The 249578-nt window shown below is 44.7% G+C and overlaps 5 protein-coding genes, 2 long non-coding RNA genes and 4 pseudogenes across 22 annotated transcripts; 4 read left to right on the top strand and 7 right to left on the bottom strand.

Annotated features, from left to right (window-relative positions):
- Positions 1-20812: 20812 nt before the first annotated feature.
- LOC134481868 (uncharacterized) lies at positions 20813-25006 on the bottom strand. The gene is made up of 4 exons (XR_015637537.1): positions 24734-25006; positions 24135-24328; positions 21418-24025; positions 20813-21093 (listed from the first exon to the last, which is right to left on the bottom strand). It is a non-coding gene; the product is annotated as an uncharacterized LOC134481868 (long non-coding RNA).
- On the top strand, positions 23354-32670 carry LOC102549967 (uncharacterized). Of its 3 annotated transcripts, none has more exons than XR_015637536.1 (5): positions 23354-23649; positions 24063-24380; positions 27256-27399; positions 28668-28762; positions 31425-32670. It is a non-coding gene; the product is annotated as an uncharacterized LOC102549967 (long non-coding RNA). The 3 variants fall into 3 exon arrangements; XR_015637535.1 differs by having other exon boundaries at positions 23357-23649; positions 24066-24380; XR_015637534.1 differs by lacking the exon at positions 28668-28762 and having other exon boundaries at positions 24066-24380.
- Positions 32671-46516: 13846 nt separating this feature from the next.
- Positions 46517-51588, top strand: Xbp1 (X-box binding protein 1). Of its 2 annotated transcripts, NM_001271731.1 has the most exon segments (6): positions 46517-46746; positions 47497-47593; positions 49030-49164; positions 49902-49940; positions 49967-50047; positions 50356-51588. In NM_001271731.1, coding segments are annotated over 6 exon segments (1116 nt in total). In that variant the 5' UTR covers positions 46517-46540; the 3' UTR covers positions 50914-51588.
- Positions 51589-56167: 4579 nt separating this feature from the next.
- On the bottom strand, positions 56168-65537 carry Ccdc117 (coiled-coil domain containing 117). Its single transcript, NM_001017502.1, is given in 5 exon segments — positions 56168-57746; positions 60189-60326; positions 60801-61025; positions 64852-64902; positions 65331-65537. Coding segments are annotated over 5 exon segments (834 nt in total). The 5' UTR covers positions 65513-65537; the 3' UTR covers positions 56168-57508.
- A 7146-nt stretch (positions 65538-72683) lies between these two features.
- Positions 72684-85463, top strand: Frg2 (FSHD region gene 2). The gene is made up of 6 exons (XM_087584749.1): positions 72684-73024; positions 83321-83430; positions 83645-83763; positions 84067-84141; positions 84391-84453; positions 84722-85463. Exons 3-6 carry the CDS (start codon positions 83673-83675, stop codon positions 85192-85194), a joined length of 702 nt encoding a protein of 233 aa, XP_087440875.1. The 5' UTR covers positions 72684-73024; positions 83321-83430; positions 83645-83672; the 3' UTR covers positions 85195-85463.
- Positions 77317-77432, bottom strand: LOC120096814 (small nucleolar RNA SNORA17; annotated as a pseudogene).
- A 22198-nt stretch (positions 85464-107661) lies between the features above and the next one.
- Positions 107662-224119, top strand: Ankrd48 (ankyrin repeat domain 48). 13 transcript variants are annotated; one of them, NM_001419749.1, is given in 33 exon segments: positions 107669-108106; positions 109091-109205; positions 109527-109700; positions 112823-112929; positions 115909-116046; positions 123173-123245; positions 126679-126758; positions 129780-129838; positions 131327-131363; positions 134446-134512; positions 145487-145609; positions 145698-145804; positions 147716-147773; positions 152381-152487; positions 153443-153501; positions 156850-156886; positions 158431-158503; positions 164186-165274; positions 166782-166875; positions 169618-169712; positions 172346-172705; positions 174902-175071; positions 176603-176773; positions 179743-179776; positions 181715-181787; positions 187400-187610; positions 189195-189369; positions 201718-201788; positions 202202-202295; positions 205731-205834; positions 209146-209275; positions 220567-220758; positions 222331-224081. In NM_001419749.1, coding segments are annotated over 33 exon segments (5004 nt in total). In that variant the 5' UTR covers positions 107669-107903; the 3' UTR covers positions 222655-224081.
- On the bottom strand, positions 186250-186660 carry LOC134481869 (small ribosomal subunit protein eS24-like; annotated as a pseudogene).
- On the bottom strand, positions 195068-196634 carry Kansl2-ps4 (KAT8 regulatory NSL complex subunit 2, pseudogene 4; annotated as a pseudogene).
- On the bottom strand, positions 220857-221369 carry Rpl18-ps8 (ribosomal protein L18, pseudogene 8; annotated as a pseudogene).
- A 15980-nt stretch (positions 224120-240099) lies between the features above and the next one.
- On the bottom strand, positions 240100-244228 carry Mrps24 (mitochondrial ribosomal protein S24). Its single transcript, NM_001077659.1, has 4 exons — positions 244185-244228; positions 244033-244101; positions 243844-243955; positions 240100-240662 (listed from the first exon to the last, which is right to left on the bottom strand). Exons 1-4 carry the CDS (start codon positions 244221-244223, stop codon positions 240379-240381), a joined length of 504 nt encoding a protein of 167 aa, NP_001071127.1. The 5' UTR covers positions 244224-244228; the 3' UTR covers positions 240100-240378.
- Between the last annotated feature and the right edge of the window lie 5350 nt (positions 244229-249578).

Genomic DNA, 249578 nt, shown 5'->3' on the forward strand with positions numbered 1-249578 from the left:
CCCCAGCTCCGAAAAAAAGGAAAAAAGAAAAAAAAAAAAGAATCTGAGAAGGCATATACGCTTTTAATCCCAGCACTCAGGAGGCAGAGGCAGGAGGATCTCTGAATTTGAGGTCAGCCTGGTCTACAGAGCAAGTTCCAGAACAGCCATGACTACACAGAGAAATCCTAACTCAAAAGGCCAAACAAATGAATAAATGAATCTAAGAAGGGCTCTGCGCTGGGCTGGGGTGGGGGTGGGGCATCTGGCTTCCTAAACCTTATATGAGGGGGACTATTCACATGGTGGCCTTCCCAAGAGAGCACTTGGAAGAGCAGGCCATTCTTATAACTTAATTTTTAAAATGCACTTAGTATCAAAATGTGCTTACTCTGGTTCTATGAGACTCAGGTCCTGTTAATGGGAGATGTCATGGCCAGGTTTATTCTGGGTTGAAACCAGAGCTTGTGAATAAAGACCCCAGATCTCACGTAGAGCAAGTTGTCTTTGAAGGCACCTGTGGGGTCACATGGCACTGTGGGGTACTTTTATCTCAGTGGCTCCATAATGCCCCCAAGTATTCTGACCCAGGCAGTCCGTGGGCCATTATAGAGTGGCACACTGCCACTCTGGTCCCTGGAGTTAGTTCTGGCACTCGTGGGGCCAAAAGGAACTAACTATAATTTATCTCTGGTTAGTATCTCTCCCGGTGGCCCTCTGCTAGCCTTGAACTCTCTGGTTCCAGCTACCCAGTAAAACCAAGACTCAACAAACTGCAAACCCAACAATCAGATTTATATGTTACATTCTCAATCCACAATACATCCAGACAATAAACTCACAACCAATTGCTAAGGATATAAGCCGTCCACCTAGATAAGAGAAATTTGCCTACAGAAATCCATTCTTAAGAAATATACAGAATTACCTTGACAATTCAAGACCACCCGGATCTCCATCTCCATCTTAACTCTCCCTCCTGCTTCTCTCCCGTCTTACAAAAGCTTTGTCCCTGCCTTATTTTTTTTTTTTTTAACTGTCCAGTCATGGCCTTGACCTAACTTGTGCCAGCCTTCAGCTGCATATAGACATCAACCTACATCCTCTTGCTTTCACTTCCTGAATGCTAAGAGTACAAGTATGAGATTACAACAGCAGTTGGCCCTAGTTGGATTTTGATGCGTTGGCTTCAGTGCAATGGTATGCAGAGGTGGGGCTTCTGGAAGGTGATTGGGTCTTGAGGGCTCTAAAGTCATAACATACACAGAGTCAATGCACGCTGTGCACGCGCATGCGCGCGCACACACAGACAGACAGACACAGACACACACACATTAACTCATTGGGCTTTATTTATATAAAAATTCCACGTGATGTAATAATGGTTGATATACCACCGCCCCAGTGTCTCTTAAGCACGATCTGGAGGGGTTAAGAGCTGGGCAGCTGTTTGGAATTAAAACAGTGTCTTTTGGAAATAACTGAAAACCTTTCTTTCTTTTTTTTTTTTTTTCTTTTCTTTTTTTTTTTTCGGAGCTGGGGACCGAATCCAGGGCCTTGCACTTGCTAGGAAGGCGCTCTACCACTGAGCCAAACCCCCAACCCCACTGAAAACCTTTCTAATCACAAGTGTCAGTGATTAGCGAAGGGTCTCTAGACCAGTGGTTCTCAACCTTCCAAATGCTTACCCCTTAATGCAGTTCCTTATGTTGTGGTAACCCCTGACCATAATGCAATTAGTTTCGTTGCTACTGTATAATTTTGGTACTGTTATGAATCATCATGTAAATATCTGATACACAGTCAACATTTGACCCCAGAAGGGTCACGACCTGAACCTTGAAAACCACTGCTCTAGAGGTACGGAACTGTCGGATGAATATGCCTCTATTAAATAACGTTTAAAGTCCACTTACGTTAAAATAGCACAATAGCCAAGTTGCTCCCGAAGTGTTAAGAACCCCATAGTTGCTCAGTTCATGTGGCTGGGACCTCAGAAATCCCAGCCTGGCACCAAAAACCTAGAGAGTTCACAGAACGCAGCTCATTTCTAGTCAACAAGGAAAGCCTGCAAACGCTGGTTCTGGTATCAGAAGAGGAAGTGGGAGACCAGATCTTTTGGGTTCGGACTCCATCTTGAACCTGACCTAACGTTGAACTCGAGTTGACTAACAGGCCAGTCGGTACCTAGCACCAGTTTCCAGGTTATCTCCCAACAAGACCTTCTTCTCACACCAGTTTCCAGGTTATCCCCCCCAGAAAACTTCACCTCCAGGTTTCAAGCCTGCCTCTGATACTTCCTAACAACCACCAATCAGGAGGAAAACAGAAGTTTAAGTTTACAGCTGGGCTCCCAGCACCAGCCAATTATGTTAAAGGCCACAATACCCCACCCACTTCCGCCCCGCCCCCGCTCCGCCCCTAATCTGATGTGTGCCAGGTAGAAACGCTCACCCATTGCTGGCCATTTCCTATAAAACCTTGTCCGGATGAGGGTTTGGGGCTGCTCTACCAAACTGTCCTGTGGGTCAGCAGTGAGTCAGCACAAGCTCCAGCTTGTGAATAAAGACCCTAGTGCGACTGCATTGGAACCCTGGTTGGTCTTTTTGTGGTTCATGAACGTTTCGTGGCACAACAGAAGCAGCAACAAGAGGATAAACTCAGCAGGGAGATGAGGGCACAGGGGAATGAGTCCACCCCCTCCCCCAAGCCCTTTTATACCAGGGCTGCTTCCAGAAGGCGCGGCCTGCACTTGGGCGTGTCTTCCCACTTCCATTAAAGACAGCCAGGCTAAGTCTTCAGGTGCCATTCCTTATAGGTGATTTTTGATTTTTGGCCTGTTGACCGTAAAGCGGACCAAAGTGCCTTTGGGCGTTTCACGAGACAATCAGAAAGCCAGACTCTCTTTATACAAGGCCACTGCCTCAGCTAAGCCTAGAAAAGCAGCAGAGAAAATCTTGAACAGGTTTAAGCTTTCAATAACTGAGAAACTCGGTGAATGACTGAATTTGCAAGTATGGTGGCGTGAGCTTTTAACCTCAGTGCTCAGAAGGTAGAGAAAGGCAGATCTCCGCAAGTTCAAGGCCACCTTGATCTACATAGTGAGTTTTAGGACAGTTAGGTCTACATAGTAAGACACAAATAAATACTTTTTTCCTGGCTGCCCAGTGGAAAGTGGTTTCAGAAACAATTAAGTTCAGCCGAACAAAGATGAGAAGAGGGATTTCTCCAATGTTTGTGTCTTGGGAAAACTGTAGTCCGGCTAATACAAAGAAGCCCAGGGAATAGAATGAACTGTAGCTGTTCTTCTGTTACAATGTTTCAGTCCCCAGATTGTTTACAACCAAAATAAATTATGTACTTCTTAGGGATCTAAAAATTGTTGAAAGTTGGAAAAGCCCCAAACTGCCAATTGTTGGATGAACAAATACAGAGCTGGCCTTATAGTGCTCGTCTTAGAACTCTAGGGGCTGAGGATGGAAGATGGAGAGTTCGAAGCCAGCCAGGACTGTGGAGTTAGTGTAAGACAGGAAAACAGCCACCACCACCACAGAAACAACAGACACTCAAACAGCACTCCTTCAAGACAAAAAAATTCATTATAGTAGTTCTAGAACCTGGAAAGTAGAGGCAGGAGGATCAGGGATTCAAGGCTATCCTCAGCTATATCTGAAATTTGAGACCAGTCTGAACTATATGAGATTCTGTTTCTTTTTTTAAAAAAAGGTAACATGCTACATTTTGCAGTATATGTATTCTACCATGATTTAAATATTTTTGAGAAAAAAGTTTGGTTTTATTCCTAGAAACTTAAAATGTAAGATGTTACTAGTTTCAGGGAATTGAAGATTTCTGAACATCACAAAATAAAATGGTTTTAATTTATTTACTAGTCTTTTGGAGACAGGGTTTCATTTTATATCCTTGACTGGGACTTGAACTTGCAGCAATCCCCCTGCCTGTGCCTCCTGAATGCTGGAATTTAAGGGCGTTTACTACAACACCCAGAAAGATGGTTTTCTTTATTTAAAAGTGCTTAGTGTGTGTGCATGTGTGATCATGTGTGATCATGTGTGCATGTGTATGTGTGTGTGCATGTGTGCATGTGTATGTGTGTGCATGTGTGATCATGTGTGTGTGCATGTGTGATCATGTGTGGGAGATCATGTGTCTGTGCATGTGTGATCATATGTGTGTGATCATGTGTGTGTGTATGATCATGTGTGTATGTGATGTGTGTGTGTGCGTGCACACCTGTGAGCTTCTGGGTGAAACTCTTATCTCTACCTTCTATTTCACACTGCAGGCGTGCTGTTACATGCAGCTTTTATTTATGTGGGTTCCTGAGACCAATCTCAGGCCATCAGACTTGGTGGAAAGCATGCTTGCCTACTAAGGCATCTCACTGGCCTTACAGAATAACCTACGTAGCTGCCTCAAATATGTCTGAGAGTGCCACAGTACCTGCGAGTTGTCTGGAGGGCTGGAGGGGCTGAAAGGGCCAGTTTGGTTGGGTGTGTGGCTTTGGGGTAGCAAAGGAGGAGTATCCACTTTTACATGTGACGATAACATTAGACACCTAACACTACCCTCACCCCAGTCCTTTCATTGCCACCTCAGGCTGGAAGAACCCAGAGAGTCCTAGTTTCACGTAGCTTACTGTCTAGTCCACGCTCTGCCAGTCTTGTAAGGTAAATCCTGAAACCCTCCATACTAGCATTCCTGGTAGGGAGACAGGTTTCAGTTGGGCAATATTGGTGGCCCTGAGACACTTTTCAGAGTGGTAGCTCTGTCCCCAGGCTGGAAGGCAGTTTTTCCTCTTTGCCACCTTGCTTAAATCAACCACAACGTTTATCTCAGACTGATCCCTCTGCACGAGCTAAGTGTCACCCATGACCTGCAGTTTAAGATTTAAATACATACATACATACATACATACATACATACACACATACATACATACATACAAACAAACATATTTGGGCTGGCAGTGTGGCTCAGCAGTTAAGAGCACCTACTGCTTTTTCAGAGGACCTAAGTTCAGTTCCCAGTACCCATGTTGGGTGACTCGCAGCCACCTGTAACTCCGGCTCCAAGAGATTCAATACCTCTTGCCTTCATGAAGACTCATGTATGCATACAGACACGTAAACACACATGCATACACATAATGGAAGATTAAAAATGCCACAAAATGGCTCCAGGTATTGGATGGGTGTGAACAAACCATTTTGGGAACCCTTGTACTTGCAGTGAGAAAAAGTGGCCACTAGATGGCGCTGCAGCTCTTTGTGGTACCGTTGGCAACCGCCTTTGACTCAATGATTCCCAGGGGCCAAACCACGGAAAAAGGGAGGAAATTCAGAGCAATGTAGGACACTTAAAACATAACAAAACAAAACAACCCCCCCAACCCCTAAACCAACCAACCAACCATCCAACCAACCAACCAACCAACCAACCAACCAACCAACCAACCAACCAACCAACCAAGCAAACAAGCAAACAAGCAAACAAGCAAACAAACAACAAAAAAGCAAAACTAAAGGCTTTGCGTGGTCGTAGATGTGCTTCTCATTCCTCAGCAAACATCATGCTTGTCACAGTTGATCTCAGACGCACACCCTCTCTGCACCCCACTTTCTGTTTGTTTCCAAACTTTATGAACCATGTACTCTCAAAGTCCAAGATCAGCGAGGTTTAAGCTTTCCATTGATACTAGTATTTTCTCCCAAGTGAACCGAAAGAAGAAACGGGCACTTCTCTCAAAGGCAGGAGGACTCTCCCACCTGGTCATGTGGTACCGACAGCCACATGTCTGCCCCTGCCCCTGCCCGGTGTGGGAGGAGAAGTATATAAGTCTGAAGTCTGAATGGGGAAATCCAGGACAGTGGGTTTTGAACAATGGAAGCCAAGGACAGGCAAGCAATGGGGTTCAAGGACCAAGAGTATTTTGTAAGATACCACGGCCAAGTATCTGAGTCCATTATCTCAAACTCCAAAGAGCATCAGGAAAAGAGCCCAGCCCAGCATCTTACCTCCACCATGAGGTCCAGGAGTTAAGGACTGGGGGGTTGGGTGGAGGTGAGGGACTGGGGGTTGGGAGGATTGGGGAGGGGAGAGTTATGGGGCTGGAGGGACATCTCCCAGTGCTTATTTCTCCTTCTTCCTCCTTCTGGATGCTCTGAGCCCTAAAATTACACCAAGTTTTTCTCAAGGGGAGACAGGCATGCAAAACAGTTCAGTAGGCATGCAATTGGACCATTTTAATTCTAGGTTTCCATTTTCAAACTGTTTTTTTTTTTTTTTTAAGAAACACATACCTATAATCTGTTTTATTCGTCAAGGTAATTTTCCAAGCTTGCAACAAAGCCCAGCGTGTTGTGCTAGGGGGATAGGACAGCACATACACTGAACAGAGCCTACTCTCGGTCTATAACACTGAACAACAGGCAAACCTAGCTAGCTTATTCCTCCCTTCCCTAAGGCTTTATATAAAACGAACAAACAACAACATAACCTGGGCATGCGCGTTTTGCCTGCATGTGTGTGTTTCATGTGTGTATGTTTCATGTGTGTGTGTTTCATGTGTATGTGTCTGGTGCCCACGGAGGCTGGAAGATGGGCGTTGGAATCCCCTGGATCTGAAGTTAACAGACTGTTGTGATCCACCCTGTGGATGATAGAAACCAAAGCCAGGTCCTCTGCAGGAGCACCTTGTGCTCTTAACCACTGAGCCAGCTCTCTAGCCCCATCCTTCCCCTCGTCTTAGTTCATAAAAGGAACTTCCTTGCTGCTGTCTTATGTACTTAAATAAGTATATGCTGTAAAACAATACACTGCTATCCATTTACCACAGTTTACATTTATGTTTTTATCTGACTGTCTATCTGTCCATCCATATCTATCTGTCTGTCTGTCTACCTACCAACCTACCTATCTATGACCCTAGCTGAACTAAAATTTGCGGCAATCCTCCTGTCTCAACCCCTTGAGAGTCAGGATTACAAGTGTGTACCACTCTACCCAGCTTTCATTTATTTATTTATCTTGATGTATCAAGTCTGGATTTGATTGAGTTCCAGTTTTAGTTCTTTTTTTCGGAGCTGGGGACCGAACCCAGGGCCTTGCGCTTCCTAGGTAAGCGCTCTACCACTGAGCTAAATCCCCAGCCCCGAGTTCCAGTTTTAAACAAATCCCACTGCCTTTCATTCTCCCAAATGTATTTTGCGTCACAAGTGTTCACTGTATTTATTTATTAATGAGTATGACTGTGTGCAGCAGAACATTTGTGGTGGCCAGAAGACCACTTTTGAGAGTTGGTTCCATCACATGTCTTGGGGGATTGAACTCAAGTCCCCAGGTTTGGCCGCAAGCACCTCTGGCTCATATACTACCCCCTTAAGGAAGCCAGTTTTGCATGTGTCTTGTGAGCCCCTAGTCACCGGTGTAATGTGCAGCATATGGCTAAAGTTTCATTCTACAGCTTTCTGCTTTTCGTGTGATTAGTAACTTTCTCTCTCTCTCTCTCTCTCTCTCTCTCTCTCTCTCTCTCTCTCTCTCTGGGTTGAGTGGGTTGAGCCCAGATTCTCATGAATGCTAAGGATATGCTCTCCCACCCGGGCACACTCTCAGCAAGTATGGCTGTTGGTATAATTAATTACTGTTTGTCTAATTACAGCCCCCCCCGCCCCGTCTCCATTCCACACTGCCTGTTCTCTTTGCCGGTTGCACAACCTCCCTAGAATAATTTCTCTGGATCTTATGTCTTCGTCCCTCACCATTTTCATTTTAAGCATGTTTCTTTAGGGCCTGAAGGGATGGCTCAGTGGTTAACAGCACGCTGCTCTTGCAGAGGACCTGAGTTTGGTTCATGGTACCCATATGGCAGCCCACGACCATCCATAACTCCAGTTCTGGGGCGCCTGACACCTTCTTCTGGCCTCCAAAGGCACCAGGCAACCACATGGCACAGACATACATGCAGGCAAAAGACCTACACACATAAAATATTTACTTTTTAAAAAGATTTACTTTATATGTACGAGTGTTTTGTCTGCATATATATGTCTGAGGAGGTAGAAGATGGCATCGGGTCCTCTGGACTGGGGTTAGACAGTTGTGAGCCACCATGTGGGTGCTTGGAATCAAATGCAGGTTCTCTGCAAGAGTAGCCAGGGCTCTTAACTAACCACCGAGCTATTGCTTCATCCGGAAACATACGTTTAAAAAACAACTTTATTTAAACGTAATCAACACACCATCTAACTAGTCCATTTACAGCATTGTTTTATGATTATTTCGTAAGCTCACAAAGTTCGAAACTACCCACACAATTGATGGATGCTTTCAGAACATTTTAATCATCCTCCCTACCCTTTAGCTGTTCCACCCACGCCCAGACTCAGTAACAGCTGCCCCTGTCTCTATAGATTAGCTTCTTATGGATTTCTTATGGATTCATAACGCATAGTCCTCTTCAGTGGCCTCCTTCCCTTGCATGGAGTTTCCTTCCCACTCCCTCTGGGAACTGAACTAGGGTCATTTATATCACAACGTGTATGAGTATAATATACCCATCTTATTTTTACAATAAAAATATTATTTTGGGGGTTGGGGATTTAGCTCAGTGGTAGAGCGCTTGCCTAGCAAGTGCAAGGCCCTGGGTTCGGTCCCCAGCTCCGAAAAAAAGAAAAGAAAAAAAATATATTATTTTTATCCCAGGCTGGCCTCGAAGTCCCTATGTAGCCAGGGATGACCCTAAATTTTCTGGTTCTCTTTTTACTATTTCCCCTTTCCTGGAATTCCAGGCTTGCACCATCATGCCCAGTTTGTGTGATGCCAGGGACCAAGCCTAGGGTTTCATTTATATTAGGCAAGCAGTCCACCAACTGACCTCCTCCCCTGCCCAAAAATTTTAATAAAATATATTAAATTTATTAATATTTTAATATTAAAAGTATGAATAACATAAAATTACCTTATCATGACCATAAAAATAGTTTTATTACATTTCTTCTTTGTTTATCACTTTATTGAAGGGTGTGTGTGTGCACTTGTGTGCCACAGTATGTGTGCGAAGGTCAGAGGACAACTTGTAGGAGTCTGTTCTCTCCTTGATCGTGTGTATAGCGGGACTGTCTGGATCCACCAGCAGCTAAATACTGACACAGAGACTTATTAATATTTATTCTAGGCCTTTAGCTTAACTGACTCTCAGCTAGATCAATCTAAATCAACCCTGCTATTCTAGCCCATGACCCACAGACCCTTTCTTTGCCCGGAAGTCCCGCCCTCTACTTCCTGTCTGGCTATTGTCCTTCAGATCTTTACTAAAGCCAATCAGCAAGTGAGGAAGGTGAATGTTTACAGAATAGAAAACCCGGTGATGGGCACAGCGCTACACTGTGTACAGAATTAACAACAGGACACGAAGAGACACATCCTCACACAGTGTTCCCCAACACATGTGGGTCCTGGAGATCAAACCCAGGCTGTCAGGCTTGGCAGCACTGATGCGAAGTATGACGTGAACCTCTGTAATTGTGACCGTTTGTCAAGTGCATTCGTGTTGTGCAGATGATTTACTGTGTCTTTCCGTTATGTAAGGCGGAAAGGAAACTACGCGTCACGCCAAACTCTCCCTTTTGTACAGCAGGACAACCATCCTTACTTAGTGTGTGCACTTTCTTGTGTGTGTGTGTGAGGCATGTTCACTTGTGTGCACATATGTGGAGACTGGGGGGGGGGGGTGTTGGCATCTAGTGTCTTCCCCAATTGTCTCCTTTATTTTTGAGACAGGGTCTCTCACTGAACCTGACTGATTAGGCTGACTGGCAGCAAGCCCCAGGAATACAGCACCATTGTTCCATTTTGTTTGATCCATGTAAGTGGAATGAGACAGTATTTGTCTTTTTGTGATTTACATTGTTCCACTGAGGATTATGTTCCCAAGCTTTACCCTGTGTCAATAATGACAGAGTGTCAGGAAAGTGTTTTGTAGAGAGAGCCTCATATAGCTCAGGAAGGTCCCCAAATGATATGTAACCAAGGACAATCTTGACCTTCTGATTCTCCTGCTTCAGGCAAACACCACACTTGGTTTATGCAGTGCCAGGGGTCAAAACCAGGGTACTGTGCAAAGTGGGCAAGCACTTTATCAAATGAGCTACATCCCCGTATGCCTGAATTTCATTCTTTCTGAAGGCTGAATAATTTTCCATTGTATGTTTATGTCACATATATGTTATTGTATGTTTTCTTCCTTTGTCAACAGACACAAGTTGTTTCCACTTCCAGACCACTGAGAGAAATGATGAACACGACTGTACAAATATGTCCAATCTCTCGCTTAAAATTCATTGTGGAGGGCCCTGAGGAGATGGCTCAGTCAGTACGGCACTTGCCACAGAAGCACGAAGACCTGCATTTGGATCTCCAGAACCTATGTAAAATGCCAGGTGGGGCAGCACGTGTGAACTCCCAGATAGAGCTTGCCAGCCAGCCTGACTGAATACATGCATGTGAGGCTAATGAGAAACCCTGTAACAGAAAACAAGGCGGAGGGTAAGTGAGGAAGACACCATTTGGCTTTCAACATATGTACACACACACACACACACACACACACACACACACACACAGAGAGAGAGAGAGAGAGAGAGAGAGAGAGAGAGAGAAATAGACACACAGAGACAGACAGGCAGACACACAGAGAGATACAGAGACAGACAGACACACAGAGAGATATGTAATAGAGACAAAAAGATACACAAGACAGACAGATAGACACACAGAGAAGAGAGGGGGGGGAGAGAGAGACACACAGAGACAGACAGGCAGACACATAGAGAGATACAGAGACAGACATATAGTAGAGACAAAAAGATACACAGAGACAGACAGACACACAGAGAGAAATAGACACACAGAGACAGGCAGACACACAGAGAGATACAGAGACAGACAGACACACAGAGAGATATATAGTAGAGACAAAAAGTTACACAGAAACAGACAGACTGACACAGAGAGGGGGAGGGAGGGGGAGAGAGAGATAGACACACAGAGACAGACAGGCAGACACATAGAGAGATACAGAGACAGACACACAGAGAGATATATAGTAGAGACAAAAAGATACCCAGAGACAGGCAGACAGACAGACAGACACACACACCGAGAGAGAGAGAGAGAGAGAGAGAGAGAGAGAGAGAGAGAGAGAGAGAGAGAGATATTCTTTGGCATATACACTCATCCGTTTCTTTCATTGCTAAAGCACATCCACCAGTCAGTGGGCTTTGATTGCTTCTTGCTCACTGCTCTGAATCCTGCCCTATGGGTATCTGTGTAGTTTGTACAGACGCGGTTCTATGTGTTGTGGTATGAAGTCTCTATGTTTTGAGGATAGTCCAAAGCAGATGGACTATTTTAAGTTCCCCAGAACAGGCACAGAGGTTGATTTCTCTACACCCCCTCCCTGCCTCACCCCTCCACCTGCCCATCACTGGTCTTTTCTTGATAGGCACCCCAATAATGTCAACATGGGCTATAATGCATCAATACCTCTTTGTGTTTATTTTTAGACAGGGTCTACATAGCCAGATGAGCCTCAAACGCCTGACTCTCTTCGTTCAGTGCTGGGATTACAGGCATGGGCCACCACACCCAACTTACCTTGTGCTTCTACATTGCTCGAATAACTATAGAGAAGGTATATTTTCTCTTTCTTTTTCTTCTCCTTTTTCTTTCTTTTTTTTTCCTTTGACCAATTGTGGATTTTAAAAAAAAAAATATAGAAGGACTGGAGAAATGGCTCAGTGGTTAAGACCCTGGGTCTGAATCCCAGCACCCACATGGGGTCTCACAACCATTTGTAAACTCCACTACCAAGGGATCTGACACCCTCTTGTGACTTCTGCAGGCACTGCGTGCGTGTGGTGAACGTTTATACGTAGAGGCAGAAGGGTCACGCAGGTAAAATAAATTTAAATTAAAAAAATGTGTGTGTGTGTGTGTGTGTGTGTGTGTGTGTGTGTGTGAGTGTGGATGCTGCCGAATCAAAAGAGGACTTGGATTCCCTGGAGCCAGGGTTACAGCAGTTGCGATTATACAATGAGGGTGCCAGGAACTGAACCCTGGTCCTTTAGAAGAGAGTTGAGGGCACTTAACTGCTGAGCCATCTCTCCAGCATCACTTAGAGTCTTGTCAATTTGAAGTGGGTCGTTCGTGCTACTGAATTGTGATATGGCGTATGATCTAAATGTACACACCTCTCTGATACAGAGCTTGCTTTCCCTGCCTTTGTCCAGCTGTTTCTCTCTCTCTCTCTCTCTCTCTCTCTCTCTCTCTCTTTCTTTCAAGACAGAGTTTCTCTGGGTAGCCCTGGCTGTCCTGGAACTCACTCTGTAGACCAGGCTGGCTTCGAACTCAGAGTGCCCCAGTTAAAGGTGTGTGCCCCGACTCCTCACTGTTCTTGTTTTAGCTCCTGGACCCCATTCCTTGTCTGTAAAAACTCCTATTATTTTCTCAATTTCTTCTGCTATAATCCTTTTTATCCAAACCTCCGTGGAGGGTCTCTCCTTTCATAGTAGCCTGCTTTGCAACATTCTCTCTGTCTCTTGGAGGAACTCTGTATTTTCTGGGGTCATTATTGTTGCGGGGTTGTCACGTGCTCCTGGATGGCCTGTTTATTTATTTATATTTATTTTTGTTACGAGGCGACTTTTCATGTTTCCCAGGTTACTCTCAAACTGCCGTGTCACCGAGGACGATCTTGAACTCCTAGTCTTCCTGCCTCTGCTCCAGGCACACCTGGTTTACGCAGTGCTGGGGACACATCCAGGGCGATGTGCTTACCAGATAAGCACTTGAGTGAGCTCCATCCCCAGCTGCACTCGTTGGTCCTCCGTTCGAGTTCTATCTTCATCCTCTGCCTTATTGAAAGTCCTGATATGATTCAGGCCTGGGGTGTCCCTCAGAGGCCCACGTATTGAAGGTTTGGTTCCCAGCGTGGTACTTTTGGGAGCGGTGACGGTTTTAGGGGCAGGGACTACTTGGAGATTTTTTAGGTGATTGGGGGTGTGCCTTACAAGAGAGTACTGGAACCTGACATCCTTCCTCTGCTTCTGCTTCCCCTCAGGTCAAGATTAGGCCAAATACCAGCTTTCCACCTCAGGTCAAGGCTAAGTCAAGTTCCATTCTCCACCCACAGTTCTCGGGAGGAGCAGGAACATTCTAGAAAAAGCGCAAAATGATAGTCTCCGGACCCTCTGGTCCCAGATAGTTTGAATGTGTGTCATCTGTTTGCTAGCCACCAAAGGTCAATGTCCTTAGCCAATACGTTTAAACTGTAACCTTGCTGATGTAACCTGTACCCCTAAAAAGTATAAAAACTGCTTGCTATAGCCATTCAGGGACGCCTTCTAGTCACTCGCCACGAGGGGTTGATTGAGGGTCGACTCCGGAAAATAAACCTCTTGGGTTTGCATAGAACTCTGTTCTCACTTTGGGGAGGAGGGAGTCTCCCGGTAGTTAAGACTCCGAGCCTCAGGCCCTGCAATGCAGCCAGTGCCATGGACAGACTTCAAGCTGTGAGCTGTTGCGGACTTGGTTTAATGCTTGTAGTATAGTATTTCGGTTCCCAAATTGCATGAGAATCTTGAGTGTAAGACACCGAGGGTCCCCGCCCCCAGCTGCTTCTGATTGGTGAAAAGTTGCCGGCAGCCAATGGCTGGGCAGGGAGACAGAGGCGGGACTTACGAGTGGTGGTCAAGGGGACTGGAGACCAAGCAGAACCACCATGCTAGGGACATAGATCAGGCCTGAGAAGTACAGGACAGAGAGACAGCCAACGTGTAAGAGTCGGGGATTGTGGCCCAGGAGGGTGCATGCCGGGGTGGCAAGGATGCGATGTAGGTTTTATTAAGTAATTCCGGAATATTGGAGGGGAGAGTGTGCTGTCTGCACAGAGGTTTGGGAATGACCATTGAGCTGCTTAGGGTATATTAAATATAAGACTCTCTGTCTCTCTCTGTCTCTGTCTCTGTCTCTGTCTCTGTCTCTGTCTCTCTCTCTCTCTCTCTCTGTGTGTGTGTGTGTGTGTGTGTGTGTGTGTGTGTGTGTGTGCGCGCGCGCGCGCGCGCGCGCGTGTCTTTCCTTCATTGGAAAATCCACAACATTGGGGCGGTAGAGAGGAACTGGCGCTGCCGCTGCTGGATGAGTAGAGTGTGAGTAGAGTGGATTAACCACCAACTACAGCTACAGTGAGCCAAGTCACCTTTTCTCTTCATAAGTTGATATTCTCTACAGTTCGATACATACAGTGATGGAGAATGAACTGACCTGGGAGTCTCTTGGGTTCAATTTTTTTCTGGATGTCCAGTTTTCACTCCACGAGGGGAGTTTTTAGAGACAAAATGACAAGTCGAAAATCTCTCTTCACCAGATCTGTCATTCCATTGTGTCCCCCGGCAATGACCAGACAGTCTATACTACTTCAAGCCGGATCTAGGAAGTACAGCTCCACAATGGCCTGCTGAACTTGACCTTCAGATGCACCATGTAGTATGTGGGGGATGCTTCCACTAAATGTAAAAGGCACAGCCTGCCTTTTATTTCATGAACTTTAACAGACTGCCTGCCTGCCTTCCTGTCTTCCTCTCTTTCCTCCTCTTTCTCACCCTCCCTTTCTTTGCATCCTTTCTTTTTCCAGAGCAGGGATGGAACCCAGGGCCTTGTGCATGCTAAACAAGTGCTTTCTACCACTAACCCCATCCCCCACCCCTGCCCTGGCAGTTTTCCTCTGAGCCAGCTGGCCCACAAGTGACTCAGGACTCTTCAGACATGAACTAGTGCATCTGGCTTTATGTGGTGGTGTGGAGATTCAAACTCGGGTTCTCAGGTTTATGAGGCAAGTGCTTTACCGTGGGGAAATACTGTTTTAAGAGGGGTTGAGGATTTAGCTCAGGGGTAGAGCGCTTGCCTAGCAAGTGCAAGGCCCTGGGTTCGGTCCCCAGCTCCGAAAAAAAGAAAAACAAACAAACAACAACAACAACAACAAAACTGTTTAAGAGCGCAGGAGGTGGCGGCAAATGCCTTTGCTCCGAGCACTTGAGAGGCAGAGCCAGGGCTGGGGCCAGTTTGAGATCAGCCACAGCAAGAAAGACCCTGTCTCAAAAACAAAAAGTTAAAATAAGTAAATAAGTATCTATACATGAAATAGTATTAATAATCATAAATGAATGACGAGTCCAGGGAAATGTATCAAATCAAATGTTGCCTTTTTCTAGGATGTTTACTTGTTTTGTTTGTTTCTGGACTGCAGGGTACCCTGGGGCTGGAGCCGTTAGGAGCACACACTGCTCCTGCAGAGGCCCTGAATTCCCAGCACCCACGTGGGGCAGTTCACCACTGCTCATAGCAACAGCTCCCCGAGATCGGGTGCCTCTGGTCCCTGAGGGCACCCACACTCATGGGAACAAAGTTACACACAGATACACATACGTGCACACTCATGGGAACATACTTACACTTAGATATACATACATGCACGCACGCACACACATACATACGAACACACAGACACAAAAAGACAGGCTATCCTGAAGCTCAGGCTAGCCTTGAATTTACTATGTAGCTGAGGCTGGCCTTGAACACACACTCAGGCAGTCCTCTCACTTCAGCCACCCAAGTAGCTGAGACAACAGGTGAGTGCCTCTGAATTTTGCTTTTACTTATTTGTTTGTTTATTGGTGTGGGTCTCAGTTACTTTCCCATTGCTGTAAAGAGATACCTTCAGCTTTGAGAAAAACACATTTAATTCGTGGCTCATGGTTTTAGCAAGCCATAACCATCACCATGGGCAGCATGGCCTCCGGCAGTCAGGCATGTCTCTGGTCTGAGAGCTCATGACTTGATCCACACACAGGAGGCAGAGAAAGTGAGACAGTGGGATCTGCATGGACTTTTGAAACCTCAAGGTCCATCCCTACTGACACACTTCCTCCAAGGCCACACAGCCAGTTTCTTCTCCAACAGTCTCACCATCTGGAGACCCAGCCTTCGAAGATATGAGCTGTGGGTCTGTGCACATTCAGGTCACCACAGTGAGGTACGTCATAGCAATAGGACCTTCAGATCTTTACTTATTTATTGTTCAGAAATCACTGTCTGAAGCTTCGGGACCTTGTCAGCACGCCAGGAAGTCTTTGTTGTTCACTGTTCCTCTTTCCAGTGACCTTCTGATTGTTCTCAGCGAGCAGCAGTGCGGCTGACTCTTGACCTGTGTGTGCATAGACTCAGACTATGCTCTTTGACAGCTGCCTTTCCCCTGTAAGGTCATGTTTGCTTTTTATCTGAGGAAGGTTAGCTGGGTGTGGCGATCCACTCACAGCCATGTATACCACAGACTCGGAGGCCTGAGAGCCTCTAGTTCACGGCTGTAGGGTCGGCTACAAGGTGAGATCCTACCTATCAAAAAGAAACCCAGGGCTGGGGATTTAGCTCAGTGGTAGAGCACTTACCTAGGAAGCGCAAGGCAGGCCCTGGGTTCGGTCCCCAGCTCCGAAAAAAAGAACCAAAAAAAAAAAAAAAAAAAAAAAAGAAACCCAGGGCTGGGGATGCAGTTCAGTGACCTAACACACACAAGGCCCTGGGTTTAGTCCCTAGTACCACAACCACTACCAACCAACGAACAACAACCTCACCATTTGAAAAGTGTGCAGTTAGTGGCACTTCGCTCACAGTGCTGGGTAGCCGGTGCCTTTGTCTAGCTTGAAAATGTCCACCAACTTTGCTAGGAAGGATTTTTATAGGAGGCTTCAGGCTTGGACTGGACACTTGCAACAGACCCAACAGGCTCAACTAGTACAGATTTTATCCAGAGTAATTACCTCTTATCGGTTTATAGCTAATAAAGCTGTAAACAAGTAACTAGTTGAGTAATAATCAATTGGATGGGTGGTAGACAGTTCATCTTCTTCTAAGTTCTGTTTTCCCCCTCCCTCTCCCCTCCCCTCCCCTTCCCTGCCTCCCTCATTCTATCCTCCCCCTCCCCTTCCCTTCCCTCACTCTACCCTCCCTCTCCCCTCCCCTTCCTCACTCTACCCTCCCCCTCCCTCACTCTACCCTCCCCTTCCCTTCCCTCACTCTACCCTCCCCCACCCCTCCCCCTTCCTCACTCTACCCTCCCCCTCCCTCACTCTACCCTCCCCTTCCTCTCTCCCTCTCCTTCCCATCCCCTCCCTCCTTCCTTCTTTGCAGTCCTTGGGATGGACCCTCCATTTCAGAGCACATGTTAACGAGCTTTCTCCCACTGAGGCATACCCTCAGGCTTCCATTTTTCCCTCTAAATGCTGCCAGATTGGGCTGCAGGTTACAAAGATCAGAACCTCCTTGGATTCCAGGAACTGCCCAACTCATTTTTCTTTGTTTTGTGCTTTGCTCAGATAAACTCTACTGCCCTTAACTGGTGTAAATACTTTTCCCTTTGGCGCTCCCACAGGAGCCGTCCTACCTGTTGACCAGGGCTCCCCCTCACCCCTGCCCAGCACCTGGCAGCCCAACCCTGCTTTCAGCCTACCCCATTCCTTCTTATGGCCCGCTGGGTTTTTCCTGTCTGATGAAGACTACGTAAGAAGAAACATTTAGGGTTTCAGGGCTCCCAGGGAAGAGAGTGAGACAAGAAAACCCCTGAAATCAAGGAAGACTCAGCCAGGCTGTCCAGCCCAGCAGAAGCCGCTCCTAAAGTCAACTACAGAAGTGTGCCTCCTCTTGCATGCAAGGCTCCTCCTGGCCCCAGGCTGAAGGCTGCCCTGGTGCTATCGATGACCGCAGTGTTTATTTTCTTATCAACCAAGTAAAAGTCAGAGGCCAGGTTGAAAGAGAAAAAGCCCTAGAGCTGGCATTGACATAAAGACCAAAGTAAATGTTAACATCCTGGAAACGGGCAGGAGTTTGAGATGCAGGAAAGGCCACGGAGAATGTGGCCATTTGTTAAACAGCACCTCCCTGAATTTATTTAAGCGATCAATAAAGAACGTGATGTCATCTCAGTTTGGTTTTCGGTCTTGTTTTAGGAGCTCGGGTCTCATATAGGGTCAGAGGGTCTGACTTGCTGTGTGGCAGAAGATGACTTTGGACTCGTGATTCTCTTGATTCCATTTCCCAAGTCCCCGGAAGGTGTTTGCCATCGCATGGGATTTCTCTCAGTGCCTGGGACTGAACCTAGGGCTTTGTGCTGGTTAGTCAAGCATTCGAGGGACAACAGAGGCCAGCTCAGCTCTAGCCCAGGGCTTCTCAGCCTTCCTAATGCTGCAACCCTTTGATACAACTCCTCATGTTGCAGTGATCCTCAGCCGTAAAACTGTGCTTACTGCTATCTCATAACTGTAATTTTGCTACTGTATGAATCACAAGGTAAATATCTTATATTATCTTATATGCAGGGTATCTGATATGCAACACCCAAAGGGGTCGAGACCCACAGGTTGAGACCGCCCTAGCCTCAGCTCTCATCCTATCTAAAAGGGGGAAAGGAAACATAAAAGGCAGAAGGAAAATGCTTGGGTCTGGAAAGATAGTTCAGTTGGTAAAGTGCTGGAACTTGAACTCAGTCCATAGAACTCATGAGCAAATGCCTGGCACTGTGCCAAGAGCCGAGAAAACAACCACTGAGCTCCCCAAGAGGGCTGCACAGACCTTATATGTAACTTGGTTAGCCCTCAGTTTCTCCTGAAACTACCATGGTGCCACTGTGTGTGTGTGTGTGTGTGTGTGTGTGCGCGCGTGTGTGTGTACATGTGCATGTGTGTGTATGTATACATATGTGTGCATGTGAGTACGTGTGCATGTGCATGTGTGATATGTATGTGTATGTTTGTGTCTGTGTGTCTGTGTGTGTGAGTGTATGTGTGTAAGTGCATGTGCATGTGTGTATATGTGTGTGAGAACATCTGTGAGTGTGCGTGTGTGTGTATGTATACATGTGTGTGTATGTGAGTGCGTGTGCGTGGGCATGTGTGGTATGTATGTGTATGTTTGTGTCTATGTGTGTCTGTGTGTGTGAGTGTGAGTATGTGTGTAAGTGCATGTGCATGTGTGTATGTGTGTGTGAGAACGTCTGTGAGTGTGCGTGTGTGTATGTGTGTGTATGTGAGTGTGTATATGTGTGATATATATGTATATATATATGTGTGTGTGTGTATGTGTGTAAGTGCATGTGCATGTGTGTATATGTGTGTGTGTGAGAACGTCTGTGAGTGTGTGTGTATGTGTGTATGTGAGTGTGTATGTGTGTGATATATATATGTATATATGTGTGTGTGTGTCTGTCTGTGTGTCTGTGTGCGTATGTGGTATCTGCTCATATGTGCAGATGCTCCTGCCATGTGTGCATGTATGGAGGGCAAAGGTCAAGCACAGTTGTCTTCTTTTACCATTCTCCATGGTTTATTTTTGAGACAGGGCTTCTCACTGAATCTGGCAGCATTTCTGCTACTGAGTCCCTGACCCCTGTCTGTCTCCTCCTGACCCCTGTCTGTCTCCTCCTGACCCCTGTCTGTCTCCTCCTGACCTCTGTCTGTCTCCTCCTGACCCCTGTCTGTCTCCTCCTGACCCCTGTCTGTCTCCTCCTGACCTCTGTCTGTCTCCTCCTGACCCCTGTCTGTCTCCTCCTGACCCCTGTCTGTCTCCTCCTGACCCCTGTCTGTCTCTGCTCTGCCAGCACCTGGGCTCACAGACATGTGCAGTGCACCCAGCTTTTATTTGGGTGCTAGGAATCCAAACGCAGGTTCTCGGGCTTGCAAAGCAAGCTCTTTACCCACACAACTATCTCCCCGCCCGCGATGACAAGTTTAAAAATATTTGTTTTTTAACAAATTTATGGATATTGTGTTTTCCCGCATGTATGTCCATACCATGTGCATGTAGTACCCGAGGAGGCCAGAAGAGGGCCAGAGTTGAGAGTTACCTTGTGGGTGCTGGGAATAGAACCCGGGTTTTCTGAGTGGACAGTGATCTTAACCACTGAGCCATCTCTTCAGCCTCAAAATGCCAATCTTTAAATTTATATATTTTTTAAAGATTTATTTATTTATTATATATAAGTACACTGTAGCTGTCTTCAGACACACCAGAAGAGGGCATCAGATCTCTTTACAGATGGTTGTGAGCCACCATGTGGTTGCTGGGAATTGAACTCATGACCTCTGGAAGAGCAGTCGGGCGCTCTTAACCGCTGAGCCATCTCTCCAGCCCCTAAATTTATATTTTTATTGCTTTGGGGTGGGTATGGGTAAAACATGTGTGTGGAGGTCAGAGGGCACGTTCTGGGCCTCAGGTCTCTCCTCTTACCATGAGGGTTTTGAGAGTTGAATTAGGGTCGTGAGGCTCGGCAGACGTACGGGCTGAGCCATCTCACCAGCCCACAATGGCATCATATGGTTTCCTGCATCATTTTAGAAATGCCTCTTCAACGTACACGTTTCCCCAGGGCTGGGGAAATGTCAGCATTCAAATGTGAAGACCTGAATCTGAATCTCAGAACCTACATAAAAAGAACGCACTCCCTCAGGACTGTGGCCCCAGTGCGGCTGCGCGGAGGTGGGGCGGGCAGCAGAGATAAGGGCCAGCCTGAGTTGCAGCAGTGAGTTAAAGACCCAGTTTCAGACGATGCGGAGGGGAAAGACCACACCCAAAGTTGTCTTCTGACCATCACACATGGGTGCCTGTACTCACACACTTCGTGCACACACACACTCACACACATACCACACACACACACTCACACACACTCACACAGGAGATTGTTTTAAAGAAGGAAAGATTCTGTTGGTTTTTGTTTTGGCTATTGAAGTGCTTTTTTGTTGTTTTGGTTTGTTTTTGTTTTTGTTGCCATTTAAATTTGACCCTGTGTGTCTCACTCGCTCTGTCCACGACATGCAGGGTTGAAGGTGCTGTCGCCATGCCTCTAATACAGTCTTTAGGACCTAGAAGAAAATTGCTTGGCCTTCTCCTGAACCCGAGTGGAGGGGAGGGCTGATCAAGGGTCTCAAGGGTCCCTCCATGCCTTCCCTCTGTGCTTTTGCCGCTTGGTGTGCGGGAAGCACGTGAGTCCTGGAAAGGTGGGGGAGAGAAAGGGAACTGAGAAAGGGAACTAGAGTGTCTCACTGTCTGCCACCAGAAAGCCAGAACCAGAGCCAGTGGGACAGACAACCTAGACGGCTGAGATGAACTCTAAGGAACTGGCTTAGGCAACTTCTCACGGAGCCAGAGAGTCTGAGGAGAGCAGGGCAGCCCAGCAAGCTAGAGCGGACCCTGGGTGGATGTCAGCGCCGCATCCTCATGCACCTCCCCCTCCCCCTCCCGCGTCCTCTCCGTCCTCCTCCTTCCCCTTTGCCCCATCTTCTTCATCATCTCCTTCCCCCTCCTCATCCTTACCTCAGTTCTGCCCCACAAAAAGGCCTTTCCTGGCCGGCAGAAGCCTGCTCAGATCTCCTGCTCTACCTGAGTCGATTGACTGTAGATGGGGCCACAGCCGTAAGACCTAAACCACGTTAGTGCTCGGTGGACAGTCTTACTCTGTTGGCCAGGTTGGTCCGCAAAGCTTCACAGGAGGAAAAACACTTGGAGGAGGGATGTGAACCGCCTGAGGTTATCTGAATGTGCACTCTACACAACGGAAGTCAGCCTCCTCCATGTTTCTTGCTGTGAGTGCGACTCTGAGGTAGCCACTGAAGTCTTAGTGCAGGTTCCTGATTGTCTTACTCTGTGCCACCATCCTGTGTGGCTCCTCCTGGACTGTTTCTGTGTGTCTGTGCACCCTGTGCATGCAGTACCCGAGAAGACCAGGAGAGGGCGTCAGCTTCTCGGGAACTGGAGTTACAGATGGCGCCATGTGAGTGCTGGAAGTCTAACCAGAATCTGGTCCTCTAGAAGGGCAGCCAGCTCTTAACTGCTGTAGCTCTTTCCAGCCTGGACTGTGAACTCTTTGAGACAAATCCACAAGTCTAGCACAGAGCCTAGCATCCCGTGCAGGAGCTCAGCAAACGTTTAAAGAATTAGAAGATTAAAAAAAAAACCAAATTATTGATATATGTGAATACACTGTCACTCCTTTCAGACACACCAGAAGAGGCATAGGATCCTATCACAGATGGTTGTGAGCCACCATGTGGTTGCTGGGAATTGAACTCAGGACCTCTGGAAGAGCAGTCAGTGCTCTCAACCGCTGAGCCATCTCTCCAGCCCCAGAAGATCTTTTAAGTAGGGGCACAGAACTAGGGATTGGATCTGAGGCCTCATTCCGGCTGGGTGTATGCTCTACTCCTAAGCTGTACCTCAGCCCTCAAAATCACGGATAACTCTCGTGGTGGGTTACTGTTGCTTTGAAACAGGTCTCAGGAAAACCAGGCTGGTATTCAACTCAAGGATAACCTTGAGTAGATAATTCCTGCCTTTACCTCCCAAGTGTTGGGGTAACAGGTGTGTACCATAACACTTGCCTTTTTTTTTACTTTGAGGTAGGGCTACTTTGGCCAAGAGCTCAGAATGTAGCCCAGATGGTCTTGAACTCATAGTGATCCTCCTGCCTCAACCTCCCAGAAAAAAAAAAAAGTGTGTGGGAGGGGAGGGGTGAGAATCAAAAGAAAAGACCTTGTGTGATAGTGTATTCTAGAACTCTATGAGGACTTTGAACTCTACTTGCCAACCCCCGGGAAGTCTCTCTGTTGGTCCCTGACAAGAAAACAGAAGCCGAGGAAAGCAGCTGAGACAGCCTTGGGTCACAGCGTGTAGGGACCACACACTAGTGTTTGAACCCAGCAACTAGACTCCACCCTGTATCTGAAGATCGCTGCTCATGCTCAGCGGCTTCTGTAGCCCAAGAACTCACCCGCTAACCAGCTGGCTCCCTCCACTCCAGAGATGAGCCACACACAGGGCTGTTTGCTGGAAATAACGGAAGTCAGGGTGAGCTCAGTTGGTAGCGTGCTTGCCTAGTATGCAGGAATCACCGGGTCTCATTCCCAACACTGCTTCGACCGGGGTGCTGGTGGGGTCCTGTAATCCCAGCACTGGGGAGGGACAGTTGGAGGACCGGAAGTTTAAGGTCATCCTTGGCTACGTAATGGGTCCAAGGCTAGCCTGGGGTACTTGAGAACATTTTTTTTTTCTCTTTAAGCAACTCTTGATCCTCATGAGCTCTCAGACCTTGAGCCCCTTTTCCTGGGCAGCTCTCTATGGCAGACCATGCCTGAGAGCGAGCGAGCCCTACAGTGGCCTCCATATGCTGTTTGCTCAGCTGGGTGTGGGCTCTGCTGGCTCTGGGCTTTTGTTTACTTCGCAAAGGTCACCTGGGCTCCACCAGACTATATCTGCCACCAAAAGATGGGAACAAAGAAGACGGAAAGGAGCATTCTCTTGCTTGTTTGAGACACCCTCGCTCAGTTTTCGGTGTCTGTTTAATAGGGAGGGAACAGAGGCTGTTTAATAAGCAACAGTAGGCCATGATACCTGTCTGCTGGGCATGTGTGGGGTCCGGTCGGCTCCATCCCTAGAACCAAAAGCACAGGTCATTGGAGAAGTGTTGCCACCAAAGAGCAGGCTCTACTCCCTTCCGTGCCTGTGTAACCTGCAGGACTCTGCACAAAAGCTACAGTTGCCTGGAATCAGGTTTGAATCCCAGGGGTGACTGTGTTTGACCTCTCAGAACCTCATCTCTCTCCTTTGACAGGCATAGCCCAGGCTGGCAAAACCACCTCAGGGACAGGACATTTGCCTATACCGTGAATAGCTTTGGGCTTGCAGGACTAACAGGAAAGGAGAATGGCAAATGTTCACAGGGCTTGGCTTGTGTCCATATTTCTTGGCCATTGTTCCTCCTGGTGACTTATTTCGCACAGCCTCCTGCATGTCTCTGTGTAAATAAAGACACTTTAGAGGAGAGCCAGCAGAAATGAGGCTTCGTGTTCTTTGTTCCTCTTCTTCCTGGAAAAGGCTTCCAAGAACTTCTAGCCATGGGAAGTGAGCAAACAAGGGTGATATTAATCTGTAAAAAAAACAAACCAGGTTTTCCCTTTCTCCAGCAGCTGGGCACAAGTCCACTCCCTGGTAACTCTACCCCCAATCAATGTACAACCAGAGCTTCCTGTTCCGACCTGTAAACAAGACCCCTGTAAACAAGCCAGGTTTCCAGGCCTCTGGGATTTCCTCAGCTGCTCACTCTCCCAGGAGAACCAGTGACAGCTGCCAAGCCTCCCGCCGAGTCCAGGAAGCAAGGTGTACACTTCAAGGTCTGCCAGCCGCTTCTTTTTGCGTTTCTAAGTCAAGTGTCTCGAACATTTGAAGACACCTGCACCATTGCCAAGCCAAAGGAGGGTTGAAAAGAAAACAGGAGACTAAAGGTCAGCAGTCTCATTGCGCAAAGTGGGGAAGCCAAAGAGGAGGGTGAGGGCTGACATCTCTGAGTCTGGGGAGCACTGGGGCCTTGCCCAAGCCCAAAGGCCAGAGGCCCTGTCCACTGCTTTGGAGAGACACTCAGGGGAGGGAGGTGGGAAGGTGAGGAACTGGAGGCCAAAGGAAGAGGTGGCGAAGGCTCGCTCTCATTCTTTACTTATTCATTTATCTAATCATTTATTGAGATAAGATCCAGGCTAACCTCAAACTATGTAGTGGCAGCTGCCATCCAACCGCTGATCCAGCTGACTCCATCTTCCAGGTGCTCACTAGAGGCACGGGCCTACCCTGGGCTACTCACCCGCTTCAAACAGTTGCTGCGAAATAGGAAGGCTGGACCACAGAGCCACACTTTCCTTGTAATCCTAGAGCTGAAGTGCTGAGGCAGGAGGCTTATGAGGTCTGGGTGGCCTGAGACTGCTCAGTGACTTCGTGTCCATCTTGGGCTGCAGAGCAAGACCCTCCCTACTCCTGTCTCTTTCTCTGTATTCTGACCTGTCTACCGCTGACTGGAATCTCGGGGAGTCTGTGAGCGATATTAGGAAGAGGTTCGTATACAAGAATTAAAATAGACAGAGAAGGGATCTTCTTGTGTCCTCTTGGGGACAGTAGCAGGTGTTACGGTTTGCACCTGCCACTCTGTCAGTTTCAAGTCACTTTTAGCACCAGATGAACATTACTTCCTTCTTGAGAATTGCCCCGGGTGCCAGGTGGCATCCTTAGCCAGGAGAAGCAGAGCTGGAGGAAACACCCAGCCAAGCCCTATGCAAACCCCTACCCATCCTTCAAAGCCCAATCCAACATGCCCTTTAGGAAGCCTTCCTTGAGGGCTTGGGGATCAGACCTTGTTCCTAGGCTTTACTAGGGACCTTTCACAACTGTGTTGCAAGGGAACTGGGCACAGTGTTCACACAGTTGTGAAGTTGTGATCCCAGTTACTCTGGAGGCTGAGGCAGGAGGATCATAAGTTCACAGAGTGAATCCTAGGCCAGCCTAGACAGACTAGCTGAGATAATACTTTTCTGGAGAAGTATATGTTGGTGGTATGTAGTGTGTGCGTGTGTGTGTGTGTGTGTGTGTGTGTGTGTTGGTGGTGTGTATATTTATGTGTGTTGGTGTGTGTGTGTGTTGGTATGTGTGTGTTGGTATTGTGAGTATGTGTGTGCTGGTAGTAAGGGGCTGTGTGTGTTGGTGTTGTGAGTGTGTGTGTGTGTTGGTGTTGAGTGTGTGTGTGTGTATGTGTGTGTGTGTTGGTAGTGTTGGATGGGGATGGGGCTGTGTGTATATTGGTATGTGTGTATGTTGGTGTTGTGTGTGTGTAGGGGTGGGGAGCATGTATGTATCTCAGTGGTAGAGCATTTGCCTAGCATGCATGAGGCCTTGGGATAAATCTTCAGGACAGAAAAAAAACAAAAAAACAAAACAAAACCAAAAAACCAAACCGAACCAGGTGCGGTTGCAGCTGCTTCCTCTGTTGGAGGGAAGAGGTCGCAGCCCACCGTCACTGCTGAGGGATGTGACCACTACACAGGCAGCAGGGAGGACTCTGAATGAGAGAGGGGGCTCCTGGGGAATTCTCATCGATGTCTTCTCTAGCTGTCTGGCCCATTTCTGTACAGAGTAGCCCTGGGCTCCAGGTCTAAGGTCTGATTTGGGTCATTCCAAACCCCTGCCGGTCAGTGTGAGCCTGTGCTGAGGAAGCTACGACCTCCTGTGAGCGGGCTGCAGCTGTGGTCGCCCTCCATTTACTGTTCACAAGCATCTCTAACTCTAGTTTCAGGCAAATCTGACACGTTTTCTACCCTCAGGCCCCTGCATACCCTTGGTGCACATGCATACAGGCAGGCGCACACACATGTATAATAAATACTGTTAAAAAAAATTAAAGGGTCAGGGTCAGGAGTTGGGGTATCCCATCTGCTGGTGCTATTAAAGAGGCGGGAGGATCAGAAACTCGAGGTTTTCTCCAGTACGCAGTACCTCCAAGGCCAGCCAGGGTTAAGGAGACCATCTCAAAAGGCAGGGGGAAGAAGATGGCTTAGTCAATAAAATGTTTGCCATACCCATGAAAAAAGCTGGGTGCGATGGCACAAACTTGTTATCCCAGCCTGGGGAGGCAGAGATTGGTGAACCCCAGGGCTCTCTGGTCAGTCAGTCTGGTCCAGTTGTCAAGCTCCAGGTCCCAGTGAGAGACCTTATCTCAAAAAGCAGGGCAGGAGTGTGCTGGAGAGATGGCTCAGTGGTTAGAACACTAGCAGCCGCTCTTTCAGAGGACCCGGGTTGATTCCCAGCGCCTTCATGGCAGCTCACAACTGTCTGTATTTCTGGGTACTGCATGTCCACGATACCCAGATATACAACATGTAGGCAAAACATGAATACACATACAAATAAATGAATACAAATGAACATGGCTATGGAATGTTCCCTCAGCCTTCTGGGAAGTGCTATACTTCTTGGCTGCTATCTCCAGGATAGCTGTCTGGAGGAGCAGAGACATAGCTGAAGAGTGGAATGGTCTGCCTTATGAGCACCAGGCCCCAAATCCATCTTTGGCCTATGGCCAAGGACTGGAAATAAAGAGGAAACCAAATATTGAAAGAGGGAGGCAAGGCTGGGACGTTGGGAGACGGAGGAGAGGAGAGGAGTGGTGGTAGGTGTTGTTGTTGGTGGTGGTGATGGTGGTGGTGGTAGTGATGGTGGTGATGGTGGTGGTGGTGGTGGTGTGTATGCCTCTTGGTAATAGCAGTAATTATTATTATTTCATGCTTTCTCTGACACACTCTGGGCTCAAGCATTCTCTTATGCAATCTCATTTTACAGACAAGGAAACAGACTCTGAGAGATTAAGCAACTCGTCCAAGCTTACTCAACCAGTAGATGTGGGAGGCCTGACAACCCACCCTGTGTTTCTATTTCACAAGCTAACGCCCCAGCCACCGGGGCAACTGTTCCTGGGAATGGAGGGTGAGTGGTTTCTCTCCCAGTGCCCTCTGAAGTAAATGCCATTTTCCCTCTTCCTGAAGCTTTCCTTTCTTCTCCTATGTCCTACTCACCAAACCAGAGTTTGTTATTGTTGTTGCCGCTGTTTTCAAAGTTTACAGTGTCCCTAAAACATTCCCAGGAAGTCTGGACTCTTGACCCTGATATCACCCAAACCTACAGTGACTTTGTCTTTGAAGATGAACTTGATGACTCAAGTTTAGCTGTTCACATAAATATTGTTTTTTGGAACCAATCTCAAGCCCCCTGCCGGGTGAATATACTACCTAGTAGGGAGGCCATCAGAGCCAACTCTGAAACTAGAAACCACTGGTGGCTCATCCCTGTGCGTGGAGATGGTGGTAGGTCAGGCTGGATAGCAGAGGGGGAGCCTGGTCAACAGACAAATCAGGGCCCTGGAACAAAAAGAGTTCATTGAGGACAGCTGCTCAAATCTACCTCAAGTCTAGCTCAGTGAGTAACAGCGTCCCATTGGCTTCTTAGTTTAGGACAAGTGGATCAAAATTATGTAAGCTGATAACGGGGAAATGGAGGCTGGATAAGAAGGGCTGCTAACACAAGAGTCTAACACTCCGAGACCCAAAACGTCTCAAAACGTAAACACCTGCCAGGGGTGACAGGCAGCACATACCTTCAATTCTAGCCCTTGGGTGGCAGAGGCAGGAGGATCTCTGTGAGTTTGAGGCTAGTCTGTCTGCATAGTGAGTTTTAGGACAGCCAGAGCTACACGGTAAGACCTTGTCACAAGTAAAATAAGATAAGATAAGATAAGATAACAATATGTAAAAAGTTATTATTCTGCCAAGCAGTGGTGGTGCATGCCTTTAATCCCAGCATTCAGGCAGAGGCAGGTGGATCTCAATTCGAGGCCAGCCTAGTCAAACAGGGCGAGTTCCAGGACAGCCAGGGCTACACAAGAGAAATCCAGACTCAAAACAAACAAACAAACAAACAAACAAACAAACTTCTATTTCTTTTTTATATTGTGTTTGAGTCTACTCCCAATTCTCGCCCTTCCAATCCCTCCCCCGTCCCACTTTGATGGTTTGGATGAGAGTGGTCCCCATAGGTTCATATATTTGAATGCTTGGTCCCCAGTGGTGGAATTGTTTAGGAAGGATGAGAAGGTGTAGATTGGTTGGAGGTAGGGTGTCCCTAGGGTAAGGCTTTGATGTTTTAAAAGCCTTGTGAGATTCTGAGTCTCTCTCTCTGCCTCATGGTTGTGGATCAAGATGTGAGCTCTCAGCTACTGCTCCAGAGTCATGCCTACGGGTCTGCTGCCAAGTTCCCCCGCCATGATGGTCATGCTCGACAACCCTTTGAAACTGTAAGCAAGCCCCTTGTGAGCTCTTCGCACGTAAGGATTGCCCTGGTCGTGGTGTTTTGTCATGGCAATAGGAAAGTAACTGAGACACCCACCACCACAATTCCCTCCAATTTCATGTGTTCTTTTTCCTTTAATACCACTGAGTGTACTTAGTGCTGCCAGTAAGGGCTGCCAGTACAGGGCCATCTACGGAAGTATGGGTAGCCACTCAGGGGTTGCAGCCCCGAGAAAATGGTCTCCCCCTTTCCGAGTAGGTCCTCAGACAGGGGTGGGACCTCACTGTTGTAAAAATATAAAAAATAAAAAGGTATCTTTTATCCCCACTAGGTCTATACCTCAGTGCCCCAAGATATCTGCTGGATATCTTGGTCTCAGGCAGCAAAGCCTCTCACCCACTTTGCTCCATCCCATATCACACTGCCGAAGGCCTCTCTCTGAGCCGTCAGCAATCTCTCTGCCTAGCTAGTTCCCAAGGCAGGTTTCCATGTCAGAAACACACATCCCAACTCCATGGCGGCCCAGACCAGCCGCCCCACACTCCCTTACACCTAAATCTGCACATGAAAGAACACACAACACAATAACCCTTCACCCAACTGATAAGATATAATTGCCCACCTAAACTTACAAAGCCCAGTACCATCCACCCCTTGAGAACATTAATAACATCCTATAAATACACAGAGTGAAATCTTAACGTCACCTTCCATGTTTCTCCACCATGACTACCCTCTCTGTCCCTCCTGTCTCTTATCCTTTCCAATCCTGTCTCCTCCTCTTCCTTCAAACTTTTCTCCCGCCCATCCTTCCTTCTTGTCCAATGACAGTCCTCCTTCTATCCTGTACCTGCCCTCACCTGTATTTTACAAATTCAATGGGGAGAAGGTTCTGGCGAAGTCACTTGAGTCCTGAGCATGAGACTAGGCAGCCCTCCTTGGGGCAGTGGAATTAGCATCAAAATACAGATAATTCCAGGGCAAACCACAACATCTCCTGTCCACTTTACCTCCGTGCTGGGATTTTGTCTGCCTTGACTGTGCGCTCGGTTGCAGTGGCTGCGAGTTCTGTGTGATTGCCCCGTTCTATCCCTGTGGTCATCCACAGCCTCTTGCTCCTACAGTCTTTCCGTCCCTTCTTCCAAGATGATCCCTGAGCCTTGGGATATGACAGACATAAACATCCCATTTAGGGATGGACACTTGGGACATGAACAGGTGTGGGTCTTTGTGCTAATCCACGCGCATTACAAAAGGAGCGCCTCTGTCGAAGGCTGAGCTATGCACGAAACGACGGTATAAGTCTTTTGGAACCAATTTACTACTATGTCACCTTAGCAGAATAATAGAGGTAGGTTCTCCCAGGGCCTATGACCTCTCTAGCCACAGAGTCTTAACCAATATCAGCACCAGGCATGGCTTCCTTTTTGGGGAGTAGAACTTATATTCAATCAGAACGTGGTTGGGACTCTCATAACGTTTCATCGGTGGGTATCGCTTGCCGGGCTGGTCAGTACTGCAGTTTGCAGTGTTTTCGGCTGCATACGATTCGTGATATCTTCTCCAGTAGCACTCGCAGCACCTTCCCGTGCTGGGAAAACGAGCCGGGAGGGTGGAACTGATCTGGATCAGTACCAACTTGATTTCTCCAGAGACGGGTTTTCTCTGGAGTTCTGAGACTCATCTACCCCTGCCTCCCAAGTGCGGGCAAGGTGCTGCCATGACTGGATTTACTGACATCTTGTGTGTGTGTGTATTTGTCTACATATATATGTGTGTGTGTGTATTGTGTATATACTGTGTGTGTGTGCATGTGTTTGTATGTATGTGTATTTATGTGTGTATTGTGTATATGTCTGTGTGTTTGTGTGTGTATGTGTGTCTGTGGGTGTATATATGTGTATGTATATGACTGTATGTGTATATGTGTGTTTGTATGTGTGTCTGTGTGTATATGTCTGTGTGTTTGTGTGTGTATATGTGTCTGTGGGTGTATGTATGTGTATGTATATGACTGTATGAGTATATGTGTGTGTTTGTATGTGTGTCTGTGTGCATATGTCTGTGTGTATATGTGTGTCTGTGAGTGAATGTGTATGTATGTGTCTGTATGTGTATATGTGTGTGTTTGTATCTGTGTCTGTGTGTCTATGTGTGTGTATGTATGTGTATGTGTGTCTGTGAATGCCTGTCTGTGAATGCCTGTGTATATGTATGCATGTGTCTGTCTATGTGTACATGTGTGTTTGTGTGTGTGTCTGTATGTGTCTGGGTGTATGCATGTGTGTGTGTGTGTGTGTGTGTGTGTGTGTGTGTGTGTGTGTGTCGTCTCTGTACGCACACACCATGTAGAACCCGTAGGATAACTAACCTGCTGAGGTTGGTCTGTGGGGTTTGGTTATGGAACTCAAATCATAAGGCTTGACAGAGTTGCTGCTCACGGAGCCACCTTCCCGGCTCATGCCTCTGCTGTTAGCCTGCATTTCTCCATCCTAGCTCTCACAGCTCTGTGTGCGTGCGTGCATGCGTGTGTGTGTGTGTGTGTGTGTGTGTGTGTGTGTGTGTGTGTGTGATGGGGTGGGTATGGGGTGGGAGGGTTGGTCAAATAAAAGAATTAAAAATTAAATTAGATTTATTCATTTCATCTGTATCTTTTCTACAAGTAGGTATGTGCTTCGTCCCCTCAAAGGTCAGAAGAGGATTAGATCCCTCGATTCTGAATTACAGGTGGGATGGTCGTGAGCCACCACTGGATGTGGGAATCCAACCTGGGTTTTCTGCAAGAGCAACACGTGCTCTCCACAACCACGCTGCCTCTCTAGACGTTTTTTGGGTAAAATTTAAATGATATCAAAATGAAAGATTTAAGAAATGTCAGTGCCAATGGAGTGATTTCATTTCTTCTCACTGATGAATGCGGTCCATGATGGTTAAAACTCTTTCAAGCAAGATAAAGCCGGTTTCCCTTGATGCCTTTGAACTCCAGACTTAGAGACAATGGATGGAGAAAATAAAATCTGGAGTCAGGTGGCAGCGGTGCACACCTTTGATCACAGCACTCCAGAGGAAGAGGCAAGGGACTCTATCTCTGAGTCCGAGGACAGTCCGGTCTGAGATCGAGTTCCAGGACAGCCAGGGCTACACAGAAAAATCCTGCCTCGAATAACGAAAAAACAAAACTAAAAACACATCAAAACCAAACAAACCGGGGTTATTCTGTGCTGTCGGTGGCTGGGAGTGGATACCTTTTGTCCAGCCAAATGAATCTTCCCCTCTGATCGTACCCTTCCGGGCCTTGTGTAATGAACTGGGCAAACCGACTGCAGCACTCTGCAAACCCCAACCTCCGAAAGGAGGGTTGAACTTCTTGGAACCCTCAAAAAATACCAGTGAACTTCAGGAAGTAACGCACGCAACTCTTTTCCAGAAAGAGGTCAATGGTCACAGAATCGAAGGAAACACCACGATGACCCTGGGACTTCCTGCCCACACACTCGGCATCATCTCAAAGTTCAAAGGGTTCACGAACTGACATCCGGCTGACAGACAGGGAATGCGGCTCAGTGGTAGAGGGCTTCCCTACCCTGGGAGAGGCCCTGGCTTTTATCTCCAACCCTGCAAAGAAAAGATTAATCAAATGAAATGGAAATAAAGCGGGCTTTATGAAGAAACCCGCTTTCCCTGGGGTCTGGTTTCCTCCCCACCCCTCCTCCCCGCTCATGACTGAGAGTCAGACTTGAATGCAACTGGTCAAACCAAGATTGCCTGCAGAGATAACCAAGTTTTCCTAAAGCCTTCAAACAAGAATGCTGTAAACAAACAAATGTGCAAACGTGCTTACTCGAGATCAGAATGTCTCTTACCCATCAACATTCCCTTTTAAACGGCAATTAAACAGTTTCACCTCATAAACCAGTTTTTCTATTATTTCGTTAAAAAAAATAAAACAAAACAAAAACAAAAAAACCAAAAAGCCCTTGGGCTATCAAGATGGTTCAGTGACTACAAGTGCTTGTCACCAAGCCTCATGACCTGAGTTCAGTTTCCTGGACCTACATGGCCGGAGAGAAGTGATCCTCAGACTGTCCTTGTGACTGACTACACTCACAATTGGCACATGTATGAAAACATGCTCTCCAGTGCACACACAACTAACTAAGCAAACAAATGAGATGCATTTTTAGAAGAAGAATATTCTCGAAGACAAGATAAACCCCAAACTAATACATCTTACTAATTTTTTAATCTTTATTTTCTGAGACAGGGTTTCACTCTGTGGCCCTAGTTGTCCTGAACTCATTCTGCAAACCAGGCTGGCTTTAAACTCAGAGATCTGCCTGTCTCCGCCTCCAGAGTGCCACCACTGCCTGACTTTACTTATCTTTTAAACCCTACTTAATTCAAGCTTTTCTTAGTATTTCAACCTTGTAAATCACACTGTTTGAAGAACATAGCTTAGAAAACTACAGTGTTGTATATGTAGCCACTATAAACAACTAAGCTTGTCTCTCTACTGTACCTAGCTGGCACTTTTTGCAAGATTAACATTCAATTTTTTTTTTTTTTTGGTTCTTTTTTTCGGAGCTGGGGACCGAACCCAGGGCCTTGCGCTTCCTAGGCAAGCGCTCTACCACTGAGCTAAATCCCCAACCCCAACATTCAATTTTTATTTCACAAGAGAAACGGATTTTATATAAGAATCTGTTCTTTACCCTTTCTGGAATCATTTAAGAAAGCTTGGGTATTTTCTCCTTTCTCCCTTTCTCCCCTGAGGGGTCTTGCTATGTAATTTAGGCTAGCCTCAAACTTGAGGAAATCCTCCTGCTTCAGACTCTTAAGTGCTAGGATTGCATCTACCCATCTTGCATTTAAGGGTTGCAATTGGGGAACCGGTGAGATGAGTCCACACCAGATCCGGATTTGATTCTCGGGACCCTCTATCTGAAATGGAGAGTTGACGACCACAAGTTCTCTCCCAGGCTGGGCCTTGAACTTAAGCTTTCTGCCTCAGCTTCCTAAGGGCTGGGCTCAGTGGTACGCACCTCCAAGCCAGCCTTTTTCGTTGTAATTGGTGTGTTCGGGTTAGTCCTCAGTGTGGTGGGTTTCTTGTTTGCTTGTTTTTGTTTATTTGTTTGTTTGCTTGTTGCTGAAACTGTGGCATTACCACAAACAAACTGCACATGGAAATCGTGGTATCCGCCATGCTGAATTCTATGCCCGTTCTTCAGAACGATTTCTACACTTGGTTGGCTGATTTTCAGGCAGATGTAGGCATCCCCTACCTTCTGAGTTCGTGTAGTCTGCTGTGGGGGTGCAGACAGGCCAGCCAGAGCGATGAAACCAGGGACACTTGGCTTGAGTTCAGAGCAGTCTTAGCAAGGGGATGTGTTGGCATTGTCTGAAGCCACCCAGCGATGTCTGAGGACAACTTTGGTTCTCACATCCTGGGGGTGGAGGGCACACTTTTGGGAATTTTGTAGGTAGAGACCCCAGACACGCTTCTAAATGCCCTGTGAGGCACAGGATAGCCTCCCCGACACCACCGCAAAGAATTGTCTCGCTCCAAAAGTCAGTGATTGATTCTGAGGTAGAAAAACTGACTTAATAGAAAGAGGAAATGGGGGGCTGGGGATTTAGCTCAGTGGTAGAGCGCTTACCTAGGAAGCGCAAGGCCCTGGGTTCGGTCCCCAGCTCCGAAAAAAAGAACCAAAAAAAAAAAAAAAAAAAAAAAAAGAAAGAGGAAATGGGATTTGTGAGCAAAATAAAAGGGAAGGAGGGGCTGGAAAGACGGCTCAAGCTGCCAAAATGGTCGCCACAGAAGCATGAGGACGGAGCCCTGCTCATCTCTCCGCCCTCATATGACAAAGAGAGGCACACTGGCACACATCTGCATCCACTGGGAGGAGGAGGATCCTGGGTTTGCTGGTGAGCCACCGTGACTCAGTGAGACCCTGAGTCCAAAATAGGGTAGAAAATGATAGACAAGACCAGACACCAGTCTCTGGCCTTTGAACATACACTACCCTTGAGTGCATACGCAGGTGAAACCACACACACACACACACACACACACACACACACACACACACACACACACACTGGAGAGGTTCTTGGAACGAGACAGGGCTGCAGTGGAGACAAGGATAAACAAGAAAAGTCATCAATCAATAGTCCTAAACTGATTATCATTTCTCTCTCTTCCCACCCACGAGAGTTACTCCTGCTAAGTGATTCACCTCACGTCCTGCTGTCTCAGGACTACCTACTTCCTGGTGCCCTCCTCAGGCGTAGCTCTTCCCAGGGCTGACATCCCATCCATGAGAACAACAAAGACTCAGTGTTCAGAGAGGCCATCACCGGCAGTGGGAAAAGCAAGGACCATAGTTTATGACATGTCAGGAGAACCCGGTTGCCCTGGTATTTGCGGTTCTTACAGAACTTCGAGACTGTGAGTGCTCAGTCCTGGGTAGGTGGCCACGCTATGAAGCCATGAGGTACCTAAGCTCTTTTTCACATCTTTAGCATGTGTGAGCTCTCTTTCCTCATACTTGCAAAATGGCTGCTGAGACCCTCTCAGCTTTTGGAACTAGGTCAGCATTCCAGGCAGGATGAAGGGAAAGGAAGTAAAGTCGATAGGCAAGAGGTAAAAGGCTTCCAGCGAAGTCCTCGCCTCTGAATACACTTCCTGGAATCCTCAACGCCTGGGAACTTCCACTGACACATTGGTTCGAACTGTACCACACAGCTATCTTTAGTTTCAGGAGAGTCTGGAAGCTGTGTGTTTTCTAGTAGGCTCCTTGAACAAAACAGACAGGAAAACAGAGTAGACAGATACTCCACAAGCTACTGAGTGAGCATTCCGGGCATTTCTGTGTCCACGATGAGACAGCCTGAGGCTGAGTTCTGCCTTCATGAGAATGGTGGAACACACCAGTCTTCCAGGGTGATTGAACCACAGTTCTGTCGTTTGAAGCACATTGCAGGCCAGACGTGGTGGAGGATGCTTGAGATCCCAGCTTTGGGAGGAGAAGGCAAAAGGGTTATGAATTTGAGGCCAGGTTATGAATGGATGGCAGGAAGGAAAGAGGAAGGGGAGAGGAAGATTTTTTAGGAAATCTGGGAATTCGATTGCTGTTCAAAGGGCCAGAATGGACCTTGGCAGTTGAGTGTGTGCTTTGAAAGGACTCTGGGCAGCCCGAGCCTGGTGAACATGGCTCCCTCTGCCTCGATAAAAACCACTCGATTACATTCCTAAAGCTGGCCGCCGAGCTCTGGTCCCTTATTTAGACACTTCCTTCTCCTGAGGCTGATCACCCGGTTCCAACTATCAAAGTATTGAAGTCCGGCAATCGAAAGCCCCCTTTGATTCACCTAATTCACACACCCAATCAAAATACAGCACCGCATCCTAGCCCATTCTAACCCAGATCTCCTGCATCCTATCCAGTTCTAACCCAGACTCCCCTTTCTCTTAGAAATGACACCTGCAAGGCCCTTTGCTGCTGTTTTTCTCCCTGAGTCAGAAAGCAGACACTTTATTTTTTTCTTCCCTACTTCATAGAGGAAAACAGATGTCTGGGTGGGGTTTGTGTCTAATCCGGTGTCCAAAGGGAACCCCCCCACTATGTGGAGGTCTCCTTCAAGTTTAGCATGTACACGGTGTCTGAGCAGGATGATGATGATGATGATGATGATGACGACGACGACGATGACAGTGACGGTGGTTGGTGGTGGTGGTGGTGGTGGTGGTGATGATGAAATCATTGGTACAGTAGACAACAAAATTATCGGTACTATAATAAATCTTTCTGACTCTACCCCCCAATTGCTACGACTGTAGGCCTGAGACACCACATCCAGATTATTCACATTGATTGATTGATTGGTTTCATGTGTTTGAGTGTTTTGCTCTCTTGGATGTCTGTGCACCACTGGTGTGCAGGGCAGAAGACGGCATCAGACACCTCTGGGAGTGAAGTTACAAACAGTTGGGTGTGTCATGTAGGTGCTGGGAATCGAACCCAGGTCTTCTAGAAGAGCAGCCGGTGCTCTTAACCATTGACCCATAGCTTCAGCTGTTACGTTTATTTTTAAATATTTATATGTTTGAATTTGTTTACTAGTTTATTTCATGTCTTCTAATTATTCATTTCTTGCGTTTTTCTTTTAAATTTTTAAAAATTCTGGGGGCTGGAGAGATGGCTCAGCGGTTAAGAGCACTGACTGCTCTTCCAGAGGTCCTGAGTTCAATTCCCAGCAACCACATGGTGGCTCACAACCATCTGTACAGAGATCCGATGCCCTCTTCTGGTGTGTCTGAAGACAGCTACAGTGTACTTATATATAATAAATGAATAAATCTTAAAAAAAAAAATTCTGTGTGTGCGCGCACACACACGATGCATTGGGTGCCGGGATGGAGCCCTAGGCTTTGTATTAAGCAAACTCTCTCCTGACCTGTCTTCCCTTTTGCCTCTATTTTGTGTAACAGTTTTTGTTGTTCCCTGCCTTCCAGTGCCTCCGTCCTTGTAAGCAAGGCCCAACTCCTCCTCTAGGTCCGGGTGTGCACTTTCTTATGGAATCTAGTGGCATTATGTCTGTCACTTTATCGGGAACTCGGGACTTGGATATCTGCTCACCTCCAAGCTGAGGCTGGCCACCTGACTTGCCTGCAGTTATGCAGCCTGTTAGGTCGGTTTAGCCAGGATCTCCTTCACCTTTGAAGTTTCCTCTTAGTAACTTTCCATCCACCCCGCTTCTCTCCTGCTCTTGCGCTGAAAAACCCTTCTTGGCCGTGCTGCGTCTGGCGTCGAAGCCAACCTGTGTCCCAGCTTCAGAACCCGTTGTTCCACTCTCCCTCTATAGGGGATCAAGTCTGACAAGATGTCTTTAACAAACAACTCAGGGCGTGCTTTCTTCGACACCCCTATAGATTTATAATTTGGTCACAAAAATGTCTTGTCATAAATGTAAATATTTACAAGGACGTTGTTTCGTTTTTTAAATTAAAAATAAATCGGCGGTGCTAGGGTCCACGCCACATGATTGAACATGCTGAACACTTTTACCACAGAGGTACAGTATCAGGCCCAACGGAGTAGGTCTTTTCCTACTTTTTGACCTCTACTACTTTTTCTACTTTTTCCTCATCTTGACCTCTGTCCTCCACCTCTTCCTCCTCTTTTTCGTTCTCCCTCTCTCTTTTGTTTTGAGAGATAGTCTTATGTAGACTAGGCTAGCCTCAAACTCACTTTGTAGCTGAGGATAACCTTCAACCCTTGATCGCCCGCTTCCACTTTCTGAATGCTAGGGTTCACAGCCCGGAAGACCAGGGGCAGTTTCCGCGGGACTGAGAAGCGAGCCCAAGAAGGCAGCCCTCTACCAGCTGAACTCCTAGTTCCGCTTCTCTCCCTCTCTCCCCCTTCTGGGTAGCTGGATCTCGAACTCAGGGCCTCAAAGTATTCTGTAAGTTTTAACCCCAGGTTCATTATATAACACCCCCGTGTGTGATTTCACTTATCCTTACAGCAGCTCACTTTCCTTCACTCCACTCCATGGTGAAGTGCATCCTTTGAGGAATCCCGCCGAGAACGCCGCGCGGGGTCACATATGAGCCATTGTAAAAACTCTCTGGAGCAGTCACGCCCAGGTCTTTCCTAATAAACTCACTGACTTCCGCCTTGCTCCAGCTCGCCCTGAAATTCTTTCCCACAGCATCACTAAGGGTTTCCCTTCGGGCAGGTCCGGGAGCAGGGGCGGGGGGGTTCCCCAAGCTGGTAGAGGCTGTGTTGAGCTGGGTCTGCCTGCTACTGATGGCAAAATTGTAAAAAAAACAAAACAAAACAAACAAACAAAAAACAAAAAACAGAAAAACAAAAATGTTAGAACCTATAACCTTGTAAACCAGAGACTCCATCCAGAGGCTACGAAACACTAAACACTAGCCCAGGCTGGTCTTAAACTCACAGAGATCTGCCTCTCTCTCTCTCTCTCTCTCTCTCTCTCTCTCTCTCTCTCTCTCTCTCTCTCTCATGTGCTGGGTGGGACTAAAACCTTACACCGCTCAGCATCCATTCCAATTTTAATGACTAAAATTTGTAATAAAAAATTAAAAACAAATAAAACTTTTTATGACTCTTTTAAACCTGCTCAACGAATGAGGGAGCATAGACAGTAAGTAAGCCCTCATCACCACAGATGCTGCGATGATGTCCTGCCGCTCAGAGGGTCGAGGGCTTGCCCAGTCTGATTGTGGTGGTACCCGGAATCCAACCACTGCGGGTGGGAGTGAGTGGGGGCGGGGCAGAGACAGGCCCCATACCCCAGGGGCCGGCCAGCCTAGAGGAAAAGGTGAACTGCAGGTTCAGTGAGGGACCCTGGTCAAAAAAATACGGTGGAAAGTGACAGAGGAAGACACCTGGCATCAGCCTCTGGCCTCTGTACACACTAATGGCCGTGTGTACCCTACCCCCACACTAATGGTCATGTGCACCCCCAGCCCCACACTAATGGTTATGTGCACCCCGGCCCCACACTCGGATGAACAGCTGCCCATACTGTCACCCACACACATACATACCTGTGTGTGAGGGTTTACACATTCTGAGGCTGAAGATTGAACTCTCGCTTGATAATAGATTACATACATGTACAAACAGGAGTATTATTTATTTAGCAAGTAAGGACATTAAGGTTAAGGGGGGCTTGTCCTTCCCTCCCCCTCCCTCCGGTCTTCCTTCCTCCCTCCCTCCCAGGATGTAAACACCGCCCCCGCCCCCACCCAGCCGCACTACCCAGGCTGTCTCTGTCCTCATTCTCCTGCCTTGGCCTCCCAATCGCTGTGATAACTGGGACAAGGCACCGATCTTGAAGGCCATGTTCTCACTGTTAGAGAACTAAGTTAAGAACGTAAGAGTGGGGGAGCTGGGGAGACGGCTCAGCGGTTAAGAGCTCAACACTGCTTCTGTAGAGTTTGGTCCCCAGCACCCAGGCCAGGCAGCTCATGACTGCCTGAAACTCCAGCTCCAGGGGTTCCTAAACCTCTGGTCTCTAGGGTACCAACATGTGCGTGCGTAGACCGGAAACACATGCTACTGAAAAATTAGAAAAATCTTAGAGAAAAAAAAATCTGAAGGGAGAGGGTATGACTATGTCTTTTGAGCTGACACGGTGGCACTGGAGAGGCAGGGGCAGGGGGATCGCTGTGAGTTTAAGGCCAAGACCAGAGCCACACAGTGAGACCCTGTCTCATTTTACATATATATGCTTCTGGTGTTGGGTTGGAATTGGCGTGAACTCAGTGTTTTTAATATATAAGGGAAGTAAGCATTGTTACCTGCATCTTGTTATAGGTATTGGTATGCAGATAGTGCATGTGCCTGTAGTTCTTGATTCTGGATGCTAAGAAAATGTAGAAACAGTGGCACCCCACCAGCGCTGTTAAATAAAGGAATATGTAAAATAAACAATAAAAAGAAGCAATAAATTCTGGCAACAACGAACATGCTTAGTGCCAGAGCTTGGTCACTAAATAATATTCTCCATTTTTTCTTAGACCTGAGAAAGTTCACACCCATTTTATCACATGCCTAAGGCACTGGAGTACGAGGTCACATTCTCTGTTAAAGGTATGAGGTTTAATCCCAAACACTGCCAAAAAGACAGACAACAAAGCAGAGCATGGTGGTACATGCCTGGGACTCCACAAGGGAGAGGTTGAGGCAAGAGAACAGGTTTGAGGCCAGCCTGGGCTACATATTGAGCTCCAGGGCAGCCTGGTTACATAGCAAAATCTTGTCTCATAAAGACAATAAAGGCCCGGAGCGATGGCCCAGTGGGTAAGAGAACTTCCGGCTGTGGTTTACTTCCCAGCACCCGACAGCAGCTCAAGACCATCCGTAACTTAGATTCCCCGGGATCGACATGCACATGCTGTACAGACGTACATACAGGAAAAACACCCGTACGCATTAAAAAATAAAACAAAACAAAAAATTAAGGTGGAAGGAAAGAAGGAAGAAAGAAGGAAGATCATTTGAGCCGGCATAGCTCAGTAGCAGAGAGCTGCCCTGGGATGTGCAGAGCCATGTGTTCAATCCCCAGAGCTTGCGCAACGGCCGATTGCAAGACTAGAGCTGGACTAAGAACAGAGGGCAGGTGGCTCAGTGGGTAAGAGCCCGGCTGCTCTCACCGAGCAGCCCTGCCCAATTCCCAGCACCCACATGGCAGTGCGTAACTGTCTGTGACTCTTTTTTTTTTTTTTTATTAACTTGAGTATTTCTTATATACATTTCGAGTGTTATTCCCTTTCCCGGTATCCGGGCAAACATCCCCCTCCCCCCTCCCCTTCCAGTCTGTGACTCTTGTTCCTGGAGATCTGCTGCATGCTTCGGGCTTCGGAAGGCAGCAGGAACACGTACAGTGCATACGCATACATGCAGACTAAGCACCCATATACATACATACATAATAAATCAATTAAGAGATTCCCTAAAAAACAAAACAAACATATTACAAAAATATCAAAAATGGTCAAAAACTGAGGGAGAGAGCAGGCGCTGTGGCTCAGTAGTAGAACAGTTGTTGAGAATGAACAGGAGTCTGGGTTCCATCCCAGCACAAGGGGAGAGAGTTATGGGGACAGGTCAAAAGGAACACTTTAAGTTAGGTCTGGAAAGATGGTTTAGTGGTTAAGCACACTTCCGAGTCTTCCAGACGACTCCAGTTCAGGTCTCAACACATGCGTGACTGCTCACAACCACCTGCGACTCCAGCTGTAGGGGATCTGCTGCCCTCTTCTGAACTGCATGCATGTGGACGTACACACACACACACACACACACACACACACATACACACACACTCACACACATACACACACTCATTCACACATACACACATACTCACACACACGTACACACACTCACACATACATACACACACTCACACACACATACACACACTCTCACACACACTCACACACACACACTCACACACACATACACACACACTCACACACACACTCACACACATACACACACACAAACACACACTCACACATTCACACACTCACACACACATACACACACTCACACACACACTCACACACATACACACACAAACACACACTCACACATTCACACACTCACACACACATACACACACTCACACACACATACACACACATACTCTCACACACACATACACACACTCACACACATACACACACTCACACACACTCACACACATACACACACAAACACACACTCACACATTCACACACACACATACACACACACACACACTCACACACACTCACACACATACATACACACACTCACACACAAACACATACTCACAGACACACACACACACACACACACACACACACACACGTAACAACAGAGAGTCCTGAGGCAGGGAGATTTCTGTGAGTCCAAGCTGGTCTACAAAGCCACTTTCAGGCTAGCCTCAGGTACGTCGTGAGACCTTGTGTCAAATACATAAACTTTACAAAACAAAAATTAGGTCAAAAGTTATTTGTGACTTGCGACTTGTGGATGTATTTAAAGCAGTAATGGTATCTGATGCACGACTTTATCTACATAATCTTGGACAGAGGATATGAAGCCATTCGAGCGTTTGTTGAAGATTTCATGAACAGCAGTTTGCAGTCGGTCAAGTCACTGTTTGCAGTATGATTCGAAGTGTTTGCCAGAAAAGATAAAAAGCCTTGAAGAAATATAAGAAGGAGTGAAAAGTCAACATCCCACTCCTACCCCCCTAACCCAGACCAAAATAGGTGCCACTAAATGTTTCTCCTCTGCTCCGAGTCTTGGGCTCTGTCCACCCACAGAGGCGGTCCTATGGAACCGTCCGCATTCTTTTTATTTCTTTCTTGCCCCCCTTCCCTTTTTCTTTCTTCGATCATTTTTTTCCGGTGGTGGTAGGGTTCCCATGGTTGCTAAGCAAATGCTGTACAGCTAATCCCCACTCTCGATTCTGCCTTTTCTTTTTCATGCCTAATGGTTTTTATAATTATTATTACGGCGCTTGTATGTGTGGACGAGGGACGTAACTCAGCATGCACCCAGCCTGTGTGTTGGAGGTCAGAGGCAACTCTGTGGCCTTGCTTTTCTCCTTCTAACTTTCCGTGGCTTCCAGGGATCAGCTCCGCTCTTCCCTTTCAGGAGCCATTGCCCTGACTGGCCGACCCATCTCTTCAGCTCCTAAAGGCTTTGGATTTCAATGTTTTTCTGGGATTTCTGGCACAGCGGGGCATTGTCTTGGTGTCCTAATCCTAAGCCACAGTTAAGTGACTTTCCCCAGAGCCTTTCACAGATTTATAAGGTCCTTCTACATGGGTCTCTACCTGAAGACACCTCCAAAGACTGCTCTGGAAAGGCAGTGGTGAATCTCATGTCTTTAGGACCCAGCAGCTCACAGCCCAAGGGACAACGGTTTCTTGTCCTGCAGCAATGTTGATTCCTTGCCTATACAAGCCCACAGAAACAGTGTGTGCTTCAGAGGCTGAGCTGGACCGGCCTGTTTTAAAGGAGTGGTCACTGACTTCCCCTTGTCCTGTGGACAGAGAAAATGGATGCCAGAAGAAATGAGAAAATGGTTGCTCACAGAACATGCTTATTTAAAGCAGCGGTTCGCGATGTGCTCCTCCCTGGTGAAGTGTATTTATGATTTCAAAGCGCTGATCTGAACCATTACTTAGAACTCTTTGAAGTTTGGCATAATCTCCAATTGCCAACTAGCAATTTTACTCATCTTTGAACACCGAGAACCGGGGATGTGCCACACACCGGGCAGGAAGCAGCACCTTCTTGCAAAGGTTCTGTTGTGTAATCTAGGGAACTCAACACCTGTAGTCGCTTCCAGAAAACAAAACGTGCATCTGTGAATTGCCTCAGGTTCCTCCGGGTTTAATATCTTGATCTAAATTGCTCTCTTACTGTCGTTTGGTGGCTGACTCCTCTTCCAAGAGAGCCTGGCTCTCATCCTTAGATGACTTAGGTGACCAGAGACTAGATAGACCAGAGATATAGGGTAAAACCAAACTTTGCTGATCTAAAAGTGAACAAAGCAAAACAACAACAACAACCACAACCCGTAACCAACCAACCAACTCTAGCCTCCTGAGTGGCTTTGCTTCAGGTCAAGGGATCCAGGGTAAAGCCTAGTAGCTCTTTTCTCACAAGGAACATTTATTTTCTTCTCATTAAAAATCCTAACGTAGGGGGTTGGGGATTTAGCTCAGCGGTAGAGCGCTTGCCTAGGAAGCGCAAGGCCCTGGGTTCGGTCCCCAGCTCCGAAAAAAAAAAAGAACCAAAAAAAAAAAAAAAAAAATCCTAACATAGGGGCTGGAGAGATGGCTCAGCGGTTAAGAGCACTGACTGTTCTTCCAGAGGCCCTGAGTTCCATTCCCAGCAACCACATGGTGGCTCACGACCATCTGTAATGGGATCTGATGCCCTCTTCTGGTGTGTCTGACGACAGTGACAGTGTATTTACATAAAATAAATACATAAAAAAAAACCCAAAACAAAAACAAAACAAAACTACTGCATGGGTGTGGGTGGGAGAGGGCAGGGAATGAGAACGGAAATCAGTGGGGATGGGAACTTCTCTGGTGATTAGCTGGAGGCCTTGGATGGGCCAGAGTGGGGTAGGGGGAGGATTTGGAGAGTCTACGGGGGTGGGGTGGGTTATCCCTATCTGAGATTCCTACCAGATGAAGATATAGAGACTGAAGTGGCCTCCTGTAGCCAGGTAGGATTTCTGAGGGGGAGGGGGACATCAATGAACCCGGAAAACCTTCAATCCAAAATTTGTCTTGACTACAAGATGTGCAGGGATAAAGATGGAGCGACCAATGGAGTCAACCAACACCCGGTCCAACTTGAGACCCATCCCGTGTGAGAGAGCCAACCCCTGACACTATTAATGACACTCGGTTGTGCTTGCAGACAGGAACCTAGCATAACTGTCTCCTGAGAGGCTTCATCCAGCAGCTGATGGGTCAAGGACACCACAAGACCCACAGAGTCAACTAACCTGGGACCACGGTGGCTCACAGAGGTCACCAACAAGGGAACCTGCAGGAGCTGGACCTGGACCTCTACACATTTGTAGCAAATGTGAAGCTCGGTCTTCATTTGGGTCTCCTAACAAGTGGACTCGTCTCTGTCTCTGTTCCCTGCCATTGGATCCCATTCAACCTCCCTGGACTGCCTGGTTGGGCCTCAGTGGGAGAGGATGTGCTTAGTCCTGCTGAGACTAGATGTCCCAGGGTGGGGTGGTACCCAAGGGGGCTCCCCTTCTCTAAGAAGAAGGGGGAAGGCAATGGGGGTGGAAGATTTGTAAGGGTAGGACGGGGAAGAGGGGGGGCTGTGATTGGGATATAAAGTGACTAAAAAATAGATTGTTGGAAAAAAGAGGGGTTTGGGGATTTGGCTCAGTGGTAGAGCGCTTGCCTAGCAAGCACAAGGCCCTGGGTTCGGTCCTCAGCTAAAAAAAAAAAAAAAAAAAAAAAAAAAAGGAAAAAAGAAAAGAAAAAAAATAGAAAAAATAGTAATGTAGGGGCTGGACACATGGGTGTGTGGGTAAGAAATGCACAGCACCCAGGAGAAAGGTTTGGCAAGGCTGAGCCTGCTGTAATCCCAGTGGTGGAAAGCGAACGGGCAGACCACCCTGGAGGTTTAATGGCCAGCATAGCCCAGCGGTAAGCTTCAAACGCACTGTCTCTAGAGAATAAGGCTGAGAGCAACTGAATCACACCATCCCCTGAAACCTATTTCCACCCCCCCCCAACCCCATTCCCCAGTGAAAGAAATACTAATGGCCGGAGGCATAGCTCAGTGGTATCTCTAGTTCCACAGATAAAGTGGGCTGACGGAATAGTGGAGTCGAGTGGTAGAACAATAGGTTCTGGGGTCAGGCTCCAGCGCAGCAAAACAAAGACAACTGTGATAAAAGCTCACACCACAAGAGTTTAGAAATGTGAAGAAAAACAAAACCAAATGTATTCTCCCTGTGCAAACTTTATTTATTAATCCCTCACTACATGCTAAACAGGGTTCTGGTGTTTTCTTTTAAAGTTATTAATTAATTAATCAATCGATTAATTTATGAAATAGGGATTGATCTATTGCTTCAGCTGGCCTAGACCTCTCTATGTAGCCCAGGCTGGCTTCAAACTGCCTATAAAGTGCTGAGATTACAGGCGAGCACCACCCTACTACATTTCGTTTTGCAATAATCTCATTTCCTAAACACTCATTTTGTGAAATTCCCCAGGTCTGTGTGTATGTGTTCGCTAACTCTAAACCGGATATGCCACCAGTTTGATTTTCGGCTGTACTAGGGACCGATGTGGCGCCGGACATTATAACGTGGTCGGGCTATGGTAACGATCTGTGAGACTCGGTTTGGAAATCTGGCCTGAGAGGAAAGCCTGGCATTCCGGGTAAAAGTCTCAGCTGTGTGGGGACGCGTCTGCCGAGGACCCTGGACCCTGGACTTCAGCAACCGGCTGTCTCTACCGTCCACCCACCCTAAGGCCCAGCTCGCACGGCGAACAGCTGGGCAGCCACGCTGGACACTCACCCCGCCCGCGTTGAGCCCGCCCCCGGGCCTGCAGGACCAATAAACGATGAATACAGCCGCGCGTCACGCAGCACAGGCCAATCGCAGACGGCCACGACCCTAGAAAGGCTGGGCGCGGCAGGCGGCCACGGGGCGGTGGCGGCGCTGGCGTAGACGTTTCCTGGCTATGGTGGTGGTGGCAGCGGCGCCGAGCGCGGCCTCGGCGGCCCCCAAAGTGCTACTCCTATCTGGTCAGCCCGCCTCCGGCGGCCGAGCGCTGCCGCTCATGGTTCCGGGCCCGCGAGCCGCAGGGTCGGAGGCGAGCGGGACACCGCAGGCTCGCAAGCGGCAGCGCCTCACGCACCTGAGCCCGGAGGAGAAAGCGCTGCGGAGGTGGGCCCGGCGGGCGGGACTGGGGCGCGGGGCTGCAGGATCGGGACCCTCTCGTGTGTGCCAGCCGGGCGGGCTCCTCACGGTGGGTTAGATTCGCCTCGAAAGCGGGACTGAGGTGGCAGCCCCTCCAAAGTTCTGTGTCGGGGGTGTGTGCAGGAACGCCCGACACAGGTACAGAACGTGCCTGACGCCCATTCTACTGCAAAAACTTGCTCTTTGTGGCAGTAGGGCCGGAGACGCTCCAGCTGTCATTGCAGCCACTTGGGAACTCAACCCTGGGAACCGAGTCAACAGCCTCCGGCATCCCGAGAGTTGGGCTTGGGGAGGGACAGTTGGTAGCGCCCCTGCCGCTTTCATGGATGTCGCTCAAGCAAGGAGCCTGTAGGACGGAATTGGAACCAGAAAGTAGCGGGGGAGGAGGGAAGAAGCTTATGACGCAACGGGAATGTGTCAGCCCGGTGGTAAAATGAGATCCGGGCGGACAGCCACTCGGGAGAGAATCAAGCAAGTCTTCAAGGTCTGTGGACAGAAAGCTCTGTGTGTGTGTGTGTGTGTGTGTGTGTGTGTGTGTGTGTGTGTGTGTGTGTGTGTGTGTGTGTGTGTTTTGAGAGGAGTCTTCAAGAGTGTTTACCACTGCTAAGCCTTATTCTGTAAAGCCAACGAAAGCACCAGCTGGCCACGTTTACAAATGGAAGGCACAGGAAAGCTGGAGATGACTCAGATATGTTCTTTGTCTCCCCCTCCCTCAAGGAAACTGAAAAACAGAGTAGCAGCGCAGACTGCGCGAGATAGAAAGAAAGCCCGGATGAGCGAGCTGGAGCAGCAAGTGGTGGATTTGGAAGAAGAGGTAAAGGGACTTAAGGCCATGCTTTTATGCCTTGCATCTCAGGGCCCATCGTAAGCTGCTTCAGCCCTTTACACTACAACTCAAAGTGCCGTTTAAAGTTTAACCAGCCTAGCAGATAGGCGGTCATGACTCACCCTGGGCAGCTAGATTTCTATCCATAGCCTGGGCAGACGCTAGCTGGGGTGGATAGATCATTGATTGTTTAAGCTGTAGCGCCTCCTGGCTTTGCCATAGGCTCACCAAAGCTGCCCTTCCTTCTAGGTTTCGACCACTAACCAATCTTAGCAAGAACTGTTGTTCTTTTGAAAGTTTTAATCGTCACCTGGTTCTTACAGTGTGGGCCTTATCAATAGCATTTTTTTAAAAAGCCAATTGTGAGGTATAGCCCACCACCCTTACTGAATTGTCACTTAGCACAGTCTTAAGTATCCTTAGAGCATTTTCAAAGAGCTTGTTTTAGGTGATCTTTCCTGTCACACCCGCCCCTTCCCTTACATCCTTCCACCCCTGCATCCTTTCTGCTATCAGTGCCCCTTTGTGCCCCCTCCACCCCAGCATCCTTTTACCCTTTTGGGAGATGCTTTAGTTTTTACGTTTAGTTAACTTTAGCTATTTCTAGCTTTTTTAGGCATTGCCTCATTTGCACCCACTTTTTTATGCGCACGTGCGCCCTGGTTTGAGTTTGGGTCACCTCACTTAATATATTTTCCAAAGTTATACATTTTCCCTGCCAATTTTCCTTATTTATTTATTTATTTATTTGGTTCTTTTTTTCGGAGCTGGGGACTGAACCCAGGGCCTTGCGCTTCCTAGGTAAGCGCTCTACCACTGAGCTAAATCCCCAGCCCCAATTTTCCTTATTTTTAAACAGATGAGTACTATCCCACTGTATGGGTGCACCACACTTTCATGGTTCATTCGCCATCTGTTGATGGGCATTTAGGCTGCCCCATTTCTTTGCTACTGGATCACTACCACATATATCTACACTTGCCCGTTCAAGATGGGATGGTGAATTACTATTGTTTGTGACACCATTGATAACACTCGCTTTGTTTTTCTTCAGAGATTGGCCTTGAGGAAACTGTTCTTCTGCCTGCTTGAGCGCTCAATGGCAGTTTTTTGGGAGACAGCTTGATGTATTCCCAGGCTGGCCTCTAACTTGCTGTGCAGCCAAAGATGACCCAAAATTTCTCTTGTTGCTATGTCCCAAGAGCTGGGATTCAGGCATGAGCCACCCACCCTTGCTAGTTTTATGCAGAACTGAAGGTGGAACCCAGAGCTTCAAGCCTGGTAGGGCAAGCATTCTACCAACTCACCTATACCGTTAGCCCCCAGGGACGCAGTGACACAAGCATAGAATTTACCAGGTCAATAAGGAAACCAACTGTAGCAAAACTTCACGTTTTAATAGCCTCTTCTGCATTTTCTTACAGAACCAGAAACTCCAGCTAGAAAATCAGCTTTTACGAGAGAAAACTCATGGGCTTGTGATTGAGAACCAGGAGTTAAGGACACGCTTGGGGATGGATGCCCTGGTTACTGAAGAGGTCTCAGAGGCAGAGTCCAAGGTGAATCTTGTGATTTACCAGATTCGTGTTCTTGGCCTCCCACCAAATCTGTCCTCTTTGCCTCTTTGAGACAAGGTCTTAATGTCTAATTTTGGCTGGTCTTGAACTTGTGTCGTGTCTTCTGCTTCTGAAGTCGTGGGACTACAGGCCCCATGCTTAACTGACCAAACCTGAAATTTTCCGTTTCCTTGAACTGAACTTCTTCTTGCCTTAGTTTCCCAAGGGCTGGGATTACAGGTATGAGCAAGTGGCTTGCTTGTTGGCCTTTTTTTGGGGACAGGGTCTCATGCAGTCCAGATTGGCCTCAAACTTGCTGATAACCCTCCCATCTCCACCTTCCCAAAGTTTCCACTACAGGCAGATGCTACTTGGTTTGGTTATGTAGGTGTGTATATACACAGGGGTGTGGGTTTGTACACATCCCTGCTTACGTAGAGGTCTGAGGAAGGATGTTAGATGTTTTACCCTTTTCCTCCTTATCCCTCTGAAGCACAGTGTCTCACTGAATCTGGACCTAGGCTGGTGGCCAGTAAGCCCTGGTGAGCCTTTTGTCTGTGCCTGCCTTGGTGCTGGAGATTTGAACTTGGGTCTTCAGGATTGCACAGCAAGCACACTTATGTTCGGAGCTACCTCCCCAGCTCCTTTCTCGACCTTCGAAGAACAGAGACTCACAGCTGCCTTGTGTATCTATCCTTGGTGACATTTAGCTGTTTACTTACTTTGGTCTTTCCTTCCAGGGGAATGGAGTAAGGCTGGTGGCCGGGTCTGCTGAGTCCGCAGCACTCAGACTACGTGCGCCTCTGCAGCAGGTGCAGGCCCAGTTGTCACCTCCCCAGAACATCTTCCCATGGATTCTGACGCTGTTGCCTCTTCAGATTCTGAGGTAGAGCTCGCTCTGCTTTACTAAACGCTATGTGACTGGCTCATTCCGTAGTATCTAAGTGGCTGTGGCACGCCTAGCCGGGCAAATGGAGAACTTAGAGTTGGTGGGGTTAGGGGTAAGTGGTCACTTTCCAGGTCTTCAGTAGATTATGTCATGGAGTAGGGGTAAGGGGTTCTGGTGGGTGGGTCCTGTGATCTGAGAGCATAGGCCCTAAGTAGCATTGTGGGACCCAGTACTAAGAGTATTCCTGGTAGATTTGACTCACATTCATTCTAATAGTGAACTCTTTTGTGTTTTGCCTCTTGTAGTCTGATATCCTTTTGGGCATTCTGGACAAGTTGGACCCTGTCATGTTTTTCAAATGTCCTTCCCCAGAGTCTGCTAATCTGGAGGAACTCCCAGAGGTCTACCCAGAAGGACCTAGTTCCTTACCAGCCTCCCTTTCTCTGTCAGTGGGGACCTCATCAGCCAAGCTGGAAGCCATTAATGAACTCATTCGTTTTGACCATGTATACACCAAGCCTCTAGTCTTAGAGATCCCCTCTGAGACAGAGAGCCAAACTAATGTGGTAGTGAAAATTGAGGAAGCACCTCTAAGCTCTTCAGAAGAGGATCACCCTGAATTCATTGTCTCAGTGAAGAAAGAACCTTTGGATGATGACTTCATTCCCGAGCTGGGCATCTCAAACCTGCTTTCATCCAGCCATTGTCTGAGACCACCTTCCTGCCTGCTGGATGCTCACAGTGACTGTGGATATGAGGGCTCCCCTTCTCCCTTCAGCGACATGTCTTCTCCACTTGGTACAGACCACTCCTGGGAGGACACTTTTGCCAACGAACTTTTCCCCCAGCTGATTAGTGTCTAAAGCCACCCACCACTGGGCTCCTTCCCTGATCATCACACTGCCTAGAGGATAGCATAGGCCTGTCTGCTTCACTAAAAGCCAAAGTAGAGGCTATCTGGCCTTATAAGAATTCCTCTAAAGTATTTCAAACCTCTTAGATGACTTCCAAGTATTGTCTTTTGACACTCAGCTGTCTGAGGTCTTCAAAGGTATTCCAATACTACAGCTTTTGAGATTCTCATTATCTTAAAGGTGGTAGCATGCTCTAAATCATAGGGAAAGTCATCTGACAGTTATCGTTCAGCCTGGCTATGTAGCCGAGGCTAAGCTGAAACTTGTGACCCTCTTGACCCCACTCCCAAGTGCTGGACTTTACCAGGTGTGCAGCTCCACACCGGCCTCTTCACATGTCCTGAAGTAGACATGAGAGTCACCAGTTCTTTCTCTCCTCCCCGCCCCACAGGTTTCTTTTGTTTCCTTCTACAAGCAGAGAAACAGCAACCTGAGGGGCCTGTCCTTCCTTATGTCCAGTTCAAGTGAAGATCAAGAATCTTTGTAAAATTATTGGAAATTTACTGTGTAAATGCTTGATGGAATCTTCTTGCTAGTGTAGCTTCTAGAAGGTGCTTTCTCCATTTATTTAAAACTACCCATGCAATTAAAAAAGCAACGCAGCATCCCCGTTGAATGATTTTAGGGCTGTTTATCTTTATCGTTTGCTAGGGGAGTAATTTCTCATCTAAAGTGAGCACACCACTTTTTTAAAAGTCAGAGAGCGGGCTGGGGATTTAGCTCAGTGGTAGAGCGCTTACCTAGGAAGCGCAAGGCCCTGGGTTCGGTCCCCAGCTCCGGAAAAAAAAGAACCAAAAAAAAAAAAAAAAAAAAAGAATTATTTAAAAAAAAAAAAAAGTCAGAGAGCTTTTTCTTCTGGCCAGTTGACACCTTTTTTCGGGGGGAAGGGTATTAAAACTAAGATGTGCACACTGGAGAAGTATACATGTTATACCACTGAACTTTTTACATTAGTGTTTCGCTATGATCAGACTCCCCGCTTAACTCTTGACAGGTTTAAGCTGAGTAAATGAGGGACCAACTAGAACCAGCTATAACTTGCAAAGGACTCCAGACTGTCTCTAGCAGCTGAACGTCTGCCAGGTGTTTTCTGTGCACTGGCAAGTTGCACCTTTGGAAAGGTTTTACTCCCTCACTGAATCTTAGTGTAGGCTGGGGGTGGGTATCTTATCTAGCATGCATGCATGAAGCCTTGGTTCCATCCCTAGAATGGAGACAAGCAAATTTATTCAGGAAGAAATCAACTATGAAACTTCAAAGACAATGGCCTCATCCTCACTGTGCATTCTGCCCTGGCAAAAAACCTCATTTTTCACTGATACAGGAGGAATTCTGGGAGTCTAGTCAGTAGGTCCAAGCAGGGAAAGCAGGGCACGGCTGCAAATACAAACTCAGGTGTTGACTGCTACGACAGGAAGGGTTTCCATGTACACACCTCAGGGTAAGGACCTGGCTGGCAAGTTCGAAGCTCAATCCTGTGCTCAGCAACACAAACTCATTTGGGCCAGGTTACAGTGTTGTGACTGAAAGCTATTCATGAATGCTTGGGGACCAACACCTATTTAGGGGTTATATAGGCAGATTTATTTACTTCTGTCCACAGAGCTGAAGTATTTCTAAGTTAAAACTTCGCTCACTTACATTTAATAACATCACATTGAAGTGGCTGCTGTACTAACAGGATGGGACGATGTAGATTTTCAGGGTTTCATTTCCTGTACAGATGGCCAGAAAAGATACACTGATCAGCTTTGAGAAAACACCTGGTTTTCAAGAACATTTTCATACTGAAACACCAAGCTGCCTGGCTAGATCTTAAAATCCAACCTTTTTACTCTATGAAACTAATACCCGGGGTTGGGGATTTAGCTCAGTGGTAGAGCGCTTGCCTAGGAAGCGCAAGGCCCTGGGTTCGGTCCCCAGCTCCGAAAAAAAGAACCAAAAAAAAAAAAAAAAAAAAAGAAACTAATACCCTATTAATGTGCTATTCCAAAACTCAGACTAAAGGTGCAGGCAATGGCTGCAGACAGAAATCCCTGGGCCTCATGAACAGCGAGGTATCAGCCTCACTGCTTTTCTATCAGACAAGCCACTGCAGCTAGACAGCACCCAGCCTACTCCAAGAGTACTTCAAGGGGCTGGGGATTTAGCTCAGTGGTAGAGCGCTTACCTAGGAAGCGCAAGGCCCTGGGTTCGGTCCCCAGCTCTGGGGGGAAAAAAAAAAAAAAGAAAGAGTACTTCAAGTGTCAGTGCAACTCCTGTCTCCTAGAAACTCAAAATAACCCAACTGTTAACTTTGTGACCTTATTGAGACAGTCTCTATTTCTGTATTTTTTGTGTATATGCTCCATGTATAGGTATGAATTCCTGTGAGTACACGTGTTAGGCCAGAGTCAACCTTTTTGAGACACGATCCCTCACTGAACCTGGCGCTCACAAATTCAGGTAGACTAGCTGGCCAGTAAGCGCCAGGACTCTCCTACCTCCTGTCTTCCCAAGTAATAGGATAACAAGCGTACACAGCTCCTAATCCCTTTAAGATGAGTGTTAGGGATCTGAACTCAGATTGCTTGTAAGTCAAGCTCTTTATTGACTGATCCACCCCACCCCCAAGACCGTTTGAGACAGGGTCTCTTGCAGTCCATGCTGGGCTCATGAGATGCTCAATATGGGACGATGACTGGATTTGGGATCCACTTTAGCCTCCTCTCAAATGGTGGGATCACAGAATTATACAATTATCCCACATACTTTATTTACCCTTGTAACCTAAAATTTTTTCTGACAATCTGTTTTAATCATATTCACTCTAGTATCTTCATTTCTCCTCCTACTGAACCCTCTCTTCCCAATTAATCCCCCTTCCATATTCTATCAGTGTGTCCTATTGTATTTAAGGTTGCTTGTATACGAACGGGCAACTTAGCAGTGGCTACATCACTGAAGAAAATGACCAGCAACCCTCCTGTCCTGACTTCTGTCATTCATGAAGTTGGACGACTGGTATACCCAACCGAGCAAGGCTGAAAATCAGCCTCAGTGTCTTGCAGGAGCTTGCATTTCAGCTCTGTTCAAAGTTCATCTCTAAAGTACATCACCACTAGTGTGAGGAACAAGGGGACTAAGAACCAAATCTAGGGGGTTGGGGATTTAGCTCAGTGGTAGAGCGCTTGCCTAGGAAGCGCAAGGCCCTGGGTTCGGTCCCCAGCTCCGAAAAAAAAGAACCAAAAACAGAACCAAAAAAAAAAAAAAAAGAACCAAATCTATACCCGCCAACCTACTTGTCTGAGTAGCTAACTCATTTTGCACTCACGAGCCATAAAGCCTGGAACTTACTGTGGAACAGGCTGGCCTTCAAATTTGGGGATCCTGCCTCCCTTTTGAGTGATGGAGTGACAGGCAAGTACCACTATATATGCCTCTAATTTGGTGTTACTGAGTCATACTCCATTGTTTCAAAGAAGTTGCTGTGACAACATCACAGGCACTAAAATTTCTGTGAAGCCAACAGGTGGTCAAAAGCAAGAGCCTGGAACTAATTAGCTGGTGAGATACTAGAGAACGTTTACGCCCAGTTTTCAAAATTTGGTTAAAAGTAACGTCTTTTTTTTTTTTTTTTTTTACTGCAACTGTAACCCAAAGGTAAAACTCCTGCCTCCATGGGTTGGGGATTTAGCTCAGTGGTAGAGCGCTTGCCTAGCAAGCGCAAGGCCCTTGGTTCGGTCCCCAGCTCCGAGAAAAAAAAAAAAAGAACCAAAAAAAACTCCTGCCTCCTGAGTCAAGGATCTGGGAACAAAGAATAACTGAGTATACAGGCAATGCTGCCACCCAGTGACCTGAGCACAGGACGCATAAACACCATCAGCTGCCTGGTCTCCTCAAACCCTCCACCTCCTGCTTCTAACTGTACACCTCATCATCAAAAGGCTCAGTCATGAGGCCAACATCTGATGTCCCACAGAATGACCTGCTAAGAGGAATGTTGCTGGTATATTAACAAAGACAAAGCAGCCTGCCTATTCTATAAACAGCTCACCTTTAACCCCACAGTATCAAACTTTCAGGACAAATTTTCACTGATAAAGATGTTACCTTAATTAAAATTTAAAGCTAAGGAAAAAATGTTTAATTTACATATATACAGGATTACAGGTACTTCAAAAGTTCAAAACACTTGAGTTTTATTGAAAATAATAAAATACAGAAACACCAGATTCTTATCTTTAAAGCAAATCTGACACATCTTCCAGAACACCGCCAGCACTGCAGCATTCTTGCCACCATTAAACAAAGCCAGGCTCCAGGTCCGGAGCGGTGATGAACCTGCTGGTTAACAGTCTCTCCTCAGTTCTAAGGCCTGTCTTGTTTCTAAATCCTAGTTTTATCTTTTTAAGAATGAGTAGTTTTTAACTGATTTTTATCATGAGAACTGCATTCTCATATTATTTCTTCATACTAAGTAAGAACAATAAAAAACCCCAAGCCAAGAAACAAAACACCCACACACACCCGACTCAGACTCACTGAAAATACACATTTGTTCAACAGAGCTCACCTGCTTTAGATAATTGCTGACCTTCACATTAGCATCCTGAGCCAATGTTTTATTCACACTGTAAAAACTACACAAGATGAAAAGACCTGTTAATTCCTTAGGAAAACCTTAAGGCAAAAGCCAAAGTCTTATGCTAGAGGGGAAAACAGAAGGCAGAGGCATCAGGGCTGTGGACAGTTGGGTCTAAGCACCACAAGGATGAAGATTTTTATACAAACATGTGCAAGAAGATAAAGTCCAAAAGGGAGCACAAAACGTCCACTTTCCCGCTCAAACAGGGTCATGTCAAATAAGGACTCCTGACAAGTTAAGACATCTTTGCTCTCAAGTGGTTACAAGCGCATCACAGCCACTTTCGGCCGTTCAGAGGCAGCCCTGGTGCCTTAGGCCCTCTGGAAAACTGTCACTCGTTTCCTCCCTTCCTCCCTCCCGTTGGGCTAACTCTGACTCTCGCAGTCCCTGCACGTCTAAGCTGCTCTAAAACTTCTTAGCAGAGATTTCTTTAAGGCTATAAACTTCACAAGTTGGTCCCATTAAATAAGCCTGGAGTTTTTCAAATGACACGAGCCAAACACTTGTACACTTCAACAGAAGACAGTCTTCATTCACCTGAGTCTGAGATGAAGAAACAGTAGCTGGTTTCAATACTGGTTTGGAGGTTGCGTAACTTTATTGTGTAGACATAAATATTTTGTTTAAATATTAAACATTAAACCTTTTCCTGACATCCAGACAGAAATAGGGAGAGCAGGAACAACAGGCAAGAGAAGAAACAGTCCACTGAACAGACGTGTGACTCCTATGCCATCCACAGGAGGGATTTCAGCATGGGTTCAAAATGCCAAGAAGCTAAGTTTCTAAAAAATTCACCTCTACTCAGCATAAACCTCTTTACTGTTTTCCCCTACACAGAGGAGAAGAAACCCAGAAACTGAAAACTGAACCGAGGTGATCTGCTGCAGACCTCTTACCACTCTACAGCCCTCATTACACATCCTGCCATGCTGAAGAGCTCTTCCTGAGAAATTAAAAACTTTAACCCTGGTTATTCCCAAAGAACACCTTGAGCCTGGTTCGGTACTAAAGGGTCAAGATTTCCTGCTGGCAGGAGGCCATCTTCGGCTAGCTCTTTAGGCTTAACTGCACAATAGCTTAAGCACCGGACAATTAGCTATTTCAGTAAAGCATTTCCACGACACTTGTCCATTTCTTCTCAGCTAATTCACTGTTTTTGGAACCAACATTAAAAAACTCAACTTGCTAATACAAGCACAAGCTTCCCTTTTTAAACTCTAGAAGCAATCAATGTAGGTTTACCTGACGACACAGCATGTCCTTAGGATTCAGGAAAAGACCCTTCTCTCACAGGCAATTTACCCCACACCCTTTAAATCAATCACTTAAGTTAATTGAGGTGTAAACATTACTGACCAACTGAGCTTATCAGTCATGAAAGGAGACCAAGGGTTGCTGCTTGAGTGATGTGGCTACACCAACCTGACACCAACACAGGCTTCTTTGCTTGTTCAATCCTTCACAAGAGACTCAAAGTCCTGCTATCTTCCCTCCCGAGCCCCAAGTGTACAGTGACCACTACGAGTAGCTCAGTATATGACTTCAGCAATCAGGGTGCAGTGGCAATTAGGAGCATCCCTGTATATAATCATCTCAAGAAAGAATGGCTTCAACAATGTGACAGATGACTTAAGTCACTGCAACACATCCAGCATCTAGAGCTGTCTTTAAAGAGACTGTAACATTTCTTGGATAAGCCTACTAAAAAACTCCATTTCCCTTGAGATAAGCTTCCTTGGCAAAAAGTTGAATTCAATAAATGGCTACCCACAATGACAGTCCCACCCAAGTCACAGGTGGAGGAGATATTACACCCGTTTCATAAAACTTTCAGGCCCCTATTCTATGCAGGCAGGCTCACTACTGAACACAGGAGCCTTCTACGACTTGTCACGCTGGAGCAGGCACTGGTGTCTAGAGCTCCATCTCTTCCTCTGTGCTAGCAGCTGTCTCCAGACTATGGTAAAGCGGTGTGTCTGTGCACTGAGGTTCCAGTAACACTTCAGTTCTCTGTGGGAAGGCAGTGCCCGTAGCTGTGTGCTTCGTTTGGCTCTCTCCCATGTAGTTCTTAGGGTTAGATGATGGCTTTGGCTTCTCAGAAAGGAGTTCAGGGAGAGGTTTCCAGAGCACAAGCTCCATAGAAGGACGGCTCCTGAGATGTAAAGACAAAAACTTTCATCAAAACCTTAGGACACTCGAACAAAGGCCCTAATGTAACAAGTCCACTGCCCAACACCTTACAGTCACTCAGGAGCCAGCGGTCCTGAAAGGGGTCTGTGGTTGGCGTACCCCTATCCATTTTTTTTCTTTTTCTTTTTTTTTTGGAGGTGGGGACTGAACCCAGGGCCTTGCGCTTGCTAGGCAAGCGCTCTACCACTGAGCTAAATCCCTAACCCCAATTTAAATCTTTTAATTAAAGTGTGGCTGGATCATGGTGTTTCATTCCTTCAGGAGGTAGAGGCAGGTGGATCTCTGTGATTTCAAGGCTAGCCTGATCTACAGATCGAGCTCCAGAACAGCCAGGGCATTTACATAGAGAAACTGTCTTGAAAAGCCAAAGAAAACCAAGTGTTCACTTCAGCAGCAACCAAACTTTGAATGATACTGATTAGCATGACCTCTATACAAGGATGACACAAAAAAATGTGTTTAACCTATGTTCTATTTTATAAGAGAGCTAGTGGATACCACGAATGGCAGTAATATATCCAATGTGAAAAACAGGGCCTTTGAACAGGGCGTACTGGTGCACAGCTTTAATTCTAGCACTCAGCAGGTAGAGGCGGGTGGGATCCTGTGAGTTCAATGTTAGCCTGGTTTACACAGAGAGTTCTAGAACAGCCAGAGCTACAAAGAGAGAACCTGTCACAAACAACAAAACGAAACAAAATAGGGCCCTTGATTTGACTTAATGCTGTAATCTGAAGTAGGAGTGCTGGGGATGGAGGTCAGGCTGAGGACCACTGAGCCACATTACTGGCTGTAATACACAGACACACGTTTTGAATGAGCAGTTTTGCATGACCACAATCTTTTGTTTAGATTTGTGGTACTGAGTCTAATGTATGCCAAGCAACTACTCTAGTGTTCTATTATTTCCCACCCCGTGGTTATCTGTTATTTATTAAATTATTATACACAAAAATGGAATCCTGGGCAAGCATTAATTTCTGATTCCTTTTGTTTCATATAGTTCTGAAGTAGAATGTTTTGCAGTTAAACCAAAACAATTACACTAAATATGTGAAATAAAAATATTTTTCTCAACTATAGCTAAGAGCAGTACCTGAAATCCTAGCACTTAGAAGGTGCAGGCAGGAGGGTGAGATGTTGTAGGCTAGCCTGGGCTATATAAGCACCCACCTCCAAAGTGGAAAAAAATTTCCTTACCCTTGGTATAGGAAAAATCTTCTGGGACCCAGAAGTAAATAAGAAGACAATAAAGAATACTCTCAAAGGCTCAGTTCTGGAAAACTACTGAGAGCAGCAGACACTATTTTGAGCAGAAGGGCAATGTGACCTGCATACATAGTGGCTACACTACAGACACACCCTCAGGGCTTAATAGTTAATTATAAACTTAAGCTAGGGCCTGACTGAAAACCTGGATCTCCCACCAACAAGCAGTAGCTGAACTGCTCCCATCTGGCCTAAAGGTGACAGTGCCCAGCACTATTGAGGTCTGTGTCCCAAGACCACTTCCAACCCCTAAACTCGCCCTCAGTGAATAATTAGTCTACGTCTCCCAGGCAGTACCTACTTAAGTGTGCATTACAGCACAGCAGATGAGGACGAGTGTCCACACCAGGTCCAGGCTGAGCTCTTTCTAGGTTGCCACTTAGCTTAGTAGGCTCTTGGGTTCCCTCCCTTAGTCACTGCTCCCTCCCACAAGCCCGCCTGTCTTCTCACACTAAAGCAAACCAGTTAACTAAGCTCGTTCAACTGCGGGTGGGCGTATTTTCTGTTTTCTTTCTGTGGTGCTGAGAGCAGAACCCAGGGCTTCACTGGTGCATGGCAGGTTCTCTACCCCGAGTGACACTTATCTAGCCCTTGTTCTTGTTTTTTCTTTGATACGGATCTCAGTATGTGGCTTAGTCTGGGGTAAACGACAAAAATCTCACTATGTAGCCCTGGCTGGCCTGGAACTCACTACGTAGGCCAAAACAGGCTAGAAACTAAAACCTTTGCCTTTTGAGTGCTGCTGGGGTTACTTGTGTAAGCCACCATGCCTAGCTTAAAGTATGCTTTAAATCAAGTCAAATGAAGTTGAAGGAGGAAAACTGTGAAAATGTACCCAGGGTACACAGTAATATTCCCACCCCCCCAAAACAAATCAAAGAGTTAAAAACACTAAAATGACCACATAAGGCTGTGCTATGGTTTGTGGGCTTTGTGATAGCGATTCCAACTGTTACTAATCTGACACATCACACCTTCTATTCCCTAGTCTCCATGCTGAGTCTGAGTGGTTAAGAGAACAGATAAACCGGAGCTTTCAAAATGTGGCTCCTCCTCCTTCTCCTCAGACTTTAATAAGAGAGCAGCCTGGGCCCAAGCCTTCCCATATGTCAGGGTCAGCTAAGTGGAATCTTACATAGACTCAATCATCTTCTTTGTGAAGACTTCATCAAATTCCCTCTTCAAACCCGTTTTCATGGTATCAGAAAGGACAAGACTTGGGAGGTGGCTAACATTTCTGTCACTTTCAACCTCTTCATCTTCGTCAATTATCCTAAATAATGAAGTGGAAAAAAAAATCAGTCAAGGCATTATATGTTTCTTGTGGTAAATGAACAAAAATTGAAACTAAAAGAATAAAAACCGGGGTTGGGGATTTAGCTCAGTGGTAGAGCACTTGCCTAGCAAGCGCAAGGCCCTGGATTTGGTCCCCAGCTCTGAAAAAAAGAAAAGAAAAGAAAAAAAAAAAAAAAGAATAAAAACCACACGGGCTACAGTAAGAGCTCATTTAAGCTATAACTCAGAGAAAAGTGGTCAACGAGGCTGCTGCTCACAAGTTTGGAACAGAGTCAATTTAAAAGCGTCCTGGAAACCTGAGCCTGACATCTTAGTCAAGCTCTGAGAGTTCCAGCTACCACTAAGTCTGTTTTTCGTTCCCCATCTCCAGCATCACCACATGACTCTGAGCAGCCTAGGAGAGGAGAGCTGTGACACAGATCAGCAGCACCACGTGACACACAGTCAGTACCTGTCCTCGATCTCCTGAAGCCTTCTTCGGGCAACTTCACACTGTGGTTCTCCAGTTGTCTGATCCATTTCTTCACAGACAGCATCTAGGATGCTAGGCACAGAAAGGCCACCAGGACACGTGTTTACCCCATGACCTTCTATACCCTGATGTGTGCCAAGAACCCACTCATCGGCAACTGCACCAAGTTCTGCTTCAGTCAAGCGCTTCTTTCTTACTGGACACCTAGGAGAAAAGCAGTAGGAAGAGAGGAAAGAAAGAAAAGCAATCCTATTACAGATGAAATGTAAGTCATTTCTCTAATGAATTAAAAAAAGATATATAGGGGCTGGAGAGATGGCTCAGCGGTTAAGAGCACTGACTGTTCTTCCAGAGGTCCTGAGTTCAAATCCCAGCAACCACATGGTGGCTCACGACCATCTGTAATGAGATCTGGTGCCCTCTTCTGGTGTGTCTGAAGACAGTGACAGTGTATTTATATATAATAAACAAATAATAAATCTTTAAAAAAAAAGATATATAGTTTTTGAGACAAAGTCTCACTGTGTATCTTTGGCTGGCATCATTCACAGAGTTCTGCCTGCCTCTGCCTAGAGTGCTGAGATTAAGGATATATAGGGTACCAGACCAGCTAAAATTTAGTTAAAAAAAAAAATCCATTTATTTTATGTTCAAGTTTCTGCCTGCATGTATGTGTGTGTACTGCATGTGTGTCTGTGGAGGTCAGAAGAGGTCTCAGACGCCCTGGACTTACAGAGATCTATGAGCTACCATGTAGGTGCCTGAAATGGAACCTGAGGGCTTTCTGCAAGAATAAATGCTCTTAACTGAGCCACCGCTCTAGTTCCAATTTATATTCTTTAATCAAGTTACTAATTATAAACATTTTTATTTTTCCTAGTTAGAACATCATGCCTTTCAAATACAGAGGCTAATGCTAGAAGCCAACCATTGAGCTGAGAACAGGGTCCCCATTGGAGGAATTAGAGAAAGGACTGAAGGAGCCAAAGTGGCTTGCAACCTTGAAAGAACAACGCCGCCAACCAACCAGAGCTCCCAGGGACTAAACCACCACCCAAAGAGGACACATGGACAGACCTGTGGCTCCAGCTGCATATGTAGCAGAGGATGGCCTTGTTGGGCACCGATGGGAAGAGAAGCCCTTGGTCCTGCCAAGACTGGACTCCTCAGTGTAGGGGAATGTCAGGGGGGGAGGTGGGAAAGGGGACACCCTTATAGAAGGGGGAGGAGGATGGGATAGAGGGCTTATTGCTGGGAAACCAGCAAAGGGAACATACATCTGAAATGTAAATAAAAGATATCCAATTAAAAAAAAAAAATCATGTCTTTTTTCCCCAATTCATACCTTCCCTGAAAATATTTTCTTCTATTTTTTGTTTTAACAACAGTCCCAGACGTTCCATTTTACTAATGAAGACTCAGGAGCCAGAGGCTGGGGGGAAATGGACCCACTAAGACAGCTGGGTAACTAGCTCTGCTAGCTCAGAGGCAGAGCAAGCACCCAGGGACCTTCCTACTCTACCAAGCGCTCTCTTTCTCCATGATGTCTTAAATACCTTCAACTCTAAGACCCCCCTTTCTGTTTACTTTATGTTCACTCCCTGTCAACTGGTGGCTTGCTCACCTCTTGACCTAAGGCTGACTTTAGGTGTGTGCTAGGGCTGTGCTACACACAAGGTTTTCCTAGCACGAGTTAAATCAAGTTTCTACATTCCCCCTTCCCAGATGGTTTCATGGTGTAGCCCTGGCTACCCTTGAAGAGAGAGATCTGCCTGCCTCTGCCTCCTGAGCACTGGAATTAAAGGCATTTGCAACTGCACCTAGCTTAGTTTCTACACTTTTAGCAAACGCTGGAATCAGGAATTCAATAACCTATAGCACAACCGAAGACCAAAAAAAGGTTCTTGAGTTATCTGTAGCAAGCCCAAGGCAACTCCCCCCACCCCCCATCTAGGGGGTTTGGGGCTGGGGCAAACAGCTTAGTGGGAAGAGGGCTCGTCATGTTAAGTATGAGAACCTGGTTCAACCCTCAGAAGCAACCATAAAACAGAAAAGCATAGTGACATGTAATTATCAGTAGAGAGGCACAGGCAAGAAGAGCCCTGGCTCTGTTTGACCCCCTAACCATACAAGAACTAAGTGGGGGGTTATGGAGGCGGTTCAATGGATAAAAGTACAATACATGCTGTGCTAGCATGAAGACCAGAGAATATATGCAAATGGCAGGCAGGCAGGCACCGAACCCACCTGTAATTATAGGGCTCAGGAAGTAGAGATGGGATTCACAGAGCAAGCCAAATGCAAATATAACATTTAGAGTGATTGAGGACACTGATGCCAACCTTTGGCTTCCACACATATATGCACATCAGACAGACAGACAGACAGACAGACAGACAGACACACACACACACACACACACACACACACACACACACACACAGAGCAAGAGCGCAAGACCGGGGATGTTGGCACTTTAATCCCAGCACCGAGGAAGCATAGGTAAGTGGCCAAAGCTAGCCTGGTGGACATCTAAGTTCCAGGACAACATAGTGAGTCTTTGCCTCAAAACAAACAAAAAGTGGTGGTGTACTTGGGAGTCAATCTGAGTTCAAGGCCAGCCTTGAAAAACAAAACAAACAAATCAATCCCAAACAACAACAAACCTAAAGCCAGCAAGGTGAGGTGGATGATTTCTATGACATCTCAGATGGGCTTACTTCTGCATCCCTTCCCCTCATTCACAGAAACATAAGGTAATCTTTAAGACATTCTCCCCTCCCCCACACAGGGTTTCTCTGAGTAGCCTTGACATTCCTCTAACTTTGAGCTCTGCCTATCTTGGGATTAAAGGTGTGGGCCACCACCTTCTGGCTTTAAAAAAACAAAAACTGGATCTAAGTCATCAACAAGTCTAGCCAATTCAAAATTGATTTTTAATTCCTTTTTTTCTTTCCTTTTTAAGACAAGGGTCTCATGAATCCCCAGCTGGCCACTAGTCAGTAAGTCTCAATTGTCTGATGGATGTTTCAATGTCAGGAGGATGACCTTCAATGTCTAATCCTCCGGCCTCCACCTTCCTTACTAGCTCTTGTTTGTTTTCTTTTCTGCTTTGAGAGCTGGCCCCAACTTCTCCATCTCAGCTGGGATTACTAGATTAAATCACATTCTTAGAAAAGAATTTAGTTTCTACAAGGGTGGGGTCCAGGTAGGATCATAAAAATATCCTGGACAGGGCCTGGGAACAAATGAAGCTCGAAGGGAGAGTAATTGCCTGGCACATACCAGGCCCTGAGTCTGATCCTTAGCATAGGACAAACAAGAAAGCAAGGTGACTCAATGAGTAAGGATGCTTGCCCTTAAACTAATAACTTGAATTTGATCCTGGAACCTACATGGTGGGAGAGAACCGATTTCCAAATGTTGTCCTCTGCCTTCCACATACCTATCGTGGGATTTGTGTATATATTTAATAATGATTAAGGAAAGAATATTGAGGCATGGTGGCATGTGGGCCTTTAATCTCAACACACAGAGGCATGTGGATCTAAGTTTGAGGGCAGCCCTGGTTAGGCTAGTGAGGCTGTCTTTGTCATAAAACAAAAACCAACAGGTGGACCTTGTATATACTCATTTGGGGTAAGCTATGAGACAGTACCCCAAAGCACTGCAGAGTGACCAGGCATCTGACTATAGAGCTAAGCAACTGAAGGCACACACAGCCTTAAACAATTAAGTTTCTGGACTCTCTTCCCAAAGAGAGAGAAAACAGGTTGGTTACAAGGTTATCTCTGTGGAGAACACAAACCCAATATACAGCCTGTGATTTTCTTTTTGTTCTTAATACTCAGAGTCTGTAATGACAGTTTAAAATGCAGGCGAATTTTCCTTTACTTGCCCGCCACTCAGTTTCTGCCCCTAAAAGGCAAACAATGTCACCAGTTTAAAGAGATACATATACGCATCACCTTTTCAAATAGGATACACGTGTTAACGATCACAAAGAGAACAAATTAGTCCCGAAACTTACTCATCGTCCTCCGCCAATCGCTTGTGTTTCTTTCTACAGTGAATGGAAACACTGTTGGAACAAACAAAAACACACCAGTCACTCAAGACGGGATCTTAGATGTAAGATTTCTGCATCCTGTATTTCTCGCCTCACTTATCCCGATCTCCCGCCACAAATTGAACATTCCTTGCTTGGCCATGATAGACCGACCCAGGTCCCTTTTGCCTGGGTCTCCAAACAACCACAGACAAGGAAATTTGAAGTTGTCACTTCTGTCCGGGTAGTGACAGCTGAACACTCGCTCCAAACCCATTTCTGTGCCCCATATTGCGGATGAGAAATCCAAGTGTCCCAGAGGCATTCAAAGTTGTCCCGCCCCGCGGCCGCGCGTGTGGAGAGAAGCGGCCAGGCCGAAGGACCCTCGAGGGTCGCCGGCCCTACGACCTGGGACTCACGGTTAACGTCCCTCGGGGTTAACGGGCCCGCCGCCTGCTCACCGTCCGCGCGCTGTTCTACCGTCCGGGCTGCTCGGCGGGCCGCGGACACCCGGCCGCGGGGCCAGGTCATGGCCGGCGGCTCCTGGCGGGAAGGCCCGGCCCGCGAAGGCCGGCGGCGACTGCAGGAAGTCCGCGCTGCCGCTCAGAGGGAGGCCGCTGAAGGGCCGGCCGAGGGCTGCCATGGCTTCGCAGACGAGGCAGCGTCCGCGACCCTAGTCGTTCCTGTTCCCAGTCTTAGCAGTGGCCGCCACCGCCGCTACCCACGAGAGCCCGCCTCTGAGCCCTCTTCGACCCCCCAACCTCACGCCTTCTAGAACCCTCCACTCCGGTCCGCCCAGAGACACGTCGGGATTTGTTGTGTATAGAGGGCCGCTGTCGTGAGGCATGCCGGGAGTTGTGGTCCTTGAGGACTACAAGCAAGATGGCTGGCGGTGTACTAGGCGAATCGCTGGAGGTCAGGTCGCCCTCACAGGCCCCTAGAATGATTCCCTATACAGAATGTTGAGCTGGGCACGGTGGCTCATGGCGATCTTCCCAGCTCTTATAAGGTGGAGGCAGGATGATCAGACACGTTCAAGGCCAGCCTTTGACTGTGTAGCATGGTGTAGGCCAGCCTAGTCTACATGAGACCCATTCCAAAATAAAAAAGTTATGCATTTCTGTTTCTTCAGATAAACAGGATAATAAAACATATTTTCAGAGTTGAAGTGAGTAGTGAATGAATTAAAAATCTAGAGGTGGAGACGGGCACAATGGTGTACATATTTAATACCAGCACTCCCTGGGCAGAGGAGGGAAGATCTCTATGAGTTCCCGGTCAGTCTGATCTACATAGCAACTTGTAGGCCAGCCACTTTTACAAAACAAAATAAAAAAAAAATTAAAAATTAAAGTCTGGCAGTAAAGTGTGGCTCAGTGGTAGGGCACTTGCACAGTACCACAAAATACATGTGAGCATCTGGTTGTTGTGGCACACACTTCCAGTCAGTCCCAGCAATGGGGAGGTTGAAGCAAGAGAATTGTTTGAGGTCAGCCAGAACAACAAAACAGGATGTCAAGGCGTAGAAAATGTAAGGCTTGAAGTGAGTCTTGACTACCAGGAGAGCCCCTCTATCCCAAGTAAGACACAAGAACAGAGTTTGATGCAAATGCAAGAGGTTTATTTTCTGGCGCATTGTGGATGACCCTCACTCTCAATCAGCCCCTTATGACAAGTGACTAGAAGATGACCCCGAATGACTACAACAAGCAGTTTTTATACTTTTTAGGGGTACAGGTTACATCAGCAAGGTTACAGTTTAAACTTATTGGCTAAGCATATTGTCCTTCATTCCCCCCTTTTTCTTGTACAAGCTCCAACCTTGGAGCTATGCTCAGGGGTCGTTGGTGACTAACTCACATTCTTCAGGTCCTGTCCTCAGGGTCTCATACTGTTGGTGCAAGACCATCAGCTGTACTGCTCCTATTCTCTCTTTCATGAAGGCTATAAGCTTGTTCAATATGTAGGGTCCAAAGGTCAACAATAGCAGGAGAACAATTAGGGGTCCTAACAAGGTGGATATGAGTGTGGTTAGCCAAGGGGACAAGTTAAACCAAGATTCAAACCAGCCCTGACTCTGTTCTCTCACTCTCTCTTCCGTTTGGCTAGCCCTTCTCTCACCTTGGCCATCATACCACAGTTTGCACAACCCGAATCCCCAAGCTTTTCCCTTTAGCCATCCTGTTGCTTCTCTGCCTTTCTGAGTGAATCTGATTATTATTGTGTTATAGGTGGTGCTTGTGCAGAAGGTATCCCAATACTGTCGGTCTCCCTGGTAGGGCCCCTTAGTAGTGTAATTTCTTTTTACCGGGATCAAGTCCCAAGAGGAGGAGAGGTTCCAGTAGGTGTCTCCCTGTAGTCTTGCAACCCCAGGTGGCACAATAAAACTGGTCTGGACCCCCACAACGGTGAACTTCTGCCCCATTTCTTCTATCTCTAGGGCAAATGTAAATGGGGGCCTCCCGCAGGTGATACCTCTTTACAGTGAATGCACATCCTATCTCCCCCACCCCCAGCCCAGAGCTCTTTCTCCCATATGGGCAGTTTGCTTCCACCAGCACTCCTGCCATGGGTGGGGATGTTCCAGGAGTCAAGTCCTGCCACCAGCTGGCACAGGTCAAAAGTGAGGTTGGGCCACCAGATGTTGAGGGTTTTGGAGGCTGTCAGGGAGGCGACCTCATCTCCAGTTCCAATGGAAACCACAGTTTGACAGACTGGCACACGGGGTCAGCAGGAGTGGTTAACAGTACCAGGAAGGGTCCCTTCCACCAGGGTTCCAGCAACTGTGCCCGATGTCTCTGGACATAGACCCAGTTACCAGTATGGAAACGGTGAGGGGTCTCTGGCATTCCTGGAGCATATAGGGCAGACAGTTTGGGCCAAGTCTCATGTTCTATTGACTGAAGGGCTTGGAGTCTCAAGAAGAGGTTCCTACCAGTGAGTTGGGATACCTCCAGGGAGGGCCCGGTGGACACCAAGGGTGTTGGGATACCAAACAGGATCTCAAAAGGGGTCAGGTTAAAATGGTAGGGGGTGTTCTGGGCTCGGAACAGGGCCAGGGGAAGGAGCACCACCCAGTCAGTGCCAGTCTCCAAGGTCAATTTAATTAAGGTCTATTTTAGGTTTCTGATCATTCTCTCTACCTGCCCTGAGCTCTGGGGATAGTACGCAATGGAGTTTCCAATTAGTCCCCAATTTCTTTGCCAACCCCTGATTTACCTTAGAAACAAAAGCAGGACCCTTGTCCAATCCAATTACCTTGGACACTCTGAACCTTGGGGAAAATCTCATCTAATATCTTTTTGACTACCACAGTAGCTGTTTCCTGCTTGGTGGGGAAAGCTTCAACCCATCCAGAGAAAGTATCTACAAACACCAGTAGGTATTTGTAACCATATTTCCCCGGCTAAACTTCTGTAAAATTGACTTCCCAATAAACCCCAGGCCGCTCTCCCCTAGGTCTCTTGCCCTGTTTGCTCTTGGCTGCATAAGCATTCACTTGCTGACATACCTTACACTGTTCTACTGTCTCTCTGGCTAAAAACCTAAGGTCTATTACATACACCTTGACTGCTTGGATGAGCTTCCTATCCCCTAAATGAGTCCATTTGTGCATTTGGCCAAGTGAGTCTTTTGTTTGTTCTCTGGGGAGTATAGTTTTCCCCTCTTGAGTATGCCATTGTCCTGGCCTTCTCTTCTGCTGTATATTCTCAGTGAGCCCATCCCTTAGTCCAATCCCAGTTCCCAGTGGGTGTTTCTTGCAGGCCCATAACTGGGATAGGCTCCTGCATAACCACTTCTCGAGCCACTTGATCTGCCTGGTTATTGCCCCACACTACTGAATCTCTTCCATTCTGATGTCCTGGGAAATAAATAATAACTCACAGTTGCTGACTGCATCAGAGTATCCAAGAGATCCAAAATTTGAGCAGTCCCCTCTCTTGGTATATAGACCCATGAACTTGGGCTATGGCAAAGGCATACCTGCTATCCATGTAGATGTTAATTTTCTTGCTGGCCCTAAGTTCCAAGGGAAATTAGCTCTACTTTCTGAGCCAACATGCCGGGCAGGGGGTGTGGAGATTCAGCCAGCCCAGAAGACATTTGTGCTGTTCACCATGAACGGCAGTATCCACTCATCTCTGACCTTCATGAAGATAACTGTTCCTGTCTGTAAACCATGTAGCCTCAGCTCCCAGCAGGGGTTGGTGGGAGAGGTCTTTCCTTCACTCATGGACTTGTATTTGACACGTGCTGTGGTGGCTCCAGGTCAGGATCGGGCAGCAAGGTGGCTGGATTGAGACCAACCAGTGGAGAATCTCGTCCATGTCAGCTGACCAGTGGTCCCATCCTCTGGGTCTTTCCTTCCATTCAAAGGTAAAGTATTCTTGACTTTGGGGTGCCAAGGTCAGGAAGAAGAAAGCATCTTTCAAGTCTAAAACCAAATTCTGGAAGGTGGTGAAGAACTCAGAGTGTAGGGATTAGGCACAGTAGGGTGGATGTCAGCCACTCTACCACAGTTTACCTCTCTTAAGTCCTGGACTTAAGAGATAATCATTAGTGCCTGGCTTCTTGGCTGGCAGGGGCCATGTGTTCCGGGTTGAATGGCACCAAGCAAAGCCCCACACTGGAGGAGCGGGAAGATGTGTGGCTTAATTCCTTCTCTTGCCTCCCCCGACCTGTCCAGGTTCTTACTATCAGGCTGGAGGACAAATACAAATTGATTGAGACTAATACCCAAAGGGCAGGATATTGCTGGTGACTGGAAAAGTTTTCTCTTGCTTGGACTGAAACAGCTGGGCTAGGTCATGCATGTCTGCAGGCTGTGTATGTGGAGCTTAAGATGCAGGCTGATCCTGTCTCCAGGGCACCACAGGGCCACATGGCATCTGTGAGATATTTTCTCACCTGCTAAGCTCCATCTCATCGTATACTGCCCTCTCTGAGGCTACTCTCTGAGCCTGACAGCAATCTCTACTCATCTAGTTCCCAAGGTGGGTCTCTGCCCTGCCAGTTTCATACAGAGACCACCTATCTCGAGGCTCTCTTAATGTGGACTCAATTAAGTCGCCACGTGAAAGAACGAAGCACACAATAAACTTTGATCCAATTGATAAGATATAATTTGCCCATCTAGACAGCACAAAATCCTGTACACACCCATCCCTTAAAAACAGTCATAATGGGGTTGGGGATTTAGCTCAGTGGTAGAGCGCTTGCTTAGCAAGCACAAGGCCTGGGTTCGGTCCCCAGCTCCAAAAAAAAGAAAAGGAAAAACAAAAACAAAAACAAACAAACAAACAAAAAAAAACCAGTCATAACGACCTGTATCTATGGGCAGAAAAGAATGGACATCTGCCACCATGCTCTCCCAGCTCCTCCTCTCCCTCTGGTTCCTTGCTCCTCTCTAAAACTTTTCTCCTACCCATCCTTCCTTCTCGTCCAATGACAGGCCTCGTTCTATCCTGTACGTGCCTTCCTCCATAAAGACATGAACTTACACAGAATGATTTTGTTTGAGGACCACCTGTGGGATTCTTCAGGAGGATTCTGGGGCTGCCCTAATGGTACCATTATCTAACTGGGTCCAGAAGCCCACCTTCCAGGAAGAAACCTGAGAGCTAAATTTCAGGGACAAAGAGATGCTTTATGCAGTGTCCAATCATGCTGCCTGTTGAGTCCTATTCATATTCTCTTCAAACATCACATGTCCTCCCATAGGTCTTGCAGGGGCAAAACACCACATGAGTCTACCACTTCAGCCAACGAATGAAGAATTGTCCATACACCAACTTCCCCACTCTAAGACCACTACACAGTTTCTGAGCCAGATTTGAAACAGCCTTTATTTAATAGTGTTCAGAGTCATGGATACTGGCCAGGAATGTACCCAAGTCGTATGTGTAAATTTAATTTTTTTCAAACCTTATTTTAGTGATGGTTCTTAAACACTTTAACCTCTCTTGTAACCCGCCACCCACCAGAGGTAGTGGGAAAGAAAGGATATGGGGGAAGTGGACCTGTTTAGTAAGTTTCTTTGGAGCAACTGTGTTGTCTGGAAATTAGCAGTTCAGTTCACAGATTAGTAGTGGCAGCTCAAACCACTTGCAAACACCTCTTGGATACACCAGCAATCTAGATTGGGAGTCAGGCTAGCAACAGTAGTGACACGACCTACAAGGCCTCAGCCTCAGCCTCAGCGTGAATTAGCAGGAGGGACAAGGAGGAATGACAGAAGTTCTCAGCCGTGCCTCCTACAGGGAAGTGATAAGTGAAGATGAGAGACCCATAAGGGTTGCACAGCTAGCTCTATAAGCAAGCCTAGTTCAATCTCTGTCATTGTCCATCGAATGCTATTTATACCCTTCAAACATCACGGGTCCTCCACGGGTCTTGCCAGCACGCACAACTGTCTCAGCTGACATCACGCTGCCAATTAGCCCCAGTCTGAAAAAGCAGCAAGAAACTGCAGCACATCACCAGAAGATTTTTTTTTTTTCTTTTTTCTTTTTTTCCGGAGCTGGGGACCGAACCCAGGGCCTTGCGCTTGCTAGGCAAGTGCTCTACCGCTGAGCTAAATCCCCAACCCTGTCACCAGAAGATTTTTTTGGTGCATTTCTCTCTATGGAGTTCTGACAAATGCACCTCAACTATACAGTGCAAGGTGGACCACTCCATGCATGTGGTCAGCAAAGAATCCTCCATCGTGTGTCCTTTCATGTGCTTACTTTAGCAGCAGAACTTCCTTGAGGTGGTAGTTGGTTAATGCTACTCAAATTGCCCAATGGTGGCAGTGTGCACTCCTCCCTACTGTCCCAATGCTCTGGATTCTCAAATGAAACACACACACACACACACACACACACACACACACACACACACACACACGGCCTTCTATTTTAATACGCCTTAATGGCTGGATGGCTGAACCACTCACAGACTTCCATGTTGCTAATGCCTCCCCTCCGATACTCCTGAATTGTTACTACTAAAATCTATATTTCATCTTTGCTACCCTAAATCCAGCTTGCGGCCCTCCTGGGCCTCGATCCCAACTCTTTTTTTTTTTTTTTTTTTTTTTGGTTCTTTTTTTCGGAGCTGGGGACCGAACCCAGGGCCTTGTGCTTCCTAGGTAAGCGCTCTACCACTGAGCTAAATCCCCAGCCCCTCGATCCCAACTCTTACATGTTGCCAGTCTCTCTTTCTCCTTGTCCTCTACCTCTCAGGCCTGGGCTTCTTTCCTCAGGCAATGGTGATTCTCCCTCTTCTCCGGCATTCTTTGCCCAGGGACCTAAAATTCCCACCTCTGTCTCCCTGCCCAGCCATTGGCTGCTGGCCATTTTACTTAACAATCAAAGTCAACTGGGGGCAGGGACCTTCAGTGTCTTACAGGCAGACTTGCAGGTTCCTGTGTAATGTTGGGTGCTGAAGTAGCGTTAGAACCAATCCACAACACATCCTTTCACCTGTGTCTGTTTCAGCTAAACACCCCTTCACAAGTCTGACTTTGCCTCTCACCTGGGTCCATTTCAGCTAAAGGTTCCTTCATGTGTTTGTCCCAGCAAAACACCATCCAACTGACTTTCCAACTCTTAAGTTTCTCCACTTCACCCATGCTCAGAATATGACACTAAATTACATTAGTCCAGGGCTTATCAAGACAAACCCACGAGGCTACATATTTCCCGCTTTTGTCCAATCAGAGGCAAGCATACATCCTGACATAGCTCCTGCCTATGTGAGATCAGGCACCTCCTGTGCAGTCGGGGCAGCCACGCCTGTTACAGAAGGGAAAACACCCGTCTTGTTACCTTATTGAACGACAGCATTTCAGGCAGTTATCTGACTTTGGGCAAGTGGGGCTTATAGGTTAGAGGCATTTTTGTTTTAGAGGTCTCCTCAGCACAGAGATTTAAACTTAAAACATAAGATTACCCATCACAGAGACTGAGGGATTGAGATAGGGGCTAGGAATGATAGGGAAACATGTAGCCAATAAAAGAGGAACATCAAGCCCTTTCTGGGAATAGGTGGAGATCTTCCAGGAACCTGTGCCATCTCTTTATGATCTGCTGCTCTGGTCATGGTAGCTGGTAGGTGCCTTAGCTTTGACAAGAGCTTCTCCAACTGGGGAATTCCACGACTGTGTACTCATGTAAGTGTGTATGAACCTATGTGTTCCTACATAGATGTGTGTGCAGGCATTTGAGTGCCTTTTTATGTATCCATACATATTGATGTGTGTGTACATGTGTGTGCTTACCGTTACATACTCTCTTGTGTTGTTCTTAAAACAAAATCCCAACTGTTCGGTTACCAGATGAAGACTCAGGAGCCAGGCACCGTGGTGAAAGCCTGCTCCCTCAGAGAGGCAGAGAAAGCACCCAGCTGACCTTCCTACTCCACCCAAGTTCCGGAAGGAAAAGCTCCTCCTCCACATGGTTTAAATGCCCTTCAACTCAGTGACCTTTCTTTTCTTTTCCTGGGTTTCCTTATATTCACTCTCTTTCAGCTGGTCGCTCCTTCTCTTGACCTATCACTGACTCTATTTACCTCTTGTTTACAGAAAGCTCTTGGTTAAAGCTACGGCTAGGGCTGAGCTACACCACAACTACTTGTTTACAGTAAACAGAAAGCTCTTGGGTTAACCCTGTGTCCTAGGTCTGAGTCACAACAAGAGACAGGTTTTTCCGGTTTCAACCTTGGCATTCACCATGAGATCAAATACCCTGCACACTTGTTTTCGTAGGTATATACCTGTGCTCACACATGTGTTCTTGTCTGTCCTGTGTGTCCTTGTGTGCATACATGTACATGTGTATGTACTTGCTTGAAAATGCATGTCTCATGTCCCTTACTTGTACGTATGTGCCTGGCTATGCATGCACCTCTGTGTTTGCATGTCTGTGAATACTGTGTATTCTGTGTTCCGTGCATAGACCTAGTCATTTAAACGTGCCAACTTGTGAGCCTAAGTGTACATAAGTCTATAAGCGTATATGTGTTTATACGTGTTTGTATGTAGATGTTTTGTGCATATAAGTGTGTGCTTGCTGTAAGTGTTCCTGCTGCCTATGTGTTATCTGAAGGGAGATAAAGGCATACATTTGTAACATCTAGGTAGTGTCTTTGTGCTCTCAGTTGCATCAGGGCTAAATTCATCCAAAGAAAACTCTGCTTTTTGATTACTCGCGACTAAGTGATCACTATTATGTGATCACTGTTAATAAATTATTAATATGTAATCACAATTTATTCTGAAGCCAGTATCTATCTCATACAAGTGCCCCTTAGAGAGCTAATTTGGGGGTGAGGGGAGGTAAAGGAGTTTTTCTTCCTGAGTTTTCCAGAAAACTCATTCATGCTGGTGACAGCACATGAACCAATCCCCATGTATCTTGTCACTGGCGTGTAAAAGTAACTTTTTTTTTTTTTTTTTTTTTTTGGTTCTTTTTTTCCGAGCTGGGGACTGAACCCAGGGCCTTGCGCTTCCTAGGCAAGCGCTCTACCACTGAGCTAAATCCCCAACCCCAGTAAAAGTAACTTTTATTCTTCTGGAATAATTGTGATCTCTGAGGCTTACTGCCTCAGTCTGCAAGCCTAGGCTTCGTTCCGGAAGCTTCTCACCTCCACACAATCGACTCTAGGCCTAGAATGTTTTCGGCGTCTTGAATCTTACTGCTGAATAAGCTCACCCAGTCTTTCTAGTTCTTTCTAATCTCTGGTTGGCTGATTTAACTCAGCTGTTCTGGCTTGAACTTCTCTCCACACGACTGATTCAATCTGGCTTCTCTCAGTTCCTCCTGAATCGCTCTGCCTGACCTCAAACGAACTCTAGCAATCTTCTGGCTCCTTCTCTCTCTCTCTCTCTCTCTCTCTCTCTCTCTCTCTCTCTCTCTCTAACTTGTCTCTGTACAACTGTCCCAGTAAAACTGCCCCCTTCTTCCCTCTCCTCTCTGCACTCCTCTCTCCTCTTTCCTGAGGGTTGGGCAGATCCCATTCTGATAAATCTTTCTCTGACCCATCACTTTGTCTGCCACTAGATTAGACATCACTTTTCAAACATTGGTGCTTCCTTCTGCAAACGAACTTTACCATCATCGTTTGGGATTAAGGGTGCGTGCTAAGGGCGTGTCTACATTCAAGACAGATGGATTAAAGGTGTGAGCTAAGGGACTGAGGCACGACACAACTACAAACAGGTTTTTTTTCAGTATTTAACACAATCTCAGGGTTCACAGTGTGATCAAATATCCTGCAACACCTGAGGGGTCACATGCTCTCAGTAGTCACATGTCTTAACACTATAATAAGGTAAAATATAAATGCAAAATAATATTTTGGATCAAAATAATAGCAAGACACAGCATTTAAAAGATCTACTATTCTTTCTTCCTTCCTTCCTTCCTTTCTTTCTTTCTTCCTTTCTTTCTTTTTTTCTACTTAAAGTCAGGGTCTCTCTCTGTACCTCTGGCTGTCTTTGAACTCACTATATAGACGAAGCTGGCCTCAAACTCACAAAGATCCACCTGCATTCAGTCTCTGCAGTTCTGGGTAAAAACGTCCACAGCACTCACCTAAGTTACCCATTATATTCTTAGATCTCCATAAAGTTGAATGGAGAGACCACTAACTATTCGTCACATGAGACTAACCCAGTGTGGGACCATGAGTTTGACCTCAGCACTGCAAAGCAAAACGTTTGAATAAAAACAAGTGACTTTTCTTAATTTGTATGTGTGTCAAATAACTCCTGAATGTTTAACTCTGAGATTTAAGATTTAAGAAAAAAAAAAAGAACTAATAAACCTAATATATTCAACTGCCAGTTGTTTTTTTTGTTTTTTGTTTTTTTCCGGAGCTGGGGACCGAACCCAGGGCTTTTCGCTTGCTAGGCAAGCGCTCTACCACTGAGCTAAATCCCCAACCCCTCAACTGCCAGTTTTAAAGGAAGATTTTTTTAATTAGGTGTTTGTTCGTGAGAGTACATTCGTCCGAGAGAGTAGAGTAAAGACGCCGTGGAGTCTGGGAGGCATGGGATGGCCTAGAGAGCTGGAGTTTCAGGTGGTTCTGAGCTACCCAGTGTGAATGATGGGGACTGAACTCTGGTCCTGTGTGAGGACAGTACGAGCTCTTCACCACATGCCATCTCTCTTGTCCCTTTAGCTGCCATTTTTTTATCCAGATCAACCGTGGACTTTTCTTATCCAACCTCAGTCTCAGTGAATGGAGAGCAATGCCATTGGTCAACTCGTTTTGATCCGTGATAGACATTTCAGCGCAACGGATAGGGAATAGAGGTGTTCTACCGTGTATCTTCAGGACGGGAAAAGAAACATTTTAGATTACGATTTTATCCGATCATGCTATGCCTTTTTGTTATATGACTAAGAACACATGCTTTATATTAACATATTATAGACACATAATAATGAATATGATGTATAGCTGGGCCATTTGAGTGTTTTGAACCGGGATTGGGCTACAGATCTCTTTTTCAAAGATTGTTTTAACAACCATTTTGTTGATTCGTTGTTTACTTCACATCAGGCACCTCAATCCCACTCATCTCCCCCTCCCCTGTACCTGGCCTCCATCCTTGCAAACCAACCCCCAACAGAGAAAAAAAAATCTCATGGAAGCTGTAGTGTGTCACAATGTGTCCCACAATATACCCTTTTGTCCACACTTCTTTGCTTGCAAATGTCCATAGCAATGACATGGTCATTGGTACGAGGTCTGGTACGAGGCCTCTGGCTTCTGCTACTCTATGGGTACTGGATCCTCACTGGGACTCCTCTCGGATATCCTGTTGTTGCCCTGTTGTGGAGATTCTGCAGTTTTAGATCTGTAGGACCGGCCTCTTCACACACTCCAGCAGTTCATTGATGGGGTAGATGTTGGGGTGGGTCAGTTCAAAGCCCTGGATCTGGGCCTGAGGGGTATCAGAAATGGTCATCTCACTGGCTCTCATGCTCTTAGAGCTGGCTTACCCGAAATCCCTGTAGCCAGGGCCAGCTCTCCTGTGCTGCCCAGGCGAGGTGCAGGACCTGCTCTCCTGAGTGCTGCAGCCAGTGAGGGACACTCTCATAATCCTGGGGCCAGTTTTCCCATATGCCACAGCTGTTGAGGGACAAGGGAGGCGAGGAGGGTGTCTCTTCCTTGTTTGCACCACTGCCCAGGAGACAAGAGGTAGAGCTGGCTCTCAGGTGCTCACACTCTTGGGGTTGGCTTGCCTGCAACTCTCGCATCCAGGGCCAGCTCTAGTACTATGCTGCCCAGGCAAGGTTCAGGGCCACCCAGTGGCCATCTGTCTTAGACTCACTCCAGCCTATGGGCTGTGGTCCCAGGTGGGGTTCTAGTCTCTAGCTTGCTTTCTGTCCTGGAATCTTTCCAGTCCTGCTTGACACTGGAGTAGTGATTGTCTCAGGCTTGCTTTTCTCGGGGAATGCTAGGCTACTAAACACTCAGGTGTTCAGAAGTCAGAACACTGCGTGTAGACACAGCCTCTTTCCTACTGAGGCAGGTGCAACACAGCAGCCACATCTGCAATGCCTCTAGGGGCAGGGGGCAAAACTCTTTATTTATTTCTTTTTGTTTATTTGAAACAGTGTTTCTCTGAATAGTCCTGGCTGCTCTAGAACTCATTCTGTAGACCAGGCTGGCCTTGAACTCAGAGATCCTTCTGCCTCTGCCTCCCTAATGCTGGGACTAAAGGCATGCGCCACCATGACCCAGGTTACAAATTTTGCACTTAGGAGACCGCCAAGGCATGAGGTGAATATTGTCCCAGGGCTTCTACAGAACAATGGAGCTGCCCTGAGCTGTTGCTGAAGAAGTGTGCAGTGGAAGCATTAGAGGCTGCAGTCTGACAGGTGGGATGGATGGACTCCTTTACTGGATTAAACTTTCTGAGGAAAGCGCAAACATCAATTCCATGTACGATGTAAGCTTTATAGACTCATATCCACAGCAAGAGTCAAGAGTTCCAGACAATAGTCTCAGCCAGTAAGTAATTCCTGCGTTGTTATTCCTGCGTTGTGGGGTGTTCACCAGAGAAGACTGCTCACACATGCGTTTAAGGCAATAGAAGGTATTAGCTAGCCAGCAGCCACACTGGGTGTTAAGGATCCCAGTGTGGCCCTGTGCCTTTTTCACGGTGAGTTTTAAGCACAAAACCTATGTTCCGGATTGACACACTTCAGTTAACGAGAACAGTTAGCCAGAAACAGAACTACAGAAGCTAAAAAGCGAGGTTAGAACATTTAGAGACTTTCCCAGAACTGTGGACTTTGATGGATTTGGTCTTTGTTTAGTTTTGGAAGAGGGTGCTGTCTACTTGCTGAGTTTTACAGCATCAATGATGCTTTTCTCATAGAGTCCTTTGTGCTGGGATCTGGGGCCAACTAAGGTCCAGGGTACTGTTGCAGGTAGTGGGTGATGCTGTTCAAATGCAAAAACATAGATATTAAAGAAAGAAGGACCATTCTTACCGTGGGGTCTAGGCCAGGAGGCTATGTCATGTCTGTAGGATGACCAAGCCTCTCCCAGTCAAAGCCATGCACCTGATGTCATCAAACCCCAGGAATCTCAAGTCCCTCTCAGGGGTGTGACTGAGGAAGCTTCCTCAAAGAGACATTGCCACCAGGGAAACCTCAGCAATTCTACTGGTGTGACTTACGATGCTTGCCTATCATTGTCACTTTAACATGAAAAGGTTGCAAAGCAAACATCGGAATGGTGAGCAATGCTTGTTCTAAATACCCCGGAATCTGCTAGATGAGTAGTGTTTCAATGAATGTCATTACCTTGTCCAGGGTCCCTAAAATTTCTGCAAGACAAGTCTCTTTGTGACAACTGTAATAGATTTCTGTGCAGCCTATGGCCTTAGCTTGTCCTGCTCAGTTTTATGTCAGCGTCATGGGAGTTAGAGTCATGAGAGAAAAAAAAAATGACTCTCTCCTGACAAAACTCCTCTCGTAAGATCTGCCTGTAGGCAAGTCTGTGGTGCATTTTCTTCATTAACGATTCAGGTGGGAGAGGTCATGTTATGTGGGTGGTGTCACTACTGGGAAACCAGGTACAGGGTTCTGTAAAAAGCAGGCTGAGCAAGCCAAGAGAAGCGTGCCGGTAAGCAGCGCCCCTCCGTGGCCTCAGCATCAGCTCCTGTCTCCAGCCTCCTGCCAGGAGATTGTTCAAGAATTGTCTTAGTCAGGGTGTCTATTCCTGCACAAACACCATGACCAAGAAGCAAGTTGGGGAGGAAAGGGTTTATTCAGCTTACACTTCCACATTGCTGTTCATCACCAAAGGAAGTCAGGACTGGAACTCAAGCAGGTCAGGAAGCAGGAGCTGATGCAGAGGCCATGGAGGGGTGTTACTCACTGGCTTGCTTCCCCTGGCTTGCTCAGTTTGCTGTCTTATAGAACCCAGGACCACCAGCCACAGTGGGCTGGGTTCTCCCCGCCTTGATCACTGAGAAAATGCCTTACAGCTGGGTCCTCAACTGAAGCCCCCTTCTCTGTGATGACGCCAGCTTGTGTCACGTTGGACTGAGATGTGGAACTGTGAGCTGAAAGAAAACCTTTCCTCTGGCAAAAGCTTCCATCTTGTGTTTTCTCACAGCGACAGAAACCCCAACGAAGACACAGAGGTGTTGGTCATTTCCCACGAAACCTAGCAGGAGCAACTTCAGTAAGGGAAGCTTCCTGCAGGCCGCTGTGAGGAAGGCGTGGCCACAGAAGCGTGAGCACGCTAAGGAGCATCGGCAGCAGAGGGAGAGGAGAGCCAATGTTCAGCTCTCTTACTCCTCTTTAGGAGGCAAGGGTCCCAAGGACAATTCTGCCTCACACATTTGGGGAGAGGCTTTGTCTTGTTTATTAGTTTAACCAGGATAATCCCTCTCAGGCATCAGAGGTCAATCTCCCAAGTGTTCTCTTGGATTTTAGTTCCTGAGAGCTCTAGTTGGTTGGTATTGTTGTTTTTATGGGGTGGCAAGCCCCTTCAGCTCCTTCATTCCTTTCTCTAACTCCTCCAATGGGGACCCTGTTAACAGTTCAATGGTTGGCTGATAGCATTCACCTCTGTATTTGTCTCCATCCGGCTGAGCCTCTCAGGAGGCAGCTATATCGGGCTCCTGTCAGCATGCGCTTCTTGGCTTCATCAATATTGTCTAGGTTTGATGGCTGTATATAAATGGGCTGGATCTCCAGGTGGGGCAGACTCTGAATGACCATCCCTTCAGTCACTTTTATTTCTACTTATGTGTGTCTGTGTGCTCGTTTCTGTGCGAATGGATGTCACTTGTATTTGCAAGGCCAGTAGAGGGTGCCACTTCACCTTGAGGTAGAGTTTCAGGTGGTTTTGAGGTGCCACAAGACCCTTGGGAACAGAACTCAGATCCTCATAATACACAGAAAGCCTTTTTTTTTTTTTTTTTTTTGGTTCTTTTTTTTCGGAGCTGGGGACCAAACCCAGGGCCTTGTGCTTCCTAGGCAAGCGCTCTACCACTGAGCTAAATCCCCAAACCCAACAGAAAGCCTCTTAAGCCAGCCACCATCTCTAGTCTCATGCTAGCTTAATTAATTAACTAATTAATTTGAGACTAGGGATTTCTATGGAACCTAGGCTGTCCTGGGACTTGCTGTGTAGACCAGGATGGCCTTGATATCACATAGATCTACTAGCCTCTGCCGCCATTGTGCAGCGTTAAATGCATCCCAGTTCCCTTGCGAGATTTTTTTTTTTTTTTCTGAGTCAGGATTTATCTATGTTCTGGAACTTACTCTATAGACAAAGCTGGCCTCAAACTCCCAGAGATCAACCTGTCTCTGCCTCCCTACTTCTGGGATGAAAGGAAAGTCCCACCACTATTCAGCTCCTGTGTTGGTATTTGTTTAACTCTCTTCATTTGTGGAGGTCCTGAGCACATAACCAAAGCTACTCTGAGTTTGTGTACAATAGCCACACCCTGTCCGGAAGCCAGCCTTCTACAGGACTCTTCTCTCTCCTCTGGCTCTTACAGTCCTTCCCTCCATCCTGACTTCCGAGAAGCTCCCTCAGTTTGGAGGGGGAGGGCTGGTGTAGAAATTCCACCCACAGAGGAACATTCACAATCTCTTTTCTCAGCATTTGAACAGCTTAGACTCTTTATCAACCCCCAGCCTCTGCAACAAGAAAACTCTCTGCTCAAGGGCGAGAACCACACAGATCTATGGAGACAAACACACAGAAGTGTTTAGAAAGGGGTTTAACAACATGGCCTCCCAGGGACACAACGTTAATCACTAATATGCTATGTGTATGCATGATGTCATGTGACCATAGCCGACTCCAGAGAGTCAGACAGGGAGAGGAAGTTTGGTTTTCATCTGAGACTGGCCTAACTTGTTTAATATGAATATTCCCATCTCTGCCCATCTTACTTACATGGTGCGAGGTCATTCTTCTTTATGGACAGAAAGGATTCCACTGAGTTACACACCACGTTTTCTTTATCCATTTGGAACACCTAGATTCGCTCCCTAGCTTAGTTGTGGTGAGCAGCTCTGCAGGAAACCGTGGTGTACATTCATCCCTACAGTGGAAGGAGCAGGAGGCTTTTGCATCAATACTCAGGAATGGCGTAGATGTTTTGTTTCATGCGGTTTCAGTCTATTGCTCCTTCCACAGGATCCAAAAGCATGGACAATTAAAATCCCCTCTGCCCTTAATGAGGCACCTCTGGGGCTTACTGTAATTCCTGCTGAGGCCTCAAAGTTCAAATTCTATCTGGGTTGAAAGGGGAGCTAGTTACTGAGTATGCACCACAGATTCCTTGCAGGAGAAGGGATTAGGATTGGCAAGTCTTCTTCTTCTTCTTCTTCTTCTTCTTCTTCTTCTTCTTCTTCTTCTTCTTCTTCTTCTTCTTCTTCTTCTTCCTCTTCCTCTTCCTCTTCCTCTTCCTCTTCCTCCTCATCTTCTTCTTTTCTTCTTTGTCTTCTTCTTCATCATCATCTTCCTCCTCTTCCTATTCCTCTCCTCCTCCTCCCCCTCCCCTTCTTCTTCCTCCTCCTCCTCCTTCTTTGCAAAAAGACTGAACTGTCCCATGAATTGTCTGGGGATGAATGGCCAAGTGTTGACATTCAAAATGGGTTTTCAGGAGAAAGTACCAAGGGCTTGGAGAGAATGAAGTCATCCTGGGGAAGAGAAAACAGGGGTGGCAGGTCCCAGCAAGGCTTGGGGACAGTGGGCATCCAGAACATTATGAAGAGTGGGGTTGAGCTGAGGGCAAGTGTTCCTTTTCCATGACTGACTGGCTGGTGACTTCCTGACTTTCTCCCTTTCTCTTGAGAGTGGTCTGTCTGTACCCAGGCTGGTCCCAGCCTGTGGTGGTTCAGGCTCTGCTTGAGGTTTCCGGCTCCATCCTCAGTATTGGGTGAACTTCTGGAGTTGGCTGGCTCTATTAAATCACATTTGATCTAATCAACTAGACTGGCTTGAATTCGGGGAGTGTGGGCTGGGTGTGGTGGTTCAAGCCTTTACTCTCTCCCACCACACAGGAGGCAGAGAACTCTCCGTGTTTCAGGTCAGCCTGGTTTACACAGAGAGTTCCAGGACAAATGGGATTACAGAGTGAGACTGCATTTCAAGAAAGAGGGGGTACAGTTGACACTTACAGCCATCCTGTCTGTTCTTTCATAGCCAGCATCTTTTTTTTTTTTTTTGGTTCTTTTTTTTTTTTTTTTTTTCGGAGCTGGGGATCGAACCCAGGGCCTTGCGCTTCCTAGGTAAGCGCTCTACCACTGAGCTAAATCCCCAGCCCATAGCCAGCATCTTTAAGCCAGCATCTGCAGCCTTCTGTTTGCCATTGCTAAGGATGGCATTATAATGGAGATTTAATTAGTATCTGAGAAGGCTTGTCTAGGTCTAAGACATGTCTTGGGGGAAAGAGGTGGAGTCCCCTGCCATGCTGTCTGCTGTCCCTTTGTCCCTGGCTTTGACATCCACCTTGCCTCATTAAGTAAAGAAACCACAAAGGCCTAATCATTTCCCGAGACTAATGTCCAAGAAAAATAGGTTTCTTCCCTAGACAAGGAGGGAGCTCTACAGCCAAGGAGAGAGCCCTGGCCACCAAAGGGACTTGGAAAAGGCATCTTCAGCAGGCTGGCATCAGCTTGACCACATCTGGAGGTCATTAAAATCCAAACCTGTCTGGGCACCCCTGTGAGTGATCATTGCTTAATTAAATCATGTGAAGTGGGAAGGCCACTTCTGTGCTGGATCTCTGAGGTGGGGACACACACCTTTAATCCAGACCTTGGGAAGACCCACCCTAATCCAGGCCACACCCCCTTCTAGAAGCCTATATAAAGAACCTGGAAGATGGGAGCCTCTGTCTTTGACAGCTTGCTCTCCCGTTGGTAGCAAGTCTCCTCCACTGGCCTTACCTCAGATTTGCTCGGTATTACAGCATATACTGAAGACAGCCTTAGACAACTAGCCTTCTGAAGGGAACAACTCCTGGACTCTTGGAGATTCGGTTCAGAAGCAGCCATTGTTGGATTAGCCGGACCACAGCCTGTAAGTCTTTCTTTCTTTTTTTTGGAGCTGGGGACCAAACCCAGGGCCTTGCGCTTCCTAGGTAAGCGCTCTACCACTGAGCTAAATCCCCAGCCCCAAGTCTTTCTAATATAGATCTCTTTCATCTATGTGGAAAGAGATTCATTTTGTAACTTCTGTTACTATAGAGAACCCTGACAAATATAATAACCATAATTCCTTCTGTTCATGGAAGAGAGAAAGCCTTGCAGTTCAACCTGAGCATGGATTCAGAAACCTCCCATCCAGACCCTTCTTGTCAAACACTGGACCCCCCTACTGGGCCACAGAGCACCGTTGATGAAAGGACATCAGGTGAGGAGAAGCAACTGAGAGAAAAAGCGGAGACACTGGCTTCCCCTTGCAGTGTGAACAAGGCTCAGGTTTGAGTGCATTGAGACAGGGGAGGGGAGAGGGCCAGATTCCAGCCACAGAGCTGTGATGGTTTGGAGGGGTAGATAGGAACGGCATAAAATGGCTGACAGTGGTCATCTGAAGGAAATTAGGATGAACTCCTTTAAACTGTGAGCTCACAGAAGAAATTATATACCTGGTGGGTTAGGCACAGGGTATGGGATAGTCAAGGCACTCTGTCATCTAAACTCTCTCTGGCTTTAGAATCAGAACCAAATAAAAATGAGCGGACCCCCAGTCAATCAGACAGCAATTCCAGTAACCACACTGAAGAATCAAGTAAGTTTCAGTCCATTCTGTTGGGGGTGTGGGGGGTGTTTACAAGTGGAGAGGGAGGAGTTCTGCTTGGCATGACCCTACGAGGTTTTAATGAAGCCAGGTCCCTAGACTTCCTGGCTGTGGACGATAGCTGGGCAGCATTTTGGGGTCTGTGCTCAGCTTCTCGGGTGTCTAGGATGGACTAGCTGTGTGGTGTGCAGCTGAGGGTTTTCCACGATGCCCTCACCTTATCCCACAATCCCATTTCAGCTCAGAAGGAAGCACCCAGGAAGAGGAAACACTCTTCCAGGGACTCCAGCCAGGTCAGGACAGGTAAGTGCTCCCTTTTCCCCAAGGGTCAGCCCCCATCTCCATCATACAGGGCTCAGACAGGCAGGTGGCTAGGAGCCTCAGAGCACTTAAGGGAGGCCAAGTTCTCAGTGCATGTGGGATCTGAGGAGGATCTGCTCAGGGTGGAGGCTGGCATGCCTGGAAAGGAATGGCCAGCAGCCTCCAGGCTCTGAAGGCTCCAGAGGAGGTTCTGCAGGCAGGTGGATGGGAGCTTTCCTGGTCATTCTCCCACTCTCAGGGTTTTCCACAGGAAGCGAGGGCAGCTCCCATGGGAAAAAGAGACACAAGACTTCGGAAACAAAGGCTGAGCCAAGAGCCAATGGACACCAAGATGGATTATCCCATCGCCCTCAGCACACAGACCCATTACCAATTCGGAAGAACCTGGTGAGCTTTCTGCGGGAGAAGTCTGAGGAGATTTATAGAGACACAGTCCAGATGCAGGCCCAGCAGCATGGTTCCCTGCTCAGCCCTGAGCAGCTCTCTCAGCTCAGCCAGCTCTCAGGTTCTCTGACTGCCGTGGTGCACACGTTCTACAGCATGGCCACCCAAGCAGGCTTTGCCTTCCCTGCTGAGGGCTGGCTTATCCCAGGCACCATGCCTGCCCCTCAGGAGCTGTCTGGCAAGGAACCTCAGAGTCCTTTGGTGGAGGGAGGAGAGAAGACCACAGACTCTGCCAGCCCATCAAGTCCTGACAAGACAAGTCCTGAGCCAAGACCATGAGTCCCTCAGAGCAGAGTCACACTCTGGGACAATAAAGGACCACTCCACCTCCCTGTCTCCACTGCCTGGGGCACTCGCCCTCTCTGTGAGAACATGTAGCAGGCGCATCAGTGAAGAGTTTGAAGTGTTTACTCAGGATCATGAACTGTGTTTCACTGGGATCTAGGACTCACAATTGAGCCTTGCTTCCTTTGGATATTTTGCTCAAGTGTGTGTTGGACTTGTGTACTTCTATTGTAGAAAGTTGCAAATAAATATTGATTTAACAGAAAATTCTGTAGTTCTTCAGCCTTTTCATTTAGTCTGAGAAGGGTGGGTGCCCAAATATCTTGGAGTATATTCCCTGTAGGTCATAATCAGCCTTCCCATTGCCTGTGTCTCCTTCTGCCCACCACCTCCGATTTTACATTAAATATGTCTTTATTTTGAGAATGTAAGGATATATTGTACAAACTTATTTTGCATAACAATGATCTAAAGTACTTGTCTTATGGGCTAGGATAATACAGAAAATATTTAGCATAATTATCACATAAATTAATTGTAATATTTAAATATAATTAAACTTGTCTTTTTAAACTTTTTTTTATGACAGTACATATCACAGTGTGTATTAGAAGTTCATACTGAGTACTGTAATTGTTAGTATTGTCAACTGATTGGATCTTGAATCACTTAGGAGACAAGTCTCCGCCCATATGATAAGGGTTATCCAGGTCAGACTGAAAATGTGAGAAGGTCCCCCCTAAAAGTGGGTTGCATGATTCTCTGTCTCATTCCCTCTGGGGCCAGTTCTCCCATGCTGCCTGGGCTAGGGGCTGGTCATCTCTCCTGGGACCCTGCTACTTCATGGCAGTAGCGGATTGGGGCAGGTTCTGGTCTCAATCAAGCTCCCATGCTAGAATTTCTTTTTTAAAGATTTATTCATTTATTATATATGAGTACACTGTAGCTGTCTTCAGACACACCAGAAGAGGGCATCAGATCCCATTACAGATGGTTGTGAGCCACCATGAGGTTGCTGGGAATTGAACTCAGGACCTCTGGAAGAGCAGTCGGTGCTCTTAACCGCTGAGCCATCTCTCCAGCCCAAATAACAAATCTTTTTTTTTAAGATTTATTCATTTATTATATATAAGTTCACTGTAGCTGTCTTCAGACACACCAGAAGAGCCATCTCTCCAGCCCCATGCTAGAATTTTTAACTGTTGATCTTGTGGAGGACTTGTGCACATGACCGTGGCTGCTGTATGTTTCTGTGGAGTAGCCACACCCTGTCCAGAAGCCAGCCTTCTACAGGACTCTTCTCTCTCCTCTGGCTCCCACCCTCCCTCCCCTGATGCTCCCCTGATGTTATGAAGGAATGTTGAACCTTGTACTGACTGGTTTTGTGTGTCAACTTGACACAAGCTGAAGTTAGCCCAGAGAAAGGAGCCTCCGTTGAGGAAATGCCTCCATGAGACCCAGCTGTAAGGCATTTTCTCAATTAGTGATCAAGGCAGGGGAGGGCCCAATGTGGTACCATTCCTGGGCTGGTGGTCCTGGGTTCTATAAGAGAGCAAGCTGAGCAAGCCAGGGGAAGAAAGCCAGTAAGTAACATCCCTCCACGGCCTCTGTATCAACTGTGTAAGTTCCAGTCCTGACTTCCTTTGGGGATGGACAGAACAATGTGGAAATGTAAACTGAATAAACCCTTTCCTCTTCAACTTCTTGGCCATGATATTTGTGCAGGAATAGAAACCCTGACTAAGACACCTGTCAAGCTTTTTTTTTTTTAAATCTATTAAATATGTGACCTTTGTCCCTTAGTCTGTTTACATTAACTCATTTTTGCATACATTAGGTTATGCCTGCATGTTTTGAATAAAACTGATTTGATCACGGAGAATGGTTTGGGAGTGATTTAATTCTTGTTTGTTTGGGGTTGGTTGGTTATTGATACAGAACTCACTGTGTAACCCTAGTTGGCTGGAACTTATCATGTAGATCATGCTGACCTCAGACTCCCAGAGATCTACCTGCTTCTTGCTCTTGGGCTCTGGGAAAATAAAACATTATCGTGTGCAGCGTGTAGCATGTTTTTGAAATGTTCTTTTTTTTTTTGGTTCTTTTTTTCGGAGCTGGGGACCGAACCCAGGGCCTTGCGCTTCCTAGGTAAGCGCTCTACCACTGAGCTAAATCCCCAGCCCCTGAAATGTTCTTGAATTCAGTTTGCGTGGGAGTGTTTTTTATTCCTGAGAAATGCTATTTGAAGTTTGCCTTTAAAGTCAATCCTTTTACCACCACGTAATCAAGTAAGTAACCAAGTAACTACTGTGCCTGAAATCATTTACAGCCACACACTCAGCCTGCTCAGCCTGAGCAGAACATATTAGATGACCGTTCTCTAGTCTACACTTCCGGTGTTATTCAGCCCTGCAAGCCTACTTTGATGTGCAGCTCTGGCCATACCATGTTCCCTGTTTGTTCTTTATGACAACCATGACCCAGAATAATATGCATGCGAACTATGTGGTCTTCGGGTCTAAAACCACATGGCAGAGGCAGTGAGGATCTCTGAAACTACACCCCCATCGCAACACACATTGGAAGCAAACGTGGGTTTAGGCTGACCATACCCACTGGATTCTTTCCGTGCTGCTCTGAGTCAGCAGGGCCAGAGAGAGGATTTTCTCTTGTGAGACCCCAGTGCCAGATGGATTAGAGCAAAATCTCCTCATTCCCTCTTGTTTCCGTATTTGCTGAGCTGCTCAGTGTAGAGAGAGGATGCCCATTGCTCATGATGGCTCCAGGCTTCTTTTAGATTAGGACTCTGAGGATTCATTTTTTTTTCTATTAGACTATTGTTAGAAGGAGAGAGACCAAAGCTCACGGATGAACGACAGCAAGAGTTTGTCCTTCCTACTTTATGTGGCAATAACACAGATTTCAGAGTGCTTTATTGGGAATAATTGCATCGATGTTCATCAGGAAAATTGGTGTGTGATTTTCCTTTTCTGTTATGTCCTCACTGTATTTTAGGATCAGATAATTATGGTTCACAAAAAGACTGTGTTTTAGCATTCTGGTCTTTCCTATTTATGGAATTACTTGAGAAATGTCAGTTTTAATTCTTTGAAGAATTCACTAACGACTCTACCTCTACTTGTTTATGTGTTAAATTGTCAGTTTTGACACTACACTTATTTTTTATAGAAAGACTAGACAAAGTTATAAAATTAAGACTTTGGTTCCAAAGTGGGAAAGCTTCATGATACATAAGTCATTTCTCATTTGCTTTAAACCAAACCAAACTAAACCAAACCAAACCCAAACCGAACTGGGAAACTACGGTCACAAAATATGCTAAAAATTTCGGACGATTTTAACGCTAGGGAGATAGATTTGATCTTTGTGGATGCCGTGGAAGGCGCTGTTGAAGAGGACTCTCTGGAACGGTCATCTAATATGTTCTGTAGCAATGGGGGTTTGTGCTATGCATTTTGGGGGTCCAGCTATGGTTCAGATCCCTCTGCTTCTTCCCTCTCAGAGTGTCCAGATGAGCTGCACACCAGTCTGGAAAGACGAAGCAGAGTTCATATGGGTGGGGTTCTGCAGTATCCCAGTCAGCTGTGTGTGTGTGTGTGTGTGTGTATAGATGTGTGTGTGTATCTGTGTGTGTATGCATGTGTGTGTATCTGTGTGTGTATGCATGTGTGTGTGTATCTGTGTGTATCTGTGTGTGTGTCTGTGTGTGTATACATGTGTATGCATGTGTGTGTGTCTGTGTGTGTCTGTGTGTGTCTGTGTGTGTATACATGTGTGTGTGCATGTGTGTGTGTCTGTGTGTGTGTGTCTGTGTGTGTAGGCATGCATGTGTGTGTGTATGTCTGTCTGTATGTATAGCATGTGTGTGTGCATATGTGTGTGTGCATGCATGTGTGCGTGTGTGTGTATCTGTGTGTATCTGTGTGTGTGTCTGTATGTGTGTGTATACATGTGTGTGTGCATGTGTGTGTCTCTCTGTGTGTCTGTATGTGTGTGTATGTGTGTGTATACATGTGTGTGTGCATGTGTGTGTATACATACATGTGTGTGTATATCTGGGTGTGTGTGTGTGTGTGTGTTGGCATGCATGTGTGTGTGTGTGTGTGTGTGTGTCTGTGTGTATGTGTGTGTTCAGGTGCACTCACCCATGTATGGAGGCTAGAGGTTTATTCATTGGGATCTCTTCTTCTTCTATCACTCTCTACTGTAGGCTTAGATTTTCCAAAAACTTACTTTTAATAAGGGTTCTTAAAAGCTTTAACCTCCCTTCTAGCCCACCACCCACCAGAGGTAGTGGGAAGGAAAGGTTAATAGAGCAAAAGAGGATGTGATCCTGTTTAGAAATGGTTCTTCAGAGCAAATCCAATCTGTGTTGTCAGGATATCAGCAGTTTAGTTCACACAAATCAGCAGTAGCAGCCTGATCCACTTGCGAACACCATTCATGAATCAGCAATGGCAGGTTGATCCAGAAGAAACCTGGAGGCTCTGCCAATCCGGCTGAGTTTGAAGAAGTGGCAAGAAGCCACCGGAACACAACCAGAAGTTGTTTTGGGGCATTTCTCTCTATGAAGTCACAACAAATGATGACCAGCAAAGAATGGTAAGGAGTACCAATACCATCCAGCATCATCCATTGTCTGTTGGGTTTTATTTATATCTTTTCCAAGTATCACGTGTTCTCTCAAGTATCTGTTCTAGTAAAAGATCATATGCCCCTTTTCCAGGCTGCTTCTAGAAAAACATCATGTGTCTGTTCTTATCAGAACATCCTCCCACACATCTACTGCACCCAAAAAAAATCTCATTAAGACAATTTCTAGGAAAACATCACATGATACAACTGAATCTCCGAAGAAACCAGGAGTTCCACTTCATTCTACCATACGTTTGGAGACGAGAGATCACCAGCTATAGTTCAACCTTTTGGCTATGCTGGCTGGTCAGTGAGCTCCCCAGGATTCTCCCACCAAGAACTACAGTAGCAGGTACTTGACAGCATCCCTGGATTTCAATGTAGATGTTGGAGATCTACATCAGGTTCTAATGCTGGTGCAGCAAACACTTTACTCACTGAACCATCACCTTACCCCCAGTTCCATTAAGCTCAGAACAAGCTTTAAGGTCAGAAAGTTGGCCCTGTTGCTACATTTTCCATTCTCCTTATGCTTTCTGGCAACTAACAAAAAATGATGTGACTCATAGGAAGTCCCTGGGACTTGTCTGTGACCCAAGAGCCACCAGGAGATGTACTGTCCTGGCAAGGTTGGCACTGTGGGCAAAGCATGATGGGAAGGCTAATAGTCATAACACAGGCTATGTGCCTCAGCTGCAGACAGCATCGGCTCTGCAGACTTGAAAAGCACGTCTTAGGGTTGCTGTTGTTGTGACAAACACCATGACTATAGGCAACTTGTAAAGAAAAGTTTATTTAAGCTACAACTCTCAGGTCACACTCTACCACCAAGGGAAGTCAAGGCACAACTCAAGGCAGGAACCTTGCAGCAGAAGCTGATGCAGAGGCCATGGAGGAATGCTGCTTACTGACTTGCTCCTCATGGCTCGCTCAGTCTGTTTCTTATAGCACCAGGATCACTAGTCCAGGGGCAGCATTGCCTACAATGGACTGGCCCTACCCATATCAATAACTAACTAAGACAATGCCCTACAGGCTTGCCTACAGCCTTACCTTATGGAGGCATTTTCTTAACTGGTGTTCCCCCTCAGAGGTCTCCAGCTTGTGTCAAGTTAACATGAAACTAGCCAATACAGAACAGTCACCAGCACACCAGTTAAACTGATGTAGGAGAGGTCATCAGAGACTATAGGCCTAGGCTAACCAAGAATGTACTGTTTGGCAGGGCAGAAACAATGTCTATAAAGGCTGAAGGGAGGAAAGCCACAAATCCAGGGAATGTGTATGTCTTAGGGTTTTATTGCTGGTAAGAGACACCATGACTATGGCAACTCTTTTTTTTTTTTTTTGGATATTTTTAATGTGACAAATGTTTTTTTAAAAAAATTTTTTTATTAGATATATTTCTTTACCTTCATTTCAAATGTTATTCCCCTTCCCAGTTTCCTATCCATAAGCCCCCATTCCCTCCCCTTCCCCTCCCCCCATACATCCCCCTTACTGCCCCCCCATATTTCCCTGCACTGGGGGTCCAACCTTGGCAGGAACAAGGCTTCCCCTTCCCCTGGTGCCCCAACAAGGCTATTCTCTGCTACATATGCAGTTGGAGCCCTGGGTCAGTCCATGCATAGTCTTTTGGTAGTGGTTTAGTCCCTGGAAGCTCTGGTTGGTTTTGTTTTTATGGGGTTGCAAACTCCTTCAACTCTTTCAATCCTTCCTCTAATTCCCCCCAAAAGAGTCCTATTCTTAGTTCGGTGGTTTGCTGCTAGCATTGACCTCTGTTTTGGACCTGCTATGGATGTGTCTCTCAGGAGAGATCTATATGGCCCTTTCAGCATGCATTTTTTTTTTAGATTTTATTTATTTATTTATTTATTTATTTATTTATTTATTTATTTATTTATTTTTTATTAACTTGAGTATTTCTTATATACATTTCGAGTGTTATTCCCTTTTCCGGTTTCCGGGCAAACATCCCCCTCCCCCCTCCCCTTTCTTATCGGTGTTCCCCTCCCCATCCTCCCCCCATTGCCGCCCTCCCCCCAACAATCTAGTTCACTGGGGGTTCAGTCTTAGCAGGACCCAGGGCTTCCCCTTCCACTGGTGCTCTTACTAGGATATTCATTGCTACCTATGGGGTCAGAGTCCAGGGTCAGTCCATGTATAGTCTTTAGGTAGTGGCTTAGTCCCTGGAAGCTCTGGTTGCTTGGCATTGTTGTTCATAAGGGGTCTCGAGCCCCTTCAAGCTCTTCCAGTTCTTTCTCTGATTCCTTCAACGGGGGTCCTATTCTCAGTTCAGTGGTTTGCTGCTGGCATTCGCCTCTGTGTTTGCTGTATTCTGGCTGTGTCTCTCAGGAGAGATCTACATCCGGCTCCTGTCGGTCTGCACTTCTTTGCTTCATCCATCTTGTCTAATTGGATGGCTGTATATGTATGGGCCACATGTGGGGCAGGCTCTGAATGGGTGTTCCTTGAGTCACTACTCTAAACTTTGCTTCCATATCCCCTCCTTTGGATATTTTTTCCCCTTTTAAGAAGGAGTGGGAGTATCCGAATTTTGGTCATCCTTCTTGAACTTCCTGTGGTCTGTGGATTACATCTTGGGTAATTCGAGATTTTTTGGCTAATATCCAAATTATTGGTATGCAATGAATACATACCAAGTGTGTTTTTCTGTGATTGAGTAACCTCACTCAGGATGATATTTTCTAGTTCCATCCATTTGCCTATGAATTTCATGAAGTCATTGTTTTTGATAGCTGAGTAGTACTCCATTGTGTAGATGTACCACATTTTCTGTATCCATTCCTCTGTTGAAGGGCATCTGGGTTCTTTCCAGCTTCTGGCTATTATAAATTAGGCTGCTCTGAACATAGTGGAGCACGTGTCTCTTTTATATGTTGGGGCATCTTGTGGGTATATGCCCAATAGAGGTATAGCTGGATCCTCAGGCAGTTCAATGTCTAATTTTCTGAGGAACCTCCAGACTGATTTCCAGAATGGTTGTACCAGTCTGCAATCCCACCAACAATGGAGGAGTGTTCCTCTTTCTCCGCATCCTCGCCAGCATTTGCTGTCACCTGAGGTTTTTATCATAGCCATTTTGACTGGTGTGAGGTGGAATCTCAGGGTTGTTTTGATTTGCATTTCCCTGATGACTAAAGATGTTGAACATTTCTTTAGGTGCTTTTTGGCCATTTAATAATCCTCAGCTGAGAATGTTTTGTTTAGCTCTGTACCCCAATTTTTTAACAGGGTTATTTGTCTCCCTGTAGTCTAACTTCTTGAGTTCTTTGTATATTTCGGATATTAGCCCTCTATCAGGTGTAGGATTGGTAAAGATCTTTTCCCAATCTGTTGGTTGCCATTTTGTCCTAATGACTGTCTTTTGCCTTACAAAAGCTTTGCAGTTTTATGAGGTCCCACTTGTCAATTCTTGATCTTAGAGCATAAGCCATTGGTGTTTTGTTCAGGAAATTTTCCTCAGTGCCCATATGTTCGAGACTCTTCCCCACTTTTTCTTCTATTAGTTTGAGTGTATCTGGTTTGATGTGGAGGTCCTTGATCCACTTGGACTTGAGCTTTGTACAAGGAGATAAGAATGGATCAATTTGCATTCTTCTACATGCTGATCTCCAGTTGAACCAGCACCATTTGTTGAAAATGCTGTCTTTCTTCCATTGGATGGTTTTAGCTCCTTTGTCAAAGATCAAGTGACTATAGGTGTGTGGGTTCATTTCTGGGTCTTCAATTCTGTTCCACTGATTTATCTGCCTGTCTCTGTACCAATACCATACAGTTTTTATGACTATTGCTCTGTAATACTGCTTGAAGTCAGGGATGGTGATTCCCCCAGAAGTTTTTTATTGTTGAGTATAGTTTTCCCTCTCCTGTTTTTTTTGTTATTCCAAATGAATTTGCAAATTGCTCTTTCTATCTCTACAAAGAATTGAGTAGGAATTTTGATGGGGATTGCATTGAATCTGTAGATTGCTTTTGGCAAAATGACCATCTTTGTTATATTAATCCTGCCAATCCATGAGCATGGAAATTCTTTTCATCTTCTGAGATCTTCCTCAATTTCTTTCTTCAGAGACTTGAAGTTCTTGTCATACAGATCTTTCACTTGCTTGGTTAAAGTCATACCAAGATATTTTATATTATTTGGGACTATTGTGAAGGGTGTCATTACCTTAATTTCTTTCTCAGCCTGTTTATCCTTTGAGTAGAGGAAGGCTACTGATTTGGTTTTGTTTGTTTGTTTGCTTGTTTGTTTTTTAAAATATTTTATTTATTTATTATCTATGAGTACACTGTAGCTGTCTTCAGACACTCCAGAAGAGGGCATCAGATTTCATTACAGATGGTTGTGAGCCACCATGTGGTTGCTGGAATTTGAACTCAGGACCTCGGGAAGAGCAGTCGGTGCTCTTAACCACTGAGTCATCTCTCCAGCCCCTACTGATTTGTTTGAGTTAATTTTATATCCTGACACTTTGCTGAAGTTGTTTAGAAGATTAAGTAGTTCTCTGGTGGAACTTTTGGGGTCACTTAAGTACATTATCATATCATCTGCAAATAGTGATATTTTGATTTCTTTCCTTCCAATTTGTATCCCTTTGACCTCCTTTCACTGTCTGATTACTCTGGTAAGTACTACATTGAATAAGTAGGGAGAGAGTGGGCAGGCTTGTCTAGTCCCTGATTTTAGTGGGATTGCTTCAAGTTTCTCTCCATTTAGTTTGATGTTAACTACTGGTTTGCTGTATATTGCTTATACTATGTTTAGGTATGAGCCTTGAATTCCTGATCTTTCCAGGACTTTTATCATGAAGGGGTGTTGAATTTTGTCAAATGCCTTCTCAGCATCTAATGAAATGATCATGTGGTTCTTATCTTTGAGTTTGTTTATATAGTGGATTACACTGATGGATTTTCATATATTAAACCATCCCTGCATCCCTGGGATGAAGCCTACTTGCTCATGGTGGATGATCATTTTGATGTGTTCTTGGATTCGGTTTGCAAGAATTTTATTGAGTATTTTTGCATCAATATTCATAAGGGAAATTGGTCTGAAGTTCTCTTTCTTTGTTGGGTCTTTGTGTGGTTTTGGTATAAGAGTAATTGTGGCTTCATAGAAGGAATTTGTAGTGCTCCATTTGTTTCTATTTTGTGAAATAGTTTGGACAGTGTTGGTATGAGGTCTTCTATTAAGGTCTGATAGAATTCTGCACTGAACCCATCTAGACCTGGGCTCTTTTTGGTTGGGAGACTTTTAATAACTGCTTCTATTTCTTTAGGAGTTATGAGGTCGTTTAGATGGTTTATTTGTTCCTGATTTAACTTTGGTACCTGGTATCTGTCTAGAAAATTGTCCATTTCCTCCAGCTTTTTCAATTTTGTTGACTATAGGCTTTTGTAGTAGGATCTGATGATTTTTTTTTTAAATTTCTTCAGATTCTGTTGTTATGTCTCCACTTTCATTTCTAATTTGTTAATTTGGATGTGCTGTGTTCTCTGGTTAGTCTGGCTAAGGATTTATCTATCTTGTTGATTTTCTCAAAGAACCAACTTTTGGTTCTGTTGATTCTTTGTATAGTACTTTTTTGTTTCTACTTGGTTGATTTCAGCTCTGAGTTTGATTATTTCTGCCTTCTACTCCTCTTGGTTTTTTTTCTTTCTTTTTGTTCTAGAGCTTTTAGGTGTGCTGTCAAGCTGCTGGTGTATGCTCTCTCCTGTTTCTTTTTGCAGGCACTCAGAGCTATGAGTTTTCCTCTTAGCACAGCTTTCATTGTGTCCCATAAGTTTGGGAATGCTGTATCTTCATTTTCATTAAATTCTAAGAAGTCTTTAATTTCTTTATTTCTTCCTTGACCAAGTTGTCATTGAGTAGAGCATTGTTCAACTTCCATGTATATGTGGGATTTCCGTCATTATTTTTGTTATTGAAGACCAGTCTTAGAGCGTGGTGATCTGATAGGATGCATGGGATTATTTCTATCCTCCTGTATCTGTTGAGGCCTGTTTTGCGACCAATTATATGGTCAATTTTGAAGAAGGTTCCAGGAAGTGCTGAGAAGAAGGTATATCCTTTTGTTTTAGGGTGGAATGTTCTATAAATATCTGTTAAATCTATTTGGTTCATAACTTCTGTTAGTTTCTCTACGTCTCTGTTTAATTTCTGTTTCCATGATCTGTTCAGTGATGAGAGTGGGATGCTGAAATCTCTTACTATTATTGTGTGAGGTGCAATGTGTTCTTTGAGCTTAGTAAGTTTTCTTTTATGAATGTAGGTGCCCTTCCATTTGGAGCATAGATATTTAGGAGTGAGAGTTCATCTTGGTGGATTTTTCCTTTGATGAATATGAAGTGTCCTTCCTCATCTTTTTTAATGACTTTTGGTTGAAAGTCAATTTTATTTGATATTAGAATGGCAACTCCAGCTTGTTTCTTCAGGCCATTTGCTTGGAAAGTTGTTTTCCAGCCATTTACTCTGAGGTAGTGTATGTCGTTGTCGCTGAGGTGTGTTTCCTGCATGCAGCAAAATGCTGGGTCCTCATTGCGTATCTAGTTTGTTAGTCTATGTCTTTTTATTAGGGAATTGAGTCCATTGATGTTGAGCGATATTAAGGAACAGTGATTGTCACTTCCTGTTATTTTCGTTGTTAGAGGTGGAATTATGTTTGCTTGTCTCTCTCTTGGTTTAATTGCAAGGAAATTATATTCTTGCTTTCTGTATGGTATAGTTCCTCTCCTTGTGTTGGAGTTTTCCATCTACTATCCTTTGTAGGGCTGGATTTGTAGAAAGATATTGCATAAATCTGGTTTTGTCATGGAATATCTTGGTTTCTCCATCTATGTTAATTGAGAGTTTTGCTGGATACAGAACCTTGGGCTGGCATTTGTGTTTGCTTAGGGTCTGTATGACATCTGTCCAGGATCTTCTGGCTTTCATAGTCTTTGGTGAGAAGTCTGGTGTAATTCTTTTGGGCTGCTTTATATGTCACTTGACCTTTTTCCCTTACTGCTTTCAATATTCTTTGTTTTGTGCATTTGGTGTTTTAACTATTATGTGACAGGAGGAATTTCTCTTCTGGTCCAATCTATTTGGAGTTCTGTAGGCTTCTTGTATGTTTATGGGCATCTCTTTCTTCAGGTTAGGAAAGTTTTCTTCTATAATTTTGTTGAATATATTTACTGGCCCTTTAAGTTGGGAGTCTTCACTTTCTTCTATACCTATTATCCTTAGGTTTGATCTTCTCATTGTGTCCTGGATTTCCTGTATGTTTTGGGCTAGGACCTTTTTGCATTTTACATTATCTTTGACAGTTGTGTTGATGTTTTCTAAGGTATCTTCTGACCCTGAGATTCTCTCTTCTATTTCTTGTATTCTGTTGGTGATGCTTGTATCTATGTCTCCTTGTCTCTTCCTTTGGTTTTCTATATCCATGGTTGTCTCCCTTTGTGCTTTCTTTATTGTTTCTATTTCCATTTTCAATTCCTTCACCTGTTTGGTTGTGTTTTCCTGTAATTCTTTCAGGGATTTTTGTGTTTCCTTTCTAAGGGCTTCTACTTGTTTACTTGTGTTTTCCTGCATTTCTCTAAGGGAGTTCTTTATGTCTTTCTTAAAGTCCTCCATCATTATCAAAAAGTGTGATTTTAAATCTAAATCTTGCTTTTCTGGTGTGTTCGGATATCCAGTATTTTCTTTGGTGGGAGAACTGGCCTCTGATGATACCATGTAGTCTTGGTTTCTGTTGCTTATGTTCCTGCGCTTGCCTCTAGTCATTGGGGTGTCTCTGGTGTTTGCTTATCTTGCTGTTTCTGAGAGTCACTTGACCCTGCTGTAGGCCTCTGTGTCAGCACTCCTGTAGAACTGTTTTCCTGTTTTCTCTCAGCCTTTTCTGAGAACAGGTGCTCTGCTCTCAGCTGTGGCGGTGCTCCTGGAGACTCTCTTCCAGCTCCAGGCCCGGGCAGTAATCAAAGGGTCCTGCCCCTGATTGCTCCTAGGTCCTTGCACCCAGCGGGCACAGTTGGCACTAGGTGATTCCCTCTTGGGTCTGAACTGTGGGCCTGAACTGTCGGAACTTGGGTCTGAACAGAGGGTGGTCTCCTCTGACTTCTCAGGAGTATCCACACTTCTGTGGGTCCAGCTCTCTCTCCCATGGGATTTGGTTGCAGGGAGCTGTTTGGCTGGTTCAGTTTGATCCTGGGCTCAGACCAGAACCATGGGTACCGTCTGTCTGTTCCTATATCCCGGTGTCCAGAGGCACTGTGCAGTTTCCCCTTGGACCAGGGATATGGGCCGAGGTTTGCAGAGGTGGCAGTCTGTCCTGTGGCCTCAGGATGTCTGCACTCCTGGGTGATCCGCTCTCTTCCCCATCAACTATGGCAACTTTTATAAAGGAAAACATTTCATTGGGACTGGCTTACAGTTTCAGAGGTTCAGTGCACTATTGCCACAGTGGGATATGATGGCATGTATAGACAGACATGGTGCTGCATGAGTACACTGTTGCTGTCTTCAGACACACCAGAAGTGAGCATCTCTTCCTCTCTTCCTCTTTTTCTCTTTCTGTCTTTCTCTCTCCCCTCTTCTTTGGCCTCTTCTTCCCCAGGTCACATTCCCTTCCTGCCATAATAAATTTTCTTTATACTAGGTCTGTCACATGACTTGATTCCCCAGGGGGACACCTTGGCTGGCCCACTAAGGTACTCCCTCCTGCTGCACTTATACCACAATTATACCGAGATATAAAACTAATGCAGTAAGCCTCAGCGGGCTCTTCCAGCATGGACTTAATTCACACACGCTGGAATCCTGGGACCATAGCTCTTCCTGTCTGTGACAGGATGACTATGACTCTCTTCTGCTACCCTGATTGCTGCATTTCTCCACATCCTGACCTGTCGGTGAGTTTGCAATTTCCTGGGTGTCTCTTCTACCAACTTCCTCCTTCCCCCCAAACCTGGCACCAGGCAAAGCACGGCTGCCCAGGCCTCTGCCTTCAGGCCCCTCCACTCTCGGGACAACTTGACTAGAGAGCTTGCTTGTACCGCTCACTTTGGTCACACCTGTGTCTTTGGGATGCCTCAGGCAGAGGCTGATGACTCTGCTTCCTGCCCGTGGGAATTATGTGCAATTACTGCCATTGGTCCGGTAAATAAAAATAGATTCACTCTTCCCCATTCCTCTTCTCTCCTGCCTGATCTTCCTCCCACATCTACTCCATAAGCTCCAAGCCTAGCCATGGATCTCCTATGTTTTTCTGTGATTTAATTCCAAATTCTACTAAAATCCATCCTCTCCACTTGGTACCCAGTCTCGACTGCCCATACAGACCTGTGTATCCCTCCCCATTCTGCTGCTGGCCTGCACCTCCATAATGAATTTAGAGCTTATTTCTGATTTCTAGATTCTCACTGTTACAGGTAAATGATTTAAACACCTTCTATACTTAAACTTCTGCTTCCCCACTCCTAAAAAATCTCTTATCTCTTATTTCTTTACATTCTGATCTCAAACCAAACCACACAAAATAACAACAAAACAAAAATCAAAGCAAAAAAACCCCAACTCTCTCATCTAAAGATTTATAAATTTCTTATTGTATATGGGTTAAAATCTATATAATCTGCAATAATATTAAGCTTTATTCAGCTCTTGTTAGGAACATTTATGTATGGGGTTGGGGATTTAGCTCAGTGGTAGAGCGCTTGCCTAGCAAGCGCAAGGCCCTGGGTTCGGTCCCCAGCTCCGAAAAAAAAAAAAAAAAAGAATATTTACGTATGTATGTAACTCAAATTCAACTCTATATGTATGTAACTTGGATTTAATTCTGTGTATATGTGCATAAAATTTAGATACAGCTCTCATTTAAGAAAAACATATAAAAATAGACAGATCTAATAAAAATATTTTAAATATTAGCAACTATGTTGACCACATGGCTTATAATCTGCCATGTGACTTTACGATCTTTAGATGACCACATGGTATGAAGCAACAATTATAAAATTTATTAATCCTAATTAACTCTGTCTATATTGAAGTCTCCCTTTAGACAACAAAAATGACAAGGTCCATATTTTAAGTCGATAAGGATTTTTTATGTGATGAGAGAAATTCAAAATTATACTTTATAACATGCTATGTATATGATTCAACTCTGGTTTGAAATGTTTCTTATATGATGATGAAATTTCAAGATCATGGTGGTTTTGGCAGATCAACAAAAACTAATTTAGAATGTGTGTCTAATCATTTGTCTCTTTGCTATATATAGCCACTGCATCTTTTGTGAATAAATATTGTTTCTTTCTTCTGCAGTCAGTCACAGGCTTAATTCACCCCTTGGTTTTCTGGCCACTGGATCTTTGTAATAAGGATCTAGATGTTATTTCAACATAGATAAATTTAAAAGTTGTTTTATTCCTATTTTATGCTATTTTACCTTATTGCTAGTTCTTGAAATAATTTATTTTTCACCGATTTTGGACACAGGCATTATCCAAAAAGTTTTTAAAATCCACAGTCAAAATAATAATGGAAATTCTATGTATAAGTAATCTTGAATCATGTGTCATGATTCCATCCTGGGATATAACCAACTCATGGATAGTCGCCATCTTTATTAAGGGATGGAGAAGCTTTACCACCATCTTGATTAAGGGCAGACACATGACTGGCAACCATCCCTGTTATAGGAAGTCATGTCTTCACTTCCATCTTTCATAAGAGCAGCAACATGTGACTTCAGTAGATCAGGAAAGCATGTCTCTAAAGATACCTTTCAATTGAGATAATATTTTTGTATGATTTCTACCCTGTCACAATAAATGATTTACAATGTTGTTCTATGATTTTTGAAAGATGGTCTATTTTATTATTACTTTAAAAGTTTACAACATTATAAAGGTTAATGATATTATTAAGGTTAATGCCTTAATGATATGTTTAGCCTTGTTTTTTTCTGTTATTAAGCTATAATATTGCCTTAGATTTTCATAAACTATAGATTTTTATAATGATACACCACATAAAGGTCAAGTAGATCCCAGTCTCCTTATTTACTATATTTATAGATTAAAAAGGTTTTATTTTGAGACTAGAAGATCTTCAATGGAAAATCATGAGTTTTAAGGCTCAAACCTAACAAGCTCTAATCTCAAAAAATGGTTCTAGTTTCATTAGAAGCAATTATAATTAAAAATGCAAGCAAATAATCAGTGACCTTATGAATGATCGTATCCTTTAATATGTTCAGAAAAATACTTAAAGTCGTGCTAAGAACTGATACAGTTAATTACAAGGTTAGATAATCAGAAACAGACATAGATTGTCTAACCCGAATATGCTTAATAGGCACTAGCACTCAATCCTGTCAGAGATCTGCTGAATATGGCATTAAATGTTTAAACTTACTATGCTAGTTAGAGACTCACAAATCCTAACAGTGATCCCCGCTCCCCCAAGGTCTCCAAGAAGATATGGGTACAGCAGCAAAGGACTCCAGTTGGATTGTGGTTCACCAACCACTGGGAAAGACTATCCCTATGCTTTGCCCAGTGCCGGGGTTTGGCCTGAACTGTGGACAAATAGAGGACATCTGGACAGTTGAGTATTTCATATTGTCTAGGTCAAGATGAAGCCGTCTCTTCCATGTTTCTCTTCCACAGGGAAAAAATTCAAAACCCTCTCATCTTCTGGGCCTAAGGTCAGACTGCTTCTTCCTGTATTGTGATGGAGACCATAGGAACCTTAGAGAACTGTTAGGTAGTGGACTGTAAGCTAACCTCTGTCATTTTAATTAACATATGGGACCTAGATTATAATTTATCTTTCTCAGGTCTCTGATCATATTGATGGCTGAGCTAACTGTAGCTTGACAGCTAGCTAGAAAACAGGCAGCCAGCTCCTTACCAAGGTAATCTTCCCCTACCCCCCATGTGAGCTCATTAGTCAATTCGTTAGTTAGTTAAGTGGAAACTTAGGGTTTCTTTGGAAAGTCAGTTGTGTTGGATGGTATTTTGCTGGGGCAGACACGTGAAGGAATGCTTTCGCGAAGCAGACACAGGTGAAAGGATGTTTTGCTAAAGCAAGCACATGAAAGGATGCTTGATGAAGGATTCTTAGCTAATGACACACCTGTATTGGTTTGCCTTACATTGTGATGCAGAGCTCCATTTGTTGTGACTTCTGGTGGCCTTCTGGTGGCTTCTTGCTGCTTCTGTGAACTCAGGCGCTGATTGGCAGAGTGATGTCAACTGATACAGACTCATGTGGAGTTTTGCTAAGACAGAGTCACTCATTCACGCGGTGAGGCCAGACCTGTGGAAGGACCTGTGGTGTCTGCAGAAGTATAAGTAGGATTCAACAGACTGCGAGAAGGGCTTGCAGAGCTAGCTTTGCAACGCTTCTCGGTCTCGAGTTCTCAGCCTCACTGGACTTCACTTTGTGAGAAAGGCACAGCAAAGAACTCCTGGCATCCCCGCTCATCTTACCCACTCCTGCTGGCTCGTGCAGATTTGGCAGAGGCCTGGCTGTTTCTGCTAGGTCGTGATACCATTGCTGATTTGTGTTTGCTATCCTGGCACTACTGAACCGGACTGCTGGTGTATGTGTGAAGTATCTGTGAGTGGATCGAGCTGCTGCTGCTGGTTTCTATGAACTGAACTGCTGATTTCCCGACAACACAGAAGGGATTTGCTTCAAACAACAATTTCTACACAGGTCCACTTCCAGCACACATCCTAATAACCTTTGTTTCCCACTACCTCTGGGCTAGAAGGGAGGTTAAGGTATTTAAGAATGATTATTAAAAGTAGGGTTGCTTTTTTTTTTTTGGTTCTTTTTTTCGGAGCTGGGGACCGAACCCAGGGCCTTGCGCTTCCTAGGTAAGCGCTCTACCACTGAGCTAAATCCCCAGCCCCAGTAGGGTTGCTTTTAATATTTTATTTATTTATTACATATGAGTACACTGTAGCTGTCTTCAGACACACCAGAAGAGGGCATCAGATCCCATTACAGATGGTTGTGAGCCACCATGTGGTTGCTGGGATTTGAACTCAGGACCTCAGGAAGAGCAGTTGGTGCTCTTAACCCCTGAGCCATCTCTCCAGCCCTGTTTTTTTTTTTTTTTTTAATTTTAAGTCTACAGTTAAGACTTCCAGACCTCTTATTAGAAGGCATACAGTTTTGCCTTGCTCACAAGCTTCATGTTAAAGATACAAAGGTTCCAGATGCAACCTTTTTGCTATTCCTTTACCTAAAGGACCCCACTTTGCATGACAGTTCCCAGTGATCAGCCACCTGTGTCTCATAGTAAATAATTGCATAGGAACAAGTTTATTCAAGATCTCAAAATATTAGAGCTTAAGTTAAGAGGAACTAAGAAAATATTTGAGGGTCTAGGAAGGCATTTTGAGGTCGGTAATTACAAGGAATGAAGGTTGGAGAATATGAAAAACTTGTATGGTGACAGGAAAATGATTTAAGGAACAACAAAAAAAAGTGCTTCGGATTTCTTCCCATCACTCTACCATGGTTATATTAGAACTTTGCAAGTTCAGAGTTCTAACATTAATCAATGGAGTTCTGATAAATTATTAGCCTAATTCTGGTAAAACATTCCACTATATACTACCTTAATCACTAGTTGAAGATTTTAAGTTTCCTTTGGTTGTCTTTTAACTATAGATTTAAAGATGTTTTTCAGTATGCTAAATTGATGCACATTAAGTCTTCTGGGATAGAGGGGAAGCCCTCTTGCCCCTTCTACTCCATGAAAGTTTCTTGTCTTCCCACAGCTCACCTTAAAGAGTGTTTACGCTTTTAACAATTTTATTGCTTTTGTAAACTTAAAAAGATTCTTATAAGCTTCAGGAAATCCACTCAGATCTACCTCTCATGGGCCAAGTGGACTCCCTCTGGATAAGTGCCCCTGTCAATCAATAGCCTAATTTCCCCATCTGTTGCCTATTCCAGAGGGTAGACTTCCTTGGTTTTGGGACACCTTTCCTCCAATCAACAAGACCGTGGGCCTAAAGGTTTCAAATGTACACCTAAGAAAAAAGTTTTCTCCTTAGTCTACTTTATTTTCACCTTGAATATGTGTATGTGCTTAAGCATCCTGCTAAGCCCAGGCGTTTATTCACAATTTGTATCCAGGACAGTTCCAGAGAAGCAGCCCACAGGCACTCCCTCTTGTCTACCCTCATAGAGGCTTTTACTGGGCCTGCACTTTCTTAGCCACAGATGACCCACAGACTCTGGACAGCAGTGAAACAGTCAGCCCTCCCAGAATTTGGTTGACCAGCATCCCAATTTTCTTAGGGCCCCCAAAGACAGAACCATCACTCCAAAGTCAGCAGGAATAGTTTAAAGAACATGATGACCTCACCCCTGCCCCACCATCACCCCTTTCTAATTCCTCATTTTTTAATTAAACAAAAATGGAGGATGTTGGCTTACAGACAGTTCTGCTAGTCTCGACCCAACAGTGACCTAGCAACGGGTTACATCATCATTTGCAGCCAGATGTATACCAGGCATATAAGAAGACTGTTTACCCCACATCTCTCTCTCTTTCCATCTTCTTTCTCTCTCTTCCTTTCTTTGTCCCCATGTGTTCCTGGCTGACCTTCCTTCCTCCCTTCCTCCCTTCCTCTCTCTCTGTCCTTCTCACTCCCCTCTTCTCTGCCCTTCTCATAGCCCTGTTGCCCAATTCTCCAGGTCCTGATCTCCAGCCTCCCCAATTATAAATCATCGTGATGCCTGGTATGCCCCTGCCTGCTGCAGCTTCCACTGACAAGATGCTTTTGTTTCATGGCATGAAAACTGAACAGCCTTGCTTCTGAAGGGAAGCTGTTCCTCCCCTCAAAAGGTTACACTCGGAAGTCTTTACCCAGCAGAAATGAGGGCTTCTCTATAGCTGCATAGATGCCTGTCTACTCCCTTAGCCTTCACCAGCCTATAGACTCTCACTCCTCCCCTAGGCCCTGTGCAATAAGGCAGAGATGCATACAGCAGGTGGTGGGGAGTGACTGGATACTTAGGTGAGGGTCTCATGACACCCTTCCTCATGGTGGAGCAGGCAAACAGTCCACAGATCCAGCTAGGATAATCATTTTGTAATGGAGCATAAGTTACTGAATTAGGATGCATGTGTATATTATCTTCTCTAGGTCTTGTTTAATTGACATTTAACTTTTAACTTTATTGTAATTAGCAAGTGATACTTGTGGCAGCTATAGGGACTAGATGCTCCCTTCCACGGAGTATTCATGTTTCCACAGTTTCCGTCACACAATGCCAAAGCACTAGGGTGTTTTAAAACTGTTGAATGTTGTCCCAGAAAGCCCAAGTTTCAGAATCATGGCTGCCAACTTAACATCATGATCTTGGATTAAAAAAAAAAAAAAGTATGCTCTCTGAGTCTCAGTTTTTCAGCATACAAACCACATTCGTAATATCTGTGTTTCCCACATTAGAAGATAATTGGCAACATGATATAATGTGAATGTGACTTGTTCTAAAAAGTGAAGATTATAGCATCATCAAGGTGCATGAGCTCCTATTTCCTTAATACATGGGAATCTTTTAATAGTATTCCAAGATTTGAAACAAATACGATGACAAAGCTAAGGGAAGAATTTAGATTTCCTCAGTGTGGTGGTTTGAATGAGAGTGAGCCCCTTAGACTCCTATATTTGAATGCTTAGTTGCTGGTTAGTGGAACTGATTGGGAGGGATTAGAGGCATGGCTTTGTTGAAGTAGATGTTGCCTTATTGGAAGAGGTATGTTGGTTTTAAGGTTTCAAAAGCCCACACCAGGCCCATCCACTTCTCTCTCTCTCTCTCTCTCTCTCTCTCTCTCTCTCTCTCTCTCCCACCCTCTCTCTCCTTCTCCCTCTCTCCCTATGGATCAGGTTGCACAGCTCTCAGCTACTGCTCTAGCACCACACCTTCCTGTCTCTTGCCCTGGTGATCATGAACTAACACTCTAAAACCATATAAGCTCCCAGTTAAATGCTTCCTTTTATAAAAATTGCCTCAGTCATGATGTTTCTTAACATCAATAGAACAGTGACTTAGAAGTTGGTATCAGGGAGTGGAGTATTTCTTTGATAGTTCTGACCAGGCGTTTGTAGGAGATATATGGGAAAACTTTAGGTCTTTGGGCTAAAAAAGTGATTGGGCACTTTAAGTAGAACTTAAGGGACCATCCTAATAGGAGCACAGAAAAGAGTAGTGCTTTGGGAGAGGTAGAATCCATGGGCCTAGCTCAGGTTTTAGAGAGGAAGAATATTGGCAATTGGTCTAAAGACAATTCTTGTGATATTTTGGCAAAGACTATGGCTGCTTTTTGCCCTTGTCCTGAGAATCTGCCTGAGGCTAAATTGTAGATTTTTGGACCAGTATCAATGGCAGAGGAAATTTCAAGACAGTCTAGTATTTATTGTGCTACATGATTAAGAGTGACCACTCTTATGCAGATCTACAGTGAAAGGGGGCTAATGACTGGGGTCTGGATCTCTTCCTCTGAGACTTTCACAGCGTTAATGCTGGCTACCTCACCACTGCTCATCTCTTGAGTATTCGTGAAGCAGGACAGATGCAGAGCAGGTGGGTGCTACGTGCTCTACTCCGACCTTCCTGGGCACTGTTGATTTTTGGGTAAGCGCATGGATGGTCAGCCAAGGATGGAGCTAGGGGTAGCAGTGAATTTGGGTCCCACTTCCTTAGTTGATGGCACCAAGGAAGTGTGAGACAGGGTCTGGCAGACAATGGGACCTGGAAGGGAGAAACGGAAAAGGAAGCCAAATGCAAAGTAAGGAATAAAGAATGCAGAGAAGACATTGGCCAAAGAACTAGGGCAGAGAGTTAGAGATTCAGTCAAATCCTGGCTGGAAACTGCTACTTACCAGCACTTTACATGAGGAGTGGATGTGTGGTGGCCAGAAAGATAAAGGAAATGTAGAGGCAGAAGCGGGAGGGGAGGGGGAGAGGGAGAGAGGGAGAGGAAGAGAAAGAGAGAGAGGAAGAGAAGGAAAAGAGGGGGAGGAGGAGAGGAAGGAACAGGACAATGGGACAAGGCTGTGACATCAGGATCTATCTGCTTAAGGTGACATTCTAGCATAATTAAGAAAGATGTCTGAGATAAGTCAATTAAAAGGTAAAGTTCTTAAATATTATGCTATGATCCAAATAAACCCTGAAGATTTAAAAAGGGGGGAGGGAGTGAGCAGAGACCGTACTCCTGAGGACCCAATAAGTGGGGTGAGAGGCAGCAGAAGCGTGATCTTATCTGGAGAGCGTGCAGTTTCTCCACATCAGCTTGCACACCACGACACATACTGTCGCCATCTATAAAATCACTAATGTAGTGTTCCGTTATTGCAACTGCTAGTCTCTGGGGGTGGGGTGGGGTTGTGTGTAAACAGTCCGTACGGAGAGTCTGAGATTTCTTCGCTCTCTTGCTTACTTGTTGGGAAACGGTCTCTGTACTGTCATCCAGGCTGGTTGGGCATGCAAGATGATGCTGGCCTCAAGTTTGAATTCTGAGGAAGGTATTCTTGGAAACCAGCTTTTAGCGGTCTGACGTTCCACCTTAAGGGAGTTTTGTTCCAAGGCTGTGAGTAGTAAGTCTTGTGCTTTGGGACCATCCGCCTAGTGGTGTACACATTTGATGCTTGAAGGCACAGTTGCTCGCGAGCCTGGCATAGCGCTGCGCACTGTTGGTTCCGTGCTTTGATTGGTTGCCTGGGGTCTTTGGAGCACGTGCACACTGTGTTGCTGGGCAACGACAGTCCTGCCAACTGCCTAAGAGGTGGAGGGATGCTAAACCTTGGGGCTCTTCTGTGGGCGCATCCTGGCGGGATTCCGAGACTTGGTTTTCTCTACACTGGGACTGGCTGGCAGTGGCTAAAACTGGGACCTAAAGAACTGTGTTACTGTGAGCATTGAGGTGGTTATTGAGAGGAAGTAAGGCACTGTAAACACTGAGTTCTGGAGGGGTAGAGATAGGGACACAGTCTGAGCCATGAAGAGGATCTTCAAGGGTCATTCGCCCTGGGGCTTCCTGAGCTTTAGGCATGCCGAGAACCAAGAACCTCCCAGGTACCTCACTGGGTACACGCCTGTGAAAAGGATCCACAAAGCTGCAAGCATGGGCGACATACCCCAAGTGCAGAAATTGCTTGAATTTGGGAATATTGACGTGAACATTACAGACCGGAAGAAAAGGTTAGAGGGCACGGGGGTGGGGGTGGGAGGTGGACCGGAACAGGGGGAAATGAGTGGCATCAGGCCTTAAGGAGAGAAAACTGATCTTGGCCCTGGGAGTGGAGAGGGGAAGCTAAAGCCTGCTTGAACGGGAGATGCTAACTTTTCTTCCTACTACAGACTCCTCAGCACCTGAAACCCCGGATGGGTCCAGAGCCCAGGCTTTCTTATGAGAAGCAAAGCAAAAACTGAACTTTAGTTTAACTGGTTTTCAACCTCCATATAATTCTGTCTTCAGAACACTCTATGGACAGTTTAAATGTGGTTTCACCTGCAACGTTGAGGATACATAGCATTTTCTTTAAATGTGCACATGAAAAAAAATTGATAGTGTGATGGGTCCTAGGGCCAGAAGTTGATTCAATAAAAGTCCAGATTCATTTTATTTCACGGTAACAAAGGACTTCATGTTATTTCCTGAGGGACCGTACACGGAGGCTGAAGTGTGAAGAGGGCTTCACATTCAGTTATTCAGGGAGGCCATCTTCATTTACCAGCGTGCTGATGCAGCCAGTAGTCCGGCTGGCCCTGGAGTGGGATAGTTTGGTTAGCACCCATCTTCGTTACACAGTAGGTGAAGCTCCGAAGTTCCCACTGGCGCTCCATTAGCCTCAGCTGCTTCCTTGGTGCAGAAGCAGACGGTCCACTAGAGGCCTTCGCATCTCTGAGACCATCCAAGCCATGGACTTGCCAATGTGGTCCCTAGATCAGGACGACCACAGTTAACAACACGTTCCCAATCTTCCTTTGCAAAATTGTCCAGGGTCTCAGTTGCAATGCCCTCCCCCTTTGGGATCCTCCATGTTTAACCGCTCTTTCTCAGCACTGCTAAATAGGAAAAGAATTTCAAGTAGGCTGTTCGGCTTCAGAAGAAAAATGCGTGTAGTCCCAGCGCAGCTGTCTCTTCTACTGCACAGTAGCCCTCAGGTGCGCTCTCTCTCCCAGGACCGCTCTGCACTATGCCTGTGCTCACGGCCAGTCAGAAATGGTGAGCCTCTTGCTGTGGTACGACTGCAACATCGAAGCCCGAGACCGAGAGGAAAGCACAGCTCTGATCAAGGTAACCAGCAAGCGGGGCCAAAGACGAACTAGTACAATCCCCAGATCCTGAGGTGTGGGAGGCCTGGACCCTGTCATGTGGGAGGCAGACGCGAGCGTGTACCCTGTCTTACTGGAGGCAGAGGCGGGAGCACTGTGACTCCACACGAGCCCTGGGTGTGCAGGTTATGACAACACATTCTCAAAACTTAAAAAGAAAGAAAGAAAACTTGAATAAAAAAGAATGTCTGGCATTTAAGTGTAACAATTTGGTGAAATCCGTGGAAGGATTATCTGGAATTGCTTGAGCTGAGAGTCTGTTTCCTTGGGACAATCCCCACAGGCCACACAGCGCCAGCATGAGATCTGTGTGAAGATCCTTCTGGAAAACGGCGCGGACCCAAACGCCGTCGATGCTTATCATATCACGGCCCTCCACTACGCGGTCTACAACAACGACACGGCCATAGCCGCCAAGCTTCTGTCGTTCAATGCAAACACTGAAATTAAGACAAAGGTAGCACACAACTTTATATCCCGAATACTTAAAAGGCATTAAGTATGCCTGGACAGTATGTGGGACCATTTCCACCTGCAGAAGCTGAAAGTGAGAAGTCTTTGGTTAAAAAAAAAAGTGGTTTAAAAAACATATGTCAAATGTTCTTCAACATAGGTCATCAAAGGTTTCTTTCTAAATATAATTTAAATATCTTCACCAGTTTTTCCCAGTGAGAGTAAAAGGAGACATGAAAACAAAATTTCTCTTAGAATTTGGCCAGGCACGGTAGTACAGGTCTTTGATCCCAGCACTTGGGAGGCTGAGGCAGGGGGATCTCTGTGAGTTTGAGGCCAGCCTGTACCGGTGAGACCCAGTCTCAACAAGCAAACAAGTGAAGTCTAGAATCAGACTTGACCTGAAAACTCAAACAAAAACGTTTTATGGTAAATGAAAGATATTACTAGTGACACTTTAAAATGACTTCTCTCTGAGGTGAGGCTGACTCAGGAAAAATGGTGGGAAGAAAATTATCTTAAATGTGCAGGATGAATCAGAATGAAGGGTCCTCACGGGCAAAGACAAGGAAGGTCCCGTGGTTTAATTCTATCCTATCCGTTTGTTTAGAAAACTGCGCCCTTCATTCTTACCTGAGAAGGAAGGGGCTGAGCTCCAAGCATGGTCAGTGTTTGGATTCAGGCAAATGCAAGGAGCTAGCATAGCAGTGGTTATAGGTCACACAAAGGGGGAGGCCAGTTAATTTGGGGACACATTCCCTGTTTCTGTCAGTAAGTACCATTTAGATGGTACTCGGCTCTCAAGTCTGTATGTCTTGCTGGCAGATGAACAATACATTACTCGTGTGTGTGCGTGTGTGTGCGTGTGTGTGCGTGTGTGTGTTAGCATAAGAGATGATACTTGCTAGAAAGAGTCCGGGTCCACGCCCCCCCCCCACACACAGTGCTTCACAACCATTGGTAACCCCAGTTACTCAAAGTTTTGGTCACCTTCTTTTGACTCCCATAGGCACTGCAGGCCAGAGGTACACATATATAGGCAAAACACCTATACACATAAAATGAAAAGAAATATATCTTCTTTAAAAGTATTAAAAATATCTCCATGAGCTTCTGAGTTGGCAAAACCTGGTTTCAGTGAAAGGAAAAAATTGCAAAAACTTGTTTTTGCCCATAATCGTGGTGGTTTGAATAGGAATGGCCCCCGTAGACTCCTGTATTTGGATGCTTGGCCCGTAGGAAGTGACACTATTAGGAGGCGTCCTTGTTGGAGGAAGGGTGTCACTGTGGGACAGGCTTTGAGGTTTCATATGCTCAGTTCTGGCCAGTGACACATGGTCTCCTTACTGCCTGAGGATCAAGATGTAGGAACTTTCAGCTCCTTCTCCAGCACCATGTCTGCCTGCCACTATGTTTGCTGCCATGACAACAATGAACTAAACCTCTGAAACTGTAAGCCAGCCCCAACGAAATGTTTTCCTTTATAAGAGCTGCTGTGGTCATAGGGCCTCCACATAACAATGGAAACCCTAAGACAAGTACTTAGACTCAATAACAGAGAGAGAGAGTAACGCAAAGGCTGGAGTCAAGGTGATCCAAGAGCAGTTGTCCATTCCTAAACTGTAGGAGGCATCGGAAGAGGCTTTTTTTTTTTTTTTTTTGGTTCTTTTTTTCGGAGCTGGGGACCGAACCCAGGGCCTTGCGCTTCCTAGGTAAGCGCTCTACCACTGAGCTAAATCCCCAGCCCCCGGAAGAGGCTTTTAAAGCAACCGAATTCCACTTCCGGAGAGCCTTCAGAACTGCCTATAAACCAGACCCCACTTATACCAAGGCCCATCCGTTGCTAGGGAATCATCTGGGCATTCCCTCAGGTCACCAAAGTTTCCTCTGCATGTACTGAGGTTGGTGTCTTCTTCTTCTTTTTTTTTCTTTTTCTTTTTCTTTTTTTTTTTTTTTGGAGCTGGGGACCGAACCCAGGGCCTTGCGCTTGCTAGGCAAGTGCTCTACCACTGAGCTAAATCCCCAACCCCGGTGTCTTCTTTTTGAAACAGTGTTTACAAAATGTCACGGTTTCCAACATTGTTTCTACAATGGATAAAGATTATGTATAATATTACACACACACACACACATACACACACACACACATACACAAACACACACACACACACACACACACACTTCATGTTAATATCTTAGAAATAACTGTGGAGTGTCTAAAACAGAACTAGAATCACAGTGAATTTTAGTGCATTTTCAGGAGTACTGAGTTCTAGTTCTGCTAGAGGAAGAGTATACTGAGCTTAAATGACTGATGCACTGACACACTTTTGCCTGCACTGAGCACTCAGACTTTGTTAGAAACTTGCAATTTTTTAAAAAGATTTATTTATTTTATGTATGTGGATACACTGTAGCTGTCTTCACACACACACCAGAAGAGGGCACCAGATCCCATCACAGATGGTTGTGAGCCACCATGTGGTTGCTGGGACTTGAACTCAGGACCTCTGGAAGAGCAGTCAGTGCTCTTAACCACTGAGCCATCTCTCCAGCCCCTTTGTTTGTTTGTTTTTAGCGTGTGAATTTTAATATAGATCTTTAGTGGCCTGTGTTAGAGCAGCATCCCATGACTTTAGAAAGATCAAATGTGTCTCTCTCATGACTTGGTGGAAACGTATTATTGGAACTCTCAAAACAATATGTTGTTTTCTTCAAAGCAAATGTCCCTACAAAAAGAGCAAGGACAAATAGGAATTATTCAAAATGCAGCATCTCATTCTCCAGGGTCTGTAGAGCACATAGCCTTGCAGCATTCTCCAAACTCGATCACCATGTTATCTTCCGGGCTGGATAATCTTAACCCGTTCAAGAAAAGTGCTTCGATTCTTTACTGCTCTGGACTTACTTGATACAGCCTTTTACGGTGGCCTCGGCATTCAGAATGACAGGACTGAGTGCTTGGAATCTGAGACTGCTGGGCTGAGTTTGGCAAACACTGGTCAGAGTTGTGTATGTGTGCCTGGTCAGCTCCAGAGATGGGTGGTTTCCTTTGCAGGGTCTTAAATTTGTAGCTGACTGAGAATCGCTTAACCGTGAGTTGGGAATTGCTTTCCGTTTCCACAGAATGGCTACACGCCACTCATCCTCGCAGTGCTGGAAAACAAACAGGAGATGGTGGAACTCTTGCTGCGGGCTGCGGCCAACATAAACGCCCTGGATAACTGCAAGAGGTATCTGTGAAAACTTAAAAACCTTGCGGCGGTCTAGAGTGGCCACGGTCATGTAAAGCGTCAATACAAAAGTCTTAAGAATTTAACTTATGCCTATAGGGATCACGTTAAACCAAAGAACAGGTAGGTAGGAATTAACAGTGCAACTTAGTCCCTCTCAGCATGTAGTGGAGCCCACAGCTATGTTTAATATTGACTGATTTTGTTATCTTGAATCAATTTCCTTTTAGTCAGGATTTTATATTAGATAAAAAGTTTCACATTTGTCTTCTTGTTGGAAGTGGAGACTTCTAGTTTAAGATGACAATGATTTTTTAAAAAACAACTTTACAGTATTTCCCATTCCTCTGTGTTTTATATATTTTTCTTGTTTTTCTTTTTCCTTCCTTCTCTTCCTCCCCCTTCATCCCTCCATCCCTCCCTCCCTCCCGTCCCTCCTCCTTTTTTTGTTTTTGTTTTTGTTTTTGTTTCTGAGACAGGGTTTCTCTGTGTAGCCTTGGCTGTCCTAGAACTCACTTTGTAGACTAGGCTGGCCTTGAATTCAAAGATCCCACCTTTCAAGTGCTGGAATCGAAGGCCGGTGTCACCACGCCAGCTTTACATTTCTTTTAAAATGCTTTATTTATGAGAAATAATTTTGAAAATCACTTTGCTTCTTTGACGGCTCTTTGCCTTGTGTTGCTTTGAATGAAGAATATTAATGTTCGATTATTTATAAATGACTATGCATCATTAGATTTACTCAGTCTCCCCCACCCCCTATGGTTCACATTGATGTGTTCAGCTATTCCTTAGTCTGAACAAGTACATAAAAGAAAGCATTTAATGGAGGAAAGATTTATTTTGCTATACAGTTTCACAGGCACTAACCCATGGTGGGCTAGACTGCTGTCTTTGAGGTAAAGTTAAGGTAGCCTCTGAGAGGGAGTGGGAGCCAAAGGCAGAGGAGGATCTCATCTCAGAGTCATGTGCAGAAAAACAAGGTCCCCAGGACAAGGCAGACACCCCTAGTGACCCAGGTCCTCCCCCAGGACCCACATCCTAAAAATGAGCCATCCCTGATCTCACAATGAGTTATACAGTGATGAAGTGATTGCTCCTTTGGTCCAGTCACCTCAGGGCACGGCCAACACAGGCCCAGTTACTCTGTGTTTGTCTCGGGCTCATATTCAAATCATAACAGATACCTACTCACTGAGCTAGCATGCACAGAGGGACCTCGGTTAGAGAAACTTCCATTAATGAAAACACGCTATGGGTGATTGATAAAGAGAGACCCTACCTCCCTTCCCACAAGGTTTATCCATACCTCAGGAATATTATCACCAAATACACTTCCTGATATTAAAATCAAACTATTCCTTTTTATCACTTAAAACTATTCATCTTGGGGATGGGGATTTAGCTCAGTGGTAGAGCGCTTACCTAGGAAGCGCAAGGCCCTGGGTTCGGTCCCCAGCTCCAAAAAAAAGAACCAAAAAAAAAAAACTATTCATCTTATTCATATGTATGAATATTTTGCTTACATGTGCATGTGCACCAGTTAATCTGTCTGGTGCTCATGGAGATAAAAACAGGGCGTTTGCTCTCCTGGAATTGGAGTCAGACAGCTGTGAGCCAATGGACATGGGCACTAGAAGCTGAAACTGGGTCTTGTCTACAAGAGCATTAGGTGCTCTTATCCACTGAGCTGTCTCTCCAGTCTGCCACTGTAAGGATGATATTCTTGAAGGGTGGTTTTCAGATCCTAAATCAGCACCCAGCAAAGGTAGTCAGCCTCGTTAACTACAATTACTGTTATCTTTAATTTTTAAAGATTTATAGGGTTGGAGATTTAGCTCAATGATAGAGCACTTGCCTAGCAAGCGCAAGGCCCTGGGTTTGGTCCCCAGCTCCGAAAAAAGAAAAAAGAAAAAAAAAAAGAAAAAAAGATTTATTTCACTTTAAGATGGATTTATTATGTATACAGTGTTCTGCCTGCATATATGTCTGCACACCAGAAGAGGGCATTGGATCCCATTACAGATGCTTGTGAGCCACCATGTGGTTGCTGGGATTTGAACTCAGGACCTCAGGAAGAGCACTCAGTGCTCTTAACCTCTGAGCCACCTCTCTAGCCCTTTATTTTATTTTTTTAGTGTGTATGAAAGTTTTAATTGTATATATGTTTGAGTACCACTTGTAGTCCGGTACCTGAGGAAGTCAGGAGAAGGCATCAGATCCTCTGGAGCTGGAGTTATAGATGGTTGTAAGCCACCATGTAGGTGCTGAGAATTGAAACCGTATCCTCTGCAAGAATAAATGTTCTTAACTGTTGAGTTATTTCAACCATCTGTAATTATCTTCACTGCTAATAGTTTACATTAATAACTTTTAAAAGTTAACACGGGGTTGGGGATTTAGCTCAGTGGTAGAGCACTTGCCTAGCAAGCGCAAGGCCCTGGGTTCGGTCCCCAGCTCTGGAAAAAAAGAAAAAAGAAAAAAAAAGTTAACACAAACATTTCCCTTTTTTGGCCTGTTGCTGACTATGAATTATGGTATATCACACCAGGCTAGGGAAGCAATGGAAACTTTGTCCTTTAATTTCACCCACTTCAGGTAAATAATCTAGTTACATTATTGTCTGTTGCAAGGCATGGAATGCTACTGAGTAGCACAGCGGGGGAACACAGGGAATCTTGGTTCTTCCCTTCCAGTGCTGGAGATAATAAAGGCCAATGAATGCCTTCCTCACGATGCTTCTGTCTACTCTTCATTGCTAATGGCCGCTCTAACACACAGACAAGATAGGAACTTGGTGAAAGATAGCTGAGTAGTTGTTTCTATGGGGTCACTAACGTGTGTCAGGGAGCCTGGTGTGGTAGAACTTGCCCGGTCTACATAGTGCACATCAGGTCAGCCCCATCTCAAAAACAGAAAACAATAACAACAAACAAATGAGGTAAGTGCATCAGGGTGATGTTCCATTTGGTCTTTTAGGTCCGCCCTCATACATGCTGTGAGAATTCAGTCCAAAAACATGATCAGCCTTCTTCTCCAGCAAGGTGCTGACCCATCTTTGGTGGACATCTATGGAGCCACTGCACAAAGCTATGCTGTTTTTGAAACCTTTCAAGTGTAAGTGTTTATATTATAATATAGGATAACTTCAAGTAGATATTTCTAATGGTTAGAACCATCCATATTTATGCATCCAATGAAACTCTGAGAAATTTTGGAATGGCTATGAGTTAGTTGACTTCATCCATTAGAAACTAAGTAAAATGCCAAACTAGGCTGGAGTAGCAAAAGGCACAGAGCTCTTGGAGGCAAGGCTGGGGGTTGAACTAGGATTCACATCTGCTAGGTTTGTTCTACCACTGAGCTGTACTCCTAACTCCTCTCTCAGGCATGTTAAGTCCCCTGTCCTTAAGACTGGAACCCTTTCATTCCAACTAAAAGACTCACACGGGGATATAGTGTCCCATCTCTAAATTGTCTAATTATCTATTTGGGTCTTTTAATACAAAATTTAGTAGAAAATGTGGTTAGCTCCTTTTGTGAGTTGTCTCCCTCAATACCATCCTTTAACATTTTTTAAAAACTATTTTTACCTTATACGTATGGAAGTTTGCCTGCATATGCATATGTCTTTGAATCACTTACATGGCTGGTGCTTGCAGAGGCCAGAAGAGGGTGTTTGATCTTCTGGAACTGGAGACGTCATGGGAGTGTCAGAAAGCAAATCTAGGTCCTCTGACAGAGCGCCAGAGTCAGTGTCCTTACCACTGAGCCAGCTCTCCAGGCCCCAGTTGACAGTTTTAATGTCTGAATGTTTCTTTCTGGGAAGAGATGCCTAATAACATTGCACAGATGTTTCTTTGGCTTTTTTACATTCAGACTTTCTGGTTGACTGACAGAAGCCATCTAGGAAAGGCTGGGGCAAGCCAGTGAGTTATCTGGAGAAGGCCCACTGGTTTGCATGGCTGTGGTAGGCATGCTCTGAGATGCAAGGTCATCAGAGACTTCATCCCAGGATTGCTTCTTGCTGCTGATCTGCCTTTCCTGTCAGCATTACAGAGCTTAATGATTCCTGGTATCAGCCCACCCTATTGGGCAAATTTCCTGAAGTCAATATGAAGATTTACTCTCCGATAGTAATGCTGTATAGATGAATTGATGATTTCACAATCCCTCATAGTGATTTTATAGAACTCTTAAATTGATGCAAGTAATCCCCAAACCCTTATAGAATGAAGATACAAATAGGCTCTGTAAACCTTCATGTGTCACGGGCTAATTGCACTAGGATAAGAAAGCAGGCTGGAAACAAATTTGTGATCAAGGCAAAACATTCATTTTAGGTTAAGTCCAAGCATGAAACCACAGATTTGCACTATGATAACGCCTAGGCCACATGAAACTGTTGCTTTGAACTTATAATGAGCTTATAAACTGAAATATGGATTTGAACTTACTATGAACATCCTTCTGTAACTCCCTTTTTGTGTAACATTTCATTTATGAGGTAATTTTTTTAAAGAATTTTTGTTTAACAAGGTATAAAAAGACCAGAAAGAAAAAATAAAATGTGGCTATTAGGCCTCAGCCCCATCTAAAAAATATATATACATATAGAGAGACATATGTACATACATGTGCAGATATGTGTGTGTGCACGTATGAATGAACACTTGTGGAATTGTTTTAACAGGTGGTCCAGATCAGCCAAAGTATGTGTCTGTGTGCTTGTGTCTGTGTGTGTCTGTGTGCTTGTGTCTGTGTGTGTCTGTGTGTCTGTGTGTGCTTGAATTCTCCCTTTCTTCTTTTCTCTCTGGTCACCTCACCAAAAGTTAACCAATTGCAAGCCTCTAGCCTGGCCATAGAGAAACCCTTGAGCCAAAGAGAAATTAAGCCTTTTTTCTAATAACCCAGCTTGAGTCAAATTACCAGAAGTGGGCAGCATTTAGCCACAGAATAGCAAGGGAGAATTAAATTTCTAAAGGCCATCAGCTTCTGACCTCAAAAAGAGTAAGAGAGAGGTACAAAGCCAGATATTGTCAGTCTTTGTCATTTGTCCTATGTTGTGTCCCACTTCTGTACCTGATCTCTTCCAGGGCTGGTCCTTAGCAATTAACATTTCCAAGGGGTTTCTCAGCTGAATCTGTTCAGGTAGCAAAAGACACAAGAAGCAGTCACTGGCACCTTAGTTCATTGTTAAAGAGACGACATCCAGCCCAGGCTACTGTATCCAGCAAAACTCTCAATTAACATAGATGGAGAAACCAAGATATTCCATGACAAAACCAAATTTACACAATATCTTTCCACAAATCCAGCCCTACAAAGGATAACAGAGGGAAAATTCCAACACAAGGACGGAAACTACACCCTAGAAAAAAAGCAAGAAAGTAATCTTCTTGGAACAAGCCCAAAAGAAGAGAGCTACACAAACATAATTCCACCTCTAACAACAAAAATAACAGGAAACAACAACTATTCCTAATATCTCGTAACATCAATGGACTCAATTCCCCAATTAAAAGACATAGACTAACAGACAAGATACATAAAGAGGACCTAGCATTTTGCTGCATACAGGAAACACACCTTGGTGACAAAGACAGACACTACCTCAGTGTAAAAGGCTAGAAAACAATTTTCCAAGCAAATGGTCCCAAGAAACAAGCTAGAGTAGCCATTCTAATATTGAATAAAATCGACTCTCAACCAAAAGTTATCAAAAAAGATAAGAAAGGACACTTCATATTCATCAAAGAAAAATCCAACAAGATGAACTCTCAAACCTGAATATCTATGCTCCAAATGCAAGGGCACCTACATTCAAAAAAAAAAAAAACATTACTAAAGCTCAAAGCACACATTGAACCTCACACAATAGTAGTGGGAGACTTCAATACCCCACTCTTAGCAATAGACAGATCACGGAAACAGAAACTAAACAAAGACACAGAGAAACTAACAGAAGTTTTGAACCAAATAGATTTAACAGATATCCTAAAACGAAAGAATATACCTTCTTCTCAGCACCTCATGGTACCTTCTCCAAAATTGACCATATAATCCATCACAAAACAGGCCTCAATAGATATAAGAAGATTAAAATAATCCCATGCATCCCATCAGATCACCATGGACTAAGGCTGGTCTTCAGTAACAACAAAAACCACAGAAGGCCCCATACACGTGGAAGCTCTACTCGATGGTAACTTGGTCAAGGAAGAAATAAGGAAATTAAAGACTTTTTAGAATTTATGCAAATAAAGGCACAACATATCCAAACTTATGGGACACAATGAAAGCAGTGCTAAAAGGAAAACTCATAGCTCTGAGTGCCTCTAAAAAGACACTAGAGAGAACATACACCAGCAGCTTGACAGCACACGTAAAAGCTCTAGAACAAAAAGAAGCAAATACGCTCAAGAGGAGTAGGAGGCAGGAAATAATCAAACTCAGACCTGAAATCAACCAAGTAGAAACAAAAAGAACTATACAAAGAATCAACAAAACCAGGAGCTGGTTCTTTGAGAAAATCAACAAGATAGATAAACCCTTAGCCAGACTAACCAGAGGGCTCAGAGAGAGTATCCAAATTAACAAAATCAGAAATGAAAAGGGAGACACGGCAATAGAATCTGAGAAAATTCAAAAAACCATCAGATCCTTCTGCAAAAGTCTATACTGAACAAGACAGGAAAATCTGGATGAAATGGACAATTTTCTAGACAGATATCAGGTACCAAAGTTCAATCAAGATCAGATAAACCATCTAAACAATCCCATAACTCCTAAAGAAATAGAATCAGTTATTAAAAGTGTCTCAACCAAAAGAAAGCCCAGAACCAGATGGGTTCAGTGCAGAATTCCATCAGACCTTCATAGAAGACCTCATACCAATACTGTCCAAACTATTCCACAAAATAGAAACAGAAGGAGCACTACCCAATTCCTTCTATGAGCAACAATTACTCTTATACCTAAACCACACAAAGACCCAAGAAGAGAACTTCAGACTGATTTCCCCTATGAATATTGACACAAAAATAATAAAATTCTCACAAACCAAATCCAAGAACACATCAAAATGATCATCCATCATGATCAAGTAGGCTTCATCCCAGGGATGCAGGGATGGTTCAATATATGAAAATCCATCAACGTAATGGACTGTGTAAACAAACACAAAGAAGACAACCACGTGATCACCTTAGTAGATGCTGAGAAGGCATTTGACAAAATTCAGCACCCCTTCATGTTAAAAGTCTTGAAAGATCAGGAATTAAAGGCCCATATCTAAACCTAGTAAAAACAATATACAGCAAACTAGTAGCCTACATCAAACTAAATGGAGAGAAACTTGAAGCAATCCCACTAAAATCAGGGACTATACAAGGCTGCCCACTCTCTCCCTACCTATTCAATATAGTACTCGAAGTCCTAGCCAGAGCAATCAGACAACAAAAGGACATCAAAGGGATACAAATTGGAAAGGAAGAAGTCAAAATATCACTATTTGCAGATGATATGATAGCATACTTAAGTGACCCCAAAAGTTCCACTAGAGAACTACTAAGCCTTATAAACAACTTCAGCAAAGTGGCTGGATGTAAAACCAACTCAAATCAGTAGCTTTCCTCTACTCAAAGGATAAACAGGCTGAGAAAGAAAGACACCCTTCACAATACTCACAAATATAAAATACTTCAGTGTGACTATAACCAAGCAAGTGAAAGATCTGTATGACAAGCACTTCAAGTCTCTGAAGAAAGGAATTGAAGATCTCAGAAGATGAAAAGATCTCCCATGCTCCTGGATTGGTGGGATTAATATTGTAAAAATGGCCATCTTGCCAAAAGCAATCTACAGATTCAATGCAATCCCCACCAAAATTCCAACTCAATTCTTCATAGATTTAGAAAAAAAAAAAGCAATTTGCAAATTCATTTGGAATAACAAAAAACCCAAGATACTGAAAACTATACTCAACAATAAAAGAACTTCTGGGGGAATCACCATCCCTGACTTCAAGTAGTATTACAGAGCAATAGTCATTAAAAACTGTGTGGTATTGGTACAGAGACAGACAGATAGATCAGCGGAATAGAGTTGAAGACCCAGAAATGAATCCATGCACCTATGGTCACTTGATCTTTGACAAAGGAGCTAAAACCATCCAGTGGTAAAAAGACAGCATTTTCAACAAATGGTGCTGGTTCAACTGGAAGTCAGTATATAGAAGAATGCAAATTGATCCATTCTTATTGCCTTGTACAAAGCTTAAGTCCAAGTGGATCAAGGACCTTCACATAAAACCAGATACACTCAAACTAGTAGAAGAAAAAGTGGGGGAAGAGCCTCAAACACATGGGCACTGGGAAAAATTTTCTGAACAGAACACCAATGGTTTATGCTCTAAGATCAAGAATGGACAAGTGGGACACATGCTCCACTATGTTCATAGCAGCCTTATTTATAATAGCCAGAAACTGGAAAGAACCCAGATGACCTTCAAGAGAGGAATGGATTAAAAAAATGTGGTACATATACACAATGGAGTACTACTCAGCTATCAAAAACAATGACTTCATGATATTCATAGGCAAATGGATGGAACTAGACAGAAAATATCCTGAGTGAGGTAAACCCAACCACAAAACACAAAGACATGATATGCACTCACTGATAAGTGGATATTAGCTCTGTTTACCCAAGATAAAATCCACAGACCACATGAAGCTCAAGAAGAAGTATGACCAAAGTGCAGATGCTTCAGTCCTTCTTAGAAAGAGGAACAAAATTATTCATAGAGGAGATACAGAAACAAAGTTTGGAGCAGAGACTGAAGGAATGGCCATTCAGGGACTGCCCCAACTGGGGATCCAGTCCATATACATACAGTCACCAAACCCAGATAATATTGCTGATGCCAAGAAGTGCATGCTGACATGAGCTTGATATAGCTGTCTCCTGAGAGGCTCTGCCAGAGCATGAACAATAAGAGGTGAATGTTCACAGCCAACCATTGAATTGAGAATGGGTCCCCACTGGAGGACTTAGAGAAAGGATTAAAGGACCTGAAGGGGTTTGCAACCCCATAAGAACAACAATACCAACCAACCAGAGCTCCTAGGGACTAAACCACCATCCAAAGAGTACACATGGACTGACCCCTGGCTCCAGCTGCATATGAGGCAGAGGATGGCCTTGTTGGAGAGAATGGGAGAGAAGCCCTTGGTCCTGCCAAGGCTGGAAACCTCAGTGTAGGGGAATGTCAGGGCGGGGAGGCAGGAAGGGGTGGGTGGATGGGTGGGGAAACACCCTTATAGAAGGAGGAGGAGCAGGGATGGAAAAGGGAGTTTATGGACAAGAAACCAGGAAAGGGGATAACATTTGAAATGTAAATTAAAAAATATTCAATAATAAAAAAATAGAGAGATATGACATCTGTGCACAGAAATTGTCTTCAGGCCCTGACAGTGCCCTGGCTGTCGATCTTTGCTGTAGAACCTGGAGAGACTGTTTCTTGAATGTTTTCTTAGCTTGAGAGAAGTAGAAGCAGAAAGATGAAATTTTAAGCTTGATTGTTTCTGAAGTTGACTTAAAGGTAAATATAAAATGACATATAGCAGAGTGTGGTGGTATACACCTTTACTATTCCCGCACTGGGATGGGCAGGAGGCAGGTGAGCCAGCCTGGTCCACATAGTGAGCTAGCTCCAGGCTAGCCAGTGATACATAGTTAGACTCCATCTTGATAAACAAACAGAGAAGTGAACAAATAAAACAGAAAGTGAAAGAAAGAAAGAAAGAAAGAAAGAAAGAAAGAAAGAAAGAAAGAAAGGAAGGAAGAAAGAAAGAGAAAGAAAGGAAGAAAGAAGGGAGGAGGAAAGGAAAGGAAGGAAGGGAGGGAGGAAGAGAGAGAGAGAAAAGAAAAAAGAAAGAGAGAGAAAAAGAAGGCAAGGAAAGAGTGAGATAGCTTAGCAGTTAAGAGCATACTGATCTCGGAGGCGCTGAGTTTGTTCTGGTTGAGAACTACACTCTAAGTAGCTCACAAGTACATGTAACTCTAGCTCCAGGAACTCCCGTGCCCTTGTCTGGCCTCTAGGGGCAGTCAACACTTACATGAATATTCCCCTGTACTATATCTTAATGATAAAATGTATAAGCCTTTTAAAGTGCTGTCTAATACCTGGACGGCTTGCTTTTCTTAGGACTCACCTCTCACTGTAGTTTTTACTCTGCAGGCTTTCCCAAAGCCCCGGTCCCAGTTGTCCTGAGCTTACAACAAAAGAGGACAAACAGAGTTTTGACACTAAGGTAAAGGTTTATTGGCGATGCTGACATTTTTTGCCATGGGGATTCAGAGACTTAGCTCAGTGGCTGAGGGCTTGCCTAGCTAGTACAAGGGCTAGGTTCAGTCCTCGGCTCTGAGTGGGAGAAATTTGCTGTAAATATGATTTTGTTGTACCCTAATAACAAATTTGGGGTTAAGCAAAGGCTTTAACATAGACTTTCTGCTCAAGCATTAAGGCTAAAAGGAGTGCAGTAAGGAAAAGAATAATATTCTGAAAACATGGTGTGGACTTCTCGACGAAGAGTCATACTTGTTAGTTTTATAAATATCCCGTGGTGGCTTCTGGGGTAACATTGTTCAGGGGTTTGTGGTCCTAGTTGGGTTTTGTCAACTTGTTGCAAACCTAGACCCATCTGGGAAGAGGGAATTTCAACTGAGAAAATGCCTCCATAAGATGGCCGGAAGGCAAGTCTGTGGGGCATTCTCTTGACTGACAACTAACGTGGGAGGGCCCAGCCCACTGTGGGTGGAGCCACCCTTGAGCACCTGAGTTTTTCAAGAAAGCAATTGGAGCAAGCTGGTAAGCAGCATTCTTCTGCTCTTCTGTGGCCTTGGCCTCAGTTCCTGCCTCTAGGTTCCGGCCCTGGCTTTCCTGGAAACTGATATATGAAATTGAACTTTTCTCCCCAACTTGCTTTTGGTCTTGATGTTTTATTATAGCAAAAGAAATCCTAAGACAGTTGGTACGGAAACATTCTCCATCTTTTGTAAATGAGATCTTACAGTGAATGGTTCCCCGGTATGAACCGGGCAGAATTAGAGGCTGACAGGAAACACCCTTAAGTCACAAGGGGATAGAAAAGAATCCCTGTTGTACTCGGCCATAGGGAGCTGAGAAACAGACTTTGACTATAAATGAAGTTCATAAAATTATGAGGTCCCCGGGGCTGCCTGTTAACAGCTGGGATACAGTAAGAGTAAACTGGAAACTCACATGGGTTAGGCCTCAGCTTGGTTCATTGCTATTGTAAGACTGTTATTTGAGATACCTGTACGGAACACCATGTCTCTATGAAGAGTCTTTACACTGAATTGACTGAGTTCTGTTGGGTGGCCTGGGTCTGTGGGCCGCTCTTTCACTAAATTTCAGGTCAGATGTCTCCTAGTTTCCCTGTCTCTGTATCTTGGCTTAATTACCCCTTCTGAGGCTTTTATCCCCTGATATGTAAGGATTGTATGTGGCTGACGACCTGTTTTCTGAAGTTAGCCCTCTGCTGAGTAGGGATGCAACCCTGCTGACCCAGGAACTGAAAAATCTTGAGTGGCGGTTCTCAAAATGACCTTTTCACAGGGTGCACACTATCATGCATCCTGTATATCAGACATTTACATTATGATTCATAAGAGTACCAAAATTACAGTTATGAAGTCGCAACGAAAATAATTCCGTGCTTTGGGGTCACCACAATATTTGGAACAGTGGTCGCAGCACTAGAGGGATGAGACCCACTGCCCTGGAGCCTCAGGAAGGTTGTGGATCTGGTAGGGAGGATGTTTTTATTCAGGCCATCAGAGGATGTTGTACCTGGTCCCAAGATCAACACTAAAGGTAATAGCCTCTTCATTATGAGGTGCCTGGGTTCCGTGAAGGTTTGATAGAAATCATTAAAATGCACATAGAGCTCAATCTGGACTAACTTGGGGTGTAAATCACAGAGGTCCAAGGCCGCAGTGCCCAAGTTGTCAGGGACATTAGGGAAACATGATTGTGAACAGCACAACCTAATGATGGCACGAGCTTGCTTCTGTACTTCCGTTGGAATCCCGAGAACTTTCTGGATCTGAAATGTGGCATTCTTTTCGTCTTATGGTTTCAAGAAGGAATCTAGCATCAGAACAGATTACCAGGAAACTCCGGTGACGCTGTAAACACTGCATCTGCTTATAGTCCACGTGCCTAAGAGAGAGACCTTGGACAATTTACAGCACAGTGGGGCCGTAACTATGGACGGAGCTGAAGCTGGAGCTGGCTTTGCGCTTGAGGCTTTCCCTTGTTTTTAGAGAGCTTTGCACTCTCGTTCGGTTTCGCTGGTAACTGGCTTTGCCCTTGGGCTGTTCTTGAGGCTCGGGGTCTCATGGGGGATAGGCTTTATTCTAGAATGAGGCTACGCCAACTTCCTGAGCTCTTTCAGTCCGGGGAGAGCAGGCTGTGTACCCTTAAGGTGTCAGTTGATGTGTATGCTCTTGGCATGGGTGTGTCTGAGTGTGTGTGGACACTTGTGTCACACACTGGGCTCTGTCAGAGACTAAGCTGTAGGTTCACGTGAGCTTTGATTCTCCTGAGGCCGTGAATGAGAGGGATGGCTAAAGCTCTCAGGTGGCATGAGTCATGGGTACCTTACTTTTCCATTGGCCTTCATGGGGTATCAGGATCTTGAGTCCCTCTGCCATTTGGGTACAGATCATCTGTGCCTTTGGGTGGCTCATTCACTCTCTGCTTCTGTATTAAAGATGATTACAGCTAATTCTTGTGGTGACATCAGAGCCATTTCTCTATCTTCTTCTATGTGTCTGGGAATGGCCCCTAACCTAGGAGAGATTCCAGTTGTTCTGACTTATCATTAGGCCACATCTGTGCAATTCCCAAAGCTGGGGCTGACATCATCAACTCCGTTAGCATAAGCTTCTCCCCAAGTGTGTTTAGTAAGGAGTCCTGGGTCACTCACTGATAAAGGCATAGAATGAAGTGCCCATGTTGAAAAGTGAGTTGGCATTCATTTCCTCCTGCCATGTCAGGAGTTTTTCAAGGGCCCTCAGTGGTCTCTCGAAGTCATTGAGAAACGAGAGCTTCCCTGGCTTCGGTCCCTAGGAGCAGGTACCATTAAAGCAGAAGGCCTTTCCTCCCTTACTGATGACACATCCTCCCTTATGGTGACCCCCACCCCCCTTGCTAGAATTCTTAGAACTCTGATGTGGGCAGTTAGTTTTTAATTCCTTTGTTTCTAAATCTGTGACAATCCTGGGAGCATGAGTGCCAGTGTTGGCACCAGGGGCTGTGACACCTTAAATAGTTAAAATTAAATGAATAGTTTCCATAGCCTCTCGAGAATGTTGGCTCCATTGGAAAGTTCTTCACAGTGCATGTCCTTGAAACGACTTTCTTAACTGAAGACCTTTGCCACTGGGAGTCTGCATGTGTGAGCAGGGATGGCGGGTGCTTTGGACACTTAGGGACTATAGGAGTCCTTGAAGCAGCTATGGGCTGGTTTCTTTGAAAGACAGCCTGTTGAGGCACATGGGCCAACATGGGCCCTTCACAGTAGGGGCAGCATCCAGAGGGAGGAGACACCCTGTGCCCCATGCTTGCAGTCACAGGTCCAGTCAGAAAATGCCGGGGCAGTTAAGAAACATGTGAGTTAATGGGTTCTCTGATTGTTTCCTTTTCTTTTCTAACAGGATGGCTGCATACCACATTCACACCACATCAAGGAAGACAACCAAGGGATGGAGGAAAACACAGATGACAAGCTGGGGAGGTACAACTGCTTGTACATTCCTTTAGTTCAAACAAGCTGAGGTGGGGTGGTATGGGATGGCTACAGTAGCCGAGTGATATAAAACGGATAAGAAGGAACTTGTTCGCAGTATTGGTAGTTACTGAAAGCCACGCCCCCAAAGCATGAGGTAATTGTAAAGGCAATTATTGTGGGAAAGACAACCATGTATGATGATTTACATTCCGCTTGAAGTTTCTTGATATTTGCAACTTGCAGCCTGAATTTTTGTCGTAAGAGCTTAGACAGTGAAAAGGGTTTCCAAGCGTTACACTGATTGGTAAAGAACAGCCTTGAACTGACTGATCCGACTCTGCGCTTAGTTTTCCTCAGCTTCTCTCACACATGACCACCTACAAATTGGAGCTGAAATGATTTGGGATGTTTATGGGATATCTATGCTTGACCTTTTGTTTTTTAAGAATGTTGACGCCATGTTTGTTGTTTGTGAGTGGCTGGCTATTCATCGAAACCATTCAATTATGTCAGATTTTTCTTTATTTTTCCTCTGAGAAGAGTATTTGTGGGAAGAAAATCCTCTGATTGGATATAAAAGTCATAGGTACCATATAAAAGAAAGAATTAGAGTTTAGTTCCTTCCTTTCCTATTTGTTGGAAGTGTGATTTGGGACCGTTTATAATAGCCACCGTCTTTCGTGACGCAGGGAGGGTGGCGCATGCTCACACGGACGGAGGCGCATGCTCACACGGAGGGCGGCGCATGCTCACACGGACGGAGGCACATGCTCACACGGAGGGCGGCGCATGCTCACATGGAGGGCGGCGCATGCTCACACGGAGGGCGGCGCATGGTCACACGGAGGGCGGCGCATGGTCACACGGACGGAAGCGCATGCTCACACGGAGGGCGGCGCATGGTCACACGGACGGAAGCGCATGCTCACACGGAGGGTGGCACATGCTCACACGGACGGAGGCGCATGCTCACACGGAGGGCGGCGCATGCTCACACGGAGGGCGGCGCATGCTCTCAGAAGGCTGAAGGAAGGCATTGCTTCCTTCAGCGCTGACTTCCTGCTTATCGGTATCATTCATTCACTTAGCTACTCTGTCATTGTACTTAGTGGGTTTATGCAAATTGCTTTTACTTCTTTGACCTTTACCTGAGCCCCCAACGCGTTCTGTCACACTCAGAGAGTAATGCAGAACTTTCCATCGCGGCCCCGGCCCACATCCTCCCACCCATGAACTGTGGGCAGAACTTGTCCCTTATAAAGACCATGAATTTGAAGGAGAATGGGAAGGGTATATGGAAAGGTTTGGAGGGAGTAAAGTAAAGGGGGAAATGTTGCAATTATAATCTCAAAAATTAAAAAAGGAAAATCGTAAGCTCTAAGCTTTTGTTTCTACCATTCCTCCACTCCAGCCATCATGAGCTCTAACCCTCTGAATCCATAAATCCCAGTAGACACTTTTAAAAAGTAAATTGTCTTCGTCACAGTGTTTATCACGGCAACAGGAAAGTAAGACCAGGAGTCATGCTCTGAGCAGCTAACCAGGTCTCCCAGATGGAGCCACACACAGCACACAAATTCATTGTTCTCCACACCCAAACTTTATGCAGGATCCACATTAGCCCGCGCACAGTCTTGGAGGGGTTCCTTTGCTTTTCCATTGTAAACTTGAGAGGTTCCGATAAAGATGGCTGAAGTCTCCTTCCTTCTGTGATGTCTCAGTGGTGGGATGCCCTTCTATCTCCAGGGTAGTTGCCATATTTGGGCCTCAAAGGATCTGTTGTACATGGTAATGAATCTCTCCCAGGGAACTTGCCATTCTTCCCTGGTTGTCATGGAGATTAAATATCATTCTGTGTGTGATATGCTGTGTATTCATGTGTGTGTGTCAAGAATTTGATCAGAGGCCTGGTATGGCAGTACAAGCCTGTAATCATAGCACTCACAAGGCAAAGGTAGGCAGGTCTCTGAGCGCCAGGGCACCCAGACTACAAAGTGAGATCCTTTCTCTTTTTTTTTTTTTTTTTTTTTTTTTTTTTTTTTTTTTGAGCTGGGGACCGAACCCAGGGCCTTGCGCTTTCTAGGCAAGTGCTCTACCACTGAGCCAAATCCCCAACCCCGAGATCCTTTTTCAAAGTGACCGACCAGCCAAATAAACAAGCAAGTGGCTCGGTATGAAGCAGCAGTGGTCATCCCTCACTCGGTTGTGATCCGTTAGTGTTATGATCACTGCCAATCATATTGAGGCAATGAGAACTTATAGTTGCAAATAATTATCTCTTCTGAATTACACATCACAAAAATAAAACAGGTAATAAATGCAATTTAAGAGATTTCTGGTAAGTACAGACATTAATTTTTGTTTAGTTTTTGTTTTCGCTTTCGTTTATTTTATGTATGAGTACACTGTCGCTGTCTCAGACACACCAGAAGAGGGCATCAGATCCCATTACAGATGGTTGTGAGCCACCATATTGTTGCTGGGAATTGAACTCAGGACCTCTGGAAGAGCAGTCGGTGCTCTTAACCACTGAGCCATCTCTCTGGCCCCAGTGTTTGTTGTTTGAACCTGTGATAAGACACATCTTCGGGATTCTAAAGAAGTTCAGCCTTAAAGAACAAAGTATACTGTTACTTTATTGTTTCTCTGCTCCATTTTCTTTTAACATTTCAAGTTTTAAACATTTCATGATAAAGCAAGGCAATAAAATACGTATCCTTTAGAAGAACTTGCATATAAGGAAAGAAACTTGTCTGTTTGGAAAACATTCTTGGGCACTTTCTATGATGTCAGACTGGTCCAGTTTCTGGCCTGGGCTGTATTCCTTTTGATTCATGTCCACTCTATCTACATTTTTACATTTTATTCTTTGATCGAAAACTTAGTAAGGGACTTTGGTGGCTTAACCTTATAATATTCATACCCATAATTTATAAAATAAGCCTTCATTTGTTTAATGTCATTGTTCAACATTTTTCACATAACTACTCAAATATTAATTTTATCACTTTTTTTGCATTGCAAAAGCCCAGCTGCTTTAAAACACAAAGAGAAGGAACTTGAAAATTGTGAAGAGTGCAACTCAGGTAACTCAAACTCTGATGATTCAAAGCCTTGATCTGCCCTTGATCAAGTGGGAGTAAGAAAGGCTGATCAGTGACCTCAGTGTACAGCTTGAGTTTGTATTTGTGTGCAGGAGTGCATGCATGTGCATGTGCCTGCGCCCGTATCTGTGTGTCTATGTTTGTGTGTTGCTCTATTGTTTATCTGAATCCCTAGCCTTCCTTTTATAAGTATATTTTCTGTTCTGGGGAAATACTAGAGTCCAATCATTTGTTTTCTCCTAGTAGAGTGGGGGGTGGGTCTCTGATTATAGTAATCTTGTTTGTCTTTGTTTTATTTCCTGTTGCTGTGATTTAAAATACCCTGGAGAAACCATCCTTAGAGGAGGATTTAATCTTTGTTTATGAGCCCAGAGTTGGCAGTGGCCAGAGCTTGGGGTAACTGGTTACATTAGGTATGTGGTCAGAAGAAGAAAGGAGTAGATGCAGCCATGCTTGTGTCTAGCTTCTCTCTCCACTGTTACAGAGTTCAGGATGTGTTGCACAGGGAATTGTGCTGCCCACAGTGATAGGGTCTTCTCACCTTAGTTAACAAAGCAAAGGTAATCCCCACAGATTGGCTATAGGGCAACATAATCTAGAAAAGCCCTCACTGAGATACTCTACCTAGGTGATTCTAGACCGAGTCAAGTTGACAGTTAAAAAGCCACCATCACTTGTTTATTGCCACCTTCTGGAAGCTTGAGCAAACTAATTGGTGTTTTTAAATGTAAACTTAATTTAATTTAATGTGTATAGGAGCTTTGTGCATGCCTGTGCACCATGTGCATATCATGTGCCCTCAGAAGCTGGAAAGCAGCATCAGATCCCCTGGAACTGGAGTCACAGATGGTTGTGAGCTGCCATGTGGGTTCTGGGAATTGAACTCAGGTCCTCTGGAGAAGCAGTCAGTGCTCTCTCCATTGCTGAGCCATTCTTCAATTTTATTTCTACATTTTTTTTTTTAGAGAGTCTCCCCTGCCATGCTATACAATGCCCACAGACTGATCTTACACAGCATGGTTTTGAATGAAAACTTAGAGAAGTTGTGTTTTGTAATAACAAAGTAAGAACAGAATTGCTCCTAGTGTCATCTGTCCAGAAAACCACAGAGCCATTTGACACAGCCAGTTTCAGCACAGAAATACTGTGTGACAGGACGGTTTGCTGTCAGTCTGGCCAGCTTCCGTTGTGACTGTGAGGCTGCAGAGACATCTAACTGTCATGGATTCCATTTCGAGATATGTCATTTTCCCACCTTTCATTGAAATACACAAGAAGTTAAATCGAGAGCTCCCAGTCATTAACGCCAGCCACTGGTCTAACCGGTCTTCCCGGTAGAACCAGCTGTAGTTCCAAGGAGAATCGTGCTACCAAGGATGCCCCGGCCATGTAATGCTAGATTACACCCCTTGTTTTCTTCATTCTCTATTCATTTTGTTGATTTAAAATGTTGTCTTTCTTTATCTTTAGAAGCAGATACTTATCCTGAATCTTACTCTAAAACAAGGTAAGAGTTGATTAATTTAACTGTTTAAGGCAGTCTTTAGTGAGTGCAGAGAAAAGAAACTCACTTCTGTTGTGTATTCCTCTGACTAGATTCAATATGGTGTACAGAAGGTATGCAGAGTGCTGTGGTACGACTCATGCCAGGTGGTGATGGCGCAGGCCTTTAATCCCAACACTCGGAAGGCAGGGGCAGGTAGATCTCTGCGTTTGAGGCCAGCCTAGTCTACAGAGTGAGTGTCAGGCTATATAGAGAAACCCTGCCTCATGCATCAACAGCAACCCAAATCAGACAGACAGAACACACCACCACCAAGGAAAGAGCACACTTGTCCTCACAAGTGGCCACTGTGATGTGAAGGCAGACGAACCCGCTCACCATCCTGTCAGTGACGCGTATCTGACCTATGATTTGACCGTCTGCCTGCAGAACACTGTCTCTTCTTCCTCTGCATAGATTAAAAGGACCAGAATACAGGTCACCGATTCAGAAAATCAAATTTAGACTCTGTTGGTTTTTGCCTCCATGCAGCAACATAATCCAGTAATTTATTATAACACTGTATTGGTAATCATTGGCTTGTTTTCAGTAGTAAAAGGTTTTAGCGAAGCTCTCACTAACGTGTGGCCATAGCACATAACATTGATATATAATTATTCTACTAGAAAAGAACATTTACATGTTATATAAATAATACTAAAAAGATCTCCCCGGGAGATATTTTCATTGACCTTTCGATTTACCGACATGAGCTCCCATATCTGTCTATCTGTCTTCCAGTCTATTTTCTTTTCCAGCGAATACACTACTTTTATGAGGGATTCCTACTTTAGCTTCTCTTTCATGATTTTTTATATCTGACTGCTAAGTGTTCCTTTCCATGTACAGTTTCATGACTTTAGGGAATGCTGTGGACTAATCAAACTACCAGTGGTTACTTGAACCTGTGTTTAGAATCCTCCCCTACTCATCTGCTCTGTCAGAGAGCTTGGGACTAAAAGACTCTGAAATGGCTTCCTTGGTTATACCAAGCGCAGCAGAGACTGATACCCTTGAGTCTATGGCCAGTAGCACCCCCCCAAACTTCCACCCCCCCAAACCCCCACTCCCCCAAACCTCCACCCCCAAACCTCCACCCCCCAAACCTCCACCTCTTAGCAGATTAGTGTTTTAGTAATATGGCCGGCGAACATAGAGAAGCCCAGTGGAGAGGCTAAAGATGGGAATAGTAAGTGTAACTCATTCCGGGCTATCACCACAGAATCAACAGACAGGGTATTATGTGCAGGAACAACTTCCGGGTGGTGCTCACAAGTTTAGAAAGGGGATGAGCACTTTGGGCATTGTAGCACATGTGGTAGAGGTGATGGAAATCCTTAGCGGAGAATCTAGAAGATCCTATTAGAATAAAGAATTCGGAGGGGAGGTGGGGGAGGGGCTGGGAGGAGAGGAGGGAGGAGAAACTCCAATGAGGATGTAACATGTGAGAGAAAGAATGAATAAAAATTTAAAAAAGAAATCAAAAAGTTCTGGACAAGATTTAGGACTTCTGTTAAACGGGGCTATAATAACTTGAGGTAGTCAGAGCATCTTACTAGGTAGCAGCTCTCTGATCCACCCCAGTGCTGATTCATACGCGGTCACCCAGGAAAGGGCAAGTTGAATCCATGGCCTAGAGAAGTTCTCCCAGGCCAAGCTGAGGCCAGGGTACTGACTCCACAGAGGGCGTTGACCAGGCTTGGGAAATAGGGCTGCAACGTTAATTGATTAAATGCATTAGTGGTTGGCTCCGAGTCACCAATCAGGCATTGGTGTCTCATTGAGGAAAGAAATAAAAGCATTTCCCTTTGGAGTCGTTTAACCAAGAGCAAGTCCAGATTTGAATTCTCTCCTCCATGGTCCTGTGTGTTTCATCCTGTGTGTATCTCTTGACCCAGATACCCTTGACAAAGGCATTTTTTTTTTCTGTCTTTATTGAAAGGCGCAGAAAGCTTAATGGGGGTGGGATGGTACACTCTACCGAAATCTTTGACAGAGTGTTACAGAGATCATGTCTTTGACACCAACTGACCCAGATGACAAACGGTACTACAAACATCACTGCTTACCAGCCAGTATCCAAATGCTGTGTTTAACCTTTATAGAAAGTTGAAGGGTGATTGTCACATAGTTCTCTTAAAATTAGGTTAAACAAACAGGCTGAGGACACAGTAAGACTGCAGTCTTAAGCAACCAAAAGGTCTATTATTGATATTAACTCTGGCTGCAAGGTCCAGCAAATCAGTCTTTCAGAATATGAGAGATCGTTTAAGCGTACCGCATTGCCACAGGAGAATGTGACTGAACCCTGAAGGAGGACGCCTGGGGAGTGGAGTGCACAGGAGGGAAGATATTCCTGGGGATTTAGATGTTCCACCACCAGGGCCCCCACGTTCTCTCCCTGGAGTGTATATGAGCCTACGAGGGGTTTTTATTGTTTGATAGCTTGTGAAGACCTGAAAATGAAGGTTATTTGAAAAAAATATTTTTTTAAAAAAAATAATGTTTAATGTTTTCATCTCTCTGAAGAGAACATGGTCAGGAATGCTGTAGACATGTGATTTTTAACCACTGTCCTCCTCTTCTGGGGAAACTCTGTGCTGTTTAAAGTGACACAACCCCCTGGCCTCTTTCAGTCTATGGTTTGAGCTATGAAGGATCCAGATGTCCAATTCTGAATGAAGTGCAGTTGTTAACCAGGGGGAGACAGCAAAGAGGGAACACTACTGTTCGAGCCTTGTTTTGTTTTCCTTTACAATTCAGGCAGCAAAACTATGCGTGAGCCAATGCATCGGCCTTCAAGAGAGGAAATCTGTGAAGACATTTTTGGGGGGCTCTGCCAATATACAGGGTACCATTCTTTGTCATGGACATATGAAGGAGTCACCCCTGCGTAATGGGTAGAGAGTTGAGGCAGAAAGGGATAGTGATTGCTTGTTTCCTTGTTGTTTTCAATTAACAGATCAATTTTAAATATCTCGTAAAGAAATAGTACAGATAACTAATAACCCAATCTCCCCTCTTCTTGTTTACTTTTATTCTTAAGTTCCGCCCAAAGACGTAGTAACTCTGAGCCCACAGAAGTAGACGATGAACCTAGCTTCAGTACCAAGGTAAAATGCCCCTCTGTGAAATCAACGTTCTCTTTCCGAATTTTTTTTCTATATATTCTTACATTCAGCAGTGGTCTACTCTCACTGCATCTGAAAAGTCAGCCAGAGAGAAACATTTATATAATTATGACCAGCTGGGCCTCTTGCTGCTTTGTTTTACTTTGAGTCCTGACAGAGGCGGTGGCTGCTCTGTGCAGTGAGGCTTGAATTAGGCGTGGGACATGCGCACTGGGAAGAAGGTCACGAGGTGCTTTCTCAGTAGAGCGAGTCTGAAGTTGAGCCAGGGTCTTTGGGATAAATATGCATCGCTGTGGCTTAACTTTTTACCTGGGGGCTGCAGAGCTGGCTCAGTGTTAAGAGCACTTGTTGCTCTTGCAGAGGACCCCGTTTCGGTTCCCAACACCCACATGGTGGCTCGCAGCCATCTGTAACTACAGTACTACGGGATCTGAGGACTACTACTGACCTCCACAGGCATCGCGCACGCACGGGGTGCACATACATACACGCAGGCAGACACTCATACACACAAAATAAAATAATGGAAAAAGATTAAAAAGTAGTTTACTTGTGTGACTTTCATTATATTGATGATTCAAAGTTGTAAGGAAACTGAAAATCTATGTCACGGCTAACAGATCTACCTTTGGTTTCAAAACTGTCAGTGAATGGTGGTTCTAGGGGACTCCTAACCGTGGGAACAGGCGTGTCTCGCAAGCCTTGTCCACCCTCACTATAAGCCGCCCCCACCCCCGCCCCAGTCTTGCTGCATCTTGGTTTTTGTTGTTTCTTGGAGGCCTGCTCTTTTCTGAAGGGAAATGGAAGAGTGGATCTGGGAGAGAGGGGAGGTAGGGGCGCTGAGAGGAGAGGAAGGAGGGGAAGGGAAACCACGGCCAGGATGTACTGTATGAAGAAGAATCTATTTTCAATTAAAAAAAATAATAATAAACCCTGTACAGCCAAATAATACATCTTAGCCCAAATAGTTGCAAGCTAGTACAAGCAGAAATTCAATAACCATAGCGTAAAATTTTAATTTCTGAAGTTTTGTGCTTAGCTTTTAATATCAGCTCACATTCTTAGTGTCATATTCTAGTGGTTTAGATTTCAGAAGGCTTTCGCTTACTCCTTTAACTTCTCATCTTAAGTCTTCTGCACGTTATGAGGTAGCAGAAGGCTGGAAACCTGTGGGTGGGTCACCTTTTGTTCCCAGAATAGTTTCACGCTAAAACAGAATTTTAATATATTTCAGTGTGAAGAAACAAACAGAAAAATAGTAGCAATTAACAATATCGAGCATTTTGAATGTGCCCTAAGTTCATTATCCTTCCTGATGTTTAGGGTTTGTCCTCTGGGGTGGTTTGCTCTAAGGAGCTGGGTGAGAAGGGAGAACTTAGGATCTGTCGTAAGAACACAGACTTAGAGAGAGCATCCTCAGAGTCCCCGGACTCGGACTCTTGACTGGGTGCTTAGATGGGTGGTTCTCATGCATCTCAGCTCTTGTGTTTTTACTAAATGTGTGCTTTCATATCCCATACTACTGTCTCTCATCCGAAGTGCCGATCTTTTCTCCCCACTAAAAGCCAAAGCAAGGCTTCTTTTTCCAACTTGTCTTTCTCTGGGTTAGAAATGGTTCCGTTTCATTCTGGAGTAGACGGCACGCTTGGTGTCTGTAACCCCGGTACTGCACGTTTGGGACAGGTCATCCTCTACCTCAGTAGCAGCATTTACCAATGAGAGGATTCTTAATCTGTGTTAATAAATCAAGAAGATAAACTGTGAGACACAGAGTTATTTAAATGTAGAACTGGCGTTCTCCGCAGCCGTCCCGAGTTGTTTTTTTACTTCCTTCTGCGTGTGAAGTGGAAGCACAGGGACACAGCTGCTGAGGAAATTCAGCTTTGGCTGTTTTCTGGGAGCTGTGACCTGTTACTCAAAGATAATAAGAACACACACACACACACACACACACACCCCACACATACACACTCACACACACATACACACACACTCACACCCCCCACACACAAACACACACTCACACACACATACACACACACTCACACCCCCCACACACAAACACACACTCACACACACATACACACACACTCACACCCCCCCACACACAAACACACACTCACACTCACACACATACACACTCATACACACACTCACACACATACACACTCACACACACACATACACACACTCACACCCCACACACACAAACACACACTCACACTCACACACATACACACTCACACACATACACACTCACACACACATACACACACTCACACACACCCCCACACATACACACTCACACACACTCACACTCTCACACACTCACACACACTCACACACACACTCACACACACTCACACATACACATACAACACACACATACACTCACACACACACTCACACATACACACACACACATACACACACACTCACACACACACGCACACACTCGTACACATACACAACACATACAACACACACACACACACACACAACACACTCTGCAACAGAAGCTACAGAACTCTCTGCAGTAGGATTTCCTGCTGATTCATCCCTCCAGTGAAGCCATTTTGTATGACTCTGGGAAATTTTTGTTGACCTTAACAGTTTTTTGCCTTTTAAATTGTAAAATGCCATTTGAATCCAGGGCCAAGTGAATGTAAGGTGGGGCTTGGACGCTCCCTGTGCTTTACCTCATAGCTGGAGAACTCAGTCCTCTTGATGACATATCCCCCCACTCCCATCACGCACACTGTCCCCTCCCAGGATGGCTGCCAGATCCAAACCGCTAAGGAGTCGGAAAGTATGTGAAGACTAATAAACGTGCTGTTTTAATGGTGAAAAGTCTGTGCTACTTATTAGATCGTTTGTCCAATTTTAAACCACATTCACGCGTGGCCCAATTAGAAAATAAGACCTATCAGTATCTGCTTAGGCGTAGGAAAACCAAGCCGGTTGATGTTAAGACAGGGTTTTGTTTTTCCTTATGATGTCATAATGGCACTTAAAAAGCTTATTTGTACGGACACACACGTTTCTATTTTGAAAGTATCTTGAGGCGGGTTCTCAGTATGTTGCTTACATTTCCTTAGATTGCATAGCTCAGGGCTGGAGAGTTGGCTCAGCGGTCCTTTCTCAGTCCTCTGTGGCGACTCATGCTGTAACTCTAAGGGACTCAGTTCCCGGTTCTGGACTCTACTGGCATCAGACAGACGTGCAGTGTGCGCATATACACTCAGGCAAAACATTCATTCACATAAAAACTTTTTTAATTAAAAAAAGACTGACTGGGGGTTGGGGATTTAGCTCAGTGGTAGAGCGCTTGCCTAGCAAGCGCAAGGCCCTGGGTTCGGTCTCCAGCTCCGAAAAAAACAACAAAAAAACAAAACAAACAAACAAAAAAAAAAACTGGCTAAAGTACTTTGTTTCTGGCCTGAACTCTCGAAGCCCACTGACAAATGCTGAATACTGTGAGCACAGGGTTGTTTTCAAAAGGAGCCTTCTTGTAACAGTTTCTCTTAAAAAGTTCTGTGGTTTTGTAATATTTTCAATTCTTGTTTTATAGTAAGATATTTTCTTTAGGGATACCAACGTGCATTCATTTGAGAGAAACTACTCGCACATGTTACTGTAAGTATATGTTTTCTGTCCTCAGTGCCAGGATATGTTGTAAAATACATAATTATATGACTGAAAATCTTGTCTTTCCTACCTCCTCCTTTCCGTTTGTAAATTTAATTTTATGTTTAAATTTAGGTTTGTGTTATTTTTTTTTCAGTTTAGTATATTTTACAAGCCAGGGTTTTTGTTTATTTGTGTTTGTTTTTTAAGATTTATTATGTACACTGTAGCTGTCTTCAGACACACCAGAAGAGGGCATCAGATCTCATCACAGATGGCTGTGAGCCACCATGTGGTTGCTGGGATTTGAACTCAGGACCTCCAGAAGAGCAGTCAGTGCTCTTAACTGCTGAGCCATCTCTCCAGCTCCTCAAGCCAGGATTCTTTTTTTTTTTTTATTAATTTTTTTTATTAACTTAAATATTTCTTATTTACATTTCGAGTGTTATTCCCTTTCCCGGTTTCCGGGCCAACATCCCCCTAACCCCTTCCCTCCCCTTCTTTATGGGTGTTCCCCTCCCCATCCTCCCCCCATTGCCGCCCTCCCCCCAACAGTCTAGTTCACTGGGGGTTCAGTCTTAGCAGGACCCAGGGCTTCCCCTTCCACTGGTGCTCTTACTAGGCTATTCATTGCTACCTATGAGGTCAGAGTCCAGGGGCAGTCCGTGTCAAGCCAGGATTCTTAAACCCATATGCTTTTCCAGTATTTCGTTTCCTCTTCCTGGCGGAAGTATTCACACCTGTCTTCCGAGTCGTCTGGGTGCCTCAAATGTTCTGCAACAGGAACAGAAGCCCTGACCTTGCGGTCTCCTGGCCCTTTGTAACTTTGTGTCATTTTCCTCTCTTGTCAGTTCTCCCATCCCAGTAAGAACAGTAGCGTCCAGTAAACTATACTGAAAAGCTGAAGCTGGGGAAACAGGGAGAATAGATACATGGGTGTGATCAGAACGGCTGAGAGAATGAGGCTCTAGAGGGTGAGACCCGTGGAGTTGGGGGGCGGGTGGACAAAAGCTTTCTCAGTTATTTCATCTAAGGGACATTCGTAGATATCAGCACTTTTTTAGTTGTCGTTGCTACACATTAGAGCTGCATTACAAAAAGCCACCCCTCCCCTACCAGGGGATGGCTAACTTTTTTATTTTTCTGTTTCTTCCCCTCCCCTTTGAAAATGATTTACCACTGGTCTCTCTTTTTCTTATAAAAGTGGTTTTTAGTGTCTTTGGTCCATCTTTGGTCAAACCTTTGCTTATTTAGTTACAACATTTTGTTCACTTTTATGTGGCTTTGTTCATTGACTCTTGTCCCAGTGGCATTGGTGCCTGAGAAAGAGAGGAACTCATGTACCCATTTGTCTTACTTCTTTAATACACCAAGAAGCAGCGTCCTGTGCGTGCTATGAATCCAGTGCATCGGAGGCAGACGCTACCAGAGGCAGACTCACACACTTTGTCTCAAGAAGCCATTCGGGCAAACACAGCCGGTCATTAACTTAAATTCCTCAGTGAGCTATGCAGAGTGAGCTCTTGGCCTTGGGTCCGTGTGCAGACAGCCCAGACCGACCCACGTGAGTTCCTACCACAAACTAGAGGAGTGAGCGTGGAATTGAGAAGCTCTATACACTGTGTCCCCAAGACACTATTCCCTCACATATCAATGCTTTCCAAGAAAGGTGCATGTCCCACACGGACTGACCTACCAAGGCTCTTAAATAGTGGCCTACACTGCAGGTTTGTGTCCATTCTCAATCAGACAATCATGGGATGTTTTTTTTTTTTTGTGGTTTTTTTTTTTTTTTTTTTTCGGAGCTGGGGACCGAACCCAGGGCCTTGTGCTTCCTAGGCAAGCGCTCTACCACTGAGCTAAATCCCCAACCCCTGGGGTGTTTTGAGAGACATGTCACTCCTAGAGACATAACTGGACTTTGGATGACACATTTAGTGGTACAGATGACAAACATATTAATTTAATAAAACATTCAAAACCTCCATCACCACATGCGAAGTTTGTAATCTGAGAGAGAGAGAGAGAGAGAGAGAGAGAGAGAGAGAGAGAGAGAGAGAGATGCGTGGGGAGCCCTTTGTCATCAGGAAGCCCTTTGGTAAATGGGGAATACAAGCAGGACACCAAAAATCACATGAAAAAAAAAATACCGTGACAGAAATGTGGGTTCTGGGAACCAGCAAGTGTGTGCAGGGAGATCTGGAGAGAGAGAGGTGCAGCCCAAGAGGGGACAGTCAAAAGGCAGCATGGTGGAAAGGCAGTGAGGCCGATGGAATTCAGTTATTTCCTCTGTACATCACAAGTTTACAGGACAGGGCCTTTTATAGTAAAAATTATTTTTTAAGTTTTTTTTATAATTAGTATATATGCCAGTGCATTTTCTTAAAGGATCGTTATACATTCTTTTGTATTAGTTTTATTGGCCATGATAAGACACCATGGCCAAAGGGGACTTAAGGAAGACAGTATTTATTTTGGCTTACGGTTCCAGAGGGACCAGCGTCCACGATGGTGGAACTGACACAAGAGAGGTGGCAGCCATGGCAGCAGGAAGCTGAGAGCTCACCTCTTGAACCACACAAGCACAAAGCAGAGCCAGGGAGCAAACTGGTCTCAAAGGCCAGCTCAGTGACACACATCCTCCAGCATGGCTGTACCACCCAACCCTCCGGAACAGCCACCACCTGGGGACCACATGCTCAGAGGCCTGAGACTCTGGGGGACATTCTCTTTCAAACCACTGCCGTGTTGGGCTTTGTGATCCCCTTCCCACGACTCCATCTCTTACTCCCCACCCGGCTCACCAGCTGCTTTAATTCCCTGGGTTTTCTGTTGCAGGTTTTACTTCCTAGTTTCCTACCCATAACCATCTTTAAGATCTCTTTCCCCACCCCCACCGTGGTTCTTTAGCTGCTTTAATTCCCTGGGTTTTCTGTTGCAGGTTTTACTTCCTAGTTTCCTACCCATAACCATCTTTAAGATCTCTTTCCCCACCCCCACCGTGGTTCTTTACTGCACCTGCTCTCTCGCATACAAGCACATGCATGCGTGCATGCACACACACTCCTTTAGATTTCTTTTTTTTTAAAAAAGATTTATTCATTTATTTTATATAAGTACACTGTAGCTACACCAGAAGAGGGCATCGGATCTTTTTGCAGATGGTTGTGAGCCACCATGTGGTTGCTGGGAATTGAACTCAGGACCTCTGAAAGAGCAGTTGGTGCTCTTAACCGCTGAGCCATCTCTCCAGTCCCCCCCCCCTTTAGATTTCTATCAAGTAGAATTAACATTATTATATATAAATTCAGATCCAAGACCTGCGTGCATACGTATGCAGAGAAGCAGGAAGTAATTTCTTCCTGAGTCTGAAACGCATTGCTCAAGATGATGATCTCTAATTTTGCTGATTTTCCCTCATAGTTAACTTAAAATTTCTTATATGTACCTTGCTTTATTCCTCCCTCCCCCCCCCCCCCTTGAGACAGAGTCTTAGCACATAGCTCTGGCTGGCCTGGAACTCTCGGCCTCCCACATGCTGGGATTAAAGCTGTGTGCTGCAGTACCCAGCAGAAGGTCTTAGGGTTAGGGCAGCAGCAGAGACAGGTGTACACCATGTCTACCGCCACCCTGTTCTTAAAACCTAAGAAACTGATCCAAACTGGAAGACCAGCAGCATTTTGGGGTACAGATTCACTCCCAGTGCCCCGTGTACATGGCTCTCATGTGGATGCTAAGGTCTGAACTCAGGTTAGGCCAGTAAGCAACTTTCCCAACTGATCCATCTCTCAGCCCAGATCAGGACTTCAAACCAAGTCAGTACACGTCGGAGAGGGGCATGTAAGCCTCAGGTTGACACTGAGTTTCCCTCACTTGCTCCTGACCTTACTTTATTTTGTCGAACTCTGAACCCACAGTTTTCCTGTGGCTAGACTGTCTACCTAGCAAGCTCTGGGAACCCTCGTGTTTCCATCTCCCAGCACTGGAATACAAAAGCACACTGTATCGTCTTGTACACAAGGGCTCTCTTATTTCAAGATCAGGATCTGATGCCTGTCGGGCAAGCATTTTAACAACTGCACCACCTCTCCAACCCCATCTGCAGCATTTTTGAAAAGATCATTTATTTACTTATGTATATTTGACTCTACCCCTCCTGACCAGTGTGTGTGTGTGTGAGTGTGAGTGTGTGTGTGTATGTGAGTGTGTGTGTATGTGAGTGTGTGAGTGTGTGTGAGCATGTGTGAGTGTGTTTGTGTGGGTGAGTGTGTTTGTGTGGGTGAGTGTATATGTGAGTGTGTGTGTGTGTGTGTGTGTGTGTGTGTGTGTGTTGAGAACGAGCATCTTGGGATAAGGAAAAAAGCATCTTTAAGGTCTAAGGACCAAGACGTCAGTAGTGTCACCAGGAATAGTGGTTGGAAACTACATGGCAGAAAAGGGGTCAGTGGAACCCCAGAATTCTCTCAGGACTGAAAAACCTGGTCTCCATATCTAGAAGGAATGTGATGTGGGAACCTGACACAGGAAGTGAGAACCCACATGAGGAAGTATTTGGTGTGGGCATGGACAGGCCGGTCAGTGTCATTAGAGAGCCAAGAAGGCTGAATTACAGCAGGAGGTATAATCCGAATGGCTTATGAATCAATTAAGATGACAGTGATCAGGCCATTGCCTACCTACCAGGTTACTCCATGTCTCAATGATGAGGCAGTAGTCGTATGTCTTTGGGGTCCTAGAGAGCAGTGGGCCTTCTGTCAGACCCAGGTCTGAAAGATTTCTTGGCAGAGGATTTGGGAAAATTAACCCTCCTTTGACCAGGCAGAGTAGGGCAATCAACCCAAAAGTGTTTAGTTTGGGCAGAACCCTGGCAGCAGTGAGGGGCATGAGGCAGGTTAGCCCAGTGGCTAGCCTTACCACAATTCAGGAGGAGTTGTGCCCTATCGTTTTTGAAGACCATATGGTTTTCATTAGAGCTAGCATGTCTCTATAATGGGAAGTTTAAACATTTTAAAGGCCATACTCGGCAGCTCTCTGAAGAGTTTGAGGGCCATTTCTGTAGTGTGTCTGATTTTTTAGCCTTCACCTTAACAGTTTATAAGTTAAAGGATTTTTAGGAGTTGAAATTGGAGAGGAGAGACTTTTGGAAGTGTAGAACAGAGCAAGATATGAACAACTTGGGGCTTGTTTGTTTCTGTAGGGAGGAGCTGCACCAGAGAAAAAGACAGAGCAGGCAGCTCCATGGGGGGAGAGAGAACTTTTGGGGCAAGCTGAGGACAGGAGCAGGCTGGGTAGCCCACAGGCGAGATCAGGGAAAGTGTAGTCCACAGCCAGGACTGCAGGTCCTAGGGAGATGGGAAAGGGTTAAATTGGGAAATGGAGAGGTAGAGGATGGGCTTTGGAAAGGCCAAGATTGAGATCAGCTGGGGCTGTGAGGAGGGACTTATCAAGGCGGGGAGTTTGGCTTCAGGACTGGAAGGGAGAGGGAGATGAAGGCAGAGAAGGCTAAGGCAGTGGTAGGCTTTCCCACTGGGCAGCAGGGACAGCGGTGGTGGTGGTGTGTGGCTGTGTGTGGCTGTGTGTGGCTGTGTGTGGCTGTGTGTGGTGTGCTTTTGGAGCAGTACAGCCACTACAGCTGTAGCAGGCTCCTAGGGCTGCATGGCTAAGGCAGCAGCAGCTGTGGTACTGCATGGGAAGACACAAGAGCAGCAGTGACTGGCCAAGGGGGTGGGGCCAGAACACTGGTCAGTCAGGGTGGCTGTGGAGGCTTTGCTGGCCCAATAAGAACACATCAGAAGGGGAACAGAGTGGAAGGGAATGCTCGGAGCAGGGGTAGAAGCTGGCAGAGAAGCACGTGGAGTCAGAAAAGTTATAGAGAGGGGAGGTAGGGGCACCCCATCTGTCTGTGTGCTTATGAAACCATAAAGGCTGCCATTTTGTTTGATATCTAAGAAGCATAAGAACCGTTCTTGATGCTGAGATGCACCAGTAATGGCTGTGAGCTATGAGCTGGAGCCTTTAGGAGACATCCCAGAGGCTTATCAGCATCACCTGATACTGATGGGGAACGCTGGGGAACGTTTAGAATGGCTACGAGGGAGAAACTCACTAATTAGCCAATGTCGAATGAAGGGAGCAGGAACCGGATGGTCTGGGAAGTGGGAGACTTGAACTGGGGAATCCTGTAGACCCATCTAAGGCATGGCAGCAATGTAGGAGGCCCTGGAATTGTCACAGAACACACAGGACACCAAGTCCTCAGCACAAAGGAGAGTAATTACCCCAGAGGGGCAAGCAGGGGTGTTTTTGTTTTGGGTTTGGTTTGGTTTGGTTTGGTTTGGTTTGGTTTGGTTTGGTTGGGGGTGGAAGGAGATGCCGCTGCTGATTTGGACAAAGGCTGCTATAGGGGTCTCTGTGGGGTGCATTTTAAGGAGAAAAGGGGAGTCCGTGCTAGGATGAGTTGCTAAGCCCTGATTGGACAGGTTAGCCAGTGTAGCCAAATAATGAGTTTTGATTGGTGGACCTTGGTGTTTAGTCTCAAGAATGAGCCAGTGGCCAAATAAGAGAATGGACCCTGGGGGCCAGCTTTACAAACGTAATCTAATGCTTTAGTGAGGGAGAGGGAATGGAAAGGAGCAAAACCTACTAGCGCCATGTTTGCTGTGTTTGGACCTGTTAGACAGAGGACCGAGGTTCTGTTCCCAGGGCCTGTACTGTACCCTACCACCATCCCTAATTCCAATCCCTGGGGATACAATGCCCTCTTACGACCTCCATGGCTACCAGATACACACCGGGTATTCAGACATATATACGACCAATACACGCATAGACATAAATCATTAAAACACTGAGACAAAGTCCAAATGTGTAAATTCTAAAATATTAACGTAGAAAAGATTAAAATAAAAATAAGCAACCAAATCAAGTGTGGTGTCCTGCCTATAGCAGCGTTTGCTTGTACTACAGAAGGCCCTCTTTCTCCTTCCTCTGCGTTTGTTTCCAGATGTCACAGGTGGGGAAGTGGCCTGATCACAAACCTGTGCCCTCCCAGTTGAGAAAGAGTTCCGAGACCAGCATGTTCTTTGTTCTGGATGTCCCAGATCCGATGCAGGCCTGCAGATCGGAAGTTTCTCTTTGGTGTCTTTCTGCATGATGCTCTCTGAGACTATGGTGTGGAGGACTCACTCACCAGTGTCCCCTGCAGTCAGCCGTGGCATGCACTTCCTGCGATCCGGTGCTGCTCCTCCAGGCAATGATGCAAATGGCAAGCAGATGTCAGGGTGTGGATTCTCTGGGTCTCAAACACCTCTCTTCTGCTTTTCCGTGCAGCCTCCTGTGGCTCAGTCACCCATGTTCACCGAGTCCAGCCTCTGGGTTGGCTATCCTGCAGACTGGCCTGAACCCGTTAAGTTCTCCAGGCAACCAGCAGTCTACAACCCAACTGAATGGAGGGTAAAGCTGGCTTTAACAGGATTTTAAACTTAGCCCCAAAAGTATGTAATGTTATGTTTTTAAAATAATTCACACCTTTTTAATACAGGAAGACATGGAATCCCGGTCAGTTCCTCGAGAGGAAAGCAAGCAGCAGGTGGCAATCTTCCCGGAGGGAAAGGAGGCAGATGTACAGACACAAGAGCTGCTGAGCAGGTACCGGCTTTCATTTCTCTGTGTAAAACCAGCTCAGCGTCTTCAGAAGGCGTGAGAGCCACGTACACCGAACATAGCAGATCTATAGAAAACATTTAACACAGTCATCAGACAGTTCGCAGTTTTATGTTCAATTCCACATTGGCCCGTGGGCATCACCTTTAGTTTGTCAATCTTTGCAGCATGTAAGGCCTACACACCTGTTTGACTCGTTTTCTCCATCCCAGAAAACTACATGTGCAGCAGGTACAGTGATGGCCACCTGTCACCCCAGCACCCTGGTGGTGGACAGTCATGGATTTAAGGCCAGCCTTAGCTACATAGCCAGATCCTGTCTCAGAAATCCCAGAGCTGGAGTTTGGATCATTGGAAGTGCATTGGCCTCGTGTTAGAAAGCACCTGAAGTCCATCCCCAGCACTGCAGGAAGACAGGAAAAAAGGAAGGAAGGAGAGAGAAAAGCAAGAAAAGAGGGAGGAAGGGAGGGAAGGAAGAAAGGAAGGCAGGGAAGGAGGAAAAAAAATCAGGAGAAAACTGCAGTTCCAAAACCAAACACTTGACAGTAAACTGGGGCCCGCACAGCCTGGCAGACATCTTGTTCCTCCATCTTTCTTTAGAGAGTGGTGTGTGATAATCGTGGACCAGGCAAAAACACTTCACACCTCGTTATTTTTCTCGCCTTCCCCTCACCCTAACAAGCAGGTCTGTTGGACCTAGAGGGACACAGGGAAAGTGCGCCCAATGGCTTTCTTTCACGGTTCTTGGTGCTTTCTGTTTGAACTCTGTATGTTCCTTGAGTAATGGCCATGAGCTCAGCTTCTCTCCCTGCCCCATGGCCTCCCAGGACGCCCATGGCCCCTCAGACCATGGCTGTTTCTGGCCCATCATATAATCCAGCTACACATAAACTGTGATTCGGGCCTCACTGTATATTTTCTGAAGTTCCTGAAGCCCAGAGCTGGCTCATCTATAGTCACAGCTCTGATCAAATGTTCCCAAGGACTGAAAATGAACCCATATATAATCGCAGTGAACATTACTCGACAGACAGAGAATTGCTGGAAAGCTCGCTCAAGATGTAAAGGGAAGCCAAGTTTACACTCCATGTGCGGGCTCAAATTAAAGGACCCATTTCATTGCCAAACCAATTCAAACTATATTCTGATCTTAGGAATACAGTAGTCAGTATATCCCTTGCTCAGTCGGATCGTTCAGACAGTTTCAAGAAAGAATGAAGGGAAACTCAAGTTACCCCTATGGAAGCGGCAGACTCAGATTACTATTGCTGTGATAAAACACCACGACCAAAACAAATCAGGACAGGAAAGGGTTTATTCACCTTACACTTCCACATCTCTGGTCATCATCGAAGGAAGTCAGGGCAGGAACTCACACAGGGCAGGAACCTGGAGGCAAGAGCTGATGTAGAGGCCAGGGAGGGGTGCTGCTTATTGACTTGCTCCTCATGCCTTGCTCAGCCTGCTTTCCTATAGAACCAGGACCACCAGCCCAGGGGTAGCCCCACCCACAGTGGGCGGGGCCCTTTCTCATCAGTCACCAAGAAAAGCCCTGCTTTGTCTTATATTAGCACATTAGTTTTCACTTGATCTTAGCCAAAAGGCCGAGAAGCGATAGCACATTAGTTTTCAATTGGTTGCTTTAGTTCAGCTTTTGAGGGGGGGGGGGTGCCATACCCCCGCCGTCTAGTCATTTTAACCCCTGAGAATGTCTTGTCTGTCATTCTTTAATGAGAGAAGTGGAGGCAGAGGAGGTAACTAAAAGCTTTGTTGTTGTTTTTATAGGAAAAACAAAGATGAACTTCTAAATATATAAATAAAAATACATTTAGTATACATGCTCCAGAATGTTTTAAAGAACAGAACTCATGTCCTATTGTATGTTTTACTCCGAAGGGTTTTCAAGGAGTCTGGTGACAATGATCCCAACCTCCCAGCAATAGAGAACACTAAGGTAAAATACTGATTTATTAGATTAATTTTCTTGTTCAGAATCCAGCCTTTTCAGTATTTATCCTAAGTGATATAGTGCCTTCTCTATTATCATTTTTGCTTGGAGAGTTTGTCAGAGAAAACCGTCTGTGCAGTTGATTTGTTTGAGATTCTTGGTTTTGAGATATGGTCTCTGTGTGTGTCACAACCCCATTGGGGTAGAGTGACCCCTTCACAGGTTGCATATCAAATATCCTACATATTAGATATTTACTTTATGATTAAAACAGTAGTAAAATTCCAGTTATAAAGTAGGAACAAAACCAGCTTTATGGTTGGGAGGTCACCACACCATGAGGAACTGTATCAAAGGGTCACGGCATTAGGAAGGTTGAGAACCTCAGTTCTGTGTAGCCCTGGCTATCTTAGAACTTATTATAAAGACCAGGCTGGCCTCAAACTCACAAAGATCCTCCTGCCTCTGTTTCCTGAGTGCTGGGATTATGTGCCACCACATCTGGCTTTCAGGGTTTTTTGTTTTTGTTTTTGTTTTTGTTTTTTTGTTTGTTTGTTTGTTTTGTTTTTGTTTTAATTTTGATAAAAGCCAAAGAACTAGTAAACCCTTGGAGAGCATGAGAGTTGAAATAATGGCCCAGAAATGCACAATGACAGGGATGTAGTTTACTGACATGTCTTAGTTAAATTTCAACTGTTGTGACAAAACACCATGACCAAGGTAACTTATAAAAGAAAGTGTTTAATTTGGAGCTCGTGGTTCCAGAGAGTTAGAGTCCATGAAGATCATGGTGGGAAACATGGCAGCAGGCAGCAGGAAGCAGGCAGCAGGCAGGAAGGCAGGGCACTGGAGCAGTAACTGAGAGCTCACATATTGGTCCACAAGCAGAAGGCAGAGAGAACTAGCTGGATGTGGCATGGGCTTTAGAAATCTCAGAGCCCAGCCATAGTGACACGCCTCCTCCAACAAGGCCACACCACTGAATCCTTCCCAAATAGTTCCCCCAACTGGAGATCAATCATTCAAGCATATGAGTTTGTGGGGGATGTTCTTATCCAAACCAGCATGACACCGTAAATAAAAGTGAAAATTGAGCAAAGATTATTGGTACAGGTAAATATTATTGTGATTTTAAAATTATGTCATTATGACCTATCCAATATTTATGCCTATTAAATTAGTTAGTTATCACAATAATCAATGAACATGCCTTTGTCTACAAAGTCAAGCTACACCAGAGAGCCTGTTGGTTTGTGTCCCTCTAGCACTTTTTATTTTAGTTTGAAGAGAGCGTATTCCCTATATTGATGCTATTTTCAGACTGACAAGAACATTGTGGAAGCGTAGACGTGTACAACGTATCAATATTTAAGCATAGACGTGTACAACGTATCAATATTTAAGCATAGACGTGTACAACTTATCAATATTTAAGCATAGACGTGTACAACGTATCAATATTTAAGCATAGACGTGTATAACGTATCAATATTTAAGCATAGACGTGTACAACTTATCAATATTTAAGCATAGACGTGTACAACGTATCAATATTTAAGCATAGACGTGTACAACGTATCAATATTTAAGCATAGACGTGTATAACGTATCAATATTTAAGCATAGACGTGTATAACGTATCAATATTTTCATCACAAACGAAGTATACTTTGTATACTTGAATTAAAACTATGTCTGATGTCTTACCCAGCTGTGAACCCTGTGTAGTAATGAGCAGTGTGGCAGGACAGGCGCAGGGGTGCAGTAATGGCGCGAATGTTAAGGGGGTAACCAACTCCTTTCTAATTGGATGTAAAGTATGAGCCACAGGAGGAAGCACATGCCTAGTATTGTAAACATGGCTCAGATTCTGTGGGTTGGTGCTCACAGGCCCCAGCGGTGGACCACTATTATCATTACACATGAACACAGTATTAAATCACCCTCTGGAGCTACATCTCTCTACCCAAAGATAAGTGAGGCTCTCAGACTCCATCAGAAGAGTTTCTTTGTGCAGTTGATGGAGAGAATAAGTGTCTGAGGAGTCCTCAACTGAGACAGCTATCCACACCCTCGCTCCCAGGCTTAGGGCATGTCCCAGAAGGCAGGTGGTTCAGAGCCACAGGTCTGAGGGGACCAGAGTGAAGCGGTGATGTATGGACATGGTAGGACTTATGAACTAAATAGTAGTGGCTGTCTGCATAAGACTTGCACAAGATCTAGCCAGATTAGCCATTCTAGCACAGAGAGGAGAAAGGTTCCTCACCCTCTTCACCCAACTCCTAACTGAGGATCTATTGATAGGAGTTACTAGATCCTGAGGAAAGGAGAGTCAACTTTCTTCAAGCCTGTGGCCCCTGGTAGGACAACCATGACCTAGTGGATTACTTCATACCCAGAACTTTTCTAAAGGATGTTTCTAAAGGCAGTCAGATTGACAATGGAAAACCAGCCATCTCAACTAGGAATAATGAGCACATTTTCAAGTCTATTGATCATTCGTGTGTCTTCTTCTGAGATATAGTCAGTTCATCAGCCTATTGGTAAATTGGATGATTGTTTTTCCTAATGTTTGATTTTTTGAGGTTCTTTAATATATACCCTAAATATTAAGACAATGTCTAATACATAGCCAGCAACGACTTTTTACCCCTCTGTAGGCTGCCTCTTCTCTCTGTCAACTGCCTTCTTCACTGCTCAGTATTTTAATAGCATACAGTCCCATCTATTGTTTTCTACAATACTAGAGCCTTTTGTGGAAAGAAAACCCATACTAGTTCTTACATGGCTTTGAAGTGTTTTCCCCCAACATTTTACAGCTTCTCATTGAGGTCTTTGGTCTGTTTTGAATTGATGACTGTTGAGTGAGATGTATGGATTTTTGTTCTAGATTCTAACTGTGAGGACCCAACACTCTAAGCACCATTGGTTAAAGGCTATTTTTTTCCTTCAGTGTATGTTTTTGACAATTTCATAAAGAATAAGTGGCCTTATATGCCTGGCTTTATATGAGCATCCTGTATTCTATTCCAGCATTGCATGTGTTTGTCTTTGTTTTAATTCTTTATTTTTATGTATATGGGTGTTCTGCCTGCACGTAGGGACTCCACATGTATGTAGCATCCCTCAGAGGCCAGAAAAAGAAATCGGATTACAGGAAACTGGCAGTGTAGATGGTGGCGAGCTGCTATGTGGCTGCTGGGACCCCTACAAGGGCAGCAAGTGGTTGAGGCACCTCTCCAGATCCCTCGTGTCTGTCTCTGTGCCAGTATATTGCTGGTTTAGTTGATAAGATTTTGTAATAGAGATCAAGATTAGTCATCGCGATGCCTTAGGAGCTCTCTTTCTAAGGATTTTCTTGTTTATTGGGAACTCATAAGGATTTTAGCAGTTTCTTCCAGTTCTGATGAATACCACTGTGATTGCGATATGGATTGTATTGAGTCTGTAGATCTTTTTGGTGAAATATACGTTTCACAATGTTAAATTGTGATCGTGGCAGGTCTTCCCATGGTCTGCTATCTTCTTCAAACCATTCTTCTGTGTGGGGTTTAGTTTTTGGTATTTTGGTCTGTTGAGAAAGGATTTTTTTTTTTTTTACTTCTTTCTTGGTTAAGTTGCCATTGACACGTAGGAAAGCTACTGGTTTTTACCTGTTGATTTTGTATCCCGATAATTTGCCGGAAGTGTTTATTAAGCCTAAGTGTTTTCTGGTGATTAAAACAAACCTCAGTTTCCTTGCCAAGCTGTACTTCATGTTGGTGACTCCCCATCCATGCTTCCGATTTTCTCTGCTAGCTGCGTCCTCTGTGCTGCTGTCCATGCCTCCGGGTCCTGAAGAGCCCATCGGTTTGGTTGATTCCTTTTCAGGTCATCCATCATTTTTGCCAGAAACCGTTACGATTTACTTCTTCCCATCCGCCCTTCTGAGAACCTTTTGATTTCAGTCTAAAGAGCTGTGATGGGGTTGAAGGAGCCATGTTGCTTTGCCTTTCCAGGTTTCATGTAGCGAAGACGCATGAGATCACTCTCCATTACTAATTCACCAGTCCTTGGCAGAGTTGCTGCTTCACCCACGCCCTCCACCGGGCGGGGCTAGTGAGGGCTGCTTTGTGCCTTTTGAGTATGGCCCCTGCTTCCCTTCCCTCCACAGGGAACAGTGTTCAGCTTCGCCATCAATCCTTGCTTTTCTCTCCTTTCACTGGGTGACTTGTGACATTCTCTGTGGTTAAGATACAGCCCATTTTTTCTCATTCTGATGCCCCTTGATGGAACTGAGTTTTGAGGGTAGCTGGTGTGATGGCCCGACAGCATTTCCACAGGGAAGAAACATCAATGTGAAGGCCCAGTGCAGGGGAAAGACACCATTTATTTCTTGCCTGCCTTACACTATCACATCCACAGAATATGTAAGGAGGATTTTTCTTTTCTTTTCTTTTCTTTTCTTTTCTTTTTTTTTTTCTTTTTTTCGGGGCTGGGGACCAAACCCAGGACCTTGTGCTTCCTAGGCAAGCGCTCTACCACTGAGCCAAATCCCCAACCCCAGGAGGATTTTAATTATGTCAAATGTGCATCATTTTGTGAGTCACTGAGTTATTGTTTTGTTTGTACAGGATGAACTGGTGTCACTTTTAGCCCCTCTGGAGGAAAACAAACCACAGATGACAGAATTTCCATTAATTGAAGCTGCCAAGTTCCAGACAGATGTCCAGCTGGACAGGTGCCCCTGTTTCCTCCTTTCTCTACGTAACAGCCTTTCTGGCACCCTGGACTGATCACAGTCAGCCCTGCGATCCGAAGAACTAAACAGACAGGGACAGACTTCATTTCTAGTTTATGAGATGTAATTATCAGGACAAAGCTTGAGCAGTTCATACCTGAACACGGGCACAAAGGGCTGTATTGAAGAGGACTGATATTCCACTTCCTGATGCACAGCTCTCCTCATTCGCAAGCTGGTCTCACGTCACGTGGTGCTGAAGGAGTCTGCATTAGTTTTACTAATTTTGTAAAATAGAGGCTCATGCATATTTACGCAACATTGGGTTCATGTCTTATTTCCGTTTCCATCCCTGCGTTCTGATGCACACATCTTACAAGAGCGCGTTGTTACACACAATGGGAATTGAAAATCACTCTCTCATCTGGGTGACGGTGCGTCAGATTGCTGTCTCCAAGGAGCAGTCACCTGATGGCATCTCTGAGTGATCACTGATTGTGATTACCAGAATCCATTTCGGTCTTTTTGCATTGTTTATAGTGTCTTAGACTGTATGTGTAGTGAGCAAAGGAAGCTGGGGTTACCTGTCTTTATTTGCACTAGGCATTCTTCAGTGAACAGAGGCAGTATGTGGATGGCAACAAGAACACAGCAGGTTTGAGCCCCACACAAGAGTGTACTGAGTTCCTAGGTTTCATACTTGCTAGATGCGTGACCTTGAGATATCGATTTATGGCTGTATCATTTTTAATCTTGTTTTAATCTCATCTTTATGTGTTTGTTTAATTGCAAACACCATCCAAACCTGAAGAGCTTGTACATTTGAAGTCTAGGTGGCAACTTCTCTTGTATTTAATGAACATTCTTTAAAGAATTTAAAGTCTTTGTTAAATGTTTTTATACTTACATTAAAAGAGTAGTTAATGCTTCTCATTTTTCTCATTTGTGGAAAAAGACAAGGTGTTTTAAAAGTTGAAGAAAAGGGACTTGAAATTTGCCAAGACCACAATCTAGGTAAGACCTGGATTAGGAATTATTCTAGATAATTTTTCTTTTATTAAAAAAAAGAGCAAGAATTAAGTAAGTTAAGTCATGACAGTGGTGTTTACAAAGTGAACATATGAAGTGATTTTATATTTTTAAATTATTTGTCTAGAATCTGAGTTGTTTAATGAGTTCATCATTTAGTATATTTTGCTTTCTCAAACAGTGTGACTTGAAAAAAAAATCATTTTCCTTTCGTGTTCTTGGGATTGAACCTAGAGCTTCCCAGATTCTGGATAAGTGCGTTCTCACCAAAACATATCTCTGTCTTCTATAGTTTCTTTTATTACTATTTATGGGTGTAAGTTTTGATGGGATGGTTTTCTTCTGTACAAAGAACTGTATTTGTTTCTTTGGGGGTTTGCAGTGGAATAAGAATGGCCCAGGAGAATGGTATTATGCTGTACTACCCACGAGAAACATGGCTGTCCTGCTCAATTACATTCAGACACACACTTGCAAAAATGGGAGGATACATTCTTAACAATTAATACTTTATAGAATGGTCATCACAATGACTTTTAGACCTATCTTGGAAATTAGAATAGAGTCCTGTTTCAGTTTGCTTTTCTGTCGCTGTGATAATAGAGCAAGTCTGACAAGGGCAACTTAGAGGGAAAAACGGGCTGCTTTGGCTTACACTATTGAAGTTCAGGCCATTGCTGAGGAAGTCACAGCAGGAACTCAAGTAGAAACGATAGAGGAACACTGGTCACTGGTTCACTCACTGGCTCATGCTTGGCTAGTATTCTTATACAGCCTACGCCCACTTTCCTAGGGATGAAGCCACCCACGGTGGGCTGGGTCCTCCCAAGTCAATCATCAATCAAGACAGTTTCTGTCATACATGGCCACAGGCCAATGTGATGTAGGCAATTCCTCAATTGAGACTCATTTATGAGTGTCTAGGTTGTATCAAGTTGATAACTGACACTCATTAGGACAAGTCTGAAAAAGAGACACTCTGTTAACTCTGTTATACCTGAAAGAATACAAGGGACAAACATGAACACAGTCTAAGTTTATAACCTAGCGAAGATTCTTTAGGAAATCTTTACATTTTAACATATTTGTTTTAATTCCTACTGATGGGCCTTGGGCCTAACACTTCTTAGTTTTTATTGATGTGACGGGACAAAACGGCCAAGGCAACTTAGAGAAGAAAAAATTATTTGGGGTTTACAGCTTCAGAGAGTTGGAGTCTCTAACCATCATAGCAGAGAACATGGGAACAGTCAGGGAGACGTGGTACTGGAACGTCAGCTGAGAGCTTACGCCTTTATTCACAAGCATGAGGCAGAAAGAACTAACTAGGAATGGCATGGGATTTTGAAACCTCAAATCCTGTCCCAAGTGACACATCTCCCCCAAGGCCACACCTCCTAATCCTTCCCATACAGTTCCACCAACTGGGGAACAAGTATTCAAACATGAGCTTGTAGGGGGCATTCTTATTCAAACTGCCACAGTTGCCAACACTCAAGGGAAGCCATATTTATGGTGTGTGCACATGCACGCACGCATGCGCACACGCACGTGCGCGCACACACACACACACACAGGCACACACATATACACACAGGTACACACACAGACACGCACACACACACACACACAGCTACATCTATTACCTTACTTTTCTATGAGTATAGTAGATTGTCCTGAGAAATACCTGAGAGAGTTCTAATACTTATTTTTCATCCTTAAGATGATTTAAAGAATGTTTTCTTTATACAGAGCCCCCTCCTGGCCCATTCTGAAGCTTAAATGAGATCACAATTTCATTTCCATAGTTGTCATATATCAGATAGCAACTTTCTCTTCCCGCATTTGAAGCTTATCTTGAATGGGAGAATAGCTCCATGGGAGACAAAGTACAAGATAGAGAACATAGCTAGAACTGAGAGTTGTTATTAGCTCTTCCTAGTAAGAGCAAGTTTCTGATGTCTCTCTTCTTCCGCTGAAATCTGGAAACTGAAAAAGATCCTTGCTCCTTGTCTCAGCGAGGGTTTCAATTGCTGCCATGAAATACCATGTCCAATAGGCAAGTTGGGGAGGAAATGGCTTATTCAGCTTACCCTTCCACATCTGTGTGCATCACTGAGGGAACTCACACAGGACAGAAACCTAGGGGCAAGAGCTGAAGCAGGGGTCACAGAGGGATGCTGCTCACTGGCTTGCTTCACACGGCTTCCTCAGCTTACAGGACCCAGGACCACTATTCCAGGGATGGATCCACCCCCAACCGGCTTGGCTGTCCCCCATCAGTCACTAAAGAGAAAATGCCTTACAGCTGGATCTCATGGAGGCATTTTCTTACTTGAGGTTCCCTCCTTTCAGATAACTCCAGTTTGGGTGTCCAGTGGGCATAAGTGTAGCCAGCACAGGCCTCCTCCGCCCATTAGGTTTTGCCAAGCTTCAAAGGACCATGGTCGTTCACTGATGCTGCTTTTGGCAGGATTTATCCAATGCTGAGCAGTTTCCTCAAACTCCCCAGAAGCTGTGCTGTGTCCCTAACAAAACAAGTTCACAGAGAGGAGAGGTGGCTCAGTCATGACCATTCTTCCAGAGGACCTGGGTTCAATTCTCATCATTCTGGTGATGGTTCAAAGATCATCTGTAATTCAAGTCCCAGGGCACCCAGTGCCCTCTTCTGGCCTCTGTAAGAACCAGACCTACAGGCGGTATACAGACTCGCATGTGAGCAAATACTTACACACTTAAAAGTGAAAAATAGCTTAAAGTAAAAAGTAATTGCACGCTCTAAGCTGTGCTTCTCCTGCCATTAGCCCTGAAGAGGCACACTGCCTGTTTTTGTTTGACACCAACAGCCTCTCATACTGAATCTGCTAATGAGGTCATTTTCTGCCAGTCTGATGGTGTTCAGTTACAGTCTGGCTATTGAGCATGGGAGTTTATATTTACGTATTAAACTTTGACAAGTTCCTTTCTCTTTCGATTTGAAGTACACAAACTAGTAAAAGTATGAGTTTTTGAAGAGTGGATTGCCCATCATTGGAATCCTCTTGATGCAAGGGTCCAAATTTATTTATACCACCAAACAATCGTCATTTTAATATGTTATATATATAATATATATGCATGTATGTATATATACCTGTTTTTCAAAACAGAGTTTGTCTGTGTAGCCTTGGCTGTCCTGGAACTCACTCTGTAGACCAGGCTGGCCTTGGAATTCACAGAGACCCACCTGCCTCTGCCTCCTGAGTGCTGGGATTAAAAGCGTGCGCCACCACCTCCAGCTTTCTTTCCTATTATTTCATGTGGCTGATTAACATATTTTTCCTTTACCTTTAGAAGCGGCTGAAAGTGCTGAGTCCTATTCAATGCTAAGGTAGGATTTTAGAAATGAATTTAATTAGAGAAAAAAAGAAAACTGGTATTCAGTAGTGTTCTCTGGCTCGCATGATGTACTTGACACCAGCTGTTTCGTGGTCATCACAACTTGTGTGCAGAGTGTGCACGCTGTCTGTCATAACCCATTTTCCTCAGCTAGGTGGCTTTCCCTGAGGGGGCTCATAATCCCACAGTTGCCCGGAAGCTGATCCAGGGCGTTAGACTGCACACTTTCTCACTGCCTTTTCTTGCTCTTCTGTATAAGAGATAAAACCAACCAATAGCATCAGTTCATGAAGTCCAGCCATGTGTGAGCTCTTGTACAGAGTGTTCCCAACAAGCTTGGTGGTACCATAACCATGCTCTTAAAAACCTTATAGCTGCAGTCATAACCAAGGCCTGCTTCCGTCAGGGAAAGTTTCAGAGTAGATCTCAAGCCTGTGGCTATCAGAACAAAATCATGCAACTTCTGTGGAGGAATTGTTTCTCTGGAAGTAAACCATGTCTATATGTATACATTGTTAAACTAACCATATTTGAGTATGTCCAAAAGCTATTCCCATCATTGCCGGAGTTACTGATTCCCTTATTCATTTCCCCCTTGAACTACTACCATTATACTTCCTTAAAATTCACTTTCTATTGCATTCTCGTCATCAGTGGACACAGTTGTGCTGCTGTCGTCTTCCTGCATGGTTTTACCGTCATTCCTTTGCTTGTGTGGACCCTATTGAAAGTCCACACAGGGACGGGACTTTAGGAACTCCCTGAGCGGCAGGAATGAAATCCAACCTCGTGTTCCTTACACCGAAGACCTGTGGATTTTACTTATTGTTTGTTTATCCGTGAAGTATGTGAAATTTTGAAATCCATCAAAGATGAATTAAACAGCAGATCCATGGTAGTTTCTAAGAATGGTGTTACAGAGAAGAGGGAGGTTTTAGATGCTCAGATGTGCTTTTGGTAACACTGATGGTTTTAGAATATTTGGAGTCTATAGCAACATGATCATGATGATACAGGAGTTTAGGACATATTTATTATTAAGTTTGATATAGTCTCCTGCACTCAGTAACACTTCTCAAATTCCTAACTATGTCATTTCTATCTTTTACATTTCATAACAAACCACCTTTGACTTTCATTGTAATAATATACTCATGGTTATTTCATTATAATGCTATTAGTATAGCATTCTCAGGTATTATTAAAACCACAAATGGATTGTTTTTAACCTGTGCATTTATTAAAGAGAAATGCTTTTGTATGTGTTTAGCTTTAAATGGACTAAAAGAGTGTTATATTTTATAAACATTTAGAATTATAAATGGTCTCAAAAGACCAGTACAAAAGCATTGCCAGGTTCTCTTTGAGAAAAATAAACAAAATATTTACAGTGTAAAATGAATTTATTGAACCTCAATGTAAAAAAGTAGATTTTCTATATAGCACAGTCTCAGTGTGCTCAACATAATTCCATATGAATTGAGAGGGTTTTTAAAGAACAAAACTCACCCATTTTTATACATTTTTGTTCTCAAGGTTCTCCACCAACCCTGATATTAGTGACTCTGAGCCCACAACAAGAAAGGATGAATTTAAGTTGGATGCAAAGGTAAAATTCTTTGAGAAGTTGATCTTGTTCTGAGTATGGATTGTTTTTTAGCATTTGTTCTTAATTCAAAAATAATCTACTTATTATCCCTTTGTACTGAATGCTGATCAGAGAAAACATTCTACACAGTTAGAATTAGTCAGTAGGTTTGTTCTTGGGTCCCTCACAAAGGGACAGTATTCTTGGACAGCAAGGCTTGAGTGAAGAAGTGATAAGAGAAAAACAAAATGATATGAATCTTAAATTCAGCAAACGTTCCTCATGATAAAGTAAAATTAAAATTTGGGGGAGGATCTGTGGAACAAATATACCTTTGTGTCGTTTTTTAAATGATACCAATACAACTTTTATACTCATGACTACAAAAAAATCTAGTCACAGGCTGGAGGGTTTGCTCAGTGGTCAAGAGCACACTCTGGGGCTGGGGATTTAGCTCAGTGGTAGAGCGCTGGCCTAGGAAGCGCAAGGCCCTGGGTTCGGTCCTCAGCTCCGAAAAAAAGAACCAAAAAAAAAAAAAAAAAAAAAAAAAAAAAAAAGAGCACACTCTGCTTTTGCAGAGAACCCAGATTTGGTTCCTAGCACCACATGGTGGCTCACAACCATCTGTAACCCCAGTTCCAGGGCATCAGATGCCTTTTCTGACTTCTACAGGTATCAGGTATGTATATGGTGCTCAGGCATGCATGGGAGTAAAATATTTAAACACATAACATAAATTTAAAATTTTAATATAGTCACTTAATAGTAACGGGATTTTCCTGGTGTTTCATAGTTCTAACTAGCTAGCAGAAATATGTAAATGTTTACTCATTTAATGATTTATTTATTAACATAGAGGTATAAATATTTGTCATTATTGTGTGTGTGTTTGTGTATTGTGTGTGCATGTGCGTGTGCATGAGTGCGTGTGTTTGTGTGTGTGAGTGGGTGTGTGCGCATGAGTGTGTGTGCGCATGTGTGTGTGTGAGTGTATGTGTGTGTGAGTGTATGTGCATGTGAGTGTGTGTATCTGCAAGTGTGTGTGTGTTTGTGTGTGTGTTTGTGTGTGTGAGTGTGTGTATCTGCAAGTGTGTGTGTGTTTGTGTGTGTGAGTGTGTGTGAGCAAGTGTGTGTGAGTGAATGTGTATGTGAGTGTGTGTGTGAGTGTGTGTTTGTGTGTGTGAGTGTGTGTATCTGCAAGTGTGTGTGTGTTTGTGTGTGTGAGTGTGTGTGAGCAAGTGTGTGTGAGTGAATGTGTATGTGAGTGTGTGTGTGAGTGTGTGTTTGTGTGTGTGAGTGTGTGTATCTGCAAGTGTGTGTGTGAGTGTGTGTTTGTGTGTGTGAGTGTGTGTATCTGCAAGTGTGTGTGTGTTTGTGTGTGTTTGTGTGTGTGAGTGTGTGAGCGAGTGTGTGTGAGTGAATGTGTATGTGAGTGTGTGAGTGAATGTGTGTGTGAGTGTGTGTGAATGAGTGTGTGTGAGTGTGTGTGTGTGAGTGTGTGTGTTTGTGTGTGAGCGAGTGTGTGAGCGAATGTGTGTGTGAGTGTGTGTGTGAGTGTGTGTGTGTTTGTGTATGTGTGTGTGAGTGAGTGAGTGTGTGTGTTTGTATATGTGTGTGTGAGTGTGTGCGCGCGAGTGAGTGTGTGTGAATGAGTGTGTGTGTGTGTGTGTGTGTGTGAATGTGTGCGTGTGCCCATGCATCTGTGTGCTCTTGCCCATGGAGGTGAGAGAAGTGGATCCTCTGGAGCTGGAGTTAAGCAGTTGTGTGTGGGTTGTGTGAACCACCTGGTGCGGGTGCTGAGAAGCCACCCCTAGAAGAACAACCAGTGCTCTTAACTGGCAAGCCATCTCTCCAGCCCTTACTACGGTACTTTTAGAAAATCATTTGTATATAAGTATTATTTGCAGCAGTGATGAAGGAGTCCGCTGTATTCATGCATCCTACCATGGAGGCGTTGGTTATCAAACTGAGTGCCATACCTGTGGTAGGAGTCCAGCTACTGAGCCACACTCTCGGCACTAGGAAAGACTCTTCATCTGGGATGCTTCGAAAACAGACGCTGTAATGTCGTGTGTGCAGTGTGAATTTGTTGTCCATAATTATGTCACCACGTTATAGCAACACATGTGGCCATGTCCAGTGAGCAACGTGACAGTAGTGGTGTGTTCTAAGATCCAGTTCTTGTCATCAAAGAAGGAAAGCAAGATGAGCAACTGGACAACACCAGTCAGCATCTTCAAGTATCCCTTCTAACCTACTCACTTGGGAGCACTCTCAGGAAGTTTGACTGACATTATTATTTACTGCTTTTCCCCCTCTTAATTGTGCTGTTTGAACCTAGGTCCAAGTGTATGAAATTAGTGCTCTGCCACACGGTCACCCCCGCCCCAGCCCTGACAGTTAAATGTCAACAGAACATTTTCAACTTTGAAACTGAGGAAACCTCGGGAGTGTATTCCTCCCAGAAGAGTCCATATGTAGAGATTTAGCAGCTGTGAGTGCCATGGCTTAGCATGTAACTCCTCAGTGCATGTCAGTAACCGGGTCCAAACTTCCAAACTCTGAACAGTATCTAAAAAGTGTTTGAGGGGTTATAAATCTTTATAAATCTGATATTTGAATAGTAATAGATTTGTGATTTTATTGGCTTTTCCATAACATTTTACATGCTATGCTATGGAAAAAGTTAGGATACAGAATTAGGAAAATCAGGATGATTCTATAATAAGGTTTTACATTTCTAAAATCATACTGGTATTTTAAAATACACAAATTGGCAGACCCAGACTCCTTCTAACTCTTCCATTATCTTCTCTCCAAACTTAATAATCATAGATCTGCTATAGCAGAAATCCTCCTCCTTCAATCCTATTTCCATTCCCTGGGGACTCTACCTCTTGGTATAGACCTAACTCTCTTGGTATAGATCCAGTATCCCCCTAACTCGTTCTGCTCCTCTCAGCCTGTTCCTCTTGCTCATCTCCATGTCTTTATATCACCCACCAACACAGAGCATGACACTTTCCACCAGAGATCCCACACAACAGCAACCAGTGAGCCAAACATCCAACCAACAAAAATGAGACCAGGCATCTGTACCAAGAAACATCTCAAAAATCACAACCCCAGATGCTTAGATCCCACAACAAAAACACAACATGATAAAGACAGTATGCCTCCTCCAGAAGCCAGTAACATACAGACAGGCACACTAAAGAAAGGCACATACAAAGACAGGCTCATTAGAATAGCACCTGACTTCTCAGTGGAAACTTTGAAAGCCAGAAGAGCCTGAATAGATGCTGTACAAACTTAAAGAGACTACAAATGCCAGCCCAGAATACTATACCCAGCAAAACTATCACAATTGATAGAGAAAGAAAAACATTCTACAATAAAACCCACAATAGTTTCTACGAATCCAGTTTTATAGGAAGCACTAGAAGGAAAACATCAGTCTGAAGAGGTTACTCACACGCAAGAAAGCAAAAGGAATAAATAATTCTAAGCCAGTAAATCAAAAGGGAGGGGGAAACTCACACAATAAAAAAGCAGGAATTAGTAAATAATGTCCATTAATAACTTGATATTAATGGTCTCAATGCCACCCCCAAATGGACACAAACTAACAGATTAAATTAGAAAACAGGATTCACCTCTCTGCTGCATCCAAGAAACACACCTCATCAACAAGGATAGATAACAATGCAGGGTAAAAAGATAGAAAAAGGTCTTTCAAGCAAATGGACCCAAGAATCAAGTAAATGTCAAGGTTCAAGAAGCATTGATGGATGACTCCAAGGAAACTGTCTTCCATATACAGAGGAATGGTGCAGAATGAACTCAAGGAGACTGAGGCAGAAGCACAGGGACTGCACAGGTTCAAGCCGGACAGGGTCCTAGTACTGAAAGGGGGAATGAGAAGTGGGTCCCTCTCCTAATCAAGAAGCTATTTGCAGTTGATACTCAATTGCAAAAGAAAAATTAGTTTTCTTCAATGGAGTGTCACTGGGTATGCCAACAACACTCCAGGGCAGGCCCCAGGCCCAGGAGGTGGTTGGCCAATACAAGGTGAACTCAGTGGTATTTTGTGGAGTTTTTCTTTGATTTGGCATCTTTTGCCTTATTGGTCCTTTGTATGTTTCTGTTTTTGTTGTTGTTGTTGTTGTTTGTTTTATTTTATTTTATTTTATTTTTTGTGGAGCTTTTTGGGGTTTAGTTTTTGTTTCTTTAAAAAAGAGAGAATATAAAGTTGGATGGGTAGGGAACGTCTAGGAGGAGTTGGAAGAGGGGGAAACATGATCAAAATATATTGTATAAGATTTTTAATTAAAAAATAAATAATGAAATGCCTAAATCTATAATCCAGAAAGATACAAAATTATTTCATTTGAACCTTTCATTAAAGGTTTGGTTATAGACACAGGTTTGTATTCTCTGCTTTTGCCTTTTTATCTGTTCCTTTCCTCATCTTCCTCCTTTTCTTTCTGTGTTGGGAGAATCAAACTCAGGTCCTTGGGTTTGCCAAACAAGACCCTTCCCACTGACTCACAAGATACACCCAGTGAGAAATCTTTATTTCTATACATTAAATAAGAAAATTAAATGTAAGTTTCTACATTCCTTTAAAAATGTACATTTTTCATTGAATCCTTTTAATTGACCTTTTGCTGATAATTATATGCCTGTGATGGATACATGTTCAATTAACAAAATCACAGTGTAGGTGTTTTTCTAAAATGAGTTACCTGTTACCAAAGAATCATATGGATAGATTTGTAAGTACTGTATCCAAAATTACCTCTGGAAAATGACTACTTACTTTTTATAATATCCCTAGAAGTGGAACAACCAGAAACCAATGTTGACTTAACACCAACAGTATTTGTAGACAGAGGACCTAACCCCAAACCTAACACACATCCGGTGCCACTCAGCTGTGCACAGCCATCAGGACTCCTGTGATCTCTACGACCACCTCCAAAGTAATTTTCTTCTCAACCGAGAAGGATCTGCATGCTTCAGATCCTGGATAAATGAGGGTTCCTGTGCCCGTGTTCTTAGTAAAGCTTGCTATACTTGGTGAAGCTGTATGTCAGCCGGGAAGACTTAGAAAACCATCACAGTTGCAGGCTATTCAAACATAACGTTAGAATCTTCTTGGTTTTACACACATGGAGCCACCATTATGGAAGTAAACAATCTTCGTTCATCTACTATCCAATTACTAATTATCAGAGACTAAATGTCAATAGACACCAGTCTTTAAAGAATTGTGAAGCTTATGTTCTTGTATTATCTAACACACGTGAGGGTCAGTCTAAATAAGTGAGAGTGTTAAGTCTTCTGGGTCGTGGACTCTTCTGGGAGGACTAAGATAGATGAGGGATTTTCGTTTTACATTTATTCACGGTATGTGTGGAAACGTGTCCATCTCTCAGCACCCCATGAAGATAAGATCAGAGACCAACTTGGGGGAGTTGCTCATCTCTTTCCACCATGTGGACCCCGGGGATTGGACCCAGAGTGTTGAGATTTGGTGGCAAGTCCCTTTGTTTACTCCAGAGGCATCTCACCAGCCCAAACTAGTTTTATTTGTTAATTTTGCTTGCATGATTCTTGTGTAACTAAACATATATTATGAAAAGCCATATGGAACACATTAAATCTTTGTTTGTTTGTTCATGCCCTATGATTTCTAAGGACAAGGATGGGTTAGAGAAACATCCCCTGGCATCCAGAGCATCCCAGCATCAAGACAAGAAACTGAGCCTTCCACCTCCACAGCTCCAGGAAAGACCTCAGGAGACAGAGATGGACACTGCTTCTGATGAGGAAGATACATCTGGACTTTCAAAATCTGCTAAGGGTCAAATGCCTGGGAGAAAGTTGAGGGAAGGAGAGAAACTGGAGGGCAAACAAACTGCACAACATGTCATAAACAAGCCAACCCAGAAGGGTGGTGAGATCTATGAAGGTGTGAAAGCCAATGTTTACCACAAGGAAGAGCGACCGCCTGATGTCTCAGGAAAAGCTCACCTGAAGTCGGTCCCCACTAACCTGGCCTACAATACTCTTGACTGTGGCGACAGAGATGTGACTGCAGGGCTGTTCTCTGCGGCACTGCGGTCCTTTCCCAGACAGAAGGAAGGTGGCCTTGGAAATGCCTTTCCATCTCCCTCATCCTCATCCTCTCGGATCGTGGAATCCAGTGGCCATTCACTTACTAAGTTTTCCTTAATGAAAAATAAATTAGACTGTGAAAATAACACGTTTGAATTGGAAGAATCTTTTCATAAAAGAAAGGAGAAATCTTCTAAAAATGCCGAAAGTAGAAAGGTAAGAGGTAAATGCCCAGAAGTGCGTGCGGGTGAAAAGCAAGAAGGCCATGAGTTCAAGGGCCAGTTGCAAAAGTGTATGAAACCAAAACGCACAGACGGGCAGTTAGATATCGGACACATGCACAAGTCCAGTGATGCCAGCAGGCTTTCAAACGCCAAAGAAAGGAGTCACGTGAGCGAAATAAAAAGTTGGGGTGATTCTATCCTTCATGTAAGCGACATTTACGGGAAAAGTCAAGGCACACAGGACTTGTCCCCGAAGCCACTGCCCTGCAAAGGCAATTGCGAAGCCCCTGCATGCACCTTGGGACTCACCAGTGATGCGCCCCCTGGTGGCCGGACCGCAAGAGCTTTCGGGGCTGAAGAACTGCAGAACAGGCTCTCTGACAGCGAGTTCCGGATATTGGAGGAAGAGATCCTGGCCTGGGAGAAAGTACACCTTGAAAATGAGGTAGTCGCTCCTTTGCTGACATAAGCTGCATGCCTTTTGTCCGTTAGTGAAAATGTTTCACTAATATAATCGAATTACGTATGCATGAGACCGTTTAGCCACGTAGACCACTCTATTTCCTAAGCAAAGAAACTTAATGCCATGACATCCGCTTCTTCTTCTTCTTCTTCTTCTTTTTTTTTTTTTTTTTTTTTTTTTGTTCTTTTTTTCGGAGCTGGGGACCGAACCCAGGGCCTTGCGCTTCCTAGGTAAGGGCTCTACCACTGAGCTAAATCCCCAGCCCCCCCCCCCCCACATCCGCTTCTTAAACCACCCCGGGTATGTCATTTGAGATGCTAGGAAGGAAGGGCGTGAGTTCAGCGCCTGGCATTTTGTAGACATTTAGTAAGTGACTGCTCTTAACATTCCTCCTTCTCCAGACTTGAAATGCTGTGTGGTCTTTATGTAATGAAGAAATAACCCCATGGCAGATCTAATATTTGTATAGTGGTCCTTTTTTTAGATTTATCTTTATTCTAATTGTGTATTTTACCTGCAGTGCATGTCTGTCAGGTAGAGAAGGTTGTGAGTCACCACACGAATGCTGGGAATTGAACCTGGGTCCTCTGGGAGAGCAGCCAGTGTTCTAGAGTGTAGAGCCATCCCTCCAGCCCTCTAGGTGTTTTCCTTACCACTTTCACAATTTAGTCAACCGTCTCCCATCAGTATTTCCCACTGTACATCCAGACCAACGAAACTCCTGTTTACCAAAGCGAAGGCCCCACCATCCCACGCCTATGTTCGCCAAAATATGATCATGGCAAACATGGAGCTTTACAACCAAAGCAGGGTCACGGGAAGCATTCGGGTATTTTCTGGGTGTGGCTGCACAGGCTAGTAACCCCAGCATTCGGTAGGGACAAGGCGGGTGTGCACGTGATGACGGCACCAACCCTATACATTGTGTTGGAAGTCAGTCTGAGTGACACAGAAAGATGCTGTCTCAAAGACAGAGAAGATTTTCTGCCCTCATCTATAGTACCGGCAATATATGTATAAAATTTTATTTAAAGTGTTTTATGTATGCATTTAATCTCAGTGCAAATACAAATCAAAGGCAGACATCCTGAAGTGTAGTTCTTTGTTGACATAGGCATGCCATCCAGTTTTGGTTAACGTATGATGACTGTGGGCCCTACAATCTGTATACAAAGATTGGTCACCATATGAAGAAAAGATATTGGCTTGATCTAGAAATTATGTAAAAGATCCTCCATAGAGATGGTCAAGAACTTAATGTTTACTTAATTTCAGAACAATGGCTTTGGAAATAGGAATCTCATTAAGAAGTTATTAACTTTTAGAGTCTTTGGATCTGTTTAATTTAGTGTGTGACATTTTTATTTCCAAGATTTTTAAATGACAAAGTGAAAAAATAAAGAAATGATTAATAGGGAGACCTCGGATGCCGTCTCATGACATGCTTGGGAAATGTTTGCAGACTAACTAAGGGTGTTGATTTTTGCAGAGTGTCTCTGAGAATCTACTAAAGAAGTGCGAGGGGATTATATCTGATGCCACAGATCAACAAGGACATTATCTAGAAACGGTTCAGGCAGCAGGTAAGGGCGAGCATCCTGAAAGTCGCTGGGACTAGCAATCACCAACCGAGTGGTAGACATGTGACCCACAGCCAAAGAATACCAAGTAAATGCACAGGAAGGAAGGGACAGGAAAAGCGGGGCCCAGGTGTCTGTCATTCCGGGACAAGAGGAGAGCCCCTCTGAATGCTCCTGAGTTTCACGTCAAGATATCCTGAGGCCCGAGGAAAGTTAGGACTTGGAAATGGGAGGGAGGAGAGGGGGAAGAAAGGAAAGGCCAATAGGGCAACATGGATGAAGGGAGGGAGGCTACTCTGTCCAGGAAAGGGCAGGAAGTTGGAATGTTTCTTCACAAAGTCAGAGACGGGTTAGAAATGTGGGGGAAACATGGATGGCTTCCGGTTTCAAGTAGACTCAAGTTCTGTCGCCCTCTCTTCCTCACCGGTCAGATGCCCCCAACGACCTACAGTGCCAGGTCACACACACACACAGCTGTGTTACATTTTTAATCATAAATAAATTTAAATGTGACTGGTCAGCCACCTGGGTACAGTTTAGTGTTGTAGAAAGTATTATTTCCCATTACTTGAAAGGTTTTAAAAAAGAGAAAGTTGGAATGGGCAATGGAGAAATCAGGGGAAAAAAACAACAAACCACAGACCTTTCAAAATCTTATCACAGAGTCCATAACAGCTTTGGCAATTGTAATGTGAATTGTCTGATAAGGAGCAACTGGAGGCCAGAGTCCAAAACAGAGAGGAGAAACTCTTCCTTAGACTGTTGTGTGAGACAAGGCCTCTGGAGTCAGCTGGCACAGGCTGGCCAGCGGATGTGGGGTTCTGTGTCAAGCTACGCGGTTCTTCTCGGAGACCCAGTCTAACTGCACAGCTCAGCACACGCAGTTGTCATCCGATGTTTACCTCCTGTCCTCTCTCCACTGGTCCCTCACCTTAACCTCTCAACAAATTTGCTATGATTTACTCTGTGAAAATGGCCACCGGGCACTCTAGAACATGAGTTTCACACCAGTGGTAAACACATGTAAGGGCTTTAAAATAAGGCTTCCTCCTGCCTCTGTCTAGCCCTTCTTGCTCTGCCCTGCTGCCTGGGATCTCTGACCAGCTGCGCTGCCCACCTAGACCCTTGTCTTTAGACAAGCATGTGTCTGCTGCTCTTAGGCCTGCCTCACCACCTGTAAAGCTGTGTTCATCCACGAGGGCTCAGTGCCTGCCCCGTGTATGAATCCATCAAATAAGCCAGGCACTCAGGAGGCAGAGGCATGCTGATCTCTGTGAGTTCGAGGCCAGCCTGGCCCACATAGTAAATGCTAAGACAGCCAGGGCTGCATAGAGAAACCCTGTCTCAGAAATTAAAAAAGAAAAAGACTCCAAGGAACAGGAAGTAAAACAAATGCATGTGTGCACACATGCGTGTGGTGACCATATTGTGCACATGTGTGTGTGGTCTCTAATGAGCTACATATCTTGTATGCACACATATGTGAATGTGCTGGCTGCACAGGAATGTGCCATGACACATATGTGGAGGTCAGAGGACTTACATTGAGTTAGTTCTTTGCCTGTATCATGTGAGTCCCAGGATCACCTGCAGGAGATTCCTTGACCACTGACATCCTGCTGCCCCCCTCTTTATCTACCTCACCCCTACTTTATCTATGGAGACCTCATCCCCCACTGAACCTGGAGTTCATCACCAGTTACCTTCCCTGGCTGACCAGCAGGCTCCTCCAGGGACTGTGTCTTCCCCACCCACTGTGCTATAGTCGCAGATTTGAGCAGCCAGACTCTGCTTTTAAGTGGGTGTCGGGATTTGACCTCAGGTCCTTGTGCTTGCTTGTCAGGCATTCTACAAACTGAGCAATCTCCTCCGAAATTGAATGTTAGCAAACAACTTGTAGACTTGCTGATAAAATATTAGGGGGCCCATGGGAAGGACATCAGTTTATCTGTGGAGCCGTCACCACTGAGGACCTGGGCTGCAGCAAAGAAGGGAATTTGTTACAAAATGAACAAAAATGCTTCTGACATGAGGAAGAGGGTATTACACATAAATGTATAAACATATCTTATTAATTTTGGACTCGGTGGTTAATAACAATGGATGTGTAAAATGTAGTAGTATTATGGGTCCAAAAAAGTGGTGTGGTTGTGTGTGTCTCCCTCTTTCCTGTCTTAACATTTTGCGTCTGGGGATCTTGTTGACAGGGTCAAGTGTGGATTTGTAGAACCATTCCAACATCAGGGAGTCCATAAACCACTTTTCCCCACTGTTCGAGTGACTGTCGTCAGGTTTGACCTATTCAGGTTTCCCCATTTAGGCTTCATCAAAGGCTTTATCAAGCCCAATAACACAAAGAGTGTGTGTGTGTGTGTGTGTGTGTGTGTGTGTGTGTGTGTGTGTGTGTGTCTGTGTCTGTGTCTGTGTCTGTGTGTGTACACGTGTGTCTGTATGTGTGTCTATGTGCATGTACACGTGTGTCTGTGTGTGTGTGTCTGTGTGTGTGTCTATGTGCGTATACACATGTGTCTGTGTGTGTCTCTCTCTCTTTGTGTGTGTAGAGCAGCTAGCTTATAACCATATTTTTTTAATGAATAAGCTACCTACATATTAACCTTGATTTAAATTTTTAATTTGGAAATTGAAAATAACCCTTATCCCTTTAGAGTTTTATTCCTTTCATTTACTTTTAAGCGCTGTTCTTTATAACCTCTAAGTGAGTGGGTTTTTTGTTTTTTTTTTAAGAGAACTGTATGTGTGTTTCAGCGGAAGCAGACTCTGAGGGGACCTCACAGCTGGAGCAGAAGGATCTTGACAGCAGTGAAAGTTCTCAGCTGTCGGTATGTTGGATCATCTCTCAGTCATGTTTTCTCTCCAAATAGCACATGGACAATTGGCTTTTCAGCACCAATTTCATATCCTATTTGACGCGTAATCAAACTGTGTTCTTCGAAGCTATAGTCAGTCAGTTCATTGCTTGAGAGCAGACATTGTTCTGAGTATTTTTCCTGCTTCCGCATATCTAACTTCCTTGCAGGATGAGGGGAGGCCTGAGCCATAGCCCCGCATAGCTGAACTTGCGTGTGTCTCACAGTGATGGCCACTGTTGGAGAGTCATTTCCTGTGGCTTAAAATTGTTGTATTGCATCTGCAGTGACTAGCATGGAATTCAAAGGAGTAATGCTATCTCTTGGGTGTCCAGTTGTCTGCAGCTTCTGTATTGCAGGAGATAAAAATAAGCTCACAGCTCCTGAGACACCATAGCTGTGGTTAAGTGTGTGATCTGTAAGTGACTTTGCAGTCACCGTCTATGTTCAGAGTCAATGTCATGACTTGATGTGTGCTAATAAAGCTTTCATTTGTTGGTTGGTTGATTTGGTTTGGCTTGGTTTGGTTTGGTGTTTTGAGACAACCTTTTTCTGTGTAGCCCTGGCTGTCTTGTAACTCACTCTGTGGACCAGACTAAAAGAGCTCTCAGAGATCCGCCCACCTTGAGTGCCAGGATTAAAGGCATGTGCCACCGTGACTGGTGGAATATTTTTAATTAAACCTGCTCTTAGACAATTTCACACACTGTTGGGGTCTGGGAATCACCACACAAACCACTCAGATACTGATCTCAGTCAAACAGGGATAGTTTATTGAATGCCACATCCCAAGACTGATCCGTCAGAACTGCAAACCGGACTTAGGGGCTGGCCGCAACATTGAGTTAAGATTCTATAGGGCTTTTAAGACTAAGATGCACAAACGTTCAAGTTATTCTACCTACCGGGATGTAGGGATGGGGACTTCCTTAGAAACATGTCTTCGTGGTTCACTTATCCTGCTCACGTTGACTGGGGTATTCAACTGGGGCAGGGGCTTGCCGTGCCTAACATTCATGTCTTAACTTGCCAACCAGGATGTCAGTTACCCACACGCATGTCTCTTTTTGACAAGCAGATGTCAGTTCCAAGCAAGGTCTTGGGAACTTAAACTTTACTCTGCCCCTACTCAAAACGGAAGTCTTACTCCAAATGGTTTCTTATACTGGAGCCGGTGTCTCTCTTACGTTGGGGTATCCCAGGGGCAGCTTATAAAAGCAAAAGCCACGAAAGCTCATACACAGGTGCAGAAAGTGCTGCTGGGTGGTTGATTGGATCCAGGCTTACTATGTCTAAGTGTACAGAGCAGTTCTACTGATTTCTCTTGTGATTAGTTTCCAAGAACACCAGAGCACAGAACACGCTAGTAACAGCATACGAGAAAGTTTCTGTAGTAATACACGAAATGGCAGGCTAGACAGGAAACAGTTACCTCAGCCTTAGCAGTCACAGTGCATACTGACCCCTCTCACGCATCTCCCGACCACCCATCCACCCCATTCCCACAACCTCGCTCACAGCCAGGTCTTTCATTGTGTTTTGTTTTTACCATCGGTGTCTGTGTAACCAGGCTTTCATAGCACATGTAGGTGTGGGGCTCGGCTGTGGGTCTACCACTGACGACAACTATTTCCCTTCTCTCAGGAGCTACCCATAGCCAATAGTTAGCAGTCACTGTAGGGTCCCTGTGCCCCTGCCCTTTCTGTGATTGACAGGTCAGTCTTGTGTGAATCTAATGCAGGTAGCCATTAATGATCGCATAGGGTGTGTTGAGTCTAGGATGGCATTTTATAGCCCTTCACCCGATCCTTCTGTCTCACACTTTCCAACCCTTCATCCTCCATGTTCCCTGAGACTTAACAGGGGTGGTGGTGGTATGAATGCCTTGTTTAAGGCTGAGCATTCAACGGTCACTTATCCTCGGCATCTTGGGAAACCTTGAGTCTTTGCCTTCAACACTGTTTGTGCTGAGGGGAGGCTCCTCTGGTTAGGGCTGAGTGGCTTCTGTCTATGGGTACAAGCTTAGATATTTAGAAAATGGCCGATGCTGTTAACTACTGTCTTCTGTGGCTGCTAGAGTCTATTCAGACTTAACACTCAAAGCCCATATAGATGTCACAGTACATTGCTATGCAGTTTCAATTGAAACTTAGCAATGGGTTTTTGTGTGATTGCTGTTAGCGCCTTGGCTCTGCCTCTGGCAAGGTTGGGGTTTGGCTCTAATGATTTTGCTCTCTCCAGTTACTCATCAGACAGTGGACTGAAGCTCACTGGCATGGCTTACTGTGAGGCCCAACAGGCCAAATATTTTTATATAAGGACAAATTTGTAATATTAAAAATGAACAATTTCATCGTTGGTAAATTAACACACAGTGGGTTGATTAATAATTCATTTAACACATAAGTGTTTTGTGCAAACAGTTATGACTAACATAACTTTGCCAGCTCATGTTTTTCTTCTCATGTTGCTGAGGTAAATTATCTTTTTTTTTTTAATTTACTACCCAGTGATTCTGACATCTAAACATATATTAAGAAATTTAAATGTCAAATATATATTTATTTCTTATCATTTTTCTCATCTATATCCTGTGACCCCCAAAGGATCCAGCCCTCTCCAAGACGTGTCCCCAAACACAGAACACACCTGTGGATCCAAGCACACTGACCTGTCTCCTGTCTGAGAAGGACAGCAAGCAAATTCACACCCCACCTTTGCATCTGAAGAGAATGTCTGAAGACCTCGAAATAGACAAGAAACTTGACAGAGAATGTGCACCCGGACATCCCGAAGTCCCTTCAGTGAAAGCTCATGGGAGAGAGTCTCTCACCCGAGACACGGTAGGGAGTAACGGGGAGCCAAAAAGCAGCTCTGAACTGCAGCACGTGGCTGGGGATGCGTTGGAGAACATCGGTCCTGTGGAGGAATCACTTCCGGGTAACTGTAGAAGAATTCAGTTCAAGGTAATTCCCTGTAACTTAACAAAGACTCTGACTGATGCAAGGTGAAGGTGTGTCTGGTTTGCCTGTCTGAGGTGACGTGGACATTTCTCAAACTTGAAAAAAAGAAAATGTCTTCCTTCTCCTTCCCGCTCTTGGTCTGAGCATGAGCTTAGCAGCCATCCTTGTGTGTGCATTGCTACATAATGAAATCAAACACTAAACACACTTTGCACACAAATAAGGGGATTCTCGTGATTCACAAGATGCGATCGTAAAGCCCCCGGAAGTGTTAGCAGTGAAATGTAAGGAGGTACTGTGCTTGACATTGGTGCTAAATAGGAACTGGAAATTAGGTATCAGACAGAGCCCAAGACAGTAAACCAAAAAGGCCGTGGCTTTTATACTTCAAAGAAACAAATCAGTTGACCGGAGTTATACATAACGTTGTACAGGGGCTATAGAGATGGCTCAGCGGTTAGGAGTGTTGGCTGCTTTTTTAGAGGATGCAGGTTTGATCCCCAGCTCCCACATGTCTGTAACTGCAGCTCCAGGGGCTCAGAGGCCTCCCTCTGCTGTGCTTGGGTGCCAGCACAGACACATATGCAACCAATTAATACATGTAATAACAATTTTTAATCACAGTATTTCTGCAACTAAAGATATTGATACAATAATATAGGTAATTCAGGGCTTACACATGGGAGGCAGAGGTGGGCAGATCTCAAGTTTGAGGCTAGCCTGATCTATATTTCCACTTCCAGGGCAGCCAGGACTACATAGACAGACCCTGTCTCAAACAACCAAAAGCCTCCCTCTCTAGTGGGATTACCCAGGATAAAGCTGCATCTAGATAGAGCTGGTTTCTACTGTCTAAATAGTAAAAATTCAGAAAAATATTTTCAGAATGATTTCTCACTAAGCAACTCCAGTCTTTCTTTCCAGTAGCATATGGGCTAGAAAATCAATTTACCCCATATCACTGTACTTGTTTGACACATTTTTAAAAAGATAAACAAAGGAGTTAAGATATTGATCACCAGCTTTTGGAGATGTGCTTTCATTGACTTAAGGGAGAATTACTCAATGGGAATAAAGCAGTAGGTGAGAAGAAATGAAAACGTCTCTAAGTTCGACAAAAACTTCCATTCAAATCAGCATAGCCACTGTGCTCTGAAGTGTGCAAACTTGGCGTTTTCCGTTCAGATCTCTGGAAGGTATAAAGCTGGTTTCAGAGCATACGATTTTATACCATACAAGAGTTTATCATCTGCTAAAAAAACATACTTGATCCAGATTCACGAAAGTCTAGAGAAATAATGAAAGCATAAGTGTAGAGGGGCGAAGGGAAAACAGACAGAGTAAAGCTGAGACCAGGCAGTGCCTAGTGTGTTCGCTTGTAGGAGGACATCATTGTGCGGCAAGGCGGGTCCAGGATAAGGCGTAGCCTATCATTGGATGAGAAGGAAGGGTAGGCGGGGAAAAGTCTAGGAAGGATGGAGTCGACCGAGGAGGATGGTTCAGATTTAGGTGAACTAGATCGATTTTAACTTGTCTAGGTGGGCGATTTGTATCCTTTTCAATTGGCAATGAATTTATTGTGTGGGTGAATTGTGGGTTGAGAATTCAACAAGTAAATCTAATTGGTAAATTACATGTTTCTGGAACTTTGATTCCACCAGGCTAAAGAGGACAGTGTGTGAGAGAAATGGCTGAGAGGCAGTTAGAGCATGCGGATCTGGTTCTGTTGCCAGCCAGCGCAGAGTGAGAACGAGCAGGGACTGCAGAACGAGATATGTGTGTGTGTGTGTGTGTGTGTGTGTGTCTGTGTGTCTGTGTGTCTGTGTGTCTGTGTGTGTGTGTGTGATGGTAACTATAAAAAATACTCAGTAGTAAACAAAATTAAACAAAGCAAAATTTTTTTAAATGTATTTTTTACTTTATGAATATTTTGCCTGTGTGTGTGTGTGTGTGTGTGTGTGTGTGTGACATGTGTGAGGTGCCCTCGTGGGACAGAAGAGAGTGTTGGATCCCCTGAGCCTACAGCTATAAACTTTGTGAGTCTAAGACCCCTACAAGAGCAGTAACCGCTCTTCACCCCCGTGTCCCCTGCCCAGCCCTGCCCAAATCACACTAAATCACGTTGTAGAAATAGGCGGCAAGTGACAAAAACAGTGACATAACAGTAACATTCACCCTTACCTCAAACTTTCATCAAAGGTTGAAGAAATAACCAAGAAGCAGCCGGGTGTGGAATCAGAGGAACCAGAGGAACCAGAGAACCTGTGTCTTACGGTCGCTGAGTTTAATGACAACCAGTTGGTTTCCAAAAGGAACGGTGGAAAGACTGGGGAGCTATTTCCTGCTGAAGAGAAAGATGAGCTTCCCAAGTAAGGCTGTAGACATAGTCAGTCGTCCTGCTCCCAACACTGATCCTAATGTGGGATAATAAACGATAGACTTCTGCTAGGACTATTCAAATGTCTGCATGGTTATCAGAAGGGCATAAGTAAGTTGATATCTGTTAATCCAAGCAAACTGATAAATACTTTCTTTAAAAAGAACAAGAGTTGATTACGCAAGGTGATGGTCCCCCTGGTACACTCTTGTTTAAGGACCTGACTGAGTAAGGTAATTGTGGGTAATTGAGTAGAGTGTATCGACATTTGCTTTGTTGTCATTCTTTGAAGCTGAAGTCTTCATTTCTAGAGCTGGGTTCCTCTGGGACAGGAAAACATGAAAACACGGAGAAGACATTAAGGGCATTTATTACATATTACATACAATAGGTAAATAGTCAATATGTAATGTGAACACATAAATATGTAGTCAGTAGGTTTTCCCCACATTCTCCTCCATGTGGTACAGCCCTGAAAGACTGTAAGTACACTATCTCACGGTTCTAGCATAAGTACCCATACATGCTATATGGACATGTAAAATGTTTACATATTTAATATACATATTGATTTAAACATTTGACTAGTAATATTTTTTAAATGCTTTACTTTGGTCAGTTCTTATCATCTAAATTTACAGGTATGTGAGTTTTGAATTGCTCTGGCATTTAGTAGTCCCTATTCTCTGTATTAACCCCTTTCCTCAGGGAAATCCAACATGGTAGGCATGAATCATTATTCTTTGGCTGGTACTTATGGTGGTTTCAATTATGGCAAACTGGATTGAATAAAATCCAAAGTTTATTTGCATTTTATTGACATCAAAGGCCATCGAGATGGCTTACTAGATTAAGGTGTTTCCCAGGCAGGCCTGATGACCAAGGTTCAGTCCTGAAGCCCACATTAAGGTGGAGAGTGGACCCCAATGCCATGAATTTGCTCCTGTGACCTTCACACACTCATGGTACACACACACACACATGCATGTGTATGTCTCATACATATAATATATTAGTAATGATATTACAAATACTTAAAATTAAATATATTTTGTCTTATGTGCATGCATGTATGTATGGCTGCCATGTGTGTGCCAGGCCCATGGGAACCAGAAGAGGGAGCTGGAGTTACAGATGCTTGTGAGCCGTCGTGTGGGTGCTTGGGAATCAAGCTTTGGTCCTATGCAAAAGAAACAAGTAGTCTTACCTGCTCAACCATATCTCCTATGAGTGTCCTCATAACCAGTTTCCCCCAATTTTTGCCCGATGAGCTGTTTTGTTTTGTTGGATCTCGTCTTTTACAGATACTCTGCACATGCTCAGACTCAACTCTTGATCCGCAAACTCAGTCTTATATCTGCCTCGTTTAGGATGAACCTGACCTCCCCTTCCTTGCCTGGTACTTACAGTGGTTTACACCTAGTAGTAGATGCAGATGGAGACGAGCCGAAAGGTGAGCAGACTGCTGTTTAACCTTTAGCCAGATGTACCAGACAACGTTGCTATTTGTGAATTTTTCAAAGGAGTGTTCCTGACTCGTGGATAAAGGAAGCGAAGTCCAGTGAGAAGGAAGCATGGGGCCCCCCGGAGCCTGTGGTCACACCAGTATTTGAGGAGTCCCCTCCAGAAGCTGCTGGTCTGCTGCCGCTGAAGGATGGCCACCTTCTCACTAAAATGGATCCGGTTGAAAGAAGGTAAAAACGGTGACCTCTTTGCTTCCTGTGAAGGAATGCTAACAGGGATTACTTTCTCTGAAACAAAGTGGAGAGGAGTCATCTGTGTTCCAAACAAGGAGCCCCCTGCCAGCGCCACCAGCGGATGGTGATGCAGGCACCTCAGTGGCCGTCAGTGAAACCTGACAGTGCGCAGGGCAGACCAGTCCTTGGAGATTTTTCCCTCAGGAAATCAATATTAAAATGGGTAGCAACCAGTTAAGTATGTGAAATTTAAGAGCATTTCTTTTTTCTTTTTCTTTCTTTCTTTTTTTTTCTTTTTTTTTTTTCTTTTTTTTTGAGGATGGATATAAGCCAGTGTCAGAGAAACTGGGTCCAACTGAAATGTTTGTGTGACAGAGTGTTTGAAATCTTGATATATTATACCAGGCTAATAGTAAACTGACATTTGAGCTTGTATGCACACAGAGAGGTAGGCACATACACACAGACACACACACACACACACACACACACACACACACACACACAGAGAGAGAGAGAGAGAGAGAGAGGAGTTTGTTCATACTAAAAATGTATCAGAAATGGAAAGCTACTATATTTGCCAGTTGGAATGATGACCTAGAACTAAGCTATGAGTTTATCAAGATGACTCAGTAGTTATAAGTGATTACAAGCGACTGTTCATGTAAGGGACCCAAATTGATTCCCAGAACCCACACAGGCACCTTACAGCAGCCTGTAACTCCAGCTCTAGGGCATCAGATGCCTTCCTCTGACCTCTTGGATGTATGAGCACGTGCGCGCACACACACACATTCACACACACATTCACACACACACACCACACACATACATTCACACACACACACAAATTCATGCACACAAACACATTCACACACACACAGATACACACACACCACACACACAAATTCACGCACACATACACATTCACACACACACCACACACACACACCACACACACATTCACACACACACACACCACACACATACATTCACACACACACAAATTCATGCACACAAACACATTCACACACACACAGATACACATACACACCACACACACACACAAATTCACGCACACATACACATTCACACACACACCACACACACATTCACACACACCACACACACACGCACACACACACAATTTTAAAATCAAATGTTAAAAATGAGGATTAATACGTAGCTTGTAAAGTTATAAAATAATACAGAGTACTAGGACATTGAGGCACACTAAGAACTTCATCATCCTCTGTGTGTTTTAAGAATCACCATGAGCGGCTCTGGCTGTGTAGGCTGCCCTTGAATGTGAGGGCTCACACGTTCTGGAGATGAGCAGGGTTTTCCCAGTCTGCAGTAGCTAAGTAAACTGCTAACCGTGGCACAGATTACTATAGAGGAATAATAACATCACCGTGTATGAAACGGTCTTCCATACATACAGCAATACCAAAAGCAACTGGCCCTGTGCCCGAGCTCCATCCCATTGGACATCCCAAGCCACTCGGGCTGGCCTTGAAATCACTCCGTAGGGCGGGCAGGCTTAGAACCTGTGACCTTCGCACCGACTCCTGCACAGTGCACTTGCCTGTGTGATGCCCCACAGAGCTCAGCCTTTTGTTTAGCTGCAAAACTCTGAAGTCGCTGTTTGTAATTTTACCAAGATGATATACAAACAGATTCGTTTGCTGTTGTATCATCTTGTGACACGTATTGTTTTCACAGAGTGTTGTACAATGTGTATGATTAACCCGGCATGGCCCAACCCCAGAAGTTCAGGTTTGCTTCGGAGTTAGCTGGCTCGCTGTGTGTGCTCGCAACGGCTCTCCCTTCCTTTGCCTCCCCTCTTCCTAGTCTCCTGTCACACAGACTGTGAGGGTGAGAATGGCTGTGATACCCAGAGTGCTTAGAGGAATGTGCGCCCCTGTGTAGTGGATACACACAGCCACTGCGGCTATGAGGGGTTTCTCTGAGATGTGGCTCCGTAGAGGAGAGCATTGGCTCTTCCTGCAAGAGGGCCTGGGTTTGAGTATGAGCTCTGAGGGCACCAGACACATGTGGAGATAAATATGCAGGCAAAACACTCATGCGCTTTAAAGAAATAAGCAAATATTTTAAAGGGAGGGGATTTCAGAGGGGGACTTAAGTAATTTTTTCTAAATGAGTTTTACCATAATTCTGATTTTTGTCTTTTCACCACAATAAGAATAAAACCTTATGGTAAAATGATAGCTTTTTTCCTTTGGTTCTACTGGAAAACTTTGATCTAAATATGATTCTTCATTACAATATTAGTACTGTTCTAGTTTCATTTCTGTTGCTAGGCTATAATACCCAGGCAACAAGCAACTTAGGGGATTTTTTTTTTGTCAAAATTCCAGGCTACAGCCCATTACTGTAGGGCTGTCACAGTGGTAGGAGCTTGCGAAAGATGATCCCATCACATCTGTAGTCAAGTATAGTCAAGAGCATAGCGAAAGACGGGGGGGGGGGAGTAAGGGGAGAGAGAGGAGAGAGTGAGGAGAGAGTGAGGAGAGAGAGAGAGAGAGAGAGAGAGAGAGAGAGAGAGAGAGAGTGTATATGTATGTTCAGGACCCACTGCATAGGGAATAGTGCCACCCACAATGGGCTGAGTCTTCCCACATCATTTAATGCATAATCAAGACTGTATGCTGTGAACATGATCTCAGGCCAACCCGATCTAGAAATCCCTCATTGAAATTCTCTTCTCAGGTTCTTGGTTGGGTCAAGTTGATAATAAGAATTAACTACTACAAGTACTATTACTCTTTGTCCATTACATTTAACTTCTGTTTATAGTTGGATACCACTTTACAGGGAACAATCGTACTTTAAATTAGATAGCATGGACCTGTGAAGTAAATTACAGATGTAGAGATTTATAGAGCAGGACACTGTGTTTTGTATACTTGACATTTGCCTGAAAAGATTTTATTTTTTTAAAGGCTGACAAAGAGAGACGCTAAAGAAAAGAACAAGGTACTGTAAATGAGTAATGAGAACGGAGTTTGATTGGTTGTAGGAGTGAAGCAGAGCCCAGGGAGCCTGGGCCACAGGCCGAGTGACGTCTCACCGGGAGACTCTAGAGCTGCCACAGCTGCCACAGCTGCCACCAGCATCACCCTAGCCCTACAGCAAGGATGTGAACCTGCAGCCTCCACTGCCCATCCCCGGTACTGCCCAACCCAAGCCTGGCACCGTGCGTGGGTATCGGGTGGGGAGTCTGGCCTACGAGTCCTCACACGAGTAGCATCTGTCTTACAAATACAGTGGTGGCAAGAAAGGTTTTGGAAACAGCACTGTTTTGTTATGAGAAAACAAGGGATTCGTCCGGAAGAATGACAAAGGACAGTGTCCTCGTGTGCCAGGCAGTCACGGCTCCCTAAAGCGATGGACACCAGTGTCCGATGCTGAGGCAAGACAGGGAAGACAGTGAATACATAGCAGGTCTCACCCGTGTTAGACATGTCCGTGTCCCGGGCTCCTTCATTCACCCACAAAATTAGTAGGCCATGAGCAGGAGGTGGGGGAGTGGATATGAGGGGTTGAAGAGTCTTCCCCAAAGTCAGATGAACAAGGCTCATAAAGGCCCAAAGTCAGGCAAGGCATTGAAGGTTTCCGGTTTCCGTGTCTAGTGACCCTGTGGGCTTCCACGATAGTATCCCAGCCCGCCGTACGGGAATTAATGATAAACGGGTGCTGAGAACCACCAGGGTTCGGGAGAACAAGCTAAACAGCGAGGCCAAGTGTGCAGCTCGGCTGTAGGTAGCCCCACCACAAAACCCATTCTGTCAGAACTTCAATTCCCAACCCTGATGCCCAGAGACCCACAAGCCAGGGATGGCCAAGAGTCAAAAACTCAGCTGATAGGCTAGGTAAAGGTAGGCAGGCTTGCCCTCTCCTCTGACATCGCCGTTTCAATCTAACAATGACAACAGGACAGGAACTGAGACCCCAGTGGCAGCAAAGGAAAGCATCTGACACGGGGTCGCCAGAGCCTGCCTTTCGCCCGTTACCCAGATGACTAGAAATAACTTCCCCTATACACTGTCAGGTTTCGGTCATTTATACTAACTCCTAACTTGTAGTAAATACTTAAGTCAGCTGGACATCGTGGTAAACTTCTTCAGTCCCAGCTCTCCTGAGGCAGAGGCAGGAGGATTTTTGTGAGTTTGAGGCCAGCCTGGTTTACAAAGCTAATTCTAGGACAGCCAGGGCTACACAGAGAAACTCTGGCTCCAAAAGCCAAAATAAAAAGAGTATTTAAGTTGGCATTTTTTCTTTTTTAAGTAACTCTCCGGGGCTGGTGAGGTGGCTTGGTAAGTGAGAGGTTTGCCAGAAGCCAGGTGACTGTGTTAGATCCCGGGACGCATGCAAAGGGGTCAGGAGAGACCACAGCTTGGCACTTCACTCTTACATACAATACTAAATATTTTTAATTAAAAAATAACTGCAAGCAAATGTTTATGTCAGTCAGCCATAAATAAAAAGGATCAAGACATTACGATATTTTGTCAAACACTATATGATGTGTCAATCGAAATATATTGCAGAAGTAACATAAAAAGACTTGTAAAAGAGTATGTTTTGAAAAAGAAATTAAGAAACGAGAGACATAAGGGATAGGTGTAGGTGGCACACACTTTTAATCCCAGAGGCGAGCAGATGGTTATGAGTTCGAGGCCAATGTGGTCTCCTAGCAAGTTCTAGGCCAGCTACGGCTACACAATGAAACCTTGTCTCAAAATTAATTAATAAACTGGAGATGCTGACCAGAGGACCATTTGACATGATCAGTTTTATCTAGAATTCTGCACATTTCTATTTACACATTTAAGTTTCAAACTACCCTTCTGCACATTTCTACTACATGCTATATAAATTTGGAGGACGTTTTGAAACAGTGTTATTTTACAGACAGAAACTCAAGTTAATGAAACGGAAGAAGGCAGCCATGGATGTGAGCCTTGTGCGACAGCCTCAGGCCGGGGTGAGTTGCCCAGCCCTTGCCATGCATGAGTCCATCGCCGCCAAGCGAAGCACCTTGGAAGGGAGTGTGCAAGGGGGTCTGCGTGAGCAGGAGGCCTCTGCTGTATGTGGGCCCTAGGTTTGTGTCCCGCAGGTTCTGAGCCCACAAGAGATGCCCTCCTTACCATACTAGACAGAGAACCACTTCAAACTCCCAGCCAAAGAGCTTTTGCGGACGCCTGCCGTGCCCTGTGTGAGAGGCACCTAAGGCGCAGTTCATCTTGCCTTAGAACTTTACCTCCTCAAACCTTGATCCACTCTGTCACTAGAACGATCTGTTTTCAGATTTCCCCTGGGTATCACTTCCCACTGCTAAACACTTGCCCTCCCTGGCTCCTCTAGCTTTTCATGGGTCTCTCTTCTGTCCACTACCCCTTTGACAAGTGTTGTTATTGTAACAGAACCTTGTGTTTTCGATTAACTCCGCTGAGGTTTTCTTGACCAAAATAAATTACACATATGTAAAATGTGCCACGTGCCTAGGTGTCTGCATGTTTAAACACACATTTCCCACCATGTCAACATGGGTATCAATGAATCTTCCCTTCACAGATGTTTCCTCAGTTGTCTTAGTCCCCTACTAAGAAGCTACCAGTTCATTCTGCAAAGTACTTGTATTGTCCCCACTCGCGTCACCACTGCATGAGAGTTACAAGGGCCAGTGCCTCTGTGTTTTTACATAGTAGTATCACCGGCCCTTTTCATGTCTACCGTTCTAGTAAGTGGCTATTATGTCTTTCAAAAACCAATATTTTTCATAATTCTTTAGAACTTCATATGATGTATTTTGGTCGTGTGACCCACCCTTCCCAAGCTCCTCCCATAACCATCCTCCCTTCATTTCCCTCCAGCTTTGAGTCCTCCCCCTACCTCACAGAGTCCAGAGCCTTGCTCTATTAGTCTGAGGGGTGGGGCCTGCCCTGGCATGCGGACAACATTACCAGGATCCCATCGTTACAGAAAACCGACTCTTCTGTCCCCACTGCTATCAAATGCTGGCCACTCCTCAGCAAGTAGTGGGCTTGGATGCTCGCCGCCTCCTCTCCTCATACTGGGATTTTTTTTCTGCCTTGAACTTGTCTAGATCTGTATCAACCACCATGACTTCATATGTGCAACCTCCCTGCCACATCTGGGAAATGGTGCTGCCTTGATGTTATCAACAACCTCTGCCCCTTAGAATTTTTCCAACCCCTCTTCCTCAAAGCTCATGAGCCTTGGGGGAGGGGCGTGACATGTGGGTCCCATTTGGGGCTGAGTATTCCACGGTGCCTTGTTCTCTACCCGTTGGCTATTTGAGAGTCTGTACCCATCACCATCTACTGCGAGGAGAAGCTTCTCTGGCAGGAGCTGAGAGATCTGATTTCTGTGTATACTGGGACGTCATTACTAGTCATTTTAAAGCTGTCCACTTAGCAGAATAATACTATCCGCTTCTTCCCTAGGGCCTATGGCCCATGTAGCCATGAGTTCTCCGCCCCTTTAACGGTGCCAGGTATGGATCCCATCTCATGCTACGGGCCTTACATCCAATCAGAACGTGGTTGGCTAACCCTATGGCATTCGTGGCTCTGTTTCAACAGTGGGCATGTCTCGTCAGGCACTAGCCTGTCTGCAGGTTGCACGGTTCACTGGGCGAAGCCGATGGCCATTTCTCTCCTCCAGCAGCATACACAGCACCTTGTAGCAGAATGAAGGCTAGCCAGTCGGGTGGCGGGGGTTGGGGGGAGGCTGCCGCGTGAGTACTAGCTTCATTTTTCCCGTGTTCTGTTACTCAAGTCTGTGTGTCTTCAATAGTAGTAGAGTCTCACTGTCAAGCTCTGGGGGTAACCAAGAGTATTGGCAATAGAGTGTAAAGTGATCCATTGGCCATCAACTCAAAAAGGCAATCCGGTCCTCATACTGGGTTTTGTTTTTTAACACATTATCAAGCTTCTTTCTATATTTATTTTCTATTTGTATGGTGTGTGTGCATGTGTGTGTGCTTGATGCAGTTCTGGGGATTAAATATAGGCCCCTGTGCATGCCAGGTGCAGGAAGGACCACTGAGCTGTACCTCCAGCTCTCTGGTTATTTTATTATTTAGAGTCTTGGTCAGTTCCTCCACTGACCTTGAACTCCCATTGTGGCTCAGGAATGAAATGGCTTTGGGATTAGGGACCTATGTTTCCAGGTATTGAGTTTCCTTTTCTGTCACTGTGGTAATCCATGCAAATGAAAGTAACGTGGGTTTGTTTTGTTGTGAGGTCCTCCTAAATCCACATAAGTCAACCACCGGGTCAACGAAGAGGATGAAAGTGCATTGTAATCAGCTGCCACTGATCGATCAGAGCCACAGAACGGACTTGGGAACTGGACTGTGGCCACCAAGAGAAAGGGCACAGCATGTTTAAAGGATGGCCACAGAGTGGGGCGGGACGTGGGCTGGAGCATTGTCCAATCATATTTTGACATAAGGGTTTGATCAAGGGAGTTTTCACCAATCAGGATAGGAGCAGAGTCCTGGGCCTGGGGACATGAACGTGTTTGACACTGCCAGCAAGATGGAGTTGTCCCTGAGTGACACTTAGTTCCTTATGATAGATGCTGTTCAGCTTTTCGGAAGTCCCCAGCTCCTCGAGTGCCTGGAACCTTGAATTTAATTTCTCCCCATGATTAAATGGAATCTGAGAACGAAATGGTAGTGCTCAGGATATGTTTCTTTTGACCGTTCCCAAGGATTCCAGCTTGCACTTCTAGGTCACAGTACGACATTAGACAAGTCAGGGCAAGGTACTTGTTGTTCATGGAAGAACACCGTTGCTGGCTCTCCCACTGGATCATGCTCAGCCAGCTTTTCTTGTACAGCCTATGATGGCAGACCCATAGGCTATGCCTTCCTGCATAGATTAACAATCAAGGCAACGCCCCACAGAACGCTCACAGGCCAAGCTGATTGCTCGGCTGACGTTTTCCCTCCCAGGAGACTTTAAGCTGTATAAAAGAATAGAAACTGACCACACATTAGTCCAGAGTTGTTTGGGTACTTTTGCCAACATTTATTAAATTTTAACCATTAAATTCCAATTTGATTCCTTTATTGTCGTGGAACATATTTCTTGTCGCTTAAGTTGTTCTGTCTCAGGCCTATAGATTGGAGTAGTTTGTACCCACCCACAGGTGGGACTGTTTGGGAAGGATCGGGGGTGTGGCCTTGTAGAAGGCGTGTCACTGGGGATGAGCTCTGAGGTTTAGAAAGATTGATGCTGTCCCTTTCCTGGTGTGTGTCTTTCACTCTGCTCCTTGGTTGTCTCAAGATGTCAGCTCTCAGCTACTGTTCCAGCACCACGCTGCCCGCCTCCTGTGGTGCTTATCACCATGATGGCCATGGACTCTCTTCCTCCAAAAGTAAGCACCATTAAAGTTTGTTTTATAAGTGGCCTTGATCGTGGTATTTTATCACAGGGATAGAAAAGTCACTAAGACAGATACATTTAAGTTACACTGAACAGCTCGACCCTTCCTTCCTGTTCCTCTGACAGCCTCCAGTTCTCCCCAGTGTTAGGCTCCACCTTTTCCTGACCCAGTGTTTCTCAGCCTTCCTAAAACCATGACGCTTTAATACAGTTCCTCATGTCGAAGTGATCCCCAAAACCATAAAATCATTTTTGTTGCCACTTCATAGCTGTAAATTTGCTCCTGCTATGAATTGTAATGTAAATATCTGATATGACCCCTTTGCAAGGGGGTTGTAACCCACAAGTTGACAACTACTGTCCTAACCCATTATAACCTGGCTTACGGTTATCTGGCCAGTCTGCAGGGGATGGACACTTTCCACCATTTTGTGAGCCCTGTTCCAATGTCCCAGTTCTCTGGGGGCTTTACAGGTGTCCCCCACATCGGTCACCGAAGCCTTCCTGGCACGAGCGTTTAGTCATACTCTGCTGATGTTGAAGGGGCCTCATCAGCAGGTCTGCAGCGTTCTTACAGTGTTCTATTGCCTCCAATGTTCTGTCCTCTGGAGGCCTCGGTTCACCTGAGACTCCAGAAGGCTCCACATGAATTCCTTCTTCTTGTTTGATGGCCTGGACCCTCCTTCACAGCGAGATATGATGCCAGGATATTTTATATATACAATATATTGTATAATATAAAAATAAATATATTTTATATTATACAATATATTGTATAATATAAAAATAAATATATTTTTTAATCGTTGTAATAACATTTTGCCTGTTTTCTCATCCTCCATTTCTCAGTGTAGTAAATGAGATCTACTTTGATCTCATTTGAGATTCGTTCTCATAAAACCGTTTTCCTACAGCATCCATCTGAATAATATAATGCTCATTTTTTTTCTTTTTTTCACAGAAGCTTTTTAGTTTCTTTTTACCCTCAGAAATTTGCATATCACAGCAGAACGTCAAGTCACTGCAGAGCTACTCCTTTGGCTTTTTGCCAGCACCAACATTGGCCTTTGCAGTCCCCCTGACCTTCATTCTGTTCTTTGCGTTTCTTTCGCTGCTTGCGGGAGGTCCTTTTCTTCTCATAAAGGCCATGTCTCGCAAGTCTGTGTTTAGGCTCATTCTTCTTTCCATAATCCAAAGAGTCATAGATCATGCCAAAGCCAGTTGTCTTACCCCCACCGAAGTGGGTTCTGAATCTAAATACGAAGATGACATCTGGTATGGTTTTGTACATCTTGGCCAGCTTTTCCCGAATTTCTGTCTTTGGTATTGTGGCCTTCCCAGGATGAAGGACATCAGTGACCATCTGTTTCCTCTGAAGCAGACAGTTTATCATGAACTTCCTGGTCCGGATGGTTACCGTGTCATTCATGATGGCTACGGCGTTGGAGCTGTAGAGGAGGATATAATGCTCATTCTGTGTCTTTTCTCCCCTAGAGTTGAAACCAGACAAAAGCAAGTATATTATTCAGGGTTCTCTAGAGTAACAGATCTTATAGAATGAACATGTTTATATAAATGGGACGTATTAGAGTGACTTAGAGGCTGCGGCCCAGCAGGTCCAACAGTGGCTGCCTACCAAAGAAAGGTCCAAGAACCCAGTAGTCATTCAATCCATGAGGCTGGATGTCTCAGCTGGTCTTCAGCATATGCTGGAATCCCAAAGAAGTAGTCTCTGATGCCACTGGAGGAATGGACTTGCCAGGAGACTATGAGCTAGAGAGCTTTCTCCTTCCATGTCCCTTCTATAGGCTTCCAGCGGAAGGTGTGGCCCAGATTAAAGGTGGATCTTCCCACCACAAACTGGATTAGAGGTGGAACTTTCCTCCTGCATTAGAAATTGGGTCTTCCCACTTCAAATGCTTTAATGAAAACAATCCCCCACAGGTGTGCCCAGCCATTTGGGTTTTAGTTTATTGTGGATATGATCAAGATGGCAGCCAAGAATATCCATCACACAAGGGCTCATTTGTTTTACCTGCAGAATTTAACACCGTGTTCTTTATTACAGGCACATAATGCTCACTGCTCAGCGTCCAAATGGTTGACTGGGAAAACGTAGTCCCTGTGTTCAAAATACGCTCACATGTAATCCGTCCTGGTGCTGTCTTCTCCCCTACAGGTTGTAGCACCCTGTTGAAGCTCTGGGACACGGCTCGCTCAGACGAAAGACTGACAGAGCTGAAGAAGAGTCACTGTGAGCTGCTTACGAGAAAACTTGGAAAAGCGGAAGACAAGGCCAGCGGAGTGCAGAGAGAACAGACGGAAATTAAAAAACCAAAATCCTGGTCACAGCATAAAGAAGTGGCATGGGACGAGCTCTGCGATTTGAGGCATGGTATCTTAGTTGGTTTTTAATTTGTTTTTATTTTTATCTTATATGCATGTGTGTCTGCCTACATGTGTGTCTGTGTGCCAATGCACGGAACACCCCAGAGCGAGAAGAGGGCATCGGATTACCCGGAACCAAAGTTAGAGACGACTGAGCCATCCTGTGGGCGCTAACAATCCAACCCAGGTCCTCTCAAGAACGGCCCGTGCTTTCAACCACTGAGCCATTTCTCCGGCCCCGTGAATCTTAGTTTCAGAGGAATGCTTGAACCATCCTACTGTACTACTGAGAGGAATGGGATTCTCTTACTGGCCGGCTTACGGCCTAGTGTCCCAGGAGAAGAACATTTCCAGTCCTGTGGAGTGTGGAATTATTAAGAAAAGTGTGATCACCTCATTTGGGCATGAGTATTTTAAATAAATAAATTCATACTCTTCAAGACTGGAAATCGAGTGGCTATGCTGAGTCCTTTTGTTCACTATTCATTTAAGGATGGGACTTGTGATCACTTTCTTATTTTCCTGTCACAGTTAATGCTGCAGGAAATGCCATTTGGACTTTGTTTTCTGAATTTCTAAATATTTTGGAACATCATTACTTGTTCAAAGTATAGGAATCTTTTTAAAAACTTGGATCAATATAGCTTACTTGTTCTAAAACTTAATGTTCATTTAGAGCTTTATCTAAAGAACATAAAGGAGTCATTATTTCTCAACTCAACTATTTTTAAATTTATACAATTGGTCCCTTTAATTACTCATTCACTTTGCTGTGGACCCAACCAAGGTCGTCATGAATGACAAGCCTGAGAATGAGCTGGTTCCCATCTGTATCTTTGTTAACACAAACGAAATACACAGAAAATAGAGGTCGGGGTGGAGAGATGGCTCATCAGTTAAGAGCACTGACTGCTCTTCCAGAGGTCCTGAGTTCAATTCCCATCAACCTCATGGTGGCTCACAACCATCTGTAATGGGATCCGATGCCCTCTTCTGGTGTGTGTGTGTGTGTGTGTGTGTGTGTGTGTGTGTGTGTGTGTGTCTGAAGACAACTACAGTATATTCATATAAATATAAATAAATAGTATTAAAAGAAAAAAAGATGCTCTCTGGAGAGTGAACTCATTTTACAAAAAGAAAATGGAGGTCACTCGTTGATTTATTCCACAATGTCTCCTTTATACAACCATAGTTGATTCAGATATCTATGGTAAGAACTACTCACTGCTGCTACATGATCAGCTCATGAATTGTTCAGAAAGACTACCGAGCTTCCTGTGGGATAAATAACACTGGGATATGGTTGAAATGTTAGGAACAAGCACGGTGAGAGATAGTGGATACTGGAGTCATTCTTCCGGCCTTGGGTCATGGCTACCCTACTGTGTGAACATCTGGAGGTGTTCCTTTGCAATGTGAATCGTTTTGGGGCACGACTGGCATATTTTATGGTGGTGAAATTTTTTTCAAGACAATTTATTCAATCGTTTGTAAGGGCGATTATCAAGAAGATAATTTGTTAGTATAATGAAACCACGATGACCGTGTTTCCTCGAAATGAGTCGTAATGTGTTTCAATACTCCAGGTTCCCCCTAAAGCAAGATGAGAAACGAGAAAATGTCGAGTTTATGTTTCCTCAAAAGAAACCACGGTTACGAAGGGAAGAGGAACAACATGATGGGAGTGTGGAGCGTACTCAGCGCCCTGAAATCAGGACCGTGATCGCGGAACTGAAGGCCCTAGAAAAAGATTTGAGACAGGTAAACCAGTTCTGAGTAAAATTCCGTATTTCTGAGAGTTTGATAGCTATGTTAGATCACTCCAATTCTGTTTTCAAATAAATGCATATGGCTAACAGAAAATGGACAGGAAGAAAAGGTACTGCTTGCCAACGTATCACTATGACACTGTGAGAGCGGGCATTACACCAACTGGAGCCATGCCCCTCGTCACTCAACAGTGTAATCTCTGGGACACCAGGCATAGCCCTCCTGTGCTGACCTAAATGTTGCCACGCCATCCACTCTTGAGTTACTTAGAACAAAAAATGTTAGATGAAGCCATTAATAGCTAAGTTTATGAGTTATAAATCTAGGCATCTAACAGTGTTCACCACGTGTTCCTGGCTGGAGGACCAGAGGGTCGCTGGAGTCTAGCCAACTGCCACCAGGATGACCATTTAGAGATTTATGTTAAAATGCAGGCTGCTATGCATGTTTGGATCTGTAATGGCTCGTGTTATATCTTTTATAAGGAGCAATATCACCCATGCCCGTGTCTGCAGCTGCTTTTTCACTTTGACAAATTAGCTTATTCGTGCAGCTTGAGTGATTCCTGTCGGGCGATCATCCTTGAAAAGGTCGCCCTCCTTATAAAATTCTATGATGATGCTTTGAGGGTATGGGGGCACACATATGACTGAACTCTTAGTGAAATGATTCTCTAGGGATTTGAGGACCAAAAGAGCCCTGACCGCAAGTTTCTCAAGAACAAAATGCTAGCGTCGCATACAACAGGGTTGGGGCAAATCATTTTTACAACAAGATTTATTAGCAGTTGCACAAAGCGCAAAGGAGGTCTGAGATGCTTGAAGCATTTTCCAATATGTACTTGTATCTTGTAAAAGGCAGGGAATTTGACCTTTAAGTTTATGTGTATAGTGTATGTATTTGGGAGAGGTCGTGACAATGTTGGACAATGTTGAGTAATTTTTGCTTCTGATGCATAACCAAGGCTGGTCTTGAATTCCTGATCATCCCACTTCTATTTCCCAAGTTACAGTAATGTTCTTAATTTAACTCTGCTGTCTTTCTGAGTCATGACATTCATAATAAGCTCATTCAAAAAGAAGGCTTTCAATGTTTTCCCTAAAAATCTACTATCCACAGACAGATTTTCTAGTTCGGGACAATGCTTTGGCCTGCTTTGTGTGCTGTTATGGAGGTTTATATGCAAGTCTCATACTTCAACTACTGTATAAGGAGGAAAAGTAAAACCTACAGAGTCCCATTTTCCAAGAACCTCCCCTCCCTCTAAAAAGAATGCAATTTTGTTTAAATGCATACAGCCATCGGAAGCCATAATATTCTGTAATATAACAGACATTCTTCCACAGTCACATCCTCAGCCCCAGATCTATATATCTCATCTTATTAACTTCACATAACTTGTAAAGAAATGCCAATGCAGGGGTTGGGGACTTGGCTCAGTGGTAGAGTGCTTGCCTAGCAAGCGCAAGGCCCTGGGTTCAGTCCCCAGCTCCAAAGAAAAAGAAGAAGAAAAAAAAGAAATGCCAATGCAGTTTTATTACAATGTGTTTTAGATTTTCAACATATAGCATTTTTATTCTTAAAGAATTTCATATATGCATGAACTGCATTTTTTTACCTCCCCCCCCAACTTCTCCATTCCATTCAACTTTTATTCACCCTCCCTTCTTAAAATAACTCACCAAGTCCATTGGTGCTGGCCATATACTCATGGACATGGGGCCCTTCACTGGAGTATGGCTAATCCAGGGGCCACATCCTTTAAGAAAATTGACTCTTCCTCCTCTTATATCCATGGCTCCAAGCTCAGGTTTGTAAGGCTCTAACCATGCTAGAATGTTGACTTCTTCTCGTACAGGTCTTGGAGAAGCACCACAGCTGCAAGTGGGAACCCTGCATTTTCTATCTGATAAACCATCATCATGACTGCAGCTGTCCTGTCATATCCAGAAGACCCTGTTTTACACTGGTCTTCCTGGAAACCCACTTCCACAGTTTGTTAACACAGATGTCCCATTTGTACCTGAGGATGCCATTAATGCTTATTAACTACACTTAGATGAGTTGTGAGTTCCTGCATCAGTAGCCATCCACTGAATAAAGAAATGTCTTTAATGGGGACCTATGACATCCCCAGCATGGGTTCTTGGCCGGATTTATAGTACTGGGCATGAACTTTCTCTGGTAGATCAGGCCTTATACCAACTCAGGAAGCAGTTGGCCATACCATTCATGCCACAGCCACACACATGGCTTGCCACACAAGTCATTATTGTAGCTCACAGGGTTCACAGCTGAGTAATAAGGCTGTCGGTAGATCTTTCCCTCAGACGCCTACATATATACATGAGTTGCCATGTAGGTCCTGGAAACTAAACCCAAGGCTGTGTAAAAGCAAATGCCCTTTACTGCTGAGCCATCTCTCCACTGACATCTATTAATTTCTTAATCTTACTCTGACTGGGGTGAGTTGAAATCTCAAAGTAGCCTTAATTTGCAGTTCTCTGATGGCTGACAATGGTGAATATTTTTTCAAATACTTCTCAGCCATTTGTATTTCTTCTGTGAACTCTGTTCAGTTCCATAGCCCGCTTTTAAATTGGGTGGTTTGTTTTCTCAAGGTTTAATCTTTTGAGTTCTTTGTACAAGGAGCAGTTTCCTTTACAGTGCAGAAGCTTTTCAATTTATCAAGTCCCACTTAATGATTGTTGATCCTATTTTCCAGGGAACCAGGGTCCTATTAAGAAAGTTTTTCCTGACCCTATATCCTGCCATGTCCTCCTATACCCTAACATATCCTCCTATACCCTGACATCCTCCTACATCTTGATAAGCCCTCCTATATCCTGACATGCCCTCCTGTACTCTGACAGGTCCTATACCTATGGGATGATGTCACAGGTGAGGCAGGTATAAGATAGACTTAGGCCTGTCAGTGGATGAGAAGGAAGGATAGCGGGAGAAAAGTTTGAGGGAAGGGGAGGAGACTGGGATGGAAAGGAGGAAGACACAGGAGGAAACTAGGAGAGTAGCTGCGGAGAGAACATGGAGGCTGATGTTAAGATTCCACGCTGTACTTTTACAGGTTGTTATGAGTGTTCTTAAGGGATGGGTGTGTACAGGGCTTTGTATGTTTAGGTGGACAATTATATCTTATCAATTGGATCAGAGGTTATTGTGTTGGTGTGTTCTTTCATGTGGCGATTTAAGTTTAAGAGAGTGTGTGGCAGCTGGGACACTGAGCAGCCACGGAATTAGGATGTATATTTCTGCCATGGTGGCAGCCTGCCTTGGGAACTGGATGGGTAGAGAGATGGTTGCCAGGCTCAGAGAGAGGCCTTCAGCAGTGTGTTATGGGATGGAGCAAAGCAGGTGAGAGACTTTGCTGCCTGAAATTAAGATATCTATCAGATATCTTGGGGCACTGCATTGTCAGACCTAGAGCAGGTAAAAAGACTGTTTTATTTTTTATAACTTTATAGCAACATATACCTTGACACATACTCCTATATCCTGACATATCCTCCTATACCCTGACATGCCATCCCTGTGCTTTTCAAAGAGCCAGAGTCCACTACAAACCTCTAAGCACTAAGACCCTTCCCTTCCAGGGAGTAGAGCTAGTTTAGCTCCTCGAACAATTACAAGCCAACTATCAGACAAAGCCACCTGTGACTCCCCAACCTATCCCCTTGGAAAGTCCCAGACGGGCCACTGACCACGAGTCAATTTGAAGGTCACTTCGCCCCACCAATAGAACCCTGCCTAGTTACCATCGTTCAAATTCTGCCCTTATTGTTTGAAATCTACCTCTATCAAAGGTATATAACTCCCTGATAGAGTCTGCTCAGGGTCGTCTCCCTCCTGGAGCGACCCCAGCGTGTTGGAATAATAAAACTCCTCTTTCTTTTGCATCAATCTCTGCTTCTGAGAGTCTTATTCAAGGGGTCCCAGAAAAGGTTCAATTCATACCTCACATTTTCTTCTAGAAGTTTCAGTGTTTTGGACCTAACCTTAAAAATCTTTGATCCACTTGTTGATTTATAAATGATTTTTACATGATGACAGGGAAAAATCAAGTTTCAGTCTTCTACATGTAGACATCCAGTTTTCCCAGCACTATTTGTTAAAGATACTGTCTTTACTCTAATGTATGTTTTTATACCTTTGTGGAAAGATCAGGCTCGTACCTGGGTCCTCTATTGTATCCCACTGATCAATGTATCCACTCTTGCACCAGCTCCATGCTATTCTTAGTGCCATGGCTCTGCACTACTGTGTAATGTAACTTGAACCCAAGAATGGCGACGTCTCCAGCAGGGGTTCTGTTATTCGGGACCGCATTAGAAGAGAGCCTTTTTACCTCCATGTGAATTTTAAGATTTTTTATGAAGAATTGCGTTGGAATTTTGATGGGATTACAGTGAATCTATAGATTGATTTTGGTAGAAAGGCCATGTTCACAGTATTACTTTTACCAACCATGCGCATGGGCAGTCTCTCCACCTTTTGGTATCATCTTCAGTTTCTATCTTCAGACTCTGCTTTACTGTGTTTATCCTCTCTGGGAGGGGGAGGGGGTTTTGGTGCCATTTTAGCATTTCTCATGTACAGAATCATGTCCCTACAAATAGGGATGTGTTGGCTCCTTGCTTTACATCTGTATCCCTTTTATTTATTAATCTTGGTGCTCTGGTGAAGATCTCAAGCACTATGTTGAACAGGAATGGAAAAAGCACTCTTGTCTTGCTTTTGATCTTTGTGAAATGCTTTGGTTTTCCCCTCCATTTACCATGATGGTGGCTGTAGGTTTGTTGTATATAACCTTTATTAAGTTGAATTCATTGGTGAATCATTCCTGTGTCTCTGGAATTGAGTCAACTTGACTGATTAATGATCTTTGTGGTATAATCTTGGACTCGGGTTATCAGTATTTTATTGATTGCTACACCTATGCTCAGAATTAAAGAGCTCAGTCTGTGAGTTTCTTTTGTGTTTGTTGTTATGTCTTTAACTGGTCTCAGTATCAGGGTAATACTGGACTCATAAGAGGAGTGTAGAAGACTTCCTTCCTTTTCTATTTTATTGAGTAATTTAAATAGTATTAGCATTAGTTCTTTGAACTTTAGGTAGAACTCTATGATGAATCCATCTGGTCCTGTGCTTCTTCTAATGTGGGAAACTTTTTTTTTTCATAACATTTTAACATTTAATAGAAACTATATACAATAATTTCACTATATCTTACATGAAGGAGCCACCACAGAAATTTACATAAATTAAAAGCAAGAATAATTAAGGAGAGCCCAGACCTGTGAACTGCTTTTCTCAGTCAGTTCACTAGGAAAGGGGGTTTATATTGCCCAATGATGTGGAGCAGAGGAAAGGCTTAAATACAGCTTTAGATACGGCTACAGAGATTAAGAGCCAACACCTGAAGAGCACCGTTCTTCACCACAGCCAACCCCGCCTAGACATCCACGTGGATCTCAGCCCACGGCTCAGAAGTCCCATTATAAATGTCTCCAATAGGCACTGCATCTCAAAGGCAGGGAGCACCTCACGCTCTTCCTCGCAAAAAATCCCAAAATTTAAATACTAATTTGTCATCACAGAGACTTGGGTTATGTTTGTCTACAGCACTCTCAAGCCCCAAAGGAAACAATGTGGTCTGAGCTGTCCCTGTTCAGTGAGAGATGATCAGAGATACACTTGTCTGAAGAATGGAGAGTTCAAATCCAAAGGCGGTGAACAATCCCAGAATGAACTGTCAACTGATAGAAGTGGGCTCTGGTTTTCAATTTGCAGTAGCCAATCCACGCTGAGGGAATGGTGCACAGGTTTTCTCTACATTATGAGGTCCCTGGGATCTGCACCCATCCCCAGCCACCTGTATCTGTCCTGGGCCTCCAGCAATTTCAGTGACGGAATGATCTTCTAGAGTTAGGGAGGGATCAAAGAGCAAGGGCGATGGAGGGCACGGCATGCCATCACCTACGACATCCAAGTCGTCACTGAGCCCCAGTGGTAAGCTCTCAGTGGGCTGAAGCTCGGCAGCACTCAAGTACAGATCCATGGGGTCGGCTTCTAGGTCGTCTGGCACAGACAGTACCTGCTCGGGCTTATACATCTGAGGAGGCAACTGGAAGTGCAGTGGACAGCAGGGGTCCTCAGAAAGGCTTACAGGAACTGGTTTGTTGCAGGGTACCTCTGCAGATCCCTGGCAGCATTTGAAGAGAACCTGATTTGTATCCTGACAGATATGGGTAAGGCAGTGTCTGGTCATCGGAAGAGACTGATTGGAGCAGCGAACATCATCCACAAAGTCTAAGCACCTCTGACTGGAACGAGTGGTCTGAGCCCGTTGAGCAGCCCCCTCTGTGGCCAGCATTCTGCGTTCCTTCAGCTGCCTGTGTAGTAAGGCTTCTACTCCATAGAGTTGACGGTATCGCCTGAGACATTTTAGTCGCTTTTAAATTCTCTCTCTCTTTGGCCAAAAGTTCCTCCGGGCCAGTCAGGAGACTACTACCTAAAGCTTCGTGCTCCACTTTCCAATTATGTAAGTAACGGCGCTTCTTCTCTTTGAGCAGGTGCTGTAGTCGTTTAAACTGATCAATGTACAAAGACTGCAAACGAATCAGCTTTTCTCTCATGATAAGAGCCACCTCCTCGGCTGTATAGATGCCCGCATGTTTTAGGGGATCTTCTTGATCACTGTCTATGCTATCAGCTTCACTGTCACGGTCACCTCTCCATGTCTGATCCACAGTAATGGGTTCCTGGTCCCCATCACTCCAGCTGTCTTCATCCAGTATCCGGCTCGCCTCGCTTCGGCTACTCTCTGGGGTCTGCGAGCCCAGCTCTGTTTTAGTATATGAGCTCAACTGGCACAATAGGGCCTGGGTTACTCTTCTTCATTTGAGCATGAAGTGCTAGGGCATTCCTTCGAGCATGTTCAGCACAGAAAGACACCTCATCTTTCTTCTCAGGCTTTGGGGCAGCACTGGGGCACCCCTTCCCATTCTTCGTCGAAATGTAACTACATTGTTTGAAGGGTGCATTCTTGTCTTCAAGAATATGCTTAAGACAAAACTCCTGCCCCTCCAGACGCAGCTGAGAGCATGGGCGGTGAGTGAACGAACCAGAGAGGGGCTCCTGAGATCTGGGCACTGGGGTGATCCTCCACCGATTCGTTGGCAAGACGTGAATCCGAATCCTGTTCATACCAAAACCTCCCCGCCGCGCTGCGCCACGCCGGGAAACTTTTTATTACTCTTTCAGTCTTGTTGCTGACAATAGAACTACTTGAATTATTTATCACTTTAATTTTAGCACGTTATATGCACAAGAGTTCATTTCTTTTATGTTTTCCAATTTAGTGGAATGGAGGTTTAAAAATATATCCTTAAGATTTTCTGAATTCCATTAGTTTCTGTTACAATGCCATCTCCCTTTCATTTTTGAATTTCACTAAATTATATCTCTTCTCTGTTTCTTTTGGCTAATTTGGCTAAGAGTTTGTCAGTCTCTTTTTTTTTTTTTCAAAGAACCAACTCTTCATTGATTCTTTGAATTGTTTGTATTTTGTTAATTTCTTCTGGTTTTAATTCTCTCTTTCCATCTACTTTTTTTTTTTTTTTTTTGGCTTTGGTTTTTTCCTGGTTTTTCCAAGCCTCAAAGTATGTTTTTTAAATTATTAGGGATCTCTAAAATTTTTTGAGGTAAGCATTTAGTATCATAAACATTCCTATTAGAACAGCCTCCTTATGTCCTATAGATATAGTATAATATGTTTTCAGTTTCATTCAATTTTAGAACATTCTTATTTTCTTGATTTCTTTTTGATTTAATTGTATTTAATGTTTCTTTTTCTTTTCTTTTCTTTTTGACAGGGTTTCTCTGTGTAGTCCTGGCTGCCCTGACTTTGTAGATCAGGCTGGCCTCGAACTCAGAGTTCTGCCTGCCTCTGCCTCCTGAGTCTCTCTGTAGTTTCTATAGTTTGTCTTGATGATGATATCTAACTTTATTCCATTGTGATCAGATAGAATGCAAAATGTTATTTCAATTTTTTGGTATTTGTTGAAATGTGTGTCCTGATATGTGCTCAATTTTGGAGAAAGTTCCATGAACTACCAAGAAGAATATGTATGACTTGGTGATTGGGTGGAATGTTCTATAGATGTCTGTTGGGTCTATTTGATTTATAATGTCATTTATCTCTGGTGTGCCTCTGTTTAGTTTTGGTCCAAAGGATGTGTCAATTGATGAGTATAAAGTATTGAAGTCACCCACTGTCACTGTACACTACGGCTAATTTGTTGTTTTAGTCTAGTAGAATGTCTTTCATAAAATTGAAAGTGACTGTATTTGGTATGTGTATGGTTACAGTTGTGATATCCTCTTGGTGATGATCATGGTGACCATCTTTATCTCTTCTGGCTAGTTTTTGTATGCAGTTTACTTGTTAAGATATTAGAATAAATATGCCTGCTTGTTTCTATTTCCTAGAATACCTTTTATCATTCTTGGATATTCTTGGAGGAGTCTGTTTCCTAACCCAGCCTACTAAGTGTCTATGTCTTTTATCAGGAAATTGAAACTACTAATATTTGAAGTTGTTGCTGACCTGGAAAAATGGCTCAACAGTAAAGTATGAGTACTGCTCTTGGAGAGGACCCAAGTTCAGGTTTCTGAACCCACATCAGGCAGTTTATAACCACTTGTAGCTTCACCTACAGAAAATACAAAGCTTCTGACATCCATGGACACCTGACAGAGAGAGGGGGGAAGAGGAGAGAGACAGAGACAGAGACAGATAATTTAAAATAAAAATAAGTTATAGAGAGTTGTTATTAAAATATGTGAATTACTGCTGTGGGTAATTTTGTGGTGTTTTGTTAGACTTTATTTTACTAACTGTTCAGGTGTTATTTATTTATTCCCTGTGATCCCTTGAGTGTGTTTATCCTTCTCCTCTGACTGAAGCATTCCTCCTATATCCTCTGTAGATCTGTCTTAGGGCTTATAAATTCCTTTCATCTCTTTCACTTTTAATAGATAGTTTTGCTGGGTATAATAATAAGGGTTGGTGGTTTGGGCCTTTTAGAACTTGGAGTGTGTCTTTCCAAACACATCTGGCTTTAAATTTTTCTATCAAATAATCAGCTATCATTTTGGTGGACCTATCTTCAAAAATTACTTGACTCTCTTTCTTGGAACTTTCAATCCCCTCCCTCTATTCTGGTTTTTTTTTTTAAGGTTTTAACCATAAAATATGATGGGGAGTTTCTTTTCTGTCTTTGTGGTACTCTGAAGGGCTCTTGAACCTGGATGGTAATTCTTTCTCTAGGTTTGATAAATCTTTATTGAAAATATTCTTGGGCTGGAGAGATGGCTCAGCGGTTAAGAGCACTGACTGCTCTTTCAGAGGTCCTGAGTTCAATTCCCAGCAACCACATGGTGGCTCACAATCATCTGTAATGGGATCTGATGCCCTCTTCTGGTGTGTCTGAAGATAGCAATGGTGTATTCACATAAATAAAAGAAATACATTTTTTAAAAAAAGAAAGAAAAGAAAATATTCTCTACACCTTCATTATAGTATTCTCCTTCTTTTATGCCTATTATTATAATGTTGGGTTTTTTCACCATGTCTCAAAGTTCCCCCATGTTTGATTCTTTTTAAATTTCTCATTGACCTTTACTGAGTCATCCAATTCCTCTACCTTGTCTTATAATCCTGACATATTGTTTTCCATGTGATTCATCCTGTTGGGGAGATCTCCCATTGATTTCTTTTATTTTTTTTTTCTAGGACATTTAAGTTTGGATTTTTTCTGCAATTTTTTTTTTATTAAGTTAGTTATTGTATCTTGAATTGAGTTCAGCCATTCATTCGGGTCTTTGTTCTTTTGGAGTATACTCTTTTCTCTCTGAGTCATTTGAACACAGCTATAATTCTCTTGAATTCTTTGTCTGGGAGACCTGCTAAGTCATTCTCATTGGAGCTCACTCGTAGGGAATTAGTGCTAGAGGGAACATGTTGAGGTAGATTTTTGTGTTCCTTTTGTATCTCTGCTGGGACTTGTACATCTGAAGTAGTTTGTTGGTTAAGTCTCCTTTTTTGTTGTTGAATGCACACGCTTATACTGATAGATCAGGACTGTAGCTCAGATGAACCACCGCAAAACATGTTTGTCAGGTTACAATGGGGGAAAAGCCACAAAAACTACAACGAGCTCATATGGAGTTGCAGAAAGTACTGCCTGGTGGTCAGCTCTGACTCAATCCACATTAGACATAACAGTTCATATTGACCTTTAATTTGATGGGTCCTATGTAAAGCTTTGTGGAATTTAAGATTAACAAACCTCAGAACATATAGAACATAACAGGATATGTGATCAGCACTGATGTTGTTCTAAGTAAAGTTATTTTTCTATGTCGTGTTACAGAACATGTTCTAGGCATGCTACAGAAACAATCTAAAATACCTGGCAAGCATAGAACAAAATGGCTACAGCTATGCTGGGGGACAGACTTCAACAAAGAGATGGTGACATTTTCTTCTGTGGAGCTGGTATTGGGGACTGCAGTCTCCATTCCTAGTTTTGTTTGGGAAATCTACTACCACCTGCCTGAAGAGACACTGTTCACGTGCCAGCACCCCCTGGGCGGGCCTCTTGTCCATAGCCTGTTATGGCTGGCTCAAATACCCCTGGTCTTACACATAGGACCACTTTCAATGGCATAACAGCTGTGTAAAATATCAGATTTCATTAGAACATAAACTATAATCAAAATACTAATGCCTAAATACAGCTCCTCATGTGCCATGACGTATAGACACTCACCAATCTGTCCACCCTGGTGTTGGAGTGTGGTGGCTATATTACCAACTCCATTTTACAAGGGACGACAGCAGGCTATGGAAAATGGTTTGATTCAAGTTCACTCCACTCCTCAATGGCTGAGCTGGGATCCAGACCGTTAGGGCAGCTATGAAAATCCAGTCTCTCTTTTTATCTCATTTTGCTTTCTTTGGATTTTTTTTTTGTCTTTTTTTGTCTTTAACTTGTTTGTTTTGATTTGTTTTTGTGAAGGGGGTGTTTCTTGGGTTCTGGTTTGGTTTGAATTGGTTTTGCTTGTTTTAAGGAGAAAAAGATAAAAAGAACATCAAGTTGGGTGGGTAGGGAGGTGAGAAGAAAATGGGAGGGATTGGGGGAAGAGAAAAAAATAATCAAAATATATTGTATGAAAATGTTTTTGTTTTTTTTATTTTTTGGGGGGGGGTTCTTTTTTTTTTTTTTTTGGAGCTGGGGACCGAACCCAGGGCCTTGCGCTTCCTAGGCAAGCGCTCTACCACTGAGCTAAATCCCCAACCTGTATGAAAATGTTTTAACTTTAAAAAAAGTTTAAGGGTTGGGGATTTAACTCAGTGGCCCTGGGTTCGGTCCTCCGCTCCTGGGGGGAAAAAAAGTTTAAAAAGAGAGATTGAACACCTAGAAACAGGCCACAAAGTAGGACTATTAAATTTAAATAGTTACCCTGTCTTAGTTTGACTTTCATTGCTGTGATATCATCGTGACAGGAAGCATGGCAGCATCCAGGCAGACATGGTGTTGGAGAAGGAGCCAAGAGTTCTAAATCTCGAACCAAAGGCAGCCTGTTTTCCAGGCAGCTGGGAGGAGGTGCTCAAAGCCCACCCCCACAGTGACACACTTCCTCCTACAAGGCCACACCTCCTGATAGTACCATTCCCTGGTCTCTCAAATCATTTCTTAAAATATCTAATTTCAACCTAAAACATCATGTTAGTTTTTATTATCACTGGTATCTTCCCATGACCACTCATATATATATATATATATATATATTTTTTTTTTTGGTTCTTTTTTTCGGAGCTGGGGACCGAACCCAGGGCCTTGCGCTTCCTAGGTAAGCGCTCTACCACTGAGCTAAATCCCCAGCCCCCCATTCATATATTTTTATATAAAACTAGTTTTTCAAATGATGGGTCTTGAGTGATCCTGAAAATTCAGACCCACAAATTTACACAATTTACACATCCTATCAATTTGTGTGCTTCTGTACATAGTAAATGTCTGTAGATAGCAGATAGCATTCATTCCCTCAGGTATGGTAGAGCTAAAAGTTCTGTTGTGAGAGCTCAGTTAACTCTACAGTTACAGTATAAAAGTTTCTATAGACAACATCCGATTGAAGGGGCACGGCCATGTTCTCACGAATCCTGGCAGGAAAATGGGTAAAGGGCAGACTGAATTAACAACTTTGTTTTTCACTGCTCATTTTATTTTATTTTTTTATTGCTCATTTTAGTTGCAGGGAGCACAAGATCAACTTGCACAGACAGTACAGAGTTCTAAGAAGATCCAAGCCATCTTGCAAAGGTATAAAATAGAGCAACCACAAAGTACCATGAGTTTTGCCAAAAGAATAACGTAGCATAGAAATTGTATCCGTTATGATAATAAATATTCCTCCATGAAGCCAGGAAACTCTCTCAGCCATAGGGTAGTTGAAATGCATTTTTTTACATCTTAGATGTAGTTCGGTTGGGACAGGGTATGATCTGTGTGTGCAATTTGATTCCCAAGCTCTGCCAAAAAAAAAAAAAAAGTACAAATGTGTAACTCTTACACTGTTACGTAAATTGTCCATGAAACACGGCAGGAAAACAATGGAGCTTCTCAAACCACCTGTCTTCAATTGTTAAGAATGAAATTATTCTTTCAGATGTTAGTTCAGAAATTGTGATGTTTTTCAAAAGTATACATATGAATCATTATCAAATACATTTTAGGCTTGAAGTTCGACTTTTCAAATTAAAACTTACACTGAGAGAGAATTCAGCAAGAATTGAACAAATCCAGAATCATCTGCTGCATGAAGGTTTGGTGAGTCTTGTTTCCTCTGCCATACTGAAAATCCTTTCTCCATTTTGTGGGATTATATAGGAATATTTTAGGATAAGCGAAAAATGCCACTGATAAAAATTATTTGCCTTTGCCATGTCTGGGCATGGTGGCACACACCTTTAATCCCAGCATTCAGGAGACCAAGACAGATGTATTTCTGATTTCCAGACCAGCCAGGGCTACCTCATAGAGACAGTGTTGCATACATGGTGTGTGTGTGTGTGTGTGTGTGTGTGTGTGTGTGTGTGTGTATGTATGTATGTATATATGTATGTGTATGTGTGTCTGTCTGTCTGTATGTATGTATATGTGTATCTGTCTGTCTATATGTGTGTGTCTGTATGTCTGTCTGTATATATGTATGTATGTGTGTGTATGTATGTATGTATGTGTATGTGTATGTATGTATGTGTATGTGTATGTATGTATGTGTATGTGTCTGTCTGTCTATATGTATGTGTCTGTCTGTATGTATGTATGTATGTGTATGTATGTATGTATATATGTATGTGTATGTGTGTGTCTGTATGTATGTGTATGTGTGTCTGTCTGTATGTATGTGTCTGTCTGTATATATGTATGTATGTGTATGTGTGTGTATGTATGTATGTATGTATGTGTATGTATGTGTATGTGTCTGTCTGTCTATATGTATGTGTCTGTCTGTATGTATGTATGTATGTGTATGTGTGCATGTGAGTGGTTTTTTCTGCTGCTGCTGCTGCTGCTGCTGCTGCTGCTGTTGCTTCTCATAATGCTCCAATAGTGAATATCCTCTTGATTTTATAAAATTTCACTGAAATGATAATATTAGGGGCTTTGGTAGTAAAATTTAACTAAACAAGAAGCTACAAGATGCCTCAGTGGTTGAGAGCATCCACTGTTCTTGTAGAGGACCAGAGTGCGGTTCTCAGCACCCACATCAGGTAGCTCATAACTACGAAATCCAGCTCCAGAGGATTTGATGGCCTCTTCTGACTTGTACACCTGTGTACGCATGGCATGTGTACACATACGCATAAATGAAAAGAAGGATTCACTGGACACGGTGGTGCACACCCTTAATCCAAGCACTCAGGAGGCAGAGGCAGGTGGATCTCTGAGTTCAAGGCCAGCCTGGTCTACATAGCAAGTTCTAGGACAGCCAGAACTACACAGAAAACCTTGACTTGGAAAAAAAGAGATTTTACTAAACAAGAGTCTTATAAAATGAATGTCGTATAATGTCATAATTAATAACATATCTTTGATATGTTATATAATGCTTTGTAAGGCAACATTTTGTTTCCCCATTAGTTGACTAACAAACATGTGGATTGATTGGTTATTGTGAGTATGGCTGCTGTGTATACAGTGTGTAGTTGCTATGTCACTGGGAAAGTCTTACTGTTCTAAGAACATTCCACAGCTATTCGGTCTTGAGTTCTAAATCTGTTCCCAGAAGCATTCAGTGAGGTTTTGAGAATGGATGACTTTGTTATTTCCATTTCTAATCAAGAACAGATACTTGGGGCTAGCAAGAGGACTCCGAGAGCACTGGCTGCTATTGCAGAGGACCCAGGTTTAGTTCCCAGCGCCTACATAGTGGCTCATAGGCTCCACAGGATCTGTGATGTCCTCCTCTGGCTCCACAGACACCAAGCATCCATGTGGCACACAGGCATACACACAAACAAAACCCTCATACACATCAAATAAACAAATCTTGAAAATGTTTCTGAAGAATGGATATCTTATTATACGAACCACCGAGGAATATTTTTCTCTGTGTAACTTTCATAAAGAGAGGCGATGCCATTGCATGCAGACAGGAAATGTTTCATTTAATATGGAGCCATACTGAACTGAAAATGCAGAAACTGTTTTGCTGTTCGCTCTGTCCACCAGTTTTCCAAGAACGTAGCCTTCTCCTTTGCCTCAGCATGGCTGTGCTGGAGAGCCTCTGTCCAACGGCCACCCTGCTCCCTGTGACAGGCTGGCTTCTCTGAAAAACTCCATCAGAGAGAGGCTTACAAGAGAACTGTGCAGCTGCTACAGGAGTTGGATCACAGGCACCGGAGCTCAGAACAGGCAGGAAGAGAAAGAGAAGCATCTGGTGGAGGGTGGCGTCCAAAGAGACTTCCACGCAGAGCCAATCCCAAATCCACAGAGAAGCTCCTGTTCTGCTAGGAGATAACAACGCAGCCTCCACTCTCAGAGAGAATAAACAGCTCAGGATTCCATTTTAATGACAGATAGTGAAACCTCTATTACTCCTCCCCAGACAGATCCGAAGTCTTCTAATTCTCACACTGCCTTTCCAGACATCACCATCACAAGACTGTGGCATGAACAGCCACCTGGAGCCCTGACATGGCTGCCCCTGTAGCCTGAAGCAGGGCTCAAGCTGCCTCTGGGAAAGTATGAACATCTTTAGAATTTACTCACAGGACCCAAAACATGATAAAGACTCCAAAATGTCCTTGTTACCCTATATTTATTGAATTTGTAAGATTAAAAACTCAGATTTTAAGAGGTGCAAGAGGTGGTTCAGGATGTGTTACCCAGGCCACCAACCTGGGGGTTCTAATCCCATATGGTTCACAACCATCTGTAACTCAACTTCCACAGAAACTGATGCCCTCTTCTGGCCTCCATGGGCACCAGGCGCCCATACGTACATTTAGGCATATACGTACACATACATACACACGCACATAAAATAAAATAAATCCTTTTTAAGTCACATTTTTTAAGTTACTAGAAGGTGCTGGATAGTGAAAATAGATTTTTAGAGGAACTGTGTATTAAAGAATATCAGAGCCCACTGGAAGGGCCTAATCAGGATGGCAGGGAATCCAGAAGAATCAGGCACACGTTAGGCTGGGTGGTGTTAGCACAAAGGTGTTCTTTAAAGAAAAGTAGTAAATAGAGATTTCAAACTCCTGGGAGATTCTTACCGAGAATGAATATTTTTCTCATCCTAAAGTCAGGTGAGGATGAAAAAGACTCAGTTTAACAGATAATAGGAATGTAAATTCTATAAAAATCAGTGATGAAGGGAACCAGAGACATTGCTCAGCAGGGAAGGGCACTGGTTGCTCCCCTAGAGGACCAGGGTTCAGTTCCCAGCTCCCCACAACCATTTACAACGACAGCTCTGGTAGACCTGGCCCTCTTGGCCTCTGCAGGCACCTGCACACATGTGTCATGTATGTACACATGTGGAGAGGAGATACAAAATAAAAGTCTTCAAAATTAATGATAAATATACACATAAATAGGAGTCAGCTTTAAGGAGCTATTTTTTTAATTTGATCCTAAGTGAAATGTTACAAACTTTGTAGAAGTGTATTACTCATATACTTCTAAGACATGATCTTATAAAAGAAGAATAAAAGTCTGGATACTTTTAACTATTATGATATTTTAAAGCTTGAAGATGGAACGAAGAAACTCATCTTTCAAACACAGTCTCTAGAAAGTACTTTGGAAAAACAGATGAACAGAAATGAGGAATTGAGGACAGAGCTAGCAAGGTAAGATTTTAAGACTTCAAATCCTTCCAAACATTGTTAGCTTCATTGACATTTTTTATTTCATATTTTTTGAGAATTTTATAAATGAGTGCCATATTTACTTTGTTTCCCCTCTCTAACTCCTCCCATGTCCCCCAGCTTCCTCTCACATTCATAGCTTCTTTTCCTCTAATCGTTATTGTTACACATAACATGTATATGAATTTATAAATACAATCTACTGAGTTCATTTAATATTGCTCCTATGCATGTATTTCATGGATGACCACTTGGTATTGTGTAAGTTCATTGTAATTTCTGTGTTTTATGTGTTCGAGTGGTGTGCCCGCTTTATATCTGCAAATCACACACATGCCTGGTGCCCCCTGGAAGATGGTGCTGGATCCCCTGGCACTGGAGTTGTAGGTGGTCTGTGAGCTGTCAAGTGGGTGCTGGGCACCTAACTCAGGTCCTCTGCAAGAGCAGGGAGGGCACCTAAGCTCAGCCATTTCTTCAGCCTGCAGAGCACAGCAGTGCCAGGCTCTCTAGATGCTACTCACCAAGCAGCTTGTGGATCCTCTGTCAGGAGGAAAAGCAACTGTAAAAGACAGAGTGGATGGGGGATATTGCCAAGATATGTCTGTGACAACTTGCGATAAAGGCCAGTTTGAAGAGCTTTGACGCTGAAGTGACCTCTAATTTGGCCTTAGTAAGGGTAGCATAGTCTTCATCTGTAGGAAACACAACACAGTCAAACATCCATGGATGGAAAAAACCCAGCAACCAGAGGGAAGCTGGAAACCAGGGTTACCTCAGTGTGTGTCTGACTGAGTGGCACTTAAGACGGTTTGAAGAGATGACAAAGGTCCCTTCGGACTAACAAATGAAACATCCATCCAAGAATGTGCTACACGTGAGAGACATGCACGTGTGTCCAGTCTCGTGGCTTTGACTAACCCAAGAAACCATAGTGCTAACCTGAAGGATAGGGGAGAACGGACTGCAGCATCCATGGGACCCACCGAGTGTCCCACCTCACATCCACAGGACACCCTTTCTAGAAGTTCACATCACATTCCCAAAGAGAAATAATACCTTAGGCCAAAAAAAATCAAGTCTTAATAAATGCAAGAAAATCAAAACAATTTCTTGATTCTTTTTGTATCATCATGAAATGAAACTTGAAATCAATAGGAAGAAAAATTACAAATCCTTGATAAATCACGGGTACAGAGCAGAACACTGATTGGGCCCAGTCAGTCGTAAGTGTTCACTCTAGCACTGTGCTAAACTCCTGTCCTCTCTGAGGACTTTTCCACACACTTCCCTTTCCTCTCGTGCACCAGAGTAAACAGGTACTAAAGTGTATATTTGGACCTTTCAGTGACATTCATATATACCAATATGTTTTCTGCTTTGCCCTGGTAACTAATCTCTGAGTTACAGCTAATCTTTAGTAATTTGTCACTGCTCACTCCAAAATGAATAATAATAATTATAAAACATCTGACTGTGTTTCTAACGTGAATTCCTTATGTGATATAAATGTCATAACATTTTTCTTCATATTATTTACTTAATATTATAATTTTACCCAATAGCCATAGACTATGTAATAAAACACCCGACACCAGACATGGGACACCTGACACCAGACACGGGAAAGCCTCCCTGAGTTGTTGCTCAGAGTCATCTGAGAGACCATCAAACATTATAAACGATCAATATTTCCCTTGGTTGCCTCCCAGAGACTGAACGGAAGTTCCTATCATTGAAAAGACCAAACACGTCAGACACAGGGTCTGGGGACCCCTGAGCTGCAACTAGCCTGAATATCTTCCTGCTGGCTTTTATGGTACCAGAGGGTGCTATGCAAGATTTCAAGGCAGGAAAACTAGTGACAGTCCCACCCAGCCATGATACCTAGGAACCACCACAACCACCAGCATGTCAGTGTCCGTAAGGTGGCAGTGCTGCTGGGCATACTTTGGAGACAACCACAGCTGTCCTAAGGCTCACTCAATAAAAGGGAAATCATGCCTGGTAGGGAAACCCAGACAATCACACAGGACGGGTGAAGTCATGGATCTTGGAGGAACACCTACAACCACCACCTTACTAAACCAGTTTAATTTCCAACTACATTCTAAATATTTCTCCTTATACCTGCAAATAAGTGTAGCTCTCACACCTCCTCAGAGACAATCACAAAAAACCCACAAGTGATCAAAATGCAAAAAAAAAAAAAAAACCAGTGGTGGTGTGGGTCCAGCCCCAACCGCTCCATTAGCACAGCGGCTGCACCTGAGGCTCCGGGATGAGGAAGACTGTAAGAGACAGCCAAGCATGAGAGACTATCAGAAACGAAGTCTTGTCAACAGGACTGCCTGAGCAAGATTTGAACAAGGAAAACACTAACACACACACACACACACACACGATAATATGAAAGGAGGGTGTCTCATCACTCCAGACAAAGAACTGTGGGCAACTAAGAAATTCTGAGAGTAGAAGAGATAGTCGTCCCAAGGGAAGAGGCTGCCAATTGGGCATCCAATAGCAAGTGGTCGGCCTTGAAATCAGGTACATACGAGTACCAGGATGTGGACTGAGCAGGTTCTATTTATGAATTATGAATTGTGTATTTATGAATTTAAAAACTATGGTGGTGGTGGCATACACATTTAATCTCAGCACTGGGGAGGCAGAGACAGGTGGATTTCTGTGAGTTCGAGGCCAGCCTGGTTTACAGAGGGAGTTCCAGGACAGCCACAGCTACACAAAGAAACCCTGTCTCAAAACAACAACAGCAACAACAGAAAAAAAAAAAAACTATGTATTTGTAACAACAATTAAAAAAATAGAGGCCATGAATCTGAGAAAGAGGCATTCGTAGGAAGGATTAGAGTGGAAAGGAGGAAAATTGTGTAATGTATTTAAATTTAAAAATATGAAAATTAAGATTATACTTTCAGTCTAGAGAGATGGCTCAGCAGTTAAGAATAGTAGCTGTTCTTCCAGAAGACCCAGATTCAATCCCCAGCACCCACACGGTGGCTTACAGCATCTGTAACTCCAGGCCTGGAGATTTGACGCCCTCCTTTGGCCTCCATGAACATGAGCATGCATGCGGTACACATACACACATGTAGTCAAGACACAAATACACAATTTTATGTAAAGGTTATAATTTCAGTCGAATACTTTCAATTCACTTTAGGGTGAGACAGCTTACAGTTTTGTTCCTTTTGTACGATACTGCATATTATCTACTTAAACTATTAAATATTGACTCTGAAAACATTCATTGCCAATTCTGTACATTTTTACAGATTTAAGAAACTCTTTGAGGAGACAAAAAAGAGATTAAATAACCATGAAGACAGAGAGCTTGGTGGTCCTGGAGAATCAAACATCAGCCAGTTTGATATGCTTATCCCAATTAATATGCTGAAGCATGAGGTAATTTCAGTAATCTATAGAGTCAATATTTCTTGCTTTGGGAAAATATAGCTATATATTCATTGGCCAACAAAACAAGGACTTAAAAAAGCAACTTCACTGACTTGATATCAATGAAAATGTCTATTTTTTCCATTAGAGATGCATTATGTTGATTCTCTTATTCTTTTTTTTTTTTATTAACTTGAGTATTTCTTATTTACATTTCGAGTGTTATTCCCTTTCCCGGTTTCCGGGCAAATATCCCCCTAATCCCTCCCCCTCCCCTTCTTTATGGGTGTTCCCCTCCCCATCCTCCCCCCATTGCCGCCCTCCCCCCAACAATCTAGTTCACTGGGGGTTCAGTCTTAGCAGGACCCAGGGCTTCCCCTTCCACTGGTGCTCTTACTAGGATATTCATTGCTTCCTATGAGGTCAGAGTCCAGGGTCAGTCCATGTATGGTCTTTAGGTAGTGGCTTAGTCCCTGGAAGCTCTGGTTGCTTGGCATTGTTGTTCATAAGGGGTCTCGAGCCCCTTCGAGCTCTTCCAGTTCTTTCTCTGATTCCTTCAATGGGGTCCTATTCTCAGTTCAGTGGTTTGCTGCTGGCATTCGCCTCTGTGTTTGCTGTATTCTGGCTGTGTCTCTCAGGAGAGATCTACATCTGGCTCCTGTCGGCCTGCACTTCTTTGCTTCATCCATCTTGTCTAATTGGATGGCTGTATATGTATGGGCCACATGTGGGGCAGGCTCTGAATGTGTGTTCCTTCTGTGACTGTTTTAATCTTTGCCTCTCTATTCCCTGCCAAGGGTATTCTTGTTCCCCTTTTAAAGAAGGAGTGAAGCATTCACATTTTGATCATCTGTCTTGAGTTTCATTTGTTCTAGGCATCTAGAGTAATTCAAGCATTTGGGCTAATAGCCACTTATCAATGAGTGCATACCATGTGTGTTTTTCTGTGATTGGGTTACCTTACTCAGGATGATATTTTCCAGTTCCAACCATTTGCCTACGAATTTCATAAAGTCATTGTTTTTGATAGCTGAGTAATATTCCATTGTGTAGATGTACCACATTTTCTGTTTCCATTCCTCTCTTGAAGGGCATCTGGGTTCTTTCCAGTTTCTGGCTATTATAAATAAGGCTGCTATGAACATAGCGGAACACGTGTCTTTTTTATATGTTGGGGCATCTTTTGGGTATATGCCCAAGAGAGGTATAGCTGGATCCTCAGGCAGTTCAATGTCCAATTTTCTGAGGATCCTCCAGACTGATTTCCAGAATGGTTGTACCAGTCTGCAATCCCACCAACAATGGAAGAGTGTTCCTCTTTCTCCACATCCTCGCCAGCATTTGCTGTCCCCTGAGTTTTTGATCTTAGCCATTCTCACTGGTGTGAGGTGAAATCTCAGGGTTGTTTTGATTTGCATTTCCCTTATGACTAAAGATGTTGAACATTTCTTTAGGTGTTTCTCAGCCATTCGGCATTCCTCAGCTGTGAATTGTTTGTTTAGCTCTGAACCCCATTTTTAATAGGGTTATTTGTCTCCCTGCGGTCTAACTTCTTGAGTTCTTTGTATATTTTGGATATAAGGCCTCTATCTGTTGTAGGATTGGTAAAGATCTTTTCCCAATCTGTTGGTTGCCGTTTTGTCCTAACCACAGTGTCCTTTGCCTTACAGAAGCTTTGCAGTTTTATGAGATCCCATTTGTCGATTCTTGATCTTAGAGCATAAGCCATTAGTGTTTTGTTCAGGAAATTTTTTCCAGTGCCCATGTGTTCGAGATGCTGTCCTAGTTTTTCTTCTATTAGTTTGAGTGTATCTGGTTTGATGTGGAGGTCCTTGATCCACTTGGACTTAAGCTTTGTACAGGGTGATAAGGATGGATCGATCTGCATTCTTCTACATGCTGACCTCCAGTTGAACCAGCACCATTTCCTGAAAATGCTATCTTTTTTCCATTGGATGGTTTTGGCTCCTTTGTCAAAAATCAAGTGCCCATAGGTGTGTGGGTTCATTTCTGGGTCTTCAATTCTATTCCATTGGTCTATCTGTCTGTCTCTGTACCAATACCATGCAGTTTTTATCACTATTGCTCTGTAATACTGCTTGAGTTCAGGGATAGTGATTCCCCCTGAAGTCCTTTTATTGTTGAGGATAGTTTTAGCTATCCTGGGTTTTTTGTTACTCCAGATGAATTTGCAAATTGTTCTGTCTAACTCTTTGAAGAATTGGATTGGTATTTTGATGGGGATTGCATTGAATCTGTAGATCGCTTTTGGTAAAATGGCCATTTTTTACTATATTAATCCTGCCAATCCATGAGCATGGGAGATCTTTCCATCTTCTGAGGACTTCTTCAATTTCTTTCTTCAGAGTCTTGAAGTTCTTATTGTACAGATCTTTTACTTGCTTGGTTAAAGTCACACCAAGGTACTTTATATTATTTGGGTCTATTATGAAGGGTGTCGTTTCCCTAATTTCTTTCTCGGCTTGTTTCTCTTTTGTGTAGAGGAAGGCTACTCATTTATTTGAGTTAATTTTATACCCAGCCACTTGGCTGAAGTTGTCTATCAGCTTTAGTAGTTCTCTGGTGGAACTTTTGGGATCACTTAAATATACTATCATATCATCTGCAAATAGTGATATTTTGACTTCTTCTTTTCCGATCTGTATCCCCTTGACCTCCTTTTGTTGTCTGATTGCTCTGGCTAGAACTTCAAGAACTATATTGAATAAGTAGGGAGAGAGTGGGCAGCCTTGTCTAGTCCCTGATTTTAGTGGGATTGCTTCAAGTTTCTCTCCATTTAGTTTAATGTTAGCAACTGGTTTGCTGTATATGGCTTTTACTATGTTTAGGTATGGGCCTTGAATTCCTATTCTTTCCAGGACTTTTATCATGAAGGGGTGTTGAATTTTGTCAAATGCTTTCTCAGCATCTAATGAAATAATCATGTGGTTTTGTTCTTTCAGTTTGTTTATATAATGGATCACGTTGATGGTTTTCCGTATATTAAACCATCCCTGCATGCCTGGGATGAAGCCTACTTGATCATGGTGGATGATTGTTTTGATGTGCTCTTGGATTCGGTTTGCCAGAATTTTATTGAGTATTTTTGCGTCGATATTCATAAGGGAAATTGGTCTGAAGTTCTCTTTCTTTATTGGGTCTTTGTGTGGTTTAGGTATAAGAGTAACTGTGGCTTCATAGAAGGAATTCGGTAGTGCTCCATTTGTTTCAATTTTGTGGAATAGTTTGGATAGTATTGGTATAAGGTCTTCTATGAAGGTCTGATAGAATTCTGCACTAAACCCGTCTGGACCTGGGCTCTTTTTGGTTGGAAGACCTTTAATGACTGCTTCTATTTCCTTAGGAGTTATGGGGTTGTTTAACTGGTTTATCTGTTCCTGATTTAACTTCGGTACCTGGTATCTGTCTAGGAAATTGTCCATTTCCTGCAGATTTCCAAGTTTTGTTGAATATAGGCTTTTATAGTAAGATCTGATGATTTTTTTAATTTCCTCTGAATCTATAGTTATGTCTCCCTTTTCATTTCTGATTTTGTTAAAAATCACTGTGTCCTCTCGTTAGTCTGGCTAAGGGTTTATCTATCTTGTTGATTTTCTCAAACAACCAACTTTTGGTTCTGTTGATTCTTTCTATGGTTCTTTTTGTTTCTACTTGGTTGATTTCAGCTCTGAGTTTGATTATTTCCTGCCTTCTACTCCTCCTGGGTGTATTTGCTTCTTTTTGTTCTAAAGCTTTTAGGTGTGCTGTCAAGCCGCTGACATATGCTCTTTCCTGTTTCTTTCTGCAGGCACTCAGCGCTATGAGTTTTCCTTTTAGCACAGCTTTCATTGTGTCCCATAAGTTTGGGTATGTTGTACCTTCATTTTCATTAAATTCTAAAAAGTCTTTAATTTCTTTCTTTATTTCTTCCTTGACCAGGTTATCATTGAGTAGAGCATTGTTCAATTTCCACGTATATGTGGGCGTTCTTCCCTTATTGTTATTGAAGACCAGCTTTAGGCCGTGGTGGTCTGATAGCACGCATGGGATTATTTCTAACTTTCTGTACCTGTTGAGGCCCGTTTTTAGTAAGGTTTCTTTTACGTATGTAGGTGCCCTTGTATTTGGGGCATAGATATTTAGGATTGAGAGTTCATCTTGGTGGATTTTTCCTTTGATGAATATGAAGTGTCCTTCCTTATCTTTTTTGATGACTTTTAGTTGAAAATTGATTTTATTTGATATTAGAATGGCTACTCCAGCTCGCTTCTTCCAACCATTTGCTTGGAAAGTTGTTTTCCAGCCTTTCACTCTGAGGTAGTGTCTGTCTTTGTCTCTGAGGTGTGTTTCCTGTAGGCAGCAGAATGCAGGGTCCTCGTTGCGTATCCAGTTTCTTAATCTATGTCTTTTTATTGGGGAGTTGAGGCCATTGATGTTGAGAGATATTAAGGAATAGTGATTATTGCTTCCTGTTATATTCATATTTGGATATGAGGTTATGTTTGTGTGCTTTTCTTCTCTTTGTTTTGTTGCCAAGACGATTAGTTTCTTGCTTCTTCTAGGGTATAGCTTGCCTCCTTATCTTGGGCTTTACCATTTATTATCCTTTGTAGTGCTGGATTTGTAGAAAGATATTGTGTAAATTTGGTTTTGTCATGGAATATCTTGGTTTCTTCATCTATGTTAATTGAGAGTTTTGCAGGATGCAGTAACTTGGGCTGGCATTTGTGTTCTCTTAGGGTCTGTATGACATCTGTCCAGGATCTTCTGGCTTTCATAGTCTCTGGCGAAAAGTCTGGTGTGATTCTGATAGGTCTGCCTTTATATGTTACTTGACCTTTTTCCCTTACTGCTTTTAATATTCTTTCTTTATTTTGTGCGTTTGGTGTTTTGACTATTATGTGACGGGAGGAGTTTCTTTTCTGGTCCAATCTATTTGGAGTTCTGTAGGCTTCTTGTATGCTTATGGGTATCTCTTTCTTTAGGTTAGGGAAGTTTTCTTCTATGATTTTGTTGAGGATATTTACTGGTCCTTTGAGCTGGGAGTCTTCACTCTCTTCTATACCTATTATCCTTAGGTTTGATCTTCTCATTGAGCCCAGGATTTCCTGTATGTTTTGGACCAGTGGCTTTTTCTGCTTTACATTATCTTTGACAGTTGAGTCGATGATTTCTATGGAATCTTCTGCTCCTGAGATTCTCTCTTCCATCTCTTGTATTCTGTTGGTGAAGCTCGTATCTACGGCTCCTTGTTTCTTCTTTTGGTTTTCTATATCCAGGGTTGTTTCCATGTGTTTTTTCTTGATTGCTTCTATTTCCATTTTTAATTCCTTCAACTGTTTGATTGTGTTTTCCTGGAATTCTTTCAGGGATTTTTGTGACTCCTCTCTATGGGCTTCTACTTGTTTATTTATGTTTTCCTGGAATTCTTTTAGGGATTTTTGCGATTCCTCTCTGTAGGCTTCTACTTGTTTATTAATGTTTTCCTGTGTTTCCCTAAGGGAGTTCTTCACGTCTTTCTTGAAGTCCTCCAGCATCATGATCAAATATGATTTTGAAACTAGATCTTGCTTTTCTGGTGTGTTTGGATATTCTGTGTTTGCTTTGGTGGGAGAATTGGGCTCCGATGATGCCATGTAGTCTTGGTTTCTGTTGCTTGGATTCCTGCGTTTGCCTCTCGCCATCAGATTATCTCTAGTGTTACTTTGCTCTTCTATTTCTGACAGTGGCTAGACTGTCCTATAAGCCTGTGTGTCAGGAGTGTTGTAGACCTGTTTTCCTGTTTTCTTTCAGCCAGTTATGGGGACAGAGTGTTCTGCTTTCGGGCGTGTAGTTTTTCCTCTCTACAGGTCTTCAGCTGTTCCTGTGGGCCTGTGTCTTGAGTTCACCAGGCAGGTCGCTTGGAGCAGAAAAGTTGGTCTTACCTGTGGTCCCGAGGCTCAAGTTTGCTTGTGGGGTGTTGCTTATGAGCTCTCCTTCGGGGCAGCAACCAGGAAGATCTGCGCCACCCTTTCTGGGAGCTTCCGTGCACCAGGGTTCCAGACGGTGTTTGGTGTTTTCCTCTGGAGTCAGAGATGTGTGCAGAGTGCAGTCTCTTCTGGTTTCCCAGGCATGTCTGCCTCTCTGAAGGTTTAGCTCTCCCTCCCACGGGATTTAGGTGCAGAGAACTGTTTACCTGGTCGGTCCCTTCAGGTTCTGGCGGTGTCTCAGACGCAGGGGACCCGCTACTGCTGTGCCCTTATCCAAGGGAACCCAGAGGCCGTATACAGTTTCCTCTTGGGCCAGGGATGTGGGTAGGGGTGGGCAGTGTTGGTGGTCTCTTCCGCTCTGCAGCTTCAGGAGTGCCCACCTGACCAGGCGATGAGGTCTCTCTCCCACGGGGTCTGGGAGCAGAGAGCTGCTGTGGGCAGGGATCCTCGGGTTTGGGACTCCCGCTAAAAACCGGAAGTGTCTGGTCCTAGAGGAATTTTGTCTCTGTGTGTCCTGAGTTCACCAGGCAGGTCGCTTGGAGCAGGAAGGTCTGTCTTACCTTTGGTCCCGAGGCTCAAGTTTGCTCGTGGGGCGCTGCCTACGAGCTCTCCGCGGGGGTAGCAACCAGGAAGATCTGCCGACTCTCTTATTCTTTCAACTGATTGATTTTAAGAGTGTGGGTGTTCTGCCTGCATGTGTGTCTGTGCACCATATACATGCCTAGTGTCCTCAGAGGCCAGAAAAGGGCACAGGATGCCCTGTACCTGGAGTTACATATGGTTGTGACCTACTGTGTGGTACCAAACTTGGGCCCTCTGGAAGAGCAACACGACTCTTAACCACTGAGCATGGCTCCGGTTCCTCTTAATGCTGGCAGATGACTTAAGCAAGCAGTGTACCACCACAAGATCAACGTCACGCCCACCAGGGCAGTTCTGTTTGCTACCAGCACTAGCAGGATGTAGTTGAAGGACTGTGAAAGCCAGTCAGTTGAAGGATACGGTAAAATTCGGTAGCTTTGAGTATACTCACAGATACTCAAATATCATCTCAATTTTTTTAGTATTTTTATCACCCAAACATGTCCTAAACGTCTTAGTGATTGCTCTTTCAAACTGTGACTTAGGAACCAAGTACACTTAGCTGCTGTCAAGATGTTTGTCTGAATAGTTTGCGTGGAGAGACTCACACAGTCAGCCTTCTGGTTGTCTCTGTGTCTGGCTCCTGTTCCTGTCCACAATCCTTTCCTTGCTCAGCCTAAGTTCTAATACTGTAAGTTCTTCATCTCTTTCCATTGCCCGCCAGCGCCTGGTATATGGATAGGCCATGCAGTTTATATATACGCTCACCAATAGATGGACCTCTGGCTTGCCCCCACTTTGAACTTTGACTACTGATGTTGCTCTGACAGTGCAAGTCAGAGTTCTGCACAAAATGACTTAATTTCCCCTGCCTACCTTCTGACCAGCGGCACTGCTGAGTCATGCGATAGCCCTGTCCTCACTATCTGAGGACCCCCCCAGCGCCAGTGCCCAGTGTTTTCTCCAGCAGCTGCTGTCTCCTGTCCTCCAGTCCTGAAGGGGTGCTTGACTTTTTCACTTCCTTACCAACACCTGCTCTATCTTTTTATATCATGTCTGTTTTCAAACAGGGTCCCACTATGTAGCCCTGGCTGTCCTCAGAGTTGCAGAAATCCACCTGCCTCTGCCTCTGGAGGCCTGGGATTCGAGGTGTGAGCCCCCACATCCAAGTTTTAACTAAAGCAAGTTTCCGTGAAGCAGTGGGTAGGTCATGGGAGTTTCCATTTGTGTTCCCCTAATGGAGAACAGGGGTCTCCTGGCCATTCATATACCTCCTTCAGAGAAAGGTCTATCTGGATGGTTTCTACAGTTTTAAATTGGATTAGCTTTTCACTGGTATTTGCAGAGGCCCTCTTTGTATCTTGGATATGAACTCTTTATCGGATACACAGACTTCTGGTATTTTCTTCTAACCAGCTTACCCTTGTACTCCATAACAGTGACTCTGAAGCACACTGGCACCTTATGTTGATGGAGTCGACTCAACTGTGCTTTAATGTCACAAAGTTTGGCCTGATCCAGTCATGATGGCGTATGCCCACGTCTTGGAATTTGCACGTCTCATTTCATACTTTAATGTTGCATTCTGAGTGAATTTTATTTGTGGTGTTTGCTGGTCACCCACACATGGTTTTTCCACATGAGAATAACTCGTTGTCCCAGCATCATTTCTTGTTGGAAAAAATTAGTCCCAAGGATCATTTTTACAGAGCTGGAGAGATGGCTCAGTGGTTAGGAGCACTGACTGCTCTTCCAGAGGTCCTGGGTTCAATTCCCAGCAACCACATGGTGGCTCACAACCACTTGTAATGAGTTCTGATGCCCTCTTCTGGTGTGTCTGAAGACAGTGACAATGTATATAATAAATCTTTTTTTAAAAAAAAAGATGATTTTTGCAGAATTTTTGTTGAGATTCATCTGATCATAAACAGGAGTTTACTCTGAGAGGTTCCATAAACCAGGACCAATCAAATCCGTTCCTTAAGTGAGAAGTCTTTTCCAGTAGTATGCGGCTTATTGCCAGTTGTGTCCTCTGTGACAAGTTGCTATAATAAAAGTGTTAACTTCATTCCCGGTGTAGACTTTCTCTTTGTCAAAGGAACATTAGAGGGAACAGTAGATTCTCCAACTGGGTTCCTGCCACCCTCCCTGCTGAAAAGACAGCAAAGGGAAAATAAAGGCAACTTTTTTTTGCCATGAGGGAATAACAATTTGAATGGGAATGTAAGAACCCCAAGACCCTCAGTGGCTATGGGAGGCCCAAGAGGGTTGGTGGTGTGCCAGCCATAAGCCCTCAGCAGGCTTCTGGGTGCCATGCAAGTGACTGCGTTACAGCTAGAAGGCTCTTAGAGGGCATCAGGTGCCAGCCAGGAACAGTCTCTTGCAGAGCAAACCCACAGTTCACAGACTAGAGCAGCAGCACATCTGGAAGGCTTCAGGTAAAGAGAGCCCTGTGCAGGGAGTGGGAGTTCAGCTATGGAAGCCAGTCCTCCTCCTCCTCCACTTCTGAGCTCTCAAGCAGTCCTAGAACATCAGAATGTGTAGGCTCTGGGCCCTGACTACCATGCACACAGGTTAGAAATGGAGCCAATCAAGGAAGAGCTATCAAAAGGCATCAGCAGCTCCAGTTACTATGGAGACACTTGATACTCTTCTGACCTGATCCCACTTGGGGCTCCGACTGTCAAAATCCAGGGCCTTCCTGCATGCCACAGGGGCGAGCCAGTCTCCCCTGCAGTCCTCTTGCTCTCAGGGAACCCCACTTTGGATAGGAATCTCTTTATGCAGTGAAGGCTAATTTGGCCTTGCTGGTTGCATAACACGGTAAGAGCTGGCCTTCAAGGATAGCTGGTTCTTTCACTATTGTCCATGGAAACAGTCAGACTCCCACCCGGTCCTCTCTCCTACGCTTTCCTCTTTCTCTCACGTCCTCGGATATTGGTTGTAGGCTCCGTTGAGTCGTTCACTCTTGACAGCATGGAAGTGTTGTCATTTTAGCTCTCGTACAGTTGTATCTGTGTTCTTACCAACTCAGAAGAGGGACACGAAGCCAGCTCACTGGAAACGGAACTAATGGTTATCTTACAGTTGGCCAAGTCTTTTGATGCCATGTTCTGTGAGTTTTCTGGAGAGATACGGTATCAGTGAGAGGCCAAAACTGGGCATGGTGGCACATGCCTTTAATCCCAGTGCTCAGGAAACAGAGGCAGGCAGACCTCCATGAGCTAGAGACTAGCCTGGTCTATATAGTAAGTTCCAGGACAGACATAGCTACCTAATAGAAAGACCCCATCTCAAAAAGAAAAAGAGAAGAGAGAATTGAGTCGTCCAAGGCTGATGAGGTTGCTGTGGTGATGGGCAGGGCATGGCTGATCAAAGGCAGCTGCACCCTGGGAGTTCTTGTCAGATGAAGGCAGCCCCACTAGTGAGTACCCTCCCCCCAGCAACCATTGCCTTCAAACCCCTGGGAAAGCCTTGCCAACCACATTACCTGAGTTCCCTAAGCCTGTGGGTATTCCCGTCTTCCTGGGCCCTATGAGCCTCTTCCTCCCTCCAGCAAGGAGTGTCGCTTGGAGGAAGAAGTCAGACAATTCCTGAGCTAGAACCAAAGCTTCACAGCACAACCCTCATTCTCAGACGCCACAGTTCGCTCCCTGCAGCTAAACCACTAGAGACAAAGAGCTCAACCCAAGAGTCACAGGACAAGAGCGCAGAAGAAACCCGTGTCCCGAGTGCAGTCCCTAAATATCCTGTAGTGTGCACACCAATGAAAATTATGATCACAGCGATAACCTGTTAAGTGTTGCCCCCCCCCCCCAGAGAAGTCCATGTGCTAGCTATGGCAGACTGTTAACCTTTGCTCTTAATCCCAGAGCTCAGCAAGCAGAGGCAGAGTTCAAGGTCAGACTGGTCTACAGAGCGAGTTCCAGGCCAGTGAGGGTTACATAGTGAGACGGTGTCTTAAAAAAACAAAACAAAACCCAGAAACTGGTTAGCAAACATACACTCAGGAGAGGGATTTCATGGAAGAATACATACGTAGGCCATGTTTTCAAACCACCACCATAGAGCGCCATTTTATCTAAAGGGAAGTCATCCTAACTCATTATTTTATCATTATTGTTGTTTAATATGCTTCTGTATTTTGTGGAACAAGTAAAAAATATTATAAGGCAACACAAAAATCAGGACATTTTTGTTTTAAAAATAAAAAAAAAAGCTGTCACTAGAGTGACCTCCATATTTCGTTGCTTGTTACCCTGAATCATTTTCTAGAATACAATTCAAACTAAAAATATTTACAGTTCAGAGGAAAACCCGACTTCAGAACCCATGCTTCTAACACCCATTCCTAAGAGTCTCCCTTTTGAGGTCTTTCATGGGGAAAGGCACTCACCCATCCAGAGCCAAGCAACTGAAAACCTTGCCTTAAAGCTGGTTTAGAAATTACAGAGAAGAAATCACCAGAGATTTCTGTCAATGTAACCAGACATGGAAAGTGACAGTTGTAAGTGTCCGGCAAAGAGGATGTGTGTGAAGTATAAAGGACATAACTGTGTCATACCTGCTGGGTTTGACTTCATTTTCTGGATATTTCTAATAGGCCAAGAGTCTAACTGACTTATTACCGCTGAACTGGGCAGACGTGCATTGGTTTTTTTGGTTTTTTGTTTTTTGTTTTTTGTTTTTTTTTTATGCCTGACTAGTCATAGATCCTTCACCTTGAAGCCATGTTATTTATTCCTACAGTTGCACAATCTGAAAGAAAGCTGGGAGACTACCTATTACAAATACCTACACATGATTGTGAAACTTCAGTTTATCGAGCAGGAGCTAATAGCGATAAAAACAGAGCAAAAGAAGTGCGGGCACCTGCTCGAGAACCAGAAGAACTTGGAAAAAGAAGTGCTCGACTTGAAAAGTTGGATGAGGGAGATCGAGGTGGGTGACGTGAGGGCAGGCGATTTGCAGAAAGCCGGCTCGTTTGCTGGTCTTTTGAATTCGAGAGGTGTTTAAATTCATCCCTGTTGCAGTAAAAATTAAAAAAGGGGTGGGACAGTTCCTGGGGCCTTGCCAAAGTGTCGGTACACCTCTCGGCCCTTCCGAGGACCAGACAAGAGCACAGTGCCGCTGCCCTTGGGAGACTCCAGGGCCAGCTTGGTCGAAGGTCAGGATCTTACCCCCAACCTTGAGGATCCGACTTCCGGCCCGGCTGCTCACCCTCAGTGCACACACCTTCAGCATGGGCACATCATCTGTGACCGTCCCCACAACCACAGCAGTTTTGTTCTCCCGACCAGGAAGCTTCATCTTCAGGATCTTTTGGGACAGGGACAGAGGTGGCCTGTTAGTGCGGCTCATAAATAACCTTTTCAGCACAACCTGATTGAAGGTGGAGTTGGTCCGTCTGGCCAGAAACCTGTACAGCTTGACTAGCAGCCGCAGGTAGATGTCCTGGCTCTTGGGCTCCTTGCGCTGAACCTTTCGGTCCTTGTTGTGGAGAATGTCAACACCCATGATGGCGCCTCCTGCTAGACCAGGTCCAGAAAGGCCTGCATTCTTTATATAATAGAGAAACACCTGCCCAGGGGTGGAACCACCCAGATGGGCTGGGCTGGGTCCTTCCACACCAATCAAAACAGGAACTGCCTTATGAACTTGCCCACAGGACAGTCTGAGGGAGGTAGTTAATTCCTCAAGTGAGGTCCCTTCTTCCCACGTATGACTAGTTAGCATCAAACTGTCAAAAAATAAAGATTATTCTTCAGCAATATTGTAGTTAGACATTGTAGTTGACATTTTAAGAAAATTGAGAAGGAAAACTTCTATATGAAAGTTGACTCATACTCTTAAATATTTCTTCAGTTACAGTTAAATGTTTCTGGTTTTTTGTTCTTTAAAGATTTGTTTTATTTATATGTGAGTCCACTGTTGCTGTCCTCAGACACACCAGAAGACGGCATGAGATCCCCTTATAGATGGTTGTGAGCCACCATGTGGTTGCTGGGAATTGAACCCAGGACCTCTGGGAGAGCAGTCAGTGCTCTCCAACCCCACAGTTCATTTTTTTTAATTTTTTTAATTGATTCGCTTGTTCTGTGAGGTATGGAACTACCTGAGGGCTAGCATGAGAGCACGAGAGTGATTCTGAGCTGAGGTGGCCCACACAGGGCCGGGGATCAACCCCCAGCACCATTCAAAGGAATGAAATACACTGCTTTATGTTTTAAATGTTTTTAATTAGGGTGTGGTGGTTCGTTTGTTTCGTTTGAGACAGAGGTTCATTATATAGACCAGACTGGCCTCAAATTCACAGAGATCCACCTGCCCCTGCCTCCTTCGTACCGCCATGCCTGGCTTTGTGTTGTGGATGTAATTGGCATTAGTAATAAAAATCTAAATCCTAGCATCTTAACGTACAACAGCCCATGAGCTGGTGAGTCTTAACGATAGGAACAAGAGGAGTCATCTGAGGGTTAATTATTTGGAACTTTTGTTCTTTTTTCACTTTAGACCCAAGCAAGAGATCAAAACAACATCAAAAATTTAAGAGACACCAACGATGCGGCAATGATACACCAGATAGATCTCAGAATTAAGAACATGGAATCTCAGCTAGCCATGCTGGGAGCTCAGCAACATGAAGGAGGGATGTCAAAATACAAGCCCCACCATGCAGATGAAGAGAGATGTCAAAATAGAAGCCCCACCATGCAGGAGAGAGTAGCATGGCCCAGCCAGGGAGAACAGAGCTGGGGGAACAAGCCAAACAGAGCCCAAGAAAATAGCGAAGCTCACTGGTTTGTCTCCGCTGCAGGGTGCAGATCTCACAGTTGACTCGGGGTTGGAAAATGAATGTGCCCTTGAACTGCCGTTCAGGAATTCTTCCCCTTTTCAGTTTGGATTTCTGTGGCCTTTTGCCCCCTAACGCTCTCGTGTAGCTACCCTGATGCATTAGTCTTTTAGATTAGTATTCTAAAACATTCTAAATACGGCCTTTATGTTCTTGCTAAACTGCTTCTCCACTTTATTAAATAGAAAATTTAGCATGAGTAACTATTTGGGGACTATTACTTGAACATCAGTGGACAGGGAACAACAAACTTCCCCTGGCATGTTCTGACCCGAGCAGACTTTCCAGGATTGGGAACCTTGGTATCACCTATTGAAGGGTCCCCGTCATTGACAGGTTTTCTAGTTTGTATAAGGACATGCTTATGACTCGGGAAAGAAACACACAAAGGAAGGGGAAAGCAATCACAAAAATCATAGAAATAACTCCCTGGTCAGTGTATAGACATCACGGAACAGGTGTCGGTGTGCTGTGTCCCTTTCCCATTTGCAAACCCCAAAAGACCTCCAAGGAGCTGTTTCCGATGCAGTCGCACTCGGGTCTCTTATTACAAGCTCCATCTTGTGCCACAGCACCGGTGCAGCCCTGAGCTCTCGGCGGGACAAGGTTTTATAGGCAATGGTAAGCAACCGAGGGAGTTTCTAGACTGGCCCACATCTAATTTGGGGGCCATTACGGAATTTTGTTGCCCTTTAACATAATTGGGTGGTGCTGGGAGCCAAACCATAAACGTAACTTCTGCTTTCCTCCTGATTGGTGGTTCTTAGAAAGTGAAGTGCCAGAGGCAGGCTAGTGACCTCGAAACCGGTGCTAGACCCCAGCTTGTTAACTCCGAACTCGAGATCTTCTCCCAGGTGTATAGGTGCCAGCGAATAGGTATAGGCACATAGATGTAGGCATATACTTTTCACAACCTACTTTAATAAGAGTTCAACCTCCCCTCAAGCCCCCCACCCACCAGAGTTTGTGGAAAAGAAAGGTTATTAGGATACAGGGGAAGTGGACCTTTCAGGTAAACCTGCTTAGAAATAGTTCTTTGTGGCAAATCCAATCTGCCTTCTTTCTTGGTCCAGTCAACTAGCAAAGGCCAAACATAAGCCAGCAGCTGCAGTCCAGTGCACTCTGCAGACACCAGACACAAATCAGCAAGGGCAGTCAACCCAGAAAAAAAAACACAAGGCTGGCCAATTGACCCGAGTCCCTGTGAAGGGGTGTGCAGAAAAAGTAAGCATGCCCTACCCTTGATGGCTTTAGTATTGTCACAACTCAGGACCCACTCTCTGATCACCAAATTAGCTTATTCCCACCTCCCCCTAGAGACTGTCAATTCTAAATTAAACGTTCACTCAGTGTCAAACACTTTATCCCAGGTTTCAGGTGGATTCTGCAGATACTTGAAGGGTTTACCTTCCAGGCCAATTTACAAAATAAAGTTTTTTCTAGATTGGGTGTCGGTTTTATTTTTAATTAAATACATGTAAGAGCACACTAATTAATGTATGCATAGCATACAAGTGTTTGGGATGGAGAGACGGCTCAGTGGTTAAGAGCACTTGTTGCTCTTCCAGAGGTCCTGAGTTCAAATCCCAGCAACCACATGGTGGCTCACAAGTGTCTAAGCTACAGTCCCAAAGGATCCAAATCCCTCTTCTGGCATCCAAGGGCACTGTATGCACATAGTACATGGATATATATGCAAGCAAAAATTCATTCACTTAAAGAAAATAAACATTTTCATGGCATCAAGACTTTTTAAATTTAATTTTGTTAATTACATGTACTATGTAGTTATGTGCATGCACATGAGTGCAGGTTTCACACAGGCCAGAGGAGCCAGATTCCCCCTGAGCTGGAGTTATAATAATTGGTTATAAGCAGCTGATGTGGGTGGTTGTTGGGGATTGGTTCTAATGTTTTGAATTAATTGGGAATCTGCATGTCCAGACACTAAAGGTCCTTGTCCCAATTGGTTTTTGATCAATCAGTAAAGAGACAATGGCTTGGTAGAGAGAGGGGTGGAACTTTTAGTGGGCTAGGAACTGGAAGAGAGGAAGAGGAAGAATCACCATGACTGGGGGAGAAGGATGGGGCATAGAGCTGCAGGAGAGAAAGCCAACCAGATGTAAGAATCTGGGGAAGTGGCCACTTCCCTGATTGGGCCTAGGGTGGCAGGGGAAGGTTTAGGAGTCTCGGGAGTACTGAAGGGGAGGGTTTGCTAACAGAGAAAGGTTTAGGAGTGTCCACCCTCTGAGCTGGTCACAGCATGTCAAAAATTAACTGATGAGCGTGCATGCGTGAGTGTGTGTGTGTGTGTGTGTGTGTGTGTGTGTGTGTGTGTGTGTGTGTTTCATTCGTTAATCCAGATAGCTCCTGGGTGGGTATGCACATGCTAAGCGACCAAAGTGGTTCAGCCAAACTACCGCTACCGATGGTTCGCAGTGTGGTAGGTGAGAACTCTATTAAAAATAGAGATTCATGAATGAAATGCACACACACCATGAGATAAGTTTAGGAGGGGAGAATTGGTTTCTCGAGGAGCAGAGCAGAGTCATGTGGTCCCTGAAGCCACCTACAGGGATCTACCCCAGGCCCTTTTAAAAGGATCCTAACCACCTCAGAGAGCCTTAGCTAAGATGCTGAGAGCCCCTGCTGTGCAAAGACACAAGATGGCTGCTCCATGACAGAGAGTCCTCTGCCCGCTTCCTACAAATAATCAAAGGATAGGGATAAAAAAAATTGATTTGTTTTCTAGGATAGAAGAGAGTATAATGATAATTATTTAAATGTTCTTAAGTATATACAGAATAGAGAAATCCAGGCCTTTGATCTCAAACGTAAGAAAGACAGAACAGAAGGGAGAAGTTAGGGAGATTAAATGAAAACATTCATTAAAGAAATTTAAACATCTTGCCAGAACAAATTCTCAAAAACTTTGAACATGGTCCTCATGGTATTTTGGGGATGGTTTGACACCTGTGCACATGATATGCACACATAGAACACCTGTGCACATGATATGCACACATAGAACACCTGAGCACATGATGATATGCACACATAGAACACCTGTGCACATGATATGCACACATAGAACACCTGTGCACATGACTGATAGACACACATAGAACACCTGTGCACATGATATGCACACATAGAACACCTGAGCACATGATGATATGCACACATAGAACACCTGTGCACATGACTGATAGACACACATAGAACACCTGTGCACATGATATGCACACATAGAACACCTGAGCACATGATGATATGCACACATAGAACACCTATGCACGTGACTGACAGCACAAGTTGTTAAGTTGGTTCTCAGGCTCAATGTTACAGGATTCCCCTCAACTGCTGAAGTTTCTCTGTGGCTCATTTGCCTCATGAGTCTACATGGCCTTCTGGGAAATCTCAGTATGGAGACTGGCAAACAGTTTCCAGTAAATTATGATGTGTCTGAGACTCACAGAGAGGAGAGCACTGTTAATGCTTCCACTAGCTCTTCTCTCTGAACTTGTCAGAGAATTGAGATTTGCAATATGTGGGTGCGGGCAGCTCCCCAGGAACCAAGACTCCATAAGGAGGGCTGGAAAAGTCTGTCTTGTTGAACTGTGTAAGGAGAACATCTCCACCTCTCCAGACTTTGCCCCTCAGGAACTGTGTCAATTTGTAGGTGACTCATTCTTGTGTTATAGCCCGAGTACCTAGAAGGTGGAGGCAGCAAGATCAGGCGTTTAAAGTCATCGTAGTTAAATAGAGGTTTTAAGGCTAACCTGAGCTACTTGAGACTCTCAATCCCCAACCACCCACCAAAAAAATTGAAACAGGAAAAAACAACAAACGGCAAAGTTGCTCAAAACATTGTGAGTTTGTTGGTTTGTTATCTTGTTTGTTACTTACCTTAATCCAATCCTTGCAAAAAGTACTCATGTATCAGTATTTCATACAGAGTGGATTGTACTTCATAAACATGTACAATGGTTATTTTTCAATTAAAAATAAAATCTTAGTGGAACGAGATTTCCCAGGTTTCTTGTTAATCTCACAAATGAGAGAAAAAAGACAGCAACCCAAGTGAAAGCCAGCTTTATTTGTGTCTCAAGAGATTAGACCCAAACACAGGGAATGTAAGGTCTTTATAGCTCAAACAATAAAGCTTTTCAACAATGAACCTGGTAAGTGAAATTCAGAAGCAGATAGCAGTGTAAGATTACCTGGCAGAACATCTTCTGGTTTCGAGAGGGTATAGGTCAAGGCACAGTCAGGGTGTGGATTTTAGTCAAATCCAGGAAACAGAAATTTAGGTTTTACAGCATTCAGAACTCATTCTGACCTTTAACAAGATGGCTTCTTAAAATGGAGTCAGACTGCTCTCAGTTGATTTCCCCTCAGCCATGATTAAAAAAGACTCTGAATAAGCCATAAAAAATATGCAATTCTATCTTAATATGATGGAGTTGCTTTAAAACAGTGTAATCACTTGATTATACAAAAAAGTTTATCCAAACCAGGCACATCGCAAGAGCACCCAGGAAGCTCCAGGTGACTGAGGCTTATCAGTGTTGAACTTTCCTAGAATTCAGATGTTTCCAACTTTTTGACATTGCAACAAAGTTCACCCTCTAGATCTGTAGTCAACTTCCAAAACAAACAAACTCACAATGTTTTGAGCAAGTTTGCCATGTGGGTTGAGCTGTACTCATGTCTTTGGTTGACATGGCTGTGAGCCACAGGGTGAACACGATTGAACCCATTCACTGGTTTACTAGAAAAATCGGTACACCTTGGTTATACGTCTGTGTTGTGCAATTGTATCCACCTGTATCCAGGTGTCCCAGAAAGCTAGAAAAAGGTATTGAATCCACTGAAGCTGGAGCTCCAGGCAGCTGTAAGCTTAGTGTAGGTGCTGGGAACCAAGCTCCAGACCCCAGAAAGCAGCGAGCCTCTTAGCCACTAATCGCCATTGATGAGTCTGTGGAGTGGCAGGGCCACTAAGGCAGGCAGCTACAGAAGGAGAGTGTTAGTTGAGGCAAAGGTGCTGACCATTCATTTAGGCCCCTCAAGCAGAGGAACTTGGTTGTAATCAGAGACAACTTCCTCTGAGGAGAGAAGAGCATCTTCTGTCACAGAAATGAGAGCACCTGTGCCCACAACTGACGAATGAAAGCACATTGTAAGAGGAAGTGTTTATCTCGCAAGTGTGAGGACTAGAGTTCAAGTCCCCCAGAACTCACAGGAAGCCAGGCATAGTGGCCCCTGTCTGTAACTCAGTAGCGATGGGGGTTAGAGACCAGAGAATCCTGGAGGCTTTCAGGCCAGTTAACATGTCACATTCAGCAGGAAAGACCCTGTGGATGTATCTCACAAGGGAAAGGTCGTCTTCTAACACACGGAACACCCACACTCGAACAAGAGAGCTATGATAGCTGTTTCAGGTTGTCGCCTTGACTAGATCTGGAATGAACTGCAATCTAGAAATGGAAGGCAGATCTTGAGGCTGGAAGATGCAGGCTTCTGACCCTGATCTTGACATTGGATGACATGCTTTTGATCTAGATCTTGAGGTATGGTGGCCAAGCAAAGCCACCCAGGCAAGGTAGTATTTGCCTTTAATCCTAGGAGACTGAGGCAGGCAGATCCCTGAGTTCAAGGCCAGCCTGGGACAGAACAAGTTCCAAATCCAGATGTGGTGACACATACCTTTAATCTGGGCCATACCTTCTGCTGGAGACCCACATAAAGACAGTGGAAGCAGGAAGACTCACTCTTCCTCACCTGCTTGCACTTACTTGCCAGCACATCTGTTGGAACCTACTTCTGCAGGATTCCAGCTTATACAGAAGACCAGCTCCAACAACCAGCCTCATGGACTGAGCAACTACTGGATTCTTGAACTTCCTATTCACAGCTGCCCTTTGGTGAACAGTTAGATGGACTACAGACTCAAGTCATTACAATAGATTCCCTTAATATAATAGAGACATTCCATAAGTTCTGTGACTCTAGATAACTCTGCCTAATTCAAGAACACACACACAATTAAAGGTAAAAATCCTTCTTCAAAAAGAAAAGGGAGGTTGCTGGAGAGATGGCTCAGTGGTTAAGAGCACTGACTGCTCTTCCAGAGGTCCTGAGTTCAAATCCCAGCAACCACATGGTGGCTAACAACATCTGTAATGGGATCTGACGCCCTCTTCTGGTGTGTCTGAAGACAGCAACAATGTATACTCATATACATAAAAAGAACAAAAATATATATAAAAAAAAAAAAGGTAGCTTAGTGGTAGAGCACTTGCCTAGCAAATGCAAGGCCCTGGGTTTGGTCTCCAGCTCCGAAAAAAAGAAAAAGAAAAGAAAGAAAAAGAAAAGGGAATGTCAGATAGTGGTAGCATTTAATTCCAGCACAAGGGGGCAGAGGTAGGTGGATCTCTAAATTCAAGGCCACCTGATCTACATAGCAAGTTCTAGGACAGCCAAGGCTACACTCAAAAACACTAAAAAGAAGGAGGAGGAGGAAAAGGAGGAGGAAGGAAAAAGAAGTATACCCATCCAGCCAGCATGAAGTCGAACTTCTCTGAGAGGGCAGTGAGGCTGATTATAAGAAGATAGAGGGGGTTGGGGATTTGGCTCAGTGGTAGAGTGCTTGCCTAGCAAGCACAAGGCCCTGGGTTCGGTCCCCAGCTCCGAAAAAAAGAAAAGAAAAGAAAAAAAAAAAGAAGATAGAGAAAAGATGCAGGAGACATATGTGAGAGGGCTGCGGGTCATTACCACACCAGCCCTGAGTGTATTTCTCGTGGTCTCCTTATACTACAGGACCGTGGGAAGCAAAGCCACAAGCTAACAGAAACGATTTGCTGAAATATACACAAGACATTCGTTCCCATCCAAAAGCCTCCCTATTCCTTCCACCAAGGTCAACAGAATCGTCAGCCCCTCACCTTGAGCCTCAAGTGCCCCTCCTCTTATCTTTCTGTGCCTCAGCAGGTGGGGAATCCACCAGCAGACCCTGACCCACATTGACTCTGCCTGGCAGGCAGACTTCTCTCTTCTTATTTCTCTGCTTCAGAGAAGCAGGCAAACGGCTCCGACAAACAAGAGGAAAAGGAAAACAGGAGGAGGAGGAGGAGGAAGAGGAAGAGGAAGAGGAAGAGGAAGAGGGAGGGAGGGAGAGAGGAAGGAAGGAAAGAAGGAAGGAAGGGGAAAAATTATTTACTTTTCCACGTAAAGCTTCCCTAACCTTCCCTAACCATAAGGAATGGACAGGGATTATCTATGTAACTTATTTAGAACAAAGTAAACCTCTAAACAGATTCCTCCTGGCACCACAGCTTCCTTCTTTCCAAACTTTCACCATCAGTCAGGATCTGCAAAAGCATGGGCATAATTTTGTTGATAACTTAAACTCTGGCATGGTCGACAGGTGGGTGTTCATTTCCGTGTTCTCAAGGTCTGTGCCTCCGTACCTTCCTACTGCAGAGGGGACTTGGGCTATATGGGTGGGACTTGCCGGGACATTGGGGTGCTGGGTCAGCTCTGCAACTTTCCTGTCAGATGAGCTGCATGAATCGGGGGTCTCCTGTCATCTCTGCAATAAGACAGCTGCCCTGGCGCAGTTGGCCGTGGCTTATTCACAATGACATGGAACTGTGTGACATTCCCTGTCTGGTAGGACGCCACTGTGGGTGAATTGGAAGCCACAGTTAACAGTTACCACGTGATCCTGTGTATACCTCCACCTGCCCGCTTCCCACATTCTGAGGTCACTTTAGAAAAGTGCCGTTGCTTGCCTACCAGCCACAGCCCAGCGAGAATAACCACACAGCACTCGGACAAACGTGGTCTGATACTTAAGTTTCACACTTGCTGTGACTTCTTCAAAACAGCTTTGCAAGATGGGGGAGAAGTGAGGGAAAGTTTTTGAAAGACACGTGGAATGGCCACAGCAATGACCCAGTAAGTCCACCCACGCGCACAGCCTGAGTTCCCACACCAAGCAACAGCTCTGACAAGTCATTGACAAGTCACAAATTACAGAGGAGATTGTAGATTAAAATATGGCTGCACCAGGTATTGTGGTGCACACCTTTAGTCCCAGGACTTGGGAGGCAGAGGCAGGCAGATCTTTGAGTTTGAGGCCAGCCTGGTCTACAGAGTATGTTCCAGGACAGCCATGGCTACATAGAGAAACCCTGTATATGGGAAGAAAAAAAGAAAGAAAGGAACAAAGAAACAAAGAAAGAAACAAAGAAACAAAGGAAGAAAACAGATGGCTACATTCTCCTTTTGAGACCAATCTGATGAAGAAACCTTACACATATACTTCCGCCAAGATATACACACATACATAACACATAGATACATACATATCACACACAGAGATACATATACATATACACACGCACATGCTATACACATAAACAGACATAAATATACATATGCACACAGCATACTTAAACACACATAGATACATGTACATATCCCTATGTACACATATATACACATATACATAAAGATACATAAAGATACATAAGTACTACAGACACATGTACATACTGCACATAGACATAAACACACAGACACACCATGAGCACACATGTATACTCCAAAATAGATATTGAACACCCATCATGTAATTATCTCTTCTTAAGGAGTACTGAAATATTTCAAAGTCAATATGCATGCAAATGCAGTACAACAAATTAAATGTCTTCATCAAACAGTTGCAATCTGTTATCACACTATAACGATCAGATGAGGGAAATTGTGATTGCAGGGTCTACATCCTGGCATTACATGCAAATCAATGGGGCCAGGGAGCAGAGGAGGAGACGGCATGAGTGCAGAGCCGTGAATGGGCGCACGGAAGGAGATGAATTGCAGTGGCTTTCCTTGTACAAATCAGGACTCATCTGTTCCTTATCTGGTCAAGGCATTTCTCCACCCCACATGTAGGCCCTGTCCATTTCTCTCCTTAGCTTTTAATTTTAATGTTATTATCTTGGAAACATCCCATATGTTACCTTCTCCCTCCTTAAGGGCTTTGACTAGAGGGAAAATCCATAGTTACTGTCCATGTCTCTGATTAACTATAACTTGGATAATTTAGCTTTTGTGTTTGCTGTCAGCACACCCACCCCCTTCTTGTACATCATTGTTTCTGAATGCTCAGATGTGCATGTGACTCTGGTGCTAATTTGGGTGAGGCTTTTTTTTTTTTTTTTTTTTTTTAGATTTATTTCATGTATGTGAGTCCACTGTCGCTGTCTTCAGACACACCAGAAGAGGGCATCGGATCCCATTACAGATGGTTGTGAGCCACCATGTGGTTGCTGGGAACTGAACTCAGGACCTCTGGAAGAGCAGTCAGTGCTCTTAACCGCTGAGCCATCTCTCCAGCCCTTACAATTTCTAAAATATTCTGGGAACTCGAGGAAAGGAGCTGTGATACAAAGACTGAGAAGTTGGAATATTTCAAGTCCACAGTCCTCAGGCTATCATTAGCTCCCTCAGGACCAATCTGTCGTACACCTCAGGATTCACCCTAACACCCTTGTGACTATTAGGACATCATTTACAGTATATGAATAGACCCTAAGTGTCCAACAACCCAAGACTAAGAACATGGATAGACAGCATCAGAGGTCCACATCAGAAATGTTCCTGTTTTGCTGAGGCCCACCTACCTGGTTATGATTCTCTCTGTTGATATAAGAGCTTCACACAACTGTCACAACACGGACTTTGCAATGACCTGACACTGTGATCTTGGGCCATGCCACTCATACTGAGCTCCAGAACAAATTCTCTCTTATGTCCTTTGACATGAGAATTGTGTTTCTTCATTAACAGATTCTTTTCAATACTGCCCTTTGCTGTCTGTTTTAGAATCATTTGTGTCCATATGTGGGACCACAGGACATGACTTTTGGGCCTGCCCACCTATGTAGCTGCAAATATACAATTTTTGTTTTGCTTTTTTTCAGAGGCCAGTTGTCTGTTAGGTCCACTGTGTGAGCTCTGTGTGCTATCCCGACAGGGAAGTCACGTGCTCAGTGAGGACCATGTTGTCACAGTCTCTGCTGTTTTCCACAGAGGCTGATCCACCTGTAAACAGGACATGTAGACATTATTCGACAACATCAGACCTCATTTCTAAGCAGTATCATGACTGTGCTCTGTCCTCGGAACAAATTATAGCAAGGCTATCCCTATCCTGTGTCCCTTCCCTGTGAGGACCCCCAGTGCTCTCCTGAAACCTGTCTCTGTTGTGAGTGCCATTTCCAAGAGACAAATTTGTGATTAATTTGAATACAGGCCAATTCTCCAGGACTCAACTCAAGGCTCGAAGATGAGCAGTCAACCAACCCGGAGTGCCTGTTGTAGAGAGCTAGGACGCTGGGGTGCAGACAACCAGCAGTAGAAGGAAAACTGAGGTCAGAAGTCTCAGTTGTCCGGAAAGCCGGGACAGAAGAGGGCGGAGTCTGTACTTACACAGCTGATTACTATCAACCCATAGCAGCCCCAGGGAAGTCTGGTAACAACCGGCTTTCCCGTCGGCTCCAGGGGCAAGTTATTCCCTGGAATAGAACTTTAGCCAAGGGCTGGAGAGATGGCTCAGCGGTTAAGAGCACTGTCTGCTCTTCCAGAGGTCCTGAGTTCAATTCCCAGCAACCACATGGTGGCTCACAACCATCTGTAATCAGGTCTGGTGCCCTCTTCTGGCCTGCAAGCATACATGCAGGCAGAAAGCTGTATGATGTATACATAATAAATAAATAAATGTTAAAAAAAAAAAAAAAAAAAGAACTTTAGCCAATTGCAGAAACTCTAGGGAACCGGTAAAAGTGACCTCTCATTCCAGAACCTGGAGCGCCAGTCTGGCTGTGACCACTGGAACGTGTAGCCCGCTGTTGCTGTCGTCTTTACGATTTCTTTCTCTTTTTATTTAGAGTCTGAGTGTTTTGCCCACATCGATGTTTGTGCACTGTCTGTGAGCCTGGTTAGACGTCTAAGGAGGTCAGGATAGGATTCCTGGTCCCCTGGACCTGGAACTGAAGTTGCAGATAGCTGTGAGCCTCCGTGTGGGTCCTGGGAATTGCTCTTAACCCTTCAAGCCATTTCTCCAGCCCCAAGAGACACCATTTTAACACAGAATATTGCCATGTCCCACAGTGTCCAGTAGCTCTCTTTATAGCGATCCATTAAAGTTGCGGTTTATTTGCTTTTCCAGAAGAACAATAGCGCCACCTATAGGTTACTCAGAACCGTCCTGGCAGCTCACTGGGAAGCTAGGACTAGAGATTTACTGGGCAGAGACTGATGAAATCATCCTGTGGAGGATAAATCGCGTAGTGTAAGCACGTAGGAAGAATTCGAGGATCAAAGGGCCTCCCAGGTGAAGTGCATGACTAAAACCCAAAACAGGAAGGGCCTAGACGGGTCTACTGGTGCTAGTGATTGAAAAATGCTTCAAGGCGTGAGACGGGCTTGGCAGTTAGGAGCGCATATGGCTGTGGCCAAGGATCCGAGTTCGGTTCCCAGCATCCACGCGGGGGTGACTCACTACTGCCTGTAACCCCAGCTCCAGGGGACCCGACACCTCTGGTCTCTTCAGGCCCCTGCATATACATAGACCTAGCCATATACAAAGATATTCATAATTTAAAACAGAATTTTACAATTATTTTTAAAGTATTAACTCACCAATCCCTGCCAGAACTTTCGTAATACACCCATGTAAGTGGAGGAGTGACCTGGCTTGATTGTAATGGTTTGTATAAGTCCCGTGAGCAACCATTGGCATCTGTGGAGACCTAATTCTGTCTGTGGACAGTGTGGGGAGCTGAAGAGCCCCGAGAAGTCCTGAGCCAGTTATGTATGTATATGGCTTGGGGACAAGCCATGGAATTCTTGGGCTTCCTGACTGAAAACTAGAAAAAAAAATCAAGTATACAATTGGACACCATGGGCAGTTGAATGGATTTCTAAGCAGAATTTGGACATTTTGTTAAACATCCTTCTGAAAGTTTATGTCTGTTCCCAGAGATCAGCGAGGCTCTCAGCCTCGGTCAGAGAAGCTGGTGTGTGTGTGTGTGTGTGTGTGTGTGTGTGTGTGTGTGTGTGTGTGTGTGTGTTGCAGCACTCGGCAGTGGCTGCCAAGACTCATAACTGGTCAAAGTCCTGGAATAAATGATGGGTAAAAACGTAAACATAAACATGTCTGCACCTCTCCCTTAGAGAACGCCACCAAAGAAAAAGTAGAATGTAAGAACAGAAGGAACGACCCAGATCCTGACACAGAGCATGGAGTGGCTGTTGTACTCCTGAACCCACGGAACTGACGATTGGGCCTGTCAACACCTGTCATGGGAGGAGCTAGAGGCTCATGACACCCTATCCCTCCCAGGGGATTTATACACTGTTAATGGCTGATGCAGGGAGAAACGTCTTCAGTGCTGTGGGCATTGGTAAGGCATCCATGTTCCTATGGGGGGGGGGGACCTCTGGGCTGAAGAGAGGACTGATGGTCTAAGAGCACTAACTGCTCAAGGGGACCCAGGTTCAAGTCCCAGCATCCTCATGGCAGCTTACGAACACTTGTAACTCCAGTTCCAGGGAATCCAACACCCTCTTCTGGCCTCTGTGGGAACTAAAAACCCACATGGTACAACATTAGTGCTGCCCAATCTAGGCACATAGCTTACAATTCTAATTGGATTATGTGTTTTTATAGGGCCTTACTGGGGTTGGAAATGACCCCCAATAAAATAAAAACAATCAGTTGACCAACAGGAAAAACAAGAAACTGAAAGTTATCCCTCTGAGGGAGTTCCTTATTTATTACTACTGGATGCTTACAGTCCTGTTTAGCTTGTCGTTCTGCCGAGCTGTGGACTTGTCCATAGTAAAGCAAGAGTGAAGGGCTGTGGCTCCCTTGTCTGCCTGCACAGCATCCTCCTCAGGATAAACTCACTACACTGGGCCATCTCTTCTCACCCACATCTTTCTACACTGGACGCCCACATGGATGGGGGGCCCTGGATTGCAAAGTTGCCTGATACAAGTTTTACCCAAAGGTGAGACCTTTCCTATGACAAGGTGACTGAGTACCCTTTTAGTTTGAAAATTAAGAGTAATGAGAGAAGTGGTAAACAGAGCCGAGAAAGGAATTTTTTAATTCCCATGTCAGTTTATTATGGATTCAAATCCATGTTTAACTCCGCTGAAAACACTCCTGTAAGTGTACAGCATTAGCTGTGCACATCTTTGCACCTATGTCCCAGAGACTGTTTAGAAATATCAAAGACACATCCTTCTATGTATCAGCCAGGGTTTTCTAGAGGAACAGAACCCCTAGAGCAAGTCTGTATTAGATGGAGATCATTGGATTCACTCAACCTGGTCTGGAAGGTCCAACAATTCTGCCTCACGCCAAAAAGGCCAGTAGCTGCTCAGTCCATGAGGACGTGCCTCAGTAATTACAATGTGGGGTAGCAGCCCCACGTGGAGGCTTTCCAGGAGCTGCTGATCTTTGGTGGACCTCAGAAGCCTGGAGAGATGGTATCAGGGACGGAATGCAACAGGGCAGATGTGATTGCCAATGTGAGGGCAAAGAGGCAAACAGCCAGGTTCCCTTCTTCTGTCTCCTTTCTGGTTTGCCACAGAAAGGTGCCACCCACATTTGGGGGGTGGGGTCTTCCCACTTCAAGTAATCCAGTCAAGAAAATCCCTCACTGGTGTGCCTTTTAGTTGATTCCAGGCCCAGTCATGTGGATTTTATTATGCGGGTGAAGGCAGGTACAAGATAGAACGAGGCCTGTCATTGGAGGAGAAGGAAGGATGGGCAGGAGAAAAATTCGAGGGAAGAGGAGGAGACAAGAGGAGATGAGAGAGAAGCTGCGGAGAAAACATGGAGGCTGACGTTAAGATTCCACTCTGTGTATTTACAGGTTGTTATGAATATTCTTAAGGGATGGATGTGTACAGGGCTTTGTATGACTAGGTGGGCAATTATATCTTATCGATTGGATCAGAGATTATTGGGTTGTGTGTTCTTTCTTGTGGTGATTTGACTTTGGGAGAGTGTGTGGCGGCAGAGACACTGGGCCGCCACGGAGTTGGGATGTGTGTTTCTGGCAAGACATCTACCAGATATCTTGGGGCACTGCGGTGCTGGACCTAGTGGGGGTAAAAGACACCATTTTTTATAATTTTACAACAACACATTCATGTTGACAACCCAAATCGATCGCTGCAATCCTTTTGGACCACGGGAAATGCAAAGACAAAAGTTAGGGCTATAGGATTAACTCCCTGGAGTTTTGAGTCAGCCGGAAAAGCAATTGGACAAACAACGTAAGCTACCTCACTTTTGTACGTGTGTTTACAAAGTACTCCAAGAAAACACGGGCAGATTACAGTGTTTTGTAGCTGGTTTTATCCAGAAATGATTCAAGATAAACACTGCATTTTTTTTCTTTTTTCCGGAGCTGGGGACCGAACCCAGGGCCTTGTGCTCGCTAGGCAAGCGCTCTACCACTGAGCTAAATCCCCAACCCCAGCACTGCATATTTTAAGTCGTATCTTTATTCATAATTACTGTATTTGCTACTAGAGGTGGTTCTATAAACGCTATTGAAAAATACGTAAATTCATAATGTCCTGCATATTAACAATAAAGTTTTGAGATTGTGTCTTAGTTGGGGTTTCGTTGCTGTGAAGAGATACCATGACCAAGGCAGCTTTTTTATAAAGGAAAACACTTACTTGGGGCTGGCTTACAGTTTCAGAGATTCAGTCCATTATCATCATGGCGGAAAGCATGGCCGTGTCCAGGCCTATAGGCTTCTGGAAAAGGACCTGAGAGTTCTACATCTTCACTGGCTCTTCTGCAGGCAGCCAAGAGGAAGGTCTCCTCCACACTGGGTGGAGCTTGAGCATAGCACCCCAGAGCCCACTCCCACAGTGACACACTCCCTCCAACAAGGACACACCTCCTAATAGTGTCACTACCAAGCAATCAAACACATGAGTCTATGGGGGCCATACCTATTCAAGCCACCACAGATGGGATGTCATGTTTGAGACTTGCCTCAAACTCACTATGTAACTGAGACGACTTAAATTTCTAATCCCCCTGCCTCTACCTCCCAGGTGCTAGGATTAAAGCTCTGTGCTGCCACATCTGGTTTACAGCATTGAGGCTCAAGCCCAGGACTCTGCACATGTTAGGCAAGCACTCTGTGAACTAAAGTACCCAGTCCCCTAACAGTGTGTTATATGGGTACACAGGTACATATTCAGGTATATGCACATGTGTGTGTGCATATGCTATGGTAGCCAGAGGCCTATGTCAGACATGTTCAGTTGCCCTCCACCTTAATTCTGAGACAATGTCTCTCACCTGGCACTCATCAACTTAGCTAAGCTGCCTGCCTCTCTAGAGACCCACTGTCTCTGACACCCCACCACACCTAGGTTTTTATGTGAGTACCAGAAATCCAGTCATATTTTCATGATTATGTGCCATGCATTTAGGTATTTTTTTCTTTTCTGATTTTTTTAAAGATTTTATTTATTTATTGTATGTATGTGAGTATACCATAGCAGTCCTCAGACATACCAGAAGAGGGCATCAGATCCCATCACAAATGGTTGTGAGCCACCATGTGGTTGCTGGGAATTGAACTCAGGACCTTGGCAAGAGCAATTAGTGTTCTTAACCACTGAGCCATCTCTTCAGCCCGAGGTTCTTATTTTTGAGGTAAGTTCTACTGTATGTGGACCAGTCTGGACTTGGAATCACAGATATCTGTCTGCCTCTGATTCCGGAATGTTGGAATTAAAGGGCTTTTCCACCATGTCTGGCCCGAATAATACAGTACGAGAGGTCAAAATCATTAGAACTACAAAAAAAAAAAAAAAGAGGAGAGCTTCATCATCATAACTAAAGACATTAACAACCACCCTCCCCTGTCAAAAACAGAGGGCCTTGAGAGATGGCTCAGTGGTTAAGAGCGCTGGCTGCTCTTACAAAGGACCTGGGTTCCGTTGCCAGCACCCACGTGGCTTCTCCCCACACTAACTCCAGTTCCAGAGAGTCCAATGTCACTGTCTGGCTTCCGTGGGCACTTTACATATGTAGTGCACAGACAAAACAAATGTGTAAAAGTCTTAAAATACTTTAAAGTTACTTTTTAACTGCCATCATAGACATGTTTAGCTCTGAGTCTCTATATTTGGATGTTCTGCCTGTGGAGGCTTTATCCCATTGTATCTGTGCTGAGAATGTGTTGATAATTGTTCATAGTATCCGGTCTTGTCCTTAAACTTTTAAAACTTTATTCTGTGTTTGTCTGTTCGCCCTGCACAAAGTGCCCTGCAGAGGCCAGAGGGGGCACTGGATTCCTCAGAACTGGAGTTATAGATGGTTGTGGGTGGGGGTGGGGGAACCGAACCCTGGTCCTTTACAAAGAGCAACGAGTGCTCTCACTGGTGAGCCACCAATCCAGCCCTTGTGTAACAAGTACTGACCAATATTTTGTTGACTTTTCTGATAGAGCCTTGCTGTTGGGAGCGATGCCCTTAAAACCCTCCATTATTGATGTTAATATTATAGTTAAGAGTTAAGTATGGGGCTGGAAGGATGGCTCAGTGGTTAAGAGCACCCGACTGCTCTTCCAGAGGTCATGAGTTCAATTCCCAGCAACCACATGGTGGCTCACAACCATCTGTAAAGAGATCCAATGCCCTCTTCTGCTGTATCAGAAGACAGCTCTGGTGTATCAGAAGACAGCTACAGTGTACTTATATAAAAAAAAAAAAAAAAGAGTTAAGTATGATGACTGGGTTCATTAAGAGGTCAGGACGGGGTTGGGGATTTAGCTCAGCGGTAGAAAGCTTGCCTAGCGAGCACAAGGCCCTAGGTTCAGTCCCCAGCTCCGAAAAAAAGAAAAGAAAAAAAAAAAAAGAGGTCAGGACGATGGAAAGTCCCCAGCCAGCTGCAGAAGGCTAATACAAATCTGGTGAGAAGGATGCCTAATGATATGACAAACTTGTGACCTTTCTAAGAAATCAACATCCTGCTGATGTCAGCCAATTTCCTGATCACAAGAGCACAGTGTCTGTCCTTGGCTTGCGTAAATATTTCCTGCTTCCCCCATCCCTCTGTTACCCCTGCTATGGTATAAATTCAGCCTTGGCATCCTTAAGTCTCTTGTCCTCCATTCTCTCCTAGGTGGTCCCCAACCTCCACTGACTGCCCTGCGGGTCTGGGCACTTGCTGGAACTCGATACTTAACCTAGGCCAGCCTCAAAGTGCACCGGCACCCTTTGCCTGCACAGCACTGGGTGGAGCATCCAGCCACGTCCAGCACGTCATGTTTTCTTAAGGGACTTCCATAAGGGACTTCCACCATTGATTCCTGTTGAGTTTTTTTTTATTAATTTACAAAAGTCACCTGTAATTCCAGCTCCAGGAATATCTAATGCCTTCTACTCACGTGCACATACTCGTAGACATACCCACCCACATACAATTAAAAACAAAATCTGTAAAAGACACAGAGGGACAAAACATCATCAGGGATTTATTGGACAGCAGCTCAGAGTTGACGCCTCCACACTCTGAGAGCAGGCGTCTGATCTACTTCGCTTCTTTGGGCCTTTGCAGGTGACATCGTGACAAGAAAGAGCGCCCTTCATATGTACTTGTACACGACCTTGGAGGGCACAGTTTGAAGGTGGAGTCGCACAGGACACTTGTAAAAGTGGGACAACAGAGTCTCACTGTAACCCACGAGAAAGTAGAATTTGTGTGCTGGCAGCTGCCTGAGGACCAGGGCACAGATGTCCACTTGGTTGGCCCGGCGCTTCAGAACAATCTGGTCAGCCAGGCAGCCTGGAAAGGTGCCCAGCATAAACTTTCGAAGGAATACATCCTCCAGGGTTCTCTCCGCGGCATGGTCTTCTCCATCCAGGTTACCTGAAGAGGATACCATAGAAGTCAGCCAAAGGAGCTGTGCAGACTCCAGACCTGACATGGAACAGGACCGGGCACTCAATTCTATCCCTTGCCGACAGCCATTTCCCTCCTCTTCTAATGGAGAAGGAAAACTTTGGAAACCTAAAGCACAGGGATGGCAAGATGGCTCAGCAGCTAACGGTGCTTGGTGTAAAAGTCTACCAACCTGGGTTCAATCCCCAAAGCACACCTTAAGAAGCCAGATGAACAGGCTGGAGAGATGGCTCAGTGGTTAAGAGCCCCGACTGCTCTTCCAGAGGTCCTGAGTTCAATTCCCAGCAACCACATGGTGGCTCACAACCATCTGTAAAGAGATCTGATGCCCTCTTCTGGTGTGTCTGAAGTCAGTTACAGTGTACTTATATATAATAAATGAATTAAAAAAAAAAAAAAAAAAAGCCAGATGTACTTTCCGTGCTGTAGCTGCCTTTGAGTCCCCTGAACTCACCCATGAAGTAATCCCATTAAACCCGTCAGTGCACGCTCCTCACACAAAAGCCAGAAGCAGCGGCGCACACCTGTCAGCCCAGCTCTTACAGCCAGATGACGGGTGGAGACGGAGAACTGCCCAGGAGATGCCTGGAGTCCAAACCATAACAGACACGAGAGAGACACCCTGTCTCAACAAGGTGCAGAGACAACTGGCTCCCGAAAGTTGCCCTCTGACCTCCACAGGTGCGCCATGCAAACACGCGCACGCACAGTAATGATTTAAATAAGATCCAAAGCGCCATGTCTTTTCTCATCAATCCTTTGACGTCAGCACTATCATCACCCGCATTTTACCAAAGGCTGAGACAGGCTAGAGTACAAGGTTGGGTACACCCTCCAAGCCGTATCTTACTTAGATCTTTTTGGGCACTGAATTCAAGAACGTGTATTTTAAAATGTTTTCCATGTGCATCCTATTGAATGTTAATCAGGGTGAGGACTCACACGCTGAACAATACACAGGTTCTCCTTAATTCACCAGAGGTCTGCTCTGTCATTGCACACCGAACTCGTGCCTTCTGCGCACCTGCTCCTAGTGTGACTCACACGCCTCTAGCCACAGTATTTTTTATCAAGAGATTAGTAAATAACTAATTCTGCCTGTCCTTCTATTTAAAGACACTGCTAATGTATAAGTCTGACTCATTAGTATTGAGACCCCATAACTCAGGCTCAAGACAAGTTTATCCAACCAGATTTCCTCCATAAGGCACATCCGTCTTCTTGAGTTCACAGAAACACTAGACAGCATTTCAGGACCACACAAAGTGCCACATTCCCAACACAAACACAGTAAATGTTTGAAATACCGCTCTAAACTACCAAAAGGGCAGTTTACAATAGAAGCTTGTTCTACCTCAGCTGGGGACCCTTGTGTGAGCCTTGCTCTACCCACCTCCCTGAATGACCTTGAATGACTCTGAGGTCACAGATACATTTTAATCAGTGTAAGAATGAGCAAGGGCTGAGGGGCTGAGCAGATAGCGCAGTGGGTGTCCCATCTGCTGTACCTCATGTTTATGAGGACCTGAGCTTGGATGTCCAGAACTCACACAAAGATCATCATGATAGTGGGTACCAGCGTCTGTAATCCCCACGCTCCTACTGTGAGATGGGGCAGAGGCAGGAGAATCTCCAGAAGTTTGCATGCCAATTAGCCTGGCATACACAGGTGGTGACAGGAAAGAGACCCTGTTTCAAACAAGATAAGGCAAGGACTAGCCTGAGGCTGTCCTGCCTGTCACATACATCCAGTGTCATACACCTGCACTCACACATGAACATGCATACACAAACGTGTATAGACAATGTATAGATTGGAAGCTGAACCTCCAGTATCTATGAAAGATAAACAGGCGGGCGATACAGTGCCTATCTAAACTCTAGCACTGAGAAAAATGAGGCGGAAGTACGAGAGTTCCAGGACAGCCTGAGGGGCACTGCCAGACTCTCTTAAACATGGTTTGGCAGGTGAGGATGCTTGCTTTATCCCTGGGACCCATATGGTAGGAGAGAACTGACTCAGACAAACTGTATACACACACACACACACACACACACACACACACACACACACACACACACGCACACCAGGCATACTGAAATGTAAATGAACAAGAAAAATAAAAAGACGGGAAGAGGGGGAGAAAAAATAGAAGTCTGCAAATATGGGTTCTGTGAGTCACGAAGACTGCAGCTCATTCCTGCCAAGAGTTTGTAACTTGGTTAATACTACATTATTGAGGCTGGAGAGATGGCTCAGAGGTTATGAGCACTGACTGCCCTTCCAGAGGTCCTGAGTTCAATTCCTAGCAACCACATGGTGGCTCACAACCATCTGTAATGGGATCTGATGCCCTTTTCTGGTGTGTCTGAAGACAGCAGCACTGAAATTAAATCTTTTTTAAAAGAAAAGGAAGTACCATACCGCACTGTTTAGGGTTTAGGATTCGCTCTCCCAGGTCTAGGATTCTGTGTAGAATTCACTACCTCACCACCTCTGGGCTATTACACATCTGCAAAATCTGTAAACGGCTGACATACCTCTGTCAAACCCTGTTTGTAGGCATGCAAATACTATTCTATAGAGGCCCAAGTGAGATTTCTTAGCAAGGAATATTCAAATTCCTTTCAACCTCTTAATGTGTGAGTCACACTGTAATCTGTGCAGGCGGGAATGTATGCAGGCGCTCCCCTGACAGAGGCATGGAGAAGACCAGGTAGCTTAACAGCCAATGTTTTTCTCCATTGCTCTCCCTTTGTTTACTTACTTGTTGCTTTTTTTTTTTTTTATTGTTCTGCAAAACAGCTGCTCTTCCAAGACTGGCTGGCCAGTGACCCCAAGGACCAAATGTCTCCTTCATTCTCACACCCCTCGATCTAAGTTTTCATTTAAGAGCTGGGGTGCATCCTCATGCCTGAGCGGCACATTTTAGCAATCTAACTGGAAACTGATTGTTTCCAGTCCCATAACTAAATGTGACAGGGTCTCTCTCACTAATCTTAACTGTCTTTAAACTCGAGGTCATCCTCCCCAGCGCGTTCGCCATCCTACCCAAAAGTTCAGATCTTTGTCTTAAAGAGCATGTTGGAGAGTCACCATGCCACCTTTCAGTCACACCGGGTGGCGGTCCTTCCCAGGCGCCCTCACCTGTGTGCTGCGACAGCCAGCCCTTTCGGTGTGCGATGTAGTGCGGGGCGTGCGCCTCCTCGTAGCTCACCGGCTTGTCCCCTTTGGCCACGCGGACTCTGGCCGCCCGGTTCTAGGAACGAAGGTGCAGTCACGGGGCAGCCGAGCCCAGCCGCCCTGGCAGCCCCCAGACCCGCCCGCTGCACTCACCTTGGCGCAGACCGCGGAGGTGTGCAGGGCGCGCCAGGCGCAAGGCAGCTCCGGGCTGCAGGCCAGCACCTGCGGAGAGACGGGGAGTGAGCGGACACCGGGCGGCGCTCCAGCCCGCCCGCCCGCAGTCCACTCGCCCGCAGCTCACTCACCCGCAGCCCCAGCCCGCGGACGGACGCAGACGACGCCATCTTGGGCCGGCGCAACGCGGGATGCGTCAGTGCGCAGCCGCAGGAAGGAGGCGCCGCAGAGCCGGAACTAACGGGAACCGGCGAGGAGCGGAGCGGGGCGTGGCGTAAGAGAGGGCGTGGCGTAGCCGGTGGCCGAGGGACGTGGGTCTCTGACTACACCTCCAACTGTTCCAATTAGTAGATAAGGGAACTAACTTATAAAGACGTGACCTTTTCAAAATCCGTTGTCCTTTGCAAATGTAAAGTCTTTTAATTTTTCTCAAGTAATCCTTTTAAGCTGTTTTTTTAAATTTCTCATAAAGTATGATAATTTTATAGTTTGTCAAATTACATAAATCTGCTCTACCGTGGAGAGAGATAAAGTATGCAGCATCTGAACTATCCAGGTCCAAACTTGAACCTACTTCCTACCTGTGTAATGTAAGCAGTGACAACCTCCCTGTGTCCAGACTCCTTCGTCAGTAAAATTGGGACAGTCATGTCTACTTTGGGACTGAGGATGTAGCTTGGTGGTAGGGCACAGGAGTAAGGCTTTGGGCTCCATCCATGAAAACTCACACCATATTACCACAGAGAAGTTATATGCCTTCTGTGTTTGTTTGGCTGCTTGGTGGGGTCTTACTGTTTCTTTTGCTTGTTTTTGTTTTATGGGTCCTCAGAAGCAGAGAGAAGAGGAAGACAAGATACTCGAGCTACTCTTGAACCTCATAAAGGTGAAGTGACAGGGTCATACACTCTCCTCAGGCAGTAGAGGATGGCTACATGAGCAAGCATGAAGACTGTGCTTGGAGTCTGTTTCCCATCCGAGCATCAGGCATTAGCACGATCAAATGTATTCTATTCGAGCCAAGATGCTGGGGGTGGGGGGTGTCTTCCTTAGTCACCCCTCACCATATTTACTTAAGCACGGTCTCTCAGAAACTCTACAGAGCTCACCAATTAAGCTAGTATCTCCACTAGCTGGCTAGTTTGCTGCAGGGGTCTTGTCTTCCTCTTTTATGTACTTTTTTCATGCTGTACAGCTCTGCCTGGCCTGGCATGTGCTATAAAAACTATCTGCTTCTGCCTCCCAAGTGCTGAGATTAAAGGCATACATCACCAAGCCAGGCCCATCTCCCTCCCTTAAGCAATGGGATTACAGGTCTTTATGTGCATATTAGGCCTCCTGATTCTGATCCTTACACTCAGCCAAAACACTACCCATGGAGCCATTTCCCCAACCTAACCAGTGGGAATTTCATTTTTAACATTTTGGGGTGTGTGTGTGTGTCCGTGATTATATGCCAGGTATATAAGATACCCTGGCACTAGGGAGTCGTAAGCTGCCTGGTATGGATGCTACACTGCAAGTCCTCTGAAGAGCAAGGTGCTCTTAACCAGAGCCATTTCCCCAGCCCCGGGTGGAACCTGTGAAAGGGAGACATGCTTCCTCCAGCGTGCACGTTTTAACACACTGCTCCGTTGTGCCAAGGTGGTATTTCCACTACCTCACCCCATCACAGAAGAGACGGCAGAGGCTCTGGATTCAGGGGAGCGGGGCTCGAGCCTCGTTCAGAGCATGAGCTATTCTATTTCTGGGGTTCCTGCCCCACTTTTGATAGGCTGAAGGCTCAGAACCGTGTTAGAATGAGGGAGGGGCCCCAGCGTCTGTGGCTAGGTGACAACAAGGTACAGAGCAGCTTTGGCCAGCAGCCCTCCAGGCCCAACGCCAAGTCTGGGGTATACATAGCTTTCTCAGGTGACGTGTGACAGCTAGTAGCCTATGCTCTCAGAAGCAGGTACATGTGTTTTCTGAAATCCCCTCAGATGATTACAGTTTGCAGTAGAGGGTGTGTGTGCGTGTGTGTGTGTGTGTGTGTGTGTGTGTGTGTGTGTGTGTGAACTTATGTGTGCACACTCTATTTGTGCCTGGTACTGGGTGGGAGGGCAGAAGAAGACACGAATGATGAACAACCACATGAGGGCTGAGACAGAACCCAGGTCCTCTGCAGCAGTCGTGTGCTCCTAACCACTGAGCTATCTCTCCAGCCCATTAACTACTCTTAACTCACGTTGGGAAGCCGCCGTAAACCTCTGTCCGAAGACCTTCCTGGGGGGGAAAGACTAGCAATTTCCCAGGCCTGCTGACCCATGGTCCACCAGGTAGAGGAAGGCCCTAGTTTCTAGATGTCTTAAAAATGATCCATCTGTGAAGCTCAAGAAGGAAGACCAGAGTGTGGATGCTTCAGTCCTTCTTAGAAGGAAAACCAAAATACTAACAGGAGGAAATATGGAGACAACGTGTGGAGCAGAGACCGAAGGAAAGGCCATCTGGAGCCTGCCCTACCTGGGGATCCATCCCATATACAGCCACCAAACCCAGACAATATTGCAGATGCCAAGAAGTGCATGCTGACAGGAGCCTGATATAGCTGTCTCCTGGGAGGCTGTGCCAGAGTCTGACAAATACAGAGGCAGATGTGCACAGCCAACCATTTAACAGGGTCCCCAATGGAGGAGTTAAGAGAAAGGACTAGGGGGTTGGGGATTTAGCTCAGTGGTAGAGCGCTTGCCTAGGAAGGGGGTGGGGGGGAGGACTAAGGAGCTGAAGGAATTTGCAACCCCATAGGAACAACAATACCAATCAACCAGAACTCCCCCCCCCCCCAGAGCTCCCAGGGACTAAACTACCATCCAAAGCATACACATGGATGGACCCATGATTCCAGCCACATATGTGGCAGAGAATGGCCTTGTCAGTCATTGATGGGAGGAAAGGCCTTTGGTTTTGTTAAGACTCAATGCCCCAATGTAGGGGAATGTGAGGGCAGGGAGGCAGGAATGAGTGGATGGGTGGGGGAGCACCTTCATGGAAGCAGGGGTAGGAGGGATGAGATAGTGGGTTTCTGGAGGGGAACCCAGAAAGGAGATAACATTTGAAATGTAAATTTAAAAAAAATCCTATAAAAGAAAATGATCTGTCTGTCCCAGCATAGCCAACTGTCTCACCTAGACAGTGTTCAAACCTGAGCTATGGAGTGACTTCATGCAAGAGCTGAGAAAAGAAGGAGTATTTCCTAGGAATTACTAGAATTCAGGAAGGGTGAGACAGCTTCTTTTGTGCTTTTCTCAGTCCTCTGATATAGCCCCATGTGGTCTCTAACTCACGATCACTTGGCCTCCCAAATGCACCATCAAATCCAGCCTTTTGGTTCTCTTTACAACTGATTTAACTCAGAAAGGCTGACATTTTTACTTTGTAAATCCAGGCAGTACACGAGACTCACTCCAGTGCTTTTCCTAGGTAGTCAACTGCTGAACCCTACAGGTTAAAACAGAATGGAGCTCCACAGGAGTGCAGCCTCCTGCTTCATTCTTCCCATGGAGGAAAAATGGGCTGAGTCCATGGTGTTGGGCACACTACAGTCAACTTCAGCTCTGGGGCCCTGAGAATGCTCTCTTCTGACATCAGAGCCAAGGGCAACTAGAAAAGCTGAACAGCGTACTGCCAAGTACTACAACTCACACCGGGTCCGGCTGTACAAGTTTGATTGCTAAGAGCAGCCCTGACATCCTTGGGCTAGGAACATCAGACTGTCAGATAGGCAAGCTGAGCAGGCACAGTACTTCTGGAGCTCAGGGTGAGCTCTTCTCTTCCTACGTCTGAGTGTCAGTGGTTTCAGCTTGACTCTGTAGTCACAGAATTCTCCCAAAATGCCCTGCTTCCAGGGCAGTCTCCACTACTTCTAAGACTGGTCTGTTGTCCAAGTCTGATACATAAAACAGATGGGTCCTGATGATATGTGGAATAACTTACTGTGTAGATCAGACTGGCCTTGGACTCGGGGGATCTACCTGCCTCTGCCTCCAGACTAGTTTTGGTATTTTGTAGATAGGGTCTCGCTATGTAGCCCAAGCTAGCCTTGAACTCTTTGCTCTGTTTCCCAAATGCTCAGAATACAGATATGTGCAACCAATCTGTCCTATAATCTGTCCCTTTGAAACTGTGACCAAAAGTTAAAAAGTACAAACTCTGCATGGATCTAAATCTTAGGGATACAGAATGAATTTTGTTTCTGGGCAGTGGGCAGACCTAATTAAAAAAAAAAAAAAAAAAAAAAACCCTTTCAACATCTTGGAGACGGGGGTGGGAGATGGGGGGGGTGGTGTTGCTGCATATCCGGACTGACCCTGAGCTTTGGATCCTCCATCAAGTGCTAGTACCACAGTTATACACCACTTCCAGTTTATAAGGAATCTTTTTCTAAGCTGTCATGAATCTTGCCTTTCTTGTCTCAGACTTTAGGAACAGCATAAAGCAATTTTTAAGTATGGTTGAAACTTGAACTTGCAGGAGTAGGAGGGACTCTAAAGGCAAACACTCTGGTTTTATTCTTAGCATGCGTGCCTATGTGTGTTTATGATGTGTGTACATGGGGGTGGGGGCATGACACATGTGGAGGTCAGTGCACAGCGTTATGGGGTTGGTTTTCCTTCTAGTCTTATGTGAGTTCCAAGGATCAAATTCAAGGTGACATGCTTTGCTGCAAGTGCTTGTACCCATGGAATCATGTCCCAGGCCCTCTGTATGCAACAATTCCTAAGAAGGATTCCCTGTGCTTGAACTTGGAACTAGGAATAGAAGTGAAAAAAAGAAAGGTTTTGGTTTTTTATTGTTTTGTTTTGTGTATTTTTAGACATGGTCTATTATGTAGCTCTGGCTATCCTAGACCAGGCTAGCCTTGGACACCCAGAGATCTACCTGTCTCTGCCTCCTTAGTGCTAGATTAAAGGTGTGTGCCATGGGGCTGGAGAGACGGCTCAGCGGTTAAGAGCACTGACTGCTCTCCCAGAAGTCCTGAGTTCAATTCCCAGCAACCACATGGTGGCTCACAACCATCTGTAATGGGATCTGGTGCCCTCTTCTGGTGTGCCTGGGAACAGCCACAGTGTGCTCATATACATTAAATAAATAAATTAAAAAAAAAAAAAAAAAAAGGTGTGTGCCAACATGCCCAGCTGGCAAAAATAAAATTTTTTAAATGGAAAAGAAAGGTTTGTTATTTCTAACTGAACCAGCATGTTACAAGTTATCTTAATGCTCTAGGCAGATCAGAGATTCCCCTTTTCCTAAACTTAGTCAAACAGCAGGAGTTTCAGGACTGCTTTCCCTCTTACTACAAGGCCATACCTATCACCACATCACCAGGGCACCAAGTGGTCACCCTGGTAAAGCCAGGGAGCCAGGCCAGCAGAGGAGTGCAGTGGGCCTTTGGTTCAGGAAAGGGCTCCAGATCAGAGAGCAGGCAAGTACCCTGGAACCAAGGGCAACTTTGCTGAATTTAGTAAAGGGACAAGACACAGAAGAGGTTCTCA

This window comes from Rattus norvegicus, chromosome 14, assembly GCF_021556685.1.
Source record: "Rattus norvegicus strain SHRSP/BbbUtx chromosome 14, alternate assembly SHRSP_T2T, whole genome shotgun sequence".
NCBI lineage: Eukaryota > Metazoa > Chordata > Mammalia > Rodentia > Muridae > Rattus > Rattus norvegicus.

Coding starts and splice junctions, on each gene's coding strand:
- Ankrd48 (XM_087583433.1), top strand. CDS start 107,904: ATGAAGAGGATCTTCAAGGGTCATTCGCCCTGGGGCTTCCTGAGCTTT. Junction 123,246..126,678: donor AACAGAGTTTTGACACTAAG/GTAAAGGTTTAT, acceptor CTTTTCTAACAG/GATGGCTGCATACCACATTC. Junction 165,275..166,781: donor AAGTACACCTTGAAAATGAG/GTAGTCGCTCCT, acceptor TGATTTTTGCAG/AGTGTCTCTGAGAATCTACT.
- Mrps24 (NM_001077659.1), bottom strand. CDS start 244,223: ATGGCGTCGTCTGCGTCCGTCCGCGGGCTGGGGCTGCGG. Junction 244,102..244,184: donor TCCGCGGGCTGGGGCTGCGG/GTGAGTGAGCTG, acceptor GTCTCTCCGCAG/GTGCTGGCCTGCAGCCCGGA. Junction 240,663..243,843: donor CTGGCTGTCGCAGCACACAG/GTGAGGGCGCCT, acceptor TATCCTCTTCAG/GTAACCTGGATGGAGAAGAC.
- Frg2 (XM_087584749.1), top strand. CDS start 83,673: ATGGATTCAGAAACCTCCCATCCAGACCCTTCTTGTCAAACACTGGAC. Junction 83,764..84,066: donor CGTTGATGAAAGGACATCAG/GTGAGGAGAAGC, acceptor CTCTGGCTTTAG/AATCAGAACCAAATAAAAAT. Junction 84,454..84,721: donor CTCCAGCCAGGTCAGGACAG/GTAAGTGCTCCC, acceptor GGTTTTCCACAG/GAAGCGAGGGCAGCTCCCAT.